Source organism: Rhodamnia argentea, chromosome 2 (genome assembly GCF_020921035.1).
Source record: "Rhodamnia argentea isolate NSW1041297 chromosome 2, ASM2092103v1, whole genome shotgun sequence".
Classification (NCBI taxonomy): Eukaryota; Viridiplantae; Streptophyta; class Magnoliopsida; order Myrtales; family Myrtaceae; genus Rhodamnia; species Rhodamnia argentea.
In genome coordinates this window covers 28,767,399-28,981,293 of record NC_063151.1, presented here as the reverse complement: position 1 = coordinate 28,981,293, position 213,895 = coordinate 28,767,399, and the positions used below count along the sequence as shown (strand labels likewise).

At 40.1% G+C, this 213,895-nt stretch overlaps 24 protein-coding genes, 1 long non-coding RNA gene and 2 other non-coding genes across 41 annotated transcripts; 9 read left to right on the top strand and 18 right to left on the bottom strand.

Moving 5' to 3' along the window:
- Window positions 1-1,210: 1,210 nt before the first annotated feature.
- Window positions 1,211-5,926, bottom strand: LOC115735587 (homeobox-leucine zipper protein PROTODERMAL FACTOR 2-like). The gene is made up of 10 exons (XM_030666902.2): window positions 5,790-5,926; window positions 5,520-5,589; window positions 4,716-5,270; window positions 4,532-4,633; window positions 3,388-3,588; window positions 3,033-3,207; window positions 2,612-2,889; window positions 2,210-2,305; window positions 1,706-2,111; window positions 1,211-1,433 (listed from the first exon to the last, which is right to left on the bottom strand). Exons 1-10 carry the CDS (start codon window positions 5,924-5,926, stop codon window positions 1,384-1,386), a joined length of 2,070 nt encoding a protein of 689 aa, XP_030522762.1. The 3' UTR covers window positions 1,211-1,383.
- Window positions 5,927-46,830: 40,904 nt separating this feature from the next.
- Window positions 46,831-46,901, bottom strand: TRNAG-CCC. Its single transcript has one exon. It is a non-coding gene; the product is annotated as a tRNA-Gly (tRNA).
- A 1,947-nt stretch (window positions 46,902-48,848) lies between these two features.
- Window positions 48,849-56,570, top strand: LOC115735775 (protein disulfide-isomerase 5-3-like). Its single transcript, XM_030667172.2, has 15 exons — window positions 48,849-49,079; window positions 50,210-50,300; window positions 50,802-50,896; window positions 51,510-51,567; window positions 51,886-52,070; window positions 52,179-52,236; window positions 52,679-52,719; window positions 52,832-52,906; window positions 54,654-54,710; window positions 54,966-55,032; window positions 55,158-55,298; window positions 55,469-55,690; window positions 55,800-55,952; window positions 56,054-56,131; window positions 56,206-56,570. The coding sequence occupies exons 1-15, from the start codon at window positions 49,039-49,041 to the stop codon at window positions 56,281-56,283; spliced, it is 1,440 nt and encodes a 479-aa protein (XP_030523032.1). The 5' UTR covers window positions 48,849-49,038; the 3' UTR covers window positions 56,284-56,570.
- Window positions 56,571-56,830: 260 nt separating this feature from the next.
- Window positions 56,831-58,186, bottom strand: LOC115739472 (early nodulin-like protein 1). The gene is made up of 2 exons (XM_030672583.2): window positions 57,653-58,186; window positions 56,831-57,528 (listed from the first exon to the last, which is right to left on the bottom strand). The coding sequence occupies exons 1-2, from the start codon at window positions 58,083-58,085 to the stop codon at window positions 57,101-57,103; spliced, it is 861 nt and encodes a 286-aa protein (XP_030528443.2). The 5' UTR covers window positions 58,086-58,186; the 3' UTR covers window positions 56,831-57,100.
- A 1,462-nt stretch (window positions 58,187-59,648) lies between these two features.
- LOC115739059 (rab GTPase-activating protein 22-like) lies at window positions 59,649-69,965 on the top strand. 2 transcript variants are annotated; one of them, XM_030671920.2, is made up of 12 exons: window positions 59,649-59,768; window positions 60,555-60,845; window positions 61,691-61,786; window positions 62,376-62,479; window positions 63,597-63,886; window positions 64,325-64,447; window positions 65,683-65,771; window positions 66,141-66,246; window positions 66,985-67,082; window positions 68,155-68,415; window positions 68,894-68,977; window positions 69,598-69,965. In XM_030671920.2, the coding sequence occupies exons 2-12, from the start codon at window positions 60,735-60,737 to the stop codon at window positions 69,610-69,612; spliced, it is 1,377 nt and encodes a 458-aa protein (XP_030527780.1). In that variant the 5' UTR covers window positions 59,649-59,768; window positions 60,555-60,734; the 3' UTR covers window positions 69,613-69,965. The 2 variants fall into 2 exon arrangements, with proteins under 2 accessions (XP_030527780.1, XP_048130950.1); XM_048274993.1 differs by lacking the exon at window positions 59,649-59,768 and having other exon boundaries at window positions 60,099-60,845.
- A 4,635-nt stretch (window positions 69,966-74,600) lies between these two features.
- On the bottom strand, window positions 74,601-76,986 carry LOC115735580 (COBRA-like protein 10). The gene is made up of 2 exons (XM_030666890.2): window positions 76,402-76,986; window positions 74,601-76,314 (listed from the first exon to the last, which is right to left on the bottom strand). The coding sequence occupies exons 1-2, from the start codon at window positions 76,967-76,969 to the stop codon at window positions 74,894-74,896; spliced, it is 1,989 nt and encodes a 662-aa protein (XP_030522750.2). The 5' UTR covers window positions 76,970-76,986; the 3' UTR covers window positions 74,601-74,893.
- A 1,066-nt stretch (window positions 76,987-78,052) lies between these two features.
- On the bottom strand, window positions 78,053-81,447 carry LOC115749047 (DDRGK domain-containing protein 1). 3 transcript variants are annotated; one of them, XM_048275001.1, is made up of 10 exons: window positions 81,245-81,447; window positions 81,185-81,214; window positions 80,662-80,790; window positions 80,412-80,520; window positions 79,981-80,087; window positions 79,464-79,565; window positions 79,205-79,366; window positions 79,041-79,097; window positions 78,790-78,826; window positions 78,104-78,579 (listed from the first exon to the last, which is right to left on the bottom strand). In XM_048275001.1, exons 3-10 carry the CDS (start codon window positions 80,779-80,781, stop codon window positions 78,374-78,376), a joined length of 900 nt encoding a protein of 299 aa, XP_048130958.1. In that variant the 5' UTR covers window positions 80,782-80,790; window positions 81,185-81,214; window positions 81,245-81,447; the 3' UTR covers window positions 78,104-78,373. The 3 variants fall into 3 exon arrangements, with proteins under 3 accessions (XP_048130959.1, XP_048130958.1, XP_030541699.1); XM_048275002.1 differs by having other exon boundaries at window positions 78,053-78,579; window positions 80,662-80,781; window positions 81,185-81,447; XM_030685839.2 differs by having other exon boundaries at window positions 81,185-81,446.
- Window positions 81,448-83,977: 2,530 nt separating this feature from the next.
- Window positions 83,978-85,643, bottom strand: LOC115748955 (thiamine thiazole synthase, chloroplastic). The gene is made up of 4 exons (XM_030685659.2): window positions 85,167-85,643; window positions 84,467-84,955; window positions 84,185-84,363; window positions 83,978-84,134 (listed from the first exon to the last, which is right to left on the bottom strand). The coding sequence occupies exons 1-3, from the start codon at window positions 85,569-85,571 to the stop codon at window positions 84,202-84,204; spliced, it is 1,056 nt and encodes a 351-aa protein (XP_030541519.1). The 5' UTR covers window positions 85,572-85,643; the 3' UTR covers window positions 83,978-84,134; window positions 84,185-84,201.
- A 1,501-nt stretch (window positions 85,644-87,144) lies between these two features.
- On the bottom strand, window positions 87,145-89,125 carry LOC115749196 (protein translation factor SUI1 homolog 2). The gene is made up of 5 exons (XM_030685955.2): window positions 88,952-89,125; window positions 87,975-88,061; window positions 87,666-87,871; window positions 87,520-87,573; window positions 87,145-87,392 (listed from the first exon to the last, which is right to left on the bottom strand). The coding sequence occupies exons 2-5, from the start codon at window positions 88,009-88,011 to the stop codon at window positions 87,348-87,350; spliced, it is 342 nt and encodes a 113-aa protein (XP_030541815.1). The 5' UTR covers window positions 88,012-88,061; window positions 88,952-89,125; the 3' UTR covers window positions 87,145-87,347.
- A 3,060-nt stretch (window positions 89,126-92,185) lies between these two features.
- LOC115735512 (2S seed storage albumin protein-like) lies at window positions 92,186-93,055 on the top strand. 2 transcript variants are annotated; one of them, XM_030666786.2, is made up of 2 exons: window positions 92,186-92,470; window positions 92,555-93,055. In XM_030666786.2, exons 1-2 carry the CDS (start codon window positions 92,262-92,264, stop codon window positions 92,808-92,810), a joined length of 465 nt encoding a protein of 154 aa, XP_030522646.1. In that variant the 5' UTR covers window positions 92,186-92,261; the 3' UTR covers window positions 92,811-93,055. The 2 variants fall into 2 exon arrangements, with proteins under 2 accessions (XP_030522646.1, XP_048130590.1); XM_048274633.1 differs by having other exon boundaries at window positions 92,549-93,055.
- Window positions 93,056-94,671: 1,616 nt separating this feature from the next.
- Window positions 94,672-96,909, bottom strand: LOC115734378 (polyubiquitin). Its single transcript, XM_030665130.2, has 2 exons — window positions 96,762-96,909; window positions 94,672-96,066 (listed from the first exon to the last, which is right to left on the bottom strand). Exon 2 carries the CDS (start codon window positions 96,064-96,066, stop codon window positions 94,921-94,923), a length of 1,146 nt encoding a protein of 381 aa, XP_030520990.1. The 5' UTR covers window positions 96,762-96,909; the 3' UTR covers window positions 94,672-94,920.
- A 730-nt stretch (window positions 96,910-97,639) lies between these two features.
- Window positions 97,640-104,204, top strand: LOC115736177 (trafficking protein particle complex subunit 3-like). Its single transcript, XM_030667719.2, has 5 exons — window positions 97,640-97,802; window positions 98,126-98,223; window positions 99,117-99,216; window positions 99,424-99,606; window positions 103,811-104,204. Exons 1-5 carry the CDS (start codon window positions 97,743-97,745, stop codon window positions 103,931-103,933), a joined length of 564 nt encoding a protein of 187 aa, XP_030523579.1. The 5' UTR covers window positions 97,640-97,742; the 3' UTR covers window positions 103,934-104,204.
- Window positions 102,994-110,265, bottom strand: LOC125313769. The gene is made up of 3 exons (XR_007197352.1): window positions 110,254-110,265; window positions 103,570-103,572; window positions 102,994-103,335 (listed from the first exon to the last, which is right to left on the bottom strand). It is a non-coding gene; the product is annotated as an uncharacterized LOC125313769 (long non-coding RNA).
- Window positions 110,266-112,457: 2,192 nt separating this feature from the next.
- Window positions 112,458-119,281, top strand: LOC115736163 (gibberellin 2-beta-dioxygenase 8-like). 2 transcript variants are annotated; one of them, XM_030667709.2, is made up of 4 exons: window positions 112,458-112,902; window positions 114,249-114,872; window positions 117,813-118,080; window positions 118,749-119,281. In XM_030667709.2, the coding sequence occupies exons 2-4, from the start codon at window positions 114,385-114,387 to the stop codon at window positions 118,980-118,982; spliced, it is 990 nt and encodes a 329-aa protein (XP_030523569.1). In that variant the 5' UTR covers window positions 112,458-112,902; window positions 114,249-114,384; the 3' UTR covers window positions 118,983-119,281. The 2 variants fall into 2 exon arrangements, with proteins under 2 accessions (XP_030523569.1, XP_030523564.1); XM_030667704.2 differs by having other exon boundaries at window positions 117,813-118,137.
- Window positions 119,282-121,502: 2,221 nt separating this feature from the next.
- Window positions 121,503-134,249, top strand: LOC115735594 (pentatricopeptide repeat-containing protein At4g04790, mitochondrial-like). The gene is made up of 16 exons (XM_030666916.2): window positions 121,503-121,933; window positions 122,462-122,524; window positions 122,943-123,563; window positions 124,393-124,569; window positions 125,012-125,076; window positions 127,673-127,780; window positions 127,928-128,041; window positions 128,758-128,853; window positions 128,951-129,049; window positions 130,050-130,169; window positions 131,815-131,919; window positions 132,552-132,716; window positions 132,788-132,915; window positions 132,996-133,074; window positions 133,454-133,668; window positions 133,830-134,249. The coding sequence occupies exons 1-16, from the start codon at window positions 121,645-121,647 to the stop codon at window positions 134,032-134,034; spliced, it is 2,649 nt and encodes an 882-aa protein (XP_030522776.1). The 5' UTR covers window positions 121,503-121,644; the 3' UTR covers window positions 134,035-134,249.
- Window positions 134,250-135,650: 1,401 nt separating this feature from the next.
- LOC115735504 lies at window positions 135,651-136,430 on the bottom strand. Its single transcript, XM_030666776.2, has one exon. It carries the CDS (start codon window positions 136,354-136,356, stop codon window positions 135,739-135,741), a length of 618 nt encoding a protein of 205 aa, XP_030522636.1. The 5' UTR covers window positions 136,357-136,430; the 3' UTR covers window positions 135,651-135,738.
- Window positions 136,431-137,332: 902 nt separating this feature from the next.
- LOC115737860 (polycomb group protein FIE1) lies at window positions 137,333-141,188 on the top strand. The gene is made up of 13 exons (XM_030670235.2): window positions 137,333-137,722; window positions 137,917-137,982; window positions 138,102-138,224; window positions 138,453-138,533; window positions 138,714-138,806; window positions 138,920-138,995; window positions 139,406-139,485; window positions 139,566-139,637; window positions 140,049-140,108; window positions 140,196-140,292; window positions 140,491-140,554; window positions 140,649-140,708; window positions 140,794-141,188. Exons 1-13 carry the CDS (start codon window positions 137,546-137,548, stop codon window positions 140,861-140,863), a joined length of 1,119 nt encoding a protein of 372 aa, XP_030526095.1. The 5' UTR covers window positions 137,333-137,545; the 3' UTR covers window positions 140,864-141,188.
- Window positions 141,189-141,636: 448 nt separating this feature from the next.
- Window positions 141,637-152,910, bottom strand: LOC115729961. 4 transcript variants are annotated; one of them, XM_030660632.2, is made up of 20 exons: window positions 152,667-152,910; window positions 152,312-152,400; window positions 151,928-152,037; window positions 151,775-151,829; window positions 151,111-151,199; window positions 149,547-149,613; window positions 149,411-149,473; window positions 148,890-149,060; window positions 148,666-148,759; window positions 148,501-148,580; window positions 148,326-148,401; window positions 148,145-148,188; window positions 147,071-147,138; window positions 146,298-146,383; window positions 146,048-146,205; window positions 144,610-145,945; window positions 144,226-144,500; window positions 143,118-143,324; window positions 142,893-143,049; window positions 141,637-142,248 (listed from the first exon to the last, which is right to left on the bottom strand). In XM_030660632.2, exons 1-20 carry the CDS (start codon window positions 152,776-152,778, stop codon window positions 141,956-141,958), a joined length of 3,630 nt encoding a protein of 1,209 aa, XP_030516492.1. In that variant the 5' UTR covers window positions 152,779-152,910; the 3' UTR covers window positions 141,637-141,955. The 4 variants fall into 4 exon arrangements, with proteins under 4 accessions (XP_030516492.1, XP_030516587.1, XP_030516523.1 ...); XM_030660727.2 differs by lacking the exon at window positions 152,667-152,910 and having other exon boundaries at window positions 151,111-151,192; window positions 151,932-152,037; window positions 152,312-152,332; XM_030660663.2 differs by lacking the exon at window positions 152,667-152,910 and having other exon boundaries at window positions 151,932-152,037; window positions 152,312-152,331.
- Window positions 152,911-161,800: 8,890 nt separating this feature from the next.
- Window positions 161,801-168,202, top strand: LOC115732728 (autophagy-related protein 18f). Its single transcript, XM_030663440.2, has 8 exons — window positions 161,801-162,349; window positions 164,451-164,900; window positions 164,981-165,409; window positions 165,550-165,786; window positions 165,959-166,789; window positions 166,908-167,074; window positions 167,222-167,566; window positions 167,987-168,202. Exons 1-7 carry the CDS (start codon window positions 162,065-162,067, stop codon window positions 167,562-167,564), a joined length of 2,742 nt encoding a protein of 913 aa, XP_030519300.1. The 5' UTR covers window positions 161,801-162,064; the 3' UTR covers window positions 167,565-167,566; window positions 167,987-168,202.
- A 350-nt stretch (window positions 168,203-168,552) lies between these two features.
- LOC115735497 (disease resistance protein At4g27190-like) lies at window positions 168,553-170,307 on the bottom strand. The gene is made up of 2 exons (XM_030666762.2): window positions 168,752-170,307; window positions 168,553-168,657 (listed from the first exon to the last, which is right to left on the bottom strand). Exons 1-2 carry the CDS (start codon window positions 170,297-170,299, stop codon window positions 168,652-168,654), a joined length of 1,554 nt encoding a protein of 517 aa, XP_030522622.2. The 5' UTR covers window positions 170,300-170,307; the 3' UTR covers window positions 168,553-168,651.
- LOC125313696 (probable disease resistance protein At4g27220) lies at window positions 170,300-171,706 on the bottom strand (the record flags this gene model as incomplete). The annotated part of the gene is made up of 1 exon (XM_048273527.1): window positions 170,300-171,706. A coding segment is annotated over exon 1 (1,407 nt), but the record flags the coding sequence as incomplete, so codon positions are not given.
- A 1,763-nt stretch (window positions 171,707-173,469) lies between these two features.
- Window positions 173,470-176,630, bottom strand: LOC115734481 (transcription factor ILR3-like). Of its 2 annotated transcripts, XM_030665301.2 has the most exons (5): window positions 176,382-176,630; window positions 175,047-175,109; window positions 174,469-174,546; window positions 174,141-174,303; window positions 173,470-173,943 (listed from the first exon to the last, which is right to left on the bottom strand). In XM_030665301.2, exons 1-5 carry the CDS (start codon window positions 176,519-176,521, stop codon window positions 173,677-173,679), a joined length of 711 nt encoding a protein of 236 aa, XP_030521161.1. In that variant the 5' UTR covers window positions 176,522-176,630; the 3' UTR covers window positions 173,470-173,676. The 2 variants fall into 2 exon arrangements, with proteins under 2 accessions (XP_030521161.1, XP_048131354.1); XM_048275397.1 differs by lacking the exon at window positions 175,047-175,109.
- A 1,247-nt stretch (window positions 176,631-177,877) lies between these two features.
- On the bottom strand, window positions 177,878-183,547 carry LOC125313975 (WD repeat-containing protein 25-like). The gene is given in 7 exon segments (XM_048275393.1): window positions 177,878-178,097; window positions 178,136-178,556; window positions 179,973-180,385; window positions 180,388-180,441; window positions 181,351-181,521; window positions 182,378-182,770; window positions 183,330-183,547. Coding segments are annotated over 5 exon segments (1,293 nt in total). The 5' UTR covers window positions 182,661-182,770; window positions 183,330-183,547; the 3' UTR covers window positions 177,878-178,097; window positions 178,136-178,184.
- A 1,268-nt stretch (window positions 183,548-184,815) lies between these two features.
- LOC115734470 (transcription factor ILR3-like) lies at window positions 184,816-187,874 on the bottom strand. Its single transcript, XM_030665280.2, has 5 exons — window positions 187,555-187,874; window positions 186,345-186,407; window positions 185,810-185,887; window positions 185,486-185,648; window positions 184,816-185,298 (listed from the first exon to the last, which is right to left on the bottom strand). Exons 1-5 carry the CDS (start codon window positions 187,692-187,694, stop codon window positions 185,032-185,034), a joined length of 711 nt encoding a protein of 236 aa, XP_030521140.1. The 5' UTR covers window positions 187,695-187,874; the 3' UTR covers window positions 184,816-185,031.
- A 6,695-nt stretch (window positions 187,875-194,569) lies between these two features.
- LOC115734396 (kinesin-like protein KIN-14N) lies at window positions 194,570-200,689 on the bottom strand. Of its 6 annotated transcripts, none has more exons than XM_030665157.2 (17): window positions 200,563-200,689; window positions 200,003-200,260; window positions 199,260-199,404; window positions 199,057-199,166; window positions 198,860-198,979; window positions 198,556-198,759; window positions 197,909-198,118; window positions 197,740-197,814; window positions 197,471-197,617; window positions 197,253-197,388; window positions 197,043-197,152; window positions 196,609-196,770; window positions 196,306-196,520; window positions 195,923-196,004; window positions 195,681-195,785; window positions 195,484-195,588; window positions 194,570-195,000 (listed from the first exon to the last, which is right to left on the bottom strand). In XM_030665157.2, exons 1-17 carry the CDS (start codon window positions 200,644-200,646, stop codon window positions 194,821-194,823), a joined length of 2,448 nt encoding a protein of 815 aa, XP_030521017.2. In that variant the 5' UTR covers window positions 200,647-200,689; the 3' UTR covers window positions 194,570-194,820. The 6 variants fall into 6 exon arrangements, with proteins under 6 accessions (XP_030521017.2, XP_030521025.2, XP_048131344.1 ...); XM_030665165.2 differs by having other exon boundaries at window positions 200,003-200,257; window positions 200,563-200,661; XM_048275387.1 differs by having other exon boundaries at window positions 200,003-200,257; window positions 200,394-200,629.
- A 5,019-nt stretch (window positions 200,690-205,708) lies between these two features.
- On the bottom strand, window positions 205,709-205,781 carry TRNAA-AGC. The gene has a single exon. It is a non-coding gene; the product is annotated as a tRNA-Ala (tRNA).
- Window positions 205,782-209,118: 3,337 nt separating this feature from the next.
- LOC115734423 lies at window positions 209,119-211,426 on the top strand. The gene is given in 3 exon segments (XM_030665203.2): window positions 209,119-209,841; window positions 209,844-210,146; window positions 210,593-211,426. Coding segments are annotated over 3 exon segments (1,299 nt in total). The 5' UTR covers window positions 209,119-209,480; the 3' UTR covers window positions 211,228-211,426.
- Window positions 211,427-213,895: the final 2,469 nt, after the last annotated feature.

The window sequence follows — 213,895 nt, the reverse complement described above, 5'->3', positions numbered from 1 at the left end:
GAAAGACATTTGTCCAATTATATATGTTGTATGTAACATCATGAAATCCTAGCTATAAAAGCGCAAGCTTAGCGTGTTCGGCAAGGGCCATGATCCAAATCAAGTGCTCACTTTAGATGTTCTTAGATTCGACGACGTGACGTCAAAATCAGTCAAAGTTTCATACGTTATATGCGCACATCCAAGGACTGCGAATTGAACCATCCTAATCAATGGCAAAAGCTACTAGTAGTTATAAGGGGATAGAATAGAAAACTAGGCAGATATCAGAACTGCTTTCTGTTTTCCCTTCTCGTTTCCAAATTGAATTCAAGATTCATAGTAAATTTATTCAAGCAAGATGAAATTGTTTTCAAGGATATAGTGATCGATCTACGTATCCAGTATGTAAGACTGCTAGTGAAGAAAAGCCTCTCTATCGCATTCATAAGAAATGTCCTTCTGTCCTTCCCCCTCTTTTAATGAAGAGAAAAAGAAAGTCCTTTTTAGAAGAATAATTTTCTAACTTTATATTATCGACATCATTGATAGGTCAAGATGCAAATGACAAACCTGCGTGGCTATGCTAACCACGGCCCCTAGTTCGTATTTTGTCTTAGTTGTATAGGGATTGTTTTCTTAAATCTTCTCAACAGCGAGAGATGAGAAGGATATCAAATTCATATCGACCTGCGCCGGCAGGGAGGGAAAATACTCCCATAAGCAATCGGGATGTTCTATGGGACAATACATGGTCAGGCCATCCAATGTTTGTAAGCGGTCCAAAGATGGTCTGCACCGAGATAGTCTACGAAACAGTGACCTCATGCATGCTTTCCGAGCCATAATGTTCACTATTCTAAACGTCGATGAACTGAAAGGGAATGGAGAAACAAGCTTGGACTTTGCTGGCAAACAGGTCAATAACAGTGAAAAGAAAAGGCCCTTTCCAATGATCTTCTACCTGCAACCGAGCCATGCGCGTGAATCAACCCGGCAGGCGTGAGACTGCCACCAGATTTGGATCACAAGCTTGAGCTAAGAAGATCCAACGTCAGAAGAGCTAGATCATGTATAAGCAATATATTCCTTGCTAAACACACAACATATCATCTTGACATAAAGATAAGAAGCAGTAGAAGCAAACCGCCTGTCCAAACTATGCATCACAACATCGGCATTTAACTTAAAACCCAGGTCAAATCACACAGCTTATACAGCTCCTCGATGCCTTATAAAGAGATGTTTCACAACACACAACAAGGGAGGGTGTCGCAGACAGACACGAGACAGACACGACGGACGACATCAATAAATTAAAAGAGTTCAATTCACACTTTCAATATTCTATAACAGATTACTCGATAGCAGTTTTATCTACAATAGAAAGATTTGAACGGCATCTTACGGATCCGCGCAACCCAATTCCCTAGCCCTTTCCTCTCCCAGAACAACTGCAATAACAACAAACTTGGTTAAGATAAAATCTTAAAAAGGCGGATCATGCAGCTCTATATAGAGTTAGGAAATCACCAAAAGATGTTAAAGTTATTAAGATGTGTTTATGCAAAACTACTTCTCGTACATTATGCTTTGTCAATATATGTAAGTCATGCACGAGTAATATTAAGTCATGTTTTATACTGTAAGTACCTAAAGAAACAAAGTAAACCATTTGAAAAAGAACCTGACTCTCGAAGCGGGATTAGAGAAAAAACAAACTTACTGGTGTAAATGTTCGGTCGCATTGTCCAAACTCTTCTTTCACGATGGACGTCTGCTCCAATGTGAGCCTCCAAAGCAGCATGGATTGCACCAACAGTTCCTGTGGCGAGCTTGTAGACTTCATCGGCTATCCCACGAGGGAGCATATTACCTGGCACTCTTCTGGTCACGTCCAAGATGTGAAATGCAATAGTCAGGAGACTTTTGCGGCTATCTCCTCCAGGCACAATTGGCTTTGCGGGCAGAATTGCAAAACCCGAAGGCAAAATCCCCACTGAATCCGGGTTTCCGCCGTTCAGGAGCGAGGCCATCGCTCCAAGTTCGACAGGAGCGTAAACGATATAAGAGCCCATCGGGTCTGAGTAAGCGTTTTGCAAGTGGAGGACAGAGGAATAGTTCAGAACCGGCTGGGAAGAAACAAAGGCAAAGCTATCAAACTAAACGTGGTTTCTCTAACGAGTATGGGATCTGATAAAGCGAGGATGAAAAGAGATTTTGGACTTACCTCCATTTGCATAATGGACACGCGAGACGCTGGATTTGCTCCTGTGGATATGTATGTTGCTTCCCGAATGACACGGTCATAAGCAAGAGCATCCCACTAAAAAGGGGAGAAGAAAAGTACCAAAATCAGCACTACAAGACTACTAAGAAATGGTTTTAAAGACAAATATTTCGTCTTTGTCAGCATCATCTGCGAAAATTAATCTTTCCACCAGCAATACTCAAAGCAAAGATCACCTGAACTTATTCATTTCAAGGCACAGGCAGTTCTCTAAAGAGTAACTCAGTGAAGCGTATCTCAATAAAACAACTCATTAGCATATGATAATACATAAAATATTGCACTCCATCAGTCATTCTTTCATGATTTTTTTTTTAGGTATTTATGTAGACTGCATAGTACCTTATAGCGGAGAGTCCCGTCAGAGAGGAAATTGAACACCTTTTTGACTGGATACGGGAGGCAAACCGAGGCGGTGAAAGTAATGGAAGATCCATAGGGCTTCCCAATGTCTTCGCCGTAGTTGGTCCTCGTGGTCACCCTCATATCTTTCGCTCCACTTGCTTCTAACAATGGAGACCACATATTCGATGCACAGCCATTCACTTCCTTCAAGTAAGTTCTCATCATTCTCTCAGCCAGTTTCAACAGATTCTCCCTTCCAATTTCTGATATCACCACTGCACATAATACGCCGAAAATCATAAAGATGGTGTTAGCTAGTAATTACATCAACCATCATGAAACTATATAACTCATAAAAGAATAACAAGAAAAGGGTTTTGTTTATATTTTCCTTTTGGTGTGTGAGAGGTTGTTTTACCATTGTTGTATGAGGCATACTGATTGGGCACCAATAGAGCTTTAAGCCATTCAGATTGTCCGGTGATGGCAGAAATCCAGCGCTTTGCACCAAATGCAAATCCAGAGGAAACAATTGGCCTGTACATGCTATGGATTGAGGTATAGTCCACTCCTCCATTCTCAACCCAAATGACCTACATGCACATATAAAACAGTTGGGAACATCACTGTAATCATGTCATTCCCCGTTTAATTGCATGTTTTTTTTCCCTGTTATGCATGTGTATGTATTATAGGTAGACATATATAGATGACTATGTAAATTAAAATGGACATAACATGTGTTGAGTTTTGATTAAACTTAATAGCCAAACCTTTGAGGAACCATTTGGTAATTCCTGTATCAAACAACCTGATGGCCTCCTTTGGTAATTGATGAACGAACAAGGGAACATCCACTCTAGTGAATAATCGACTACTCCCCACAGGTCCCAGTCAAGTTGCTTGCAATACCTAGCAAAGTGAACAGATCTCACGGGAACAAGCGCGGTGGGGATATGAAACTCTGCAGATATCTAGGAGATAGATTAAAGAAAAAAGAATCAGCTAGTGTTGGAAATGACTATTTAAATCTATATAAGTTCTAGTTTGCACACATGGGTGCATTGTCTAACTAGCTTTGAAACTACACCTAGGAATCAAAGATTAGAAAAGGACACTTAAATCATTGATCAAGGTTTTGGCAGTTTCAATGATAGACTTACACACATAGCACACTTTTATTCTATTTTGAGAGTAAGTAAAATAAGGTGGTGTTCCCATGTGAAATATTTGATAGTTCCCGCTGGACAGGTATTCATGCAAATTTTGTTCCCTATATAATCTAAATGCTACTGTTTGAACAAGGTCAAGTAAAACATCAATTGTCATTCAAGAAATGGTGAGAAGCTTAGGATATATTCTTCACATTCTAGGACAACTATTTCACAACAATGGTGAGGGAGATATGGAAAGGCTCAGCCAATATATGTTGGTTTTTCTTGAACCTTTTCATGTAATATGAATGCAGCTTTACTTGTATATAGGTCGATATGATATGTGAACAATGTATGGAAATCAGGTTGGCTAATTACATTTCGTCAACTCCTATGATCAACGGTATGTGGTGATGAACAAACAAATTTTTTTTTTCGATGACCGCGGTTCCGCATGGTCGGCGAGCTTGCGCTCAAATCAGCGATGAAGCACGATTAGTCCTCGAGGAGGCCGCAGGACCCCACCACCACGGCGCTCCGGGTAAGACACTGGTGTTAGCGCGAACACTGCCTAGCCTTGGCGAGCTTGCGCTCAAACCATGGTTCGAACATATGACCACCAGGTCATAGTGTTCTTACCAACTAGGCCACCAGCCGGTGGGTGTGATGAACAAACAATTTTTTTTTCTTTTTTTTATGAACAAACAATTTTATAGCCACATACGCTCATAATACGGTTAAAATACAAGGATGTCATACATACCACTTGTAAAGTCCCATCATAAGTCTCTGGTGTGCCCGGATACAAGACTCCTAAAAGAGTGGACCTTGACACGATGTTGGAGAAGTTATCCGACCATTGATTCTGAGAATGATAAAAAAATCCGAGAACATTAGGGTGTTAAAACCAAGACATTCTATGTATGTTGACTAGTTAATAAGGAAACCAGTCCCACCACATCCATAAGCATTGCAACAATATGAAACCGATCCATATTGATGACAGAGGCATCTCGCGAAGCTTCAGTCTTAAGGCTTCCTATTGTAGGAACTCCCGGCACTTGCTCGGGGTATAAGTTCAGAAAGTCAATGGTGTTGGAGGGATTCGGCCTATTTGGCAGCCTCCCCCATTCGTTACCAGCCATTTCCTCAGGGCTCATATCCTGTGGAGCTGGATATGCCCTCTGAAATACACGTTTGTACTCAAAATCATGTAATAGTTCAGTCACGCCATCATCATTGAGTTGCCATAATGGTTCTCCGATCTGTGCCATCGTCATTAACTCCTCCATCGCATCCAAACCGCGACCAAATATTGATCGCCTTGTGGCCTCGGTTGTTATCGAGACTTTCATTAATAGATCAGTACCCGTAGCAACTCCCCCTCCTACATCTGAGCCTGATGCACAATCAGAGACACCACTTGCCTGTGGTGAATGCTGAGCTCCAAAAGACTCAGCAGATTGGTAAGCATGAGCATTGGTTTGAAAAAAGTCGATCGTCTGTGGTAAATAGAGAGAGAATTAGTAGGTGAATAGAGAACTTTGGATTTTAACATGAATAGAACAGTCGATTGAAGACTAGGATTTTAGGGTTTGGCTAAAATATCATGATGAAACCAATCTGCACACCAATGTCTAAATTACTCTTTCCAATGGATTTGATCAACATCTTTCGTACAAGTGTGAAAACCAATTAATGGGTTTATTTTATGCACTTCGTTTGCAAGCTGAGATGAGACAAGTAATCACCTTGTCACCAGCATCGAGGGGTAACCCTAGGTTCAGCCCTTCATTGGGAATGGGATTTGATTGCGCAGAACTGTGAAAAGGGGGCAAAGGAAAAAGAAGAAGAAGGAAGATGCAAGTCAGAGCACTTTCTCAACAGAAAACACAGTGGCAAGATAAGAATTGCAGATCTAAAAACAAAACAAGATGCTATGAGATATATCTTTTCAAATCTGAGGAGTCAATTCTACAATTCAAAATTTTTAAATCAAAAAGAATATGGAAAAACCCTACTGCTCCACTGGATTGAGCTGAGGATCGGCCCATGCATGATCATGTTCGGGATCAGCCGTAGGAAAGAGCGGGAGGACGTCCATCTCCCTCTTCAGTGACTCATCATTGTTAACTTCGCTACCGCCCATTTTATTCATCTGTACAGGAAAAAAAAGATGAGATTTTTTTGGGTTTAGCTCACATTTCCTGTAGATCAATTTGCTTTACAGAAGAAAATAAAGGATTAACCAAAACAGAGAAAAGATAAGATCAAGATAACCAAATCTTATTAAAGACTCAAGTATTAAAAAAAGATTGCACCTTTTTTTTCTTCTGGGTCTACTCAACATATTTCATGTATCAAAATTCGTTAGCAATCTCCAGAAACTCAGATATTAAAAAGGATCACACTTTTTTCCTTCTGAGTCAGCTCAACATATTTCATGTGTCAAAATACATCGAAAACCCCAGTGACTCATTTCATGTGTCAAAATTCATCAGAAAACCCCATAGAGTCATATATCAAAAAAAGATCACACCTTTTTGTTCCCCGTCCGCTCAGCGTATTTCGTGTATCAAAATCCATCAGAAAATAAAAAGATCACACATTTTTCCTTTTAAGTTAGCTCAATATATTTCATGTGTCAAAACTCATCAGAAAACCCAAAGACTCATATATAAAAAAGATCACACATTTTTGTTATGGGTAAGTTCAACATATTTCATGTATCAAAATTCATCAGAAAATAAAAAGATCACATCTTTTTCCTTCCGAGTCATATGTCAAAATTTTTGAGAAAATCCCGATATTAAAAAAGATCACACCTTTGTTTTTTCTTCTAGGTTAGCTCAACATATTTCATGTACCAAAATTCATGAGAAAACCCCAACAATAAAAAAAAAAAATCACACCTTCTTCCTTCTAGGTCAACTCAACATTTTTCATGTGTCAAAATGCATCACAAAATCCATCCTTTTTTTTTTTTTGGGTGAAATGACATGATCAACACAGCTAGATTGTTTGGAGAACAGATTTTGACAAAACTTTAGAAGATTGAAACCGATCCGGGAAAAAGAATGAAGGAAAAAAGTCCTCTTGAGACATTCATATCTACAAGATCCAGACTCATGCAAGCTAAGAAAGTTCACCTGAGACCACTGATAATGGAGAAACCAGATCTCTCTCTCTCTCTCTCTCTCTCTCTCTCTCTCTCTCTAGGTCTTGATGTGATTGTTGTGTCTGAGAATGAGTCCTAGAGACAACGAAGACCCACATATATATAGGGGTAGAAATGAATAGAAGAAGAAGAGTACAAGCGAAGAGAGTAGCATGAATGGTGTGTCGTGCTCGAAACCTCGCCAAAAAAAGGGCGTTCAATTGATTTTTTATTGGTCCATTTTGGTCTATGAGTGCCGAATTCAATTGATTTTTTTTTTTGGCTAAAATCTAGGAAGGGCGATGCTGTCGCCTGTGTAAACATTGTGTCACGCGTCTCAAGCCCCGAAGTAGACTTACCTAAACCTTATCCAATCTAAAAGAACACATGATTTTCTCTTCTCTTTCTTTTCTGTTTTTTAACATTTATTTAAACAAAATTGAATTTTTCGTCTTGGGACTTTTTCGAAAGCTGAAAATGGCGAAACCACGTCCTCTTGGGTTTTGTTATAAGGAAAAACAAATGACTTGCAAAGGTAAGAGGGAGAATATGAGATTCACGTATTGATGACCTTCATTAAGGTGAAATTCGAGCAGTGGGCAAATTTATGTATATGAATTATATTTATTGGGTACTTAAAATTCTGATGATTCCTTTTTTTCGTAAAAAAATATAACGTGATGCTATTTCTTCATAATGAAATGAACGAAAGGTGGAGCTACACTTCGTGATACAAAGCCAAGGTTCAATAGTAGCAATACGGTAGTTTGAAACGCAAGTACCCTCATTTTCCAATTTACAGATAGAAACATATTGGATTGATAATGAATTTCTCGACAATTATTGTGAAAGGTCATGAAATTTCCAACAATTTCTTTTTAATTATTTGATGTCTGACTTATAGATATATCGAATTGTCAATGATATTAATTTATCTTCTATTTTTTTGGTCTATTTAAATGGTGGAAATTAGATTATAATGTTGACTTTCGAATACAGTGTAGATATAAGATATGCCAATAGATAGTTAGATGTCCACTCTTACTTAGCTAGTATCCATTAATCTTAAGGCAATGATCTTCCTTTGAAAATCAAACTCGACTTATCTGATTTCTTTCTTCAAAAACAGGAGAACAAATAAATTTATGCAATGCTTACATATGAGGATGCTTGTTCAATTGAAGGACATTTTGTGATCTACATTACACATTTGATTGCTAAACTATGGGGGGATTTTCACTTATGTGAGTGAAAATCAATTAGTTGCCCTATTTACTATTACAATTTTCAAATCCCAAATACATATGGTTTATCTAAGCCTTGTGTATTTATGGGACAAAGTACGCAAGTTTAGCAATTTTTAATCGACTAAACAAAGCATTGTCTATTTTAGAATAGTCTTAGTTTTAGTTTTATCATTATCTGTTTATTGATTTATTTATCTATCTTATTAATCTCTTCATTTATAAAGTACGTGAGTTCGCACGTGTGAAATTGCATGTAATTGCATACTCATACGTAAATTTATTGTACCGTTCCATGCAAATTTAAGACCTCATCCAATTGTTTTCAATTTCCTATTCGTTTTCTTTTTTTCATCTGTAAAGTACATGAATTTCGCAGATGTATAACTGCACGCTCATTAATAAATTTATCATATCGTTCCATGCAAAATTAAGATATAATCTATTTGTCGCGTCGTTAGCGATCAAGTTAACTCATGGAAATGGAAATGGAGATGGCATAATTAGAAAGCATTGGAAACAATAAAATGGCTCGGTATGCAAAAAATGGAAGTATTCTGCTATGGTGGCTCTCTTATGTGATATTCTTAATGATGACTAATGCGCACAACCTCACGAAACACTTAATGGTTCCACCAATACTAAACTGTCCAATATTGTGACCAGTAATTTCTTACATTACATTAGCTTGTTACCAACCTTGACATTGAAAAACATGAATCGACTGGACTCAGACCCATGGGTTTTTTCATAGGTTGTAGCATGCCATCAACGTTATCGATTTCAATATGCCTTTTCACTTTTCTTTTGTTAGTTCCACCACATCAAGTAAGCTGCTCGGATTCCTGCTACGTTACCGAACAAGCACGGATGCGTACTTGTTCTTTATATGCAGAAATGACAGTGCTTTACCATTTCCGCTACTATGTTCTGTCGGGGTCATTCCATGGTTTTGTTCTCATGCCTTTTTGATTAAGAAGTTGCTTGTTGCAGCCAAACAAGAAAGGAAAGAAAAGTGTGGTGTTGTGCAAATAGAGCACTTCACGCGGGTCCACTTGATTTGCTTGATCGAGACAATCGAGTACTGATCGACTAAAAGTTGTGCCACGAAGATGTTACCATTCAATAAGCTTGAGGAACATAAGATACTTTACTAAGTTGCCAACAGTGAAGGTGTTAATGAAGAAGCTGATATACTTCTGAGATTGCATATTTTCGTCCAGTATTAGAGTTTCGTGTGTGGTCGTATGTACGTATAACTGGAGTTCATATAGATCAGATCTTGCTTCACCTTTATCAGTCCAAACGTTTTGACGGGGTCAACGTAAATCCAAGAAAATCGTCCCAACGTCTTCTGGAGATCAGATCTCGCTTTTCCAGTTAATGGCTATCAATGCGCATCGTGATTCCCTGGTGGTCAACTGAAATCTTCACAAGCTCGACAAGATGGAGAAGACTTGGGTCAAGCTACAGATGAGATGGCAAGCTTCCCCTGAGAATCATTTCGATCAGAACTTGAATGATCATGTTACTTAATCGCTTATTTCTTACTATTCTCTGAATGACTTTCTTGTGGAACTATGCGATCGGATAATAATAAAACAGAATGAGCACATACATCGGGCACCGCATTTACATTGTTTGGAATCCGGTGTGACCTGCTTCGGGGAAAGAGCTAAATAAGATTCCACCTTAGATCAAGCACTATAACGGAGATCACAATCACATTTAGGTCGCTTAAACATTCTAGGTGATTCTCAGTCCCCAATTATGTGCAACAACTTGTTTAATTCTTACAATTTTAAGATACCTCAATTCACAAATTTTATCCGGAGATTTTTGCTTTTATTGCACCTCTTAATCAGGATGCCATTCATGGAAGGTTTCTCCAATGATTTGCCAGAGAACTCCATCAGTTGGACGAGATCCTAACTCTGCACAAACATGCTAGGCACAAAAGACGAACCCTCGAAAAAACGCATATATGACCATGGAGTCAACTTGGCGTAATCAAAATTCTGATTTATGGCTTTCCAGTTTAGGCCAAAGACTCTTAAACATTCTGTTGACACTTAAAATAATCTAAGAAAGACTCGTGACGAGCACGTGAGGAAGTGATAATCAACTACGGGAAGGAACACCGAAGTAAGGTACGTGCCAATCAGAAAGGTGCCACGTGTCGGGGTAAATTCTGGCGCCACTTCCTTCTAGAGCAAGAAAAGCGCGCGGAGGGAGGCCACGATCGAAGCGGTTGGCGGTAATCCCCACGAGGTAAAAAGAAAAGGCGCGAAGACCGGGAGACCGTCATCCACGTGGCTTATGGAAAAGAGCAAAGCGTGGGGCCAAAGGAAGAAACCGCTCGGCGGTTACCAAAGAATCTGCCTATAAATACCTCGCAGTAGCAAGATACACACACACACAACAAATCCAAAACACTTGCATTTTCAACTAGCTCTTAGCCTTTAGCCTAGCCTAGCTATAGTTTTTAGATTCCCGTCGTCGATTCAATTCCGGCGAGTATCATATCCAGAGTTAGGTGTCGTCGATTAGATTCCGACGTCTACTCACTAGGTTCGATACCGTCGATTCAATTCCGGTATTGCACCCTTCACCCATCTTGTCCAAGATCACAGATTCAATTCCGGTATTGTGTCCTACAATCCCCCGTCCAGTGCTGTTGATTAAATTCCAGCATTGTGTTCTACATCATCTCCCGATCCTGTCGATTTAATTCCAAGGTCGTGTCAAAATTTGTCACATACTGTTACTATTGCACATATTGGGCCGTCGAAATTGTTGAAAGCATGCATGTAACGCGCCTTTTGCGTAAATCTACTGCATTTGACACTCTCTGTCCAAAATCGACCCCGAACTCCTTTTCGGAAAACGAACGGATTAAGTTCGATAAAAGATTCTCGCGTGAGTAACCATTTTTGGGCCATAGTCATTTTGGGCCTAGAAACCATAACCAACAAAGCCCCGTCGAAGGATTTCGACGCGCAACAATCTTTTTTGGCACGCCCGGTGGCACCATTGGTGTCGGTTCGAGAGAAGTGCTATGCCACGTACACGAGGTCGTAATAACTTAGACGGTGGTGGAGACGAACCTCTGGAAGAAATACAACGAATGGAGTCATCCACGGCCCATCAAGAGGACGTCGAAACCTCTTGACAGAATGTCGAGGAGCCAATGAGAAATCCGGAAATGACGCCTGTCATGTTAACATCGATAAGGCGTACCATCGAAGAAGTCCAGAACGAGTTTGCTGATCACATGGTCCAGCGAATGACCGAGGTTGTCAGGCCATTAATCATCAACACATATCACGAATGTGCTGCACATTAATAGGAGTCGAGTACGAGCCCATCCTCTCACTCTTAGCAGACCAAATCGACAGACGCTACATGTACTAGGACATTCTATCATAGAGAGAGAGAGAGAGAGAGAGAGAGAGAGAGAGAGAGAGATACATTAGATATAAACGAGGCAAGCCAGATTTGCACAAGTCATAAAACTGTACGGGGAAAAAGATAAGAGTTTTAACAGCTAGTCAAAAGAGTTTCCTAGAAGATGCTCATCAGATTATAAAATTAGGTTTCGGACTGAATTGCCAACCAAAATATTTCAAGAAATACGGTCCCCACTCCTAGTTTCCTCGGCATATCTTTCATTTCCTTTTCGGTGCGGTCCTTCTTAGTATAAAAGTTATTCGTCATGAGATTTGCCGTCAAGATAAAATTTAAAAAAAGATGGATCATCCAGCTCTACGTGAAGTTAGGAAATCACCCTATGATATTCATGTTATTATAATGTATCTATGCAAAATACTTCTTGTATATATCATGGGTCAAAACGCAAGTGATGACTTGGATTGCATCAATCGTTCCTGAGGTGATCTTGTGGACTTCATCAGCTACCCCATGAGGGAGTATATTACCTCGCACTCTTCTGGACACGTCCATGATGTGAAACGCAATAGTCAAGGGACTTTTGCGGCTATCTCCTCCAGGCACAGTTGGCTTCTCAGGCAGAATTGCGAAACCAGAAGGCAAAATCACCTCCAAATCTGGGTTTCCACCGTTTAAGAGCGAGGTCGTCATTCCAAGGTCGACAGGAGCATAAACAATATAAGAACCTGTCGGGTCGAATGAGGGTTTTGCAAGTAAAGGACAGAGGCATATAGTAACTCAGCGAAGCATATCTCAAAAAAACTACTCATTAGCATAGGATAATATACAAAATATTGCACTCCATCATTGATTCGTTCACTCATTTATTTTTTGAAGTATTGATGCAGACTTCATAATACCTTATTCACATCCTCAAAGTAAGTTCTCATTGTTCCCTCGGCGAATTTCGACAGATTCTCCTCCCATCTTGTGATACCACCACTACACATAATACGCCAAAAATCATAAGATGGCTAGTAATTACATCAATCATCCTGAAACTATTTTACTCATAAAAGAATAACAAACAAAGGGTTTTATTTTATTTTTTCTTTTTGGTGTGTGTGTGAAGTTGTTTTACCATTGTTGTAAGTGGCATTCTGATTAGGCAACATTAGAGCTTTAAGCCTTTCAGCTTGCCTGGTGATGGCAGAAATCCAAACGCAAATCTAGAGGAAACAATTGGCCCATAGATGCTATGGATTGAGGTATAGTCCACTCCTTCATTCGCCATCCAAGTAACCTAAATGCACACAAAACAAACCAATTGGGAACATAACTCTAACTATGTCATTCCCCATTTAATTGCATGTTTTTCCGTTAAAGATTAGAAAAGGACACTTAAATCATTGATCCAGGTTTAGGCAATTTAAAGGGAGAATTACCAAAAAAGTCCTACATCTATTATAATTGTGCCAAATCAGTCTACCTTTGTTTTTTTTTGTCAATTCAGTCATAAACATTTTTCATTTGTGCTAATTCAATCTATCTGGCGGGCTGGTGCTGATGTGGGGTCATCGATGCTGATTTGGACAACTTTTAATATTATTTTTGTTATTTTTCCTTTTCTTCTCTCTCTCTCTCTCACTCTCTCTCATCTTCTTCATCCAGCTGGTCATTGGCCTTGGCGACATCAACCTCGCCGTCATTCTCTCTCTCTCTCTCTCTCTCTCTCTCTCTCTCTATATATATATATATATATATTATTTTTTCAAAAAGAAAACCATACTACTCCAGTGGATTGAGCAGAGGATCGGCCCATGCATGATGACATTGGGGATCAAGATAATCAAATGATAAATCAAAGCTGAAAACAGATAAAATCAAGATAATCAAATCAAACAAAGATTTGAATATTAAAAAAAATCTCAACTTTTTCCTTTTCAGCTCAACATATTTCGTGTATCAAAATTCATTAAAAATCTTTAGAGAATCAAATATTAAAAAAGATCACATCTTTTTCTTTCTAGGTCAGCTCAATATATTTTATGTATCAAAATTCATGAAAAAAAAAACTCAGAAACTCAGATTAAAAAAAAAAAGATCACACCCTTTCCCTTTTGGATTTAGCTGAGTATATTTTATGTATCAAAATTCATCATAAAAGCCATTTTTTTTTCCTTTGGGAGAAATGACATGATCAGCACAACCAGATTGTTTATAGAACAGATTTCGCCAAAACTTTGGAAGATAAAAAACCATCAGGAAAAAAGTGAAGGAAAAAGGTCCTCTTGAGACACTCATATCTACAAGATCCAGACATATGCAAGTTAAGAAAAAATTCACCTTAAACCATTGATAATGGAGAAAGCATCTCTCTCTCTCTCTCTCTCTGTCTTAATTGATGTGATTGTTGTGATTGTTGTTTCTGAGTATGAGTCCCGGAGACGATGAAGACACACGTATATACCGGGGGGAGAATAATTTAAGAAGAGTAAAAATGAAGAGAGTAGCGCGAATAGTGTGTCTTGCTCGAAACCTCCCAAAAAAGAAGACGTTCAGAACAATGCTATTTCGGTCATTTAAATGGTGGAAGTCAGATTATGAAGTTGACTTTAAAGACACTGTAGTTATAAGATATGCCGATAGATAGTTAGATGTCCACTCTTCCCTATCTAGTATCCCTTTATCTTAAAGTAATGGTCTTCTTTTGAAAATCAAACTCGACTTATCTGATTTTGTTATTCGAAAATAGGAAAGAAAATAAATAAATTTATGCAATGCTTACCTGTGAGGATGCTTGTTCATTTGAGGGACATTTTGTGATGTAAATTAAAATTTGATTTGCTAAACTATGGGTCAATTTTCACTTATGTGAGTGAAAACAATTAATTGCTGTGTATACTTTTGCATTTTTCAATTCCCAAATACATATAGTTCATCTAAGCCTTATGTATTTAGAGGACATAGTACACGAGTTTAGCAATTTGATCGACTAGACAAAGCCTTGTGTATTTAGAATACCTTTAGCTTTAGTTCTATCATTGTCTGTTTTTTTCTCTCTCTATCCTATTCATCTATTCATTCAGAAAGTACGTGAGTTTGCACGTGTGAAATTGCACGTAGTTGCATACTCATATGCAAATTTATCGTATCGTTCCATGCTAATTTAAGACCTCATCTAGTTGTTTTCATTTTCCCATTTGCTTTCATATTTATCCATAAAGTACGAGAATTTCACAAGTGTGTAACTGCATGCTCATCTATAAGCTTATCACATTGTTCCGTGCAAAGTTAAGACATAATCAATCCATCGCACCGTAAGCGGTCAAGTTAATTCATGCTCATCTATAAGCTTATCACATCGTTCCATGCAAAGTTAAGACATAATCAATTCATCGCACCGTAAGCAGTCAAGTTAATTCATGTAACGGACGCGGCGTAATTAATGGCAGTGAAAACAATAAAGAGACTCGATATGCAAAAAAAGAAAGTATTCTACTTAAGAAGACACTTTGGTGGCTATCTTATGCGATTTTCTTAATGACGACTAACGCGCACAACAACCTCATGAAGCACTTAATGGTTACACTAGTACTAAACTTTCCAAGATTGTCTACCCAGTAATTTCTTACATTACATTAGCTTGTTATCAACATTGACATTGAAAAAGATAGATCGATCGGACTCGGATCCATGGGTTTTTTCATAGTTTGTAGCATGTCATCAGCATTGGTTTTAATATGCCTTTTCGTATTCTTTTGTTACTTCCATCACATCAAGTAAGCTGCTCGAATACGAGGTTGAGAAGAGAATCAAACAATTTTTATGGAGTAATACAGTATATCATGGCTCGCACAAGGTTGCATGGCAAGTAGTTTGCTCACCTAAAAGAGAAAGAGAATTAGGATTGTTCGGTTTGAACATAAGGAACAACGTATTGTTAGGACGCTTGTTGTGGAACCTCATCAATCGTCCATTCTCTTCCATTTGAAGTATGTGGGTTCACAACACAAATGCAAAGGCACCTCATTTATGCAGTTCGACATTGAAGGCGGTTTGGCTTGGATCCGGCAATGTCTCCTTAAATTGTAACATGTTCTAACGTCGGTTACCCTAATCTCAATGTACTGTTGTCGAGATTAACATGATGAGCTTTGACAAGTGGGACCCCTGTGGAGCAGTATAACCTAATGTGGACTAGCGACATTAGCAAACACAATTTTATTGGCCGCCTAGTGTGTAGAAATAGACTACCGACAACTTAGATTGTCACACAATGGCTACCTACAGTTGATATTCAGTGTAATTTTTGCAAGGCTGGTATAAAAGATAGATTACATTTGTCCTTCTAGTGTGAGTGGCAAGCAACTTAAGGTGCTGCATTTGGATGGAATGTAATATGAGACGGTTTCATAACAAGTCAATTAATTTCCATATCATTTTGGTTAAGGTGTGTAAAAATGTAAGAGGCCAAGCTTTCCTCTACGAAAAAAAAAGACCTTTCCGGATGAATGTTGTATTGACTACTACATAAAAACTTCCTGCCTTCATCTTTTCGAATTATTAGTTTTTTTTTAATGTTGTGTGATGCCCCTAAGCTATAGTACTTCATCTACTTTATAACACATACAATTTTCACAAAAAAAATAAAATAAAAATAAGCTGGTTGAATTCTGAGAGAAACACTAACATTGAGAATAAATAATTAGCATGAAAAATCTGCGAGAAAGTTTAAGTACATCTTAGTCCTCTCAGAAGTACATTGCTGTACAAATTGCAATGGCACTCGTGTCGCGTTGCCTGTGCCCTTATGTTACGTTAACGAACAAGCATGGAAGCATACTTGTTCTTTATATGCATAAACAACAATGCTTTAGCATTTCAGCTATTGTTTTCTGTCAGGTCATTCCATGGTTTTGTTCTCGTGCTTTTCCGATTAAGAAGTTGCTTGTTGCAGCAAAATAAAAAGGACAGAAAATTGTGGTGCTTTACAAATAGAGCACTTCACGTCGGGTTCATTCTAGTTGGGCCCCGACACAAGATACTTTACTAAGTTGCCAACAGTCAATGACTTAATGCACAAGTTGATACATGTCTGAGATGGCATACTTTCATCCACTATTAGAGTTTCGTGTCGGTCCTATGTATGTATAACCGGATTCTTAGAGATCTGATCTAGCTTTAACTGTATGAGACCAAGCGTTTTGCAGGTTATACATTCTCCACCACGCTAGCACTCACTACTTTAGGTGCCTCTAGATGCAACTCCACCTTGAACACATTCCATATCCGTGTAAACATTTCCACAATCACTCTTGCCAAAAATATTGAAGACCTCCTCAAAAATGGCTTCCCTACTGACAACATGAGAATTTAGTACGGGATACCACAACTGACAGCCCCCCACCTTGAGCATGGTTTAGAACAATTACTATACATTTTCCTACGTTCCCGTTCAGCTTTCCAATAGTCACATGAACATAACACGAGCAGTTAAATATTCTAGAAATAGAAAGATCAACAACTCACATGATCAGATAGCTCGTCATACTAAGCGTATCACTAAAGTATTTTCTAGCCATAGAAGCACTTGGGAGCATTTTATTGGCAATCGCTAAATAAGTTTTTGCTCATCAACTCTTCATCCTGTTATGGTTCACTGACACTAGCACAATGTCTTATTATGCCCTCCTCTATGTACTGGTTATTAAATATCTTCAAGCAAAATTCCAAATGTTGTCGGCCTGCACATGCTTAACTTTGTTTTTCCCTCTTTTAATGAAGAGAAAAAGATATTCCATTTTAGAAGGATAAATTCCTAACTTAAGTTATTTCAACGACATCATTGATAAGTCAAGATGCATTGACAAACCTGCGTGGATAAGCGAATCGCGACCCCGAGCTCATATTTGTCTTAGTCGTATCGGGACTGTTCGAAAAGTTTTATTAAATGTTTCCAACAATTAGAGATGAAATGGAATTTAAATTCATATCGACCCACATAGACAGGGGAAATACTCCCATAAGCAATCGCAATGATCTATGGGATAATACGTAGTCAGACCATCCAATGTTTGTAGAATGTTTAAGAGCGAAGGCTTGAAGGGGATTTTGCCCTCTTCCTATTCACTTCCAACCAGTTCCACAAATTCCAATATTGCTTTGATCTTATCTTACGGGCCTGGAAACCGTAACCTGATGAATTCGCATCACCCACGTGGAGCAAAGAGGGGCAAAAAAAAAAAAAAGCCTAGAGTTGAGGGCTTCTGGCTTCCTTGTAAATGAAGGTTTTTTTATTTTTTTTTTAATCGATGGTGAACTTAGCGAGCGTCGGCTAGGTTCAAAAGCGTCGGCTCGGTTCGGGTGTATGTAACTCTCAACACAAGAAAAGAGACGAATGTGCTATTTTATTCTGACTCATTTCACATAGCACTTATAGCACTACACAACTATTATAGGACTTGTCTTTATATAGGCATAATACATGACTCTTTTCTTGCCTCATAAATGACTCCTAAATCTACCTATCCTGGGAAATGACAAAATATGAAACACGAGCAATCACATTAACTAGACATTGAAAACACGAATAATTAAGACTAATTAAGAAGGATCTGGAAACAAGAGAGATAGGCGGTGATTTCTTCAAAGAGTCGAAACCTTGTAAATGAGTTAGAATTAAAAAAAAAGGTCATGTTTCGGGCTAGCCTATGCTTATGCCTTTTTGTCTTCGTCCTGTAAGCCAGAATTCGTAGGGCTTCAAACTACTAGTGATGTTGATGACCATGAAAGAAAAGTAAGGAAGTTCTTTTCTAGACTTGGCCTGCGTTTATCGTATTATACCTAGCCCCTTTTTAAAGGCAATTTCCCTTTAGCAGGCAGATAAGGAGACTCCAAAGATAATCTGCGCCGAGATAGTCGACGAAAGAGTGACCTCATGCATGCTTTCTGAGCCATAATGTTCACTCTTCTAAACGTCGATGTACTGAAAGTGAATGAAGAAACAAGCTTGGATTTTGCAGGAAAACAGGTCAATAATAGTGAAAAGAAAAGACCCTTTTCAATGATCGTCTACGTGCAAGCGAGTGCACGTTAATCAATCCACGCACACCACGAGACTGCCACCAGGTTTGGATCACCAGCTTGAGCTAGAAGATTCAACGTCAGAAGAGATAGATCATGGATAAGCAACATATTCCTTACTAAACACACAACACATCATTGTGGCTTAAAGATAAAAAGAAGAAGCAAAACCACTTGTCCCAATGATGCATCACGACATCGGCGTTTAACTTGAAACCCAGGTCAACTTACACAGCTTATACAACCTCCGACGCCTTACAAAGAGATTTTTCACAACACACAATAAGGGAGAGTCTCGCTGACAAACATTCACAGACACTACAGGCGACATGATAAATTAAAAGAGTTCAAGTCACACTTATATTTTTCCTACGACAAATGACAGTTTTTATCTATAACAGACATATTCGGGCGGCATCCTACAGATCCGCTCCGCCTAATTCCCTTGCCCTTTCCTCCCCCAGAACAACTGCAATAACAACAAACTCGGTTAAGATAAAATCTCAAAAAAGATGGATGGTGCAGCTCTGCATAGAGTTAGGCAATCACGTAATGATATTTATGTTATTAAGATGTATCTATGCAAAATACTTTTTGTGTATATCATGGGTCAGAATGCTAGTGAAGACTTGGTTAACTAGCATTACTATTCTAGAGGAAGATATTTTGCATGTATTTTATGTATTTCGGTTGCATAAGAAGATGAAAAATCACGTATTAAAAACAAAGTAAATAGCAATTAGCTTGTTCTCAAGACCAACTTAGCGTGTAACTCTTGAAAAAGAACTGGACTCTCGAAGAGAAGATTAGAGAAAAAAACAAGCTTACTGGTGTAAATGTTCGGTCGCATTATCCAAACTCTTCTTTCGCGAAGGGCGTCCGCTTCTATGTGAGCCACCAGAGCAGCATGGATTGCATCCACAGTTCCTGAGGTGATCTTGTAGACTTCATCAGCTACCTCACCAGGGAGTATATTACCTTGCACTCTTCCGGACATGTCCATGATGTGAAATGCAATAGTCAAGAGACTTCCGCGGCTATCTCCTCCAGGCACAGTTGGCTTCTCGGGCAGAATTGCGAAACCAGAAGGCAAAATGCCCACCCAATCTGGGTTCCCACCATTTAGGACCGAGGCCACCGCTCCAAGGTCGACGGGAGCATAAACAATATAAGAGCCTGTTGGGTCCGAGTAAGCGTTTTGCAAGTGAAGGACAGAGGCATAGTTCAGAGCCGGCTGCGAAGAGAACAAAGGCAAGGCTGTCAAACTAAATGTGGTTTTTCTAACGTGTATGGGATCTGATAAGGCGAGGATGAAAAGAGTTTTAGGACTTACCCCGACTTGCATAATGGACACGCGAGTGGCTGGATTTGCTCCTGTGGAGATGTGCGCGGCTTCCCGAATGACACAGTTATGAGCAAGAACATCCCACTGAAAAAGGAGAGGAGAAGTACCAAGATCAGCTAATGTAAGACTATGATTAAGACTGTCACTTAACCAGAGTGCCGGAATGATTCCGGCATCGACATTCACCACGAGCAGAAAAAATGCATCCCGCTTGACTTTGTCGATGCAATGAAAACTTTCATCATTTCAATCCACAGGCAGTTCTATATGTTTTAGATAGTTAACTCAGTGAAGCATATCTCAATAAAACAACTCATTAGAATCTATGACAATACTCAAAATATTGCACTCAATCCTTCATTCTTTCACTGACTTATTTTTTTTCTCGTATTTATGTAGATTGCATAGTACCTTATCTCGGAGAGTCCCATCAGAGAGGAAATTGAACACTTTTTTGACTGGATACGGGAGGCCGATCGAGGTGGTGAAAGCAATGGAAGATCCATAAGGCTTCCCAATGTCTCCGCCATAGTTGGTCCTGGTGGTCACCCTCATATCTTTAGCTCCACTTGCTGCTAACAAGGGAGACCACATATTGGATGCACAGCCATTCACTTCCTCAAAGTAAGTTCTCATCATTCTCTCGGCCAATTTCAACAGATTCTCCCTCCCATTTTGTGGTATCACCACTTCACATAATACGCCAAAAATCATAAAGAAGGTGTTAGCTAATAATTGCATCAACCATCATGAAACTGTGTTACTCATAAAAGAATAGCAAGAAAAGGGTTTTGTTTTGTTTTTTTTTTTTCCTTTTTGGTGTGTGTGTGAAGTTCATTTACCATTGTAGAATGTGGCATTCTGATTTGGCTCCATTAGAGCTTCAAGCCATTCAGCTTGTCTGGTGATGGCAGAAATCCAGCGCTTTGCACCAAATGCAAATCCAGAGGAAACAATTGGCCTGTAGATGCTGTGGATTGAGGTATAGTCCACTCCTCCATTCTCAACCCAAGTGACCTAAATGCACAAAAAACATAGTTGGGAACATAACTATAATTATGTCATTCCCCGTTTAATTATATGTTTTTTTTTTTTATGTGATGCATTTGTTTGTATCATAAGTAGCTATACATAGATGGATACATCAATTAAACTGAATATGATACGTGTCGAGCATTGATTAAACTTAAGAGTCAAACCTTAGAGGAACCATTTGATAATTCTTGTATAAGACAACCCGATGGCCTCCTTTGGTACTTGCTGTATGAAGAATGGAACATGCACTCTAGTGAATAATCGACTATTCCCCACAGGTCACGGTCAAGCTGTTTGCAGTACCTAGCAAACTGGACAGATCTCGCGGGAACAAGTGCGGTAGGGATATGAAATTCTGCAGACATCTAGGAGACAGATTAAAGAAAAAAGAATTAGCTAGTGTTGGAAATGACTGTTTAAATCTATAGAACATCCAGTTTGAACACATGGGTGTATTGTCTAACTAGCTTTGGAACTACATCCAGAAATTAAAGATGAGAAAAGGGCATGTAATCATTGATCGAGGTTTAGGCAGTTCAAACGATAGACTTAGACTCATAGCACACTAGTATTCTAGTCAAATATTTTGATAGTTCTCGCTAGAAGTGAACACCTTGTCCCCAACCACAAGCTCGAAGTCATGTATTCATGGAAATTTCCTTCCGTATATAATTTAAATTCTAATGTTTGAACAAGGTGATGTAGAACATCGATTGTCATTCAAGAAACGGTGAGAAGCTCAGGATATACTCTTAACATTCTCCGTTAATTATTCCACAGCAATGGTGAGGGAGATGTGGAGAGGATCAGCCAACATATGTTGGTTTTTCATGAACTTATTCATGCAAAAGTAACGCATCTTTACTCATAAATAGGTCGATATAATATGCGAAAAGATATAGGGAAATGAAGTTGACTAATTACATTTCGTCAACTCCTCCGTTGGCCAATATGGGGTGATGAACAAGCAATTTTATAGCCACATACACTCGTAATATGGTTAAAATGCAAGGAATCGCCAACATACCACTTGTAAAGCCCCATCATAAGTCCCTGGTGTGCCGGGATACAAGACTCCTAATACAGCGGGCCTCGACACAATGTTGGAGAAATTCTCCGACCATTGATTCTGAGAATGATCCAAAGAAAAAAGGACATTAGTGTGTTGAAAACAGTTATGTATGTTGACTAGTTAATAAGGAAACCAGTCCCACCACATCCATTAGCATTGCAACAAGACGAAACCGATCCATATTGATGACAGCGGTTTCTCGGGAAGCTTCAGTCTTGAGCCTTCCTATTGTAGGAGCTCTCACCACCTGTTCTGGGGATGAGTTCAGAAATTCATTGGTGTCGGATGGATTTGGCCTTGGCAGCCTCCCCCATTCGTTATCGGCGACTTCCTCAGGGAGGAGATCTTGTTGAGCTGGATCTCCCTTGTTAAACATTCGTTTGTACTCAAAATCATGTAATAGCTCGGTCACGCCATCATCTTGGAGTTGCCATAATGGTTCCCTGATCTGGGCCACCGTCAGTAACTCCTCCATGGCATCTAAGCCTCTGCCAAATATTGATCGCCTTGTGGCGTCGGTAGTTATCAAGACTTTCATTAGTAGATCAGTAGCCCTAGCAACTCCCCCTCCTACATCTGAGCACGATCCACGATCAGAGACACCACTTGCCTGCGGTGAATGCTGAGCCCCAAAAGACTCGGGAGATTGCGTAGCAGGAGCATTGGTTTGGGAAAAGTCCATCATCTGTGATTGATTAGAGAGAGATTTAGTCGGCAATTAGAGAACTTGACATTTTAACACGAATAGGACGCTCGATTGGAAAAAAAAAAAGAGTTTTAGGGTTTGTCTAAAATATTATGATGAAATCAATCTGCAGATCATTATCCTTCTTACAAGTGAGAAAAACAATCTGTGAGGGTTTATTTTACGCACTTTGCATGCGGAGATGAGACAAGGAATCACCTTGACATCAGCATTAACTTGTAACCCCAGGTTCATCCCTTCATTGGGAGTGGGAGTTGACTGCGCAGAACTGTAAAAGGGGGCCAAAAAACAAAAGAGATACAAGTCAGAGCACTTTCTCAACAGAAACTCAGGTGACAAGATAAGAATAATTGCAGATCTAACAACAAAACAAGATGTTTTTCAAATCTGAGGAGACAATTCTACAACTAAAAATTTTTAAATCAAAGAGAGGAAAGAAAAACCCTACTGCTCCACTGGATTGAGCTGAGGATTGGCCCATGCGTGATCATTTTCGGAATCAGCCGTAGGAAAGGGCGGGAGAACCTCAATCTCCCTCAGTGCCTCATCATGGTTAACTTCGCCACTGCCCATTTTATTCATCTGTACAGGAAGAAACAAATGAGATTTTTGTGGGTTTGGCTCACATTTCCTTTTGGACCCTTTACTTTACAGAAGAAAATTCAACAGAAATCCCAATAAAAGATAAACCAAAGCTGAAAAAAAGATAAGATCAAGAAAACCAAATCCTTATCGGAGACTCATATATTAAAAAAGATCACACCTTTTTTTTCCTTCCGGGCCAGCTCAACATATTTCATGTATCAGAAATCTCCAAAGACTCATGATTTTAAAATAGATAAGATATTTTCCCTTGTGGATCAGCTCAACATATTTCATGTATCAAAGTTCATCAGAAAATCCAGAGACTCAGATATTAACAAAGATCGCACCTTTTTTTTTTCCCTTCCAGGTCAGCTCAACATATTTCATGTATCAAAATTCATTAGAAAACCCACCCTTTTTCTCTTTTGGAAATTGACATAATCAACACAACCAGATTGTTTGTAGAACACATCTTGGCAAAACTTTAGCAGATTAAAAACGATCGCGAAAAAATGAAGGAAAAACCCATCCTTTTCTCTTTTGTTGGAGAAACGACATGATCAACACAACCAGATTGTTTGTAGAACAGATTTCAACAAAACTTTAGCAGATTAAAAATGATCGGGAAAAAATGAAGGAAGAAAGTCCTAAGTTATCGATAACTACAAGATTCACACACATGCAAGCTGAGAAACAATTCACCTGAAACCACTGATAATAAAGAAATCAGCTCTCTCTCTCTCTCTCTCTCTCTCTCTCTCTCTCTAGGTCTTGATGTGATTGTTGTGTCTGAGAATGAGTCCTAGAGACGATGAAGACACACATACTTATAGGGGGCGAAATACATTGAAGAAAAGGAGTACAAGTGAAGAGAGTAGCGAGAATATCCTGCTCAAAACCTCCAAAAAAAATAAGACGTTCAGGTGATTTTTTATTGGTCCATTTTGGTCTATGAGAGTGCGGATCAAGACTTGGAGTAGACTTATCTAAACCTAATCCAATCTATAAAAGCCCATGATTTTCTTGTCTCCTTCCTTCGGTTTTTTTTTTTTTTAAATTTTTTTAGCTACACGTCTTTCTTTTTCGTCCGTGGGACTTTTCGAAATTGATAATGCAACACTACAGAGAAAGCTGAAAAATGCGAAACCACGTTCTCTAGAGTTTTGCTACAAGGGAAACTACGCAAATGACTGGAAAAGGTAAGGGGGAGAATATGTGATTCACATATTGATGGCCTTCCTTAAGGTGATGTTCGAGAAGTGGGTAAATTCGTGTATATAAATTACATATGTTAAGTAATTAACATTCAGTGTTTCCTTTGTTTCGTAAATTAATATGACGTGATGATATTTCATCTAGTAAGAATGAAAAATGAGGAGGTTATATAGTATTTTTTTTCCTTTGAATGAATTTCGAGACATTTTATGTTTTAATTCTTGTGAACTAAATCCAGTGAAAATGTTCATGATGAAATGAAACTATACTTCGTGATATGAAGCGAATCTTCAATAGTAGAAATATGGTAATTTGAAACAGAAAGAAAATATCTTAATTTTCCAATTTGTGGTTTGCTTATTGAATTTATCGAAAATTAACCTTACAGGTCATGAAATTTCCAACAATCTTTTTTTACAGCTTTTGGATGTCTAGTTTATAGATATATCGAATTGTTGACAATACTAATTTGTCTTCTACTCTTTTACTTTGAGAACAACGCTATCTAGTCGTTCAAATGGTGGAAATAAGATCATAAAGTTGACTGTGAATACAGTATAGATATAAGATATGCTGATAGATTGTCAGATGTCCACACTTACCTAGCTAGTATCCGTTTATCTTAAAGCACTGGTCTTCTTTTGGAATCAAACTCGACTTATCTTATTTTGTTCTTCGAAAATAGGAGAACAAATAATTTTATGCAATGCTTACATAAACGGATGCCTGTTCATTCAGGGACATTTTGTGATGTACATTACACATTTGATTGCTAAACTATGGGTGAATTTTCGCTTATGTGAGTGAAAATCAATTAATTGCACTGTATGCTATTGCATTTTTCAAATCCCAAATACACAAAGTTCATCTTAGCCTTGTGCATTATAGGACAAAGTACGCGAGTTCAGCAAGTTGATCGACTAGACAAAGCCTCGTGTATTTAGAGGAGCTTTAGCTTTAGTTTTAGTGTCGTCTATTTTTTTTTTTTTTCTGTCCTATTCATAAATTTCGTGAGTTTGTACGTGTGAAATCGCATGTAATTGCATACTCATAAGTAGATTTATCATATCGTTCCATGCGAATCTAAGACCTTGTCTAACTATTTTTATTTCCCCAATCGGTTTCATATCTTCAACCATGAAGTACATGAATTTCACAGGTGTGTAATTGCATGACCATCTATAAGCTTATAATATCGTTCCATGCAAAGTTAAGACATAATATATCTATTGCGCTGTTAGCGATCAAGTTAAGTTAATTCATGAAAACTAACGCTGCATAATGAGAAAGCATTGGAAACAATAAAGTGACTGGGTATGCAAAAAAAGAGAAAGTTTTATACGTAAGAAGACACTATGGTGGCTATCTTATGCTATATTCTTAATGACGATTAACGCGCACAACAACCTTATGAAGCACTTAATGGTTCCACCAGTACTAAACTTTCCAATATTGTCGATCAGTAATTTCTTGCATTACATTAGCTTGTTATCAACATTGACATTGAAAAACATGAACCTGCTAGACTCGGATCCATGGTTTTTTTTCATAGGTTGTAGCATGCCATCAATATTATTAGTTTCAATATGCCTTATCATTTTCTTTTGTTAGTTCCATCACACAAGTAAGTTGCTCGAATTCGAAGAGAAACACTAACATTGAGAAAAAAAAAATCAGCATGCAAGATCTGTGAGAATGTTTGAAATACATCTAACTCAACTCGGAAATGCTTTGCTATACAAATTGCAATGTTACTCGCATCGCATTGCCTTTGCCATTCTGTTACTTTAGCGAACAAGCATGCACACGTACTTGTTCTTCATATACAGCAATGACAATGCTTTGCCATTTCGGATACTGTGTTCTGTCGGGTCAGTCCATGATTTTGTTTTCGTGCTTTTCCGATTAAGAAGTTGCTTGTTGCAGCAAAAAAAGAGAAAGGAAAGAAAGGTGTGGTGCTGTGCAAATAGAGAACTTCATGCGAGTTCATTTGATTTGCTCAATCTTGACAATCGAACGCTGATCGACTGGAAATTGGGCCACGAAGATGTTACCATACAATAAGCTCGAGGAACCTAAGATACTTTACTAAGTTGCCAACAGTCAAGAAGTTATTGAAGAAGTTGATATACTTCTGAGATTGCACACTTTCATCCAGCATTAGAGTTTGTGTTGGTCATATGTAGGTTTGTTCGCTCGTTTTGCGACGAGGAATATCTTTCACCGAAATTTGATTTTCGGTTTTTTTTTATTAAGAGGGTTCCGTGGCTCGATTGTCCGGGAGAATTTTAGCGAAAATAAAGAGTAACACAGGGATCTATAGAATGAGGTTGAATCAAGTGGATTGAATATGGATTTGAGATCAACAAAGTTTCAAGCTACATTACAATACTCCTATGAAAGCATAAAAGAACCTCAAAGTAAACTAAAGTTGCAGGAACCGTAAATGCAGGAAGTCAAAGTGTGAGGAAAGCTTTGAGTGTTTTTCTTGGGTTATTCCTCTGCCTCTTCCCTTTTGTCTTCCGGGTATTTGTATCTCTTCATTTCCCGTAACCGTCTGTCGGTTATTTCTTTATTTTCAAACTTTAAATCTTGGTGCTTCCAATAATCGCTCTATCTAAGCACATTTTCCACTCTTATTGTCCGCCAAAACTTGATCTCAACTGCTGGGATAATTTCAAATTTGGATATGGACAAATAACTCCTCACGTTCCATTCGTGCTCCCTATCTCCGCCTTGTGCTCATAACCTCCTGCAGACATGGCTCACGTGGTTGGGTCATGATCCATCTTCACCAATTTTCTGTAATTTCGAAATACTCCCGAAGTCTCAACTTCCCGAATTTCGGGAAAGAATTCACATCCCGAGACATAATGGCTCTAATGGTCCCTCTTCCGCACATTCTTGAATTGTGATTTTTAATATTTCGGGAAATACTCCAATCCTCATGAATTACCAAATTCGGGACATAATACCATTAGCGCTTGCTTCCCAGTATGTTCCTGAATTTTAACCAGACGTACTTCGGGAGATGGTTCGCTTTTCACTCTCCATCGAATTCGGTATTAATGCCGACTCAGCGTCTATGCCGATTTTTATTTCAGTGTCAACAGATGCCCCCTTTTAAAAGAATTAAAAGAACTTTAATTATTTTAAATGCTAGAAATAAAAAGCCACTTACTTTTTATTCTCGCCGCCGTTTTGTTACTTCGCTTCGCGCGCTTGTCCTTTTGTCTCTTTTCAAATCAATCTCACAAATATATGACCGCACTATCTTCGGACCTTTCGTCTTCCAACGCTTCTTTCGAAAAATCGCTCTCTTCATCGTTCTTCTATGTCCTCAACTTCCCGATTCTCTGCAACTTCTCTCAACATCCGTCTAAATCCCATGGCTTCTAAAGCTTCCAAGGATCAAAATCTTTCCTTTTCTGCATCGGATGCCCTAAATCGGTACCATCGGTTCAAAGAATCCGAGGATTTCAACGACGAACTTCATCTATCCTCGGTGCAGAATGACTACGAAGATTCTTACATTCTCGGGCCGATGGTTTACAATCATTTTTCTGTCTCGGAATGTCTTTCGAGCCTCTTCCCACGTCATCAAATCGAGGTACTTCTAGTTCACGACTTGTCTATTCCGGCTTACCAGTGGCATTCCCGTCCTCCCCGTCATAGGGCTTTTTTTTATTTCGAACCCAATTTTTATCAATGGTATCTTCGACTCCTCCCTTCCAAGGGTTCTCTTTGGGACGATCTTTTCATTCGTAATGCCTTGCGTCTCACCTGCTTTGATTCTTGCTTAAATCATGAACTAATCAGCGCATTATCTTGCTTTTGGTCATCTTCCACTAATTGCTTCTTTTTCCCTCTTTCTCCTATGTCGGCAACTTTGTTCGACATATATTGTCTTACTGGGCTCTCTCCTTTGGGCACAGACCCATCTACTCTGCCTCTAGATTCTCGCTCGACACTTGGTAAATTGTCCGACTTTGAGCTGGTCTACGGGGCATTCATTAAGAAATATTTTAGGAAGGACAATGTAGTTACCGACGAGGAGCATACGACTTTTCTTTTGTACCGGCTCAGTAAATTCCTTTTTTGTCACCCTATCGTTAGGGTTTCTAATGGTTTTGTCATTGTAGCCTCTGCTTTGGCTTTGGGGACTCCACTTGCTTTAGGCAAAACAATGCTGGCCCTATTGTATGGAGGTTTGGCCCATGCTTCCTCTTCCATTTCTTCAAATGAAGTTAGTGGAGTTTTTGGTGGTCCTTTATGGATTCTCTAAGCATGGGCAGTCTCCAACTTATTAAATTGTTGGAACCTGAAATTGAGAGGATATTAGCAGGCACTCACCCCAGCTCTTCGATAGTTCTAGATTCTTCAGAATTTTTGGCTCCATCGATATTTGATGAAGTCCCCAAAGAGGTAGCCAAAGCTAAATCGGAACAACTTCTTAAATTGTTGGAACCTGGGCGTGGGAAGTTGATCAACGACTCGGATAAGGAACGCCAAGTGATGATTCTTTTTGAAGAAGTGTGTTCCGGTAATCCATCCTTTATGCTATCTGAAGATTACCACACGGGTCCCATCGAGCGTGCCAAAAAGATGTTCGTTGTTTTGCAACGAGGAATATCTTTCACCGAAATTTGGTTTTTTATTTTTTTTTATTAAGAGGGTTATGTGGCTTGATTGTTTAGGAGAATTTTAGTGAAAGTAAAGAGTAACATAGGGATCTATAGAATGAGGTTAAATCAAGTGGATTGAATATGGATTTGAGATCAACAAAGTTTCAAGCTACGTTACAATACTCCTATGAAAGCAGTAAGGAACCTCAAAGTAAACTAAAGTTGCAGGAGCTGTAAATGCAGGAAGTCAAAGTGTGAGGAAAACTATGAGTGTTTTTCCTGGGTTATTCCTCTGCCTCTTCCTTTTTTCTTTTGGGTATTTGTATCTCTTCATGTCCCGTAACCGTCCGTCGGTTATTTCTTTATTTTCAAACTTTGAATTTTGGTGCTTCCAATAACCGCTCTATCTAAGCACATTTTCCACTCTTATTGTCCACCAAAACTTGATCTCAACTGCTGGGATAATTTCAAATTTGGATATGGACAAATAACTCCTCACGATCCGTTCGTGCTCCCTATCTCCGCCTCATGCTCGTAACCTCCTGCAGACATGGCTCACGTGGTTGGATCATGATCCATCTTCATCAATTTTCTGCAATTTCGAAATACTCCCGAAATCTCAACTTTCCGAATTTCGAGAAAGAATTCACATCCCGAGACATAATGGCTCTAACGCTCCCTCTTCCGTAAATTCCCGAATTGTGATTTTTCATATTTCGGGAAATACTCCAATCCTCATGAATTACCAAATTCGGGATATAATGCCATTAGCGCTTGCTTCCCAAGATGTTCTTGAATTTTAACCGGACATACTTCGGGAGATGGTTCGCTTTTCACTCTCCACCGAATTCGGTATTAATGCCGACTCGGCGTCTATGCCAATTTTTATTTCGGTGTCAACATATGTCCCCTTTTAAAAAAATTAAAAGAACTTTAATTCTTTTAAATGCTAGAAATAAAAGGCCACTTACTTTTTATTCTCACCGCCGTTTTGTTACTTCACTTTGCGAGCTTGTCCTTTCATCTCTTTTCAAATCAATCTCACAAATATATGACCGCACTATCTTCGGACCTTTCGTCTTCCAACGCTTCTTTTGAAAAATCGCTCTCTTCGTCGTTCTTCAGCGTCCTCAATTTCCCGATTCTCTGCAACTTCTCTCAACATCCGTCTAAATCCCATGGCTTCTAAAGCTTCCAAGGATCAAAATCTTTCCTTTTCCGCATCGGATGCCCTAAACTAATACCATTAGTTCAAAGAATCCGAGGATTTCAACGACGAGCTTCATCTATTCTTGGTGCAGAATGGCTACGAGGATTCTTATATTCTTAGCCCAGCAGTTCACAATCATTTTTCTGTCCCGGAATGCCTTTTGAGCCTCTTCCCACGTTATCAAATCGAGGTACTTCCAGGTTACGACTTGCCTATTCTGGCTTAGCAGAGGCATTCTCGTCCTTCCCGTCTTAGGGTTTTTCCCGATTTCGAACCCGATTTTTGTCAATGGTATCTTCAACTCCTCCCTTCCAAGGGTTCTTTTTAGGATGATCTTTTCATTCGTAATGCTTTGTGTCTCAAATGCTTTGATTACTGCTTAAATCATGAACTAATCGGTGCATTATCTTGCTTTTAGTCATCTTCCACTAATTGCTTCTTTTTCCCTTTTCCTCCTATGTCGGCAACTTTGCTTTACATATATTGTCTTACTAGGCTCTGGGCACGTACCTGTCTACTCTGCCTCTAGATTCTCGCTCAATACTTGGTAAATTGTCCGACTCTGAGCTAGCCTACGAAGCATTCATTAAGAAATATTTTAGGAAGGACAATGTAGTTACCGACGAGGAGCGTATTGCTTTTCTTTTGTATTGGCTCTGTAAATTCCTTTTTTGTCACCATATCGTTAGGGTCTCCAATGATTTTGTTCTTTGTAGCCTCTGCTTTGGCTTCGGGGACTCCACTTGCTATCTGAAGTTTACCGCTTGGGCTTGATTGAGTGAGTTTTTGATGGTCCTTTATGGATTCTCCAATCATGGGCAGCCTTTTACTTCCCTTCCTAGTTTTCTAAGGATCAAGTTTTTCAACCTCTCTCAATTTCCATTCCCGACCACCCGGTTTGCCAAGCTCTGAGCAAGAAATTAGTCTATGTCCCCAAAGGGTCATCTTCTTATCTTTGATACTTCATTTCCCAACTCTTTTCTACTGAGGAAAATCAACATTCTTTCTCTCCTTTTCTCGTTTCTCAATTTGGAGCTTACATTCCCTCTTTTCATAAGAACAGAAGTGATTTACGGCAAATTGTTCTGACTTCCGTTGATCTTCCTATAAGATTTTCAATGAAAGGTTGGTTCGTTGCTAGTTTTGAAATCTATTTTCCCCAATATTGTGCTAGGCAATTTAGGTTCATTCAAAGGGTTCCTGTACCAACCTTCTATACTTTCTCTTTTGATTCTATTGATAAAGTATTCTGCAAGCTGAAGGATGATCAACCTTTCACCGAGTTGACCACATTGGTATGAGGGATTTTCCGACTGTCTCGTGTTACTGAATTCATTGGATATCTCGATCGTTCTTCAACCGAGTTCGATTTCTAGTGGAAGGATTATCGAAGGAATGTGTTTTCAGATCCTTTAGACCAAATCCTTTTGAAGATAAAAGATGTTGTTCCTCCCACACTCCCGAAAATAGCCGAGGATACAAATATACCTTCAACTAAATCAGCAGAGCCCTCTAAAGGTGACTCGATTACGCCTTTCAGTGTATATGTACATTTTATTCGGCATTTAACTTTGTATCTAATTACATATTCCTGCGGTGAGCAAGAAGAGGAAAGCTTCACAACCGGCTGCTCCAAATAAGGCACCAGCAAAACGCGGTACTAGGAGAGTGATCATTCGTTCCTCAGAGTCATCTCCGGAGGGTTCTCCAACATTAAACTCATCTCCAGAACCCACTCTTCGGGCTATGATGAAGCCATTTACTCCGAAGGGTAACTTTTATGCCTTATATCTTCTCTTGAAGCTATAACTGTATTTATTGGCACTAATTTGCATATCTTTTAATCAATCCAGGCACCCTCAAGACTTATCAATCCAAAGCTGCTTCTCTTGCTTCTTCTCCCGTCAAGATCCCCGCCACAACAACTTCCGATCCTACAACAGTAATTTCTGCTCCTTCGGCAGATGTTGCCACTAAGTCAGCACAAGATCAACCCTCCATTCCAATTCCCGAAGAGCATGAACCAGCAAAGAATTCTTCTACTAATATCTCGGGGATTTGAGAAATATCTCTCTCAAGCTCCTATAGCCACCATTGAATCTACTCCCGCACCCGAAAGGACTCCGATTCTCGAAAATGAATCTGCTAAAGACCCATAAGATGTATCTCTGCCATCTACTCCTCCTTCAGCTACTATTTTGCCTCCCTCAACATCTTATGCTGCACCCAGCTCACCAGCTAGGGTAGTATTCTTTTTTCAAGCTGAGAAAGCTGAAATTGAGAGGATATTAGCAGGCACTCACCCTAGCTCTTTGATAGTCCCCGATTCTTCAGAATCTTTGGCTCCATCGATATTTGAAGAAGTCCCCAAAGAGGTAGCCAAAGCTAAATCAGAACAACTTCTTAAATTGTTGGAACCTGGGTATGGGAAGTTGATCAACGACTTAGATAAGGAACGCCAAGCAATGATTCTTTTCGAAGAAGTGTGTTCCGGTAATCCATCCTTTGTGCTATATGAAGATTACCACATTTGGCTCGATTTTTTTTTTCTTTATTAAGAGGGTTCCGTGGCTTGATTGTCTAGGAGAATTTTAGCGAAAACAAAGAGTAATACAGGGATCTATAGAATGAGGTTGAATCAAGTGGATTGAATATGGATTTGAGATCAACAAAGTTTCAAGCTACGCTACAATACTCCTATGAAAGCAGTAAAGAACCTCAAAGTAAACTAAAGTTACATGAACTGTAAATACGGGAAGTCAAAGTGCGAGGAAAGCTTTAAGTGTTTTTCCTGGATTATTCCTCCGCCTCTTCCTTTTTTTCTTACGGGTATTTGTATCTCTTCATGTCCCGTAACCGTCTGTCGGTTATTTCTTTATTTTCAAACTTTGAATCTTGGCGCTTCCAATAACCACTCTATCTAAGCACATTTTCCACTCTCATTGTCCGCCAAAACTTGATCTCAACTGCTAGGATAATTTCAAATTTGGATATGGACAAATAACTCCCCACGATCTATTCGTGCTCCCTATCTCCGCCTTGTGCTCGTAACCTCCTGCAGACATGGCTCACGTGATTGGGTCATGATCCATCTTCACCAATTTTCTATAATTTCGAAATACTCCCGAAGTCTCAACTTCTCGAATTTCGAGAAAGAATTCGCATCCCAAGACATAATGGCTCCAACACTCCCTCTTTCACACATTCCCGAATTGTGATTTTCCATATTTCGGGAAATACTCCAATCCTCATGAATTACCAAATTCGGGATATAATGCCATTAGCGCTTGCTTCCTAGTATGTTCTCGAATTTTAACCAGACGTACTTCTGGAGATGGTTCGCTTTCACTCTCCACCAAATTCAATATTAATGCCGACTCGGCGTCTAGAAATAAAAGGCCACTTAATTTTTATTCTCGCTGTTGTTTCGTTACTTCGCTTTGCGCGCTTGTCCTTTCGTCTCTTTTCAAATCAATCTCACAAATATATGACCGCACTATCTTCGGACCTTTCGTCTTCCAACGCTTCTTTTGAAAAATCGCTCTCTTCGTCGTTCTTTTGTGTTCTCAACTTCCAGATTCTCTGCAACTTCTCTCGACATCCGTCTAAATCCCATGGCTTCTAAAGCTTCCAATGATCAAAATCTTTCCTTTTCTACATCAGATGCCCTAAACCGGTACCATTAGTTCAAAGAATCCGAGGATTTCAACGACGAGCTTCATCTATTCTTGATGCAAAATGACTACGAGGATTCTTGTATTCTCGACCCAGTAGTTCACAATCATTTTTCTGTCCCGAAATGCCTTTCGATCCTCTTCCCACGTCATCAAATCGAGGTACTTCCAATTCATGACTCGCCTATTCTGGCTTAGCAGAGGCATTCTCGTCCTCCCCTTCTTAGGGCTTTTTCTGATTTCGAAGCCGATTTTTATCAATGGTATCTTCGACTCCTCCCTTCCAAGGGTTCTCTTTGGGACGATCTTTTCATTCGTAATGCCTTGCGTCTCGGCTGATTTGATTACCGCTTAAATCATGAACTAATCGGCGCATTATCTTGCTTTTGGTCATCTTTCACTAATTGCTTCCTTTTCCCTTTTTCTCCTACATTGGTAACTTTGCTCAACATATATTGTCTTATTGGGCTCTCTCCTTTGGACACAGACCCGTCTATTTTGCCTTTAGATTCTCGCTCGATACTTAGTAAATTGTCCGACTCTAAATTGGCCTACGGGGCATTCATTAAGAAATATTTTATGAAGGACAATGTAGTTACCGACGAGGAGCATACTGCTTTTCTTTTGTACAGGCTCTGCAAATTCTTTTTTTGTCACCCTATCGTTAGGGTCTCCAATGATTTTGTCATTGTAGCCTCTGCTTTGGCTTCGGGAACTCCACTTGCTTTAGCCAAACAATGTTAGCCCTATTGTATCGAGGTTTGGCCCATGCTTCTTCTTCCATTGCTTCGGATGAAGTTAATGGAGTTTTTGGTGGTCCTTTATGGATTCTCCAAGCATGGGCAACCTTTTACTTCCCTTCCTAGTTTTCTAAGGATCAAGTTTGCTAACCTCTCTCAATTTCCATTCCCGACCACCCAGTGTGCCGGGCTCTGAGCAAGAAATTAGTCTCTGTCCCCAAAGGGTCATCTTCTTATCTTCGATACTTTATTTTCCAACTCTTTTCTGCTGAGGAAAATCAACATTCTTTCTCTCCTTTTTCTTGTTTCTCAATTTAGGGCTTACATTCCCTCTTTTCATAAGAATAGAAGTGATTTACGGCAAACTGTTTTGAATTTTGTTGATCTTCTTGTAAAATTTTCAACGAAAGGTAGGTCGCTCTTGGTTTTGAAATCTATTCTCCCCAATATTGTGCTAGCCAATTTGGATTGATTCAAGGGGTTCCTTTCCCAACCTTCTATGCTTTCTCTTTTGCTTCTATTGACAAAGTATTCTCGCAAGTGAAGGATGATCAACCCTTCACCGAGTTGACCACATTGGTACGAGGCATTTTTCGACTGTCTCGTGTTACCGAATTTATTGGATATCCGGATCGTTCTTCGGTTGAGTTCGATTTCCGGTGCAAAGATTATCGAAGGAATGTGTTTTCATATCCTTTAGACCAAATCCTTTTGAAGATATAAGATGATGTTCCTCCCACACTCCCGAAAACCGCCGAGGATACGGATGTGCCTTCAACTAAAGGTGACTCGATTACGCCTTTCGGTATCTATGTACATTTTATTCGGCATTTAACTTTGTATCTGATTACCTATTCCTGCGGTGAGCAAGAAGAGGAAAGCTTCGGAACTAGTTGCTCCAAATAAAGCACCAGCAAAACGCGGCACTTGGAGAGTGATCATTCGTTCTTCAGAGTCATCTCCAGAGGGTTCTCCAATATTAAACCCATCTCCAAAACCCACACTTCGGGCTATGATGAAGTCACTTACTCCGAAGGGTAACTTTTATGCCTTATCTCTTCTCCCGAAGCTATAAATGTATTTATTGGCACTAATTTGTATATCTTTTAATCAATCCAGGAACCCTCAAGACTTATCAATCCAAAGTTGCTTCTCTTGCTTCTCCTCATGTCAAGATCCCCGCCACAACAACTTCCGATCCTACAACAGTAATTCCCGCTTCTTAGGCAAATATTGCCACTAAGTCAGTACAAGATCAACCCTCCTTTCCGGTTCTTGAAGAGCATGAACCAGCAAAGAATTATTCTACCGATATCTCGGGATTTGAGAAATATCTCCCTCAAGCTCCCGCAACCATCATTGAATCTACTCCCCGCACTGAAAGGACTCCGATTCTCGAAGATGAATCTACTAAAGACCCATCAGATGTATCTCCGCCATCTGCTCCTCCTTCATCTACTATTTTGCCTCCCTCAACATCTTATGCCGCACCCAGCTCACCAACTAGGGTAGTATTTTTTTTTCAAGTCGAGAAAGTTGAAATTGAGAGGATATTAGCAGGCACTCACCCTAGTTCTTCGATAGTCCCCGATTCTTGAGAATATTTGGCTCCATCGATATTTGAAGAAGTCCCCAAAGAGGTAGCCAAAGCTAAATCGGAATAACTTCTTAAATTGTTGGAACCTGGTTGTGGGAAGTTGATCAATGACTCGGATAAGGAACGTCAAGCGATGATTCTTTTTCAAGAAGTGTGTTACGGTAATCCATCCTTTGTGCTATCCGAAGATTACCATATGGGTCCCACCGGGCGTGCCAAAAAGATGTTCGCTTGTTTTGCAACGAGGAATATCTTTCACCGAAATTTGATTTTCGGATTTTTTTTATTAAGAGGGCTCTATGGCTTGATTGTCTAGGAGAATTTTAGCGAAAATAAAGAGTAACACATGGATCGATAGAATGAGGTTGAATCAAGTGGATTGAATATGGATTTGAGATCAACAAAGTTTCAAGCTACGTTGCAATACTCCTAGGAAAGCAAGAAAGAACCTCAAAGCAAATTAAAGTTGCGGGAACTGTAAATGCGGGAAGTCAAAGTGCGAGGAAAGCTTTGAGTGTTTTTCCCGAGTTATTCCTCTGCCTCTTCCCTTTTTTCTTCGGGGTATTTGTATCTCTTCATGTCCCGTAACCGTCTGTCGGTTATTTCTTTATTTTCAAACTTTGAATCTTGGCACTTCCAATAACCGATCTATCTAAGCACATTTTCCACTCTCATTGTCCACCAAAATTTGATCTCAATTCTTGGGATAATTTCAAATTTGGATCCGGACGAATAACTCCTCACGATCCGTTCATGCTCCCTATCTCCGCCTTGTGCTTGTAACCTCCTGCATACATGGCTCATGTGGTTGGGTCATGATCCATCTTCATCAATTTTCTGTAATTTCAGAATACTCTCAAAGTCTCAACTTCCAGAATTTCGGGAAAAAATTCACATCCCGAGACATAATGGCTCCAACGCTCCCTCTTCCATACATTCCCGAATTGTGATTTTTCATATTTCAGGAAATACTCCAATCCTCATGAATTATCAAATTCGAGATATAATGCTATTAGCGCTTGCTTCCCAAGGATGTTCCGAATTTTAACCAGGCGTACTTCGGGAGATGGTTCGCTTTTCACTCTCCACCGAATTCGGTATTAATGCCAACTTAGCGTCTATGCTGATTTTTGTTGCAGTGTCAACAAGGTTTGACTTGATTTCTTAGAGATTATATCTTGTTTTACTTTTATAAAACTGTCTGCACCAAAAATTGATCGATTTTTTTTTTTTATTATTGACATGTGATAGACTTAGTTGATGAGAGAAGAATTTGGTCATTTAGGAATAGAACTACCGACAACATGATGAATTAATAACTTGAAGGAATCGACAAAAAGTGGAGTCGACAATCGAAAATCAAAGAAGTACTTGTCAACTTAGTGAATTAAAGTAAACGTTAAGATAGTGAAGTCAAAGGAACAGTTAAGGTAGTCGAGTCGAAGAAACTGTTCACAACAGTTTGTAACCTCTAATTATATATTAGACTATGCCTTCATCAAATAGCTTGAGCTTTTAAAATTGTTGGTAATAGTCCCACAATATCTCACCCGGCATCGAAGCATGAGGTACTGAATTCAAATCTTTCGGGGCCTCATTTGCCTTCAATTTTAGGCAAAAAGACCAAACTACGCCTTCTTCTTACAAAGCATATACTTAGCTATTTAAGTGGCACTATCTTCCAAGGCATGCATGCGACTTTAGCATCAAAGCTCAATTAACTTGTAAGCTTACTCGGATGCCGATTCCTCATCAAACTTCAAGATGTAAATTGGGCATTTAAGGCTGCATTTGGTCGTCCAAATTTCTAGTCATGATAAAAATGGATATGATAGGATAATAAATTCAAGAATTTGATCATATCCTATCCGTCGTTTAGTGAATCATGGATTCAAAGTCCGATATCTTTATATCCTATCATAACCATGGTTTGGTGGAAACTAGATATTATTATAATGATTTTTGACCTGTACCATCCGGAGGCTCTTCTCCGGAGTCGACGCTGTGGATCTCGGACATTTGTATAGGGCCGTTGGGTCCAAGCTCGAGGGGATGGCCACTAGGAATTGCCACAAAATTATCTTGATAGATGGTTTTAATGTTTAGGATTATGATTCATATCCATCACAAGTTTCAAAAGAATTTCATGTTGCATATAGATTTTTATGTTTGTGACAAAATATAATGATATAGTCATGAGGATGGCCAGAGACTTGAAAGTGCTAAGGTGGGGGAAATCTAGCCGTAGAAATGTAATATGCCGACAGGTTGAGCTTGGGCCGAGCTCGGCCTTCCAGAAAAATAGGTTGAGGAAATGCGGTGCTGATGATCCTGGAATTTTTCAGGGTGGTGACCGACATGAACAAAGAGAAAAAGATATCGAAGATCATGTTTTCTTACAGTAATCCACTTGCATATGACTCATCATGTTTAATGTACTTCCGGATAAGCAATTGAGACACAAATGCATGTGCGGAAAGAGAGACAATTCGATTGTACAAAACTTCATCAAGAATGCAGCTTCTTTAACATCATTGACCTATAATACAAGATAACTAAGGAAAAAAACACTAGGAGAAATCATTTACAATCGTAGAAAGTGTCAGTACCTTTTAATCAAACGAATACTACAGTAGTATTTTTCCATTGAGAGACCATCGCTTGAAGGTGTCATACAAATTCTTCCAATTGGCTGAATCCTAAGCCAATGCATGCACATCATTTCAGCAGTGGCTTTCCTGCACTTCGATTTAGCACAAGTTTAAGAGTGAGATCATGAGAAGTGTGTGAGCATTTTGGGGTTCGATAAATTTGCAAGTTGAAGGGGCCAAAGAAAGGAAAGATGAATAAGATCGAGACCACCACCACCAACCTCGCCTCTGCTAGAGAAGCTACCCGCCTCTGTCGAAGAAGCTGCCCATCGCAACTAGAGAGGTGGCCCACCACTGGATAGGCGGATGGGGCGTGGCGAAGAGAAGATAGCTTAAGTGTGTAATTTATGGTTGTGGATAAGAAAAATCATATCCGGCTTGATCTCATCCCTCCCTCTAGGATAATTTTATCCCCCTTATATCCTCTTTTATCCTGTCTAAGACAACTACTAAACACAGGATATGATAAAAATATCATATCCTGAATTTTATCTTGACGAACAAAAGCAGCTTGAATGCTTCTGAGTTCCACTTCGCAGGAAAGTAATAAGACATCAACTATGGCTATGAATGTGCATCATGTTTCCCTGATGGTCAAATAAAATCTTCATGGATTTGACAAAATGGAGAAGACTCTAGTTAAAGCTTGATTACTCAAAGGCAACCTCGCCCCACCATCAACAAGGTCCGACAATGGCTGGCGGAGGGAAAAATAAATGAAAAGGAAATTAAAGATAAAAAGTAAAGAAGGAAACAGATAGAAAAAAGAAAAAAATTGATAAAAAAAAAAGTCAAATTTTTTTTATATGTTAAAATTTATCAACGTCAATGCCGGCCGTTTCATGTATAACGACCGGCATCCACGTCAGGAGTTTTCCCAAAATTGGCAGAATGGACTCAATTGAAAAAAATGAAAGGATTTAGGACTCAATTGAAAAAATTAAAAGATTGAGTACTAAAGTAGCCAAAGTGCCATAGATGTAGGACTTTTTGGACAATTTTCCTTTAGGAATTAATGAACTTTTATTCCTTACCAGCTTTGTACACGTGCAACTTTCTCTCTATATTGGTGAAATGTATTTTCTAGAATTTCCTAGATTTACTCAACTACAATCTAGAATCCACTAGATAAAGTGACGGGTAATTAGAGATAATTTAGCTGAAGGTCATGGATAATGTCATTAGAGTCGGTTGTAACTGCTTATAAAAAGGCTTGCAATTATCCATGTTTGAGGTGTAGGGAGATGAGCTTAAAATGCATATTCTTTAGCTCCCTCACCATTCAAACTGCATCATATGTTTTTCATATCTCATAGTCTCTTATCCCTTGAATACTCATCTATATACCTTGTCCCTAGTTCACTCCTATATCAATTATACTATGCACATATACACTTCCACACCAAAAATTATCATCGACATCAAAACCATGCTTCCGCGCAATTTTGGTTCTTACTCTTCTCATCACTTACGGTGTTTTGCATTTTAATTAGTTTTGGAAGAACTAGATATGCTCGAAGCTCACAATGGACGACTTGAGACCTTCCAAAACATGTACCTTGAGTTTCCTAATAAATTTACAGCCTAGGAATGATTGCCGATCAAGCTCAACATAATGATGAGAGGTTACTTGTGTTAGGAAGTCAGAAAAAGATAATGGAATGCTTGATTTACCATTAGTCACAAGGCCAATATAAATATAAATACAAGGAATGGTATAAACGTAAATACATACAACAAAGGGGAAAACCACAATCCTATATACAATATATCTAACACCCCCTCAAACTCAAGGTGAGTCAACCAACAAGAGTTTGGAACCATCACATTATCATATGGTCGTGCGTAATGCCGAGTGGCGTGATGCTATATCTCGGGAGTTGGTTGCTCTTGAGCACACTAGTACATGGGATCTTATACTGCTTCCACAAGGGAATTCCTTGATATCTTGTCACTGGATCTACAAAATCGGGACTCACTCTAATGGTATCATTTAGTGCTATAAAGCAAGTCTCATCGCATGTGATTTTGATTAGGAGTATGGGATTAATTATGAGGAGACCTATGCTCCTAGTGTCAAAATGGCTTCCATTCGCACTCTTCTTACGGTACCTCTGTTCATGATTGGCCTCTCTTTTAGCTTGATGTAAAGAACTGTTTCTTCATGGGGCCCTTCGGGAGAAATTCTATGTGCAGCCACCTTCCGGCTTAGCTCATTCTCCTAGTCGGGTTTGCCATCTTTGTTGGGCCCTTTATGGTCTCAAGTAGACCCCTCGAGCTTGGTTTGAATGTTTTGCAGATATTGTTCGGTCACCTGATTTTGTTCAAACTAAGAATGATCATGCTATGTTCACTCACACTTCTCCTACTGGTTGTACTATTCTGCTACCCTATGTTGATGATATGATTATTGTTAGGGATGACTCTACTTATATTTCTTATATTAAGCAACATCTTCACTTGTCGTTTGTTATGAAGGATCTAGGTTTCTTAAGCTATTTTCTCGGTATTGAGGAGGTTCGCGATCGACGTGGTATTCTTCTCTCCCAATAGAAATACATCGTTAATGCTCCCGCTAAGTTATTTGATACTTATCTTGCGGCTACTTCCATTGAACTTCATTTATAGCTTCGTCCGGATGATGGTGAATCTCCGTCTGATGTCACTCTCTACCAAGCTCTTGTTGGCGGTCTTGTCCGTCTTACGACCACTTGCCTTGATATCGCCTATATTGTTCATCTTGTCGGTCCGTTTGTAGCAGCTTGCATAGTTCATTATGCTGTTGTGCTCGATATTCTGTAATATCTATTGAGGAAACCTTACTTCTGAATATTTTGATTCTGACAAAATTATCCTTATTTGGAAAGAATCAGGTTAAAACAAATAAACTTTTTGTTGCGGGAATGAACATGTGAATAAAGGTTGTTCCAAGCCTAGCGTTCGGACTCAAGGTGAAGCGATCGCGAATTTGTTTCTGAGATAGTTAAAGTCTTTTACTCAAATGGAGGAAGATGTTGCCTTTGAAGACTTGATCCGGAGAAGATTTCTATGACACATCGGCAAGGACTTTACTAAAGCTCAAAGTCACTGTTCTAGTCCGTTCGGACTCAAAGAGTTTCTTTTTCGGAAGATTACTTCTGAATTATATTCAGATTCTACAATACATTTCAACTAGATTCTAAAGACCCACGTTTAGCAAGTTTCTGGTTTGATTGTCTTATTTACGGAAGTCCGTAATCATTGATTGACTGGATTATTTTCGAATCGGATCAGGAGAATATCTTCAATTGAATATTGCCTTCCAGGATTAAGTTTTGCTGTAGATTTGAATCAACTCTACTTATGCAAACTAAGCATTTAGTTATATGGGCAACCGAATCTGAACGATTTAGACTCTACTCTAACGGCTACTATATCTTCCCAGACACAATCTCTTTCAATCACGATTGATAGCGTCCAATCAACGTTGAAAATCGATCCTTTGAAGACCTATCCAACTGTTAGTTTGGAGGTAAAAAAGTATAAAAGGAAGATCCATGATGATCAGAACTTACAATTTAATAGTGCCTAAGTTATTTAGATTCACATTCTTATTCTCGAGAACTACAAATTCTATCTTTGAGAGATTTTATAAGAGTGATTGAGTGAGGCATCTCTTGTAGCCTTCAACGATTCATATAATGGAATCCAGCCAATCGGCTCACAAGATAGAAGAGTGGACATAGGTTTGCTAAAACAAAATCACTATAAACTTTGCATACAATTTTCTCTTCTCGGAAACTCTCCTTATTGTGTTTAGATCTTTGCACATTATTTTTTGAATCTATATCTAAACTTTTTCAATTTGAATTTTGGACTTGTTTAAATTTCACATTAAGTTTCAAAACTGTTTAAAATCACCTATTTAGCTCCCTCTATGTGATATTGCTAGATACAACAATATCTCTGTGGTACTTTGACACGCTCGGATACCATATGTTAGGAAGTGCAAAAAAGATAATAGAATGCTTGATTTACCATTAGGCACAAGGCGAATATAAACATATACACAATGAAGGGCATGAACGTAAATACATACGACAATGGAGAAAACCCTAATCTTATATACAATATATCTAACATTTGATCCAGCAGCACCTATTTTTTATTGAAGTACCATGTTGCATGCCGTGATTTGAACTCCGAAAGCGTGCATGGGGTCGTTCCCATGTGCTCAAATTGTTCCGTGTTTTTTATGAATGCCAGTGATTGGAACCCGGAAAGATCCATTTCGCTAGCTGCCGCCAAAATTCTGTTTACTTTGCACCATTGAAAAAGAGTGCAAGATAAAAAGGAGCTTGACCTAAAATTAGGAAGTACATGATTGAACCATGTTAGATTGGAGCCCACCTGCGAAGTGGTCACAGCTTCACAATGTTATCTCTTTGAGAAGGAAACCCGTCACTATATGTATACCTTCTTTGGGATTCATCTGCAACATGAATAGAAAACTCATGCCTCGCCAGCAGGAGACCTCACTGAGTTGCCGACCTCTCTAATTGCGAAAACGTGCTTATCGACAAAAATTTCTAAGTTCCACTACTATCCAGCATTCGGTTAGTTTCAGTTGCTTCGCTAATTCGCATAATGAAGTCGAAACAGCACTCTCTTTCCTTTAGGGTCCCCACCCCTTAGGAATGGGTTGAATTAACTTGTACCGAATCGTTTCAAGCTTGACTAGGTGGAGCTGTCAAAGTATCAGTACATTAACGAATTATAACCCAGTCATGAGTTTCTTCATTTCGCATTAGCGAGTTCGGACTGTTAACGCGTGAGGACTTCTCAGCCTCGCTTCTGTCGAGCAGCAATGGCCTTAACTAACCCAAGTAAGTGGGTCGATGTCACATCAATAGGAGTCAGGTATGAGCTCATCCTCTCACTCTTAGCGGGCCAAATCGACTGATGCTACATGTACTAGGACATTCCATCAGAGAGAGAGAGAGAGAGAGAGAGAGTTCAATACAGTAGGTATAAATAAGGCAAGCCAGATTTGCACAAGTCATAAAACTGTATGGCGAGAAAGAGAAAGGTTTAAAAATGCTTCAAGAAATACGATCCCCACTTCTAGTATCCTAGGCATATCTGTCATTTCATTTTCGGTGCGGTCCTCCCAGTTGTCTTTCGTCTTTCATGGGATTGAACCAATCTGAACTTCAATTCCAACTGTTCTGTGATTATTCTCTTTCTCTTCGCTTTCATGTGGATGGGAGACTCCGAAGAGGACCGGAATGACATGTCTGATTCAAGAACCACGGGTCATGGCGAAGAAAGTAGCTGGACTATGTACCTTGGGGATTTTCTGATTGACAACACCAAGAAGAGCTCGCTAATTCCTTCGGACAACAGCACCTCCTCTCTGGTCTCCGACGCTACTTCATCGATCACAAGAGTTTTCAGCGATGGCACTCGGACAACCTCTTGCAAGAGAATTAGTTTCAAGAAGAGGGAACCCCGGGATTCGATCATTCAGGACACATTAGAGGATACAGCCAGTTCTCTAAACTGCCCTAAGGTGAGGTTTGCATGTATACATGTCCTGCTCAAGGAAGTGCATGTGTGCGAGGTTATTCGGATGGATTAAAAATAAAGTTTACCGTTTCGTCCAGTCCAAAATTCTCGGACGAAAAAATTGATTTTTCAGATCATGCCTGGGTATGCAATAAACATCCAATATATATTCCTGTCGAGGTAGATACTAAAAACATGTGCAGGTTCATTGCTTGTCTTCCTGCAGAATCCTACATGCATATCTATCGCACTGTCAGAACATTATTTAGGACTAAAATGCTTAGAACATTTCGGGCTTGCTCTTACAGGCTAAGCAAAGCACGTTAGGTCAGACACATATGAGAAAGGATCTCGTTATTGCAAGAGATGACGATCGCCGGGCAATGAAGAAATCCGGTCCTCACTAGGTGCCGCCATCAACCTATGGTGGTGAAGCTTGAGTACTCTAGGATCAGACGTTAATAATGGGAATGAGAAAGTCATGAAAGTCTTTGAAAAACATTCTCAGTTTCATCACTCTCATGTACTCTTGTATGTATAAACCGGCATCATATGTACCGGTGTAGATGTCGCGTCATTTTCTTCTTCTTCTTCTGCTGCTGCTGCTGCTGTTTTCGCGACACTTTTCTTATGAAGAGCGGAGCGAAACGTGTGGACCTTGAGGAGGATGCAACTGCATCTGTGCAGTGTAGATGCTTTTCTAATGTCCAAGGAATATGAAGTTGTCTAGTATGCGTGCGGTAATCATCTCTTCGACAATTTTACTATTCCGATAAAAGAATTGAATTTGTTTGTTTCGTGAGAATAGATTTACGAAAGAGTTAGTAAGTGTGAAAAAAACTATTGATAAGAAAAACCACCGATTGCCTGATTTCTGTAGCTTGCGTGTCTCAGTCCTATGAACTACCTAATCATAAATAATCTAAGGATATTTATTTGAGTAACTTACCAACTTTTTTTTATTCAATTATCAACTACTTTTGGATCACCAACTCATTCGAGCTACACAGCAACTTTTTATTTGACTTCTCTAATTTATCAAAAGAGATTATTTACCAACTTTTTTACTTGTCTCTCTTATAAACCATGTATAATTTATCAACATTAATCTGTGTGATTTATCAACTTTTGTTCTGTTAAGTTACCAATTAGTTTTTGTTTACTAACTCTATTGAGTTGCTTACCAGCACTTATTTCGTTTTTTAAGAGATTTACCAAGTTGTCTACTGAGTTACCAACATTTCTATTGAATAATGCAAAACTAGTTCGTAATTTGATGGGAGAAAATTTGGCAAATCACTTAAATTAAAATTAGTAATGTCATATATTAAGGTGTAATTAAGAAAGGTAAATAAAAGTTTGTAAGCAAACAAAAGGTAAACTTGGTAAGTAACTAAATGAAAGTTGGTATGTTAAAACTTGTTGGTAACGTAATAAGAGAAAGGTTATTAAGCTGCTCTTATTAAGGTAGCGATTTTGTAAAAGACTTGGCCTAATTCCCTTAGAAAAAACCCAACTTTAGGTCCATTTTAAGTATTGCCGAACCTTTTTAATCTAAGAAAATCATCAACTTTCACTCTAATCCCCATCTGCCCCGTGTCCAAAAGTCACTATTGGTTTCTTCAAAATTATTAACCGCGGGAGGCTGTTTTTGTTCCACATAAAGGTGAAAGTGTTGGTGAAGATGCAGGTCCTACTAATAAACATCTAATGACTATAATGTTGATAAATTTGAATAAACCAGTGGCATGTTGGACGTATAATTAGATTTGGGACTATAGTGACAATTTGCGACTTTCTTAGACAAAAAAAAAAACTGATGGATCTAAAATTGAGTTTTTTTTAATACGCCTAAAAAACTTGGTAAAATTGAGGCGTAGTTACATAAAATGCAAATAAAAGTTTGTAAAGGATAAGAAATACAGATAAATGTCAGTAAGTAACTCAAATGAGAGTTAATAACCCACTTTTACGTGGAAAATTGATGAGTCATGATACTTCATGTTGGCAATCTCCAAAAAGAGTTAGCAAGATGTAAGAGGCTACTAACCAAGAGAAATAAAATTTGATAATTTAATAGAAGATTTAATAAATTTAAAAAATAACCAAAATAAGTTAAATAAAACTATGTCACTAAAAAAATAACCAACATAACTTAATCTGACAAGAATTCGCAAAACAAATGCGCATCCGGGGAATCGAACCCCGGTCAGTACCGTGGGAGGGTACTATGATACCACTACACTAGATGCGCTTGTTGGGTTCACTTCCGAAATTTATTTTTTAATTTATATTTCATGGAGATGTCAACTACAACTAAATTTTCTATACTTTAAGTCTTTAAATACGAGTTTTTATTCTGCATTTAACGGGGACAGTTGCTTATAGAGAGCTTTTGGCACTCAGTAATTTCCTTAAGAAAAAGAAGTCTAAAATTGCAATACAATGTTTAAGGCTCCTATCCAAATGAAATAGTTCCCTCACTTGATAACTACCTTCGTTTGGTCATCCGAATAAAACTCAGGATAAGATATGTTTTATCCTATCTTGTGTTTGGTAGTTGTCTAGCACGAGATAAATGGGAATAAAAGAATCCTAGGAGGAGGGGTGAAATAGAGACAAAGGGGAATTCTCTTATCCATCGCTCACCCCCTCTTCGCCACGCTCCATTCGCCTTTACGCCATGCCGAGCTGCCTCTCCGACGGCAACGAGCAACTTCTTGGGCAAGTATTTCAAGTCACAAACAAAGATGAAGCCATTTACAACCTAAGATGTTAATATGAGTTTGCAAGGAGCGACAATTTGGTCTTTCCAATATTTAGTTTTGTTTAAAAGTATGGGAATGATATTTAAAAAAAAAAAAAAGAGGTATGAAAGTAGTCATGAATGAAAATTTATATCATCAACGAGAAAAGTTTTCTCCTTTCTGGATCCGCTTTGCCCCGAATTGTAAACTTCTTCCAGAGAAAGGTTCATGCACAGCAATCTCATCTTTCTTACAGATAGCAATTTCGTAAACAACCCTTCTAGCATAGCAATACGGTTGCCAATTTCATGTCAGGATCATATCTTGCTTTCATATCATCATCTCACGTCGTGTTATGAATCATGACACACACATTACACGAAATTATATGAAGACACTAATGAGGCCATCATTTTGAATGCCTATCGGTTAGATCCGTCAAACGGGTAAATGGGGTATAGTCGAAAATGGTCCGACCCAAATTGACATATTTAATCCGTTTTGTACAAATTTAGGGATCCAAACCCAACCTAAAATATACCCGACCCAACCCGTGTTACTTAAATGCTTCAATATTTAACCCAATCTAGGGAAATTTATTTCTTATAAATTTCCAGAAAATTTATATTGCCAAAATCGTGAGCAAAATTTTTATAAATTTTTTTAAAAAATATGTCAATTTGGGTTGTTGCCTCTCGTCCCCATCGCCGCAACTCCCGGCAATCGTCCCCTCGAGCTTCAACTTGATGAGCGGCCGGAGATAGGCCGCATCAACTCCGATGAAGAGCTTCCGGATGGTACAAGTCAAGAATGATTATATTGATATCCAGCTTTTAGCAAACAATAAATAAGATAGGATATAAAGATATTCAACTTTAAATCCGTAGTTCACTAAACGAGAGATAGAATGCGATCAAACCTTGAATTTTGTATCACATCCTATCTAATCTTATCCCGATTAGAAATTCGGACGACCAAACGCAACCTAAGTCGTGACAACACTTACATCGGATCTCGCTCCATCTCCCGCATGCCCGCATGAGCCAATAATCAAATTGTCATTGGGCATAGCCAAGGCAATTTCATGCCCCTCGCGAAGTCATCCGAGTGCCGTCAACGCCACCGCGGGCTGTAATTCACGGGGCGAAAATCAATTCGTAGGCGTTCATAACCGTTGACAGGCTCATTGTACCGCGGTTAAGTGCCCACGGGGATGCGAGTATGCTTTCACTTCGTTATTAAAGAGCGCTTAATAAGATTTACAAGTGTAATTCGTACAGCGATCGCTATTCCTAAAAAAAAAAAATTGTAAATCGGGGATTTTTTTTTTCCAATTTTCGGAGATTTCGCATATGCTTTTTGAAATTGATTTAATTAAGATATAAATTTGCAAATTGGCTTTGGCTCTCGAAATCGAATTGGAGCCTTGGAGGTCTCCGCTTCTTGTGCTCGCACTAAACTCGACGCAGAGAAGGCAAATGAAAACGCGCACAAAACGCAGTTAGGGGAAAGAGCGTCCATCGTCAACCTGCTGAATGCCAGCACTCCCGAGCAGATCTCTCATGCCTCTCCATTTTCTTCTTCCCTGAGATCTGGAGCTCCTACTCGCGATCCCCAATAAATCTCGAGGCGTGCACCGGAGCCATGATTTCGTCGAGGAACATCAAATCCATCGACTTCTACAGGTCAGATTCGATCGAACTCGCGATCCAGATTTCGGTTCGTGATGTCTTTCTCTCGCGTGCGTGCGTGCGTGCGTGGTGGCTTCCGCGGTCGGAACAGTTTTGTATCTGCAAACCAATAAGCGTGTTAGATGGATCGCTGATTCGATGCCTGTCTTATTTCCTGGAGACAAGCAGTCCGTGGAAAGAATTTTCTAGTTCGAGGGTGTTGCGTGGAACCATTTGTTTCTCGAGTTAATTGCTGTGAAGGAACGAGCTTGAATTGATTGCTAAGAGAGGAGAGTTTAGGTAGTCGCTCGTCAGTGCAGCTGAAATATGAAACTGTTATCAGGTGCACTGTGCACGTGCATTGTGTTTTTAGGATTCGGCTTTGCCTTTTAGTTCTCAAATTCATATCACAAGAAAAGCGGCGTGGTCGATGTTTTTGCGAAAGAGGGAAACGAAAAGAGTTGCGGACTGGAATTGAATCCAACAATCACTGGCTTTGGTGTTTGGGGGAGGACGTGAAATTGGCACTCGCGGTGGTTGTGTTGCCAATGGGGTCTTCTTCATGGATGTTCCATCAAATATCTGTCTTGCATAAGATGGATGGGTTTTTGTCTGTGTCTGCATAATCATGAATCTATGCTAGCTATCGCGGGAGAGAGGTTTTTATCTTCACTTCTGTGCCTTGATGGGAAAGTGATAATTGATTTTCTCCAGAGGTACTGGAAAAGCCAGCTTTTTCAGGAGAAGGTTTAGCATTTAAGGAGAAGATGAGAATACGAGATATCCTTCTAAATTGTTTATCGAAAGAGTTTTTCTCCTGTTTTTTATTGATGAAGAGAATCGGAGTGTCTGGAGGCATGTGTTGACTTTGAGCTGAATGCCCAAGGCGTGAATAAACAGCTGATGCTTGGTCAAAACACCTAGGAAATGGACATGTGGACTCACATGATGTTTCTTGTGACAGCATAAATGATGTCCTTAATGAAAAATCTGACCTTTCTGTTGTTCCCATTCTTTTTAAAGTCTTGGAGTGGGGTTTTGTTTGGTGATCTGAGATAAAAGGATATTCTCGATGCAACAGTTTTGCTCATTTAGTCACTGTGTTTTCTTGGTTAAGCATTCTGATTGTTCACTCTTGGTTACAGGAAAATTCCTCGAGATTTGACCGAGGCATCAATCTCGGGCGCAGGTCTATCCATTATAGCTGCTCTTGCCATGATGTTTTTATTTGGAATGGTATGCACATTGCATCTACTTTGATGGACTTTAGCTGGTTATTTTGGTGGTTGTCGGTTTCTGTTTGACTTTTTGTTCTTTTCTTTCCTTTTCCTATATTGTGTTTTACATTGGCAATGGATCTGTATCCTGTTAATGTCTCTCTCTCTATCTCCCTCCCTCCCTCCCTCCCTCCCTCCCTCCCTCCCTCTCCCTCTCTCTCTCTCTCTCTCTCTCTCTCTCCTGCATAATAGGCAATGGTAGTCAAGCTAATTACTCGGCAATTCTCCCCAACTAGACATCATCTGCAGGAACTGTGCAATTGTTTGTCTATCTGGACCTCTGCATTTTGGGTTGGGGGGTTGAGGAGGGAGAAGATGCCCGTACTTTTGCCTATGACTTTCCTTTGCCAATTCTTATGAACAATGAACCTTGCCACTATTTAGTTTTCCTTTCTTGTATCACTTGGCACTATAAGCTGATCGGTCAGTCCTTTTTACTCTCTGGATGCTCGTTCTGCAGGAATTGAGTAATTATTTGTCTGTCAGCACCTCTACATCCGTTATAGTCGATAAGAGCTCTGACGGGGACTTTTTGCGAATTGACTTTAATATCAGGTAGGTCAGATGGTCTTAACATGATTTTGTCGGGTTTTTATGCAGTCGTATGGTCAACCACTAAATTTATGCACTTGCTGTTGCTGATTTCTTGTTTTTATTTTTATATTTGGTCAACTTGCTGGTTTCTTAATTGAGTACAGCAAATGTGTACGCTAAGCTAGATCATGAAACACTCGATTATCATGCATAACATTGGTACTTGTCGTACTAAATATGTCCCACACTTTACTTTTGTTCTCAATTATGTTGAGCTAGGCAGAAGACATAGTCTTTTTCCTCAGTTGGTCACATCTCTGGTGGCAACATATATGTATCCAAGACTGTCAGAATTTTATTGGCTTATGCCTACGCTTAATCTGCATAGCGTTGAATGAACATAATTTTGATGGCCATTTGGCAAAGGTGCTTCAATAATTACATTGAGCGGTGTATCGGCAGGTTATCTAGTTGACCTGGGCCAATGTGTACACATGTATTGCAGACATGTCCCTGAAGGAATAGCAGAGTTATTTACACTTGATGCAATAAATATACTTTCAGGAGAATTCTGAAAGAGACCTCTGACATACATTGGCATGCAAGTCTTGATCTTTTTCCCCTCTTTTTGCAGCTTTCCTGCACTCTCCTGTGAATTTGCATCGGTTGATGTGAGTGATGTGTTGGGAACAGTAAGTATCCTTCACTTACTTGTCCTTTCCGCAACCTGACGGTGCAATACGTGTCATATTGAGATATATTAATAGCAATTAATTCATGGTTGTTCATAATGAATCTCCTTGAAACGTAAAGTCGTTGAACTTCATGTCTTAAGTTAGAGGATAATGTTGCAAAATTGGATTTATTGAACAATATAACGTGATTCAATGACAAATGAGAAAGGCGGCAAATGTTAATCATTTAAATAAGCAATATGGGTTTTGACTTGGAAAAATATTGCTATACACTGCTCTCTTCAATGTGCCTGACCATAGCATCTTCTTTTGCAGAACAGGTTGAATATAACCAAAACAGTGCGTAAATTTTCTATTGATCGTAATATGAAAGGTACGGGCTCTGAGTTCCACTCTGGTCCAGTTGCACATGCCATTAAGCATGGAGATGAAGCTGATGAGGAATATGCTGAAGGTTCTGTTCCGTTAACTTCTCATAATTTTGAGAGAGTTTCACACCAGTAAGTATTTGAAGCTTGAATGACCAAGTTGGTCATGTTCAGACTCTTTTGGACTTACTCTTTTGTTGAGGTACTCCTTATGTTTCTTTCTGCCCCACCTTGTAACAGGTACCCAATTTTGGTCGTTAATTTTTTTGCTCCTTGGTGTTACTGGAGCAATCGCCTGGTAAGTTTATCATTGGTAAACTTGCTAACTAATTTCTTGACAAATTCTGATGCAGTTGTCTCTTGCATGGGTAACTGTTGCAAATGAACATCATGCATGACATAGGTGGAGAGCATACATGGATATCGAAATTCCTTTTGTCAATCTTATTGATTTTGCGCCTATAGTTGATTGATCAAGCCGTAGCATGCCATGGAGAGAAAGCTATTATTTTTAGATCCAAAAATGACAAGTGTTCTCATCTTCTATCTCTCAAATATAATTATAAATTTATCCAGTTGGTCTAGTAAGATTGCGATTCGTGCTCACCTCTGGGTTTTAAAGATCACTATTCGTCCTTATGCGAAGAACCAATCAGAGAACTTGGCAGGTGTCATTGTTTAATACAAGATAACTGTTACTGAAATCTGATGGACCCTATCATTCTATTTCTCTTTTACAGAAACCATCATGGGAGAGGGCTGCTAAGATAATAAGAGAGAGGTACATCGGCTACAGTTTGTGGTGTTTTTTTCCCCCCTTTTCAGTTATGATCTACTGAATTTGTATGAGAATATGCAAGTTCAATCTCTCAGTTGTTGACAATTGGTTCCAGATATGATCCAGAAATCGATGGACGTATTCTTTCAGGAAAGGTTGATTGCACTGAACAACCAGAATTGTGTCGCAGGTATACTGATAATATCAAGCTATTTAGTGATCATCTGTGTGGAAAATGAATATTATGTTTGATAGTTGAGTGTTAATGCAATTGTTCTTCCTTGCAATCTTAACACTGGAAATGGAGGTGAATGGACTTGAAAATATTAAGGGCCCATTTGGTTTTTGAGAATGTTTTCAGTTTTTAATGGAAAACATTTCCCACATTCATTTTACTATTCTCGTGAAAAGTTTTCTGGTATTGAAACTGGAAATTTCCTTTTGAAATGGAAATTATGGAGATATATTTGTTTGTGCCATTTTAACCAATAGCCCCCGCACAATTCTGTGCCTTTGCTGAAAAATTGGGTTTTCAAAAAATTGATTAACTATACCAATTGCTACAATTTCATATTTTTACCCTTAAATCTTTCACCTTTCCTTTCAATGAACACCTTCACTTTTGAAGCTTTGTGAAAGTGACCACTTCGTAAAGGTTCACTGCTTCAATAGTTAATAAGGGGGGAAAACCAGTAAAAGGAAAAGAGAAAACTTTGCATGGCAGAAGTTTCTGACATCTGTTTGAGCTTCCTCTTCTCCCATCGTTGATTCAGATGGTTGAAGTTACCTTCACTCGACCATCAATCATCTATTGATTGCAGCCCAGCTGTGTATTAAGACAAGGCTGCACTGCACAAACCGGAATAAGAAAAAAAGCTGATTTCTGGCACACAGTGTGACCGTGTCTTCAGAAGAAAAGAAAACTCTGAACAAACAGTTTCCAATTTTGAAGCCCTCAAGTGAAAAACACATTTTCAAATGAAAAATCGCGTTTTTAGATAAAACAGTTTCGAAGGTTGTAACAAGCAAATGATCTTTCTCATTTGAAATGAAAACTCAGAAAATTTTCTTGAAACAAGCTGCCCCAAATGCTTCTAAGGATTCTACTTAGTATGCTTACTGCCCCTTACCTAGCTTTGAAGTCCTTGGCTACACGTCCCTTCTTTCCCCTTTCCCTAAGTATCTGGCATGAGGGGAAAGAAGACCCATTTTGTGAACTAAAAGAAGTATCTGTTGCTGTTAAATGCATTTGTGCTATGTTTAGAAGACACCTGCTAGATGAAAATGGGGAGAATTCCCTCCACACCCTTCTCACGAAAGTTTTAAAATTTTCATTAATTTCCACTTAAGTTTTCATTTCCCCCAATCTCCACCATTTGCCAAACATAGCATTTCTGAGTTTTACAATTGATAGTGCTGTGAGCCAATGAGACAGTTCTTCTATTGTTCCTGTGAAATAGGAAAGTATATAGTCTTCCCATAAGTATTTGAATCCTACTGAGTATGAGCATTCAGGTCTAGCTTGCTGTCTGTTTGTGATATAGGTAAAGCTCCTCTCTTTGGAGTTGAATTTGCAAAGTGATGCAAATATGTTGATATTTGAGCTATAAGAAGAGCTCTTCTGTTGGGGCTCACAGCTGTGTTTTTGGTTCTGCTGGGAACTATGTAGTATTTGTCAATATAAGCATTATCCTGCAAACCGTGGGAATATTTACTACATCTAGTTATTAAGTTGTCTGTGAGTGTCTGGTGACGGTTTTTGAAAATGTGTACAGAATAGTTCTTGTGCGATTAGGGGCAGTTAGTTTTTCAGCTAGCAACATATGATCCTCATATCATTATTGTGGACTCCCTTTTTCCCCATAATATGTTCTTTCTGTTTGTGGCTCCCTTCAATTTCTTGCTTATGGTTAACAGTGTTCCTTTTTCATTTTCAGGAACCACATACAAGGGTATCCATCCATTCGCATTTTCCGTAAGGGAACTGATCTTAGGTAAAACGGCTATTTTTTATCTTATATTCATCTTCGAAATAAATTATTCAATGACTATTGTAGAGTTATTGTTTTGCTGTTACTATGTATTTTCTGCATGTATGCAGATGTCTGTGATTAGACCTGTCCTATCATTTTTATTGCACTAAGTGCTTTAGGTGTGCATGACTGAATGAGTGCTTGTATTCACTTCTTCTCATGACTTTTATAGTCCCATACATCGGACATCAACGTGCAAGTTTGCTTTGATCACAGGGAGGACCATGGACACCATGAACATGAGTCATATTATGGAAATCGAGATACAGAGAGCCTGGTTAAGGTTCGAGCATTCTTTTAGTAGGAACTTAAATTCTTATATCAAATCTCAGACACGTAGTTTGCCTTGAGAATAGTACGTGTATATTGAGGCATCATAATCGTATGTGGAACTTACATATGCTGCAGATGATGGAAGAGCTGGTTGCGCCAATTCCTGTGGAGTCTGAAAAGCATGTTTCATCTACTGATAATTCAACAGATAACATAAAAAGACCAGCTCCTTCATCGGGAGGCTGTAGAATTGAAGGATTTGTGCGGGTAAAGAAGGTAAAGCTAATAGCGCACTTAGTAGAGTCATTGTGTTGGAGTCTTGTATGATGACTGGCTTCCTTGGTATCTAGGCATCTGGATCATGTATACCTCACTGATTTTGAATGTTTGGTCTGTTGGCTTGCCCTTACGTGACAATTATATTACCTCAATCTTTTTCCTTACAGGTCCCTGGCAGCCTTATCATCTCAGCTCATTCAGGAGCCCATTCTTTTGATACATCGGAAATGAACATGTCACATGTCATATCACATCTGTCATTTGGTAGGAAGATTTCCCCTAGAGTGATGAGTGATGCAAAGAGGTTGATACCTCATCTTGGTGGAAGCCATGACAGACTGAATGGCCGAGCATTTATTAATCAGCGTGATATAGGTGCAAATGTTACTGTAAGTTCAATATGTTATCTGCGATTCATACCATCCGCCCGCGTGATGTCAAACTGAGAGGTGCCTGGACATGGAGATCCTCCTTTTGAATTTCTTATCCCTTTTGCAGATAGAACATTATCTTCAAATAGTCAAGACAGAGGTGATAACTAGAGGGTCCCACAAATTAGTTGAGGAGTACGAGTATACAGCCCACAGCAGCTTGGTGCAGAGTCTGCACATACCTGTCGCGAAATTCCATTTCGAGCTCTCTCCCATGCAGGTTAAAACAACTATAAGGAATACTTTTGTGGGATTTCGGTTTCTAGATTTTCTCCTCTTTTCTCTTTATCCATTTAACTTACATCTTGTTCCTATTTTTAGGTTTTAATCACGGAAAACTCGAAGTCCTTTTCGCATTTTATCACCAATGTTTGTGCAATAATTGGAGGTGTTTTCACGGTGGGTACTTCACTTCATGGTTTGTTTATGCTTAGTCTATTAGTGTTAATCTTCTTTATTTGTGTGATTCGCAGGTTGCTGGTATTTTGGACTCAATTCTTTACAACACATTTAGATTGATGAAAAAAGTGGAGTTAGGCAAAAATATCTGACTGAAGTGTCTGACGTTGTTTAAGCAGATACTTGCAATTTTTACCAATCCAGGTTTAGCTGTATCTTTTGCTGTAAAAGAAAACTGCTTGTTGCATGTATGAATGGTTATTGCAGTTGCTAGTGTATTGTAGGAGAATCTGAAGAAAGACTGGTAGCGTCAAAGAAGCACAGATTACTCATTTACGTGACTTCTAAAGAAAATACTTGAGATGATTTAACTCGCATGTTGTCCATTCGTTGTTCTAGAAGTGATTTTCGTATGGGAGGATTGCTACTTTTTGGCTTCCTCCCGCTTTTTGTATGTTTACTCATTCAATACAAGCTGTGGTCCTGGAGAAACCTAGTATCGGTTTTGGATGTATTGGCAAGTGATCAATTGTGCCTGTTCGTCGTGAAATAAAGTGCAATCTCGACACAGTTGTGAGGTGAATGTGCTCTGTTAGGTAGGTTAACCCAGCCAAATTGTCTCTGGTTTTATGCCATGAAGGCTTCTATCTTTTACTGGATAGCAATGACATGTAGGAGAAACATTTGAAAGTACAAACCTTGCCAGAAGCCCATGGGATTTATTTATGTTCCACATCTACATTGTTCTCATACGGTGAAAACACAACTTACACACTTGTGATATGTAAACCAATACAAATTCCTCAAATAACAAATGTCGGATGCCGCTCCACCTTGCCCAGATGAAGTAGCTGAGCTTGAAGTGAGAAAAATCACAGAGAAGAAACTGGGGTGATAAAAAGAGCAAAAGAAGGCAACTCAGATGGACACTGCAAATTCAACCCATTATCGTAATTCCCAATCCTCCGCCTAGAATGTCAGAAGTAGAGATGAAGCAACAAATGCTCCAATAGAGCCAGTGAAACCGACAAACACTGAAGCAGCACCGCTCTTCTTTGTTTGGCTGGCGGGAGCCGGAGCCATACCAGCCGGTGAAGGAGGAGACTCCTCACCAGAAGGAGCCGGGGACGGGGCAGTGCCATTATTTCCCGATGGGGGCGGTGAAACTGTGCTGCTGGTCTTGTTGCTCCTGTCAGCCATCACAACCACCTCCAGCTTCTCATTCTTGTGGCAGTTGTCTTTGTTTCCGCTTATGAAGTAAAATGGTCCTGAATGGTTGAACTTGAACACCGTGTGGCCATCGACATATTTTTCCATAGGCGACCCGTCATTGCAATTGTTGTAGTCGTCGTGGTTCACGTATAGCACTGAGTCTTGGCCGGGCGGGTAGACAAACACTGCAATAAAGGATTAGTGGAGAGAACCGACAAGTCAAGAAGAATTCCCGATCATATGTGCCTTTCTCACATGACATACATTGCGTTAGACATTGCACTAGTACGATAAAACGCATTGACATACCTAGAGAGTCTCCAATTTGGAAACGGCTTCTTTCTGCCCACCGATTCAAGGCTTTTGCACTGGAATTAGCAGGGACAGTCCAACCCTGGGCATCTCCAACGGTAAACTCGTATTCTTCGCTCCGTCGCGCCAGCATCGTCACCCAGAGCAAGACCACCATCACTCGAAAAACTCTCTTCATTTGGCGATCTAATCTCAACAGAGGAATTGCCATCGAAGAAGTAGAACAGACGAGCAACTCAGCAAGGAAAAGTCCGAATTCTCTCTTCCGTTTGGGCTTGGCATGTGATCTGAGTTCGACGAAGAGTGGGGTTTTTGTAGGCCAGTGGCTGCATGAACTTTGCAAGCTGTGGAGGTGACGCTTTTGTTGCTTTGCCATGTTCTGTGGTTTTCTTTTGGATTTCTTAGCCACTGGTGCAAAGTATATGTGCATTCCCGCATGAAAGGAGTAAACAGATTGTTCCTCCAGCTTCTTTCTGGGTCTCTCTCACTTTCATTAAACATTGCCCTGCAGGTTTATTCTTTGCTTTAACATTGCACAGAATATTCAAACCTTGTGCTGCGGGTTTAGATCAGTTACGTCTGAGCTGCATACACGGCCTTTTTTTAGGCAAAATCGGAAAACCCGTTTGATCTCTGCAGTCGTCACTGTGGTCGTCGTTAGTTATCGTATCGAGCTTAGGCTTTCTTGTACGTGGTGAGAAATCAATAAACGATGGCAAACTCTTTGAAATTCTTGATTCATTTTGACTTATATTAGTAGATTGCTGGGAGCATACATTGGATCCTTAATAAGCTTTTGAGGTCAAAAACTTTGTGAGTTCTGTTGTTTTCACCTTCTGCCTCGACTCTTCCGTTAATCATTTTGGAGCATGGAAAGGGAGCTCAAGATTGTGGCCAAAAAACGAACAAGGACGGCAAGCTTTAACGGGGAAAAATTACCAAAAAATGTCCTTTAACCTAGTAATGACATACTCGCAAAACGCTTCGACCATTATCAGTTTATTCTCTCGGATCCTTCTTTGATATGTTTCATTCTCTTTCTATATCATCTACTGCTTGGCACAGAGAAGGTGTGATTAAGTCAATTTAGAGATCTCATCTTGGCGCACGCTTTCTCTGATCCGCTTCCTTTCTCTTAGGTGATGTCCAGGGTAGCAAAAGTACATTACTTTACCAAACGTGTAGATAAATGAAGCTTACTCATGAAAATGGTGGGTATTCTTTGTTGGCCTATTTAGCGTAGGACTCACAAGTAATTTGGGGTTCCCTCTGATAACGGGTTTGAAACCCTCCGGTTCATCATCGGCCTTGGAAGGCCTTTGTAACTATGTGACGTAGGTTTAACCGTGTTATGGTGTAAGATAATCGCGACTATACTTTCACTAGTACTATGGTGAAGCGGCGATGATAGGCTTTCTCGGAATATGCACGTAGTTACGACACAAACCGAACATTGTGTAATGGGTAAGGGTGGCCATCGAGCCGGGCCAGCCCAGGCCCGACTTTTCTCTTAATTAGAAAATTCTATGTTGTAAAAGAAACCATTAAGAATTCAAATTGATTTTTCTTTTTCAAATTTTAAAGTCAATAAAAAGTATTGAGGGAAAATAATGAAAAAAACACTCATTCCACTAAAGATGAATGGAAGACAAATAAGACCTTCAAAGTATCCCTAATAACGGCTGCACAAAAGTTACATCTCACAAAAGAATATCTAATAAATTCACTACTTTCGACGCAATTTCCATGACCATGATTTAGATAATGAAGTGGCGTATGGCTGAGTACATGTTCGGATACATGTTCATCAGCATATCACCTTATTGCGATGATCGGAATCGACGCGTAAACGTCGTTGTTGCAAAGCTCACTGAAAGGTGAGGTCCGGATTGAAACGTCCACAAGAAGTTAAGGTGTCAATTGTTTCGACGGCGCATAGTTGAGCTTCCTTCTAATTGAATCAATGTTTGGGGGTCTCATCATTGAAGATTGAAGCTGGCAAATGGGGGGTCAGATGAGATGAAAAAGACAAAAAGGTGTTCATCGAGGGAGGGACATCTCGCAGACAGCTTTCCCTCTTGGACCGGGCCAAAGCTGTTGCCGGGGGTATCTTGTGCGTTGCAGCTTCGTCTCTTGGTCTTATACGCTCTCTCTCTCTCTCTCTCTCTATAGCAGAGTCTCACCCCCGTTTTTATGAGTTGTTCTTCCTGAGATTTGAACAGGAAAAAGGGTTCTGAAAATACGTAGGTAGAAGAGGAACAGTCGAGGACGCATCCATTCAAGAAACTTATAACCGAGAAGGGTCAAGAAAATTATGAAAAGAAAATGGATTTACGCCAAAAGTAACTTCATTTCTAGGCACAATGCGAATCAAAGTACAGCAATTTCCAGGCCTTTCCTATTTTGGATCCGAGAGAGAGAGAGAGAGAGAGAGAGAGAGAGAGAGAGAGATGAAGCAGTGATGGAGGTGGTGGAAAAATTAAGGAAGATGAGGAGGAGGAGGAACCAACCAAAGCCATAAATTTTCTTTTGGTCCGGAAACTGAAACCAAATCCATGAATGAAGGGGAGTTAAATTTAGACAAGCGGGCGGGTTTTAAGTAGCGCATTAACCGGCTTGCGTTCCTGCGTTGTGAGATTGTCATAACAAACACCAACCCAACAAAAAATATATATATTAATTAGTAATTCCCAACTCCCAACCGCCGCCGCCGCCCGCCGCCGCCGCCTCGCACACCTGTTGACAGGACATCTCCGACGCCACCGCATTGTCCTTTCAGCAACTCCGACATCCACCTAATCTACAGCCTTTTCGCGCAACTGAACCATAAGAAGAAAGACACAAGAAATTTTAAAAAATAAAAATAAAAGAAGAAGCATTATTTTTTTTGTTTTCCCAGGATTTGCTTCGGTCGGTTTGTTGTGCGCCCAACTGGTTGCCGGACTTGGTCTCGCCGTCGCATTGCGTGTTCTGGCTCTTCTCATTCGCCGTTTCAGGAGAAGGATCCATCGTTCTAGCTGCTCGTCGTGGCCGTTCGACACTTGCGCTTGATCGCGCCTCTGCATTGTGAAAAGATTGCATGGAGTTTCGTGTTCCGGCGATCTGGAGAGACCCTGGGGCTCCAGCCGATTCTTTCTACGAGGTCCGGGCGGAATGCACCGACGTTCCCAAGACGCGCTTCAGGATCAAGGTTCGCATCGTTCTTTTCTTTTGTTTCATTCTCCAGACGTTTATGTGGTTTTTGTCGAGGATTAGTGCATCTTTAATGTTGAAAATTTCTCGCAATGTGCTTTTTTGTGGTGACGATTTGTGTTGCTGTTTGATGGAAGAGCGTGAGAGAATGATGGCGTGATTTAGGAAACGCTGGTGTGAATTAGAAAATGCTGAATCTTGACCCCCACACAGCATTATTATTTACATTGTTGAGATTGGATTGGATGAAGGTCTAGAATAGAAGAGAAGTACTTGAAATGCAGAACTTTGAGTTGCGCTTATTGCATTGTTCGTGAGGTTTTAAGAAAGTGGGTGCCGGTTCAATGGTTTCTCTTGCTCCTCGCGACGGCTCTGTTACTCGTATTTCTTTTTGTCAAATTATAATTGTTGCTCTGTGTGTGTGTATGAGAGAGAGAGACAGAGACAGAGACAGAGAGAGAGACAGAGACAGAGGCAGAGACAGAGACAGAGACAGAGAGCTTTCTAGGTGTTGCAAGCTTTTAGCTATCAGAAGTGTACGCATTACCTTTCTTGCTTTGAGTGACTACCATTCAAAGTCTTGTGAGTGAAAGTCCGTTTAGTAGGCCTTCATATTGCTGATTGTTCTGTAAAATTTGTTGTACTTTAAAAAGAGATTTCCCTCTCAAAACAGTAGCAAACTGTAATGACACTGCTTCCATGAGAAAAAGAGGTTTACAATCTATGAAGTTCCATATGCTCCTAAGCCCCAGAATAAGACTATGACCTGAAATGGTTGTTCTGTGCCTTTTCCACTGCTCATATCAAAGTGGCTAATGCTTTCTGCTTTTCATGCTCATTTAGGCTGGGAAAACTTTGAGCGCAAGAAAATGGCATGCCGCATTTTCTCCAGAAGGATACCTGGATATAGGCAAGACTTTGAGCCGAATTCAACATGGGGTAAGCATAATCTTATGAGTCTGAGCTTCAGGAGAATGATTTGAGCAAATTGCTTTTTCCAAAGGAAGCAAGAATTTTGATAAACTAACATTTGAAACCTTAGCCTCCTGATGGAGCATTTTCTTGAACTTTTTGATCGAGCTGCTATATATGAGGAGAACATGTTCCCAATTAATTTTGCATATGATGGTTGCATCATGCTATTCCTTTTTCCCTTCTGAAACCGCTTCTCGAGGCTGCTTTCTAGATGTGCATATAAGGATGTTAATTTTTCTTGCATGTCGCCAACCATGAATGAGATCCACGATTGCAATAGATTGTAGAAAGCAGAACTTCAAAGATTTTGGTGCATGGTCTGTTATATTTTCCTTTGTTCTTGTCTACTTTATGGGAAAATGCTTTGTCCTTGTACCTTGCTCAAAATATAGAAGGGACATCTATTCATATTTTATGTTATTTTGTGCCTTTGGTTTATCTTTCCTTACCAGCCTTCTAGATACCTTGGTCGCTCTACTTTCCTACTTGACCTTTTGTTGCTTCTCTTAATAACATTAGTTGTGCTCCTCTACTTGTTATATATAAATATTAGGGTATTCATCCATCAATTAGAGGAGAAGTATGGGAATTTCTACTTGGGTGTTATGATCCAAAGAGCACATTCGATGAACGTGAACAGATACGGCAACGTCGAAGGTATCCTATTATAGCTGCTTAACTGGAGCTATGAATTTTCATCATCATAACTTAGTGTTCCATTGACCTCCCTGTTGACTTGGAGGGGAAAATCCCTGTCACATCCCTGGTCTTGAAGTAGGTTCTTTCCTGCCTGTATGTGTCCTCGTTTTTAATAGTCAGAAATGCAGCTTTTCAAATTGGAAGTGGACACTTTTGTTACCTGTTGTGGTCGTCAGCTTATAATCCACTGATGCTGGCAGATTTTACTGTCGTGGCGTGCATCCACATTTCGCTGATTCCTCTGTCCATGCTCCATGGATGTGAATTAATATTCCCTACTTCCTGACCATCATGCTATTATAATTTCATTCTCAAGCATTTTTTTCCCTTTATTTCTTTTTTATTTTTAAGGTCATCGTGGACATGGATAGAATGGGAATTCTCTTCTCTACTGGTAAAGCAAGCTCTGCTAAGTACAATACTAACTGAATCGCAATTCCTCTGTGCATTATATTTGTATTGTTTTCATCAACTCAAAATGATGTTAAATGCAGGGTGCCTTTAGTTCCAAGATTGGTTCACGTATCTAGGATTACCTTTTAGAAATCCTTGTCTTTACTCTTGAGATGCTTGTATTTGTCTGAATAAATTCGTATTGGCTATTATTTCATTATGAGGAGTTATGGTCCATTGGACTTGATGGTCTCTCTCCAAAAACTTGCTTGTTGTGCATTTCTGAGCAAAGAAAGTACAAGTCCTCTTATCATGGCATAGTAAGCATTCCATTGATAAGTAGGGGCCACGAAGCCACCTGTATTACCATATCAAAGGCCAAGTCAATTATGTGATGCTTTTCTCTCAATTTTGATCTATTTCTTAACCATATTTATCAGGATGAATGCTATATATCGCTAATAAAGGAGAAAATGATCGGGTAATAAAGATATTTCTTCTTGTTACTTATGATGAGTGTTTCAGAACAGAGCACGAACTTGTATATCCCTTGCAGCACACTTATGGTTATTTAATTAGCTTGGTCATTGCTTAAGTCAACTGCATCTGTTTCGGGTTTTAGTTATTAACCTATCTTTTTCCCATGACATCGTCAACCACATATCTTTCTTCATGTTTTCAGGGATGAATATGCAAGGTGGAAGGAAGAGTGCCGCCAAATGTTCCCTCTTGTTGGAAGTGGTAGGTTTATAACCGCGCCTATAATTACTGAGGACGGTAAGGCAATCTTGGATCCTATCGTACTCCTCCAAACAAACCAACATGGAGCAGTTTTGACTCCTCAAAATACTTCTCATGCCGCAACTGGCATAGCGACGAACGGAACTGCGCTGGAAACAGTACAAGAATCCTCAAGCCATGTAATTTCGGACAAAAAAGAAATCCAATGGAAGCTCACATTACATCAGATAGGTTAGTTGGAATCTAAATGCACCATGTCTCCATTTACTTATGTATGAATGGACCATGAAGATTGTTCTCAACTGGGTGCTCTTCTATTGTTCCCATCCCCCTTCCAGTGGTAATTCCTTATTGTTGAATTAAAATGGGTGTATAGTGTCACAACATACGAGCAAGTGGGTATGCTTCCTGCGGATGAAGGATTTCTCACTTAAATCTACCCTGAAGTGCAATTATGTATGTTTCACCATGCTTTTCCTTGTTCTTTCTGATTGGGAGAAAGCCTGATCCTTAGACCCTCAGCATTAAACTTTGATGTTTTACGCATTAACAGTTCCATTCCATTTGTTCTCATTTTCTAAATTAAACTTCTACAGTAAAATTTTACGATATACTGTACCTTATTTTTCCAACTGTTTGATTCCATGTTCTATATGAAATTTCCTCTAGGTCTCGATGTTGTTCGAACAGACAGGCCGTTGGTGTTCTACGAAAAGCAAGAAAACTTGTCAAAACTTTGGGACATTCTAGCAGTTTATGCCTGGATAGACAAAGATGTTGGCTACTGTCAAGGTGACTCCTTCGTTGAACTTTCATTTATCTTGACAGGACATGATATAGTGATTGTGGCTATTTAGTAAAATGGCTGCATGCACTAAGCTTTGTCCAGTTTTGCATTGAGCAATCAATTTGCCAGTGTTGCACTCATCATCAGGGATATGTTCCTCATTTTATGAAGCATGTTCTGCTCATCGTTAAATACCTTGGTTGTTGTGCACTATGTTTGCATGTTCATTTGGCCCAATTCCTTCCATACAACGAAACACCAGTACTTCTAAACGTTCTTATATTCGATACAAGGAAATACCAGTACTTCTTAAAGTTCTAATATCAGTATGAGCATATGCATGAGTAAATAGTTTTCCAAATACGATTTTCTTCAAGAATGAACTTTGTCTAGCATCCCCTAATATTGACTGGTCTTATGCTATTTGCTTTCAGTCTCTATAGGGATAGTGGCTCTTGTGCCATAAGAATAATGTTGTTCTGAACAATAGTTTTGAACTTAAATTATTTTCTTTTTATTCCCGTTTTTCCCATATATCTGTAAATTAGTTAAAAATTATTTCAAAGGAAATTCTAAAGAAAACAATTTTCAGCCCTTCTAGTGTTAGGCTGTGCAATGCTCTTGTAATAACATCATCATGATGACTCGCGAATTTGGGATCAGCCAAAGTTTGCGGTGCATGGAGAAGTGGCTGTGGAGATGAAGCATAATGTAGTTTGTTCTCCTAGCTTTACTATGCTGACAGATCTCTATGTGAACTGGAAGATTAAGGATTTACTGTGGCTGATCATGAAGAGCATAAACAAATCATTATTCTTGGCACTGCAATCCAACAATCGTCTTCCCTGAAGTTTCTGCTAATTGTCATCCATCGATTTTCTGATTGATACATCATACGTGTTCTTTCACCTGCATCGGGGAACACTAACCTCTAGGAAATAGATAACACAAAGTTAGTCCTCTTAGGTGCTCTTGGTTTACATATGTCCATTTGAACAAAATTACAGAAATTTCAATTCTTGAACAGTAAAAACGAGTACTTCCTTGAAAGCTGCTGCATTTCTCTCTCACCGTGAATATCAAGAAGTCTGCAGAGGATTCTTGACATGGGAAAATATAGATAGTTGTACATATTTTGGTTTGAGTCCTTAGTTTCCTGACCTCCTGCTGCATCGTGGATGATGTTAATTTCCTTGTCCGCAATTAACTGAAGCTTGAGGATGATGGGTGACAATAACAGGAATGAGTGATCTTTGCTCCCCAATGATAATGCTTCTTGACGATGAAGCTGATGCATTTTGGTGCTTCGAACGGTTAATGCGCAGATTGGTACGTAATTTACATGTTTATGAGCATCCACATTTATAGTTATGTCCTTGGGCAAATGCCTGGGGATAATTCATTATGCTGTAATACCAACATTTACATGTTTGGGAATGCATACCCATTTTCTGCAGGACTGTGCCTGTACATTTGCATCTGCTCTCTTTGAGCATATCATTTCATGCCACCCCACCCCCCCTCGAAAATAAATGGAGATTGTTCAATATTGGGACTTGCTATGCAGCTGAAATACAGCTGCTTTAAGTTTTCTTTAGGATAAAATACAAATGCTGTTTTTTAAATCGATTTTTCGCATTCTCTTCATGATCCTAAGATCAGTAATTTTTACGCGTATTCTTCTTCGCGATTTTTAAGCGAGGAAATTTCAGATGCACCGAGAGCTCTGTTGGGGTGGAGGCACAACTTACTAACTTGGCTGCTATTACTCAAGTTATCGATCCGAAACTTCATCAGCATATAGGTATTACTTAATTAAGTTCTCATATTACTCACAATTAAGAATTTGTGTTAGTTAGGCAATATGGTTCAATGTGAAAGGTTTTGGCCTATCATGGGTCCTATTTAAGAGAGACGAGACATGCGGTCTGCGTACTGATTTGTGTCTCAGATGTTGGCTTTGACTGGACTTATCTACTAGTTAGCAGGCAATTTGCTTTCCTAATCATGTTAACTTCCCAATTCTACCAATTCTATGAATGTCCTAACCTTCCCCATTGAGAAGAGCCAAGCCTCTGCTTATCTATTAGAATCCCCTGGTTACTCCCAACACAGGTTTATATATAGAGCAAATGCTTCTTGGGGCTCTAGCCTCTTGGGGTACGTACATAGAGAATGAGGGCATGTGCAGAGCTTCCACTTTGCACATTCCATAGACAGTTCTGCATAGCCTTTCCTCAAAACCAAATATGCTGTTTGATAAAATGGATCATGTGTCTATTCAGAAAACCACCCTAACAATACTGTTGATTGCCAAAGAGGTGATTGTGACTGATCTGACAGGTTTAAGTTATCCCTCTATTCTTACGACAATCCTTTAAAGTACTGTAATTCTTTATTCATTCTTGCATCCCTGATCCATCTTATGTTCAATCTTGAAATTATGTTAGCTGAGACAGTGCAATGCATTCTTGTATATTCTTGGGTACCTTAAATGTCATTATTTGAAACTTAAGAAGCCTGTTTTCTTGATGGTGCACAGAAACACTGGGTGGAGGAGACTATCTTTTTGCTTTCCGAATGATTATGGTTTTGTTCCGTCGAGAATTTTCATTTGGTGACTCTTTGTATCTTTGGGAGGTACCTTTTGATTTCACATGCCTCTCTTTTATCTATATTGTCTACTGAATGTGCCTTTGCTAGTCCTCATTACTGACTTATTGACTATTATGGACCACTTAGGCCAAGTCTGTTTGACTGAGATGCATCAAGTTGTTGGTGCCCAAGACATCATATGACTTGTAAACCAATACTATTGACCAACAGATACATTGAGGGTTTGCTTATGATATGACCTAACTGCTGCTTGCCTTTAATGTTGAGGCAATTCATCCCAATTTTCCTTGTTTTAGACATTACTTTTACAGGTATATTATTCAGACTTATGATTAGGGGAAACTGCTCTGCATAGTATAACTGACTTTACAACCATTATTGTCGTATAAGCTTGACTTTGCTTTCTGTCAGCATCCTCATGCCATTAAAGCAGTAAGAATCCGTTAATATGTTCCTTTGTAAATGAACTTTTACAAGCCTCTAATAAGTTGGTAATTCATTTCCTTGGCCATCTAGGCAACGATGCCAGTTTCTGCGGCTAAGCACCATTAAGTTGCAAATTCTCATGTGTGCTGGTCCGAGAATCAGATAAGAATGTCCAACCATAGTATTTTTGCTTAATGTCTGGTCTAACTGGCTTTGCTCTTCAACATGTGCTTCATACTTGTTTGGTTAGATGCCAGTAAGTTTCTTTAAAGTTTGGCAAGAGGGGGGATTTATAGGCAGCTGGAATTGAGTGTAACATATTGTGATGATACATGTCAAATTCTCCTGGGGAAATTGGTGTAATTTTTTTCCCTGAATTTACTTGTAGATGCTGACTGGTGTCGAAGTACTAGCTTATGAATTCTGTTACACCTTTGAACGGGCTTGTAACTTGCACGACATTGGTATCTTCGTGTGTCCTTTTTTTCCTCCGCACTCGCTCTCTTTGGCTATCTTTACAAGTAGGAGTGACCCATGATATATCAAGTTCTCTTCCACCCCGTTTGTCCAACCGTTTTTTGTTATAGAAATTTTTAGATTATTTTTCATCCTTTTCATTTTATATTTCATTATCATTAATGTATAAAAGAATTGGTCACTTATATTACAGATGATGTGGGCCTTGGAATATGACCCAGACTTGTTCTCTATGTATGAAGAGCCCGATTTAGCTGGTGAAAAAGCTGACGGGTGTAAAGGAAAAGCCAAGTCAATACGACAGTGTGGGAAGTTCGAGAGAGAAAATATGAGAAATGGAGCAAAGAACTCTGATGCCCCTCTTCCCATCTCGATTTTCCTTGTTGCCAGTGTCTTGAAGGACAAGAGTGCAGTGCTCTTGCAAGAAGCTCGTGGCCTGGATGATGTCGTTAAGGTCAGCTTAATAAAGTTGAGACCCTTATTGGAGTTTTGATTTTGCTGTTATCTATTTAGAAATTTAGACAAGCATAATAATTCAGGGTGGGAAACTGAAAATGTTTCACTGGATCACTATACAGTACACCTAGCTGTCACAATATTAGCTTTAGGACTCGCTACAAGATGATTAGATTTTTCTTTCTTTGAGAAGATGATACACGGACTTGTACCTTTAGGGATTTTGTTTCAAGTGAGAGAATCACTTGATGGTAACCTCTAGTTTGATCAGGGAAACCACAGGCAGAGTTTGGTTTTTTGGGGTTGATAGGGGAAAAAATCCAAGATGTGGATGATTTGTAAATTAGGACAAGAGTTTCCTCTCTCTTATATGATGCAATGCACATGACGTGTTAAAATAACTAGCTTCATATGTCGTCCAGATGAATGATTATCCTCTATAGATCTCTTCATTAATCGATTTTATCCCTCTCCAGATTCTAAATGATATGACTGGAAATCTGGATGCAAAAAAGGCCTGCAGTGGGGCTATGAAACTTCACAAGAAGTACTTAAGAAAGGTATCATCTTGTCATTCTTTCTATATGTAACTGTCTGGTATTGCCTGCTCAGCTTCTCTCTTATTACATTGCTGCCTTTGATCTGACATGGAGTTGACATAGCCTAGAAGTTTAACTCGTTACATATGAATCAGAGTTTCTTCATGGTTAAATACAGTTCAGCAGTCCATTTTCCCATGATGTTTTTTTCCATTTCAACGAATGGTCCTGTTAAACAAAATGATATTGTTACGGAACAGTGTAGTTGAAATAGTTGAGTTGCCTACTCTGCTTAATTTGATGATATTCCAGCTGAAGATTATACTTTGAACTAAAATTGTTTACCCAAATTTGTCCTTGTAAATTTGACCAATATAATCCTTTCAATTATCTTAAGCGGTTTTCTGTGGTCCCTGTGATTTCAAGTTTTCTTTTCCTCCGAAGAGAAGAACACAGCATGAGAGTTGTGACAAACTAGTTTAGAAAGGATCAATCTAAAATGCCATTGTAGTTTAAAACCAAGCACGACGAGAGCGTCTTTTAGCAAGGAAAAGGAGAAACATTGAGATGGCGATCCACATATCAGCTGTTGAATAGCTTTCGATGCTACTTCATACAACTCCTGTATCATTTTTCTGCAGGCTAAGAAGACATAGCCAAAACTGAAGCATCCTTGAGATTTGATGGAAAAAAAGGAGGAACTGTTCATGATGTGCATCGATTTTTGGTGGAGAATTTATGTTTCGATGCTTCTTGATTCTGGCTCGGACGTGATATATCTGTGGATTCACGTGTCACGGTCAGCTTATGATTCCGGAGTTGTACAAATATCGTGTATATCTCTGTATTTCTAAAAGAAAGACTAACAAAAGACAACTGCTTACTCAAACTGATACCTATTTTGTATATCAGTTCCTCAAATAATCCATATCTCCTTTGGAGCAATCTCTAATAAAAACAGTTCCCAAATGTGTTTTTTCTTCCAAAAGTAATTTAGGACAAAAGTGGTCATTATGATTTTTTTTCTCCTCTTTAGTTGATTACCTTTGAATACTAGAATTGTCGTATCGGCAACCATGTTACAGTAATTGAGGGTGTTAATGACAAAAAGCCTTGATCGTACAAATTACATGAACTAAAGCATTTGATTAACAAAATTTCAGAAATGGAAGACTTAATTGCACAGAGGACATAAATTAAGAGACCGAAAACAAAATTATGCCATTAAAAAACTACACAATACAAATCAATGCTAAAGCGCATTAGTATTTCTATTAGTGGGAAAAGTTTTTTCGTTCTAATTGATGCAAATAATAGCGCAACGGGAGCTTTTTTAGCCGGCTTTAAGTGAGGCTGTTTTCTCAAAAAGTTCCTCAACGTGGATGTTGACTCAATAAGGCCCCGAAGTGACGCACTTAATCTCGAATAAAGCCCTAAGCTCACTGGCCAGCACTCATGTGCTTATTCCGGTGGCAACATCAGAGGCAGTATTGCTGAATGTTCTTATTTTCACCAATTTAAAGAAGCCGATTTTTCGTTTTTTTTTTTTGGAATGAAAATTGTATTCGTTGCTCCAAAAGATACATGGCAAGTACATGCGCTTCAAAGCATAACAAAGTCTAGAATACTGCAAAATTAAGTCAAATCCAGGAAACAAGGAGGATTAACAGAGCACCATCAGAGTTAAGCATGTACTTGTTCCACTAAAACAGATCTGTCGAGCAAAATAATCGGCGACCGATCACCAAATCTCGTATCTTTATCAATAATGAGCAACCTACTAGGAATTGCTTCTCCAGTAACAACAGCATTGCCAGTTGGTAGTGCGGCTAGGTTCGACTTTCAAAATTACCAAAAAGGTCATACGTCATTTGTACGAATGTCAATTCGATCTTAAACCTTTCAATTTATCCAATTTAGTCATAAACATTTTGCAATTCGCCAATGTAGTCTTCCGACCAATTTTGGCTTGCGATTGCTGACGTGAATGACAATTGTTCTACGTAGCACAATTGGTGTCGACATGGACATTTTTTTATTTTTAATTAGTTTGAATTTTATATAATTTTTTTGAAAAAATTTCCCCTTCTTTTTCTTTTCTTTCTTTTTTCCTTTTTTTCCTTCTTCCATGGCTAGTCACTGTGGAAACTAGCTGTAGGCGAGGGCCAACGAGGGTAGCGAGTAGATGTGACATCTTGTTTTCCCGCCTAATTAATTAAAGGTAATAACCATATTAGAGTCAAATTACATGACTTAGAATTAGCTATTGCTATGTAATTATTAAGTACATGTAATGCGAGCTTAATTTCTCAAGTGAGAAATAATAGGTAACCATTGTATGAAGGGGACACCCTAAAATGTTATTTAGCCAATTAAGTATGGCTATGGTATAAATTAGATATTGATTTTTACAGAGTCAATTATATTAAGAAGCTAATCAAAGAACTATAGTATAAATGTAACTCCTAAGTAAAATGATCAAGAGCATAATACATGATATTAGAATCAAGCGGGTATTCTAATAATTAGAGCATGTCATGTGATTAATTATATGATAATGAAGTTAATAATATTAGGCTAATCGAAAATGCTAAGTAATTATAAAGAAAACTATAGTCTAAATTAAGGTCTAATGTGCATAATGTACATACTTAAGACAATGGGGGCAAATAGACATTTCACCCTCCAAATATGGCCGGCCACCTATAGGAGTTGTGCCAAATTTACTTAAGTGAAACTCATGATTTCACCCCAAGGTAGTGTTATTCACACCATCCATGATAACCAATCGGATTCTATGACAAATCGTGACTCACACTCAAGCATTTCTTCTCCCTTTTCACCCCATGGCCGAACACCCCCTCCTCCCTCATTCTGATTTTTCAAAAGTTTACACACTACCAAATTGCTTTCAAGAGATTGCAAAGGAGTTAGGTTGATCTCATTAAGAGCTAGGGTTTGTTTTGCATTTTGAGACAAGTTCAACATCTTTTTATTCCATTCTTGTGGTTTAATGTTGCTAGATTATGATTTATTTGAAGTATGATCTTCAGTGTTTACTATTTTCATACCACTTTTTGTGAACTCCAAATGTCCGAGATCAAAACATGAAAGATGATGCTAACATCTTAATTTATATCATATATTTAATTGAGAATTTTTGAAGTTCGATTGGTTGGCAAAATGACCTTGCTTGTACACAGTTTTAGTCTATGGTAAACCTGAGTCTATTATGGCCTTTGGTCTTTACTATTTTCATATCATCTACTGTGAGTTTTCAAATGACTAAAACCAAAACATGAAATCGATTCTAGCACTCTAAAATACAACATATATTAAATTGAGAATTTTCTAAGCATGTATAGTCAGCCTTTTCATTTTACACTTTCACAAGTCTGCATGTGCCATTACGAGTCCAATTTGATCTTTGATACTAATTTATTTTATATCGATTTCTATGGACACGTATTGCCTTAGCACAAAATATGAAAGTTGAAGAATTTTTTAACATTTTATCTTTGGGTTACAACCATTCCTTTAGCCGACCTTATTCTGTTTCTGGGACTGAAATTTGGTATTATTCCCACGAATTATTGTGACTTATACAAAAGATCTAAACTTCATTCTAGCCACGAAATTTGTAGAATTGGGTCTTATCTATAACATATTAAATTTTTGTAATTTTTGGAGTTGATTTACTTAGATAAAAGTGAGAATTTCGGTCAGTGTGTAAATCTATTTCTAAGTGAGTAAGTCACGAAATTTAAACAAAATCCCTTAATCTGTGGTTCTAATGCTCAAAATCTTCAAACGAAAATTGATCACCACTAATGAAACTATCAATCTATGAAAGCTTGCAATTTTGTGAATTTAATTAGCGATTTAACCATAGTTAATCGTCGGGCCTTTATTTGCCCCGATCTCAGAGTTGGGTTGAGTTAATTCCTTGTATAAAAAAATGTTCCTATGATTGCTGGGTAGTAATAAATTGATTGAATTGCATATAGTATGATCATGTGGCATATCATATAAAGACATGTGTGCATTGATCATGGAGTTAAAAAGACATAAAGAAATTTCCATTTGAGAGAGTTCCAATGGAGCCCCAAATGTTTGGTAAGCCCCCGCTATGTGATCGGATGTTGACGAAAGACGAGCTTAAAGGTTGACGAGCTCAAACCCTAAGAAGTGTATCAGAAGCGATGTTCATATTCAAAAGCGAATCATTTTTACAACGGCTAACAAATCAAGCTGAATTCATTCTTGAAGATTATCAATCACGAAGATCATTTAAGGGCGTGGATTAAGGAGCACGTTGATGGCTTACCATACAAAGAACTCCATCTTGGGAAACCCCGATTACGATTGTATGGGCATTTGATCAAATGGGGGATTCTTTCTTTTGATATTCTCGGTGACTACGAAATCTTTTGTTTACAATTTCGTCTAAATGGGAAGTTTGGAGAGTGATTCTTTGGAAACCTTACAACGGCTAGTTTGAAGGTGGATGAGTATAAAAAGAGACCACAAGACTGAAGAGAGTACAAACGTCCAGAATCTTAAATTCCAAAGTTTCCAAAGTTCAAGAAAGCTTCACATCCTTCATATATTCTTGATCCAAACATTGTAATATTTAGAGGTTCATATCAAAGTGAGTGAGTGTTAGAAGGAAGTCTATTGCCTCGAGAATCGTCACCGAGCTGTAACTTCTAAGTTATTCTCAAGTGGAATCCAATCGATTAGCTGGCAGCATGAAAAAGTGGACGTAAGCTTGAATAAAGCCAAATCACTATAAACACTTTGTGCAAGTTTTCTATCCCTTGAACTCTTTGTCATTTTCATTTGATAGTTGAATTATGTATGCTACTGCTTCTGAAGACATCTCAAATCTTATTGTCGCTTAGACTTTGAACTTTTTTGTCTAAAATTTCGCATTAATTTTTGAAACTTTTTGAAATCACCTATTCATTCCACTTTAGATGATAGTGCTAGCCCCAAAAGAAAAGAATGAGGGCGCGAGATGGGACTGCAGAGCTCGTCTGTCGTACTTGTTGAGTGCTTATGAGAATTGCTCCGGCACTCGGAGCAGTTGGGTGAATGATACTGGAAAACCAGCAACAGTTGCTGCAGTGACGTCTGATAAGAAACGTGGAAGGATTCCTGGGGGCGAATAGGACATGTTCATTGGCAAGGCTAAGGGGGAGATGTGCATGGAGCTTGCCGATGATCCTGGATTGCCGTCAAAGTATTAGAAGCAAGAGATGAGTTGGCGGAACCGTAGGAACCGTAGACACTTGCACTGGCTTGGTCCGGCGATTCGGTCCATGCACACGACTGCTTGTTGCCTTCTCATTTCTCTCTTTTCCCGTGGATGCTCCGACGTATGTTTGGCTCTCCGTTCAGGTTGTGTGTATCGCATTGCGCTTGGTGTTCTCTCTCTCTCTCTCACTTTACTGCTGATTCTCCATTGCTAACAACAGCATAAATGTCTTACTTCAAGTTCATGAAGACCGTTCTAACCAGATTGCCTATCTACGCCCCTGAAAATATTCAGCCAGCTCTCAGTTTATTGATGAAAATGAAAACAGATTGCCAAAATCACGGCTAAGCCTTCAGGTAGTCGACAGCATCAAGGGTTTGATCTTTGAACTTGTTACACCCTAACTCTCTTTCATTTGAGAATCAAACCAATGTATACTACAAGCGACGCCTTGTCGGTACATGAATCTACAAAACCAATCAAAAGACTAGGACACATCCTCCTCTCACTTCCGGCAGCAAACAAAAACAACCATACGTACGAGAGACCGCGAGATCAGCTTCACCTTTGTTTCTTTCTTTCTTTCTTTTAACAGTTAAAATCAATCACCATATTTATCACGAGGTCGAACGATATTTGGAGGAACAGGGTCTCCACAAGAACAGGCAAACAAATCGTCAATGGAAGAGCTCTGTCATCAGCAAGAAAGTCACAATCCCGATGACTACAACTGGCAGAGAATTGGTACCGAATCGGTAACCTGAACTACGAAGTGGGATACTGGAAGGAAGCGAACACTCCTCCCCGTTGAAGAACACCTTCGAGGGAAACCCGTCGCCCCGCAGTATGTTAATGCCTGGAGTAGTTTTCTTCGTGAAAGATATGACCGACTGCTGCTTTCCAGGCACCCTCGGATCAACCAAGGGGTTGGTTCCGTTGGTTTCGCCCACCAGGTAATTCATCCCAGGTGTGCCTTGGAAGAAGATGGTGTTGTTAGCTTCCGGAAGCTTGGTTCCGTTAAACGAATACACCTTTTCGTAGCCGCGGAAGGCTTTCTTCATCTGTATCGCCGTGAACCAGTCTTCGAAAGGGTAGTCGTCCCAATTGAAGAGCGTAATACGAGCAGTCCATCCTTGCTTGTAGTCAGAGTTAATGTGCCAATTGATGCTGACCCCGCAATTGTCCGGACACGGCATAGGGTTCGGGATGGGAAAGTGTTTGATCTTAGCCCAGGCTTTTGCTTTCGCTGTTCTGTTCTCAAACGGCACGAGAATAGCCTCCGGAGGAAGAAGCATTGCATGTGCGTTCGGGTTGCACCTGTCGGTGTTCTCGCAGCCACAAGCACAAGTATTGCAAGGGATGACTGACTCGTTGTAATATGCCGAAAATGAAACGCAGCACCTGGACTCTTTGGCCTTGGGCCTCGTGATGTTGCAACTCACTTGCCAGCTCGCAATCGCCGAAGATGTAGCTTGAAGCCCGCTCGGGTCAGGAAATTGTGTAGGGTCCACTCTAATAGGTGCGCCGCACTTGTACTCCGGATTTAGCACGCCATCAATCTTCCACCTCTGCGGAGGAGTTAGAGCAGTACGGTTCATGTCTGGAGGGATCTTATAGACCTGCAATTGGAAGATGGACCTCGATTTGCTCTCGTCCATGAAAGCCGGAAGAATAGTGCCGTTCCTACAACAGTAGGGTAGTTTCCCGACTTGCGTGTCATTGGCTCTATCAGCAGGCAGGTCGGCGATGATGGGCTTCTTTTCGCAGTTCATGACCTGAGAGAAATCGAAGTCCTTGTAGTATTGCCCCGCGGCACCATAGATACACTCCGACGGGTCCTTCTTGTGGGTGTAGGCTCCTCTCATGGAGTAGATGAACTCTCCTCTCATCCATTCCCATGTCAAGTTCCAATGGTCGAGACGGCCTAATGGGTGGTTGTTGTCGATCGTCACCTGGGCAAGATAGTTGCCCGAATAGGCTTGCAGTACGTCGTATGTGAAGGTGAGATCACCGTACTGGCGAGGCAAGAACTTGTTCTTCGTCTGCTTGACCTTTTTTTTCTTGTCCTTGACACAGCACACAAGCATTGTGTTTGTACCTGAAGGGGAAGAATTCAGAATATAAAAGGTCCTAACCCTATGGACATAAACCAATAACACATGATTCCTCAATCCGAAGTACTCACCACGGCGACGAGCAGCGGGACACTTGTACCCATCGTTCTCAAGCCGGATCATCTTTGGCATTGGGACACCCGGCGGTTTCACGCCGAACTGGGTCCCTGTGAATTCAATCTTGGCCTGAATCTGATAGATATCCCCTGCTGTGTCAACAGAAGTCTTCAGATCGGCCTGGGGGTAACCAGCCAATGTGGTCCCGTTGTTCCCGACTTTCGCGGGCAAATCTTCTCCGTCAATCGACACGGCTCCACTCGCGCTCACCAGGACCTCATTGTGCTGGAACCCTACAAACACCTTCCATGCCTTGAGCTCCTCCAACCCCGCGTTCAGCACGGTCATCTGCGACTTGAAGGCCCATGCCTGGGCCGTCGCGTTCTTCACGTGTGGGTACTCCTTGATCCTCTCGATGAAGTTGTACATGAGAAATATCCCGTTGCAGTCCTCTTGCTCCGGGGGTGGCGCGGCTGGGGTGGTGTCATCGTCGTAATCTTGGCCTCGACAAACATGGTTGATGCAAGAACAGAGCACGATCAGGACCCAGACAAGTAAAAATACTTGCCTAGGCATCTTCATGCCTGGCCTTGCCTATAAGCTCGACACTAATGGTGCTCTGGTGAAAAGGAGGGATTATGCTACCGGGCGAGAGCCGCGCATGAACGCGGCAAAGGGAGAGAGAGAGAGAGAGAGAGAAAGAGAGGGCGTGAGGAGGGAAGGCCCTTTTCTGAGAATGACGTTGAAATGGGGTCGTAGAAAAGAATGGAGAGAATGTGAGGACAGAGTCAGCAGAAAGTTCTCTTCCTCAAGTTTTAGCGACAGAATCGGGAAGAAAGAGAGAGAAAACGAAGAGTGTTAGTTTTTAAAAGTTGGTTGGTCGTTAACTAGGTGTTCTTAGGTAGGCGGGCAAAAACAACGTTGTTGTCTGCTTCTCCCTATATGTCTTTTCTGGTCTTTTGGGCGTTGCCTAATATCTCCAAATTCAGGAATTGGAAAATTATGAATGCCACTTTGGGTGGAAGAAATACTTCTCTTCCACATACACGTTCGTACCAAAGAGTGAATATGGAGAGCAAAAAGTGGGCGCACCATGCGTGAGCTTGATGCTCTATTTCGTATGCGTTAGAAAATTCAATTCAAAAACTTAAACTTATAGATAGAAGATAGGAGACCACATGAATACAAAAAGCATATAAGACCCGTTGTCGGGCGATATAAGACAATAAATTCAACAATTAGATAGAAAATTGTAAGATTATCTTGAATCGTTGACTGCGTTTTGAAAATATGAACATTCCAATTTGGAAGTAAGACTTTTGGGAAATGAGCTTTCTATAATTCTCAAGCACCCCATCGATTAGATTGCACAAAAATGACCTACCACTCCGTCGACATGAACAATTTGTCTCCCGTACTTCGTATTTTTCTGAGTTTTCTTGTTTCTGGTGTTTATAGGTATCTGGTGTTTATAGCATGGCGTAGTCCTCTAATTCACGAGTCCAAGCAGTTCCAAGTGCGTGAGCATCTCTCATGGAGAAAAGATCTGGGCAAGCTCAAGTTGATAATTGGTAAACTAGCATCGTAGGTGAACATTGTAATATCTAGCATACAATCTGAAAGAAAGAGATCGGGAAAGAAGAATCCAGAAATTTTGGGCGCAGATAAGAGGAAAACTATCGGGGCGGAGAGCAATGATCTTTTGATACCTGCTTCGGTCTTCAAAGAGGTGGAAACGAATCCGCTTAGATGCATGAGAACAGAAGTACAACAAACCAGACAATCCTCGCCTGATCTTGAAAGATTCTCAATCTATGGATTCAAACCAAAATCTACCTATCTGAGAACTTTCTGAGCCCTGACTAACAAAGAAGACGCAACTGGACATGGAAAATTACAAGTTGCACTTTGATCGGCTAATCTCATTCACTCTTGTCCCAAAAAGAAAAAGGTTGATCTTGTTTGCCCCCTGTACTGGAAAGTGTGTTAGTTGACAGTGATATCTTCCGTGCTACTGATTTCCTCCACAAACTGGGCTTTAGGCTCCAAATCGATGAACTGGTTGGATTTGCTTGCTAAATGTGCGATGCTGACCCTCCCCTCACGCTTAATGTAATCTGCAACAGCTTTCATTTCTTCTAATGATATGTGTATATATTTCCCTCTATCGTCCATGACACCAGAAAGGCGGCCTAAGTATAAACAACAAAACTCGATCAATTGCCAGATCTAGCCAAAAGCAAAAACCGAAAAGATGAATGGCGACATGATTAAAAGCACCAGTCATAAATCTCGTGATAGGAGTTCCGTGTTTCAGAAACATAACTATCAAGATACGTTTCAATAGTGCATCTTTCCTATGGACAAGATCAATGAAAAGTGTAAGGAAAGTCACTACGCACCCATGCTCTCCAGGGATGCTATCCTATTAATACATTCCTGCAGCAAACCAAAATGAAGAAAATTGAGAATGATCAAAACAGATGAAGCCTCAAAATAGACTTAAAAAAGTTATTTTCATTGTAGGGAGGATCTGAACACCAAATCTATCAACTAAACCACAGAGATATTTGCTTGATGAATAGAAGAAGAATTCTATCCTAATTTGTTGCAACATTCACAGTGATAACAGGGAAACCATGAGCAGCCCAACCTGAGTCCTCAGCTTAAATTCTGCAGCAAGATCTTCTAGGGGAATACATTTGTGCTTCTGAAAGATAATTCAATCACAGAAATAAACACAGAAGCAAGAAAAAATGTTATGTAGCAGTGGCCAAGAGATGAAAATACCAACTTCAAAAAAAGTTAAAAAAGTACCTTAATATATTCGACAAAATCAGAAAGCAACCCCTGATTTCCATCTTGGGCATCATTCTCTGTGGTACCTTCAGCATCAACTGAGAACTCCCCTTTCCACTGTTCAAAATCCAATGCAGCAGCTTCCTCCTCCCTGGCCTTCCTCGCATTGGCCTCTTCCTCCTGTACACATCATGGATTTCTAGCAGGTTATCTACTCCACATATATCTAGCAGGTCATGCCAAGAAATAAGACAAAATGGAAAAGCAACCAACACACCAGCATTCGTTCCTTTGCCTCATGCTCCTCATCCTTTCTCCTCCGCATTTCTGCATAGCGATCTTGTTTTGTTTTCCTTGAATCGCGTGCAACCTCTTCAGCCTTCAGAAAAAGCTCAGCATAGTCAGAAAGCAGTCATGCTCATAAAAATAAGGAAGAAAGAGCATGATATCAAAAGAGAACACTCGATTGAAATTTAAGTTGGCAAATTACCCCGATAATATATTGTACAGAAATTCTGTTTTCAAGTAATTAAACAACTCTTTCTCAATTCTAGAATTATATCCTTGAAGTGTAGAACTACACAACCCGCTCCAGCTCCTCGAAGGGTGGGAAAGATGACTATTTAGAACTCACTGTGTAAAACATAGCCTCGAGGAAGTACCAGAGAGACTTTTCTTACTTTATAAGATAAAAAGAGATCAAACATGCTCATATCATCAAGAGCTCCAGAAGATTCTTCCATAAAGTGGAGCATGAAAAAAAAAAAGAAATTAGACAGCGAATCTGCTTTGACCTGTCTTTGGGCTTCCCGCTCTTGCCGTCTCTTTTCTTTCTTCTTTGATGCTTTAGCCTCATAATAGTCACCAGCCATAGCATCTTCATCACTTCCATCAGCATCATCTGTATTTGATAAAACACCAAAGTTAAGGTTTAGCAAGAGAAGTCCAAAGGAAAAACATAGATATGTATTGATTAGGGTTCTGTTGTTACAGATCATTAAAAAGTGAAACTAGTCTGGTTTTCCAAAAATTCTGACTTCAAATAAGTAGCTTTCACACAATAGTTCTGATCCATCCCAAGATCACTCGTAAAGAAACCTAATTGCTCCATCTCATCACTTAAGCTTCAACCAGAAACTGCCATCCATTTTTAATTAGAAATTTCTGCTAAAGATAAGCATCAAGAAATGAAGAAAGAAGGCAAATGGTAGAAGCATAAACAGACCTTCTACAGTTGCTTCTGGCACCGCAGATGAAGTGCTAGCCCCAGAAGCTGGTCTCCGGCGCATCCGACGGGTCCCAGATGCACGCACCACAGTTTCTCTCTGTGGGACCTGATTTACAAGAGGAGCACCCGAATTCCCATAGTCAACTGAATGGACACAGAATTAATTCGGACTGACATAGTCCTAGCGAGAAACGATTTTATCCGTTTTGAACGCACCATTGCATGCAGAGAAGTATTGGAAACAAACCTGATCTTGTTCTTCATGCGTATCAGCTGATGGAGAACCCTGTCGCCGCTTCCAAATATACAGCGGAACAAGCGCCAAAACAAGGAGCATCGAGAGTATGGCCACAAAGAGTTCCTCCATCTTCAAGTCCTAGAAACATACAAATTAGACGCGCAACGAGACCGAGACTCAGAAGACATGATTGGATGAATGCAAACAACACCGACACTTGTACTCATCATCAGATTATGAAGTCCCCAATCAGTCCATTCATTTATCAGATAAGAAATCACGGCGCAATTCCGGCACCACTGCAAATTCGCAGCCGAAAAACACATCAACCAGCACAGAAAAAACCATTTCCACCGTTAAATCGATTCCAACAAACTCACCACTTTCTCAAACGAATTAACGACGGTAAGCAGCTAGTGATCAATCAAGCATGTCATTAGGACCATCCCCACCAGACGTGCGCGCTCAATCATGTCAAACAATATGCCCGAACTCGAAATCAAATTCACAGATGAATGTTCAGACCGAGTACCTGAATAAGCGGCTACTTCCTCCGACGACGGATCGGCAAGGCGTTCACGGCGAGCAGACAAGTAATTTTAGGGTTTTGCAGATCGTCCCGAATCCTAATTCGGCGTCAGACGAAGATATCGATTGATGTGCTTCGTGAAACTGAGAGGAACGCCCAAGTTCAGCTGATCGGCGAGAGTGATCGTGGCGCTAAAATTTTCGATTGATTGAAACAGACAAATTCGTACGTCGAGATCGTCGTTCTTTTTCACCGCAAGCAATGCATTTGTACTTAAAACGACGAAAAGCTTTTCTACCTTTTACTGAGCAAAACGCTTGTCGTTCGGATTCAGCCTGCGGAGCACTGGGACTGGCTTCAAATAGATATTATTAAATTTCTCATTGTAGATGATTTTTTCTTTTCTTTTAGGTAAATCATTGTACATAATTTAAAGATATAGGATGCTCTTTCTTTTGACATGTTTGTCGGACTGGCGATTCCTGTCAACGTGTCATGTAGTTGTAATTAATGTCCATTCGAATCGATTTAAGATATCTTGATTCTGACTCGACGTGTTAAACAATAAAATTTTGATGAAAACATCCTAATTTTCTATTGATTGTTTCAACATGTAAATTTAGTAGGGAAAATTATCTTCAATTCAATTCGATTTTAAACACTTTAATTTTACGAATTGAGTTTTAAACATTTTCATATTTTACCAATTGATTCTATTTGATTAATTTTGGTCCAAAACTATTGACTTGGATGTTAGTCGTCCTATATAATAGGATCAATGCTAATGTGGCCAATACTTAACAATACTTTAATATTTTTTTTCGAATTTTTTAATTTTTTTCTTTGTATTTTTCTTTGCAACTATGGCTAGCGAGGGCGTTGACGCCCTTGCCAGCCACAAGCGAGGGCCCTCAACACCCTCACCCGGACCAGGCGAGAGTCGTTGGCTATCGCTAGCCAAAGATGATAAAAACAAGCAAAGAAAAGAAAAGAAAGATTAATAAAAAAAAATTAAAAACACCTCGATGCCGGTCGTACCATACACGACGGCTAGCGTCCACGTCATCGATCGATTTCTGATCAAAATTAATCGGGACGACTCAATTAGCAAAATATCTAAATATTTATGATTGAATTCATAAAAATAGAATAGGTCTAAAAAATTTTGGACAATTTTTTCAAAGTTAAGTGTGTCATGTTGTGCCATGTCAAGGTTTTTCCAGTAATGTCGTACTTGCGTCGTGCGGATGTGCCGTGTCTAGTTGTCGGTAACTACGATAATAACTGCATTTAGATGATAAATTTAACGCATGATAGCTCTTTGTTGTGGTAAATAATACAACACACTTTCGATGGTGGTTAGAAAAAGAAGTAATAAATTTGACCTAGATTAGAGGGACGTGGTTAGCTTTTTGTGAAGTGATTCATAAATTATCTTTCTAGCTTTCGTGAGGTGATTCTAACTTACCCCATTCTCATCATACCACCCTAGTTTCTTTCTGCTCAAAATTGTACGTAACTCGATTTCGTGATTTCCGATATTGGATTCTGCATACTTTCTATTACCTCCGTCTCGTAACAGCGGGCTTTGTCTCACTAGTTAATCAATTATCAACTAAATATATATCCTCCTCATCAAATCGAGGGAAAATATTGTCTTTCTCCATCTCCATTATTCGCTTTAGACAATTCCACTCCATTAAGTTTCAAAAAATTTAACTTTTGAGCGTCAGACAATACAATACTACTTGCTTTCAAAGCACACGATCATTATGTATGGCTCTCTTCGATGTGACACGATCGATTGCTTCATTGCAGAACATATGCAAATGTAGGATAGAAGAAAACTATGCCAATGCTATTATTACTGAGGACGAAAATTAGGAACATAATTTTCGAAACATTAAAAAAACAAGATTGTTAGAAAAGAGACGAGGGAAAAATTATGTACGTATATTTCGAATTTCTGATTATTGTAACGGGTGTGGCAGTTAAAAGTTGGAGGAGAGCACTTGAGATTTTTCAATTGAAAATGTGGATGCATTTCCCTCTCTGTCCTTCACCCTCCCCCTCTTCCAAACACAGCATGAGCTAAAATAGCTCCTGCTGTGGTTGGAGATAAAAACACTTCATTCCACCATAAAAACATGGGCAAAAGCCATAAAAAAATCTCCAAATTATACCGAAATATGGCAGCATTTAATTTATCTTTTCTTTCTTATGTTACTAAAAATCTCAAATTTATATCTGTGCACACGGATAAAAATCTGCCTTTAAAAAAAAGAAAGATGCCCAAATGCCTTAATAAAATAAAAATGGCAAGAAAATATCATATGGCGAAATTTCGACCGAAATGAAATGCATGCACAGGTTTAGAGTTTTTTTATGTTGCAAGAAAAACTTAGGGAAATATGTGTCGCAAAAAAACCATACAAGATAAAAATATCACGAGTCATAGTTTACAGTTTTTGCAATATTTTCTCCCAATAACATTTCTTCTTGTCCGTCCTAAACATTTCTACTTGTCCTACCTCGCTTATTTCTATTATGAAAACAAACGGCAGAAAATTTGACAGTGACTTCAGCAACTAATTAGATCTGAAATTTATTGAGGTCCCAGAAAGAGAGAGAGAGAGAGGAGAAAAATCCAAGATGGGGGGGTTGGATATTTCAGTGAATACTCCCAAGATTATCTGGAAAGCATCTCAGAGATGGCATGAACCCCATCGAAGCTCTCATCGACTCTGTTATAATTTATCACACGGATGCAATGCAAAGACACAAGCAAATCGACTCTGAAACTCAAAACTCCACTCATCCAAAGATTTAAGGAGGCACAAGCAGCAGCAGCAGCAGAAAATGCGAGAGAGAGAGAGAGAGAGAGAGAGATGAAAACATCCACCTTATTAACAATCCCACAAGCTACTCCCCATCCATTACAATCCATAAGCCCAACCACCGGAGAAACTCTCTTCTTTTTCGTCTCTACTCAGACAGTAATCTCAATTAAGCTTAAAATTTCAAGCGTCCACGATCTCTGCAGAGTCGGCGGCGGCTAGGATGAGCTCCGGGTGGATGCTCCCGACGTAGGATCCGTCCACCGCGTTCGGCAATCCCAGGGACTTCAATGCCAGGTGAGCCGCCTTTTGCCCCGATATCATCATCGCTCCAAACGTTGGCCCCTGACCCCAAAAGAAAAAAAAAACTCATAAATCAGCAACAATCGAGAGAGAATGTAAAGCGTTAGCAACTGAGGAATGGGAGGGGAGGGATCGAATCGCTCACCATTCTTGGAGCCCCATCGATCTCGGCCACCTCCATCCCGGTCACGATCATCCCGGGCACGATCTCTCTGGTGAGCCTCACGATGGCGTCCTCCGCAGTGTTCATGTCGAGGGCCTTCATCCCCGGCACGCTGTCGATCATCCCGATGCTCTTCAGCCTCTTCACCCCGGTGGCTCCGAAGGGGCCGTCGTGTCCGCACGAGCTCACCACCACCTTGGCCTCCATGACGTTCGGGTCCATGCACGACTGGGTGTCGTGGTTCATAGACACGAGGGCCCAGTTGGTGACCACGCCGCCGACCCTGTTGTTCTTGACGATCAGGTCCTCGGCGGCCACGGCGTTGAAGAGCTTCACGTTGGGCCTGGCCAGGAGCTTGCTCATGATGGTCGACGTGAAGAGCGCGGCGTGTTTGATGACCACGTAGGTGTCCTGCTCGTCGTACTCGATCTCGAGCTCGTCCAGGAAGCGGTGCGCCGGTTTCCGCACCACCTGCCATGCCACCAGTTCAAAAATTATCCAGGACACTCTTTTGATTTGAGTCTGCAGCTTTGACAATATTATTTTATTTTTTTGCTTTAATTTAAAGCCAAACTTTATAAATCCGTTAAAATAAAAATCGAACGGCTTCTCAACATCAGTCTCTCCTTTTGGAATCGAACAGACATGCACGTTCGTTTACCCAAAATCCAAACCTCCTTACCATGGCGGAGAAGAGCTGGCCGCCGAGCCAAGCACCGCCGCCGGGGCTGACGGACTGCTCGATGATGGCGACCTGGACGTCGGGGTTCTTGCTGAGCTCGTAGGCGCAGGAGAGCCCGGCCGAGCCGGCGCCGACTACGACGACGTCGGTGTCGGCGTAGGTGATCATGTCCATCATGTAGCGGCGGGTCATCTCGCGAGAGACGATGGACTCCTTGATGGGATCGAAGCGGAAGGCGTTCAGATCGTAGGGCGGGGAGGCGGCGGACATGGAGATGCCGGAGTGGGGTGAACACCTGGGGGCCTGGAGGCGGAGGGACTGGGCGGGGGCGAGAGGAGTGCCATGGAAGGCGGAGAGGGAGAGCTTGGGCTTGGAGGAGAGGGATGAGGTGATTGTGGCGGCCATCGAAGACTCTGGGATTTCGAGGGTTTTGTTTTTTCCAGGCGGAGAGGATGAGAGCGAAGGGTGGCGAGGGGGTCGAGTATATAAGGAAGTGGTAGTGAAAATATCGGAGAGAGAGGGGGGACACGTGGAGGGAGGAGAGGATAGGAATCGAAGGGTCCAGAATTGGGCAAGGCTCAAGGTCCAAAGGTGTTGTCCCGCTCTGCACCAAGTGGCGCTCCTGAGTCGTGCGCACTAGTCCATGCATGGAAGACGATTCGCTCCCTCTTTTGTTTGTTTGTTTGTTTTTTTTTTTACTCTGTTTTTTATTTGTATTTGATTTTTTGATTTTTTTGTCATGAAATGTCTGGCTCGTTTGCTGCTATTCACCTATCCAACGTGAGGAGTGGGGACAGGTGGGCCCAGGTGCGACGCCTTTAGGATGGCCTTTTTAGCAAAAGAACGGGGGATCCGTTTTGCAATTTCCGGATCTGGCCCCAACGAAATGGACAGGTAATTGGGGAAGACGATACCTTCTTCGCATTGCATGAAGATATTTGTTGCGTGTTTTGTCCTGACGTGGCGCGCCTCCTCGACAGATCTTTGGCCAGGATATGTTTTCCCCTTATCATCGTCCGGATGTAAACTGAGCAAGCAAACGCAGGGCAAGTTGAATATAATCGGCGCTAAAGGAAGTAAACCCGCCATCGAGTGGTCAATTCCCTTCCTCTTCTTTTTCTTTCTTTTGCCCTTTATGTCTCGTCCTCTTTTAACTTCCGTTTGTACGATCAAAATCTTGTTGATATGGTGACTATTAAAGTAAAGCAACCTTTTCCAACTAAGCTAGTTATTCGTTTTAAGCACCAGACATTGTACGAATGCATGACTCGTTGTACTTGAGTACAACTTCAATCCAGGCACGTCCGGCCCCAACGGGGTTCAAGTATCACGACTGATGTGAAGTTTCCGAATGCATTTCGTCGCTGTAATTTACGTTAATTGTGATTGATGGGCAACAGTGGCCAAGGTATATTCACGAAATCTTCCCTCCGCTCAAAGATATTGAACTATTCCATCAATTTCGCCTACCACCCCGCGGACCTAAATCACGAGAAGATCAATCATTGGTCATATCTTAGCCTCTACCTAGGGTGTAAATATCAGGGACAGTGGATTCCAAGACAGCTATGGATCATTATATGCACATTATGCCCTTTGCGTCTGCGCAGTAGCATCCGGTAAATGGGATAAATCATTCTACTTCTACCAGCGTCACTCAGCGTCACTATCGGCAAGGAAAATGGGAAATTGGGTCGATCCAAAGACCGATTCGTATAACTAGCCATACAAGCATTTGCCCTGAGCAAAAGGCACAAACGAACATTCAACAGCCAGGCCGTGGTGAACCGATTCCAATGACCAAACAAAACGTGCGCACACAAAACCATTGTCAGATTCTATGAACGTTAAATTGATCGAACCTCACATTAAAGGAAACCAGGACATTCACCTCAAGGCGGCAATTTCATTCCACCCTCTTTTTTCGAGCTCGCAGAGGCAGGAGAAAAACAAGAATCGAGAAGAGAGATGGATTCTCTACCTTAACACCCAAACTGTTATTACGAGCACGTAGACAGAAACTGCACGTCATATGTTCCATAGACAACACACATCACAATTCAGATAATTGACAAAAACCAGGAGCAGAACAGAAGTGCCCTCAAAATAACATAGTAGCACGATTCAAAAACTAGATACGACACCCTAACACAGGCCACGCGCTATGCAAAGATATGGCAATCAAAAACCATGAATCTTGATATGCTCCTTCTTCACAATTCCAGCCTGACATCAGAAAAATAAAAGGAACAGAGTGTCAAGCCTGACCGATTATAGTGCTTATGCATAGACCAATGTGGTAAATAGGTCTCCTAAACATTGTATGGACATGCTAATTGAAAAGGGTCAATACCTGGACAAGGAAGGTAGAAACATTCTTACGCTGATCACCTTGAAGTTGAATGACCTATGATTATGAAAACATATAGGAAGTTGAATGACCTATGATTATGAACCGATTTAAAGCAAATAGCAAAGCAATTTGTGCTGATGACAAACCTGCCCTAATTCTGGATCCTGCACAACAGTCCCATTGCAGCAGAATTCTTTCTTGAGGTCCTTAAGTATCTTGTTGTAGCTAAATTCTTTCTTTAATCCCTGCACAGTCGTCAGACTTTTCCTACCATTCCGTTGCTGTATACGAATATGCACATACTCCTTTGAACCAGCACCAGAGTCCTCAGCATTAGCATCAGCAAAAGGATCTGAAAACCCCGACCAAGGACAGAACACAAAACAAGCTCAGTAACCCTCAAAAGAAGCTCCAATGTTAATTAAAAAATATTGAATGAAAGAAAATCGACATACCAAAGGTAGTAGGAATCTGGACGTCGAGCTCAGACATGAAACTTGCCTGTTGATATTGAAACTTTCTAGCAACCAGAGAGCTCAGACCTGAACAAGAAGTAAGCAAATCATCACTCCAGCCAAAAACGAAAAGAACACACCCAAAGGGCAACAGCAAATACAACAAAATCACAACAGAATAACACGGGCACTCATGCACACACACGCCTGTGACCCCCAACAAAAGCCTCTCATGCTCTTGCTCTCAAAGGACAACACAAACACGAGATTCAGAAGGCCGTTCCCATTTATTATTCTAGCAACCTAGGTGCACCAGAATTTCATATAAGGATCTAGAAGCCATCTCGACTAGGACATCAACTCGGAATTTACTCTAGAAAGCTTTACCAGACACACAAACCAGAGACACTACCACTTTACAGACAATCACCGTCCCCCTCCCAATCTAAAAGTCAGCTCACAGTCCAAATCCGCCAGGGGGTAGAACAACACAGAATTCCGAAAAGCATCGCATCTCGGATGCACAGTCAAGCACAAATCTCATTCAAGATGATCATACAATTAACCCGAACAAAACAACACCAATCAGAAGATCTACACCTTTCACGTCCCCTGAAACCTGGAACAACAGCAAAATCTTCTAGCAACCCACTTGTTACACAGAAACCGGTTCACAGTTACAGTACAGGCGTTGCGCGTTTACAGATCACGGATCACGCAACACAATTGACTAGGCCTAGAGAAGGCGCACATCATTCCACCGCAACAGCAAAAGGAGAACCGTCAATCAGCCACGCGGATCCCCTAGCCATCAATCTAACCCAAAGAAAAACCCTCACTTTCCCACAGAAAACAGATCACCGACCACCGGTCGCGAACTAACAACTCGATCAAGGCACACGGAACGGATGTTACCGATCCCTAACGTATCGAATCAATACCGGATCACGCCGTAGAGGAACCGAGAGCGGACTTACCAGATCCGAAGTTGGAGGGTTCTGATTCGAGCGAGAGAAGAGCCGCCTGATCTGGATAAGCCTGAGCTCCGAGGACCTCTCTTTCTCTCTCTACAGAGTCTTCTCGCGGGCGTCTTCGGAGAGAGAGAGAGAGAGAGAGAGAGAGAGTGGAGATGCAAACAAACGGAGAGGGACGGACAGAGAGATAAAAGTCGTATGTGGGCACGGACTTCGGGTTAGGTTCGGGGGTCGGTGTGGATCGTAGTAATAGAGGGAGAGGGAGAGAGAGAGAGAGAGGGGTACCAAACAACCTTTTTTTCTTTCACAACAAGCGGAGAGTACGGTTGGATGGTTACTCGCTGTATCCGTGCCGTCGATGCGCCGTGACGTCGCTTGTCCGTACAGGTGTTCGATGAGTGGAGCGAGTGGGCTACAGACGCCAGTGGGTTGTTTCATTTATGGTGGCGTGGGACCCCGACGGGGAGAGCCTCGATAAAAACGTTGCGCTTTACTTTCCTTTCGGGGTTTAGGTGGGCCGGAGGAGATAAGTCCGAACGGCGACGTTTTCCGCTTCTCGTGGGCAGCCAAAACGGGCCCAGAGCCCATACGAGGAAAAGGCCAAAAGGGCCCACATGGATCTTAACTTGTAGGCCCAAGTTAGCCTTGGACTGCCAACTCTAGGGCGGTTCCATTTCCATTATCAAGACCCGCCGAGTATTTTGGTAATAGTTTATACAATGCCAGGTAAAATATTCTTCCCTTGACTGCACATCTCTTACGTCATAATCCATTAAATATTTTCTCTTGATTGATAAACCACATAAATATTCTTTCCGTAGATTTAAATCGGTGTCCTTACTTTTTGGCATAGTTGGGTGAATAGATGACCTTCATTTTGCGGTCTGAATTTTTGCACTAAAATTTCAAATTGCTTATTTCACGTATAATCATTAGAAGTGATCTGTTCCAGCAAGGGAACCAACAATTAAAGATCGGTTCCACAAAATGGAAATCGAAAACCGGTCACCGGTTCCATGGACTGACTCGAAAACTAGATCCCAGGTCGATGGAACCGGTCATGATTTAGTGATTTTTATTTGGTAATTCGCACGACACATTTTAATGGCCATGTCCTAGTGACTTTTGCGAACCAATACACATTTTAATTTGAAAAGAATGCACAAGACTTGGGAAACCTACGAGCATGTTCTAATTCGAGATTGATTGCAGATCAATCAACATTCACGATTGGATATGTTCAGTGTTCGTTCATGACAACAAGATTGAAGTTACTTCAAGTCACATGGTAAAAGGTTAATGAGGATTGAACCGAAACCGAAATCCAAAGGAACTCCAAATCAACCAAACAAATACCAGCAATAATGAGAAGTACGAGCAAGCATACATTAAGCAACAATGAGTTGACCGACAGACAGAGGAGGCAAGGTGACCGACAGGTGAGGCCACTAACGGATCGAGAAGCGAGGCGATCAAAGGCGAGAGAGCGAGACATTGTGCAAACCTGCAAGGTGAGGAGTCTAACGGCACGCCTGACAACAGTTCTATTTTCCTATTTTTCTAATTTTATGTTCCGGAAAATAGGTTTGAAATAGAAACCGTTCGGTAAAACAATTTCATTTTCCAATTTCTAGGACAAATTTTTGGCTCAATAATAGATTTGGAACAAAAAATGAGAAGTAGAAATTTTCTACTTTTCTATTTCTAAAATAGAAACAGAAATAAGAATTTTTTTCATTGCTCTCTCTCTCTGCCATCGGTTGACGATCACCCTCCAATCGTTCGCCATCGGGTTCTTGCCCCCGACCGTCGGTCACCATCCGTTGTTCGCTCCTTGTCCTTCAATCGCGAGTCTACGCTCCTCAACCGCCTTATGCAGGTCGCCCGTCACCCGTTGCCGGTTGTCGTCCGCCGATTGCTGGTCACCATTCGGCCGTGGCGGGTCACCTATCTTCGATCCTTGGCCACCATTTGCGATCTCGGGTCCCCGGCGACCATTCGCCCGCCGTTGGCCCCCAACTACCTTTTGCAGGTCTCTAATCCTCGGCCACTGTTCATCAGTCTTCAGGAGGTGAGAGAGTTAAGAACTTGAGAGGGGCCTGTAGGGTTTCTTTTACTAGGAGCTAAAATTAAACATTTATATATATATATATATATATATATATATATTGGTTTGGATGGGTAATTTTAACCTGAAATCGGGAATCGGACCGGTACTCACTGGTTTCAATACATTGAGATCGAGAACAGAACCAATACTCATAAGAACAGCCCATAACCGAATTCGATCCGGACGGTCGGGACGTTCTTGATTTTTTTACACGCCCCTAATAATCATTATACATTTTTTTTTGGTACCAATTCGCCATTTCCTTTCTGAAACTACCTCAAAGACTACGTTCTCTCTTGCTATTGGGGTCGCGAGCAAGCTCGTCCTTGTGACCTGGTGGCCATGAATTCAAGCTTGGAGCTAGCGCAGCCACGAAACAGAGCTCTAGGCCCTGACCGCAAGTGACCCCTATCCCAAATCTCCACCAGCCACGAGCTCAGATAGCGCGGCCTTGAACTCGGTCCCGGAGGGGAGAGAGGGCCCGCGACCCGGACAAGATCAGCACGGTCATTAATGTATAAGACTAGTTCTTTTTTCTTTTTTTTCCCTCAAAACCTTTCCTTGTTTTTTTTTTTTTAATTCTAAGATAGTTTCTTCTTTGTCAAATATTCTAAGATAGTTTTTTTTTTTTTCTGTCTAAATATGTTCTAAGATAGTTTACATGGTGTGCTTTTCGGCTTCGAACATGATTCATACCGCCACTACCGCACAAAAGCTGCCCAAATCACAAGTGACACTGTGTTCTCGGAACCCATTAAGTCTCGTCTTTTGAGGGGGACATACGTTGGAAACCCAGCACCATGTAAGTCGTCTCCTTCGGCGGTCCCCGTCATCTAGGGACATGGAGAAACGCAAGCGACCAGACCGCGGAGAAAAGGGCAGAAAAAAGATAAAAACATACGATCATAGAGAAGAGAACCATCCTCCATTTGGCAATTACCAGACGAATCGCCGTGTCTCTCTGCGCGCGGCCGCATGGCCATGTCGCATTTGCATTCTGCATGCGAAGAGAAACGTGGAAGCAACCCACCTCCGCCTCTGGCCACCTTGGCCAACACGTTCTCTCCATGTACTCCTCCGCATCCTCCATAAATACCCGACCCGCCACCACCCTCGCTCCTACCCACGCCGGTCTCGAGAACACACCTCCGACCCCCACTCCCACAGCTTAAGCACTGTTTCTGCATTCTGATCGACCTGAAGATGGCTCGCGTCGCGGTCTCCGCAGCGGTCCTGGCCCTCCTCTTTGTCGCCGCCTCCGCCACCTACCGGACCACTATCACCACCGTCGAGTTCGACGATGAGGCCAATCCCGGGCTCCGTGGTGGCAGCGGCAGAGGCAGCCAGCAGTGCCGCCAGCGCGTCTCCACGCAGCAGCTCCACCAATGCGAGCAATACATTACCCAAGGAAGGTGAGCATTTCGTCGCAACCTCCCAATTTTCGTTTTCTTTTTTTTTTTTCTGGTTTGTCTAACATGATGAAAGGAAAGCCATAGGGGTTACATCGTGCTGCCGAGGCACGAGGGGGGCCAGAAGTCCCTCGATCAATGCTGCCAGCAACTGAAGAAGATGGACCCGCAATGCCGGTGCGAGGGGCTGAGGCAAATCGTGCAGGAGCGGCAGCAACGGGGCCAGCACCAGGGACAGGAGCTGAGGGAGATGGTCCAGAGGGCCCAGAACCTGCCCAACGCATGCGGCCTCGGCACTCAGCACTGTGACATCGGCTCCTACGGCGGCGGCCGCGGCTACTAAGGGCCGGAAGGCGGCGGTCCAAGTTTCGGGTTGTCTTCAAAATAAAAAAAAATGGTTCCCCTCTAGGTAGTGTGCAAAGAGGGTAAAGAAAGAGAGAGGAAAAAAAAAAAAAAGCGAGCGTTTTATGTTAATTAAGTGATTCCCAAGGGAGTATTTTAGGTCGAGCAGGTCCTTTGTATGGTTTTGATTATCTCTAATGTAATCTATCTATCTATCTAAATAAAGCCAAGAGCTTATTCCCACAACCCCGTCAACTTTGACTCTTCACGTAATTACTCTTGGCTGATGACTGGGCGGACTACTTGGCTGATAATGGAGGAGGAGTTTCTTTTGTGTGGGGGAAAAAAGTAAGTCCTAATAACTTGTGATCACATAGAAAATTTATGATTAGGCTAATTGAAGTTGAACCTTGAATTTGAATACCCATTAACTAAAGTTTAAAATTCTCGCCATCGATGTGTCTTTATTAGAGTTCGACTAATCTCTCTAGAGAATTGTTGACGTTACCGAGCAAATCCCTTTAACTTTTGTCTTTCAAGTTAGTTCAGTACTTAGAACTGAAATCAAGGCTAAGCAAACCCGATCACAAAATTTCCTTCAGTGACCACGAGAGAAACTTAGTCATATGGACAACAGAAATGCTAGGTCTCGCTGAGTTTTACTAGGTCTGAGGTCTAGACTCGCTTTGTACATGCAGTAAGTTCTCGTTTTGTACATGCAGTAAGTTCATTGGATAATTCATCTGAAATATGAGTGAATCTTGCAATACTCCAATGCCGTACTCTGGGAAACAAAAGTAACCAAAGTTCACTAAAATTATGTGTAGTATTAATATGGGACTTTCGGTTGGTTCAATTTGGTCTAGAACAAAACCGACCGATTTCGTAACCAAACCGAACTAAACCAGTTTGATTTGATTTGTTATTGCTCGTCGCCTTTATTTTTGGTAATACAAGTAAGCCACCTTAGGTAAATAAATATGAAATATCCATTAATCTCTTGAAACCCGATTTCCATTAGCTAAAACCTAAGTGGAGGTAATCCCCACGTGGAATTGTTTACCTTTATAAAGGGCCAGGAGAATGGAACCTACATTATACAACCAACTCACATGTACAAGTCTAGACCAGGTTGATATTGCATTTTTCTCGAATCAAAATTAGTTCAGTTTGGTAACTAAATTTCGTCCGCGCTCAGTATTTGATTCTGTGAAAAATTGCATAAAAACATCCCCAATTTCAGCCCATCCTTCATTTTTCATCTATCGCAAAACAAACTAACATTCTACATTCTGGTGCAAAGTATGGTAACTTTTGATAGTATAGGGGGGAAAGCATAAACTCAGAAACTAAAGGCCGCCAAAGTAATAATTGAATAGATCGTCGAGGATGGTCCTTACATAGTGGTTTTTCTCTTGTGCGGGTGGTGTAGAAAGCTAAAGAAACCTAACAGTCCCACAAAGGCACCCGTCATGAAAGCCAGGTCGCATTAGAAGCCAAGTGCGACCCAAAAAGCAAAAAACCGAGTGTGAAGAGTTGACTTAAAATTGACCAAACGGAGGATATTGAGTTACTTTTCGTACCTCGCACTCAATTATAAGGAAAGCCAATGACATTTAAATAGTCTTTTACTATAAGAAGCATCATGCACAATATTTACATTTTTTTTTAGTGGCACAAGAAAGTGGGTACCATTGAATGTGAGATTCAAAGCGATCTAGCTGACATGAAAGACAAGAAATCCATCAGATCGTCGCTAACATTTTAACTGGCTGATCTAAAAGCTTCCAAGGCCAGAGAACCTTACGGCATTAGAACGCGCAATGAAGAGAGTCATGGAACATGTCCCAGTATCACCACCATCACATAAAGCAATTCTAGTTAAGCTACGGCTTCATCATGGCAATGACATGATGGACAAACTACACAAAATATAGAAACAGCACTCAGAACCCCCATACGAAACTGAAATCATCCGGCAGAATGTCGTTTACCACTTGATACTGAGATGTATAAAGGAAGAGACTTCCACAAGGTCTTAAAACTTATTCAAAGCCATCACACAATGGTCATCGCACCAATTCCAATGCTATTCTAAAAGCAGGACACACTTAAAACCCCCCGCGAAGGCGGAGCACCAGGTGGAGCGTAGACTCCTTCTGAATGTTGTAGTCAGCAAGGGTCCTCCCATCCTCCAGCTGCTTACCGGCGAAGATCAGTCTCTGTTGGTCTGGTGGGATCCCCTCCTTGTCTTGGATCTTTGCCTTAACATTATCAACCGTGTCCGAGCTCTCGACCTCCAAGGTGATGGTTTTTCCCGTCAGGGTCTTGACAAAAATCTGCATTCCACCGCGGAGACGGAGGACAAGGTGGAGGGTCGATTCCTTTTGGATGTTGTAGTCAGCCAGTGTCCTGCCATCTTCAAGTTGTTTACCGGCAAAGATCAGCCTTTGCTGGTCCGGAGGAATACCCTCTTTGTCCTGAATTTTAGCTTTCACATTGTCGATAGTGTCGGAGCTTTCGACCTCAAGAGTAATCGTCTTCCCAGTAAGGGTCTTCACGAAAATCTGCATCCCACCCCTCAAACGGAGCACCAAGTGGAGAGTAGACTCTTTCTGGATGTTATAGTCTGCAAGAGTCCTGCCGTCTTCAAGCTGCTTGCCAGCGAAGATGAGTCTCTGCTGGTCTGGGGGAATACCCTCCTTGTCTTGGATTTTCGCCTTAACATTGTCAATGGTGTCGGAGCTTTCCACTTCCAATGTTATGGTCTTCCCAGTAAGCGTCTTCACAAAAATCTGCATCCCGCCCCGCAAACGAAGCACCAAGTGGAGTGTGGATTCTTTTTGGATGTTATAGTCCGCAAGCGTCCTGCCATCTTCAAGCTGCTTTCCTGCAAAAATGAGCCTCTGCTGGTCTGGTGGAATACCCTCCTTGTCTTGGATCTTAGCCTTGACATTATCAATGGTGTCAGAGCTCTCAACTTCTAGGGTAATTGTCTTCCCAGTGAGGGTCTTCACAAAGATTTGCATGCCTCCCCTGAGACGGAGCACCAAGTGGAGGGTGGACTCCTTCTGAATGTTATAATCGGCCAAGGTTCGGCCGTCTTCAAGCTGCTTGCCAGCAAAGATAAGCCTCTGCTGGTCCGGAGGGATCCCCTCCTTGTCCTGGATTTTAGCTTTTACATTATCAATTGTGTCGGAGCTTTCCACCTCAAGGGTGATTGTCTTGCCAGTAAGGGTTTTCACGAAGATTTGCATCTGAAATCACGATTAGTCAGTTAGAATAAATTGGCTGACATGTTCACGTAATCATAAACACTAGGCACTACCATCCGTGGCCACCCCAAACAAAGAAAAATTCAGGCATTACAGCATCTCCCCAAAAGAGCAATCAATCAGGAAACACGAGACACCTTCCTGAATTCAAAAAATCAAGAGCTAAAAAATTAAAAAAAACAATTGTTCAAATCCAGAAACACGCAGACCCTTTTCCTTTTCAAGAGCAGAAACCCCCAAACACAGCCGCAGTTGGATTAACAAGCCCCAAGCATACCCTCACAGGTAGTGAAAGACCAGATTCAATTTGTGTTAACAAGCCACAAGCGCAATCACACAGGTATAATCTAATTTGGAGTAGCAAACCAAAAGCACAAACGTAATTTGGATGAACAAGCTACAAGTTTAACCTCACACGTGGAACAAGGACCAAATTCAATGCTAAAATAACCGAGATGCACAAAACGACTGGAATTAAAGGCCTGATCAACAAACGGATCGCTGGCTCATGTTCCCATAACTCTTAAACACCAGACATAGATGGTCGATCGCACGATTCCATGATACGCGAAAATCGATTACGATCAAACGGAAAAATCGACTGATTCACGCGATGTTCGCCTCGAGAAATCCCAAAAAAAACCCAAACCCACGAAGAAAGAAAATCTTGTTATTACCTTGAAGCGAAGAGAGAAGAACTGCGAGAGAGGTCGTACAGGGAGGGCACCTAGGGTTTGAGTTTTTCTTTTTGCTAGCCGATAGCGAATTGGCAAAGCGAGAGCTCGTGGGCATTTTATAGGCCACTTGGCGCATCGAAGAAGAAACCCCGATCCACAACACTACGACAACGCGTTTTCGTTGCGTGGCCCACACGACGCGACAATCGAGGCATCTGGTGACGTGCAAAACGCGCGACCGTTTTGGCCACGCAATGAGAATCTTCGTAAAATGGAACACCCCCAACTCAATGTTTGACGTTTTTGACCCAAAAAAAAAAAAAAATTTGTTCAATGTGACTTTTGCTTATTGTAAAGAATGGTGTGTTAACTTTGGCACAAAAAATTAAAAAAAGGCGTGTTAATGATTTTATCTCTTTTCATTAGCTATTAATTTGTGTTAGGAGGATCGTATTTTAGACGATACTCAAAATGAGATCAAATGTACTTTTTTTTTTTCGTAAATCTAGATAGATTAATGACATTATTTATGCCATTTTAATTTCTTCAAAGATGAGATCAAAATTACTTTTCAGTGCCACTTAAGTTTCAAACTTTTTCGATCGAGAAGTTATTTATCGAATTTTCTTCAATACTTAAAATGTTTCTTAAGTTAGGATAAAAGTTTATGTATATCGAGTGTTTACGCATTTTGACAGATGAACGAAGTAAATCGTTTATAAAAAAAAAAAATCATTGAGAAAAAAACATTCAGACTTGGATTGGGCTTAATCCGGGCTTGGTTGTGCACACAGATGGCTTTCGGATCGGCCCAGGATTGGGCCCATTAAGAGCTCAAGTCTGCCCAGTTTCCCACCTTCCTTCTTTCTTCATCGCCATGTCAGTTTCGGTCCTCCTGAGCCATCAGAAAAATTCAGATCGCCACGAGCGTCGAGGTGCCTTGCAGCAGTTGAAGCTCTCTCTCTCTCTCTCTCTCTCGCTATGTCGCGTGCTTCAGGTCCTCGATCAGGCGACGCGATCTTCGCCAGTGTCGAGCGAGTGGTAAGCAGAATCCTTCTCATTTCCTCTATCTCAGTCTTCGATGTCATTGCTGCATTTCTTGTTTCAGTTTAGCGCGTGAACTTTCGACGATGATGTGCGATCTCGCTGCTTCACCGAGCAATCATCTCAGAAATGCTACTGGACGAAGAGTTGTTGTTCTGTTGATTTCAATCTGCCCAGTCGGCTTCGAAATCTATGCTTTACTTAGTTAGGACTTGCAATTTTTCACTCCGGAAATTGGCGAAAGCTTAGTAGAGATTTGTGTTGCTGCAGCGTTGTGTTGTGTAGGCGAGATTGTGATGCTTTTGCCTTGTCTGTTGTAGAATGCGGAGCTGTTTACGTTGACGTACGGAGCAATCGTGCGCCAGTTGCTCACAGATCTGGAGGAGGTAGAGGAAGTCAACAAACAGCTCGATCAAATGTATTGCCCCGTCCTTTTATTGAATTCTCTGTTGTTTTGTCCCTCAGAGAAGTGGTTCTGTTGTCTGTGGTTAATTATCTAAGGATTCGATTAACAAGTTCCCTGGGAACTCTTTTAAGTACCAGAAACTTTACAATTTTCAATGCACTGATTGCCCTCATTTTTTGCATAATAATGTCTTGAAAGCCGAATTATTACAAATAAAAGTGAACTTAACAAGTGCCCGGGGAATTCTTTAACTAGACACAATTTCTAATTACGTTGGCCATTTACTTGATTTGGAGTTACTCATTGATTCGCTCTCAGAAGTTCTAATGATTCACTTGATGCTGACAAGTAGCAGTAGTAGTAGGAGAAGGAGTAGTGGCTGCGGCGGTGGCACTAGTAATAGTAGTTGTAGTTGAGATGGGATCTTTAGTTGGATTTGTGGGAATTACCACACCCAATTTATTATTGCGAGGAAAAATGTGAGACGGCGAGAGTACCCATGGTGGTTATCTGAACGAAATGGAAATGGATGTCTTGGGGATTTTTTATCTTTTCAAGCTTCTCCGAGTATGCTTCTTACTTCATTGAATATGCTCCCATTGATCATGCTTGAATGCACAAATCATCGACTAGAGCTTGATATGTATCTGTTTTACGAACAAATGAGGGATAAAGTCTCAACTCGACTTATACTGCATCTCTTATTGCACGGATTCTAACCGATCTCTCTGCTAAGTGAATTATTTGATCTATTCTCTTTGCGTTCTTCTTTTCTGTTGGCCATGGAGTGGTGGGGTTGCATCACCCTTATGCACTCTCATGCAATTGGAAGAACCAAATCCCCACATGCTTATATCTAACCACAAAATGAGAGTAAATTTCGTTTACTTTCAATCTCCTTTCAGGGGTTATAACATTGGAATACGACTCATTGACGAATTTCTAGCTAAATCTAATGTTAGCAGATGTGTTGACTTTAAGGAGACAGCAGATATGATTGCAAAGGTACATACTCATTGCCTTATCCTCGTCTAGGAGGCTGTTGCTTCGATAATCACTTACTGTTGGACATGCGCTTTAGTTTCATTTTCCCTTATGTCCTTGTCATATATTCCACTTTGAGATTTCTATTACCTTGACCTTATAGGAGTTTTTACTCCATGATTTCCTGTTCCACTAGACTTTTCTTCACTTTCTTTTATTTTTTCATAGGTGGGTTTTAAAATGTTCCTGGGAGTTACTGCCTCTGTGACCAATTGGGATGCCGATGGTACCTGTTGCAGTATTGTTTTGGAGGACAACCCCTTGGTTGACTTTGTCGAACTTCCGGATACATGTCAAGGTCTATATTATTGCAACATCTTGAGTGGGGTCATAAGAGGAGCTTTGGAGATGGTAAGCGCTAAGCCATTATCGTTTTTGTCATATCAGGGTTTGACCTTATTTTCGTTTACTTGTTGCTACTTTTGTTTTATCGTCTGCAATTGACACATTTTCTAGTAACTTCAGCGATGACATTTGGAAGGTTTAAGTTATCATTACTTATTTAGACCATTAGGGTGCAGGATAATGCTAGCTTTATCATTTTTATTGTGTCTGCAAAACCTGGTTTATCCATACTGTTTTGCTGCTCAGAAGTAAATAGTCACTTGCTGCTTTAAGATTTTTGCTTTTTTTTTTTCCTGAATATCGGGCATGATTAACAAGGTGGTTGATGAATCAAATAGTGCCAATGTCACCCAACACAAATGATCCAATGTAAAGCATGCTAGCAAATGATGTAGCATAAGGTATCACTAGAAGTCTTATGGATGAAAACTGTCATAACAAGACCACCAATAGCTTCCCACAGAGGTACTTCTAGGCTCCTATAATTGTCAGTACAGTACCTAGAATAGAATGGACCTTGAAGAATTATAGCTGATTGGGGTCAAAACTCCACGAATCATCAACGAAGGTACAGATTCTCAGTCAATCTTGATCAAGACTTGATCAACTGTGAAACTGTACCCACAAGCTTTGTTGATCAAGACTTGATTGCCCCTCTGTGTTCAGCCTGTTGAATCCTTCTGGGTGAAAATGTTAAGTTTCCAAAGTTGATGAATGTATCTGAACCTTATAATCTTTCCAGGTTGATATATTTAGGTTCACCAATCTAATCTTCCTTATAGACACTTGACTACGAGGTGTGAGGAAGTTTTTGATAGGTTGACCACAAGTGAAACTCCAGCCATATTTCTACAATTCATCATGTTGCTCTCGGCACTAGTTCTGAGAAAATCAAGTCATTTGCAGATCTCATCTCTTGTTCAGGCTTTTCCTGAGGTCTGTCTTTGGTTTGAATCAAACTTCTTCTACTGAAGCCTCTTCCAGTCTGACAGAGCCCAGTAGATGGCCTTGAGCTCCTGATTAGTGGCAATCAGTGTGGTCCTGCATGCCAAATCTCTGCGGTATGCATCACACAATTAGAAGGGGGCAACACATGATCTGCCCAGAGCAATGACATTCACGTATAAACAGTATAGAATAAAGCATTAAGTAAGGCCTAAGATTCATATGTATATTGAATAATTGATCATAACATTGATGACCAATTGCTTTGACCTTTCTAATTTTGAGTTAGCCAAGCTGCTAGAGAGATCATAACTGGATTTATAGAAAATAGAAAAAAAAATATGAACAAATCCTGGATGGGAAACTGATTTCATCCTCAATCATTTTTCAAGTGAAACTTCAAAGAATCTCAATGAAATCATATATTTGTTGCTTTTCCCCAAGAAAAGAGCAGCCCCTTCTTATTGGTGCTTGGTCTTACCTAGGGTGAGCACGGTTTCGGGGTAAAGTCGGGAACCCGGAACTAGAACTTGTGAGAACCGGTCCGGTTCTAGGTTTCAAGATATGTAGGCTAGGTTCGAGGTTCCAAAAATTGAGGAACCTGTTCCAACGGGTAGGTTCCAAGTTCCACTACCTAGAACTTGGAATGTGAAGCCCGGAGCCCGAAAGAAGTTTTTGTGTTTTTCTTAGTATATGTCTTTGCATGATCTTATAATGTTTTATGGCATCCGATGATGAATGTATAAGTTGGAGTCGAACAGATTTTTAGGTTCCGGGTTCAAAAAATGAGAACTTGCTCCAATAGGTTGGTTTCGAGTTTTAAATGTAATCTGCACGGAGCCTAAAACTGTTCACCTTTACTTCCCTTAGCGGTTGTAGCGTTCACTTTTGCTTACTTAAAAATGAAAAAAAAAAAAAAAAGGGAAATTGGCGGGTTCCCGAGTACCCTAGAACCGACCCTAGAACCTGCAACAAGGTAGGTTCCAGGATATAATGGGTAGAGTCCAGATTCCAAAAAATGAAAAATCTGTTCCGACGGGTAGGTTTCGGGTTGCAGGCGGAACTTGTAAGGAATTTAGAACTGCTCATCCATAGTCTTACTAGATAAAGAACTATGATCTTTGAAGTCGGCAATTGAACTTTCAATCTTTCATTGTTGATTTCCACCAATCAGCTTGTAGTTTTTATTCTTTGAACGTAGTGCCAAGAAACCTTTTTCCTCCGTTTAGAAAAGATCATCTTAAAAGTTATGGTTAGAGTACACATCCTTGAGCTTTTCGTTTTTGCTATCTACACCAATTTCAATTTTATTGAGATAATGACACCGCAGCTACAAGTACGTGATTTTTTCCGTTTTACAATCTAGTGCCGAAACACATTTTTTTGTTCAATTAAGTACCTTAACTAAACAAATATGAGTCAATGTGAGGCCTTTGTTAGAATTGCGGAAGGAAAATGCCAATGTGGACACTACCGCCATCAAATAGTCATTAACTGTCCATATCGGCATCCAATGTGGCCTCTTAAGATGATTGCACATTAATAGAGACATATTGGGAGGCTAAAATCATTCAAGTCAACTCTCTCTCTTTCCTTATCATGCAACACCTAAATGGCGTTGGTGCGATTTTTGCTAAGGAAGTGACCCACGTCATAAATAGTGTAGCTTTTGCCCGAGTGAGCCACGTCAAAAAACTCTTATAACATGGCAACTTATTAGACCGACGTCTCACATTGATCCACATTTGGAAAGTTGGAAGTGTTTTATTGAAGAGAAAAAAATTAAGGTAAACGCTGTTAAAAAGGTCGAAAATTTAAGTATTTACGGGGTCATTACTCTTTTCTTATTCGATGGCTAAAGAGGATCTGTGAAAAGGATGTGTGTCATTTTCTCTTACATTAGAACTAGTGGTTGAGGATCTTTGGAATTTAAGGCCTCACAAAATCTCCATAAACCTTCTTTCATTCTGAATTTTTTGGAGATTTGTATTTGGCAAGTCCCTTTACCTTCTGTTAAATGCGGCATTACTTCATCAGGCTTTCGCACATTGCGTGAAATTCCCATAAGTCTGGGCCGTGTCTCAGTCCTAGTGTGGCTAATTATCCTCTCGCACCAACTATTGATCATCACCTTGGTAAGTTGTTGCTCGGGAATTAGCTAATCAGATGCAGCCCCTCCTTGGCTGGATTTCTTCTTTTGCTCCTCAGTCTACGGTGCATTAGCAGTTGTTTCCAGCCCTAGTTCCCTCCTAAGGGCAGGTTGTTATGGTTTACTCACCCATTTGCCACTAGAAATACCATTTTCTGTTTGACTTGCATGTGTCAAGCATGCCACCAGCGTTCATCCTGAGGTAGGATCGAATACTTGCATTACTTATAGCTTGCTTTCAATTTTCCTCTTTTAAGAGAATGTAAGCAAGCAGCTAGTTAGGGAAAAAAACAACGAGCTAAAGGAATAGAAGAATGAAACGTTTGAAATTGATGATGACCGAGTGTTTCAGTTTTTCTTTCACCAAGAGCTCCAAATGAATACGAGATAACAGTGTTCAAGTGTTCCTGTCTCTTAAAAGAAGCAGCTCAACATTCCTTAACAGCTACGTGCCATTAAACAAGTGCTTTGTAGACGACAGTGAGCAGGCAATGCACCTCGACCTGTCCATAATTAACAAAGTGCACTGCCTCTGTGTTCTGCTGTCAAGATGATGCATCACTCAGCAGTCCAACATGTAAGAAGCTAGGAGGAGCCCTTGTCTGCAATAAATGGAATTTGTTTGAAATGAAAATTTTCTTCTCTTGAAACTTGGGGTGCTTTTGGTTCTTTAAAACATCGCTTGTTTATGTTCTTATTGCGACTTTCTCCCTTGACACTTGGGATGCTGGGATGAAGATGGATAGCATGTGCTTTGTTGTTTGAATGCCTATTGTGACATTGTGCCCGTTACATCGAGGTGTCAAACCGGCTGTCTCTGAGTTTAACTCTAAGCCATTCCATGTCGAGTATCTCACATTAGAGAGAATGTGTACTTCCTGGCTCTTGTATATTGCTTCGGCAGATTCTGCTTATGATAGCTGGATTTGATATATATTTTTGTCTTAGAGACTTGTTTAAAAGTAGCATTTTAAGAGGTAGGCATGGAACTTGAGAATTGCCAACCTAATGTGTATTTTTCTGTTAATAGAGATGGCGATATTGCTTTAAGCATCACTTACACCTTTCTGTTCCGTCTTTTTTTATGGTGCTGAACATGCTACCTCCTTTGTTAAGGTTTCAATGAAGACGGAAGTGACATGGACTCGCGATATGCTTCGAGGGGATGATGCATTTGAGTTACAAGTGAAACTCCTGAAGCAAGTTCCCGAAGAGTACCCATACAAAGATGACGACTGATATGGATGATACTCTGCCGCCCGACCGTTGTCCAATTGCTCTGTTCATAGATGGTAGCATGCTAAAACCGTTTTCTTCTTGGGAGTTTGCATACTTTCTTTCCTTCAGCGCTTTCTTTTCTTTTCCGTTGTGGTGAGCTTTGCTGGGCTGTACTTCAAGGGGGATGACTCACATCTAGTCTCCGGGATACAGGGTGGTAGCTGTGAAAAAGCAAATAAATAGGTTTCCAAGTGTTATTGAGAGGATCGAAGTAATACAGTTTAACAATGAAGCATCGGCCTTGAATTTGTGCCCCATGCTTTTAATTGATTGTCAAGCTTTAGCCCCTCTCCGCTAGCGGCTAAAGAACGGAGAATGTTAACCAGGCAGTGGCCAGGCATTATCACGACCCGAACCACGAACCAGGCCAAGTGGCTCGTGGAATGACAGAGGTGCAAAGGGAAAGGGTGTTACAATGTCATCATTTACCCGACTGGCAATAACAGCTTGAGGTCAGTAGCATTACTTGGGCATGAGAATAACCCCCATGTCCGGGGCTAGAGGGATCAGGACTAGAAAAGCATAAGCACCTGAGAACTCGCATTTTGGTTGAACAAAAGGTGCAACAGTTTTGAGGAAGGTGAAGAAGAAAGTGATGAATCTGACATCCATATAAACAAAAAATATTGGCTTCAAATTTCCAATGGCCTCGCATCTCTTCCTTGTGAACCCCGATCCGAAACTATACATTCAAATGTGTACTAGACATATGCAACTACTGGACTATGAACCAAAAACCCTAATGCAAAGGAGATGATGAGTCAGATATCCCCTCTGCTCACCGCCCATGATGCAAAAACCTGGTAACAGCCCTCTTTTTAGGTTCACCACTGTCAAGCATCCACATTGCATCGGGTCATTCCATAGCTTTACCATGTCGGTCTCTGTGGAAAATGACATGAGGGGCGTAGCACTAATTCACACGACTGGAATCGCGACATGAGGACCGATGAGAGCCGTCGAATTGGCCCCAACAGGGTCTTTGAGTCCTTGACTTGAATCAATCGCGTGGCGCACTTCGGGTTTGCCGACATCGTTACTAATCATTCTTGGCATGGGAAGTGTCAATCAGTGATCCCTCTGGAGAATGGAATAGGCTGAAAGAAAATCAAACTTCTGTTTGAGCAACTTTAATTGAATTTGATTCGGTAGGTTCCTCTTTAAGCTGTCAGATCTATTGAGTCAAACCCTTTAAAGGTAAACCTACCTCATTCATTGGAATTAACGTCAAGTTCCCATTACATGTCCCTGTTTTCATCATGCAGATAAAAGACATGTAGTCCTTTCCCATATTTAATCAATTATTGTCTTTAAACGACTTTATGGGCACGTATATTTCACCTTAAACTTAATATTTAGAAAATATTTTCTAAAAAATGATCTCTTGTATCGCTAATCAATCAATAAATAAAAATATTTTCATCATCTATGAAAATAGGTTAGTCATGAATTGTTGTCGATAATGACAATATTTTTATTTAATTAATTTTTCTAAATGATGTAACAAATCATTTTGTGAAAAATGCTTTCCAAATTTTGAGTTTTCCTTCAAACAAATGCACTCTAAGATTTGCATCGTGAGATTTCGAACTAGAATGTGACTGTATAGGATAGTGTATGAAATCCAGGATTTTGTTGGATATCCATTGTTTGCGATAATAAAATAGGATATTTTCATATCCTATAATGTCCGGTGTTTAGTATGAATGGTAGATTAATGTAAATGAATTTGAAAATGCACACGTGGAGATATTAACAATATATAATGGTTCACAGCTATAGAAACCACAAATGCACAAATTGAGCGAACCTACATCAATAAATCCACAATTATTGTATGTTCTAAATCTTAATAGCAAAGGAGCTCATTGCAGCATTTCAAAGCTACAAGTTCGACTTTGACAAGAAATGTAAACGAGTTACAGCAACATCGGCGAGGCGGATTAGTCGACAAACGTCGACTTTAGTAAGAGAGAGAAAAACAAGATCATTCAACTTCACGGTTCCAAAATGTATAGTGCTTCAACTCTCTCGCCTTTACTTATTTTTCATTATTATTTTGCCTCAATTTTTTTTCTTTGTTATTTCTTTTGTATTCCCCCCCATCATTCCTTGATAAAATTGATTGAAAATAAACTATACTAATATACTAAAATATGTAATGAATATAAATGTTGAATGTATATATATTATGATAAAAATGACTTCAAATCTGTAAACAAAAAATTGGAATAAACAGAAACGGAAATTGTTCTTATTTTGAATTTTTTTTATATTAGAATGGAAATATTATTTATATTTAACTATTTTTATAATTTTATTAGTTGAATACATTTGTTATTCGAGAAAAAATAGTTGTTATGTGATGGATAGAAAAAATCATGTCCACGTTTATCCCACCTCCTCCAGATGATACTTTTATCTTTGTTATATCCCTATTATATTTGACTTTATTCTGTCTAGCGCAAAATTAAACACAGAATATGATAAATTTTATCCTACCTTGAGTTTTATCCTTAACGACCAAATGTAACATTTGGACATTATCATCAGGGTCTTATATCTGTTGTGGAATGATCAGCTTCGGTTATACCCACTTGGTATACTCACAAGGGTACCAAAAGTTAGGAAATCTCCCCACATGAGGTAGCAAATGTCCAAGATATAAGCTGGTCAAATGTTCATTCATGGCATGACTCGAATGAATAGAGACAGCATGATCCCATGAATCACTAGGCAAAACTCTCGATGAATAGGTTTCTAATTTCACCGGAAAATTTCCAATTTACCCCTCTCAATTTTGAGATTGGTATGTGACCAATCCTAAACACCAAAAAGCTACGTTATACATCCTTGAACTTGGATTTTCTTACGCTTATTGAAACCCTAATGCTTTCCATTACCATATGTTGAGCACGTCCCTTTCAGAGTAGAGCAATATAGACACCCTCAATCATAAAGACACGATTGCACATCTTGGAATTGACCCTATAGACAATCACACGCTTGGTGGTTGGATTCCGGCAAATGTCAGCTCGTGGAGACACAATTGGGCATCTTTGATGCCCTTATTCTGTCATTTTAGAACAGTTTATCAACAACACACTGTCCATATGCAGTGATTCTGTACAAATGTCTGAACGTGCCTCTTAAGAGTCTAGATCCATATTGATTGAACACGAGAATGAATGACATCCTTTAGTGAACAGTCTCTTCATCGTCGCAGCTGTTAAGGCCTGTCATTGCTTACATCATCATGGCTAGTCGGTCACAAGCTAACCAGTCAGGACCAAAATGAGATTGCAGTGAACTACTGATGACTGGTTTTTCACTTGGTTTCTTGCAAGAGACAGAGATCTCCGAGTCTTCAAGTGGACTGTGCGACCGAATCCCCACAACCCTGGCCCTTTTGCTTTATGTCATGATCAATCTGAAGTGCTTTCTCAAACCGGACCAACACATAGTTGATAATCACCACTGTTAGTGAACAATGATCTCTGTCGACCTTCAAGTTTTACCTTTCAAGTTTAAAACATCGGCCAACATTCAAGAAAGAAGACGACTTTGGAGGTTGAATGCATCGATATCAGCATCAGATGGATCTAGAGCTGGATTTGTGATTCTGGGTTAGAGTCGCTTGTGATGGGATTAAATTTTTCCTGCTTTGGGCTCCTCTTGAATGCCTTGGCGGTCCTCAAACATTCGCGTGAATGTGTAGAGGGAATTGTTCTAAATTTGAATGAAGTTGAGATAAACCTAGAGTTTCATACGCCATAATATACGATGAACAAAGGTTTCGAGAAACAGCCGAGGTCGTCACCATCCTACGAGCATCAACAAGATTCAACAAGAGTAGATCGACAAAGTTAGGTTTTGAAATCAAAGCGGAGCGAAAGAGAAGCATCCAACTCAGTTTCCATGGAACGGCCCCGAGCAAGATATCCGGAGGCCTCAACACGACGATTTTCACTTAATGGAACCGCACGTATCATGGTCCGATCAGATTAAACCTTAAAAAACTGGTTCATCACGAGCACCGAATCCGAGTTGCACGCATTTCCGTCTTATGGGAAGAAGGGGACTGTGGGACTGAGACACTTTGCTGGTTTTTTCACTTGGAGAAGTTGGTCTCGTGACTTTGGGACCGAGCTTGCGTTACTCGATCCTCGTGTTTCAGTCCCCTGTCCACACACACACGAGTACCACCGCTTCTTTCTCGGGTGAATGGTCCCATTCGAAATCCACAAAATGCAGACAGACTTCATCGTGTAAATCTTCACAAATCATGCCAAAAAAGAAAAAAGGAAAAAAAATAAGCCACAAAATCTTTGGCCGGAGTTGAGTGATGAAGAGCAACCTTCGCCTAGACTAGAACTGGCCAAGGTCTCGCCTCGCCGGTGGCCAGCGTGGGCGAGCCTTGCCGGCCTTAGCCTCCAGCCAATCGTTGGCGACAACTAGCTAGAGGAAGAAGAAGGAAAAAAAAGGAAAGAGAAATAAAAGAAAAAAAAAATTATTCAGAGAAACATTTAAATATTATTACAAATTGTTTATGTTAGCCCTGTTTGGCCAATGTTGGCCGGATAAACTGAATTGGCACAAATACAAGAGTTTTGAGATTGAATTTGCACAAATGCAAAAAGTTCAAGATTGAATTGGTAATAGGATTGAATTGACAAAAATGTAAAAAATTTAAGATTTTTTTGATAATTTTCCCAAAAATCAACAGTTTGATCAATTGGTCGACGGTGGACATGCCAATTCAAAATTGAATGCTGGCCCTCAAACCGAATTCATGAGTCACGTCCACTTTTAGTTTCTTCTCTCGTAATTGCTTGTTAATATTTTCTACTTTACAAAATTAGTCACTTTCATTGGCCAAAAGGAAAAAGCAAAAGATACATAGGGTACCTAGAACGGCTTTTAATCCTTCTATTTTGATTTATAGCTATTGTTACTTATTGTTATAAATCTTCAATCTTCAACAAACTTAGACATATAGCCATTTAAACTCATGTGTGAATATACAGATCTTTTAGAAACCAATCCAAAGACGACCAGATGGATTTCTAACAACCGGTCATTATTGGAGGACTACTAGTGATAAATGAAACAATAGAAGGCTATGATGAAATAAATGACACTACTACGATATTTTCATTTTCCAAGACTTATACAAGGCTATGATGCAATAAATGAAACTGCTACGGGTGCGTTTGGTCCGGTTTTGAAAATGGACTTTGAGCAAATGTAATTGTCTTTAGCCTAAGCGACTTTGGGGAAATGCAAATGGCATTTGGTAAAAAATCCTTTGAAGTGTAACTTTGAATTGAGTAGTATTTAGCAACAACAACAAAAAAAATTGCAAAGGAATTTTGGTTATTTCTTTTTTTTTCATTTGTAAAAAGTTCAAAACTCTTCACCGACGAGCCGGATCCGGCGCCCGCGGCCGAGGTCGCTTGGGTGGCGTGACCCCCAACATCGGTCGCCTAGGTTGTGCGACCCTCGGCAAGGGCTGCTGGATCCCGTGACCTCAAGCCTCGTTGCCTAGGGTCACCCTAATCGGGGTCTCGTGATCCAGCAGCCCTCGTAGCCCTTCACCAGGCCGATTTGGCCACATCGCCCCTTGCCAACCTCACTTAAGAAGGAAGATCAACAGTAACTCTAGGGTTTTACTTTTTAAGAGGGGTAAATTTGAATTTTTAGTAAGGTTTTGAGGGCAAAATAGGTGACTCACTATTTGTCATTAATGAGGCCTTCAACATTTCGAAAATACTAAAAGTCCAATGCTGGTAGGGACTAGCATTGGACTTTTAGCCTTCCCAAGGCTGGCATTTAGCCAAATACCCTTTAAAAAAGGCTTGCCAAAGACCCCAACATTTTTTCAAGGAGTTTTGAAGCCTCAAAATGCCTTGGCAAAGCTGAACCAAACACAATCATGTCTTGTCGGCCCAAATCATTTTTCTTTTAAAGGAAAAAGAGAAAAAGAGAAAAAGGTTGATACTAATTTCTCTATGAAAAAATAAGTTGACCAAAATTTATTTTTACTCGAAGTTAGAAAAATACCAATATGAAAAGCTGGTGTGAAAATAAGCTGGCGACAAGCCAACCTAAGATGTATCAATGTCATTGACTGAGGAGAGTACGATGGCTGAGGTTGTGTTACCCTTTGTTTAGGATCATACAAGGATAATATTCCATAAAGGCATTTATTTCTCTCCACATCGGATTCATAAACTAGGGTTTGGGGAAAAACTGTTTATAATGACAAATTGTTTTTCGACTTTCCAATGTTTTGATGACAGAAAGCTAATCGATCAATGAAAACGTCTTCTATGATCGAAAACAACAAGTTTAGATTGGGAGAAAATGACTTCCCATTTTGACAAGAAGAAAATCACTTTTCTTAAACCATCGATCAAATGAAAACTCACTGTTTTTTTTAAATGATTTTTAGGTAAAATATTTTCCTTTATTATTATGAAGATTTTAGCGAAACAAATGCACCCTAAATGCAAACTTAAGCTCTTGCTATAGAGTTCATAGAATTTATACCAAGTGATTCGGAATGGAAGCAGGGCTTTTATCAAGAAAACCAAGCGTATGTGCATGGAAAATGAAATATGATAACACCTATAACATGAGGGCTAGCTCATTAAGGGAAAAACACATAATCAGTCATAAACTTATTGTATAGATGCTAATTTCATCTTATAATTTTCAATTTTGCCAATTCAGTCATATATGATTTCATTGACATCAAGCTGCATAAACAGTGTGCAAGAATATCTCAACCTTCTCAAATCTCGTATGGTCAAGGGATCTTATCTTTCAACTCAAAACTAGAAATTTGAATTACAAGTATAATAATTTTACCTCAGAAATCACAATCCATGTTATAACATTCAATACACGATGGCTTCAACACGAAAACCTAGATTAAAGTCGACATTATATACATATATATATTTATGTATATAAATGTATATATTTAATAAGTCTAAGCATTTTCTTCCGAAAAGCTCCCGCAATTACCTCTCAACCAATAGCATTGGTATGCATATTTGCGAGAAATTGACTTGAAAACAATGTTAGATGGTTTTGGTTTTGCCCAAAGAGGTTTTAAAGGGATTGGATTAAGAGAGAGAGCCCATTTCAGTTGATGTACTCTAACTTAGATAGGGTGTGACCATTGATCTAAATGTTGAGAAAAACTTTGATTGATACTCTTTTAAAGATACTTTGATACCAATTTGATGGAGACAATTTGAAAGTGAAACAACAAACACTTCACACAATTCAAGGAACAGAATGAAACACGGCTATTACAATATATATAATGAAAAAATCATAGTTGGTGTTGAGAGCTCACGATTCTTCTTGGGTACCTTGGTTGGATTGCCTCTCACTTTAAAGCTCGTCTTTTGTGGCTTCCTTTATTCTAAAGCTCTCATTGCTGGAGGCTTCCTGAAGCACACACTTTTGCTCTCACCCTCTCCGACCGCATGTGGCTTTCCCCGAAACTTACCTTTATCTTTCATTTAATAATCTCTACAGTCGGTACTGCATGATTTCATTGGCCACTATTTATTTTTTGTTTTATTTATGGGTCCGATGTTATTTGCTCATTGTGATGTGATGATTCCTCAAAAGAAGTTTTAAATGTTGAAAAGGAGGCCAGCTCTTTGGTGAAGTAAAGAATTAAAGTTGAACCATAATCAGTGAGCAGATGTTACATTTGGCTCTTAAGAGCAGCAAAATTTGCACACAATCTCCAATTTTTTAATGTAGAAACATGGAGCTAAGTAAAACAAGTTGGGGATTCCATCTCTTCGTTCTTCAAGGGTCGCCTTCAATCAAAAAGTAGCTCTTTTCAGGACTCTCTATTGGAACGTGGACAAGTGATGATTGATCGGAATATTTGGAGAGCTGAGACTCAGACAAAGGATATTCTACATATGCGTGTGTGACTCAAATAAATTGAAAATGTGGTGCGAAGACCTTAATAGTTTTTTTTTTTTTTTGGGAAGAAGCCATCAAAATTCTTAAATTATGCTCATTGTGACATATTTACTCTAAACTTTTTTTTTGTGACACAAAAACCTATAATTTTTTGTCCATATGACACATTTATCCCAAACTTTATCAAAAACCTTAAAACTTGTATCTATGCAGCACATTTACCTCCAAATTTGAGGTAAATGCGTCATAAGGGTATAAATTTGGGATCCTTGGTGACATAAAAAAATAATCGGTGTAAATTTGTTACATGGGTATAAATTTGAGGTTTTTGGTGTCACAAAAAAAGTTTAGGGTAAATGTGTCATGTCGGTAATGTCACTTGAACCCCTTAATATATATATAATGGAGATAAATATAGCTATGGGACACCCTCTTCAAAACTTCACCTTTTAGCAATAAAATCCCAATGTCTTCACAAAGTCCACGACCACCTCCTTCCTCCACCACCATGTATAATCATCTGTTGCCATCTTTAAACGCGTGTTCTCTGCTTCAACCATAGATTCTTAATCCACAACTCTCATCCCAAACCCTTATTTATATGATTAGCCTTTGTAAATTTAAATAGAATGCCCACCTTAAAGCCTTACATGGGTACGTGTCTGAATATCTCTATCTCTCCCTCGCCCTCTCCCTCTCCCTCTCTTCCGTTAAGTCCCAAAACCCTAGTCTTCTCTGAATCATCTAGAGATGCTGAACTCACTAGTCACAGACCTTCCTCTCCCAAAACCCTAGCCTTTAATTTCTTTGATCTCCTTCACATTCTGGTTAGTCGCTTAAGTTCACAGGAAGGTGAGAGCTACTCTTTGGGCTCCTTTAATGGCGACTGGTGCACTTCAGTACTTGGAGAACTATAAGGGCACACAACAGAATTTAGTGAAGAGCAACCCTTCTTTGCCCTAACAACAAAGGTAATCAAACAGTTTGTATTACTCTCCCAAGAACACTTCTCTCTCTCCTTCTCTATTTTTTAAGTTGTTAACATACGGAATCTCAATTAACATATAGTGTTGGACAATAGGTAACTTTACACATAGTGTCTTCTGATGACATCTGTATAAATCGATTTAGTTGATTTACCCGCTTGTACTTCCTATTTGCTCATCATTGGTAAATCCATGTGAAAAAGTTGTTTTCCATATGCAACCAGAAAAAAACCTGAATTCTCTTCAGGTTTCCCCACTGATTTCTCATGGCCAAGTTCTTTTGTAGTTGCATGGCACATTTGAGACCATGCATGGATAATGATTTTACAAAATCCAGGATTTTCTCTTCTAATTAATTAGTTTTTACTCTTCTTTTTCTTTGACAAGCAAGAAAACGAGATTAATACATATCCATACAAAAAGGAAGACAATTATATTCTTCACTGGCATTCTCGTTTGTTCTTCTAGCTTTTAGTGATAGTTAGCTGCTCCAAGACATTCTAAATGCAATTTGGAAAAAAAATAAGAGAGGGGAAAGGATTAAATAGAGAACATTGTCTATGGTCTCGGTGCAGAACTCAACGCAGTTAATGCATCATTAGTTTTCTTTCTTCTTCTGAAAAAGTAATGTATATTTCTTTGTTGCCTTAGCATCCCAAGGAGAATGTGTAAAACCGTGGTAGAATACATCCATTGTCGGATTAATGGCAATGTGTATTAGATTAATCACTCTACACTACATAAATAAACTGTGTAGGAACTCCTTACCAAAAAAAAAAAAACTCTGTAGGAACAGTGAGAGAAATTCAACAAATTGGTGAAACTCAAACACGAGAAGGAAACAATTTCTTGTCCATCGTATTAAATCTTCACTGGAGTTTAAAATTTTGTTTTTCCTTGCAACAATGGCAAATGAAATAGCTGTCAAAAGCTCAACAATCAGGATGAATATGAAGCACATCCATGTTTCTTTCAGCGCTTAGTGTAGACTTAAAAATCCCAGGTAAAAAGCACATGGATGGAGCCCTCAGAAATGGAGCTTATGTTCTCCTGGGTCTTGATTGGGTAGTAGTTTTTCATATTACAACTAGATGAGTGATCAATAAAGAATTTCCGTTCTTACGTTGATATCGGCTTGGTATGATAAGCCTCAGGAACTAAAGAATATAACAAACAATGGAAAATCATGTTTCTCTGAGACTCAGGAGATAGAGAAGCATGTATTTTTGTGTGGAACTTCATGCATTGATATTAGCTAGGAGTAAGTTTTGGAAGAATCCAGTTCTAGAGACTGATTAAATATATCAATTGATTTTGCTGCATGAAATTAGGAAACAGGGAGATTGCATTTATGAAGTGACAAGTGGAATGCTCCAACTAAGAAGCAAAAGAAAGTTGATTAGGAGGACGATCTGGGTCGTGTTAATTATGTAATCGAAGCTCCAAGAACAAGAAGAAGCCATCATCATGGATTTTGAGCCACCATTTCAGGAGAACTACAAGACCCTTTTGAAGAACAAATCTGACAAATTAGGTGACGAAAATGGTGACCGACAACAACAATCGCAACTCATGCTTATTGAGCACTGTGAGTTACCTCTCATTGACCTGAGCCATCTAAAAATTCGAGGGTCATCAGTTGCGAGAGCAAAGTGCAAGCAGGACATCGTGGAAGCTGCCGGAAAATGGGGTTTCTTTCAAATAGTGAATCATGGGGTCCCAACAGAGACATTGGAGAGCATGAAGCATGAGCAGACAAAGCTCTTCAGGTTGCCATTTCAGAAGAAGGCTGAACTCAGTTTCTTGAATTTGCCGTCGCCGTCGTCGTCTTCGCCAACCAAGAGTTACCGTTGGGCAAACCCGCAGGCCACTTGCTTGAAGCAGCTTCCCTGGTCAGAAGCCTTCCATATACCTCTTGCAAGCATCTCAAGAATGAAAGGGAATGAGAATTTCAGGTATGGGATATCTGTTTAGACACACAATGCGTTAATCTTCCATTTCTTTATAGAGCGATTCTCTATGGCCACTTATAGCAGTCGGAGTACTTAAATGTAGAATTACACTTAAAGTCTAATGCCTTTGAAATTTTAAATCAAATGAGATTAATTTCGAAGGTTAAATTAAACACGGGTGTACATAAAAAATAATCGTAAAATATCCCGCAATTCAGTTTAAACATAAATAAATAATATGTTTTCAATATATTTTGTTGTTTATATCAAATTGCTGAGTTGCGTCTTGTCATCCATTTCACGTTAAGGAAAATCTCAACAACGTAAGAATGGGAATATTTACCAGCAAGAATATAAAGATTAAAAAAGTAATGTAATTTACCGTTAATTGAAGTTGACCTACCTGTAGTGGCCAAACAGAAAAGGTTGACCTAGCTACTCGTGGAATTATTTGTTTGCACCACCATGGATTTGATAAGATATCCATGTAGATGATTAGTCGCATAATTTCAAAATCTAAATCGAGTTTTGAAGAGGAGATGCAAGGTGATGAAAATAGAATGGGAACCATCACTTAAAAAGGATATGGGCGACACATACATAGTATATATAGGAGAAAATTGTTCAAAAAATCCTAAACCTATTCTACTTTTGCCAATTCAATTCTAAACCTTTTAATTTTGCCAATTGAGTTTTAAACATTTTCACGATTTATCAATTAAGTCCATTCGATCCATTTTAGCCGAAAATCACCGATGTGGATACCGACCGTCCTACAACAGGCTCTAATGTGGACAATTTCTTTAACAATGTTTTTTTTTTCGAATATTTTTTATTAATTGTTTTTGTATTCCTTCTTTACTTTTCTGTTTTTCTTTTCTTTTTCTTGTTTCTTTTTCCCTCCACCAAGCCTGTCAATGACTGATGAAGGTCATATACCTCAAGTGAGGGTAGCCCTTCACGAAATCGGCAAGAGGGGCCGACGAGGGTGACCCTCACTAGCCTAGGCCCGAGCGTCCCTCACTCGAGGACGGCAAAGGTGGCCATTGCTTGAGGCAGGTGACCTTCGCCAGCCATCAACGAGGCTCGGTAGTGGTCGACAAAGGGAAAAAGGAAAAAGGACAAAGGAAAAATTAAAGAAGGACAATCGAAAATAAATAAATCAAAAATATATTAAAATATCATCAAGAATTGCCCACGTCAACGTTGGCCCCGCCACATAAGACGATTGGCATCCACATCAGCGGTTTCTTGTCAAAATTAATCGGGTGGACTCAATTACCATAATGTGAAAAGGTTTATGATTCAATTGACAAAATTAAAAGGTTCATGACTAAATTGGTAAAAGTGTAATAAGTTTAGAACTGTTTTAGACAATTTTCCTTCTAATAGGTGTTTCGTCAAGATTGTGGTGATTGAGAACTAGTTTGAGTCAAGTTGATTTCCATTTGAATTTTGATTTCATGTTCCACAATGTTAACAATCGTGGGTCGTCGGTAGCATTCCGAGAGAAAAATATATTACAATCGACATAATTATTATTTACTTTTTGTGGCTCCAACATACCGTTAGTTTTATAGTTACCCAAAAACAGTTACATAATCGATTCTCACTTAAGAAACATGCATGAAGATGAAGTTATGGGGTTAATCAAGTCTGTTCTACAATTTCAAAAATTTCACTTTGTTTTTGTGCGCAAACATCTTTCTATGACGTGCACGTGCTAGTCTTTTCCTCTTTCTCTTAAGGGAATCCAAAAGCATTGTGGGGGGGCTTTTTCCCCATTGAGGTGCTATGCACGGGACGATTATATGGTCCTCAAAAAGGCCCGAACCCTAATAATTCTTCGCGTCAGATTGAAATGTAATAGACCCCAATCGTTCAATAGATTTCGGTGTAGATGGTTGCGATCTTTTGCCTTTCAATCCGACCACGTAAAGTCTCAGACACACGATTTTTCCTAAAGACAAAGAGACCCATCCTTGTCCGGACATACAATTGTGGAATCTCCATGCAAATACCAACCAAAGTTTGTGCACTTTTCTTGCCCTCCACATATTTTGTTCTCTTTCAAAACTCATCAATGCGCCACATGGATATCACGCCATGGACGGTGTTCTTCACGTGGGTCTTGCGCTAGAAAGTCTTTTTGCCAATTATTTCAGGCACCATATACGTCAAAGACTGAAGAGGAAGGAACAAATCAGACAGAGCAAATCTTAGCATAATTACCATCTGCCAAAGAAAGAGAAACTGTTTGATTTACTTCAATTTGCTGTCATCTTTCTTATGATCCTACTCACACAACGTACTTTGGTCCATGCACATAATTATTCATGACGATATTAGTCTTATTCACTAGGCGATAGTTGGTTGTGCTTGTAGTAATTATGTAAGTTGACAAGAGCCATGTTACCATGTCATTATGCTTTGTGACTTAAGTATTATGAGAACACTTCAGCATGAATTAGACTCATCAACGAACAGAAACAATAGATACATGATTGGCAACAGTAAGGTTGCTAATAGATTATTTAGAGTTACAGGAAACATCAGGAGGACTATCTTCCCAATTTCAAGTTGGTATAGAGGGGCCAAACATCCTTCTTAGTCCATGAGATTCAACATCAGATCTATGCTATCGAAATTTACATATACAAATGAACGATCCAATCTCTTCAGCTTCACAGATTGTTGTAATAGAGCTTGAACGACATCAGGAGCATTAACCATGCTGTAATGGCGGAAAAAAAAAATAGAACATTTGCACAAAGACCATTTTATTAAACCAGTCGATTATATGTCGAGAAATAAAGGAAACAGATGCAAGTCCTTGGTCCTTGCAAACAAAGATTATTGTCATGTGTTATGACCGCTAGGTTCTGTTTACTACATCACCCTTTGATGCTCGCTAACAGGCGCACGATACTCTCTCTCTTTCAGAGTCACCATGGAGACCTATGGGATGGCTCTTGCTAATCTCGCGGCATCGATCGCCGTAATTCTAGCCGAGGGTTTGGGCGTCAAAGGCACCGATTACTTTGAAGAGAATTGCATGTCGAGTACTTGCTTCCTTCGGATGAACAGATATCCTCTGTGCCCACTTGCTTCCCAAGTATTCGGATTGATGCCTCACACGGACACTGATTTCCTCACGGTCTTGTGTCAAGACAAGGTTGGAGGGTTGCAGCTGATGGAAGGTGGGAGATGGGTTAGTGTTAACCCTAATCCGAATGCTCTCCTCGTCAACATTGGCGACTTATTTGAGGCAAGTACAGGTCATTCAAAGTACAAACGCATAAGCTTGCCCTTTAGAATGGACTGCTTTATATGATCATCCTTTGAATGAAGCTTATGTCTCACACACACATATTATATGCTTGAGTGTGGGTTTCTGTAACTAGGAACATTCTCCAGGCGCCCCGGCGCATTGTGTGATTATTAATCCCTTTAATCCGTCACAATTTGTGTGGTTAGACTGGTTTTGCGGCATTATTGATGAGACAGATACAATGAAATTGTGACATTAGGTCAAGATGGTAAAATGAAATATGCAGAGGATCTCCATCCGTAGCTTGGTCACCCACGCTCCCACCCCAATCACTAGGTCATTTCCTGGCGGCGAAACGGGCTCAACTTTGGTGGTTCATAAAACACTCCCGTGCACATGTCTCTCAGAATCTCAAAGCTACTCCGTTTTCAGTTAATTATAACTAGAATTTTGACATTCTCAAAGTGACTAGGGCTAACCTTTCAACGATAGCCCATATTCAAGATCATGCCCGTGATTTACAATAGCGGAACTCTCCCGTAACAGTGGCATAAAAAGTAACTATTGTTTTTTCATTAATCACCATTGGAAGATTTCCTGTGGTGCAGGCTTGGAGCAACGGCGTGTACAAGAGCGTGAAGCACCGAGTGATGGCCAGCCAAGAAGTGGAAAGGTTCTCAATGGCGTTTTTCTATTGCCCCTTCAACCACACTTCGATCGAGAGCCCCCTCAAGCCAGCCCTCTATAGAAGCTTTAGCTTCGAAGAATACACGGTGCAAGTTCACCGGGATGTTCAGGCCACCGGTGACAAAGTCGGCCTCTCTCGGTTCCTAATTCAGTGAGGGTATACTACACCGCTGTAAACATATATTCGTATACAGATATACATGGTTGCGTATAGGTGGTAATTTTGCTTGCGAGTTCAAGCTCACATGCCCTCTCTCCCTATGTCAGAGAGAATTTTGTTTGTTGCTGTGTGTGTTTTACATGAGTTTGGGGTCAGGGAAGTTGGTGGTTCTGGTTCTTTGTCAATCGAATCTTGTACCTCTCTTCCAATTTACATGGAGAGACGCTACGTGCCATCTTTTCTTGGCTTTGTTCTCTTTTGGAGTTGGTCAGGTATGGTGGATTTGACTGCACTCCAATTGGTACCTCTTAATTGTGCTGTGAACTGTCTTCGTCCTCTTCTCTCATGGATGATGGCGCGCCTGATAGAGCACAAACGCGACTCACTCTCTCCCTTCTTTTTCTATATATTAAAGAGAACATCGACCTATGTGGCTTAGGCATGTGTTACTCCGATGCAAATTTCACGTCATCTATATCGATCAAGTGCAAACAATCTTACGTCTAAGAAAGTTACGTGGAATTTTAGCCTAGGTCTTCCTGATGTAAGACAGACTAGCATAGTTCAAGCTCATTTATACAAGTTTGATTCTCGCATCTTCGGTTGTAAATGGGTCTTGTATGCTCTTTACATTGATGTGGTCATTTTGATGTTGCTCCACACATGAAAGGATGGTCTATAGCCCCAGTACTATCCCCTCCATCATCTCATCGAACTCGATCTCCCAGGTCACGTGCACGCATAGCAGGACCTGAAGTGGATGAAGAAAAAGACTGCAATAATAGCGCGAGAGGAAGAAGTATCCCCTTCCGAGCTTGAGATAGATTTTGCCCAGTATCTTGCAGACAAAACCCATGTGAAGTGAAGTATCTCCATCGAGCCACGTCTGTCGTCGTACACACTTCATCTGTTTCAGGGTCCCCCTAAGGACAACATATGCTGCAGAACCAGACATGCCCTAAAAGCCAAAAAGTTCTCTTGAACCACATGTAAACGGGCGTTGTACAGGGGCCAGATTCAATCAGAGTCCTAACCAAGTAAACGTGGGGTTGAAATGAAATGTTGTATGTTCTTCGGCGGTCTTACATGGAACGCGCTGTTTCGACGTATAATCAGCTCGAAATAGCGAATCGAGCGTCGCTGTTGGGTAATAATTCCTCGGGGAAAGCTGCTTTTTGTTCCTGTCCGAAAGGTATTTCTTTGTTTTTGAAAGGTCGGAGGCCCAAGGGGCGGTAATGACATCTGGGGTCGAAACCCTCAGTACTTGGTCGCCATACAGCATGCTTCCAACTGCTGCCGGGCAAGCCCGACGAATGCCAGATTGCGCACGCGGACAAGTTTTGTTTTCTTCTGTAGTAGCTCGGAGATTTGAGTTCATTATTGTACTTGACGTGGATTTTCAGATAAGGTTTCTCTGGAGTGGAGTCTGGATCCGAGGCATGTGGAGACCAATCACTTCTCTGCATTTAACTCTTTCTCTCTTCTATAGACATTGCCAGCATCGTCATCGTCATCGAACGCATGGATCGATCAGCTTTGTATGGCGTTTGTGGACGACATTCATGTTATGTATGCAGACAGACGTTGATTTCAACTTTAGTATCGGTTGCGGATTTTGTGTAGCAATTGCTGGAAGGATTTCTTGAATAAGTGAAGTGAGAGAGAATTTAGGGCTTCTAACTTGCAAAACAAAAGATAGAACTGGAGGATGAGGTTCCTGAAGAAGATCTCAAGGGAAAAACAACGAATCTATCACGGAATTTGGACATGTTTTCTTCATGTGAAAGTTCTGATTAGGTCATTTGGTATGTGAAATATCAATTCCATGGCATATCGTGATCCAAAAATTTTGATTTGGAAGTTTCACAAAACATATTTGTTTCGAGGTTTGTAAATTTCATCCACCAAATAAGATGATATAGCAAGGGAAAACTAAAATTCCAAACTTAGAAAATAAGTTAATATATTAATGGAAAACTAAATTTTACCTTGCTAAATAAGCATAAGTCTATTTTTTTTTTCATGATAGGGTGAATTGGACATAGTCCCACTAAATTCTTGAGATCTATGAATTCTTACTAACTCAAGACCTAATTAAGTCACGGTTTTCACCCGAGAAGGTGCACCAAAAGAAATTAGTAACATTCCGCAAAAAAAAAAGTGTTGGACTCGCGACGTCGAGTCCCACACCTGACCCGTCCGATGTCCCTTACCTAGAGCCAACTCTTTAGGGTCAATTCTTTTTCTTTTTTTTTCCAATTTTTTATTGGTCCTCAGGTTTTTTATGAATCTTCTTGCAGATCTTTTGCTTCAAGGTCTATCTAGGGTAGAGAAGCTTTGAAGTTGAGTGCGGACCATTTCCTTCCAAATCGGGCTGGACTTGACCCGGCCCACCAAGGAGGTTTGGGCTCTTCAGGCCCACGAGTCGAAATGGAACACCCCCAATTGGGAAAGGAGCGAAGTGATCCACCTGAAACGGCGTCATTTCAGCCTCAGCATTCTTCGTTCCTGATACGGCTTCATTGTAGCTTGCACAGTAGAAAACGGAGGACGAGAAGCGCAGCAAAGCGAAATGTGCACAACGTAAAACCTCTCAAAACCCTCTTGACGGTCTGGAATTGTCGAAGCCGAAGACGGAGGAGGAGCTTGCAGCTCAAATGTCCTCTTCCTCCTCCCTCAAATTGAGCGCGCTATTTCGATCAGCTGTGAAATCTGCCAACAAAGTCGCCGCCTCTGCCAAGGACGCGTCTCTCAAGGACGTCCTCTCTTCAATCGACGACTCTTTGTCTTCGTCGTCTCCATCCACGTCCTCCACCATCACCGACACTCTCCGAAGGCTCTCGGAAAGCCCTGCCGCGCGGCATTCGCTCTCCGACAGGTTCACTCCGAAGCTAACGCGGAGCAAGTCCGTCTCCAGAACGGAGGTGGACGCAGCCGAACCATTTGGTAAGTTGGTTGTTTTGGTTGCTCGGAAGCGTACGACGTCGTGGAGATGGAGTATAGCTTGCGCTTAGGTTTCCTCGGAATGATCTAAGGGTGGTTGTTTGCGTCTGGAGGCTGGGATTATATCAGGCATTATGCGAATAGGAGAATAAGCTAGCGCGAGATATCTGAATAGTCTGTTACAAAGACTGGATTGTCGTGATCTAACTGAAAGTTGAGCTCTTTTATAATGATGCAAATTAAAGCCTCTTACTTTTTTTATTTTTATTTTTTTTGCGGTAAGTAGAAGAGTTGGTTGAATAAAAAAGGCAAAGGAGGTTCATGGCCAAGGGCACCCCTTAACTTAAAGGTTGTGTTGCTTGACGCTGGAAGGTTTTATAGTTCAGTGTCTGATTAGCGTGCTTTAGTTACTCTTGATTTTTTACCAGTGACAGAGGATAGCTGAACCTGTAGTCCCTTTTAGTTGCTTTTTTTTTTTTGGGGGGGTTTGTTCACCTTTTGGGTTGATTGTTACGTGATGGTATTCCTCAGATGCTTTGCCGGGGAAGCAGCTGTCAAACGAGATGTCGAACGAGATAAAACATGTCCTCCGCAGTATGTGTTCATTGATTTCGCTATGATTAATTATTATTTTGGATCTAGTTCGGCTTGCATTTGTAGTTTCTATCTGTAGTAGATAAATAAAAATTCAGAATTTTGAGATTGGTCGTGGTGCCAAGAAGACGTTCTTTTATGCTTATCAATTAGGCTTTCAGAAGTGTTACTTGCTTAATACTCCGTAATTCATTTAAACTGTTGCTTCATTTTTATAATGATGACATCTGCTTTTGCCTTTTTATTTAAGAAAAGCACTAACTTCTTCTGCATATCACTATCTGGACTGTACCAGGATATCGTATGAATAGTTCTCTTTTATCTTTCTTGATAAAGCTGATTACTGCCACTGTTATTATTGAAAACAATCTAGTTAGATAAATTTATGCGGCTCGTACGTTTGCATTATCTTTCTTAGGTGATTCTTCCATTGATTCACCTGATTCAGAAGATTGTAACCTGAAGTCTCTAGAGGTAGTATTGAGTAAACCATTGTTTGCGGATATGTCTCGGACAAAAGCGTTATTTCACAAGGAAGCTTTACGTGAAAGAAAGCAAAGATGGATCTTCAAAAATACTCTGGTGCGGCGATATGACCGTTTGGTCAAGATGTGTGCACAGGTGCTAGGAACCGAAGCTACGTTGCAGGTATTTGGTAAATTGGGACATGAAACCGGAGTAAAAGAATACAATTCACTGATAGCTATTTGCATAGAGAAGGCTAGGGGAAGTGATGAGGAGGAGGTTGCCTTGCAAGAGATTCATAAGGCTTTTAGGCTATTCAAATCAATGAGGGAGCAAGGGTTCCCAATAGAGGAGGATACTTATGGTCCATTTCTGATGTACTTGATTGACATGGAGATGGTAGAAGAGTTCCATTTCTTTGGTAGACTCATCAAAGATGATAATCCCAGCTCTATATCAAGGGTTGGTTATTATGAGATGCTGCTTTATGTTAGAACTGATCAAGAAGAAAAGATCCGAGAACTCTTTAACCATGTAACAGGTCATGATGGAGAAGACAAATATGACTTAGCAGGTAAGCCTTTTGGCTCTTTTGTTAATACATTTGCTAGATTTCTTGATTAGGCTTGTTGCATTGGGTTGTGTCATTATAGCAATATAGTAAGTTTTTTATTGCTCAATAATGGATGGCTTGGTCAATGTCATGTTCCTTTTGCAACCAAACCTTACAGTTTTGTAATGTGACAAGAATGATATAGAACTGTAAATTCTTGTGGCATAACACGTGGTGAAAGAGAAATTAAGAGATGCAAACTTAGGAACAGCGATTTTCTCTTTCTTGGTCCATTAGGTTAATTAAATTTGCATTTGTTGTAAGTGGGATGATGAGTAATCTGGTCCATTCAAGGATGATGCCTCATATATTAGCGCAGAGTTACTTTAGAAGTAATATGTTCTTATTTTCTCTTGGTCATAACTTATTCATCAATTATCATTGCTCAACCCTGATCCATAAGATCTTCTGAACAAATTTGCTAACCCTGCTGTGAGGCATATATGTAAGGCTATGAAAATATATTACTCATGAAAGGAGTCTTGCCTAACACAAAATCATAACTTTCTGCAAAGGAAAATTGGAAATGTGTCTCAGTGATTTAAAGACAAAGAAAGATATGTTTAATATTGCCCCACTGACATAATAGTGAGGTTCCATCGCAAGAGATATTTGCCTTTAATATTGAACATCTTTTTTGTAGATGCTGTCTTCCCAACAATTATCTATATTACCGCTGCTTGCTAATTTTATTGCTTCTAATATCAATAGGTTCAGGCTGTACATGTTCACTTCCTTTGATTTGGTGATCTTGATTCGTCACCAGCTTTTTTCTTATTTCTTGTTACAGGAAACTACTTGTTAGCTTTATGTGGAAGTGATCGAGAGGAGCTCTTGCATTTTTTAGAAGTCTTAGACATCCGGAATATATCATCTTTGGAGTGTCTAACAAGCATCTTTACCTCTTTGGGAAAGTTAAAGAAGGATTTCCTTGCAGAACAATTCCTTCTGGCGCTTAAAGACCATCGTAAGTTTGTGCTCTCGTACTTTGTGTACGATAAGCCTTTATTTACAAATTTACCTTATTTTTAGGTACCTAATTAGGTGTGGTTAATGGAGCTTATTATATATTGCTGGATTAATAAACTATTTCAGTTCTGTCCACTTTTACATTGTCCTTTCCTAACATCTTTGGACAAGCAGTTTCAGAGACTCTGGTGTCGAATAGAAACAATAAAAGTTAATTCAATGGTTTTAAGTCGGTCACTATTCCAGGTCATTCAAAGATATGGCTGGAATCAGTAGATGATCCTTCAATATTATATTACAGTTTGGTATTGCAAACTTTTGTTCAGAGCAACTCTTGGGTTCTGTGGGCAATAGTGAACGACTAATATTTTCTTAAACAGTATATTTCTTTGCAAGTGAGAACTATTTCTAGAATTGATGGTTTGAACAATATGCTGCAGATGATAGAGCGGAGCATGTGACAAAGTTCATTTTTGATTATGTTGCTTATATGCCAAATTTATCGGTGAGGATTCTCATGAATGTTACTGGTAATTCCTTGGGTCCATTATTCTTAGAAGCACCTCTGTCTCCTAGCTATCTTTTTGCTCGCACAGACTTCGTTTGGTATTCCAAGTGTGCCAGCACTGTTTTATTTGTTTAATTTAGTAATTAATTTTTTGGGTTCCATTCTCTCCCTCCTTCCCCCCAAACCCACAACCCCCATATGCTTGGCCCCCCGCCCAATAGCTGGGCGACTCATTTAAATAGGGGATATGTGCTCTAGAAAAAATTTCTTTGAATTTATTTAAATGGCACGCTCATGGAGGCACCCACTTTTGGTAAATTTCTCAATATGCCGTGATGATCCGTATGACTTACCGTTATATGCTTTTTGATATGAATGTTACTGCTACAGATATTAGACAAAAGATGGATGTTGTAGAGACAATTACATAATCATTCTCTCTAAAGATTTGAATTAGAAAGGAACAGACATTTGAAACCAGATGGAAATGGTTCTCAATTTGCAAGTTAAAATCAACGAAGACTGATGAACATCCCCATAGTAGTTCAATGTTATACTCGTTAAGATCGAGAGCTCCGAATTTATGGGTTCACAAGTTAAGATTTTAGGTTTGGGGCTGCTCGACTTTGCCAATATGTATAAATTCTTAATATCCATCCCTTTTGATGGTATATCCTATGTTACAAGGACTCGCAGTTTTGCAATTTTTTTCCATGTCGAACACTTGTCGGACTCGGACATGTGTCCAACACGCTGGGACACCGCCGGACTCTTCTCGGACACACGTTGAACACGTGTCCGAGTCCGGACTCGAGGTCAACTACACGGACACACGTGTCCGACGTTAAAATATCTCGTGTCCGACGTTAAAATAGACAAAATGCCCAAGTTTGACCTAATTTCTAACTCATCCCTCACGGTCGCCCGACTCACCTCTCCCCCTCCCTCTCGCGATTGTCGGGTGTCGACCGGCCTCTGCCTCTCGCGCCTCGCCGCCGTCGCCGACTCCCATCGCCGGCCTCTGCTCACGCCCGCCTCTCCCTCTCCCTCTCCCTCTCGCGACTATCGACTAGCTTCCGCTCGTGCCTCGGCTCGCCGCCTCAATCGCTAGCCTCTATTCACGCCTCTACTCTCGCTGCGCCACCTCAAGGTATCACTCCTTTGCTCGCGCCTCTGTTCCAAACGGGGGTTTTGGATCTTCTCAATTTCACCCGCCTTTCATCTTGGCTTGCGAATTGCGTACGCCCATCTCTCTCCCCCACTTAATTTTACTGTTCTATGATTTTTTTATTCCACCGTTTCTTGAATTGCTTTTTATAACATACTCGGTTCTTGTGCCGCATGTGGCAATTTTACCGAGATTTGATTCCGCTTGATTTTGTCGTTGCGCAAGGTATTGTTTTGCTTTGCCTACACATGATATATTCTGTGAGACCTTTCTAAGGAGGAGATTAATAATAGTTTCGGCATCATGATGTATTATTGTTGAAATTATAAAAAAGATAATTTATCATGTATATATAAATATATATAATATAAAACGTGTCCCAGCATGTTGGAATTTTCTATTTTTTGAGAATTCACGTGTCGGCATGCCGTGTCCCGTGTCCGTGTAACATAGGGTATATCATCTATGGTCATGCTTTGGTTGAGTTGAGTATAAATATTTGCATAATATTTATCATGGGGTATGTTGCCAAATAACTTTTTATGGGTTTTAGGTCCGTACCACCTCTTTATGCTAAAACTTATGAGAATTTACATGCATGTGCTTGTGCATGCATGCCTATGAGTGCATGCCTGTTCTGAGTTTTTGGGAAATGTTTGATTCGATTTATATCTGCCAAACATTTCCACAATATTTCATCTTTGAGTAATTTTTTTTTTTTTTTCACTTTTATGTTCGAGTGTTTCTTTATTTTAGTGACCATTGTAAACTTTGAGCTGGACTATGAGGGGCAAGTTTTAAAATATTTGTCCACAGAAAGTCTGGCTAGGATATTCAGTTGTTTCTGCCAGCACCTTTCCCCCCATTTTTCTTGGTCAGTACATGGGTGGTGAGTTCCTAACGATCTTCATCTCGACCACAGGTCTCCTTTGCAATATTCAGGTGTACAGTGCATACCAGGAAGATATTCTCGTGATGCTTTACTGTTTTACTGGCCACATGAGCAGATCCATAGTTTAATCAGGACCCTGTGTGAATTGTTATGCTGGTACAGCAAATAAATTATTGAAATGAAAAATCAAAAAGATTATAATAGCTCTGATCAGGTATTCTAATGATGCCACTACGGGAGGAGTATAGGCAAACATGAATAGATTTCTTTTGTGTATTGGCTTCTAAATCTAGTGATTAAGAGGAACTTATCTTTTTCCCACAATCTTATTGTAACCACTTCGATACTATCGTGTTCTAGCATATAGGTTTTACGTACATGAATTCGTCTTTTGCAGTCTGAAAAATTAGTTTAGTTTATTCAGTGCATTTAGCTTAAAGCCCTTCCTGGTGAGTTACTTGTGCATATGATGACAGTGTTTATTTGGTTATTATAATATACTTTTCAACTAATTTCTTTATACTTCTTTTAAGGTTGAGGATGTCATTACTAAGTTCCATAGTCTTCATGAGAAGCTGAAGGTGAAACCTTCTTCAACTTCATATCAAGGTCTCATAGATTATTGTTGTGCTTCACTCAAGGTACGTACAATTGATTGTTACATATAATTGGACTTGAAGGACATTGAAATAGATACATAAAGTGTGCCTTAATTATAATACCTAATTTCATGATGATATTGTTATTGACCGCTAATCTGTTTGTCAGCTCATGTTATTTGGCTGCAGGTGCACGCAGCTCTGGATATAGTGGAAGAAATGTGTGCTGCTGGTTTTACCTTGTCCATAGGGGTAGTACATTCCATTCTACGAGCTAGCGACGAGAATCATGACTTCAATTTGGTACATTTGATTTATTATGTCTCTTCTGCATGTCATGTTTTGTAGTTTTCTTCCTACATCAACTCGTTAAAATTTTGACATGTGGCATTTAGAATTGATGACTGTAATATGGGCCTACTTATCTTAAGTCAACCACCCCAACACCCCCCACCACCCCCCCCCACACAGCAACAACCCCCTACCCTCATTCCCTTTCCGTTTGGCTGGGAGAAACTTTTGGCCCATCCTTCTGTCTGAAAGGTTAAACCTTTCTGGATAAAATGGGGCTAACCAACTGCTGTTTCAACAGAAACCAGCCCATAGAATGAGGCCCACTTTTTATGTTTTATGTGTTTGTCATTCTATGGGCTGGTTTCTGTTGAAACAGCAGTTGGTTAGCCTAATTGTGTCTTCTTAATTCTTGATGACAGTAACTTTCAGTGGGTCTTTTCTTTTCCATTATATTTGTCCAGTTGCACTAAGCTCTTGTGCTCTTTGATTGATGAATTCTCCTCTGTAAGTTGTTTATCTTAGAATCCATTTTGTATACGTAGCCTCTCTAATAGTTCTGTATACCTTTTTTTTTTTTTTGGTCAAAAGTTCTGTATACTTGAAAAGTCTTTAAATGAGGTGAATTAAATCTCAATATAATGCATGTTTGGCTTTAGGAATTATTACCGCTGCATTTGGTCTGTGTTTTTGATTTCTGCCCTTTCTTTATCTTATTCAACCTTAAGGTGCACCGAATCTACTCAATGATGCATTGCCACAATCTCAGTCCAAATACTGATACCTTCAGAAGTATGATAAATTTGTCTGTGAGAATGAGAGATGTAAGTTCCTCGTGTTTACTTCACCGCCACACTACTTGATGAATGTCGTTTACTGTTTGTATCTTCTGTCAGTTCACTTTCGAATTGCTTCATGCAGTTTGATTCTGCTTATAACATGCTTGAGGATGCACAGAAAATGAATTTGGCACCTACAGCTAGTATGTATAATGCTATAATGGGAGGATACTATCGTGAGGTGAGTTCCTTGTAATCTTGAGCTGCTTTATTGATTCTTCACGAGCATTTAAAAATTTTCCAATCATGTCTAAAGCGAGTGAGAGCAAGTGTTAGCAAAGCTTAAAGGAAAACCCGAACCTAGATCGAGTTTGTGAGGAAGAGGAGGAATACTGGCTGCTGTTGGGCTGTGTCTTGACCTCTGTATATGAGCTCTGGCTGAATTATATACTATGGCCCAAAATAATATGTGGAAACCCATTAAGTTTATGGAAAAGAGAGGCCCATATTAACATTTTGCAGGGCCATTAAACAAAAAGAAGGGAGAAAGTTAAGATGTTAAAAGCTAGGCCAGCACAGTTTATACAGCGACTAAATTATAAGTGCAAAAGACACCCAAATAACAAAAATTCGTTATTTTTGCATAATATCGACCGTTTTTTTATATAGGTTTTTGCTAGTAATTTTTTTATCCTTTTCAGCCCACCGCCCATAACCTAAAGTGTGAGGCTAGGCAAGTTGGACTCGTAGATTTGTATTATCTGATACTGGCAGCCAAGTCTAGGTAACATAGCTGATAACCATTAGAGTTCATTGGTGAACGATGCCCAGTGGTTTTTGTGCCTATAACCAGTGAAATAGCCCTACTAATGTGAGAAATGGCTTACAGATTTAGAAAAATATGGCATTAAATGTTGATTAAAGTAATAACTGTTAAGTATGATTTGCGCAGCCTTCCCTTGTCAATGACGACTTTGTTTCTTTTCTCACCGTCTCATTTCTGTGAAAGAAACTAGTTACTCCTAGTTAATTTGTTGAGGGTATGATTTTTGGTTTTAGGTACTGTCAAATTCATAGGTATGGTTTGTAAGCTCCCTCTCTCTCTCTGTCTGAAAACACATGCACACACACTCACAGGGACAATGCATTTGCAAGAAATTTCTCTTCTTCCTTGTTGGAGCCATGATGGCATACGCCTTGAGGAATTTGAAAAAGTAAAGCTAAAATATGGATATTTGCAGAGAGACCCTCACAGTGCATTGATGGTTCTAAAGCAAATGGAAAAGGCACATGTGAGGCCAGATAGTCAGACTTATAGCTATCTGATATGTAATTGCAATACAGAAGAGGATATAAATAAGGTATTAATGTCCTTTCTCTGTGCTTGGCTCCTACTTGATAGATGTCGCAGTTTTTCTTTTAATACATGTAATTTTGCTCCTGGAAACTGTTGTACATTTTTCATTGGTGAAAGCCATGCTTATTCCTACATTTTAATAAGCCTTATGTACGTTTAATAATTACGTCTTCCAGGTTTCAAATGAAATTTTTGTGAAATCTTTCATTGGTGAAAGCCATGCTTGTTCTCAACTCCTCATGAACTTTAAATGCATGGAAGGCCTTTCACTTGCAAGGAACCTGATACTGTTCTAATGGGTGGAGTTATGCATAATTTTCTTAGTTTTTCTTGTAAAATTTTGTGGATAAGATCTTAGTCGTTACTTTAAGCCTTTCAGTACATAAGGTGAAAGCACACGGTACCACATGCACACGCATGTTCATGCTGCATATGTACCGGAATAAATGTAACAGTGGATAAGAAAAGCAACGATGGGGTTAAGCGTGGTAGACAATATTCTGAACATTCTCCACTTCAACCTATTATTTTTATATCTGCTGAGTAACCCCTTTAATAAGGCCCCATTTTATGTGAGTAAAATGGTTTTCAATCACCTCTTGTCTAGAATGAAGTACCTGATTGTTACGAGAAGCAAAGACTAACCATGCTTCTTGTAAAACGAGTGATGAAGAGAACGTTTGGGATGATTAACTCTAATTTAAATTTGATCTCAAAAGAAGAGAGCGTTATACGACAAAACTCATATACATGTATGTGAATGTGTGCTTTATAATAGTAGGTATGTCTATATGCACAAACCGATGTGCATTTTTGTTGTTTTATGGTGAAGTTTTCTGTGAAACTAATGGCACAAAATAACTTTTCCCTCTTGGCATTCTTTTCGACAAGATCGTGTTGCTTGGATGACAAGCTAACTAGGAAGACTTTTAGGTTTCAGGCACAATGAGGTGACTTTGTATCCGTACCTCTGGTGGGTAGTCAACAGATTTTTCGCAATTCATGCTTGTTGTTTTCTATGATACATAGCAAAAGGTAGGTGCGGGTGAAAAATTTGTCCGTACATTAAAGTTTTGTCTATGTACAGGAGATGCCACTTAAGCTACTTAATTTAGTAAGCAATGCTTGAGACAAATGGAATTGTATACTTTGTTGATAACATCCGTCTTGATGTTTCCCTATAACTCATTTTCCACCGTAGACAAGTTCGTGCTTTTCCACCGTAGACGAGTTCGTGCTTTGGAGCATATCGTGTCAGTTATCTTGTACTGTTTTTTTTTTAAATTAATCTTGTCATGAGTACACAACGTGTCCCATTTCTCATGATTTTAGGTCAAGAATTACATTTTTTCTGATGTTGTACAAGAACCCACAATGCAAGGTCTTTCATTGAATTTGGCCCTTCTTTTTTTTTTTTTTGTTCAGGTAATACATGGGTTGGAAGTACTGGAGTATATTATTTTCTCCGATGCATGGACCAATTGATGGATAAAGAGAGGGGAACTGAATAGTGGAAGCACCTTTTTCCCTCAAGTCATTTAGAAAGCTCTGATCCATGTGGCTTCATTATGTTACATGTTAAAAGATGCTTTTCCGCAGAAGCTGTATGTTGATGCTTCTTACATGAAATTTTTCTCATCTGCTTGCAGTACTATATGGAATTCAAGCGCAGTGGGTTACCAGTAACAAAGTATATTTGCATGGCCCTTATTAGTGCATATGCAGCTTGCGGGCAGTTTGAGAAGGCAAAAAAGGTAATTTTGTGCGGAGTAAAATTCTTCTGCAAGACTCCCACTACTCCTAGATTCGGTAGTCCTATGCACACCTGAACTGGAAAACACTGAAAGAGAAATCGTTATGATATACCAGCATTCTGTATCTTTAGACGTTCCAATTTAACATTTAATGCAAATAAGGTAATAAGTGCTAATTTTGCTATTGATAAAGTTAAAAATGGTGGCAAATAATTGGTCGTTATATAATAAATGCATTGTACACAGTCCATTGATATCCTGTATGTCTCACCTGCTAACTGAAGATAGGGGTGTGTATATCCTTGGCATATTGTTTTACCTTCGTTTTGTGGGGGTATACTTTTCATTGATATCTTGTTTGTGGATTGGTGGTTTCTTCATCCTTGTTGTCTTGTTTGTAGCATTACGCCTTAGAAGATGCTAAGCTAATCTGTGTGGGAACTCTTAGTGGAAAACAAAAGAAAAAACTAATTTGTTAATCCTCTCTCCCTACTTTTTTTTAGAATTTTAGGTGTCGCAATAATTTCAAATCTAAATTTTGATCAATACATGTTTCCTTTCTGGGACTGTCGGCAAAAGTTGCATAGTTCTTTATATTAGGTTTATATGAAAGATTTATGTTATTGTGACAGGTACTTAAAGAGGAGGGAGTACTCGTGACAGGATCAAATGAACTGAGGAGCATACTTGTCTCATCTCTTGCGTCAAATGGGCAAATCTGTGATGCTCTTGAAATGTATGAGAAATTCAAGCAGGATGGCTACAGTTTGGAGCCTAAAGCTGTTATCAGTCTGATTGTAAGTCTCACAAGGCAGTTCTAGGTAGTTGTGCTAGGAAAAGGTGATTACATTGTTTCATGATCTCGCAGGAGCACCTTCAATCAGATGGACAGCTGAGTAGATTGCTAAAGTTGGTCGAGGAGTTAACTGATCGACAGTTCTGGTTTGATGGATGTTACAGAGTTCTCCTGTATTCTGTCCGATTCAATCATTTAAGGTCCATATTTGACATCTTTTGGTTCTCGGGTGTGTCATTGATGCACACATTTGCTTAAACCATTTTTTTATCTGGTTCAGTGCTGCTGTTGATTTGCTAAAGCAACTCAAAGATTTTATTAGCAATGATGAAGTGGCCATGGAAGCAGTTTTTGATGAGGTTCAAACCTATTCTATTTTATTATGCTGAAATCTCTTAGTAGTTTCATTCTGGAAGTTGGCTTCTGAGATTGGAAATGCAAAAGATAATCAAGAATCGTAGCTCATATATGTCAGAAGCTCAGGGTTATTTATGCTTGGGGTACTTTTTGAGCATCATTCTTTTGGAGTCAACTGGATAAGTGGTTTTGTTCTTCCTGTCCCTCCATCTCCCAGCGTCTCTCTCTCTCCGTAGAGTCATTTTGAGTAACATACAGAAATGGCCTTCTTTGTCATCCGTAGCAATTGCCTGCTAGCTTGAAAGGATGCAAATTTGAGTGATGCATACAAGGGTGCTGGAACAATCATTGCCTCTCTATCTTCTTCCTGCACTCATGCAGGTGTTCTTTGGCGTTGCGGAAGAGACAACCCGTCTGCAGATGGGCTTGGACTTGCTTCAAGTAATCAAGAATGATCTTGGCCTTGCCCCTTCGCGAAAGGTTCTTGATGTTCTTCTCAGTGCTTGTGTCAGTGCGAAAGACCTGGATAAGTCTCTCTTGATTTGGAAAGAATATCAAGCAGCTGACCTCCCTTATAATATTCTGAGTTTCTTGAGGTGGTATTTTCAATTGCTCTATCAAGCTCCCATTAATCCATCTCATTCAAGTGAATCAGATTTAAATTGTTTAATCCTGGGCTATCATACTAGTTACCGCCTGTATCGGGCGACTTTTTCAAGCTTGACGTGGACATCTGTACTTTTATGAACATTCGTAGGATGTATCAAGCCCTTCTGGCTTCAGGAGACCTCAAGTCTGCAGGGATTATGCTGCGCAAGATGCCCAAGGACGATCCCCATGTGCGCCTCATCATCCGAGAATCCCACGGTGCATATGCCAAGATGGCATCCGTGAAAAAGAGAGAGAAAAACCGAACAACAAAGGTAGCAAAGCACATAAAAAGTCGGAAGGGGAAAAAGTAAGTACGAGGACTAACCGCATTACTGTTCAAGTACTTTGTAGTTCCTAGGTCAATAGCCTGTTGTAGTACATGCATGCCTTGATGTGATTGTAGGGTAGCATTGTCGGACGCTTTCGTGACAATTGTCATGGGATTCCCTTCTTCGTCTTTGAGCTTTTTTTCATTTGTTCAATATCGCTTTGAATTTTTTCTTCACAAACTATGTCTTTGAATTTTGATGATTGATTTCGTTCTGGTCCATTCATAAAATAAAAAATAAAAATAAAGAGGGTGAAGGGATTGCAACTTAACTAATGGTGTGAAGATGGTTATTGATATATCTAAGTATTTACCTAATATATATACATACACACACACATCTACCTTTTCAGCTCTATACATTTTAATATGTCTTAGAATTTACTAAGTTATGTGATACTTGTAAATGCGATTGTCGTACGAAAGGAAAGCAGAATATTTCGTGCAAGAGTTACTTGTCAGCGGTTTAAAAATAAGGACCAATAGTTCTGATGTTTATGCAAATTTTCGAACATATACCTTTGTTAATCTACTCTCTGATTTACCAAAATGAAACAGTAAAAAGAACATTTACTAACAAATTAAAAAAATTATGTTTGATTTTTATTACGGATAATGTCACTAGCGGCCTTTTGTATTCTGGGCTATAATTCAGAATGGCCAATGTCCATTTCACAAAAAAAAAAAAAATCCCACTGGTAGTCGTTTAACTATATTTGACTGTCCGAGTGTTGAGTGTGTTTCTTTCTTTGGTCGAAACCGAATGCTGCGGTGGCCAATCGGAGCGCTTTGATTTGCGCTTGCAGTGCTGATTTGGCAAACGTGATGATATAATATAAAATCTTTTTAGAAAAATTGAAGAGAGATAATCGATTGAAACACGAAATGAACGATTTTGACAAACAAATAATATATTGGAAAATTTTTAAATAAGGGCTCGAAGTACTTTTATTTTTATAAGTAAGGGGCTGAAATAGATTTTGTTTCAAATAAGAGTAAAAGCTGCAGGATCGCTTGACACGGACACAAGTGAGGGCCGCTCGATATCGACACAGACGAGGGCGAACCTTGTCTTGCTTGAGCCCGTCCATGGCCGGGGAGGGGATATGAAAAGAAGGATAAAAAAGGAAAGGAAAGGAAAAGAAATGAGAAAGGGAAAGGCAAAATATTAAAAGATGAAAATACTCTTCAATTAGGTTTTTCTTTAAGACAATTTTAGCATTTCGGGTTTTTATTTGAGAAAGTGATGGCATTTTAGGTTCTTATTTGAAAATTTTCATGATATAGATGTAACCACTTTGAATTTCATGTAAAAATGGATGAATCATTAATTAGATATTTTCTTGCAGGTCTCTTTGAAAGTGATGGTCGAATCATGGTCACACTGGAATCATCGTCGCACGTATGCATTCTCGTGCAGACTTCTGCTCGTTTTGATCATGTAGAAAATATTTGGTGCAATAATTACATCTGAGTGGCCATTGAATTATGAACTTATGAGAAAGGAAAATCATTGCGTACTGGAAATTGAAAATGAATATGTCAAAACACGTATTAACAAACACGAACCTTAAATTCGCAATCTTTTGAAATATATGAATTGTCTGAAATTCGCAGTGCCGCCATGGATTCAGCTTCTGTCAAAAACTTTGGATGCGTATACTCGTCGTTGGATTCAAACGGACAGTCAAAAGGAATTGGCGACGAGGATGGCTTGCCGACACCGGGCCCTCGCCTGCTCCACCCTCTCCGCCAGCGTCTCCTCCTTCACCGCCGCCCTCACCATCGCCAGGTCCATCTCCATCAGCCTCAGCACCCTGAACAGCTCCGTCACCATCCTCTCCTCCACCTCCCCTCCCTCCCTCAGCACCTCCGCCTCCTCCCTCGCCCTCTCCGCCACCATCTCCCCCGCCTTCGCCAGCAGGTCCGCCGACCCGAACTCCCTCCCCATCAGCCCCTCCAGCTTCTCCAAGAAGTCCGCGATCACGTAGCCCTTCGGCTTCGACGTGTCGATCTCCTTCGTCCGCCTCCACCCGATCTCCATGTTCGGCGGCTCCGGCGGGGCCAGGGAAGGCCGGAACCGGCGGTCGCGGATGATTTCGGAGCGGCGTCGCCTCTCGATGGGGAACTTGTCCGGGGGGATGGTGGCTTCGGAGGTCGGGGAAGGGGAAGGGAAGTCCGGCGGGGCGGAGTCGGAAGTGCATTTGACGGTGAGGAGACGGAGGCTGCGGTTAGGGTGATGGAGTGGTCGGGGTGACGAGAGAAGGAGAGTGGAGTTGCAGAGGGAGTGGACCTGAGCGGCCATGTGAGAGAGCTTGGGAAGCTTGAGGGGAGAGAAGGAGATGGATAAGCTTTCGTTACTTCTCTCTCGCTCTCTCTCCTTTTCGGGATATTTCCAGTCAGTTAAATATTTGGCATTTTGTGCAATAAGTTATCGTATAAAAGTTATTGCAATATATTAATTATTTTACAATAATTTAAAAAAAAATATTTTCTTAATAGCTTACAAAAATCAATCAACTTAAAAATATTTTTATGGTCTGGAAAAATATTTAAAAATAAAATATTATCGATGACGACAACAATTTATATTGGTAAATAGAAATTATCGTTTTTAAAAAATATTTATTCATTTTTTGTCAAATAAATAAAGCATTAATGCATAAAGAAATTACTGTTGACATAGAAATTGTGCCCGCTTGATGTTATTAATATTTAATACTAATCAAGAATTACTTTTTCGTAAGAATTTGCTAAACGGTCAATAGTACTTTCCCATGTAAAAAAAAGCAAGTTGATGTGCATTATAAATTAAGTTATTCGAATAAGTTTTCAACTTTTTCTATTGTTCAAAAATAATTTTTCCCTTTATTAGTGGGTCAATAATTTTACAACGTATTTAGTTACTTTCCAAAGTGCAAAATAAATTTAGTCAGTGAGTTTTAATTAAGATTAATGTCTTTTTAACGTAGAAAAGTATATCGTATATCATCGAAAAGATACTATTCTAATTGATTTTTTTTTCCTTTTATTTGTTTTTGTTTTATAGTTTTGCTAGTATGGTCGTGCCGATAAGATTGCATCCATGACAATGGAGCTCGCAGTTAATTTGCATTGCCGAGTCAAATGTCGACCGCGCTAATTTTTTGGAGTGTAAACTCAGTTTGATTCATAGAGTATAATACAATTGGACAAAATTACATCGAAAAAAATAAAAACAATAATAAATTAGACAAAGTGAAAATTATAAATACCAATATATATATATTGGCCGGGTAAAGTCCAAATATAAGAAGAGTAGATGGTGTAATTTTTTGGGAGTTCTTCTTTCTTGCACACGACACTCGCCTTTCCCTTCTTCCGTCTTGTCCAAAATAATAAATTTCCCTCGTTCGCTGGTCGGGCGTTCACTGCATCGCGCCCTGCGCTGCGTCCCACCGGCTTACGCTTTCGCGAATCGAACTCGAGGGAAGGAATCGGCGGCGGATCAGACGATGGCGAAGACCGCGCTCGGGTGCGAACCGGTGGTCGGGTCTCTTTCCTCATCGAAGAAGAGGGAGTACAGGGTCACCAACAGACTCCAGGAGGGGAAGCGTCCCCTCTACGCCGTCGTTTTCAACTTCATAGACTCTCGCTACTTCAATGTCTTCGCCACCGTCGGCGGCAACCGGGTACGTCCCAAGCTTTCAGCTTGATGTGTTTTGTCTTTTCTCAGCAGCTTAACTAAACTGGGTTTTCCATAGCATTTTTAATTTTAACCTGGTCAATACAATCTGGGTTGGACAATCGTGTTTGGCATTTAGTTCATAATCACTGTGGAGCAAAAACAGCGTTTTACTTGTTCTGTTCTCTTTTTTCTTTCCAGGTTACTGTTTATCAGTGTCTTGAAGGGGGAGTGATTGCTGTGTTGCAGTCATACATTGATGAAGATGTAAGGCCAAATAACTTGTAGTAATTTCTCTGGTGGTTTACCCTTTGTGCATAATGTGCATTCCGTATGAGTAAGCTATCTAATGGAGTCTTGGGACTTCCACGTGCTATGTAGATCAGAAGGAAGAGTCGTTTTACACGGTCAGCTGGGCATGCAATATCGATAGAACCCCGTTTGTGGTGGCTGGAGGAATCAATGGTATCATCCGTATAATTGATGCTGGCAATGAGAAGATACACAGGGTACTTTTATTTCCTTATTTACGAACCAAATAAAGCTACGCAATCTCCACATGAACATGAATAAAGGCATTCTCTTGAAGATCTGTACATGGTTTCGCAGCCCTGCTGGGCTTGGAAATCTGTCAGACGACCACACTCGTTGCCAATGATTCATGAAAGATTGTGGTTTTATGGAGCTTGAGATACTCATTTGCTCTTCATTATCTTTCCTATGGCATTCCTGTGCAGAGTTTTGTAGGCCATGGGGATTCAATAAATGAAATCAGGACTCAACCGTTGAAACCATCCCTCATCGTATCTGCTAGCAAAGTAATGTCACAGATCTCTGTATTTTGCACATCTGGGATTCTTTTTCTTTTAGTCTAATTGGTTAGTGCCCTACGGGGAACATCTTTTCTTGCAAGATTAAGTCTTGACCTGCTAAGGATCCTGTTTAACCTGTACTTTATGCTAGTTATTGCTTATATAGCCTTGATCTGAATTGTTCAGGATGAATCCGTTAGGCTCTGGAACGTTCATACGGGAATTTGTATCCTGATATTTGCTGGAGCTGGGGGTCATCGCAATGAAGTTTTGAGCGTGGTAAGTCTCGACTGTGCAGATTCTTACGTTCTATTCTCCTGCAGGCCCCAAGAGTCAAAAGAGAACTGAAAATCGGTTCACTTATTCTTTTGCAACGTATCTTGGGTTTGTAGGACTTCCATCCTTCGGACATGTATCGTATTGCAAGTTGTGGTATGGACAACACAGTCAAAATCTGGTCAATGAAAGGTAAAGTTCATGCTGGCTATGTATAGTTTGCTCCTAGTTGGTGATGCTTAAAAACCCATGAGAATCTTTGGAAGGGCGATGCATCTTTTAGTGTTGGTATCTTTTGATTTAAGGAGAAATATGTTCCTACTGTTGTATTCTGATAGATCTGGCATTATTTGAGTCGTTGTACCACATAGAGATAGCAGCTCTTAAGCTTAACGGAAGTTATATTTGCCAGCTAGTGTAGTGCATTCTTCCAGTTTCATAGGAAGTTGTAGAGATTGCAGCTCAGGTTGGTTTACTTCTAATGTAGTTCATTTGTCCTGTTTCATAGGATTTTTTCGAGCTCGTGGAAATGCTTAATCACAATCTAGAGCACTCTGCCTGGACTTTTAAACCTACTTGATCATTTATTGACCTTGCTGCAGAGTTCTGGACATATGTGGAGAAGTCATTTACATGGACAGATCTTCCTTCGAAGTTTCCCACAAAATATGTGCAGTTTCCAGTGAGGAGCTTTTCTTGTAAATTTCGTTTGCAGCAAGACAATGTGTTATTCGACCTGACTTGTTTGTAATTATATTTCAGGTGTTCATAGCTCCAGTTCATTCAAATTATGTTGACTGCAACAGGTGGCTTGGTGATTTTGTTCTGTCAAAGGTGAAGTACTCGATTAAAGCTAACCAATATGAACCTTCGATCAAAGTCTCAAGGATCTTCCTTTCTCAATCTTTGGGATGTAAAGTCTGGGCATGCCTATCAATTAAAATGTACCTTTATAGTTTATGTTGCATTTTCTGTTGCAAAATCAATGAAATGAGATATGAGAGCTTGGGAGCATGCTCTTTTATTTCTCGATAAACTTTCACTTTGCGAGTGTGGACTTCATGGATCACACATGGTCAAAGCTTTTGAGCCTGGCTCTCTATACTAGAGTCATTTTCATGTTTTTCTCTTCACCCTCTCTCTTTGAACTCCTTTTGATTTGATTTTCTTTGATCAATTTTCACACTATTGTACGACTTCTAATCTATTGGACTGTGTGCTTATTTTTTCCCCTTGTGCCTCTAGAGTGTTGACAATGAGATAGTGCTTTGGGAACCCAAAATGAAGGAACAATCTCCAGGGGAGGTTAGATCGTGTGTGCTGAAATGGTTTTCCCCTCTAAATCAATAGAAAGCTTGATCATTGAGTTATCTCTTTATATGGTGGGCTCAGGGGTCAGTCGATATCCTTCAGAAATATCCAGTTCCAGAGTGTGACATTTGGTTCATCAAATTTTCCTGCGACTTCCATTATCACTCGATTGCTATAGGTACCTTAAGCCCATCACTCTTCAGCTTCAGCATATTTGAGTTCCATTTGCAATCTTACTGCTCCTTTAATTGGTCAATAATCTTTAGCATAAGTACATACAACTGATTTAGTCAGGCTTCACTTTCTATTTTCTAGTGTATTTAACTGTCGATTTTATACAACATGGGGGATCACTTTTGTCTTGATCGCATACCAGGAAATAGGGAAGGGAAGATCTTCGTGTGGGAGCTGCAGAGTAGCCCTCCTGTTCTAATTGCAAAGTGCGGACGGCTTCTCTTTCTTGTCATTTAACTATGTTCTAGGATTTATGATTGGCACTTATATCTTTACCCCCACTGCTCAATCATGTGTCAGGTTGTCTCATTCTCAATCGAAATCCCCAATCAGACAGACTGCGATGTCATTTGACGGGAGGTAACTCAGATCAATCATTACTAGGAAATGGCAGAAATTTCTCTTATGATTTTGACTTCTCAAGAGTTTTTTTTTTCTTTCACAGCACAATCCTGAGCTGCTGCGAGGATGGTACCATATGGCGCTGGGACGTGATTGCAGCATCACCATCCTAAGCCTCATATGGGACAATGGACCGGAAAACTCGTTTTTGTAATTATGAATCCCCCCATTACGCGGGCATGCCCTCGGCTATGTATCAGCTAAATGGGAGCTGCTTCAACCTCTTAGCTCGGTGGAGATTCAAATAGCATCGCGGCACAGATGCAAGTGGGCAACTGCTTCTGGGTAATGAAGAGAGCAACTAGGTGATTTGGTTGTGTATCAGTCTGAACGATTTATTAAGTAATTTTTGGTGTCAAATGAAGTGATTCACAGAATCACTTCACTTCGCAAACTGGGATTTTCACTCTAGAAACGTGCAGTTTAATCTACCATCACTTCGCAGAGGGGCCTCTGCCCAATTCACTTTTGCTAAGATGAGTATGAACAAGTCACAGTTCAAGAACACAAAAAGATGAACAAACTCGAGAGTCCATGATAAGACACGATTATGTGGGCTTGCATTTGTTAGGCCGGGCAGGTACGAATGTATCGGGCCAATTACAAAAAATGACAATTAACTCATCTTCCCCGGATGTAATCTTTCCCTCGTTGGTAGACTCTTAACAAATATAGCCAGTCTCGTTGTGAGTGATAAACCGTGCTTAAATTATTGTTACACCGGAAATACGTTGTGCATGATCAAATATATTTATTATATGGGCAATGTCTGATTACTCAGCAAGTAATTGGGATATAAGGATGCCAGAGACACCAGCCTAGACGAGCGCCTCTTTTTAATGCCAGGAATATAGCGCTAAGCGCCGAGGCAAAAGGACCGTGCAGATTTTGAAAATATCCTACTTGATTTCTTTCTCCAGAAGAACCGAACAGAGTGTATAAGGAGGTAAGCAGAGTTTCTTCAATGTTACACAAACCATAAGGACAAAATCGAACCTATTACATGTGGTTCTTTTATGTCTCGGGACACGGTCCTTGCTCATGACAAAATTATGGATACAGATCACACATTTTACCCTGCCCCATTGCTACTGACATGTACAGGGCAACATATTTGTATACTGTACACAAAAAGAATGGGCATATACTATACACTTGACATCCTCTTCCGTCAAAATTGCAAAGCAATGGAGTGAAAGCGCTGATTAAATATTCGTCCTCAATTGCTTCAATAACCTCTGAATATGTTCAAGATTCTGAGTGAGTTGCTCAACATCGGCGATATGTTGGGTAGAAGCACCTGAATTACCCAAAGCAGTCAGGAGAGCGGTGCACTTAGCTTGTGACTCTAAAACTGTCTCCTCAATTGAAGCCACTGAGGAGGAAATCGAAGGAGATTCGTTAGTCGTATAATATGGAGAAGCAAGACTGATGCTGGCAGCACTACTACCCCGGCTGAGCTTGTCTGGAGTAAGGATCCTTTCAAGACCCTGACTTCCTGCAAATCATTAGTTCTGAAATCAACACGAGCACGTCCAAAAAATGGTGCAAGCAAAGCGTGTGCATATGTCACATTGCATGATACAGCCCGGTTGAGCCCTAATGATTCATGCCTTAATTAGAGATTGCCCAATTTCAGACTATAAGATAAGCTATACGAGTTCTCTGAGAATATCAGCATATAGAAGCAGGACTTGAGAGGACGATAAAGATGCCGCACAAATGTGTGCACAAACATTATGTGCATGCTCTATTACAAAGCAATACACTAGTTTCCATCTTGACTTCTTTACTCTCGAATATTCTGGATAGTCTGATCCACAGGTTCAATTTTTTATAACAGCAGGTTCAGAGCCCTGATGCCCCAATGCTCCTCTATTTTACAACTTGGTACAAGTAGGACTTCTGAAGTACGACGAGATAGAGTCCAAAATAAATTGCGGATTTCCAAACATAATGACCTCTTCTTGCCTCTTGTCACGTCCCATCTTAAAGAACCCCCTAAAAATATCCCCCTTTTTTAGAGAGAGAGAGAGAGAGAGAGAAGCATTGCATAAAAACCAAAATAAAAAGATAGTAGTATGACTCCTGAGAGGGAAACTCCGAATAATATATGTTCCAGAGGATTTCAATTAATATTACCAAGGTTGCTTAGCTGGTCTATGGCAGCCTGACCAACAGAATCCTCCAGCTTCAGCACACGCAGGACTCCAGCAGTAATTCGTCCCATAGAATCAATTTCAGATTTGCACAGAAAGGTGAGATGCTTAAGCTCATCCCGGGAGACAACTGCTTCGATCTAAAAAAAGGGCTTCTCAGCAGAAACGTATGGAAAACAGAAAGACGTACGCGGTTCAGTATATTTACCGGTTTCTTGACTGAAAACTTCAAATTTTCAACCATCCACTTGGCCATTTCACTATGGACATCATCCTCGGAGATTACCATGCGAACTTCAAGATTTATCCCCTCGTTCATTTGAAAAGTTTCTTTAACCCCATTTGAATGTACACCAGCCACAAGGATTTCCCCCTGGTATTGGGGCTTCAGTGTCTGCAAGCCTTCAATATCTATCTGCAAGGGCGATCAGAGTCGTTGGCAACATGATAAACTTCATGCAGGTTTTCCAAAAGCAGTCCAACGGATTTGATGTTCGCATCTGCAAATCAAGAATATAACAACAGATAGAAAATATGTATCCACCTACCGGTCCATTTATAGCCCAGCTAAGCACTAAAACATTTTCTGTGATTTTGGGCCAAAGTGATTTCCCAGCTCTAAAATACTTATCAAACTAGATGTCCTGATGACAACTTGTGCCATCCGGACATCTTTAATCTAAGACAGACTTCCCCTTTAATGCATACTGTGAATTTATTCATGTTTGTCATGAAAGGTATCAGGAACATACAGTCTTCCAATGGACTAGGATGGATCCAAATTTACGGAAATTTCAAGAATGATAAAAAGTACAAGCACATAAGAAGCTGACCTGACCTAAGTTTTCCCATATACGGTCAACCTCATAACAGAGATTTGTCAACTATGGCATCACCAAATAATATTGATAGATAAAGGAAACAGATGGATACAGCTTCAGATAAAGTCAATTGACCTCACACATAACAGACAAATGTAAGCATCAAATGACGAGACACAGAGTGGACCAAGTTCATTTCTAACACTAAACTCTCGTAGCTATGTTATGCAATCCACATGTAAAAAGGCATAATTCCAAGCACTGCACCTAGAAAGTTTCGATAAGATTCATGACCCAATAGACAAGTTCTGGTTTTTCTCAAAAGTACTTGCCCAGACAATGTTAGCAAGAAAGGCAGGAATCAAAAAGGAGAAATCGCAGGAAAATAGTAAAATCAATAATGGTACTTAATTTTCCTTCAGCTAGCACCTAAAAATCTCATTGATTAAATAAAATTGTTGGTACAAGTTGAAAAATCTGCATGAAGTTACTTACAATGACTGACTCTAAAGGAAACTTCCGCGCTGGATTAGATCTTTCTTTGCAACTAATTCCGTCCTTGGATTCGCTTTTAGCTTCTATTCGCAAGCTCTTAAAAGATGTGTGCCAAGACCTCTCTTCTCTTCCGACATCTGTGAGGTCGTTATACTGCCAACTTTCAGCCATCTCTTGAGGACCTTCTAGAGCAAAAAGCCAGTCTTTCAACTCTACAGACATATCAAAATTATCTGGCTTTGCTGAGTGCAGAAAACCATTGTCTTTTCCATCTCCTGAAATTCCAACACAGCAGGTCAACGAGATATAAGTCAAGTGCCATTATTATGAGTCAAAAACATATGATATGGTAAAAGGATAACCAATTGCAAAATCTTTTCATACCCTTTTCTAGATCAGCTGCATTAAGTGGTGATGCTTTAAATAGTTTGGCTAGAGGCCCTGAGGACAGATTATCCAACCCTTTCAACAGTCCCTCTCCAGGGCCACCATCTGGACCAAGTATTCCAAATCGATGCAGCAGGGACTCGGCATAGTTCATTCCACCACCAAGACGAACACCAGAAATGCGAGCCGACACATTTAAACTATGACATTCTATGTCATCCTCATTGAATGGAATCACTTGGACAGTATTTATGTCGAGAAATGGAACCGGATTAACATGGCCATACAGTTGATACTTGCTTTTGTTATTTATCCACAAGACAGCTCTTAGTTTAGGGGTTTCACTCCCTACAACCAGATTACCATTGTCCTCAGGACTCAACACCAAGCCGTTCTTATTACCCAAATTCATCGGAGTATCTACACAATCAACCTGAATACTCTCCCACCGTAAAGTGGATGAAACAGCAATAGCACCTCCAAGGGTTCTATGAGTAACTTTGATGAAAATAGTATCTCCAATGAATTGAACCAGCGGCATGTCCTCCATCACAAAGGAAGAAGACTCCAGAAATTTAAGCTGTAGATCCTTTACAGCTAAACTCACAGCAGTGTCACTGGGAACCCTGTCCACTAGCTGTCTACTAACAGCCTCAGTTCTCACTTTCCTTGCTCTGCTGTTTCTTCCAACTAGAGCAATCTTTTCACTGATTCTTCCAATATAGGTGTAGAGATCCAGCACAAAGAACAACTGGTCAACAGAAGTGTTGGACAGATACTGTTGGCATGCAACTCCCACTCTGACAATCCCACCTGGAGGAGGGACATCTGTCAAGGGTTTCCCATCTGAAGTAGCCATTGCCGCTTCAAAGCGAGCATCTTTAACCTCAACGCATGGCCAAGAATCTGATATATTGTTACGAGAATGGGGTGCTTCGACAACAGCAGCACATGTTTCTAGAGACAAACTCACCAGTGAGGCTTCGGTGGTACATTTCTTCTGGCTAGCATCAACAGGTTGGTCATCCCATAAACAAAAACAAGCAGGATCCTTCTCCAGGTTCAGTAGCCGCATTTTCAGACAAGGTGATTCTGATAATGATAAGTTTTCAATACGAAGCTTTGCTCCAGTTAAAGATTTCTGGACAATGTCTTTCCTGTTCTCAGAATTTAAATGGTTCCCAAACTCCAATGGAACAGTAAGTTCTAACTCCTTGAGCATAAATAAAAGGGATTTTATGGAAGAATCGGGAAAAACAGCTCCTGGACTCACAATAATTCCATCTGCCAAAAAGGAACATATCCTTAAACAGGAATCTTCCTGAAGAAAGATCTGCCAAAGAGTGGTTCAAGTCATACTTTAGAAATACTACGGTCCATATGCACCTGCAGCAAGTAAATTATAGAAGGCAAAGTAAAGACAATTGATGAATACCATGAGAGGCTGACAGTTGATGACTGTCTCAGACGCAAAGAAGGGCGGGGCAGGGGATGGATTGACCTGGAGAGAATGCAAGCATATCAAAGGAACACCTACACTTCTCTGCCATTGATGTTCTCCCAAAGGATAAATTGGAGGACAAAAATTTTTAGCTGCAAGAATAAAAAAAAGCCAACTTAAAATGAAAACTAACAATCTGATGTCCATGATAATCTGGCGAGTACATGATAAAATTAACTGGTACCAAAGTTAGGAATATCCTCAATATCTTTTGCAACAGTCAGCATTGATGGTTGAACCAAAGTGCATGGAGGGCGTGAGAAGGTGTCCCTGCAACATATTTGCTAATATAAGGCACGTTTCGATCGTCCAGAAGTACGTTGAATCGACTTCAGGATACAAGACATCATTAAAGCACTTAGTCATTTTTTGGATAGAGTTGAAGGAAATTAATTCTTTTGGAAGAGTAAAATTAAAGGGAAGAAATTTTCCCTCGTTTGGGAGGTGAGGGAAAATGAAAGGACAAAGTAATTGTGACTTATTTTCTCTCCCTCCCTCAATTTACCTCTCCCTTTCTACTCTCCCAAACAAAGCCTTAAGATCCATACCGCAAATTTATCCCTCTTATACTTGAAAGAAATATTAACAGCATTTCTTCTTAAACTAAGACCAGAAGCCTGAAGGAATTTTGAAGACATCATTAAGAAAATTTCAAACTCATTATTTTTTTCATTTCAAGGCAAAATGAGTTTGAGGATTGTCATTGTGTATTTCCTGTTTCCAGATTATATGAAGAAAGTCAGTAATGTAAATCTGACTGACGGGTAGAATTACTTTCTGAATATGTTATGGATAATGCCAAATGGTGTGTAAAAACCACTGAGACAAGGAAGCGAAGCTCAACTTTTATCTCGCATGTGAACTGCAACTGCGAAAGTTGAATAGCATTTCACAACAGAAACATTCCTCCAAGAAGCTATTTGCAACAAAATTAATTAATGAAATACAGGAGCTAACCTTAAGAAAAGACCACCAACCATCAATCTTGTCAAGTTATTGGCACTTTCTCCGTCAGAAACACTAGCCTGCAGGGTACAACATAAAATATTTTATCACAAGACAAGAGACCGGCTTTAAGGCAAGCAATCCAAAATAAGAGCTATGAAAAATGGACAGCACCGGGATGTTATACTTGTCTAAACTGGAAAAGGAAAACAAATGCTAATAGAAGTGCAATTAAGAAATAACCAGAAATCACCAAGAGAACAAACACTAATAGAAGTGCCAGCGTCCTAAAAACATGAACCCCACAATGTTGAAGTGCAACTTTCAAGAACATGTCGAACAATTTGCTGAACACTGACCTGCGTCAACGAGAATGCGAAATAACTAGTTCATGGGAAAGGTCTAGAACTTATTTTGTGAAATGTTTAGTGTATGACTTCCTTTTGTTGGTTGATTGTAGCACACTACTTGTTGCTCCGCCTTTTAACCAAAGATTGGTTTGGTTCTGAAGTTTTTCGGCTAGATGAGAGCTATAACATCTAACAACATGCATCTCCAAAATTCTACACTTGACTTCAAAAGGCTGAATTTACTGCAAAATTCGGCCTATTTTGACAAGATACAGAAACCTTCATTGATTGGGCAATTCCTATCATACTTAAGCTTTTAACAGTATATATTTAATTAGACACACCAACAGCACTACTAGTTCCCTAGAACTAAAACCTTTAGAGTACATGGAATGAAGTAAAGACCAATATATTGCCAACCCAATGTTACTTAATAAACTCCACAAATTGCCGATTCAAGATAGTTTCTCAGCCAATGTACAAGACAACTTCGGGAAAGGAACATGAAAAAGAGAAGGAAAAAAATTAAAGTTGAATGAGGTTCTAGTACTAGTACAATATAAACAATTAGAGACCACAATGCCTAGAGTTTAATTGTTATGTCATTTCTCACAATAAAAGTACTTCACTGGATTAAATTTCAGCTTGTGTAAAGCAATGAAAAAATGGCATCTCTAAATATAAAATCCATTGTGAAAGAAAAACAAGAAATCAATTGAAGAGCTGCAAGACATACTCGAGAAAAATGGAGTGATTGCATCAAAAGTTCCAGCTGAAACCCTGCACGTAGATATGAATGTAAGAATTATCTCAAGTTGAAAGAGAACGTCTAAATCTTGAATGCTATTATACTCATAGTCGCCATATCTAAGAAAACTTAGATAGGCAAAGAATTAGAGGATTGGAGCAGAACTAACCAGCATCTTTAATGCATAAAAATATGTGGTCCACCGTAATTGATACCAGAGAGTGACCAGCTGCTTCTACAGATCGCTGTGAAGACAATATATGAAAGAAGAGATGGAAATTTTCAGCAGAGATTAGCAACAGTCTCAAGCTTGCTCGAAACTAAATAGTGGTGAAATCTAAAACCTCTTGAGCCTTTAAATCCACATCTCCTCTATTGAGGCAGATGTACAGTCCAGTCAAGAAGCGAAGAAGGGCACGAAGTCCTGCTCATATGATGCTATATATCAACTCCAGATATTTATGAGACAAGCACGGGAATAAGATTAAAGAAAAGAAAACCCTAGATACCTGGTTCACTTAGAGCAGGACAAACAGCTTCTGTAACGTGCAACTGAACCTCAAGACCAAGTGGTGTATTTAGTTCCGTCCTCTTCACTGTGATCTATCATAAAGTCATAGAAAATGCATCAACTAATTAGTTGTCGCACAAAGTACCTTGTTAAACTCACAGAGCCAATAAAAAAAATGAGGGAAAAATTCATCAATTTCTAGCAAAGTCAAAGTCATATTACATAAGCTTCCCCTGATATTCCTTCAATAAAACGCTCCCCACCAAAGAAAACTCGCTTTGCCCCATCATCATCTATTTGATCTGCTCCTTCGTGTGCACGTGCCAGATTGGCCTCCGAAAACATATCGGGATGAGGAAGAAGATCGATAGATAAAGATTCCCATTCAAGTTTCTGGTTAATAATCACCGAGCATCATTAGCCATCAGAGTAGAATGCACTACATCTATGATCTTTGTGGGGAAAAACTGAAAGTGCTTACTTGAAACAGATAACATCCTAAGCTTTCAAAATTATGGAAAAAGTGCATATGAATGTACACAAGAGCATTTGAGCTCACACAAACACAAGCACGTGTTCAAATGGGCACTTAAGAACATTAATAGCTACATATAAGACCATATGCCCATAAATGCAGCAAACTAGTCCAGATGATAATATCATACATAACACCCTTTGACAAAATCATGGAATGACCAGTGCACTGAATTTGCATTTGGAGATGATTTAAGCAAGTACATTACCTTGAATACATAGATATATTTGCTGTTATTGAAGAATTCACGTGCTTCCTTGAGATTAACAACCTGCAATAATATTGTCAGAATCGGCGTGAAAAATACGAAGCCAATTATGAATTGTTTATCACAGGCAGACCACCTGCCAGTTTTCATTCGTGGTGTACAGCAGAAGATTACGTATAGTTATAGATGCCAAAGGTGATGCCCTGTGTAGACAAAGAGTAATTAGTATTGACAAGCCGCAAAAACACATGCCAATCCAGAATGAAGAAACACAGAGATTGGAAATGGCTGGCATTAAAACTAGACAGGGATAACATGAAGCAAATCCATTTAGAGTTTATAGACCACAAATCAGAAGATTTTATCCCAAATAGCCAAACAAGTATCTCCAGGAAACTCTGAAAAGTGGTAAGCAGCAGGTTATTTATTACCAACATTTGAGATAGAACTCACAACAAAAGAAAAGTAACAGATCATTCTAAGTTAACGAAAAAAAAGAGGAGGGTACGAATTGGGAGGAAAAGATAGTAAAGCATTACCGGTGAACTTCAACGATAATCGACTTAAATCTACATATGAAGATCTCTACAGCAAAACAAAAAAAAAAACAAACAAAAAGTGCTTTATCCAAACTGCATATGACATATTGCATATTCTTGTCCACATTTACATTGCCACTCCCACTTTCCGACAGTCTGCCACCATTATAAACTGAGAGCTCAGCATCATTTTATTGAGCTGGAAACAGGAAATCTTTTTGCCTTACATGAACCATAAAGTCACAGCATCAATCAGATGAACACTATCATCATGGAAATAGGCTGTGTGCAAGTACATGTTTCATTTCACAGTCAGCCCACATGTGTCGCTAAGTAGCTTTGAATGATTATGTCAAGACACCAATAATATTTCATGTCATCTAAAGCATATGATGAGCTGCTATATATGACTTCAGCATGATGAGAATAGTAAACATACTATCAGTTCAATTGGATTTTCTCTAAGATCAATAGCTGTATCAAGAAGAATCTTTCAGTAAACACCTAGAAAGAAGTACGTGAGTTGATATATATTAAGCATATTGTCCTTTATTTTAATATTGTGAAAGAAAATTCCTAAGACGTGAGACATTTAAAGAAAAAAGTCTCAGGCACCACTTATTAAATCGATAATTTACATGTCGTACAGTCAATAATCTACTTCTCTTGAGGAATACTATTAAACTCTCAAGTGATAAGTTTGGAAGTCCAAAAATTACTTGTGGATCTAAATATGTTGTGTCAAGATCAAGTTCTGTTCTCAACGCATGTGTCTTGGATAAAAGTTAAATTTAATACAGTAAAATATATATTATCAACACAATTGTGATTACTGTGGATCTAAGTATGCTAAGTTTGTGTCAAGATCAAGTTGTGTTCTCATGTAATGAACAATAATAATCCGCATTGGCTGTGCCAAGGATTTCCTAATATAGGCAGATTAATAATTATTCAATAACTATACAAAAATGAAGGGGTATACATAAAAACAAGTGCTTAAAGGCCGGAGTAGATGATGAAGTCATCTTTTGGGAGTAGGTTTTGGAACCAACCCTTCATAAACCATCCCATTTTAATGACATAGATTGTCTTCCAAAAACAAGTAATTCCCGCTGATGATGAGTTCTGCACTATACCTCCTAAGGAAAGTGAATAACTCACCATGCAGCTCCTCCTTGTCTCTTGCCACCTCCGCGAGTTTCAAGAAGAAGGTTGACAGTGGTAACCTCCAAAGTCATTCCATCTGCAATCTAGAAATTTACAAGCACAAAGTAAATATTATTTGGAGCAGTATTTGAACATTCAGCAACATTCACAAACGATTTAAGTGCTCGAGTAGCATGGATCTAGAGAGACCTTTGGCTGAAGGTGGATCTAAAGAGATGGAAAATCAAATATCTCGGAAAGTTGACTTTGTACTACAAAGAGACTACCAGGCAGGAGAGGGAAAGAAGGGACAAGCAAACATAAAGGACAAAAAGAATTCATTCTATAAAAGGCAATGAGATGCAAAGCCATAAATCAGGGCACATTCACAGAAACGAAAATAAAAACACACAGGAAAAACCCAGCCCAATACCAAACCACACCCCCCAAAAAAAAAAACTACGAAAAGCTTTTGGCTATAGGTGTCTCAACTGATTTTTAGATTGCAAAAAACTAAAGGAAGATGCTGTTTCAGAATCCATCACTAATCATGCACATACTAGCCAAATGCAGTTAGGAAGTGAGAGGTGGGAGTAGACAAATAAATTATGTCCACATACTCCAAATAAAGTAGCACTTGAAATGCTAGGAGAATTCTTGTAATCAAAGTGAGCCTGACCTTATCAGCAAATCCGTAACCGCTACTCCATCCAGAGCCAGCAGATGATGGCGTACTGCAGAAGAATTGAAGTCAAACATTGAAGTCATCTGGAAAACCAAGATCAACAAGAAGCATGATGCAATATCTCATGCATAATGACATCCACATTACCTACATGTACTCCTAGACGCTTCAGCATCTGGATTCTCCTCCAGAACCAGATCAAGCCTGTCAATTTGCACCACAATTGGCTCCACCTGGACGTTGCTTACGGACGGAAGCTATAGGAAAACAAATCAAACAACTCAAGTCAGCAGTAAATGAGACTCCACTGGACCGGGAAACTTGCTAATCCAGGGCTTTTAACCAGAAAACTAGTTGTTAAAAGGAATTCCAGGGCACCAAGTGAGCCGGAATCTCTTAAGACTTCCACTGGAGTAAACATAGCAATTCCCATTTCATTTGTCCTGCTTCTTCAAACATCTCTAATAATCAAACAACGGATAGACAAGCAACTCCAAATAAATAAACCAGTACAAAGAAGAGAACACTTACGGTTAGCGTCAACTTGCCAACCTTTGCCATCGTCACATGCAATGCCGGCGGCAGTCCAACGCTTGAATGCAGAGCATCTCCATTGATATCTAAAATGCCAAAGGAGATCGTCAGTCCTCTTATCATGCAGTCATACCAAAGCGATTGGCAATCACCCTCAACAAACTAGCAAAATCGAGACAGACGACAGACAGCAAATTGATCTGACACAGCACAATTGCAAAGCGGCGAACAACCATTTTCATCGATCACAGCAGCGAAATGAATTAGAGTAGAACTCGGCAACGTAACAAGCGAAACATTTACTTAATACAAGCCAAGAAAAGGAAAGAGAGAAGAAAGCTGGGGGAATTACCTAGATTAGAGAGCTGAACGGTGCGACCTTGCAACTTGAACTGATCTCGGGAGAAGGACTTGAGCCAGTACTTGAGAGTGTACTCCAAGGCCCGAGCCAGTATCGACTCCATTTCTCCGAGCTCGTCGCAATCGCCGCCTCCGAGAAACCTCTACGAGCTCCGGGGAACTTCCAGATCCGCGATCGAGCATTCAGCCGGAGACCTAATCGGGTCCCGGGCTGGGGGATCCGGAGCGAGAATGCTTCCTTGGAACGTCCGGCTTTAGGAGAGAAATGAGATTCTCTCTCTCTACCTTTCTCTATCTGGATTTATCAGCTGGCAGGTTAGAATCTCGGAACAGCGGGAGAGAGGAAGGGGGAGGGAGGGAAAAGGGAACGGGGGGTTCTGAGGCACGTGCGGAGTGGGCGGCACGTGAGAGGAAGAATGCGGTGGGACCACCTTCGCAGTCTGAAGAGAAGCAGAGCGTTGGATCGCGCCGGATTTTTGTCAGGAGGGAGAATTTGTCGGTTCTGTCCGCGCTTCTTTTGGTAAAAAATAAAAAAATAAAGCACAAGGAAAAATTGGAAATCTATCGCAATGAAGGGAAGAAGTAGCTGGGACAATTTGTAACCCACCTTTGGACAGGACAAACATAATTTTCTCCTTTGATCACCCAGCTTTATCGAACTCGTGCTTCGGATTATCATCCAGGTATTTCCGCAACACCACGTAAGCAATAAAGCATACGTTTCTTGCATGCATCCGTGGTAGATTTCGGGTCCGTTTGACTCGGCATTCTCAATGAGCTCTGGAGCTCCAAAGTCCTTTAAGCAAATGCCAACGATGTTTGATTCGTTTGTTGGAAAACTTTAGGAAAATGCAATTGCATTTCAAAAAATATTCTAGAGGCTTGTAACCCAAGGTAGATCCAGAGATTCTTTAGAATGCTGTATTTCTAGAATGCAAATACATATTTTTTATAACTTTGCCCTCAATCAAATTTCATAATTCAAAAAATGTCCACCAAAACCCTAACTTTTCCGACGAAGTCCTTCGCGAGTGGCCAACGGCCAAATTGAGCCACCATCAATATCACTTTGATCGTGTGACCCAAGCCCGCCCGAGGTTGTGCAACCTCAAGCGAGGTTGGCCAGTGGCCAAATTGCCTCCCCAGAGGCTTAGTCTTGCCGGCAAATAGTTTAAGAATTTTCATTTTTAAAAAAACTAGCAAAAGTCATTTACAAGGTGTAATTTTTACTAAATGGCATTTAAGTCAAAGTTGTTTCTCAATGCATTTTTAAAATACAGTTTACAAAACATTGTTTGCATTTTCAAAAATCCGTTTAACCCAAAGGCCTTTGCATTTTTTCAAAGGCATTCCCTCAAAATCGAATCAAACGCACCTAAAGTTAAACAAGTGTGCTTGGACCATCACGACGTGAATTAAGCTCCGTTTGTTTCGCGAAAAATGAACAATTTAAAAAATATTTGTATAAAAATGATCATTTGTATTGTTTTTAATAATTAGTCAATAAAAAATATTTTATTAGCAATAAAAATTTTATGTTTAAATATTTTTTAATATGTTTTTCGTTTGTTCATTTTTGTAAGCGATACGGACTATTATTTTTAGAAAAATATTTTTCAAATCATTCATTCATTTCAAAACAAACGAAAACGCTTTCTTATTTTGCCTAGACTTGCAATATCGGAACTTGTACAAAGTTAGTGGCACATTAGGAAATATATGTGATTCTAGAGCAAGCTATTTCTTAGTCAGCATCGGGTTTACGTTAGAGATGTACACATTTTGCTTCGGCCATAACGCGTCATCTCCACTTTTTTCGTTAATTGAGCTGCAATTATGGGATTATTAGCAGCAGATGACGATGAGTTGTCGGGGAATAATTAGCGTACGATGACGCGGAGCGTGGTGTGGGAACATGCGACGAAATTGAATTTCAATTCATAATGGCCTTTTTCACCCTCTTATGGAATCGAATTAACTACTAGGAATAGGATATGTATGAACAGCCCTCCAACATTAGCTTTTTATTTATCAAAGTGAGTTCTTTTAATTTACACTAGGCCCGTGCGCAACTTTCGATTTGATTATATATGAAGAGTAAGTAATTTCCTTTGAAAAGAATTTGGCGATTATTTAAGCGTGTGGATTTGATGAGACAGTTATTCAATACGTGTAAAAAGGAGTGGTTACTTGATAAAGATAAAATATCGAGGCTCCGGTTGTTTCGCAAAAAATAAGTTATTTGAAAATTACTATACTGAAAAATGATTGCTTGTATCATCCGAAAGAACTAGTTAATAGTAAATTTTTTGTTGTTAACAACAGTTTGAGTCTAAACATATTTGTAGATGATAAAAATATTATTCATTCATTCATTTTTGTAAGCGATACATGTGATCGTTCTTAGAAAAATATTTTTCGAACCATTCATTTTTCTGTAAAACAAGCATAGCCTTTTATTTTTATTTTTTTGGGTTGAAAACAAATAGAGCCTGAATAGTCCACATTTATATAGTTTCATCCAAAAAGCGAAACATTCGACATTGGCTTTCTTCTTACTTATGCCATGAGAATCGCATGACATTTGATGAAACTCGAGAATTATTCAAGGCAAACCTTTTTCACCATCAAAATATAACAAAAGAATTGGCTGCAGCAAACATATTGAGATTCAGTTATTTACTAAAATATCATGATATCATCATCTTGAAGAGTGAAATTCATATATCTATTTAAAACGAGGGTCCACCCTCGGTCGAGAGAGGGAAATCTTAAGCGTCCCCATAAGATTTTTGTTTCGTCCAACCTTACAACAAGCCTGAAAAGTGACCAAGTCTCATGGCAATTCGTTTTCGTTTTTAATCCGTCGCCACGGGTTGTTGACATCGCTTGTAAGTCATCCATGCGAATAACGAAGCTCGATATTTAGGTTTATATCGGGTTATTTTTGTTGTAAGTAACCTTAATCTTTACACTAGCTACGTTTTGTAAGTAAGCTTGATATTCACGCTAGCTCTGCATTGGAACTTGAGGATTGGAATTCGCCAAGTCAACTCGATCATAGCACGACCACGCCATGCAATTTGCAAAGCCGATTTCACCGCTCGTCAAGGAGAAAACTTTCTGCTCAAGGAACGCAAACTACCCTTTTGCTTTGGGAGTGAAGCTCTCAACCATTCATGATTCTAACATTGACCATGACCCAATTCTCATTCCCCTTCCGCACTTCTTCACCCCTATAGGCTATAGCGTCTCTGCTTGAGAATTATACCTGCAAATTTTCATCAATTTCATTAGATCGATTGAAGATTTAATAGGGCAATCGGTATTTTCAACTACATAGATTCGAACTAATCACTTGCCACCAATTTAGCTAGCAAGCAACTATTCAATTGGCCCTAAGTAGCTGCTCAAGTGGCGAGTATGTTCATTTTCTTCTCTCAAAGTTTGGATTCAAATAACAACATATGCATATTCTCTCGATCAACCCGTGGAGTATATTAGACATTTGGTCTCCAATAATTACACCGAACACGCAAAATAGAGACCAGACATATGATATAAAACATTGGGAATTAATAGAAATTACGGAATGCACAAAGGACTTCATACATTTCAATCACGTGAGAAAAACACAACCGACTTATTATTCCATAAAATCGTTGGTGTTTCGTTTAGTAAGCCCTCTTGTCATAAAAAAATGTTGAAAATCCATTGTAATAAACATAAGAATGAAAAAAAAAAGATTTAATCGGGCGCTTCGAATTTCCGCCTCTCCCAGGCGGCAGGAAATTCCAAAAAACAAAAGAAGAAGAAGAAGAATAAAAAAAACAGCAAGACGAGATCGCCCGCCACTTGCAGGAAATCAAGGCTCGGCCTAATCAACGCAAATGGACAGCAATCACATGGACCCCACCTTGTCCATGAAACTGAGCCCAGCTCAAGCCCATGTGCATAGTATGCAGATCCCATCGCAACCGTACTACGTAGTATAAATATATCTCGGGACTATGCTTCATTTGTTTCGCGATAACCGACCCATTTGAAAAATAGTTTGTTGAAAATAATCACTTACATCGCTTGAAGTAGTTAATAAATTAAAAATATTTTCATTGTCGATAATAATTTATATATTAAATATTTTCGAGGATGACGAAAGTATTTTGTTCATTCAATTTCGTAATCCACATAAGCAATCACTTTTCAGGAAAATATTTTCGAATTGCATACGGAACCTAAAATTGATATAATCCTGTTTAGGGAAAGTACATAAAGAACACAAAAACCAACGATGCGATTTCGTAAGATTGGATAATTTATCCAAATGCGTTAATTTTTCGAGATCATTTAGATAATATCCGAGCCAGCTTTCTTTCACCTTAATTGATAACGTGAACCGTGAAAGCTTGACACACTATGAGGGCAAAAAATTAGTTTACCTTAGTAGTTCGAGTTTCAAATCCCGACCTCGAATCTAAATTGCATATGTGCATCCATCTCTCGTTCAAAACCCTCCCCTTCTCGAGCTCGAGTCGATGCGGGCCGTTCCACACGCGTTCTTTGCTTTTATGGTGTACGGACGGGGTAAAGGGGAGGAGGTACATGGCGGGCAGGACTCGAGCGCGAGCCATCGTTTTCTAATGGCCCCGATCGACATGTTAAGTCTTTCACCTTGCTTTCATGGTGATGCACAGCTAAAAAAGATTTGTTTTCGAAATTGTGAGAGTTGACAGGTGAGAGAAAAAGCACATGTTCACCGAACTTTGATATTGGGCATGAACTTTTTGACTATTGTGTTAAGGAGTGGTGATCGGATAATGATTCGACGTAGATAATTGTCAGCATGATTAAGCTTTTGTGGCAAACTAGAAAATGTATACGTGCACTAATAACATTCTCTAATTGTTTGTGCCTCTCCATACATTATATAGACGGTACGGATGACGATTCTGACGGACGCTTCGTTAGTTTCGCGTAAATGAATGATTTGAATAACGTTATCCTAAAAATGATCTCTTAGAATATTTATGAAAATAAACGAATGTTAAATATTTCCGCCGTTCATGAAAATGTTTATATTTAAATTATTGTAGATAATACAAATATTTTTCGTTGACTAATTATGTCGAGGATAATTCTTAAGAAAATGTTATCTAGATCATTCATTTTTCGCGAAATAAACGGACCCAGAATTGCGGTTCCAACTTCACAACAAGCATGTGAAAGCAAAAGACTCCACAGGGTTAATTTAATTCCAAATTGGAGACCAGTGTCTAAGTTAGAACCACTGCATATAGTCACCCTCAAATGCATTGATTTATAAATCAACGGAAAATAATACGGCGATATTTTTATATATATACGAAAATATACATTTAATGTACAACGTATCATAACGTATTAAAATTCTCTATTTTTTGAGAAATTACGTGTCGCGTATTACATATCGATGTCGGTGCTATTTAGACTACGAGACTTTAGTCCACTTGCGCGGGCCCGGCGCAAAGCCGAAACTCGCGTGGAAGCATGTGAGAAGAGCGGCAGAGATAGTTAAGGCGCCTGGCAAAATCCCACGTTCGTTTTTGCAGCCTTCTAACTTCCAACGAATGGCGACGATTTGAACGACGGATGAATCGGCCATTGTTTCTCCTTGATACCTCCAACAAGACGAAATGGCTCATTCTATTTCCGAGGCCGGGTTTGGTAACCCGCCGCCCCAGGAGCCTGAATGCTTTCTTAGGCGAGCTTAGGAAAGGGTGTTTAACGAGAAAGTCCGACCTGGCTCAAACATTTGCATATCAAGAACTGGGATAGGTGGGCTTGAGCAAAAAGCCTGGCTATAGCTTGTCCTAATCGCTTCTATCTCACAATAGAGCACGTATATATGTATTAAGGATGAGCATGATTTCGGAATTGAACTGATAACCGGAGAATCGGTCCGGTTTCGGGTTCTCGTGTATGCATGATGATTTTTAAGTTGAAAAAGCTGTTTCTATTGGAAAATATGGGAAAAATGGAGTAACAATGTAATCGGACTTTGAGGCGTGTAATCACTCTATTTTAAGATCGGTTTGCCCCATGAAGTTACTATAGGTTTCTGGCAAATTCCCTTTAGGATACAACAAATTCACGGTAAGAATACTGGATAGCAATTCCAAGAAATTTCTTAAAACTCTCTGCGAAACAACGAAATATAGTTGTCTCTCTTTTGAAGGAAAACGAAAAAATGAAAGTAACTTTTGAAAATGAACTGAACTGTCCATTATATAATATTAATACAACACACCTCTTAGTGTCCGAACTTTCCATACGAACGCATATATTCATGTCCGAAAAGTCGCATTTTAGACATGACTATTCGTGCATGAAAACCGCCGTTTCTGAAAAATTGTGACTCTTCATTGTATAAAATTTGAAATTAAATAATAATAATAAAATACAAATTAACTTTAACTCCTAAGTGAACTGTTTCGATAGTGTTCAACAGTTAATTATTGTTACTATAGTGCTAAGTGCGTCTATCTAATAACCACGTCAAAATCGTGCACCCGCGCACGGGTATAGTGGGATCTAGCCCACTTGCCCATTTCTTTATTTTGAAAAACTATAATAGCCTTCTAACTAATAAAGAAACTTGTACTCTCCTTTCTATTCTATGTGGGATTAGAAATGCAACTTTTGTTTTGTTTATTTTACAAACAAACTTCAAAAATTTCGACGGTAGGTTCGAGGTGGATGAAATAAGTATTTTGTGTTTTTCTTGTTCTATACTTTCCTATGATTCCACAGCATTTCATGACGTTTGATGATGAATATATAATCTAGAACCACTAGTCCGAGTTTCAAATTATGGCGATATCTATAAGTGAGACTTTTACTTTGGTAATATTTCATATTTTTCATGTGTCTAAATATGATGTGTGGTGAGTGATTTGTAATAGCAAATGATGGTCATTAGAAGTGATGATTCATTGCAATCGTTCAATCAATAATATATGTAGAACACAAGTAGACCCTAGAACCCGCAATGCAGCAGATTCCAGGATATGCATGGCAAATTTCACATTCCAAAAATTGGAGAACCTGGATCAACCGTAGAACCGCCCACCCCTAATTTTTATGCTCTACAATATGTTACGTGAATTCAACTCTTCATCAACACGATAGATAATATCAATCACAATGCACCCAATATACAAAACTTGTGACTTTTAAAGATGGTAATGGTAAACTAGCTATTTTGTTAAGTACGATCGATTTCGAGATATCGACGGTTCAATCTAGTCTATAAGATTTAAAGATCATGCAATATATGTTTTTTTCTTGCAAAAGGTCATAACCAAGGAAAAAGAAGGGCGGCGAACTTCGGCCCGGGTAACGGCAGGCAATACTGGCACGGCTACGTTTCATCGTCCGGAGATTTTACACATTTTGCAAGCAATCATAGAAGCAACACCCCATATAGATTTAGATTTCCTTCATTCTCCTGTTTCCGTACATACTTAGCGGGAATATTCCATAAAATCCGCAAAATTGGCAAAAACTTTGATCGATTCTTCCGTGGCATGCAAGTTGGACATGGCTTGGGAATTCCATGTCCTGGTCACACCCTTGAGAGGCAAGAAACGACTTTTGCTTGGAGAAAAAGTTGTGCATATCTTCTTCTTCCGTTTTGGTTTTCCCTTTAGTTTAGGTCCTCTCAAACAAAATGGTCAAACCCCGTGCGGAGAAAGAACATCATAATCCCAGCATTCCCGTGATCAGAGCCGTAGTAGGGATTTGAGGCCGTAAGATGATTGGGCATGGAGGTGCTACTATCATAGATGCGGGGTTAGACTTCCGCTCTTTGCAGAGAGGCAGTGCAAAGGTACCGAGTAATAAGAGTAAAAGATAGGACGAACAAAAAAAAAAATTGATGGCACCAACGGGTCATTCGAAACTATAATCGGATGAAAGAGAAGGTCGTGATCCAATACCGGTATAAATTAATATAAGCATTATTGGTAGGGAAACCCGTTATTTATGATTATATCCGCAATTTCATATCGATAGAAGCAACATGCATTTCATGAATGCCATGTCAATTTCAAACTGATTTTATTAATTTAATTCTTGATTTAATATCAGCAAATTCACACGCGTGTTGTTTCGAGAAGTCGTACACACGTTCGGGCGCAACGCCATGCCGATCCCAAGAAAAATAAAAGAGAGAGTTAAAGAATATTAAAAAGGGAGATAAGAATCACGAATATAAAAAGAGTAAATGGAGAATAGGCTTTATTACATGACTATCTAAAGTAATAAAGATCAACATAGTATTAAATAAATCAATTAAGGATATACAATATCAAAGAAAATATATTTTTGATTTCGATAAATGTGTAGAATTAAATAGATATCATAATATCGCTAATTGAAAAAAAAAAAAAAAAGTGCCGGCAAAATCCGATAGACATAAATTCAGTGCGACCCGCCCGGACAGCTACGATTCGTGCGAGGAAAGTCGTCGTTTTGGTTCAACAACAGGAAGCCCATCCATCACCACCGCATCAAAATCGAAACACAAATACATCTTTAATGACAACAATAATCGGTAATAATAATAATAATAATAATAATAAATAATTTGAAAATACAAACAATATATATTATTGCAAGGTAAGAATTCGAGGATGTAGAAATGGAGAAGCGCGACACGTAAGCCAAAGTCCAACTTTTATTTTATTTTTATTTATGACGTCACCCCTCTCCATTGACATTATCCCCCTCTCCCTCCCTCTCTGTCTATCTCTCCCTCTCCCTCTTCCTCTTCTCCTCCTATGTTGTTGTCTTGTCTCTCCCTGTTTTGTGTTGAAATCCTATATTCTCTCGCTTTCCGATTCCGATGCCTTTTTTTATCTCTGATTATTAAACTATTCATTACGCGACGCCCCGACCAAACCCAGCTTCTTATTTCGCGTGAATTTTTTTTTTTCGATTAATTTGATTGAATTTGTACCATACCCTCCTCTCCATTGTCCCCCATTTTGATTTGAGCTCGGAGAGGCAGATGAAACGGAAGCTGGAGACTTCGCGAATGTCGTGAGAAAAAAAAAAAAGAAGGAAACTTTGCTTTTCGTGCTTCTTTTATTTGCCTGGCTATATCAAAACCCGGGACGCGACAGAAATCCCGAGGCGTTTTCTTGGGTTTTGTTTCCGATTCAAAGCTTAGTTTGGAAATTTTTTTTTTTGTTTTTGTTTCCGGATTCTTTGAATTTGTATGTTGTCGAAGATATGAGGAGAGATGGAGGCGTTTGTCACCTGAAATTTGAATCCCTTTGGGCTGTTTCTTGAAATTTAGGGGGCTTTTTTTTTTTCGGGGGGTGGGAGAAGAAGAAGCAGCCTGGGGTTATGATTATAGCAGAATTCGGAGAATCGGTGCTGGTTTTTGTGCCCTGGTTATTGTTGGCTTTGATCTCGCGGGCTTTGGGGATGAGGAATAATGATGGCCAGAAGACGCGCGGCGACCATTCGCCGCGATCGGGCCGGGTTAATGGCTTCATCCCTAGTTCATTTCGTGCTATTTCGAGTTACTTGAGGATCGTTTCCTCTGGAGCTTCGACTGTGGCACGGTCGGCGGCCGCATCAGTGGCGTCGTCGATTGTGGATAGGGATGGTGATTCTGGCCACGATCAGGTATAATTTGCTGAATTTATATATTAGCCTACACGTTTTATTGAACTTTTAGCTTTGTCCATGCTACGGTTTTGAGTTTTCTTTTCATCGAGGAGTAATAACCAGTAGGGATACGTATAATCAGTATGTGGAGGTTAAAAGATATGTCCTTTGGAAATGCTGCATTCTTGAGCTTGGTGGCTACCCTGTAGTAGGCGTAGGATTATCGTGGTATTGATGTAGTACATTAGAAGGGGTAGCAAAATGTTGGGGACGGAGCTGTCTGGGATGGTGTGACCATGTGAGAAAAGTGGGGAGCCAGTTGCTGACCCCATGTCCAATTCGAGAACTTGCAGAAGAAATAAGCTGATCTTTTGGTTGCCTCAGATGAACATGCAGTATCTTGGTTCTTTAGTATTCAACAAATTGGGTAAATAAGCTTTAGTATCCTTGTAGACAGATGGAGTTGAACTATGATGGAGAATTATTTCTTTTGATATGTTCATTTTTATCGGGAAAGTGGCCACCGCTATCGTTACTTTTAACTTTTTTGGTTGTAGGTTCCTTACATGTTGGATTTAATATAATTCTCTAGTTACAATATCTAGCTGATGCAGGAAGAGGGCATAATTGTTCTCTCTGCAAAAGAAATTCCCCTTCATCATTAGTTGTTATCGTTAATGTCACGTAAGAATTCATATTGCTGACTCCTGGAAGATGACGACAATAATCGACTATGTTATTCATCTGTTGTCTATTCGAAGCTCTTGTGCTGTACCTTGACCTCATAATGGGTTTGTCTTTTTCGATGGGCGTGCTTATTTTTTAGTCAATCATGAAGGGAAGCGTTTGATTTGGGCCGCAGAGGATCCGTATGTCTTGTGAGATAAGTTGGCCGGAGATTTTTTTGTTGTTGTGATGTCATTACTGCTTCTCTTGTGCCAAACAATTAGCATGGATCATGTAGCTGATGATAGGAAGCATGCTTGTTGTCTGCCTTTCGTTTTTTTTTAAATTTCAGTATTCTTGAAGAGAATTCCTTTGGTGCATGAATAATTTTTTTTTTTTTGTTCTGGGAAATCCTGTAACTGAAGGTTGTTAGTGTGACCGGGGCTACATGTGTATTGGCGAAGAACTTAAATAGATCATTATCTTGGTAATAGTAATAGGGAGCACATTAGGGTTAACTGCCTTCTTAATTAAACGACTGCACTATGTCTGCAACTAAATTTTTGGTTATTTCACCAGTGAAGGGCCGAGGCGTATTGTTTCTGTCACTGGCTTGGGAGTTCACCTCTTTTACTTGCTTGGTGGCTGGGAGAGGTGGAAATTCTTCAAGTCTTGATTTTAGAACATGAAAACCATAAAGCAAGATGAGATTTTTTTGAGGTGAAATTTTTAGAAGATGGGTTATAAGTGGTGACACCTCATCTTAATTTGTTGCTACTACATTTTCCTGATTGAAGGGCTAGTTCTAAGCTCCTTTGGACCGTACTCTAAGCGAAAAGCTGGACCAGGAGGACTTCTAGTGGATAGAATCTACATGGGATTACATGCAGATGTCCGATTCTAGTAATTGGTGCTACGTTATTTACTGAGATGGATATACTATGTTTGGTTATTTGTCATGTGAAAATCAATGGAAGTGTTTGGAAACTTTAGATATCACCATATCTTAGGGAATTAACAGTTCCAGCAACTTTGCTGGGAGAAATTATTGGAGTTGTCATGTCCGCCTTGTATTTCTCATCATGTATAGCTGCTGGGAGGAGAGATGTGTCATGCCCACAGGAGAAAATGACCGCTACTACTTCATCTTTAGTGAATCTTGTCTTATGCTTCTACTGTTTCTTTCTGCACTGTGAAGAAAGTACTAAGTTTCATCATCATGTTCGGGCCGTAAGAAGTTTTGACACTGTCTCTGTTTTACCTGTGATGCTGACCTCATTTTCCTATTTTGAAAGAGCTTAGCTATTAATCTCCTTTCACTTTTTCTTGGTAACTTCTAGTTTGTCATTGCCTCTTTTGTGGCTAGCCCTGGAAGCTTTGTATTGTAAGATGAGAACATAGTTATGAGGTCAAATGGCTCATCTTCTTGTTTTTTCTCTTGCATGTAATAAAGGTGCTCTGGGCTGGATTTGACAAGTTAGAGGGTAAAGGTGATGTTAATAGGAGAGTTCTCCTGCTCGGATACCAATCTGGCTTCCAAGTTTGGGATGTCGAAGAAGCTGATGATGTGCGCGACCTAGTATCTAGACATGACGGTCCTGCCTCATTCATGCAAGTGTTACCAAATCCAGTTTCATCAACTAAATTGGAGGACAAGTTTTATGAGAGCCGACCCCTGCTGGTAGTCTGTGGTGACAGTTCTGGAGGCCATAACTTCCAGGATGGGTTCACCACTCACCACAATGGAAACATGCCTAACAACAATGATAATATTTTTGTGCCTACTACTGTTCGGTTCTATTCCTTGAGGTCTCAATCGTATCCACATGTTCTAAAGTTCAGATCTGCTGTTTATTCTGTGAGGTGCAGCTCTCGCGTTGTTGCTGTTTCTCAAGCGGCTCAGGTACACTTTTAGAATAAAAAATGTCAATGCTGTAGCCACTTACATTACTAATCCCTCACAGAACACTCAATTAATTGCAGATACACTGTTTTCATGCCACATCTCTAGAAAGGTCATATACTATTCTTACAAATCCTGTCGTCTCGGGCCCTCCTGGTGTTAGTGGTGTAGGCTATGGGCCTCTGGCTGTGGGTCCTAGGTGGCTGGCTTATAGTGGAAGTCCAGTTATAATTTCAAACGGGGGACGTGTCACTCCACAGCCTCTCCAATCTTCTACGAGCTTTTCTGGTTTGGTTTCAAACGGTAGCCTGGCGGCGCACTATGCCAAAGAATCAAGCAAGCATCTTGCAGCTGGGATTGTGACTCTTGGAGACATGGGTTATAAGAAGCTATCCAGATATTACTCTGAGCTTCGACCTGATAGCAGCTCTCCACTGTCTGGGAGTTGTGGCCGGAAAGGCGCTGGAGTGGTCAATGGTCATCCTCAAGATGCCAATTTTGTTGGGATGGTATGTATGGTTTTTCTTGTAGGTTAAACATCTGGATTAGCTTCTCTGTTTTTGTTAAACAGTTTAATTTTCCAATGGCTGGTTCCTGGCACGATGATTATGTCGTTTCTCCTCTTGTTTTTTTTATTATGGTTTTCCAGGTCATTGTCAGGGATATCATAAGTAAATCTGTGGTTGCACAGTTTAAGGCGCACAAGAGCCATGTTTCTGCATTATCCTTTGATCCTAGTGGGACCATTCTAGTTACTGCCTCAGTCACGGGTCACAACATAAATGTCTTCAAAATAACGCCAGTGTTTGCTGGAACCTCCACTTCTTTTGATGTGGGATCATCTTGTGTGCACCTCTATCGGTTGCAACGGGGTTTAACCAACGCTGTGAGTAATGTTATTTCTTTCTGTTGAATTTCAGCTATTAGCGAGTATGATTTACTAGCTTAACCTACCACTTTTAGCTGTTATTGAGTATGATTAACCAGCTTAACCAAAAAGGTAGAGGGAAATAGGGAGTTTGTATCCACCAATATTAATTTGATGGTTCCTTTCTCAGGTTATCCAGGATATAAGTTTTAGTGATGACAGCTGTTGGATAATGATTAGTTCCTCAAGGGGAACAGGCCATCTGTTTGCTATAGATCCTTCTGGAGGATCAGTTAGCTTTCAGTCGGCTGAGTCAACTTTTGCTGCTCAGAATGGTGGATGGGGTGTTGCAACTAAGTCAGCTGTTCGGTGGCCACCTACTGCAGACTTACAAATGCCTAGTCAACAGAATATTTGTGGGGCAGGTAATCCAGTTACACTCTCTGCTATAAGCAGAATAAGAAATGGAAACAATGGATGGAGAGGTACTGTAAGTGGCGCAGCCGCAGTCGCAACTGGCAAGTTTCATTCCCTGCCAGGGGCTATTGCTTCATGCTTTTACATATGCAAAAGGAGTGATTCTTATGCAGATCGAAATTCCTCAAAGGCCAAGTACCACCTACTAGTATTCTCCCCTTCTGGTTGTATGATACAATATGCATTGCAAATATCAAATGTACTAGATTCCATGCCAACACTGGCTGAAGTGGGGAATGCATATGAATCAGAAGCAGATTGTGATGGAAGAATGGTGGTTGAGGCAATTCAGAAATGGAATATATGTCAGAAACATACAAGGAGAGAACGGGAAGACAACTTTGACATATATGGTGAGAATGGAAGTGCAGATAGCAAGAAGATATACCCTGAAGGAATCATCAAGGGAAGTTGCAATTCTGTTGTTGGAATCGATGCAGCAGCAAAGATAAGGATTAGTTTTGAAGAAAAGCATCATTTTTATATTTCAGAAGCTGAACTTCAGATGCACCAAGCTCAGATACCATTGTGGGCAAAACCTGGGGTACCGTGCATCCTTCTGGATTTTGATAATTGGATGTTGCTATTTTTTTGCGACTTTTGCTCTCTATCATTTGCTTTGAGGTTGTAACTTCTTGTTGGTTCTTTAAATATCTTGCCAGATCATCTTCCAGTCAATGGTGGCAGAAGACGTCAAATCGGATGAAGAAAATGCTTCAGAAGGGGAGATTGAGGTTGAAAAGATCTCATCCCACATAATTGAAGCAAGGTCAAAGGACTTAGTTCCAGTTTTTGACTATCTTCAAATGTCCAAGAATCAACATGCCAGGTTTCCATTGACCTTCTTCCTCTTTATGTATCATAAAGTTTCTTGAGGCATGTGCATTTCTCGTCTTTTAGAGTTTATACTTTGGTTGGTGCTTTTTCTAATTATCATGAGGGGTAAGGTTTTCTGACAGTTGATTTTTTTACTCAGAATTGTGAACTTAAGCAGCTACAGCAATGGGCGACTACAGCATCAGACATCTGCACTGTCAGAGAAAGGCAAGCTTTCTTTCAGGAGCAGCCTTAAAGGCAGTAACTTTGCTGTGGCACAACAGGACAGTGTTGAAGAGACTGCTCTATATGGTCTCGTGATGCCCGAAGAAAGTAAGGATTTTGTAAATGGTAATGTTAGCATGGATCCCGAGACCGGGGCTGAGACTGTAAATAAAAGGGAGAGCACGAAATTGGAGGATCCTCCTAAAAATGTAAATAGCAACAAAGAAGGCTCGACGATGGACAATAATTTTGAAGATGAAGGCGATGAGCTTGATTAGAGGTAAAACATCACTCCTATGCTTAGCTTAGCGAAGGTTGTTTACAATGATTTAACTTTGGTGGTTAGAGATTTTTGACGAATCTTGTTATCACAACCGTGTAGCTTCATTGACATTAGGACAGAACACTCTTCTGAACTAATTTTTGAGTCTCCTTGGTTCAGGCTAATGTTCATTAGCTTAGCCTTCCAGTGAAAGGTTAATATCAATCTTAGGATACTAGCACTCATGCCTAGAAAAGCAGTTGATTTGATTTAGGTCATTACGTAAATGTTTCTCCTATACTATCCTCGATTAGGAAAAGCAGGGCCTACCGATTGGCAGCATTGTAGCAAAACTTGATTCTTGGAATCAATTTTCCTGTGGCTGCTGCTTCTCAGATAATTCCAGAATTTAATGTATTCACTTTTCGTCATATGCAGGTGTGAAACTATTCTTTTATTCCTCTGGGAGACTTGTTCACTGTTAATATTTGTGGGTTGTGGAAGACAGGCGCAAATGACCTGAAGGAAATTGTACATAGCATGTATGTGGGCTTCTAATTCTAAGTAGTCTCTGTACATAACTGACAGTATATAATCAGTTGTAACACATATAGACGACCACTTGTTCTAGTTGCTATTGTGTGATGCATTAAATTCTTTTACTTGCGTTATGTTGGCTCATCCGGTGTTTCTGATTATTGGGAGTAAATGATGAAATCGCAGTTCTGCGAGACCACATTATTCATGTTGTGTTGGTGAGCACTGTGATGTGAAGCTTGATTCATTCCAACCCCAATATCTAAAGGCAACTGCCCAAGGGACACATATGCATAGAAATGCAAAGGACAGCATGAGACGGTCACATGATCTGGTTCACGGTCTTATTGAAGAACATTCGGAACTTTGCGCGATTACAATCTGTAAGAAAAGCATAGAGGTTACAAGGCGATATTCCACCCACCGGTGCATTTATTTTATGGGCTAGTGCTCATTGAAACACATTACAAAGCGAAATGTCTGACGTTTACTGGTAATAAAAAACTGTCTCCAAGCTCTCTGAATGAATCAAATGGCAACAACTGCACGATTGCCCATCATACTCTTCAGGCCTTCAAAAGAAATAATATTTCAGGATTAAAGTTTCTAAGTATTGTATCAGAAGCAGAAACAGACAAAGGTAAAAAGTGAGGGAATTCTTTTTACCTCCCTATCTCCTCTTGTTGGTGGAGTAGCAATGAACACTTGGAACCTCTCCTGAAGGCTGATCTTAATGTCCTCACTTGGCCATTTGATGTTGTTCCACCACTCCAATTCCCCCCTTATTTCTCTGATCGAAAACCCATTTCGGAATGCGAAAGGAAGCCTGTCCAGCTTGGGACAGTTGCTTACCTCGATCCTCACTAAAGATGGCCAATTTGACATTCCAGGATATATCGTCCTCAAACTTGTCAGATCCCTCATCTCCAGAACTCTTAGTTTTGGAAGTACTCCACCCGGCAGATTTCCCGAGATGACGACCTTCATTCTCTCGCAGTCCGCGATCTTGATCTCATTGAGATTATGGAGCTGGCACAGAAGAGCGTATGAGATTAGTTTCTTCAGCTTTGGGCAGTCAACCACCTCTATGGTTCTTAATTTGCCAAGGCACCCTTCCTGTAGCATTCCATCGACAATTTTCACCAAGTTCTCTAAACGACTCAACGTGAAGTTCTCTAAGTTCGGCAAGACACTGTCCTGGATCTTCTCCTCCCTCAAGATCACCTTGATCCAAGAACAACCCGTTATGCTGAGTGATTTCAAGTTCTGCAGACCACGCAGACTCTTCTTGCTAACTATTTCAGATAGGTCACTTATGCCACCGCAGTTTATGAGGTCCAGGGCACTCGCATTGTGCAATAGTACCTCAAGGCCTCCCTCCAGGAGCGTGAGGTCAACACCTCTAAGGATGGCCCTCTTCTCATCCTGCTGAATGGGACTATAATAACTTGATTCGCATATCCTCGGACTAACCCATATCCTGAATCTTTTCAGTCTCCCCAGCCAATCACGACATGGGACTATACATTGGACAGTGTCTAGCCTTATCTGGAGGTTGGAAAGTTTCTCCAGCATAAACAACTCATCTAACGCCGCTCTTTCTCCTCCTAAATTTTGTTCCGTATCCCAGGTATAAGCACTGAAAGACATGTCCAACTCCTCGAGATTAGATAAAACCGAGAAAGTTCCGGCTTCGATATATTCTAAGTGATGGGTGCCCGCTAAGTGTAACACTCTTAAACAATCAAGCTTGTCCATCTCTGTAGGCAGCTGCTCCAATGGGGTGCCAGAGAGATCTAGCACTTCGAGTTTGCAAAGAGCGCCAAGGGGAGGCAGATTTTCTAGATACCGACAGTCTCTTAAAAGAAGAGTGTGCAGTTCACTTAGCTGAAAAAGGGAAAGAGGCAATGAACATATTGAAGTGCAGCTCAAATTTAGGTACCTCAGTGCCCTCATTTCTCTTATAAATCCATCCGGAATCTTCTTTAGAGGATTTCCTTGGAGGAACAAAACCGTGAGCTCGGAGCAACCCAGGACCCGAGTAGGCAGCTTATGAATATTGCTGTTCATGTGCGATATCCGTCTCCTCACATGTCGCAATTTCTCGGGCTTCTCAGGCAACTCATCAATCGACATTCTGGACTGAGGGAAGAACCCACTTTCCTTCTCAACTAAGGATATGTAAACAGCAATGTCCCTCCAAACATTGTGCATCTTCACGGTTCCGATCCCATCGCCCTGCTCTAACATGCAAGAATCCTTCAGATTTTCAATCATAGCGATCCCACTGTTGAAGGATTCCTCGATTGTTTGATGTTTGTCTATTAGTCCATCCGCTATCCAACATTGTATCAGCTCGCTCTCTTTAATAGAGAAATTTCCTGGATACAAAGAGCAGAATAGGAAGCAGGATTGATGTATCTTACTTGGCAAGGAGTCATAACTCAGCTTCATTGGTAAATGGACTTCTCTCTCAATACAGCTCCCCCCACTAGGAACCACCAGCTTCAACCAGCGGAGCATATCTTTCCACAGTTCAATCATTCTCTTGTTCCTCATGGACTTCCCCACCGTCTTAATGGCCAACGGCAATCCACAACATCTTTTGCAGATTTCTCGTGCAACAGGCTCGATGTCACGAACCATGGCAGCATCACCGGCACTTTGCACAAACAAATCCCAAGCTGCTTCTTCCCTCAGTAGGTGTACCTTGATTTCTCTATCTGTCATCATGTCCCTGCACACATCAAAGGACCTAGTGGTCAGAACAATCTTACACTTGGCTTGATCATCACCATGGGGGACCCCCACGTCCTTCAAGTCGATTTTCTCCCAGACGTCATCCAAAATAAGGAGGGACTTCCTTTTCAGCATCAGTCTTCGGTATATCCTGTTAGCCCTGCATTGCATACTCTCCCCCGGCTCAAACTCTAGGTTCAGCCTCTCAGCAAGAAGAGACTGAATCGTAACCAAGTCCGAGTCCTTGGAAACTGTTACCCAGATGACTATATCGAAGGATTCAGCCAAGGAACATTCGTAGAGGTTATTCAGGTTCGCCAGCAGCGTAGTCTTCCCGACGCCTCCCATTCCCCAAACCGCAATCCTGTTGATATGATCGTCGTTTATTAATTCCATGATCCTCTTCAGAGTCTCCAGGGCTGCTTCTTGGCCTGCCAGAGATTCTGTTGCCATTCGCTGTACAGCTTTACTTGGAGACTTCCTATCGGCTAACATCACTTGGAAATTGCAAGAGCTGATCAATTCTTTAGCCCTTTTCAGTCTCTTCACTGTGCGTCTGCTTTGGCGGTATCTTGAGGAGATGTTCCAGCAAGGAGCAGCGGAGGAACTAGCAGGGCCATCATCGAGCATTGTGTCCATGTCACGCTCGAGCTCCTCAACATCCTGGAGCCACTTGTTCACTTCTAAAGTGGGAGACTTCCCTTCTCTTCGAGCAAATGCAATGGCTTCTCTGATGCTGTTCTTATGCTCGGTGAGCTTCTTCATTTCATCCTGGAGCGTCACAACATTTCTGTGTGACTTCAGTATGGCTTTGGTTCTCGAGATGACAAAGCTGATAAGGGATCTAGTAATTTCAGCAGTAGCCGCGACTACGAGCTCCATGGCTACAGAAGGGAAGGTAATACGCTTGGAAAACGTTTTTATACAGTTTGAGGGTTGGTATTGTCCAAAATGAATCAGCGGAAAGAGCACAGAAGAGATGGAGCAAGAAAAGAGATTGACAAAGGCTTGTCACCATCCTAGAACGAAATTGAATGGAAGCAACCGGGGACATCCGTTCTTTGTTTTATTGTACCTTACCTTGTTAAGTAACTTTGTAGGATCTGTTGAAAGGATAATGGGACAATAAGTTACATAACTTAGGATTTTCGAATACTCCGACGCACCAGCCAAAAGTAGCTCGTCTCATCATTGAAACCAGTTCAGAATAGCACAGAAGTGATGATACCCATAATGTTCTCATGATTATTTCAATCAAGGCCAACGCATACGATCTATGTCGCGGTTTCAAACGTCTGAATTTCACCGACAAGGCATTTCCTTTTATGATAACTCTTCTGGCATTCCTCCCTTAAACAAACCAAGAGGTCCTAATATTTTTCTACATAACATAGCTGCAACCAACGTGGAACTGCAATTCCCGTGGGAATACCAGTATGTTCTGATGGACCATGAAGATCTTAGAATGATCAAATGGTCCAAGGCCGTGGAGATCAATGACAAGTAAGACTATGCCCAGCATAGAGGTCGAAGTCCGCAAACAGGGTCTCACTAATTTCTTCCGAGGCTCATGGATCTACCTCCTACCTCAAACACCTCGTGGTATCTGCCATTTGCTCGGAGCATAAGCCAACACTAACTGCTAAATAAATTTATCAGCAGAATCGAAGACAGGGGACAAACATAAGCGCCAACAAATTTGTCGCTGTCGTTCCTGGCATCCAAACTTCAAGCTGGCCTATGACCGCTTTGTCCAAGCAGAAGTAGATCTCCTAGGCTTAGTTATATCAGATACTATTCGAAGTCACAAAGAACTAACAGGAAGAGTCCAAGAACTCCACCTTGGAAACTCACTGTAATACCTTCTTCAACTCCAAATGATTCTACGGATCCATGTCAGTTGTCGAAACCTTGCCTTTCAAGCTCACTCCACTCATGAAAATTCTCCATTCAAATAGAAAATCGCCAACTTCGCAGCCCGTTTCTTACCTAGCTCTATTTCTCTGCAATGCAAATGACTTTAGCAGCCACTGTTGTTGCCCATTGCTCCAAAATTTCTTTCTTTCCTGGATCCTTGCTGGAAAATTTCCAAGTCACGTCATTTCTACAGGGTTCTTCTTTGTTTAACTTAGGGAGTCAAAAGCTAAACGAAACATAACAAAATCTTTTCCTTTACTTCCTTATCAGAAATACATCCAGGATATATTACTGGTCAAGGCCAAGGATAGTCTCATCCAAATCTTCACCTTTATTATTTGCCATTGCAAACTACACGCGTAGACCTGGACAGCTGCAAAATTCCGGATTATCAGGACAACATCTGTAACACCTACGCATAGTGGCAGAGTGAAGCCTTGGCCGAGGATAGGCTTCGCTCGGTTTGTAGCCCTTATATACCGAGCATGCCGAAATCTCCAATAAATCCATCAAGAGCTGTCAAATTTGCAGAGACTTGCAATTAATCCATTGGCATGAATTCAAAGCAGATAACGAAATTTGCACTAACATAAGTTGGTAATTAAATCCAACCAAGACTTCACTGAGATGCGTTTTGTTGCCGAAACATCTTATCAGAAACATATTTATGATAAATAGGCCTAAAGGGAAGCTGCACGACAAAGTGTAGAGGAGAATCCACTCGAAAATGAAACTAGGAAGATAGCTACCTTATAAAATTTGGTGAAATTTACAAGTGAAATCGTAAGTCATGATAGTTGTGATCGTACACACATACTCGTCCAACAAAAAACAGTCAGTAGACTTCCAGAAAAAGCTAACCACTAAACATGACAAACTGAATCAAATATTGAGGATCAAATGAAAGCCAGCCCATATGATCTGACGTTGCCAACTTAAGCAACTGGTGGGCGGAGAACATGATCTTGTGAGGTATCCACAGCCGCTGGAGGCATAAATTGCCACATAGCGACACCGGGGTAACCAATGAAAGGCACCAACTTGTTTCCGGGGGCCTGGCCTTGGGTGGCAAATGCCGCAGGAATTGCATGAGGTGGAGGCAAGAAGCTTGGCTGTGCACTCATGGCCTTCAATTGGTGTTCCAACTTCTCTTTCTCTGCTTTTAATCTTTGCTTCTCGTCACGAAGCTCATTTTTCTCAGCCTAAAAATGTGAAAGCAACTGTAAGACACTGAAAAGTTTTAACCAACCAATTCAAATTATGGTCACCGCCCAACAACTTCATGGGATTGAGGTAGAAAAGACTTCAAATATTGACAGAATTAAAATACTCAAATTAAACAAAGCCAGGAAAGCATGCCTTAATTAAATTCTTCAAATGTTTATATTACATTAAGTACCTTCAACTCTTTGATTTTCTCTTGGAGACTACTGTTTGAGTCCTTCAATTTCTGAGCTTCACCACGCAACTGGGTCACCATTCGAACCACATCTATCAATATTGCAGCCTTGTCTGTCTTAGGAGGCCTTCCAGGCTCAAGGATAGATGCCAATTCCAAAAACCTACCAATTATAACATTGTGCAACGTTAAAAGCTTGGAACGATTCTATTTCCTTTCAGCAAAAAGCTCATGCAAGAGGGCAAAGGGTATGCAAGTGATTGTTGTGACGAGAACTATGTGAGTGCATATGCATGCAAGAGTGTACAAGGGCGGAAGAGAGATTTACTTGTCATTTAGTCTATCTCTACGCAACTTCTCCCTACATGCCTTGGAACTAGAAGCACTGCATGATTCAGTTCTAAACCTGCAGCAACATCTCCATATCAGAAACACATGAATCCTGCATAAACCAATCACCTGCATAACCTCATAAAGCAAGTCAAAATATGTAATATGTGCCAAACTGACAAAAAACTGAGATTCAAATTTCAATCAAGGATTGGAAAATCTTCACTTCCTAAGCCCAAATTCAGCCAGACTTGAAGTCTTCAATTTCCGACAGTAGAAACAAAATTTAGATAAGCAACCATGACAAAGAGAACTCATTATCAGTCAATATCAACTAAAACTAAAGCGTTCTGCTCACATGCCCTTAACATTAGCATTGATCATGCTCACAGGCTATTACTGAAACAATAACAAGGAATCCTTGCGATGCAGCATAATTGGAGTTTAGTCTCCTACATTATGGCCATCTCCACCACCAGAAGGTTCAACACAATTACATGAAATGAATCGGAAAAAGTGGAAATTAAAAAATTTAACTCCGATTGTTACTTTGCAATTTAACATAGATACAAATACCTCTTTTTTGAACCATTTTCCTTCGCTCCATCTGACTCCCCGAAAGAACCATCAATTTCCGTGCTACAGAACAAGTACGCGCGTAAGAAATCAGAAGGATAAACACAATCAATAGAAAATGGTGAATCTTCAATCATCTAAAACAAGCTTACGTGCTAGACCCACAAAAAATCAGAGTAAACTTCATTTACCAAACGACTCACCTCAATACTACAGAAATACATACACCTACAGCACAAGCCTTCAGGGTCTATACCGTGATTAAACCTTCACATTAGCAATCCCCAAAAAGAAAGTAATCATCAGCAAATCTTCGCCCAATTAGTGCCTAAGCATCCTAAGAATTTGGAATCCTGTCATTTTTAAGTGGAATTTCAGGGATTTCAAAGATTCACAGACTTTGTGCAGTTTTCAGAAAGCAACCGAATAATTCTTTTTATCAGTAAAAACCCCCTCAGACTTGCAAATGGAAGTCTACTTCCACCAACCAGTAATGTATGTGCAAGGCTTAACTCCTGATAGAGCAAGCTCCTTTTGCATAATGCTGAAAAACCCAAGTCTAAAGAAGGCCCCGGAAATCCAAACCCGCAACAACTAAATTAGGGACTGGGCTGATAATCATATAAAAATGAAGTTCTTCAGATATTTGACGGATATTATGCAAGTCAATCTCATCTTCTCAAACCAAACAACAATCTTGTATCTGTTCATTCCTTCCCACACTCAAAATACAGCTAAAGTCATGGCTAAGGACAACTTATTCTTGTTTACGCAGCAAAGACAACCCTGATGGCTGCGGCACCAAACACTTGCGCAGCAGGTGAAAATAGCCCAATGGCAGAGCATAACCTTGTCCAGGATACATTTAGGGGTTCAACTCCCACATTCTGCTCCACCGTCTTTGTCTGAAGCTAGGAGTGGAGTGCATAAGCCCCTTTAGACATGGGGGCAACAGATATAAGCAAAAAACTTTGAACTTCCCCAAGATTAGTGGCTTAAAATTTTGCTGAGCAGCGATCTTCCTATTGAATTGAGAATCGTTTACCATCCTTGTACTATGTCTCCATGTTTTGCGAATTACTTTTCTCCACTTTGCAGTAATTCTCCTAATTTCTCTAAAGCGCTCACTGTACCCCCACACAGGCCCTCCGACTTATCAACCACAAACGCCGAAATTCTATCCGGATGCAATACGGCATACAGCTACGAATTCCTCAAAATCATCGGAGTTGGCATTCCATCACATGGACCGGAGACATCATCTAGATTGAAATCACCGCTCCGTGCAAAGCCCCAATTTGCCAAACAAAAAGGATGGTCACATCGCGCAAGTACCTGAATAGGGAAGACCCGTTCAGAGGCTGATCGGGCCACGAAAATCCGGAGCCGGAGACCTGGAAAGGGCCGTCCGCCACGGCAATATCGTCGATCAAGCCAGAGTCGTAGATCCAATTCGCATGCTCCGGAGACACCATCTCGATTCGGACGACCGAATTGCCTTCCACGACGCCAGGCAGAAGAATTTGCGCAAGGTTTTACACGGGGAGAGGAAAAAGAGATTGGGGGAATGAGATTAAGATAGTGGCGGTGGACCTGGTGGTGGTGGTGGTACGTCAAAGCCAGTCGTGGAGTAAACCGGGTTTTCCAGAGAATACGGGCTCTTTTCGGGGCCCGCTCGAATGGAATGCGGGTCGGACTCTCGAGTTGTTTCATTTTTCAATAAGGAAAAACATAAAAATGGAGGGAGCAGCAAAATAACAAAAACATAATAATATCCTTTTTTAATATCCAAAAACATTCGACCAAAAAAAAAAACTAAAATATTCTCATAACTGGCGCTAATAATTTATCAACAATTACACAATTGAATAATCGAGCTGGCGACACACATGCACATATATATATTTCGCATTATAAAAGATTGTTGAAATCCACATGACGACATGACACATATGAATTTTTTTCAATAGTTCCTTTTTATAGGTAATCGCGTATCTACTTGGAAGGGTGGGCTCAAACATTCAAAATGAAATAAGGGTTGCGACGCCCACGCATTTCCGGTATACGAGAAATAAAAACATCGTACATTTTCATGCGGAAAATGATGCCGGTATATACGAATTCAAGAGGAAACGGGGGGATGATCAATAAACTTCTATTAAAAGCACGACCGGGACAACTACAACAAAATTGAAGACATCTTCTTCTTCTTCTTTTAACATAGACACGATTACAGTCTTCCGACTTGCCAATCTTCCATTAGATGTTCAGTAATTTTTTGTTGTTTTGGTCCACCATATTTAGAGCAAACATCAATTTCGTTAATATGAACGTCTCAAGACACTTTATGCAGACAAATCCCCAATCACAGCGCACTTACATGAAAAAAAACAGTTAATAAGGAACTTGGCGCAGTTGCTTGGAATGTTTGAAGTTTTCTAATTTAGGGATTGGGATCATCCATTTGAATTTCATCAACCACATATAAATTGCTCCGAGTCAATGCCACATGCGCTAGGAACTTAACCGGTTCGTGAGACCTGTACAATGTTCCATGGCCTCCAGCCGAGTCTCTATATCCGTGCCTTCAAACTATAGAGGAAAGAATGGGTTCATACTAATGATTTGGTCAAACTCTTCCTCGTCCTATGGCCCGAAAAAGAAAATCTCTTTCTGGCATATTTAGTGTGTGAAGAGAGGGGCTTGCCTCTGAAATTGGGAAAGAAGGCAAAAGCATCCTATCATTGTGGCAAATCTCACAACAGTACTCATCATGCTTCTTAAATTTGGAAGTCAACAACTTGATGGTGAAATATCTGCAATCTCGTGGCAAACAAGCGAGTCATCACAATAGTTCCTCAAGAGAGACTCAGAGAGAAAAAATCAACTTCCCACAAAGTTCAAGAATTCCATGGGGCAACCAGATTAGAAGTTAAGAATTAAATGATAAACGATGGCAAAGCTAAAACCAATACTCTTAGTCTCTTGCACGTCTGTCAGCAATCACATGCCGTTGGTATAGGGGTACCTTCTCTTCTAAATGCTGAAAATTCGGGGGGGGAGGGGGAAGGAACATTATGAGCTTGTGTGAGGGGGAAGGAAAATTATGAGCTTGTGTGAGTCCGGAAATACAGTAAGCTACTCGAACACCGATATATCTCCAGCCCAACTGCAAACTGCAATAAAATTTGACATGATGGGGTGGAAAGCCACGTCCACGCATGGTGATGCGTACGCCTTGGTTTTCCGGAGAAGCTCAGATGACCCGTACTTGTAAAAGTATATGGAACCTTCTGAAGAGCCCGTTGCAAGCATTTCACCGTCTAGGCTGAAGTTGCACTTGATGGGGAACCCAGAGACTCCATGACCCTCGTACCTTTTATACTTGTCAAGCCGAAAAGGGGGGTTTGAAGAGAAAAGGGCGATATAATTTCCATTTGACTGGGCAACAAAACAAGGCTCAGTTGGATGATGCCTAATACAAGTGCAGGTATAGGCCTCTCCATAAACCTGTGAGAGACAGACATGGGAATTTACCATACTAGATAAGTAGATATGCATAAAGAAAGTTGTAGAACTATTGTCAATAAGATCCACTGTTTAAATTGATGATATTATTGGTTAAGGTAACATGTAGATAATACTTGAAGCATGGGATGACCAGAATATTTTCACAGGTAAAAAGCAATTGCAGATTTTTAGACCATCCTCTAATGTTGGCGTGATAAATCTTTCTTCCTAATTAGAACATAGGATATAAATCAACACTTCTCTAGTTGAATGTGACAACATGAGATGACTCAGGATTGACCTGACGGTAATCTTTGTAAGAGTTTTCACTTCTTTCCTTCCTATTATTTCCCTCTTCTTTGCTTGGTTGTAATTAATTTCCTTAGACCTATACACTACCTAATTCTCTATCGATATGTCTATGCTTCTTAAAGGTGGCAAAAACTGCGGGCTTCAACACATGAGTAAGCATGTCTTAGGTCCTCTAGGAGCAAATGTTGTAGGTGCTTCAAGACCAGGAGCCAAGTGGGACCCGCATTTTTTTAACAATGGGTTAGCAATTATGTTGGCCCTGGATTAAGTAAAACATCTACTCTGGCAGACCTAAAATATTGTCTATGAGTCATGACTCCAAAAACTCGAATTGAGGAAAGAGACTTCTGGGGACATAAAGTACAGAAGCCCTAGACAAATTTCTCTATGAGTAGGGCAGAGGCGATGAAAAGCTGAGTTATAGAATAAACTTATTCACTTATATGGCAATAAGCTGCATGACGATTATGATGTAGAGTCCCCTCAAACAGCCTAAATCCAATGGATATAATGAGGCCACATCTATCACTTTGGTCCAGGAAAATTGGGCAATGCTCGGGATACTAAGACCCAAGCACTAAATTGGTTTGCTAAGTAATGTGACTCTCTGTAGTGGCTATTTAAGTTAGTGGCCCATTCGAGCATCCAACAGGAATCTGACACATCACTTAGTAACCAAGCATAGAAGATGAATCTTAGCATGCTTAGTATCATTCTATTGATATATTATTTCTGCCCAAAATAATAGAACTGTATCATTTGTTAGCGAAAATAAAAAATCATAGTTGGGTTTTCTAATCTGCAAAGTTCATCATTTAAAGTAAAGGTGACAAAAGATCTGCCTTGCGATAGAGGTAAATGGTCGAATCCCCATGCCAAAAGACGAGTTTCAGGTTTGATTCTTGACAACAATCTTCAGCAAGCTTTGCTCTGTCTTGCAGTCGCTAGATTAAACACTATCATTACTCACTAAATGTGCATACTACTTCAAAAGCTCAAACTTATGAGACCTTTACAAGCAACTTGCATATCAAAATAACACTTCCTCTCTAAAAGAAACTCAAACAACTATAGCAAAATCAGTCATAATTAGTGAATGCTGACCTGATTGGAAAGAGGAACCTGCCGGGAAACATCCCAAACTATTATTGCATTTTCGCTGATATTGCTAAAGGAGACATCACTCGAAGAGATGAATTGCTTGCCATCTAGAGAAAATTCCAAATCAAGGATTGGACCAAGTTGACGTATATACTCATGTGTTGCTCTGCCAGTTCTGACATCCCATAACCTGAGCTGGCCTTTTGCTCCTCCTGAAAGGAAAAGGTTGAAGTTGTCTGGGTGGAATTTCACAACATTGACAACTTGGTCCTCCTTGAATACCTGAGTCTCTATCCCTTTTTCAATATCAACCAACCTTGATGTGCAGTCATATCCACAGGAAAGTACATGCCAACCAAGCTTTGACCACTTCACATCCTTCACTGCAGCATTGTGATGGCTCAGAATGCGTGCTTCCACACATTCCATATGAAGACCTTATGATCCATGCCAGCCGATGCAAGAAGACGAGCTGCAAACTAACTCTAGAAAACAGATTAATTGGGAGATCATGAATACAAAGCAATTACCATCATAAAAATGGAGGCACAACAGAAGAGGAATGAACAAATCATTTTGTGCATGCACATGATGTGAGAGGCCCCATCAATATGCAGGTGTTTCACATTTAGTTTTTACATATTGAGACCACCTAAGAATGCAAGTTACTGCAAACTTAAACTCATGCATTGACCTTAAAATGAACTAAAGCAAATTTGATCATGCAATAGCCATGACAGACTGTTATAGTAGGGCAAAGCAGGTCTCTTGAAAAAAGTTTTTTATTGTGTGCCAACATGAACCACATGGATCTTGCATTTGCAAATTCCCTCTAATTTGGCCTATACGCAAAGAGATTTATACATGAATCAACTGCCCCAGATATGAAACCACGTTTGATCGTAGTGAATGTCAAGGAAAAACAAGGATAAGGTTATTATCAGAGAACCAAATTTCCTCAATTTCATTCTGTTTTTCACTCTATTCGCATGCTCATTCTGAGTTTCTATTTGAGGTCCACCACCTGATCCTTGGAATTGCTAACACAACAGCTCAATGAAATAGTGGATAAAATTGGATAAACCAATTAAAATTTTCCTACTTTTTGACTCACATCCAAGCTGTGGCTTAAGGAGTCACAATTGAGGATGCTTTTGGGATTGAGTTCAGCTAACATGTGCCCACAAGTCAGTTCGTGAATCGCGATTTATTGATAGGTGCATACCGAAGTAAGCTCAAAATATCACAGTGCCACACCAACCATCTTCTAGAGAAATAGCAAAGATGGAAAACTACTATGTAATGATTGATGCAACAAATAACAAGACAGGCAGCAACTAGAAGCACGTGAGGCAGAAACACTGACATAGCCAGATCTTACCATGACTTTCTGACCATTGGATCGTGTTGACAGCCTTTGTATGGCCCTTGAGAGCTATAGATAGCCTTCCTTGTATTTGACAAAGATGCCCACGACCTTTTGTTTGATGCCTCAACAGTGATAGAACATCAGATGGTAGGTCTGAATCCAATAAACTTCCCATACATGAAACTAACAGCAGAAAAGCATAAAGTCAGGATCTCATGTTTCCATTAGTGAGATAGATACGATTCACACAAGCTAGAAATGCAACATCAGAATGTGGTATTCATGCATGCAGATAAGACGCGAATTACCGCCAAAAAAAGAACAATACATCAAGAATTGCTTCACATTCATCTAAATCCTCCATGTTGCAATTCAAGGGGAGTAAATTTCAAAAACCCACACATAAAATGCACACTAAGGTTGGAAAATTACAAGTCATTCTGTCGATTAGCTTTGTAAAATTAGCGATCTATCAAAATGAACAGTATATGAAGTTTGCCAAGCATGTTCAGCGCGAAAGCATTTAAAGATGTCCTTTATTTCTTCGATATATGTAGCTCATGCGCATTTCTTATCCAAAGTCCTCTACAAAAATATCCAAGAAGCCATACATGTTCTCTCCAAATCTATAATTAACCATATCGCTTTACTTTGACAGCTATGAAACCAAATTGACTATCGGCAAAATGAGTCTCTTCCTTCTAACCTCTGTTCAATTAATCTTCGCCACAGCTTCATGACGTGAGAAAAAGTGAGCTTAAGCCTTCTATAAAACTGTCATCCTGAAATGGGAAGTTTTGATAGCTTGACAATGCAGGGCAGTATCTGCCGGGTTTTTCTCATTAAATCACCTAATATGGGAATTATCCTATTGCTCAACCATCCACCATCATTCCCTGCGTTTAAACAACTAAAACGGATAGCAATAACCCGAAGAAAGACTTCGTACCCAAGCATGCTCAACCAAACAGAGAATACTAAGAAAAAACCAAGCACAGGTGGAAAAAAAAAAGGTTCGAGACAAAGTTATAACATTTACCAGCGGCAGAAGTTGAAGCTGAAGGATAAGTGTTTCCTGGGTCAAGAACCTCAGTGGATGGTGAACCCAAACCCAGGAGGGCACGCTCTCTTTTGGATACATATCTTCCATGAGCGGGAGCTTCGGCTGGAGGAGGATACAAGGGATTGGATTTGGGGGAGGAGATTGTATGGTTTTCGGGTCTGGGTCGCTTCAGCGGAGGGTGGAAGGGACGTGCGGGTTTGGGTTTGGGTTCGGGTTCTTCGTCGGAGGAATTGGAGTAAGCTCTGCGCAGCAGATCCATCGCCTGAGTTTTTGTGTTGTTCTTTGGTTCGTGTTACTTGAGATCGTATTAATCCTAGTCCTTAAGCATGACGAAGTAATTTGATGACATATCAGCTCATCGGTAGCTACCTGATTATACAATTCCAGAATGTTCTCATGGACCATAAAGAGGAATTCAGATGGAAAGAACAGATGATTAATGAGGTATTTGAAGGAAGAATTGCGAACGAAATCATAGCTACCCCTATCAGCTCAACCATGGAGAAAGACAAGATGGTTTGGACATGCACAACTTCAGGTTCTTACTTCAGTAAAAAGTGCCCACCGTCACATCATGCCCACAGAAACAAAGCAGCACGCAGAACAGCCAACATCCTCATATCAAACACCCAGACAGCTATGGAAATTGATTTGGAACACGAACGTTAACCCTAAAATCAGACCCTTCATCTGGAACGTGTGCCAAAACGCAATCCCATCGTCAGAGAATTTGTTCAAACGGAAAGTCTTACCCCGAACCCATTTGCCGCCGAAAGACCCCAGAAACAGTTGAATATATTTTTCCTATTGTGCGACTGGACTCGTGAGGTCTGGAAACACCCGATATTAAATATCAGAATCACAGACAAGGGGCTCAGCCGCATGGAGGAATGGGTACTACAGCAAGGTAATACAAATGCGGACTCACCTTCTCTAGATTTGGTAGCAGGGGCTCTCTGGAACGCCATGGAAGGCAAGGAACCGTTTCATCTTTCGCCACCCAAAACCCCGATCAGAGCAGCTTAGCGGGAAGCGGCCTTGGATGCACAAAAGAACTTCGAGAAATGGAACCGTAGAGGGGTAAAAAAAAACGAACACACCAGCAGCAACTCCTCTTACCCGAAATCTGGAATCCACCGACAAGGGATTGGCTGAAGATCAACGTGGATGGGTCTCTTGTGGACGGACAGACCATGGGAAGTATCGCAGGGATATGCAGAGACGAAGCTGGGAGAGTGGTGGGTGGTTTCATTAAACGGTGAAGCCAATTGAGGGTATGGAAAAGAAAAATAAAATTCCTAACTTTGTGGGTATCGAATAAAGCTCATGACGGGATCGAATGGGATTTCTCAACAATAAGATGGGCTTAGTGAATGTTCGGGGGAACTGGGGATGATCCGGTGTGTGAAAAACTGTAACTTTTAGCGTCGAGATAAATGGAGAGCCCTCTCAGTACTTCCAACCCTCGGGAGGGATTCGAGAGGGCAAACCCACTTTCTCCCATTGTGGTGGCAGATGTGTTCCGTCTGTTGTAATGCATAATGCAGTAGAGAGGCGCTTGACGCATGTAAGGCATCGAGCTAAATGGAATTTGCCCCCACCTTTTCTATCATCGTTTATACAGACGATTCCTTTTTCTTCCTTGATGGAAGAGTTAAGAGAGTCCCAATAGCTGGCAGATGTGTTAAATAAGTACTGTTTCCCTTCTGCACAAACCATTCACGGCCAAAGACAGTCTCATCCAAATCATCAACATATATTATTACACCGGAGAGCGTTAACTGTACACATTGATCCTCTGTCCCAGGTGGGTTTCGTGCCTTTTCTATGGCGAAGTCTACTATACGAGGATAGCAGAGACATTGAACCTGACTCTTGGCCAATGTCAGACTCAGAAAATCAGAGACTATCTCGGAACGATGCTTTAAATCCGACATTTGCCGCTCAAAAGAATATTGTCAACGAAGCAAAGAGAGATAGCATCAGTACGTACTGCTATTGCAAATTATATGCAAAGCCCCAGGCAGTGGCGAAAATTTTGGATTTACAGGAGACTTGAGCTATGCCAATGCTTGGTGGCAGAGAGAACCCTTGGCTGAAGATAGGCTTCCCTTGATTTGTGGCCATCCAACAAATTCAAGAACCATCAAATTTGCATTAGATTAGCAATAGATAAACTGCCACTGATGAAATGACCAAGGCCGAAAAGGGAAGCGAAATTCAAAGAGACATATTTCTTCACAAATTCTAAGCAGACAGCGAAATTTCACCGACATAGATTGTTAATAAAATCCATCCAAGACTTCACTGACATGCATCTAGTTGCAGAATTTTTTTATCAAAAACATACCCATGATAAAGAGGCCTGAAGGACAGCCGCAAGACGAAAATATAGAGAAGAATCCACCAGGAAATAAAACTTGGAAGATAGCTACACTATAAAATTTGGCGAAATTTACAAGTGAAACCATCATAAGTCATGATGGTTCTGATTGTACACACGATACTCGTCCAACAAAAAGCAGTCAGTACACTTGCAGCAAAAGCTAAAACAGCCAATGAACATGACGAACTGATTCAAATATTAAGGATCAAATGAAAGCCAGCCCATATGACCCGATGTTGCCAACTTAAGCAACTGGTGGGCGGAGAACATGATCTTGTGAGGTATCAACAGTTGCTGGAGGCATAAATTGCCACATGGCAACACCAGGGTAACCAAGGAAAGGCACCAACTTGTTTCCGGGGGCTTGGCCTTGGGTGGCAAAGGCCGCTGGAATTGCAGGAGGTGGAGTCAAGAAGCTAGGTTGTGCGTTCGTGGCCTTCAATTGGTGTTCCAACTTCTCCTTCTCTACTTTCAATCGTTGTTTCTCGTCACGAAGCTCATTTTTCTCAGCCTAAAAATGAGAAAGCAACTGTAAGGCACTAAATAGTTTCAATCAAACAGTTCAAATAATGGTCAATGCCCAAACAGCTTGATGGAATTGAGGGGAAAAGCCTATATATCTTGATAGAATTAAAACACTCAAACTCAAAAAAGGCAGGAAAACACGCCTATATGTTTAGAGAACATAATTGACTCACTTTCAACTCTTTGATTTTTTCTTGGAGAGTACTATTTGAGTCCTTCAATTTCTGAGCTTCACCGCGCAACTGGGTCACCATTCTAACAGCATCTATCAATATGGCGGCCTTGTCAGTCTTAGGAGGCCTTCCAGGTTCAAGGAGAGATGCCAATTCCAAAAACCTACCAGTTATAACATTTTACTATGTTAAAAAGCATGAGACGGTTTTGTTTTCTTTCAGCAAACGCTTAAGCAAGAAGGCAAGTGTATGCAAGTGACTGTGACGAGGACAATGTGTGTGCATATGCATGTAAGAGTGTACACGGGGGGAAAAGAAATTTACCTGTCATTTAGTCTATCTCTGCGCAACTTCTCCCTACATGCCTTGGAACTAGAACCGCTGCATGATTCAGTTCTAACCCTGCAGTAACAGCTCCAAATTAAATAAACAAGAATCATGCATAAACCTATGCCTGCAATAGCCCCCTCAAGCTATGTGCACAACTGACAGAAAACCCAAGTTCAAATTTCAAATGAGGATGTGACGATCTTCATTCCCTAAGCCCCATTTCAACCAGACTTGCAAGTCTTCAATTACCACCGTAGAAAGAATATCTAGTTAGGCAATCATGAACTGAAATATACATCGTTCTGCTCACGTGTATTCAACATTAGCACTGATCAAGCGCACAGGCTATTACTGAAACCATAACAACGAATCCTTGCAATGCAGCCATAATTTGAGTTGGTCTCTTACGTGGTGACCATCTCCACTTCCAGAACGGTCAACACAAATACATCAAATAACTCGGAAAAACTGGAAACATAGAAAATGTAACTCCAATCCTAGCTTTGCAATTTAGCATAGATCCAGATACCTCTTTTTTGAGCCATTTTCCTTCACTCCATCTGACTCCCCCAAGGAACCATCAATTTCCGTGCTACACAAAAAATACAAGTGTAAGAAATCAAACAGATAAACAAAGCAAATAGAAGACGCGCTCACATAAAACCAGCTCACTTGCTACACTCACATCAATACTACAGAAGTACATACACCGAACAGCACACAAGCCTTCGTGGTCCATCCAAGTCAAAATAATCCATTACATTAGCAAGCCCAACTAGAAAGTAATCATCTATAAATCTTGATCCAATCAGTGCCTAAGCATCCTAAGAATTTGGAATCCTGTCATTCCAAATTAGCGCAATCTCAGGAGTTAAACAGATTGACAGATATTGTGCAGTTTCAAAAAGCAACCAAATGGGAAAGAGGTGAAGGGTTGGAATGAAGTCTACTTCGACCAACCAATAATGTATTCACAAGGGTTAACTCCTGACAGAGCAAGCTCCTCTAGAAATGCTGAAAAACCCAAGTCTAAAGGCAATGGAAATCCAACCCCGAACCGATTAAATTTTGATAATACAAACGTTAGGGGCTGGGCCAGTAATCAAATGAAAAATAATGTTCTTCAGATACTTTACGGATATAGTGCAAGTCAAGCTCATCTTCTCGAACCAAACAGGAACCTTAAATTGGTTCATTCCTTCACAAACTCAAAATGAGAGCTCATCCAAATACACCAAAGGACATGGCCTAAGGAGATTTCCCCACTTATTCTTGTACGGGCAGCAAAGACAGCTTTATTGACTGCGCCAGCAAACAGACAGAGCAGCTAGCGAAAATAGCTCGATGGCAGAGAATAACCTTGCCCAGGCTAGAGTTACATGTTCAAGTCGCACCTTCAGCTCCCCGCTTCTTTGTCTGAAGCTAAGGAGTGGAAAGCATAAGCCCCTTTTGAGATAGGGGCAACAGATACAAGCAAAAACTTTGAACTTACCCTTTTTCCCCAAAACTATTGGCCAAAATTTTGCTGAGTAGTGATTTTCCTATTGGATTGAGATATAACACAGGCCCTCCAACTTATCAACCGCAAAGCCCGAAATCAAACCCGAATCCAATACAGCACACAGCTAAAAAATCCTCAAAAACATAGAAATTGGCATTCCACATCTTTGTTGAAATTACCATTCCGTTTAAAGCCCTAATTTGCGAAACCAAAAAGAACCAACAGATCGCACGAAAACCTGAAAACGGAAGATCCGTTCAGAGGCTGAACAGGCCACGAATATCCGGAGCCGGAGACCTGGAAATCCCCGTCTGCCACGGCGATATCGTCGATCAAGCCACAGTCGTAGATCCAATTCGTATGGTCCGGAGACACCATCTCGGACGATCGCCGGAAAACCAACCGGATTCCCGGGCCGTTATCGCCTTTCAGGACGGCGAATTGGAAAATTTTGCAGGCTGCTTTACAGAGAGAGAGAGAGAGATTGGGGGAAATGAGGTGGTGGTCAGATGTCGGAGCCGGTCGAGGAGTAAACCGGGTTTTAGAGAACTGGGGCTTTCTCCGGAGCCAAGCCAACTTGGGCGAGATGAAGTCGGAGTCTCCCCTATATAAAATAATTAGCACAAACAGCACTTTTAAATTTTTAATTTGGCCTAATACCCCCAAAAAAAATCCAACTTTAACCTTATATCCCAATTATATCTTTAGAAAAATCTCTCATAAAAAACCCTCTACTTTATCCTCTATCTCAATAATATTCAAAACTTTTTTTGTCTCGTGAAAGTATTACAACTTTTACTTTTATCTCAATTCTACCAAAAAAAACCCTCAGCTACAGCTTATGTCCTAATTATGTCTGAAAAAAAAAATTATCTCATAAAGAATCTCCAATTTTTACTTTTGTCGCAATTTTACCACCGTCGACCTTCCATTCATAATCATCGTTAGTTAATCTTACGCGACTCAAACTTTTTTGCCAAACTAACCAGTGAATTTTCGAAATTCGAAAACAGCAGGTTTCAAAAATGATGAGATTTGAGATCGTTCATTTAAATAATCAGATCTCCACGTCTAGCCTTTTTTGGCCCCGTTGAGTACTAAGAAGAATCCAAAACGCATCCTCTTGAATAGTTTTGTATCTCTCGATAATATATATAAGGGAAACAGACAACGAAAGAAAAATTGCTGGAATTTTTCATATCATCTTTGCTAAGGTGTGATTCATTAACGACATTAAAATATCACTTAAGATTAACTAACGGTGATTATGAATTAAGGACTAGCAGTAGTAGAATTGGGATAAAAGTAAAAATTGATGATTTTTTATGAAACAAAAAAAAAATTGAATATAATTGGGATAAATATTAAAGTTAGAGACCCACCGATCGGTGGTCGAGTTGGTTTGAGTTCGGTTCCTTTCACGAGAGGTCCCGAGTTCAAAATTCCTCGCCGCCGGTGTCTTAAGTGGGGGGTCGTGGTGGTGGGCTCCTGCGCTAGCCCCTCCCGAGGACTAGTCGTGCTTCACCGCCGTGTTGAGCGAAGCTCGCCGGCCACGCGGAACCTCGGTTATAAAAAATATATATATATTAAAGTTAGAGTTCTTTGGACTTTAGTTGTAAGACCAAGGAGATTAGATAGTATGGAACTAGAGCCAAGAGCTACACATATGCATAGGTGTACCCTCAACCCCTATAACATGATTATTTTACAATTATCGCCTCAGCTCTGTTTTTTTCTTGATAAGTTCCCTGCCAAAATTAGGCCAATAGAATTATGAAAAATGTACAAATTGAGGGTTTTTTTTTTACGAAAAAACAAATTTTTACATATAATTGGACAAATGCTAAGGTTTGGGGGAATTTTTTTTTTTTTTTGGAGGGGGGTGTTTGGGCCTTTTTAATTTAAATCAAACATACAATGTGGTTCATGAACTTTTAGTTTATGCAAGGTAGCATTTGAACTTTAACCCGATATGTAATATTATCTCTAAATTTTTTATTAGTTCAATGTACTCTCTAGATTATAGAAGTTCACGGACCGCATTAAATAAATTAAAAGTTCATATACGGCATTGCACATCGAATCGAAATTTAGGGTTTATTTATATTTTTTTCTTCAAAAGAAACAAACGACACAACAAAAATAAAATTATATCCTTTTGTTGACAGCAAAGTTTGATTACCTAGAAATTGCATGACTAAATTCATCATTTAAGTTATCATGAAAAAAAAAATTCTAAATAGTAGCATCTTGTTGTTGCATCGAAACATATAATGCTACGAGCTTCCGAAATCCAACGGGATCTTCGTAAAGTTGACTTGTTGGCTTGCTCTTTCTTCATTGTTATTTAGACACGATTTAAATTTAAAACAATTCGATAGGATCGTTCCGGCAAGTGATGAAACCATTAAAAGAACACCCGATATAACCCAAGGGTTCTCTTTTGAACTATTTTCAAAAACTGGAGATCAATCAGAGGGAGGAACGTTCGTGTGCTAAGACGAGCTCAGATGCGTCGCTCTCAGAAATCATTTGCAAAAAGCCATCTTTGGGAAAAGCATGAAAAAAGAAAAAGGTTCACTGGATATATATATCAAATTTTGTGAAAAGCCGTATTCGAGGGGGCGAAACGGAAGAAGGGAGGAGATTCTCCATGTCACAAGAGGTTTTTCGAACCATAATAAAAATGGTACTCTTTAAATACTTCTAACTTATCTTTCTCCCATTATTTAAGTTGGTCGACATGAAAAAAAAAATTCTTTTTTTTATATTTATCTCTCTTTATTATTTTTTTACAATATTGATAGGCTCGTTACATTAAAAAAAAAAAAACAGATCCGCTGAGAAATAAAGTAAAAAAATGATTAGAAAATGATAAACCTATGTACACATGTGCACGTACTAAATATTGTCTAAAATGATTAATGATTAATGATTAATGATGAATGGTCCGGGCACTGTCTCGCGGAGAAACTTTTTTCTCTTAAGTGAACAAGGGTGGGCCCCAACAGTCATTGATCATATTTAATAGGTAAATGTTTTATGAAAATTACACACTTTCTCAATACATATATGTATTTACATAAAGAGGTCGAATAGTGTCAATCTTGATTTTTTTCGGGTATAGGCGAGTCCACCTTCACAAGCAATCTCGTGGGCGCACTCTACATATCGGATTGGTACATTCGAGATTTTACGGGAAAATTATTCAAAAAGTCATAAATTTATTGTATTTTTATCGATTATGTCATAAACCTTTTAATTATCAAGTCATAAATATTTTTACTTTTTGCCAATTGAGTCCATGCGATTAATTTGATCGAAAATTGCCGACATGGACTCCAATGGTCTTGCGTGGCAGAGCCAATGCTCACGTGTGAGGAAAAAAAAATCAGGGAAATAATATAAAGGAAAAAAAATGAAAAAGAACAAAAAAAATATAAAAATTATTAAAAATTATCCACGCCTACGTCGACCGTGCCACGTTGAACTGTCGGCGTCCACGTCGATGATTTTTCGGCCAAAATCGACCGAATTGACTCAATTGATAAAATGTAAAAAAAAAGTTTATGGCTCAATTGGCAAATTTAAAATATTTTTGATTGGATTGACAAAAATTTAATAAATTCACAACTTTTTGAATAATTTCCTGGACGGAGACTCGATTCAAAATCACTGAGGGAGGAGCAAGCTCTCTTATCATCTAAGCCAGTGATACTCTTTTTTTTTTTTTTTTTTTTTTGGGGGGGGGTCATAAGCGAGCGATACTCAAATAATTGCTCAAAAAATCAATTGAGAATGGGAATTGCCAAGTGGAGTATAGAAGGATAACGGGAGGTACGATTCCGAAGCTGACTTGTCAATGTCCAATTGGCTGTGCAATGATTATATAAAATTTGTCGAGGTGGGACATCAATCGCTCTGTGCCATTGAATCCTTACCCACGATGTATCCGAAGTGATGACGCCAAAAGGAAAGGCCAAGGCAAGAATTTTGGATGATCGGGCATTTCAAAATTCCATCCCAATGAAATTCGATGAAGGGTGTGTTTGTTATACTGAAAATTTTGACGGTAAAATTTTTTTTTTTTTTACTTTGACCAAAATCATTTTTAACGGAATTGCATAGTTTTCATTAATTTCGGATTTTAAGGTTATTGATTTCTTTCTTATCCGTAAGTAAAACAAATTTCCTCCAAAATTTGAACTTGCTATTTTCAGTCCATAAATACGTCCTTCATAAATCGATTAGTTTTGTCATCCAATTGTCCACGCTCTATTTCCTCCCTTACTCATCATCTTGTTTAGATCTTCTTCTCTTTTTTTGTTGTTGACTGCATGCTCTTCGCGATGTACGAGGAAAAAGCCGTCTCGTGTGAGATAGAAATCCAAGAGAGTGCGTGTTAAAGCATCGCACATCGCTTGTTTGCGGGATCTTACATTCTTTATAGACATGTGATCATCCATGTATTTGTTTTTTGCTTGGACATACCAACATGGTATCAAAGTCGGTTATGCCTAGTTTATTTTCACCCATTCGGCTTCCTGTTCGTCAAATTTTCGCATGTTCGGCCCTTCTATCCCTCGTGTGATCTTATCTCTACCTATCAGCCTTAAATTCTCAGGTTGGACTTTCTGATGGTGCACACGTGTAATCTGTATAGCCGGCACCCGCCGCGAGTTCATTGACATCGATTCTTCGAAGAGACTTTTGGTAGACAATTTTCAAGCCACGCATGCACATGGGGGAGGGCACAAATTGGCTTGGCAACACTAGCGATCATTTTTGGTTTGCACCCATATCTTATGTACGTGATAGTGATAGAAATGTGGTAGACAGTTTTCACTCCAGCGATACATTTGTTCCACGGAAAATTTAAAACTTGAAAAATATTTTTTGAAAAATAATGGGGTTATACTGCTAAGAAAAATTAGCTAACGAAAAATATTTTCCTCATCGATAATAATTTATGGATAATTATTTTCACGACTAACGAAAATATTTTTCCTTTCGTTCATTTGTGTAGGCGATAAATGCGACCACTCTTCGAAAAATGCTTTTCAAATCTTACATTTTCCGTGAAGCAAACGCATAGAGGCCTCTAAAATCGGCGAAGAAATTGGGATTTTGTGAATTTACGAGGGAATCTCCCCGTTTCTGATTCTGAAAGCGGAGTATCCATCAATGTCGATGATCTCCATTTCGAGATTAGAATTGGTGGTCCTCTTCAAGATTCGCGCACGAACGGGAGGAGATTGAGATCGCATGGCCGCGTCGTTGAACGGACTCGGATGAGAAAATCACTAACAACACGCGTGGCCTTTCAATGCCTCAAGAAGGAAGATGCAACTCTGCGCATCGGTTCGCTGAGTCTCGATAACCGGGACATAACTACCAAAATCGGATCGCGATCGCCGACGATGGAAGGGTCCGGTACATACTAGGAATTCCCACTAAGAAATGCGAAGACCGGTGCTTTCTTGCGGGATCAATATGAGTCCGAGTGATCCGTAAGCCGCTATAAACCTTATTACAGTAATCCCAAGATCTACATTATTAAAATCTAGAAACACAGTAATGGTCTAAAGGAATTTGTGCATCCGATTTGGAATCTATCGTTGTTGAAGCGGAATAGCGAGGATAGTAATTGCTTAAAGGAATTTGTGCACCTTATTTGGAATCCATCGTTCTTGAAGCGGAATAGCGACGATCCAATATTCAAGTACTTCTCCTCTATCACCCTCTCTATCCCGCTTCTATCAACCTATGTATCCTGGCTTAATGATAGAGCCCCTCAACAACGCAAATACGCAAATCCGTATGCGTTCCTTATGAGAGTTTGTTATGAGTTTGTTAGAGCTAAAAAAGGCACTGAAGCGCTATTTATAGAGTTTTCAAACGGATCCTTCTCATCACGGATCGGGCTCAACTCGGCTCACACAATGCCAAGCCCACATTAGAATAGCTAAGAATCCTTATATCTTACTTTATTAAACGAATCGGTAAAACGGTAGATTACAATCTCGGTTAATATAAGCCCACATTATGAAAACTCTAGCATGATCACCATTCTTTGATACTCGATTTATTTAATCTAACAGGGCCAGCCTAGCAATAAGTTCTTTGAGGTCTAAGCGCATGCAATGGACGGATTGCATATAACCTGAATTTCATCCAAGAGTTTTAAAGACAAGCAAAAATATACCTGCTTCCAGATTTCTTTTATTGAAAACATGAACATTTTTCCGTCGAGACCTACAATATCTTTTTTCTTTTTTTTTTACAATGAAATATTGCAAAAGGACAAGTAATAGCGATAAGAGAAAAGACAACACGTGACCCCAAAATCAAGTCCATGACACGTGACTACTCCTAATCAGACCCCATCTCGCCTTTTGCTGAACTCATGTGATCTCCACTCAACTTCGCTTTAGAATAACTAGACATGCTGCAGAAAATCCAATTTTTTAACGGAAAGAAGGAACCGATAACTTCACGTGATCGTTGCCGTGGCATCGGACGAGAGCGAAACAACCCATTACAATTCGCAAGCAGAAAAGTCCAAAGGAGACAGCAGGCTTTATGGACCCACTTTTTCTCTCTTAACAAAGTCAGGAAACCTACACCACTTCGAAGGTGCCGCGAGCAAAAAGGGGCCTAACTCGCGAAGAAACACAGTCACTTACATATCCGTGTGATTAATTACTATCAGCTCGATGGTAAATTTCTCACGAATTACACTTACATGCGCAGTACTCGTGAACCCTTCGAAAACATTATATGATTAGAGCACACGAAGAAGCTCGGAACTACCACATTCACTCAAATCACGGGAAGTGCATGTGCATAACTTCTCCCAATGATGCATCATTGCTTGTCCTGGGTGTCTGGATGCGTCAGAGTTCTTACAAACTGCCAAATATCGGATCGTGGCTAACTACGAGCCGCTGTAAGCAAGCATTTCAAAGAACGATTTTACTGCTATGGCTCATTTTGCCAGTTCAGAGGAGACCATGTGAAACTATCATCAGCCACCCCCCACAACCCATCAAATTGCGCAACTCATATCCGAAAAATAGTGAGAACACTCTTATTTTCAAGCAAGTAAACAGATACAGCATGGACAGAAACAAGGATGATCATCATAATTGGGATGAACTTATTGTGGTGAGGGGAGACTAGCATGAACTCATATTAGAGAGGAGAGATAAGCGATTTACTTGCATGTGTGTCAAATTGCGGAATTTTGAGCGGAAATAAAAGCTCTCATCCACTTTAAGTAGCCACATCATACAGTGTCAAATTTCAATCCCAACGCAATGTAATCCTCACTAATTGGGAGAAAGAAGATGGGTACAATTTACTTCGGACGATACACCCCGGTGAATGCTTCACTATACAGAATACAACCAGCCTATGTTAGCATTGAATCACGCGCTTGAGTTAAAAGGTATAATAAATATATCGACTTTGACAAAAAAAAAAAACAGCTCCCGGTAAAAAATCACCCATAGCTCAATCGAGAATCCAAGGAGCGTGTGCTTGTCTGTCGTCGGGGAACTCCAATCTCACAAGCATTTACACGTGCTGCAAAACGAAGAGAGCAGAGCGACTCTCCGGCAGAAGAAGGATCAGGAGAGAGATTCACAAACATTAGCGTCTTTGAATCTCCACCTAGACAAGGCTGTTGTTAACCAAAACTTTGAACATCAGTGCTTCTTCAAAATCAACCATTACACAAGGAAAGGTCAAGAAAGTATTACTCATCAAATAGTAAATTCACCAATAGCGGACAAGAGAACACATATCCGCACAGCATACGATTCTCTGGCCATGTCCAAGACAACTGCTAACTTAAGCACATATACCATCACTCCAATTGAAATTACAATCGACAAAAAGCTCTCATACACCGCTAATTTTCACAAATTTACTATCACTGCAAACTTTCTATTGAACTTAATCTTTCTAATAAAATAGATAACTAGTTTTTAACTACCAGTTTTCTGCTGAAACCATTTACTTATTAAAAAAAAGCACAAGAGATGTCTTTATGTAATTCGGATGAGTCAAGAGTCATATTTCAATTATATGCAAAATGAAAAAATCACATACTTCTTTGTCTGAAATGTAGATATAAGAAAGCTAACCAAGAACTTTTGTTTACCTGAAGAAGATAAGTAAGTTTTGAGTTTCTGAATGGCACGTGCTCCTCCTTCTTGGCCAAAGCAAATATGACATCACTTAAGCATGATAAACTCTTGTTAATAGCCTAAATTCCACACGAAAGAAAAAAAAAAAAATAGCTCAGACAAGATATTGAAAAGGGCAAGTAACTACAATCACGTCGAAAGAGAAATGTACTTGAGTTTCCTTCAAACGATCACCGGTTGAACCGCTTTTAGCCAAGCGCTCACTTCCCGCCAGATCTATGAGATTCAAGATGCCTTGCACTTGCTGTTCAGTGCTCTATCAGATCACAGGACAAGTTCAAGGTTACAATAGTAATTGGAAAAAACATTTGGTTGTATGTTTGTTATGTTCCAAGACACCTCAAGCACACACGTGTACACATGCGAAACGGGGAGGAAGGGAAGAGCACACACCTCATTTACGCCGGAAATACGCAAGGTAAAAATAAAATGACTTCTTGATGAATGCTCGTTCATTTGGGTCTTGCCGACAGACCTGAAGAGAAAGGTTATACCATAGATGATTACTTAAATACAGCACATTACTAAATTATTGATTTTTTTTAAAGGAAATATGTAAGTCAATCTGCTGCATCCCTTGGTTTTCACGTACTCTTTAGCTGTCAATATAGGACCTAAATCATATAGAAAATACAAACAATTGCAATCCCTTGAAAAAACATGATGAATAGACACTTCTTTCCCTTTTTCAATTCTTCTTCTGCAGCCTCCTCTCTTATCTCTCGCTTCATCTCTGGGAGGGGACATTTAAAAGAAGTAAAACATGATGTTCTCACCTGCTTTGAGCAGCATGATTTAAAAGGTATGAAACCTCTCTGCTACTACGAACATCCACAATCGTCAAATCAGAAACATGAGCATTTCCATTGGCATCGTGTTTGATTGCATATTGCTTTCCGTTACCATTTTCTGTCCGTGTTGAATCAACACTTGACCAATTGGATGGTAACAGATCACGAATTGATTCATTATATATCTCCAACATTGAAACCTGGAAAGTTTGAACCAGCAGACTCAAGAAAAACGTACAAGGAAATAAGCACATGCCCTAAAAGAAACTACAAAGAAAAGTTTCATGCCTGCAATTCATATTTCCAGCCTTGAGATTGAAGAGATTGTTTTGTTTGGAATATTTGCTCTAAAGTGCGTGGTATCAATCCTTTTTCATCCACATGGCCTGGCCTACCCATCATTGTGTAGGTTTTGCCTGAACCTGTTTGACCGTAAGCAAAAATGGAAACCTGTAGACAAAACAGGAAAAACTCAATCCAGCAGAAATGCAAACCTGGAGACAAAACAAGGAAAACCTCAATCCTGCAGATATTAACATCATGGAAAAAAAAGTCAATGTTTGCTTTGCTTCTGCAGGTTGCAGTTTGATATTAATAAAAGCTCCAGCAAAACAAGTACAAGAAAGCAGACCCAGCAAAATCAGACAAGCACTTGACTAGTTTGAAAATGAACTATTTTACCTCTGGAAAAATCATGTCCAGAACAGTATCTAATGTCTTACCTTGTAACCGTCGAGAGCACTTTGTACAAGTTGTGAAATTTCAACAAAAACATCATCTTGTGAAGAGTCAGGCATAAATACTTTGTCAAACGTGAAAGAATACTTTTGCCCTGTTCACAAGAGAAAGATACATGAGTTTCTAATCATACAATGTAGCGAATTGCAAAAGAAAAGGAAAAAACAAAATATAGAGCTTGATTGAGACTTCACCATTTTGAACAAGATCGATGCCGCGTCCTAGAGCCTCCATGGATGTGGGGTAGGATATCACCTTTGTTTCTGAACTGCTCTCGTTAGGTAAAAGAGGACGCACTCTACAAAATACGCGGATATTTCCTTTCAACTCCTGTAACATACACAAAAATCAATTATGGATATGACATGGTAAATCATATAAACTGTGTTGTCTTGACGGTGACAATAAATACCAGGATAGTATTGTGCAACTTTTTACGTAATATCTCTCCCTCAATGAGCTTAAATTCTGCATCTGCTACACGGGTTTGTAATTCAGATAAGAGTTTTTTCTGTTCTTCAGATTCTGCTCTCGTTTCCAGGGTGGATAAATCAGATGCCTGAAAGAGAGAATTTGGGATTATAAAAATGGAGCGGACCATCAATAAAACAAATTTTAGTTATCTATTGAGAAAACACGTGTGAGGCCGCACAATCATAAGAAGACTTTTAGCAAAGATACCTCCAATCTCGTCTCAGCAATTATCAGCTTGTCTTGCAAAGTCCTTATTTGCTCACTCTGACACAAACACTTTGCCTACAACAAAACACCTCAACTATTAGCCAAACAATCATTTGGCAACAAATAGAGTCACTCTATTTGTACGCAAACTGGTGGTGTTAGAGAGAACCTCCAATTCATTTGATCTTAGCGTGAGGTTATCCAACTCAGCACAAGATTTTCCAGTAAATTCTTTGTACTTAACAACTTCAGCTGTTAGAGCCTCCACTTGCACGCGATGTCTATCGCGTTCATCTCTAACTTGCTGCAAGTCCCCTCTCAAACATACTACCTCATTTGACAAAACCTCTTTCTGCTTCATAGCCTCATCTTGAGAAGCCTGACAATATTACCAAGTAGAGTTTAGCATTTTAAACCCAGAAAGGGAATTAGACTAAGCAAATTAGCATTGAACTATTTTTAGAATGACAGGTTTGCTACCTTAAATAAAACGGTAACAAAAGATGGTCTAAACCTACTATGATATAAGTAACAGCTTATGCATGGTGTTTCTGTTTTAAACTTTCATCTAGATGGTGATTACAATGAAAATTGATCATTGTAAAGAAAATATCGGGAAAGTTATGATTGTGAAGCCACCAATCTCCCTGCATATGTTAAGACAATGAACTCTAAGTAGCAAAAAAGTACTTTACAGCATAGTGGCCATCAATTCGAGGAAGATAAACAATTAGTTGATATGTCGTGAGCTGTTTAAAACAAGAGCAGTGTACAGCATGAAGAGGATATCAGATTCATAGTAAAGAAACTCCTCACTTTCACTGAAGCAAATTGCTCCCTCAGCGAGTTATGATGACCTCTTAAGGCGCTGAGTTCCTCCACAAATGTCGCTTTATCTTTCTCACTTTTCTTTAGACTCTCGCTGGCAGTACTAAGATCTGTCTGAAGTTTACAGTTGTACTGCTGTAAGCTCGTATTGTATTCTTGTAACCGTTTGTACATGTCATTAACTGATGAAATCTGCATATGCAGCAAGTGTCGTCAGCATACTTCCCAGAGAAAAAGCCATACATGTAACAGAAAAACTAAGAATTTTGACCCGATGAAATTCGGAACATACTCTCTGATTAGCACTTGATAGCTCTTGTTGAGCTTTTGCGAGATCTTCAGAAAGAGAAGCCTGCGACCTCTCACTGTTGACTCTGCCGTCCCTTTCCTTAGAAAGAGAATCCACTGCAGCCTGATTATTATGATCAAACATTGTTAGACTTCCCAAAACCTGCCCATTCGAATATGATTCGAATATAATCCAGTTACCAGCTTATCTGCTTGTTCTTTTGCGAGTTTCTCCTGAGCCGACGCAAGATTCTTCCTTAGCTCAACAATTATAGAACTCAGCTCTTCCTCCTTATTTTTTGATGAAACCTCTGTTACAAAATGGATTGACATCACAAATTGAACACCTTGATCAAATAGGAGCGAATACTAATAACATCCACAATTTCCCAGGAAGCCTTTACCTAATTCATCAAGCCTTTGCTCAACATAGTTCAAGGCATTTCTTAACCTCTCCTGTTCTTGTAGAAAGCTATCCTCAAGCTCTCGAAACCATTTAATGCAAAGCCTCAGCCTTTTTATATAATCCAACATATTATCGCATCTCTCCTGACAAAGCAAACAAACACTATTCATGGACAAAAAGATGAACGAGGAGGTTTTCTTAATTAAATTAGTTTTATTGGCTGACCACTAATCTAACTGAGCTTCTCTGCTCTATCACCACATCCCATTGAAAACTAAAAACCGGCATTTATAACGACATTCTCAAGGGAAAGTTCCAGTTTTGGCAAACACTGAAAAGTTCATGGTAGCCCCGGACCATAAGCAAAACAATTGATGAATTAGAACTGCCGAAGACTCAAGCTGTTAAAAAACAGTACATTACATACTTCTTAATCCTTAACACTCGAAACTAGTCGAATGAAAAATGGCTCTGTGAAATATGAGAGTTGTCTGGCCGATAGAATGGTTGAAAAGAAGAAAAAAGAGAATTTATATGCACAGGATCAACAAAATGCAGAACCATCACGCCAAAACCGCTTTTGGAAACATTCATCCCCGGAAATGCTTTGTTCATATTCTCAGCCTAAAGACACAGAGTATGGCCCTGGCACATTTAAACTGCTATAACATAGAACTTTCGCCATTTGACACGTTGAATCGCAGAAATAAACCAATAAATGCCAGAACGGAAACCACGGACCTTGTAATTGAACTTGTTCTTCGATTTCGGCTTCTCGTTCAGCAGGGCATCAACGTCCTCCCTGGTGAACTCTATGCCGCCGCATTCGGAGCCGGCATTGCTCGCGGGAGCGCTGCTAGGGCACAGATCTTGCCCGCCGTTAACGACCGAGAACGCCTCCCGGCTCCTCAACCTGGCCATCGTCGTGCCAACCATCCTCGGCCCACGGGTCTCTTGTTTCTTCCCGATCACTCCGAGCTGGTCGGCCTTATACTTCTTCTAAACCATGCACGTCACGCAGAAATAAGTTCGCATCACTTCTAACACACGCAACCACCGATAAGAAACAGAAAGGAAGAAAGGAAAAAAACCGACAAGAAGTCACTGAACAAGCAGTGAATGCGACCAAAACCTAGAGCTTATCGAACCTATCTGCTTCTTCTAAGATCAATCACATCACATTGCATTCATCTTGACTTCATGAGCATGAAAGCTCGAAGGGAACCGCGAAAGCAAATCGGCAGAAATGCACGAGAATTCTTCAGAGATCAGAGAGAAGAGAGAGAGAGGGGGGGGGATACAGTGGGAGGGCTTCTGGTAGGAGTGGTGGAAGCGTTGCTCCGGTTCTGAAGTGGAGGTCTGCTTTGGTCCTCCTTCGACGCCATTTTCAAGAGCTCAGAGAAAAGTTTTTATTTTTTATTTTTCTCTTCTCAGAGACGTCGAGAGAGAGAGAGTGAGTGTGGGGCCGGTCGTTGATTGAGTCCCAAGGGATTGAACGGATCAGGGCCGTTGCTTTGTGATGCGGTAAAAATGATCGGTGGGAAATCAACCCTAGACTGAGACGGCCAATTGAGTACTTCCGCAAAATTACGAAAGACCCGGGGTTAAAATAGTCATTCCGGATGGGCCTTATTTAAAAATCAGCTTTTTCTTCTTCTGTTTTTAAGTGTTGCTTGTATCTGAAAAAGCAAAAATAAAATAAATATATTGGAGAGGTGAGCGTTAACTGCAGTTAGGGTTTGGGGGTAAAAAAAAGAAAGGTGGGGGTGGAGTTTGAATTTTTTAAATTGGGGATCTGGCGGTATTATGGTAGTGAGTCGTTGGATTACTATATTTACCCAAATGCCCTTGTCCCCAACATTTGTCTCTCTCTCCTTCTCGAGGTCTTTTTCCGACAATTCCGCTTTTTATATCTTGTTTGGTAGCACTGCTCAACTTATCCTGCCTTCAAATTATAAAACAGGAAGTAGGTTTTTTTAAAAAGGTTAATACTACGAAAAATCCCAAACTGATATTCCTGTCATAAATTTATTTTAAATTATTTTTTTGGCCATAAAAAATCTCAAACCGGTACACTTGTGATAAATTTACCCCAAACCGGTACGCATGTGACAAATTTACCCTCCGTTATTTTTCCTCAAATTTAAGCATCAAATTGCTGAGTTTGATGGCACATAGCAGTTCACGAATGTATTATTTTGAGATTTTTACCCTCTGTTTGTCACTAACGTATCAATTTTGGATTTTCGTGGTATTAATCCAGTTTAATGGAGGGTAAATTTGTCACGTAGTATATCGGTTTGGGGTTTTTCATGGTCAAAAAATTTAGTTTAGGCTAAATTTATCACAAATGTGTCGGTTTATGATTTTTGGTGGTCAAAAAAATAAATTGAGGTAAATATATTACTGAGGTATATCACTTTTGTGTTTTTCGTGGTGTTTACCCATTTTAAAGGTAGTAACGGTTGTGAAAAATATCTCGACAGGAAGGTTCGAAATGTGGTAGATTCAATTGTTGTTTGGTTTGCTCATTCATATAAAATTGTCAATGAGGTATTGTCACGTGAAGTGTCTCTAAAATATATGTTAAGCTTAATTAATGGCGGGATTTTCGACTTTTATAATACTAAAATAGAACTTTCTCAAGTCATGTATCTCATTGATTCAGCAATAGGGGTAAAACGGCAAACCGTCCAAGGACCAATCCATTGGAGGCGACTATACATAGCACCAAAATTATTTTCTCGAAAAGTCTTTTTTTTGGGGGGGTTGTTTCAAAGGGTCTTTATTTTATTATGACTTACAAAATGCTGAAAGCAAACCCCAATTGGGATCACGCTTTATACCATGCAAAAAAAAAACGAAATCTACAATAAGACAGTTTATCTGGCATGATCTCACCATTTGTATACTTTTTACGGCGACACGGAAAAGTTCGTATATATGTAAAAATTGGGAAAAGTGTTAAAAAAAAGTCCTAAACCTATTGCATTAGTGTTAATTCAGTCATAAACCTTTTTTTGTGTCGATTTAGTCCTAAACCTTTTGCATTTGTGCCAATTCAGTCCTAAATATTTTGCATTTGTACCAATTAAGTCATAAATCAGTCAATTGAATTAGCACAAATACAAAAGATTTAAGACCGAATTGACACCAATGTAAAATGTTTAGGACCGAATTGGTATAAATGCAATAGGTTTATGATTTTTTTAACACTTCTCCCCATAAAAATTAGTTTTACAGGGACAAGATATTAGATCCTCACTTGCGATTAGTAAGTCTAGACATTTCTATACACGGTAGCGACGGAGGGGCTTCTTAAGATGGAAGCAAAAGCGCATAGATGTGAACGGCGAGAACAAGATTCCCGTTACACTCCTATCAATACTCGGCGACAAACCTTTCTAAACAAATTAAAAAAAAACAGACGTTACGGTATCTTTTCGAATCACGCGGTCGTACGTCGAAGACCCATGTCCGTAAAAGTTACGAAGGGCTCGGTTCTTTTCGATTTCTAGCACCAAACTTCATACAAAAGAATGATTAGAGCCTTGATTGGGAAGCTGGTGACTTCACATGCCGATCGTGCGACACACCTAATTCTACCCTGCAACAAAAAGTGCGTTCTAATCCTCAAAGCTTGCTCTGCAATTTTGTCATCAATCATGGGTTTTTGTTGGCTCGGGCTCTGGGATGGTGTGGATAGAAATCCCATGGCTTTATGCGAAGGAGATAGAACACCAAACCCCAAAAACTCCACGGTCCCTTTTAATTAAAATGTACACCGCATTTCATCAATTAATAAGAAATTATAGAAACGATAACGAGATTTCTCTCGGGTGCTTGGTCTTGCGACAAAATCACAACATAAATTGTCTCTTTGTTGTCCCCGTGGATCACTATAGGTTTTTTTTGTCCTCTTTTTCCCGCGAAAAAGAGAGGACATTGCCAGTAGATTGGACTGAATTGGAACAAACACGTTTATGTTGCTTCGAGAGGGAGTTAAGAATTTTTCACTTTATTACCCCTCGGAGGAAAAAACAGATTCTGATGTGCTATCTCTGATGTATCTGTAATGTAAAGCATAAGCACGAGAACATTAACTAAAAAAGCGAGTTGTTGCCTTTTCTATTCATCAATTGGTGCTCGGCTGCATTCGTTGGATGTCATTTTCTCATCCCACTTTTCTCATTTGACGCTCCCTCTCTAAATTAGCCACGGCTAATTGATAATCCCCCTCTCTCGACCTCGAAAAACAAAGAACAACGGGTCTGTATATGGTCCCGAATAATTCGATCGAATCGGCGAGGCTATCTTCATCATCTTACATAAAAATACAAAAATAAAATAATGTGAGATTACAGGAACAGGCGTAAGATAAAATTACGGGAAAAATTGGTCATTTCTTATGCCGATATTTGTCCATATCGATGGGTGTGCGGCACAACATGGCACGTCGTTGTTTCGTCGCACGAGGCCACAAACACCACAAACAGAGAAAAGAAAGGAAAGGAAGCTATATGTTCTATCTCTCTCGACATGGCGTGAAACGACTCCATTACCTAAATGGAATAGAAGACCGAACATCTCTTCCAAATCAAGAAAAGGACCTTAACTTCGCCCGCATGGTTCTTGCGGTGATGTGAAGAGAGCATCTCTTCACAACATTGACGGACCACCATGAAATATGACGCACAGGAGTTTAAATCGTGGAGGCTTCGTCGTTGCTTTGGTTCCTTCGATTACGACTTGCGAACAGCGTAGGCTCGAGCAGAGCGCCATGTCTATGCGTGACTTCCACTAAAGAAAGTGGTGGTGGCGGTGGGGGTGACGTTGATTGAAAATATCGGCAATTTATGGAGCTGCCTTCCTCGACTTGTTAGCCACAGTTATGGAAGAAATGTGTACAAAATCGAAGTCGGCAAGAAATCTTGGATTTGCGAAAGACGCGAGAAATAAGCGGAGCGATCCATTTCCAGGGCTTTGCGACATTTTCCACAACAATACTAGGTAGCGCCGACGCAACGGCTAGGATTCGGAAAGAGATTTTTAGGCGCCCCGGAAGGTCATGTCCTCGGCACGGCTCGGCTCGTCAGAATTATTGCGCCTTTCATCTGTTTCCGGCATCGTAAACTGTGATCCTTCCATTTGTTTGGAAGAGTCCGATCACTACAGCACTTTGCATTTTCGTTCTCGTTTTTCCTCACATTCAATCTAAACCTTACAATTCTTCCCTGCCCAAGAATGATGTCTCTATCGCACGACTGGTTATTTCACGCACGATGTGCGGACAATCATTTCGCTTCTTGGAATTGTTTTTCTATAGTCAACGTTCGACACTTCCAAATGAACAGAAAAGGTCTTTCCTTCTCTTTCTTCGCGAGAGGCAAGCAAACGACAGGGAAAAGTACTAAAAATAATAATAAGTCTCTTATATGGGTACCAATTCAATTACAAATCTTTTAATTTGACTAATTTAGTCGTAAATCTTTTTTTAATCAGTACCAATTCAGTCCATCCAGATAATTTAAATCGAAAATCGCCGACATAGACGCCGGCCATCTTACATAAGCACCGTCGGACCGACGTAGACAATTTTTATAAAATTTGTTTCCGTGGTCAGAAGGCTAAAAGGTTGTGTCTTCTTCGGAGCAATTTGTCCTGTTTTTTTTCTCGGATGCACGTATGGCAAATCGGGAGAGGCGGAATCCATGAGGCCGGACAAGAGGGGTCAAAGAGAGAGGATAATGAGTTGACCTTTAATTTCTAAACCAACTTCATGTCACGGGAGGGCAGCTGCCGGATCCGCCTTTTGTGGACTTATTGCAAGTAAAAACAAGTGCAGTTGGAGTTTCAAAGTCAATCTCACAAACTTAACTTATTACTAATCAGACATCTTTTCATTATAAACTCTTTATCATTTTGGTTTTTTTTTTTTTCACGATAGAAATCGTGCACGCGTGCGATCATCGGCATTGCCGAGTGCTGGGCTCGCCCGCCCCAATGTAGTTTGTGATCGGCTCGAATCGCAAGTATGTTTGGACAAGGACAAACGAGATCCCAACCCCGAAGACACCGAGCATGAATTCAAATGGAATGTTAGATCCTTCTATCCCTGTTGAAGGCAATAAAGATTTCTAACTCCATGAATACCAAGTCAAATGATGGATGGGGGGGGCGTACCCAAGATTCGAAAGCCGAAGGAGATTGTAAATTGTCCAATCCACACGACATGCCTTGTTCTCAGCAGCCAGCCACAGAGAATCCAATGTAATAATCTATTTGCTTTATCATTAAGGAGAGAGAGAGAGAGATTGGAGGAGGCACAAGCTTCCAAATGACTTGTCCGAGCTCGGTGTGCGCCCCATGTGGATTGGATGGGAATTTGGATCCAGAATGAAAAGAGACAGATAAAAAAGAAAGTTCTGGAAAAAGAGTGGAGTGGAGTGGAGATGCGGGGTATCGATCCCCGTACCTCTCGCATGCTAAGCGAGCGCTCTACCATCTGAGCTACATCCCCCATGCTACTTTCATAACATGTTTTACATTTTAAATATTTTTTTAACGTGTCAATCACTCCACCACTTTCCTTCTTTTGTTCCTTTCGAGTGCCGTCCGTCCACGTAGGATAGTTCCCACCTTCTTGAATTACCTCGTTTTTTTTTTTTTCATAAAATGAGAAGGTTTGAATCGGTTATCTATTTGTATGGATGCTCCTTCGAATCGTCAAAATTTAGGATTCGAATTGAATATTCCGAGTTTATCGCTTTAGGGGAATTTCATTGGCGCGAAGAAAGCCGAATATACGGGCTCTCGACAATCTTATTCTTTTTCTATCCCACGCATAGCAATGTCAATCTCCCCAGGAATCCATAAAACAAAAATCAAACCAGCAAATCTGAATTCCCATGGAACCAATAAATCTTACTTGTCACAAGTCCCTTTTGTTTAAAGCAGCGTTTGCTCCCTTATTCCCACATTCCAAGTGAGTCAAATTCACTAGGGAAAAGTATAGTGGAAGTCCTAAAACTTATCATAAAAGTGCATTTGAGTCTTAAAAATTTCAAAAAGTGCAATTAAGTCATAAAACTTATTATGAAAGTGCATTCGAGTCTTAAAACTTTCAAAAAGTGCATTCGAGTCTTAAAATTTTCAAAAAGTGCAATCAAGTCCTAAAATTTGTCATGTTAGTTCAATCAAATCCTTTCATTGGACCGCACTTTTTGAAAATTTTAGTACTCAATTGCACTTTTGTAACTAGTTTTAGGACTTCGTTACATTTTTTTGAAACTTTTAGGACTCGAATGTACTTTCGTGATAAGTTTTAGGACTTGATTAAATTTTTTAAAAGTTTCATGACTCATTTGCACTTACATGATAAGTTTTAGGACTCTTAATGCACTTATCCCAATCCACTTCAAGCCCATGGGTCAGCCCATTGCATAGCAAGCCGACATTAGATTTTGGACCGACCGAAAAAGGGTTTATACTCCCACGTTACATCTATTCTGACATTTGGTTGGTGGGGTCATGGAAGTGGTGGCCCCGTCAATTAGCTCCGCCCATGAGCAGCAAAGAGGGCGTGTGATCCCCATTCGAAACCCCGAGAAATGTAAGACGAATGTCTTTAAGCATGTCTATGCCCCGTACGCCGTTCGTCCGAAATCTCTCACCTGACCGTATAGCGGTCGGGATCACGGGGATTTAGAATTCGCACACGACCAATGCAACATCAGATCAACAAGTGCAAACCAGCTTTCCGATGACGATCGAGTCGAATTTGTAGTAATTGCGAACCGGCCCATCGCTCAGGCCGCTTTCGTGACCGTGCCCCTTTTTCCAACCCAAAACCTGTCCACTTTGACATTATCGGGAAAGCATTAAACATCGAATTCACTTGCGCACAAAGGTAGAATCCATCAATCTAATGCATGTGCACGCACCTGACTTTCGAGCACAGTCCTTTTCCCCCTCTCTCTCTCTGTACGCAACTTTTGCTCAAAGGTGAAGCAGAAACACAGCACAGCACGGCACGAAAAAGGATAATCAGTAATCAGTAATCGCCCTTTCCACCGGCAAAAGCTAATGATAAGCCACGATTTGCCCTTCTTTCTAAATCCTCTTTTTTCTTAGATTTTCCCAAAGCTTCGTCAGCTTTTTCCTTTTCCCAACCACTTGTTGGGGTCGGGGATTATATTATGCAAGGATCGACACCTTTCCGAATCCACTAATTGCCGGGTTGCCAAATGATTACGGGAACAGATGGTGAATTGGCCAGTGTTTAATGTCCCCTCAGCTTTTGTAGGTTTATGAATGATTGATAATCGATTTATCGGTGTGGGAGAAAGTCTTACCTTTTAAATTAGCTTTTCAAATGAAAGATGTTCGAGATCATTCAATACCGGTCTTAGAGCCCAAATTACCAACAAATAGAGTTATCCTATATTGCTTGTGAAAGGGCCGGTGGTCAATTTATAATTGCAAGGAAAAACCTCATCTTTTGAGTCGCCTTTTAGAATATTCGCGCAACCTTTTCCATCGGCATCTCTCCCCTAAGGATAGGAATCTGACGACGTGCTCTCCCTATGTGAGGTGTAACATTTTGAGTAATCGGAGTGTTGTGCGCCCGTTTCAAATTCGAAAGGACCTCTTACTCCTTACTCTTAAATTTCGATTGTGGCCAAATATTACTAACAATTGCTTCAGCACTTGACTAAAAGTGGAGGGATAACAAGACAAGTCAGATATCATTTCGTGCCTCGCTCGATTGTTGAAGCTAATAATGTGAAAGAGTGCATGCATAGCTAGTTATAGGGAGACTTCCTAACGCCCATTTGGCAGATCTTCATAATGCTCGAAAGTCCCCACCATAGTATAGACTCTTTTAAGCATTGTCGAGTACAATCGTAAAAGGATTTTGTCAAATCGTAGGTTTTGGGGTAATATAACTATTCTTACCAATCAAAAGAGGAAGGGAAAAGGCTGAATCATCGATGGATTTAATAAATAAACACAAGAAATATAAATGCATGTAGCTATCGATGAAATTAAATTTATCTTGTGAAATGTCCAATTGCCTGCCTGTCCGTGGGACAAGGTTGTAATCACTTTTACCGGATATTTAGGCACACATCGTCTTTATAAAGTTCGGATGTCCAAGATAGGTAAAAAAAAAAAAAAAGAACAACAAGAAAGTTTCCGATACAAGAATAAAATTCACAAAGTAATGAGCGTTTAAAAGTTTAATCATATCATAACACGTTACGCTAAAAATATACTCTCACGCTATGGGCAAAACATCTACCGATTACTATGACAAATTTAAAAATCGTTCAATACTTTATAACCCTATTATCTAAGCTACGATGGAAATGGGGTACGTTTGCATGAACTTTCACTTAAATCTAAGTTTCACGATGGACCCACTTTGAGTTGTTCTTAGCTCTAAACGCCTAACTAAATTATTCCTAATTTAGTAATGAATGCTGAGTGGAAAACGAAAAATATAATCGTTACCATGGATGTGAACAAACGGTTCTATCATGTTGGAAAAGCAAAAGGATTGACACTAATGCAGCGGTGGAAAAATTTGAATGCCCTAACATCTAGGAGGTGCCCTGCGAATTTTCTTTTTCATTTTTTTTTTTAGGGGAAGAGGAATCATAAATGGGTGGCAAGATGATAGTAACGAAGGTTCGTGGATAACAAGGGCGGGAGAGTTTTTCTGTGTCGTGTCTTGTGGTGGCCTTCCTCAATCCTCAGTAACCATCATTAATGAGCGCCACTAAAGACAGTCTCTCTCTCTCTGTTATGAGCGAGCTCTCTTTGTCATCATCTTCCTCCCTCTAGGCCACACGGATCTCTGTATTCCTCCCACATTTCTCTGCGTCGTGTCTTGTCTCCCGGTCTGCAATAAAGATCCAAAAGGAACGCTTCAGCAGGAGATGTCTCTCCAAAGGGGAATCTTCAAACATTTCTCGGGGTTACCTGAGAGGATTCTGAGAAGTCTCTCCTGGGGAGAAGCTCATGGGTGAAGCTCTAGGTCTAGCTTCCTTTCTTCCTTTCTCGAGTGGTAGTCGACAAAAATAGAAAGTCAGGGCGACCCATGAACTGAAAAGGAAAGAGTCTGTACAAGAAAGATGAAGCTTTTGCGGCCTTGAGACAGAGCACTAAGGAAGAGAAGAAGTAAACGAAGGAGAAGCCCACGAAGAGAAGAGAGATGCCAACAGTGTGGTTTGCTCTCAAGAAGTCCCTACACTGCAAATCAGAGCCATCAGATGTCCACCACCCGAAAACAAGGAAGGAGCTGACCACGATCTTGACCAAAAAGACGGGGCGGTCAGGTTGCTCGAGGTCCATCGCCAACCTCAAGGACGTCATCCATGGGAGCAAGAGGCACACGGCCGAGAAGCCGCCGAGCTGCAGCCCGAGATCCATCGGGAGCAGCGAGTTCTTGAACCCCCTAACCCACGAAGTCATCCTCAGCAACACCAAATGCGAGCTCAAGATCACCGGCTTCGGCAACGGGTTCCAAGATTCCGGCGCCGGCGTAGGGGGCGATGGCGGTGGTGGCGGCGGCGGCGGGGGTCGACCTTTGTAGGGACTCTGACGCCGGGGACGCCCATGCATTACTTCAATCCTTCGTTTAGGACAACCTCAGCAAACGGGGCAACTCCGAGGAAGGGGGGTTTTGTTTTGGGCGAGAGACAAGGGTCTGGTGGCCTCGGTGGCCGAGGCGGCGGCGTCGTCGGCGGCGTCCGTACTAGCAGTAGAGTGTCGCTGGATGCTGACGCTAATGGGATCTCCACCATAACTTGCCACAAGTGTGGAGAGCAGTTCACCAAATGGGATGCTGCCGAGGCACATCATCTCTCCAAGCATGCTGGTAGGAGAAAAAGTTTCACTTTTTTTCATGAGAAATGCCATTCCTTGTGGATTTTCTGATTCAGGGCCAAAAAAAAAAAAAGGACACCTTTGCATGTGTACATGACGGAATCTGCTTCATTTCCGTTCGAACCTTTTGCGCGAATCAACTTTAACGAGGCTGACTTCGCAAAAATACTGAGTGTCTCTGCAATTCTGTCCTCCGGAGTGTTTTTTTTTCCTGCTGATTTTTTATATTTTGCTTCATCCATTTCTGAGCTGGAGGATCAAAAGCTGGTTGGCTCTACTAAATGGTCAACTTTCCCAGCATCTATTGGACTGTAGCTGTTACAGTTCTATCGGAATTTGAAAGCCTCGCCGTTTGTGTTCTCTCTCACATTGCTCAAATAACGTGAAGCTTGCACAGTAGTCACGTGCATCTGACCACATTGTATTCTTGCTCAACAGTGACTGAACTAGTGGAAGGGGACTCGTCCAGGAAGATTGTGGAGATCATATGCCGAACCGGGTGGCTGAAATCGGAGAACCAAGGCGGCAACCGGATCGAGCGGGTCCTCAAGGTCCACAACATGCAGAAGACCCTGGCTCGGTTCGAGGAGTACCGCGAGACGGTCAAGGTCAAGGCCGGCAAGCTCCCGAAGAAGCACCCGCGGTGCCTCGCCGACGGGAACGAACTGCTTCGCTTCTACGGTACGACCCTGGCCTGCCCGCTGGGGCTGGACGGCTCGTCGAGCCTGTGCACGTCCGACCAGTGCTGCGTGTGCAGGATCGTGCGGCACGGCTTCTCGGCAAAGAAGGAATCGAAGGGAGGGATCGGGGTGTTCACAACGTCCACCAGTGGCAGAGCATTCGAGAGCATCGACGCGGTCGAGGACGACCCGACCGTGAGGAAGGCGTTGATAGTGTGCAGAGTGATTGCAGGGAGGGTTCACAGGCCATTGGAGAACATCCAGGAAATGGCCGGTCAGACGGGGTTCGACTCCTTAGCCGGTAAGGTGGGTCTGTATTCACACATTGAGGAGCTCTACTTGCTCAATCCTAGAGCTCTGCTTCCTTGTTTTGTGGTGATCTGCAAACCCTGAAGGATGAACGTAAAGAAAACGGAAGAGAGAGCATGACGAGCAATTTGGGCTAAAGTGGTTTCTTGGGTTGAATTCTTTTGTTTTTCACTTCGGGCTTTTGATAGATCTCGTGGGGTTCCTGGCAAAATTATTCTTTTTTGGCTTCACATCCTCCTCTTGATGATGAATATAATATATCTTTGACTCGATCCTTCTGCAATCTGGGCTACTCTGAATCTTTTCATTCACTCTGTAAGATCCATGAACATGGCCAGTTGAAAGTTCATGCCAATGTTCTTGAAAAGATTTGAATGTTAACAGCGTTACAGTGAATGCTAGTTTTTGAAATCCAGAGAAAGACATTCAATATTTGGCGATGGTGAAAATTTCAGAATCTTACAGTTATCAGAAATGGAGTTGATGGTAGCTGACAAGTGATAAATTAGAGCTCCGACAGGTGCCTTTCAGAGAGGGGATGGTCTGGCTGGCCTCACGTTCTTGCGAATTGAATCGTCTGAAAGTCATTCAATATTTTGCTCCAAAACGAAAAAGAAAAAGGAAAAGCTCGAATGATCATTGAATTTGAGATTTTCTTTTTCTGTAGTCTGATTGGAGCAAGGAAAAAAAAAAAGATACAAATGGTTTTTAAATGTTTTCTGAATTTTTAATTTGATTAATATGATACTTGAATTTTAGTTAAATGTACAATGTAATTCTTGATTTTTAATTTGTTTAATGTGGTTTCCAAACTTTTAAAGCATCTTCAACTAAGTCCATGAACTATAAATAATAAGTCCAATGTCGTCCCTAAACTTAATGGACGGATTATATCGAACAGCTTCATATGGTTTAAGGATTAAATTGAATATGTTTCAAAAATTCATAGATTATATTGGTTAAATTAATAATTCAGGGCTCGTAGTGAACATTGGACTAAGTTCGGAGACTATATTGGTAAAATTAAAAGTTCAAAGATCACATTGCACGTTGATTCAAAATTCAAGAATCATTCGTGCCATTGTCCCTCGGAACAATGCTGATGAGCATGGGTGCTTCACGTGACATGTGGAGACGTGAGAGTTTTGACAGGATCAATACGCAAAGTTGATTATGGACCCTACGAATTCGCCGGTCACCTTGTCGGCGCTTTGAAAAAATGGGATGGAATTTCATGCAAGGCCGATAAAAACAAGGGACTCGTTTGCAATTATAAACGTGAATGATCCACGGAACAGAGCGAGTAAAAAATATTTGGGAAAGGGGGAAAATTTTTGACATGCGGTATTAGCCAAAGGATTAGTTCGAGGGGAGAGGACAGAATTCGAGGAAGGGCTTCCCATGTCGCACAATTCTCTTTTGTCTCTTCCTGTTTCGTCCCAGCTGGCACGCCCACGTGCATCGATTATTCATTGTGGGGGGTGGGGTGCGATGATGGTGCCTAAGTACTCTGCTCGGATTTCTTAATCCTTCGTTAAAGGATTTATTATCCTCGTCTCGTTTTTTTTTTTTTTAATCATCGTTAATGAAGATACCTCTCTTGTTCAAATTCGTAGATTTAAATTTCCTAGCTCGAGTAATTTTCTAGATGGATAGGTTTGCTATTTAGGATCTACCATCTTTTCTAGGTAAGAAGTGTGTTTTCTTTACCTGAAAAGGACTTGAGGAGCGGGTTTTCTCGTGAATTACTCTTTAAAACAATCCAAGAGAATCTTGTAGCGCCCAAACACGTAATTTTTCTGGTAATATTATCCCTTTATGAGATTAAGAGATTGTTCGATGTGGAATTTGCAAGGGCTATATACCACACGAGATATTGAGTGTAGTTGAGAGCTGAGAAACAATAAGAGTATTTGGGTGACTCGAGTGCGGTTGCAATCTTCGTCGTATTGCTTGATTTGTAGTGGAATTATGTGCCGCTCTTCCCATGCGATTGGTCCACCAACAGAACCACGTAAATTTGGAGTCCGATTTATTTCCTTATTTAGTTTACTTTATTTTTCAATTGCTTATTTCTCAGAGTTAAAGCGAACGGATGATATAGTGGGAGAAGAAAGTGAAAATCAATAGATTTTATGGGAAGGATTTTGCTTTCTCGAAGATGCAGATTGAAGGTTATATGTACAGGAGAAATATGCACTTGTCCCTATTTGAGAAGAAGCCAAATTCGATGAAACAAGTATATTGTGAGTTGCTAGACAGAGAAGCATTATGTGTTATTTGACTAGTGTTGGCCTGGAAACATCGCATTTAACTCACGTGAAGATAAAAAAAAAAAAAAAAGATCACTATGGATTTTGATGGTTGCACTGTTGAATATATACGCAAAGCCCTCTGCGACTAACAAGGTCTACTTGATGAGACGTCTATTTCAATTATAGATGAACAGATGTGCGTTGGTTGTTGATCATGTCGATAAATTCAATATGATCGCTAGTCAATTAAGTTCGGTTGAGATTGACTTTGATCATAAGGTACATGCTCGGGTTCTATTACCATATAGCTTAATAGTTTGAATAATACGTCACCTATGTTAATTGTTCTTTTAGGTTAATAAGCTTGACGTTTGATGAGGTTTGCGATTTGATCCCGAGTGAAGACATCTATAGAAAAGAATTACATGCTACTTTAGTGGGTAAAGCTAGAAGAACAACTAATACTTGTGTTAGCATGAGTAATGCAAATCCGAACA

Coding starts and splice junctions, on each gene's coding strand:
- LOC115735587 (XM_030666902.2), bottom strand. CDS start 5,926: ATGAATAAAATGGGCGGTAGCGAAGTTAACAATGATGAGTCACTGAAG. Junction 2,890..3,032: donor GTATGCCTCATACAACAATG/GTAAAACAACCT, acceptor TATTATGTGCAG/TGGTGATATCAGAAATTGGA. Junction 2,306..2,611: donor ACGGGACTCTCCGCTATAAG/GTACTATGCAGT, acceptor TCCCCTTTTTAG/TGGGATGCTCTTGCTTATGA.
- LOC115735775 (XM_030667172.2), top strand. CDS start 49,039: ATGATTTCGTCGAGGAACATCAAATCCATCGACTTCTACAG. Junction 52,071..52,178: donor TTTGAGAGAGTTTCACACCA/GTAAGTATTTGA, acceptor ACCTTGTAACAG/GTACCCAATTTTGGTCGTTA. Junction 55,033..55,157: donor ATACAGAGAGCCTGGTTAAG/GTTCGAGCATTC, acceptor CATATGCTGCAG/ATGATGGAAGAGCTGGTTGC.
- LOC115739472 (XM_030672583.2), bottom strand. CDS start 58,085: ATGCACATATACTTTGCACCAGTGGCTAAGAAATCCAAAAGAAAACCA. Junction 57,529..57,652: donor CCAAATTGGAGACTCTCTAG/GTATGTCAATGC, acceptor CCTTTATTGCAG/TGTTTGTCTACCCGCCCGGC.
- LOC115739059 (XM_030671920.2), top strand. CDS start 60,735: ATGGAGTTTCGTGTTCCGGCGATCTGGAGAGACCCTGGGGCTCCAGCC. Junction 61,787..62,375: donor TGAGCCGAATTCAACATGGG/GTAAGCATAATC, acceptor TATAAATATTAG/GGTATTCATCCATCAATTAG. Junction 63,887..64,324: donor GCTCACATTACATCAGATAG/GTTAGTTGGAAT, acceptor AATTTCCTCTAG/GTCTCGATGTTGTTCGAACA.
- LOC115735580 (XM_030666890.2), bottom strand. CDS start 76,969: ATGAAGATGCCTAGGCAAGTATTTTTACTTGTCTGGGTCCTGATCGTG. Junction 76,315..76,401: donor TCCCGCTGCTCGTCGCCGTG/GTGAGTACTTCG, acceptor CTTCCCCTTCAG/GTACAAACACAATGCTTGTG.
- LOC115749047 (XM_048275002.1), bottom strand. CDS start 80,781: ATGGAGGAACTCTTTGTGGCCATACTCTCGATGCTCCTTGTTTTGGCG. Junction 79,566..79,980: donor AGCGGGAAGCCCAAAGACAG/GTCAAAGCAGAT, acceptor CTTTTTCTGAAG/GCTGAAGAGGTTGCACGCGA. Junction 78,827..79,040: donor AATTTAAGCTGAGGACTCAG/GTTGGGCTGCTC, acceptor GGTTTGCTGCAG/GAATGTATTAATAGGATAGC.
- LOC115748955 (XM_030685659.2), bottom strand. CDS start 85,571: ATGGCCGCCACAATCACCTCATCCCTCTCCTCCAAGCCCAAGCTCTCC. Junction 84,956..85,166: donor GCCAGCTCTTCTCCGCCATG/GTAAGGAGGTTT, acceptor GTGGCATGGCAG/GTGGTGCGGAAACCGGCGCA. Junction 84,364..84,466: donor TCGATGGGGCTCCAAGAATG/GTGAGCGATTCG, acceptor TTTTGGGGTCAG/GGGCCAACGTTTGGAGCGAT.
- LOC115749196 (XM_030685955.2), bottom strand. CDS start 88,011: ATGTCTGAGCTCGACGTCCAGATTCCTACTACCTTTG. Junction 87,574..87,665: donor AGGATCCAGAATTAGGGCAG/GTTTGTCATCAG, acceptor TCATAATCATAG/GTCATTCAACTTCAAGGTGA. Junction 87,393..87,519: donor TTTCTACCTTCCTTGTCCAG/GTATTGACCCTT, acceptor TTCTGATGTCAG/GCTGGAATTGTGAAGAAGGA.
- LOC115735512 (XM_048274633.1), top strand. CDS start 92,262: ATGGCTCGCGTCGCGGTCTCCGCAGCGGTCCTGGCCCTCCTCTTTGTC. Junction 92,471..92,548: donor CAATACATTACCCAAGGAAG/GTGAGCATTTCG, acceptor ATGAAAGGAAAG/CCATAGGGGTTACATCGTGC.
- LOC115734378 (XM_030665130.2), bottom strand. CDS start 96,066: ATGCAAATCTTCGTGAAAACCCTTACTGGCAAGACAATCACCCTTGAG.
- LOC115736177 (XM_030667719.2), top strand. CDS start 97,743: ATGTCGCGTGCTTCAGGTCCTCGATCAGGCGACGCGATCTTCGCCAGT. Junction 98,224..99,116: donor AACAAACAGCTCGATCAAAT/GTATTGCCCCGT, acceptor ATCTCCTTTCAG/GGGTTATAACATTGGAATAC. Junction 99,217..99,423: donor CAGCAGATATGATTGCAAAG/GTACATACTCAT, acceptor ATTTTTTCATAG/GTGGGTTTTAAAATGTTCCT.
- LOC115736163 (XM_030667704.2), top strand. CDS start 114,385: ATGGATTTTGAGCCACCATTTCAGGAGAACTACAAGACCCTTTTGAAG. Junction 114,873..117,812: donor AAAGGGAATGAGAATTTCAG/GTATGGGATATC, acceptor TCTCTCTTTCAG/AGTCACCATGGAGACCTATG. Junction 118,138..118,748: donor ACATTGGCGACTTATTTGAG/GCAAGTACAGGT, acceptor CCTGTGGTGCAG/GCTTGGAGCAACGGCGTGTA.
- LOC115735594 (XM_030666916.2), top strand. CDS start 121,645: ATGTCCTCTTCCTCCTCCCTCAAATTGAGCGCGCTATTTCGATCAGCT. Junction 129,050..130,049: donor TGGGAGGATACTATCGTGAG/GTGAGTTCCTTG, acceptor GGATATTTGCAG/AGAGACCCTCACAGTGCATT. Junction 131,920..132,551: donor AGTTTGAGAAGGCAAAAAAG/GTAATTTTGTGC, acceptor TTATTGTGACAG/GTACTTAAAGAGGAGGGAGT.
- LOC115735504 (XM_030666776.2), bottom strand. CDS start 136,356: ATGGCCGCTCAGGTCCACTCCCTCTGCAACTCCACTCTCCTTCTCTCG.
- LOC115737860 (XM_030670235.2), top strand. CDS start 137,546: ATGGCGAAGACCGCGCTCGGGTGCGAACCGGTGGTCGGGTCTCTTTCC. Junction 138,534..138,713: donor TCATCGTATCTGCTAGCAAA/GTAATGTCACAG, acceptor TGAATTGTTCAG/GATGAATCCGTTAGGCTCTG. Junction 140,709..140,793: donor GCGATGTCATTTGACGGGAG/GTAACTCAGATC, acceptor TTTCTTTCACAG/CACAATCCTGAGCTGCTGCG.
- LOC115729961 (XM_030660632.2), bottom strand. CDS start 152,778: ATGGAGTCGATACTGGCTCGGGCCTTGGAGTACACTCTCAAGTACTGG. Junction 152,401..152,666: donor CGTTCAGCTCTCTAATCTAG/GTAATTCCCCCA, acceptor TTGGCATTTTAG/ATATCAATGGAGATGCTCTG. Junction 143,050..143,117: donor AGTTTTCAGTCAAGAAACCG/GTAAATATACTG, acceptor CCCTTTTTTTAG/ATCGAAGCAGTTGTCTCCCG.
- LOC115732728 (XM_030663440.2), top strand. CDS start 162,065: ATGATTATAGCAGAATTCGGAGAATCGGTGCTGGTTTTTGTGCCCTGG. Junction 162,350..164,450: donor GTGATTCTGGCCACGATCAG/GTATAATTTGCT, acceptor CATGTAATAAAG/GTGCTCTGGGCTGGATTTGA. Junction 166,790..166,907: donor CATTGTGGGCAAAACCTGGG/GTACCGTGCATC, acceptor ATATCTTGCCAG/ATCATCTTCCAGTCAATGGT.
- LOC115735497 (XM_030666762.2), bottom strand. CDS start 170,299: ATGCACAATGTTTGGAGGGACATTGCTGTTTACATATCCTTAGTTGAG.
- LOC115734481 (XM_030665301.2), bottom strand. CDS start 176,521: ATGGTGTCTCCGGAGCATGCGAATTGGATCTACGACTCTGGCTTGATC. Junction 174,547..175,046: donor GAAAATGGTTCAAAAAAGAG/GTATTTGTATCT, acceptor ATGTTGCTGCAG/GTTTAGAACTGAATCATGCA. Junction 174,304..174,468: donor AGAGATAGACTAAATGACAA/GTAAATCTCTCT, acceptor TATAATTGGTAG/GTTTTTGGAATTGGCATCTA.
- LOC115734470 (XM_030665280.2), bottom strand. CDS start 187,694: ATGGTGTCTCCGGACCATACGAATTGGATCTACGACTGTGGCTTGATC. Junction 185,649..185,809: donor AGAGATAGACTAAATGACAG/GTAAATTTCTTT, acceptor TATAACTGGTAG/GTTTTTGGAATTGGCATCTC. Junction 185,299..185,485: donor AAAAAATCAAAGAGTTGAAA/GTGAGTCAATTA, acceptor TCTCATTTTTAG/GCTGAGAAAAATGAGCTTCG.
- LOC115734396 (XM_030665157.2), bottom strand. CDS start 200,646: ATGGCGTCGAAGGAGGACCAAAGCAGACCTCCACTTCAGAACCGGAGC. Junction 199,167..199,259: donor GCAAAGGCTTGATGAATTAG/GTAAAGGCTTCC, acceptor ATTTTGTAACAG/AGGTTTCATCAAAAAATAAG. Junction 197,389..197,470: donor AGTTGCACAATACTATCCTG/GTATTTATTGTC, acceptor TGTATGTTACAG/GAGTTGAAAGGAAATATCCG.